Source organism: Rissa tridactyla, chromosome 9 (genome assembly GCF_028500815.1).
Source record: "Rissa tridactyla isolate bRisTri1 chromosome 9, bRisTri1.patW.cur.20221130, whole genome shotgun sequence".
Classification (NCBI taxonomy): Eukaryota; Metazoa; Chordata; class Aves; order Charadriiformes; family Laridae; genus Rissa; species Rissa tridactyla.
Genome location: NC_071474.1, coordinates 25,943,393 through 26,155,989, shown reverse-complemented (window position 1 = coordinate 26,155,989; position 212,597 = coordinate 25,943,393). Strand labels below are relative to the sequence as shown.

Here is a 212,597-nt window from a genome sequence, read left to right as displayed (position 1 = left end):
GTCAAAACAAGCTGAGAAAAGACACACACACAACCCCCTCGGCTGAAATGCGAGGGGTGCCCCAAACTGGAGCCCAGACACAAAACAGCCTGGAGCGGGGGAAAACAGCCTGCGGAAGGTGAAACTGTACTTTATCAACCAACTTATTTCCAGAAATCTCATCTCATTTGTGAACAAACTTTTAACAAACTTTCTGAAGCCTTTTAACTTCTCTTTGCAGGACAGAGGTATTTTTCCCCCTTGCAGGTTTCGTTCGCTGAAGTCTTATTTCCACTGCTCCTCTGGATCGACTCTGACCGCTTTTATAGGCGACATAACATTAAGCGCTAAAATGTGGAGGCAAGAGGAACAGAAAAATCAGACTTGGGCTTTATCCACTCAGGATCAGGGGTTGAGGATTTAGTATTAAGCCATGTCCTAAAGCAGATCCTTCCTCGCTCCGTCAGGCCTGCTGCCAGCTCGCACGATTTTACTGAAAGTTCTGTGATGTTTAACGGTGCAGTTAAACCCCTGGTTCCTGAAGGCAGGTGAGGAGGTGAAAATCTTGGCTTGCCTGTATTAAAAAGTCAATTTTCGATGCTGCGGCTGTGCGGGGAAGACCATGACCCAAGAGTAACTTAAAAGCTTGGGCATCAGATGCCAAAACAGCAAGAAACCTCTTAATTATTTTTTTGTAATGTCACGTGTTACTAAGTCAACCTCGTGATGTTTGGAGCTTGACTCATGACTCTGAAATGCTCAGATTGCACTGCTGGGCCAGAATTAATCCACAGCCGCATCTTGTTGTGAACGGGAATCTCTGTGCCACCACCAGCGCCCAGAGCCCCCGCCACGGCCACGTTCTGCTGCACGGCGGGAACAGCCCCGGCTGCTGGCAGAAGTGCAAGTGCCCAGGAAAGGTGAGACCTGCTCTTTCCAAGACTGGAGAAGAGGATGTTCATCTCTAAATCACACCAGGCTGCGGCTATTAACCCTGCCCTTGCCTGGCTGCAGGAGGAAGGTGGTGGGGCGCAGGCTCCCCACCCTCTGCCCTCAGACAGGCAATGGCTCCGTCGCTCTCCGGCCACCGTCCCTGGAGGCTGAGGATGTCCCTGGCTGTGCTGTGGAGTGAGGACGTGTGCCGTGGGGTGAAGATGGAGTGGGATGACTGGCAGGACCCCCAGGGGAACCCAGGCTGGTGTGGGAAGTGAAGCCAAGCGCCGAGGAGGGAGGGAGGGTGGCTGCTTTATGTTGTCTGGGAGTTTATTTTTTCTTTGCAGCCGGTAATGTCTCCCCCAGCTGCTCTGGGCACGGAGCTTTTTGTCATACTTGCCGGGAGCGTTCCTAAATGTCGCGGAGCCCACTGTGTTACTGGCAATGCCAGGAACAGGTGACGCTCTGCACGTATTTTGTCCTCCCAGTGACTGTTACTGGAGAAATGAGGGGCTGCAGTCCGGGGTTCGGCGGCCCACAGGCACCCGCGGGACCTAGGGTAGGCGGGCTCTCCCTCCGCTGCTGCGGGGGCAGCCAGCTCCCCCTGCTTGGAAGACCCTTCCTAGCTGCAGTTTTCCAGCCTAAAAGTGTGACCATCTCTGCCTCCTCTGGAGTCAGCCTTATCCCCTGCCGCCGTGACTGTCCCCTCCCCGCCGCCCCGTGTCCCTCCCGCAGCGTGTCCAGGCACAAGTCCCTTCCCGGCCTGTGCTTTGCTGAGCGCTTGCAGTTGCCTCTTTCAGCTTCTCCCAGCCCTTCTCGAAGCCCACAGATGTAAAATTCCCCGTCCTGACATCCCGCTCTCGAATGCGCTGTAGCTGAATAAGTTGTCTTACCTGTGAAATTTGAGGAAAGCTACTGCTGGAGATGGACAGCCTTTCAAGCTTGGAATTTTTCCTAGCTTCATGCAAAATCCCGCCCCGTGGCTGCTCTGGCAGAGCACTGAGAGCATCTCTCACTGAACGCTGCTCCCGCCGCCACGGGGGACCTCACACAGCTTGTGTGTCACACCACAGAGCGCAGCCCTGCTGGGGACCACAGCCACGCAACGCTGCCAGTGCAGACGGCAAGGTTTAACACCAGCCCCTTTTGCACCACACCGAGCTGGCCTTGCCAAGGGCGCATCTGCAGGAGCCCCCAGGTTTCGCACCTCCTCTGGGCCTGCGGAGAGCACACCTCCGGAATTCAGATTTTTCCCCTGCCCTAAACCCAGCACAGTGATTCATCTGTGCATTCGCTTCAAGGATCTCGCTGTCGACCGATCCAAGGTTTCTTTGTTGACCGCAGTTGATGTTGGTATGCAGAAAATTGCATGGGTAAAGACAGGAATCCAGCAGCATTTTCAGTGTCTGCGAGCTGCCTGCTGTATATTAACAACAGACTAAACAGCTCTCACCGGTTGAGTCCCGGTTTCCATCACCACGGTTCTGTAGTTATAACACTTCTGCGATGTGGAAAATGACTTGCGAAAAACCTCACCTGAGGAAGGGCTGAGCTGAGACATCCTTGGAGGTCTGGGTCTTCTTGAATAACTATGGGAATGCAGGAGCCTGTGGCTTTCTCAGCCCACACGGGAGGAAAACATGGTCCGACACGCAACAAGCCCGGGCTGTTGGATACGTGTAGGAAAGACCGAGGTCAAATATCTTTATTTGTGTATTAGTGGTGATGGAAGTTGCTTGTGTGCAATAAAAAGGGAACACAGGCCACACAGCCAGGGACTAGAACAAGACTGATTTACTTTTGTTTTCCATAAGCCTATACGTTGTCCGTAACTTGCTCCTTTTCCTAAGAAACTGCTATCATCTGCAAAAAATTTGACTAATTCCACCTCAACCCAAGAATGATGCTGGGGAGGCAGATCCCTCAGGGATCTCGGTTCCTGGAGAAAAAAACCCCAGCCTTTCAAGAGTCCAACAGCTCTACGTGAGGGGAGAAAGCAGATGTTTCTTCCTGGTGCTGATAGTGGTGAGAAGGGAAAAGACCATCAGGAAAGTGCCTTGCTTGGAACTCAGCATCAAAGAGCTGAGCAGGGCTAGGGAGGATGGAGCGGCTGCAACCCCTGGCACAGGGCGTCCCCAGCGCTGCCCGGGCGTCCGGGGGACCAGCGCCCTGCTTGCCGCGGCTCCTGGCTGCAATCCCTGCGAAGCAACCCCCGTGGGGAAAAAAAAAGGAGCATTTGGGGTTGTTCTGCTTCTACAGCAATCCAGAAACACCCCAACAGCCCCAGGCATGGCTACACCCGTTCCGATCCTGGAGTTGCCCTGGTTTTGCCGACGGGCACGTGGAGCCTCTTCGGGTGCAACGGGTCTAACATTGCGTTCAGAAGCACTTTGGTTCAGGCTGTTAAATGTGCCTGGTCACGAATCTATGATGCAAATGAACACCGCGGCACTTCTGGAAGGAAAAGGAACTGTTGTGTACTGCATACAAGATGTTCTGGTGATGTATTTATATCAGCTCCAGCAGCATTCATTAAAATAGACAGTAATTGCAGCACTTTTAAAGCAGGGCGATAACAGCACGTAGCCACAAACTGAATGTGAAAATGTAGCAATTTCCACCCAGGGCCTACCTTTAATGCAAGGTTTTATCTTCTAATTTGAGCCCCCAACCACATCTTTGTGTGTGGTTGGCTTTGCTTGAAAATAGGCTAGGTGGTACGGATCATATGTATTTAGAGAAGTGCATTTTTATATCCGTTTCAAATTACAAGCTCGTTCTGTGTTGAGATGGTCTCTGGCTAGGGCCAGCCAGGAAAAAAAGTACTCCAGATGTCATGAATTGAGGGCTAACTGTCAGCCTGGGGGGTAGGCAGGGTTTCTCCAGAGCCCGGGCAGAGCTTTCCCTCTCTCTGAGCCAGCCGGTCACAGCCTGGGACGCGCACCCAGACCATACTCCAGCTCCCCACCTCTTCCTTTGCTTTTCGCCCAGCGCCACGTGCGCGGTGGGGACCCTGACCTCTTCAGCTGCTCTGCAGCAGCTCCTCGGCTGCGGGCAGGACACGGTCCCTGCTCCGGCACGGCGTTGCCAGCGTCCTGGCAAAGGCGGAATCAAGCTCACAGCGTAACAGCACCCGTGGCTGCTGCCCATGGGACTTGTCAGGACCGCACTCCACCAGCCCATCCGCTGCCATGGAGGGTTTTACTGTGCTGGAGCCGTCAGAGCCCAACTCCATCCTGCATCCATGTGCAGAAAACCCTCGCAGAAGTCCCCAGTCCAGCGCCTGCTCCATCTAACCAGAAACCTTTGGTGTATTTGCTGGTTGCTGATTTATATCTGGGTAATTTCCTGCTCATCTGGGCTGCTGAGGACTTTGGTTACCTCGGGACCAGGGGCAGATCCTCTGTTATCTCAGCTGCTGGTGTCCTGCTCCGCTCGGCCACCTCAATGACTTCCAACCACCACAGAAAGCTCCCCGCGGTCATTCATGATTCCCAAAGATGGTTCCATCAGAGGCTGCTGGCTGGGGGATGGAAGGGCTGTGGGAGGTTGTTGCATCCCAGACCTATGTCGCTTGATAACTTGTGATGAACTGCCAACAAAACAGTGTTTTCTCCTTGAATGCCCTCACGGGGTCTCTAGGAGCAGCTAGAAAGCAGCCATCATCTACCTATAAAAGCCTTACAGATGACAGTTCAAACCAGGAAAGGGAATTCTGGATTTCGTTCAGATATTAACACTGATCATTTGGGTGGCAAAAACGGACAAATGACATTTTCAGCTGTTCAGGTGAACCTTCCCCCTAGCTCTCGAGGAGAACCAGAACTGTTCTCATGAAAATGTTATGTATCCATCAAGAAGCTCTCACTGCTGGGAATAAAGGAAGCAAACATTTTTATGGGGGTTATTTATTACCTACCAGTGTCCTGACAAGATAGGGGATATTCAGTCTTTTTTTCAGGTTCTTTTGTATACATTAAATCAAGTCCCAGGCCCATTCAACAATTTATGGGCTCCTTTCCACATCCTATCGGCCTCTGCAGGTGTTGTTATAACAGGTCTCCCTTCCAACGGCTGCTATTGTTGGCGCCCGCCTGTCCTCTCCTTCCCGACAGCCACTGGGAACCATAAGCTGTAACTCTGGACGCAGTGAAGGAAAAGCTTTGAAAAGGTTTTCAAAGAATATGCAGCAAATTATAGGAGTTGATGTGACTTGTATGTCAGGGACAGATGGGCTGAGAGGGGCCCTGCTGGGAGGTGCTGCATCATTTTGCAGCGGTGATGAATTTCCCCCTGCCGAAACTCGGATGAAGAATCTTGGGAAGCACAAAAATGACCAGTGATGCTGCCCACAGCTGCGTGCGCCTCGGGTGTTCTGCAGTTCGGACCCGAACACGTGCTGCTGAGCACTGGCCGGCCCTTTGGCCAGGCTCTGCCCTGCCACGCTGCAGCGAGGGGCTCCCCCGGAGCAGGGGCAGGACGGGGGCCACCGCCCAGGGGGGACTGTGGGGACAAGGGATGTAGCTCATCTGCCATCCCCCACTGCTGCCGATCTGGGTGACGCATCGCATTTACAGCACCGCAGCCACCTGGTCCTGTGCCTGCTGCTCCTCAGGGTGGCTTGGTATCTTACAATGGACTATCTTGTGCTGATGGAGCGCAAGCTCCTGCACGTGGGTCGGGGCACTCCCAAACACAAATCCAGGCTGGGCGGAGAATGGCTTGAGAGCAGCCCTAAGGAGAAGGACCTGGGCGTGTTGGTGGATGAGAAGCTCAACACGAGTTGGCAATGTGCATTCACAGCCCAGAAACGCCCCCGCAGCCTGGGCTGCATCCCCAGCAGCGTGGGCAGCAGGGCGAGGGGGGAGATTCTGCCCCTCTGCTCCTCTCTGGGGAGATCCCACCTGGAGTACTACATCCAGCTCTCGGGCACCAACAGCAGAAGGACACGGAGCCATTGGAGCGGGGCCAGAGGAGGCCCCGGAGATGCTGGGAGGGCTGGAGCCCCTCTGCTGTGAGGACGGGCTGAGAGAGCTGGGGGGGTTCAGCCTGGAGAAGAGAAGGCTCCAGGGAGACCTTCCAGCCCCTTCCAGTCCCTGAAGGGGGCCTACAGGAAAGCTGGGGAGGGACTCTGGATCAGGGAGGGGAGCCATGGGACGAGGGGGAATGGTTTTACACTGGAAGAGGGGAGATTTAGATGAGATCTGAGGAAGAAATTCTTTGCTGTGAGGGTGGTGAGCCCCTGGCCCAGGTTGCCCAGAGAAGCTGTGGCTGCCCCATCCCTGGAGGGGTTCAAGGCCAGGTTGTACGGGACTTGGAGCAACGTGGTCTGGTGGGAGGTGTCCCTGCCCAGGGCAGGGGGTGGAACTGGGTGGGCTTTAAGGTCCATTCCAGCCCAAACCACTCCGTGATTCTATGAGCGGCACATTCAACTCCTTTGTCTAACAGCAGGTGAGGAGGGACCCGAGGGGAGTCCCATCCTTCCCCCTGCTAGTGGTGGATCTGTGAAGGACTATGCAACTATGCAGAGGAGCAGGTAAGAGAGGATGTGAAGAACATATTTTGGGCCAGGCACTTTAATTTTAAACTGGTTTTTGCTCTACATTCCTTTACGCCCTGCAAAAGCCCCGATGACTCTTTGCTTTTCTACTAGCACTTGTATTTTTCAAAGACATTAAAATAGATCTGACCGTAAGCCCCAATGCACAGACAGTAAGAACTTTGCACGTGTCAGGGTTTCAGGACTAGATCCATTTTTTTGTGGCATTTTAAGGCATATTTAAACAAAAAAGTTTCTGAATATCAACTGGTCAATGAATTCCCTTTGGTTTGCTCTAGCTGAGTCGGATTAATCATGTTTACTAAGCTATGGAAATGCTTGATAAGTTTTTTCTCCCCCCTCCTCCCCAACCTTTTTTTTTTTTTAAACTCAGCTTTCCCAGAAACCTCTGGTCGTTTTTTAAAACTACTGACAAAGTAAAACTCACACAATGCAAGAGAGCTAAAAGACAGTTCCACGTGTTATTTTGCTCAATTTGCTAAATTGTGTTAGCACTGTCAGTAAATTTCTACTCCCTACCCTAAAAAGTTACAACATCTCAGGCCTTTGTGTTGTTCTCTTGCGTTCTTTGTAAGAGGGAGACCACCTAGAAACAGACCGTGCTCAATGCTACCCTTTGCTGGACTTTACGCCGCCTTTGCACGGAATGGTTTAGCAAGTGTGTGCTAAATGTTATCATAAGAGCTGGATTGTAAAGTGGTGAAATCATCTGAAAGCGCAACCGGCCTAAGAGGCACAGCACGGTTCATGTCCATTAGAGCAAGCTCAGTCACAAATATTCCCTTGATATTTGCCAAGAAAATCTGTTATTTTCCAGCAAACACAGAGGCAGAAAGCTGAAAGCAAAGGGAATTTTTCATCATTAGCTCCTGTCCCTTTTGTTGCACGTTCTCTGTCCCACTCCAGCGATACAGATCCCAAACTCTACCTAAGAATTAAAGCAAATGGTTTTCAGGCTTTTAAAAAATAAACGCCCATTAAGGCCAAAGCTGCCCCCCACCGTCTCTTGCAGAGCCCTGGGGGCCGTGGGGACAGCCGGAGGGTGGCGGGGTGAGCTGCCTCTCCCCAGCTCCCCCCGCCGCAGCCAGCTGCGCTGCTGTGCTGCGTCGCACGCTGAAGCGCAACGTGCTGCGCAGGACGGGCGAGCACCGTCCCGGCGTGTGCAGCCAGATTGTTCGTCATCTCTTTTCGCGTCATTTTCTGTCTTCTGCTGCCACTGTGCGTTGCGCTGGCAAGCGCAGTGCGTTCGCTCACGTTATCCCAATAAACATGTCAGCAGATCAGAGAAAGCGAATCTGTTTCCGCTCTGCCAAAGCCAACCGATGCACGCCTGTGTTTTCCTTTCAACACAGAAGTGTGGTTTACTGGGATTTACCAACAGTTACTGAGCAGGATTTCGGTCCCCATTCAGATTCTGTCTATTTTTGGATCTGGAATGCGATGGTAACATTCGGTTGGCTTTGAATGTCTGGCTGATTTTAGCTAAGAAATTTCTTACGTTATCTATTAGAAGCAAACCGTTTATTTCTCATGAGCAGCCCCCAAGCCAACGTGTAAGTTTTTTGCGGCACTTATATCATGAAATTTACTGTGTATCACAGTCTTTAAGATCTACAGGGTGTGTCTACACAAAACTACCTTTATATTTATCTGTTACCTCTTACAGCTCCTCCGGGATACGAACTGCAGCTCTCTGCGTCGCACGGCTCACAGAGGGCCCTTCTCCTGCCCTCGCCTGAGCCATCGTCCCTGCGGAGAGAGCAAGAGGTGATCTCTCCCCAGACACGTCCTGGAAACCATCCCGAACAGCCCTTCTCCTGCCTTGCACCAGCCCAAACCCCATCAGAGCCGCACGCTCCCCGTATAATACCCAGACACAGACATCTTCTGCTTTGTTCTGTAATAAGATGTACCCAAGGGACTAATTAGGTATGGCTTGGACACTAATTGCTTGGCAGCCCTGTTTGCCTTCGGATACCTTGTTACAGCAGTTGCAGGAGCGTATTTGTTTCATCTAATCACTGGGAGGAAGCTGGGCAGCAGCCAGCTCTGCCGGGAGCGGTGTCAGTCCCTGCAGTGCCCGGGGCACAGATGATGCCCAGCCGCAGGGATTCGCGTTGCCGGGGCTCGGATGCCAAGCACCTCTCCGGGCTTGCAAATCTGGGATGCACAGAGCTACGGCCCACGGCGTGGGACCCGCCGGGCAGAGCTCGGTCCTTTGCCACGAGGAGGATGACGCGGAATCAGTCGGGTGGTGCTCAGCCACCCTCAGAGCCCCGCAGCATGCAGGTACCTGGAGAGCCAGGCTGGAAAGCAGGCAATGAACAACAAGGAAACTCTGCACGAGCGGGGATGCACGGTATTAAATGCACCAGCAGCGTGGAAGCTTTGTTTAAAGCCAGTAAGTCTTCCCCTAAACAGAAAGGCTGGAAAGGTTGAAATGTCAAATTCCTGTGGGAGGGAAACTCTAACTTTGCTAGCTCTGCCCGTTATCCCTGTGCAAACCGCGGCGCGGTCCCTCACCGCCCCGCAGAGCTCAGCTTTCCCAGCACACGCCGGTCGGTCATCGTGTTTGGGGTTTGAGGAGGCAGAGCCCTTGGGGCTCGCTGCGCTGCGTCCTGCTCAACACCGAGCGAAGCGGGCTCAGCGCGCTTCTCCAGGCCACACGTTCTTTCTGAAGTCCGTGTCCTCAACACGCTTGTTAAGGACAGCTTCACATCAAAGCCAGGCAACTCGTCGCTTGGGATCAGACAGCATGCTCCCTTCCCCCACTCGCTTGTGGGCAAGCCCAAATAAATACCATTGCTTTGATTCCAGACCAGCAGCTCCTCCAGGGAGGCAGCTCCATCTATGCATAGACTCTTGAAGATCTGGCCACACCACGTGCATCTCTATTAGATGTATGGTTTTAGATGCTGTATTAACTACACTCATCATTTTTCTGCTGCTGCAAACTGCAGAATAATTTTTAGCAGTTGTATTCCACAGAATCTGAGTAGGAAAGGGTCAATCTCCTGTGGCAAATACTCCTAAACAGAGAATTATGCCAACATCCTCGTGAATTCTCTGACATAATAGTTTGAGGAACTTTAGTGACCAGAACTGCGCGGCTCAGAATATTTTCCTCAGAGGAAATCGGTGTGTCCCACAGCAACGCCTTCCACCACCTATGTCCCAAGCTCACCGACCTCCTGCTGCCCCGTGACCTGCCCCGCCACCCAGCAGCGCTCAGCGCCCCGTGGGGAACGGCACGACGGGGCAGCAAAGAGCTGGAACCAAATGGGCTTAAGGAATACAGGAGAATACACGAAAAAGCCCAGGGGCTAAGTGTTAAGCTGAATTGGGGCCAGTTGAAGTTGATTTATAGCAACCACTGCTGATTTCCAAATAAATAATAATTCTTAGTGCGCTTGTCCCATTTCTTGGCTAAACAGTGAATAATTGGATCTAGTCCAAATATTGATCCAGAAAATGGCTTGCTTCTATTGAGTAAGCACAAACCTGTTTTGCTAGGAGGCCGTGACTGAATTGCCCTGTTCCTTTTCTTACAAAACCCTTTTCCCCAGTCTTGGCTGGCATTTGCTCTCAAAAAGGAAGCTCAAGTAATTATTCCAAACAATAGACTTGCTAAACATCATCTTAGCGCAGGAGTTTGAGATTCAAATTTTGTTGCTGAACTTTCTTGCCAAGCCAGGCTTATGGGCCTTGGACCACACTGCCACTTCCAGGTTTTGGTTTTGCCTTTTTTCCACTGGTGGATATGAACTCCTGCCATTTATCCGCACAGGAAAATACAAACTTCTCCTTAGTTGGTAAAAATCTCTTTTCCGTGGGTAACGGTAATTTTTAATTCTGCCGCCAGGAAAGCTCGTCACCGTCAGTGAAGCACCGCCCAAGCTCAGCGGTGGCTGAGGAGGGGCCGGGAGGTGGGACGCGATGCCCTGCCGTGAGCTGTGCCACCCAGAGCCAGACCCACCGCCTCCCACCCGCCTTCTGCAGCCACCCCCACCCTGCGGCTGCAGCTGCAAAGGAGTCACCAGCCACCCACTGGACCCTGCTGTCCGGGATCACGCCCCAACTCGTCGCTGTAAGCCCACGTCATCCCACCAAATACACCAACCGGGCTTCCCTTGGGGATTCAAGCCCGGCCGGCCCTGGGAGAAGCCAAACTGAGGAGCGCACAAGGCCAGCTCCTCCCGCGGGTGGGAAGGTGGGGGCAGGTGGACCCCGTCGCACAGGCAGGAGTGGGGTAAGGGCAGAGCTGGGCTCTCAGACCAGTATAACCAGTTAGGATTATACAAACACAGCTTTGCTCTGGAATTAGTTTGAGCTGTTTCAAAGGCCAAGCCAGGTCTCCAGCAGGTATTCCTCGTGTTTTCTTTGGTTTTATACATATGAGATTTCTTAGGGAACAGAACAGTCTCATGAAAGAGTTGTTAATGAAACCTTTCAGCCATAACATCCCAAAACTGCAGGAAACACTGGAATGGCAAATAATAAATATTTTCCTAAAAGCAGGCTATATGTTGTGCTTTCCCTCTGTCGTTGTCTGCAGCTGGCAGACCTCATCTACAAGGTCTCTGAAGTTGTATGCTTCTGTGATACTTTGCTGTTTGGCAAGTACAGCCAGAGATCTGTGAACGGCGATAAAAGCCCGAGAGTATGTGCCCAGGCTATCACAGCCCCGGCAGCACGTCCTCAGGGGACTGGGTGCCTGTGATTGCTGGGGGGACACCAGTCTCTGCAGGAGCACGGCAGATGATAACATCAAAGGTGTCAATAACACGACAACAGAGCTATCCACGGAAACTGGAAACACCCACTTCTTTTTCCTGGGATGACCAGACAACGTAGAGCTGTTCTAGAGTACTTTTCCTAGTGCTTTTCAACAAGTTGGGATTTTTTAGCCCAGTTTTTTGACACTGGCCCAGGTTGCCCAGAGAGGTGGTGGAGGCCCCATCCCTGGAGACATTCAAGGCCAGGCTGGATGAGGCTCTGAGCAACCCGATCTAGTTGAAGATGTCCCTGCTGACTGCAGGGGGGTTGGACTAGATGGCCTTTAGAGGTCCTTTCCAGCCCAACACGTTCTGTGATTCCATGATTCAGAATGGATCACAAGCCACATCTATGCACGTGACTCTTTCCCTGCTGCGGAGACAGAGAACTGCAGCTCGGCTCCACGGCACGCTGCTGCTCTGCCCCAGGAGCGTGACACAAGTGCACCTACAGCCACCCCACAAGCCTACAGCCACCCCATACGCCTACAGCCACCCCATACGCCTACAGCCACCCCACGCGCCCGAGGAGAAGCAGAGAACTGGGGGAGGAACTACCAAAGGAGAGCAACTGGGAGCCTGTTCTGCCTTATAACGAGGTGCCGGGGAATGCAAACAAGGAGCAGGTTTTATAAACCGAGAGCCACAAGTGCTGTGTTAGGAACGACCAGGTCTTTGTAGCTACTCCTGCTTTGTGCTACAGCTGCCTGCGAGAAGGAGCCGAGTGGGAAGCTTAGCTATTTGATAAGCTCTGGAATTTTCTTCCTGTCTGGTCCCAGCTGGGGGAGGCTGAGGGACTGCTGATGGAAGGACTGTCCTGTGGTGAGCGCGGTGGGTAGGTCAGAAATGCTCCTGCAGGTCTCTCTGTTGTCTTGGCTCTGATGCAAAGCACCTCTTCCGGCTTGCAAATGGCATCTGGGAGAGGCTCAGCTCTATATAGGAGATAAAAGAGCCGCTTTCAAAGAGGGAATGCGCAAATTAAAGCTGTAACTGGATTAGGCTAGGAGTAGAACTTGCCTTTACCTTATTTATGTCCCGTGTGCTTAGTCTTGATCATACTCATTACAGCAAGTACAGCCCAGGAGTGTTTAAACTGGGAGCCAGGGCTGCTGAACAGCAGCCTCTGGGCAGCGGTGACTAGTGGCCACTGTGAGCAGGGTGGCAGGAGGTGTCGGGGGGTGACTGTGGCTTTGGGCTTGCTTCTGAATCATGCACGCTATTTCGGGATGATGACAGGGCAACAGAAACGCACAAAGAAGTCATGCTTCTGCTTTTGTATTGTTTTGGTTATTTTTACTGCATCCTTGCCTGGTGTGATGCCCTGCCTCTTGATGTCTCTTGCCTTCTTGTAAATGGAAGATCCCCAGGGACCCTCTGAGCCCTGCTGATTCTGCCTAACACTGTCACCCGGAAAACAGACGGGCCAACGCTCTGCTTGGCAGGTGCAGAGGGTGCCCGGCCCTGTCGTAGGGCAGGTACCTGCCCCCTCCTCGTCCAGAGCAGCTGCTGGCTGCCCCCATGGGCATCTCTGCAGACAAGGACCATGGAGAAGCAGCTGGGCTGGGCTGGAGCCTGTCCTTAGGGCCGCTCGAAGCGACAGCGGGAAGATAACTGCTGCATTTGACCCAGCCTGGGTAAGGTGGAGTCCCACCTGGGGAGCTGTAAGCATTGGTGGGCACGTGTCCTTTAGTCATCTCTTGCAAACTTGAATACTTGGACACATCTTGTGGCTTCTCAAGGTGCGGCAGCTCTCCTGAGTTACAGCAAGTAACTGTGTGTGCTCTTGGCCCCCGGCAAACCCAAATCAAAGCTCATTAAGGTGCTCTGCCTGGCTGCTGATCCTGGAACGTACCCAGCTTGCTACTGACCCACACTGTGGCTGCAGAGCCGCGGCCCGCGCTGCAGTCTCCGTTTGTTCGGGAGCTGTTGGGGGTCAGGGAGCGCCGCGGTGTCCTCGCCACCCCCCAAGGTAAACTCCTTACCCACCGCTTTAAATAAAGTGACATCTGGATTGAGATACTCGTTTCTTTTTGTGGGGAAGCAGTTTGCACAGTAAACAAAGGGGAGAGAGAATAGATTCAGACTTCATTTATGTGAAGACATGGAAACTATAGATTACTGTTCTGCTGTCTCACTGCTTGAAATGACAGACTTCGAGGGTTTTTGACATAACGGATTCAAACATTGGCTCCCGAGTCCGTGTTTAGACACTTGCTCAAGTTCTAAAAGTCCCAAATACCCAGAACCTCCCACTGAGGTCAGACAGGATGTTTCTGGGCTGAGGAGAGGACCCACATGCTCCGTCATTTTTTTTTTTATAAACAGCCTAACTATAGAAGAGGATTCTAACTTTTGGCTTGTTAATTTTTGTAGCTATAGTCTGGAAGCAGCTTCCTTTTCCGAGTTGACCTTGGCAAATGTGTTAGGAGTATTTTCTGCTTTCCATATCAGGAAATGTTATTTGCATCTTGGACTCCTACTTCCTTTTTAAAAAGAACCAAACCACATAGCAACAAACTGCAAGCTAAGAACTTCATTCAGTATTTTAAACACAAAATATAAGGGTTTGTATCTGAACCTTCTTTTTCACAGTGGAGGCACTTTAGTCCAGTGTCCAGCCAATTCTGCATTTCACTGTTATAAGTTGGTTGGTATAAGTTTGCGCAGAGCATAACAGTAACACTGTCTCTGCAATTGCACATGCAAAGACTCTAAGTGTCAAAACACTCCTGTGTTTTTACAGGAATAGTGTCCCGGTGCTCGGGGAAGGTGCCTCAGGGATCAGTCCCAGCAGTGGCACGAAGCTGGCTCGCAGACCGGCCAGCGCTGAGCCTGGATCGCCACATCAGCATCACTGGCGGTGGCAAGTCGTGGAGAAAAAGCCGATGCTGTGGAGGAGAAGTGGTGGCAGGAGGGTCCTGCTGAGCCGGAGACTCAGGGCGATGGGTCTCAGGGGTGCCCGTGGCTGTGAGACACCACTGAGTGTTCCCTGAGCCACATTAAGGCTGGTGAGATGAGCCACCTTCAGGTAGAGGAGCAGACGGGATGATGGCTGCTGCTGCCTGGCACTGCCCCACGGCTCTGCTTGTGGATAGGCCCAGGTGGAGAGGAGGGATCACAGAATGGTTCGGGTTGGAAGGGACCTTAAAGATCATCCAGTGCCATCCCCTGCCCTGGGCAGGGACACCTCCCACCAGACCAGGTTGCTCCAAGCCCCATCCAGCCTGGCCTTGAACCCCTCCAGGGATGGGGCATCAACAACTCCCCTGGGCAACCTGTTGCAGTGCCTCACCACCCTCACAGTGAAGAATATCTTCCTGATATCCAATCTAAATCTACCCTCTTTCAGTTTGAAGCCGTTACCCTGTGTCCTATCATTACACTCCCTGATCCAGAGTCCCTCCCAATCCTTCCTGTAGGCCCCCTTCAGGGACTGGAAGGGGCTCTAAGGTCTCCCCGGAGCCTTCTCTTCTCCAGGCTGAACCTGGAGATAACCCCAAAGCTTTTGGGATTTCCTCCCAATAGCTTTTGGAATAACCCCCCAAAAACTCCCCGTGCCATATCCCAGCCCAGCTGCTCCACGGGTCCTGTGCCCTTCTGTGGCTGCCAGGCTACCGTGGGACTGTGCACCCTGGCCACCTCCTCCTGGTCCCACGAATGCCACGGCGTGGCCTGAGCCGGCTCCAAGACCAGCCAGATGGCGGATCCCTGTCTTGTTTTCTCTGTAGCACCATCACCCCACTTGCTTCTTCAGAAGGTCTCGTAGCTATGGCATGAAGTCGATGTAAAACTCTGTTTTTAAAGAACTGCGTTCAATAAAGTAGCATCGTACTAGCAAGATATAAGAATCAGCCACGAAGTGTTCATCTCAGCCAATTAATTCCTGGCCTGTGCTGTGTCTTTGTCAAGACAGAGCAAATCCAGCAAGGCGTGTCGCCACAAACTGGTATGTTTTAGCAGAGAGACTTTCCAGAGAATGTGGGTTGGAAAAGCAGCTCAGAGCTGTACAGTGAAAAGCACAGTTCAACGTGACCAGAGATGCCACATCATTTTGCAATGGGACGTATAGCACTTACATCGTTTCATCACAGAATTGCTGTGTCACTGTCATGCGGTTTTTGGGCTCCAGGTCCCAGGAACTGTGAATCTGAAGAAAAATTCAACTGGCACTACCATCTCGGAAAGGTTGCTGGAATAAAACCAGTCTCTAGCCTCGTACGGCTTGCTCCAACCCCAAACGGGGTCCGGAGTCACTCCAAAAGTTCTGGGATGTTCTGATGAGCGCAGTGAATTGTTCCTACTCTCAGACTTGGCACATTTTACCCAGGCATAGTTACTACCTGCACAGGCTGGCACTGTCAGCCTGCCTGTGACAGCCTGGATCCTGAGAAGTTCTGGCTCACGGTATTCAGAGAAAACTCTGTCATCGGTGCTGCAGAAGCCAGATCAGGCCAGGAGTTCTCCCTTGCTCTTTGAGGCAGGTGAAGAAAAAGTCTCATTAATGTTAATAATAATAAATTATGCATGCCTTATTGCTGTTAAAAGGAGGATGCTGAATGGATGAGAATTCCCTGAGCCAAATAGATAGCATTGCTCACACCTGGGAATGCTACACAGGGATATATCCCAAGCGAAAGGAAAGGATACCGGGTGACATCCCTCGGAAGACACTAATGTGAGCTCTACGTCCTCACCGAGCAGCTCCTGCATCTGGCCTGCCGGTTGTGCTGCAGAGTATTTTGTAAAAGGCCAATAGCCACTCTTTCTGTTGCTATTAAATCGACAGAAAAATTTACATTCTTTCTGAATTGCCTTAATGGTTGCCTAACTCGGTTTCTAGCTATTTGCATCTTAATGTTTCAATTTTCCCATTTTAGGTCACTTTTAAAAGTGCTTGTTCTTGAAATTGCCTCCTCATGTACATGGACCGTGAGCAAGTCAGTCTCCTTTCCTCTCCTGGATAAACAGGCTGCTCGGCTCCATGCTCTCATGCTGAAGGTATGTTTCTAGGCTGCAAGTGATTTTTGTGGCTCTCCCTTGATCCCTCTCTCCTCTTCCAAGCATTGAGCATCCCGGAATGTACTGACATCAGAATGGGAGGTGCTGGGTTTTGGTTGACGGTTTCTCCCCCTTCCACTCCCTCAGCGTTGTAGAGCAAACTTCTGCTTCATACGCACACGGGGATCCTGCCTGGATCTCCAGTTCAAGTTACCATGGGTTAACGTGCGTGAGAAAAGCTGTCTGAGCACGACCTGAAGCACACGTATGCCCAGCGGGGAGCCATTTAGGTTTTGAAGGAGTTTCCGCTGAAAAAGGGGAAAAGCGTTTTAAAGCAGGACCTGAAGCTGACGATGAGGTTTCCGACCGTGCCAGCACACGGCCTGGGTTTGCAGAAGTCTAGACAGTGGCCGCCACATCATGCGAGGGTGGCTGGGAAGCACCGTGCCCTCAAACCAGAGCAAGCCACCAGCAGTCAACAATTTGCCTTTTTTTTTTTTTTTTTTTTTTTTTGTAGCATAACCCAAGGAAATATTTCAGAACCATGACATTTACCCAGGGCTAACCAATCACCTGCCTTGAGCGCCATTTGTCAGCTCCTTCGTTATTTGCCCACTTCACTAATCACCCGTTCTCGATTACGTGATGGGGCCGATGGGGTGGGTGCGTGGATGGGGCAAGCTCAGCTGCTCCGGCTGTAGCCCACCGGCTCTGCTGGCCGTGGGCAGCAGTGACTGCCCCAGGGCGGATGGGGACGATGTCTCCATGTCCCCTGTTCCGTCATTCCCAGATTTCAGGAATCGGAAATGCTGATTGAGTACTTCGTTAGTCTCCCCGTATTGCTGTTTCACATTGCTGCCTGGTACCGGCAGGTGGAGAGGGCAAACTGGAGAGCCGGCAGTTCTGGTCACTTCCAACAGTCTCTTCTTGCGAGAAAGTGAAACTAGGCAAGAGGTTGATAAGTTTTCAGGAAAAAGGTTCTACTGAGACGAAAAAAAAGTCTTAGCTATTTGACAGCATATTTCAAAGCTTTTCAGTTCATTAGTGAGAAGATGATGATGCTGGCTTCTGCAGGATTAGTTAATACTGATCTTCCCTCACTTTTAAATCTCATTTCATCTTACTTTTTAGCAAAAATCCATAGAAATTACTTGCAGTGGTAGTATGGTACCTTCCCTATAGTTTTTCTGCAGTAATTCTCTATTTTTGAGGATACTTCAGCTTGCTTTTAAGATAAATTCCAGTATAGAGTCATAGAATCACAGAATGTGTTGGGTTGGAAGGGACCTCTAAAGGCCATCTAGTCCAACCCCCTGCAGTGAGCAGGGACATCTTCAACTAGATCAGGTTGCTCAGAGCCTCATCCAGCCTGGCCTTGAATGTCTCCAGGGATGGGGCCTCCACCACCTCTCTGGGCAACCTGGGCCAGTGTCTCACCACCCTCACTGTAAAGAACTTCTTCCTATGTATGATAACATTTCTTTCTTTGTACGTACGATAACATTTGTATAACATAATGTATGATAATATTTCTTTCTTTGCACTCCAGAGATGGACCTTCAGGCATTCAGCAGCCCAGTTTCAACCCTCGTCAGGCTTGTTCGGGGAGTAAATGAGGAGATTTCTCTTCAGACGACGCCTGTGTGGAGGCAGGGAAGTGGGAGCGTGCACCCATGGGCAGAGATGGGAGGGACTGTAAAGTCAAAGCTCGCATTTATCTTGCTGCAGAGCACAGTTGCACAGCAATGATTCCTTCCCCGCTTGTGGATGTCGAGATGAGATATGCCCATGGAAGCTTAACGCTCGAGCCTGACCCTGAATTCGTGAACAAAACATAATGTCCAGCAGGATTTACAGCAGCGTGGCAGTGTTAGGAAAGCAGCGAGCCTGGCCGCAGGGCAACGGTGAGCAGTCCCTCGTCTCTCCTCCTCTCTCTCTGCCCTAAACTGGCTCTCTTTGGAAGGAGGAAAGCGTGCAAAGATATTCAAGTCATTCTTCAGGGTAACAGTGTGGTTACAAAAATGCGGTAAGAAGAGGAAAAACCTGCAACACTTTCACTACATTAAGCTAGACCAAGACCGAAAGTTTGGATGGCAAAGAGCGCTTCTCATAACGCATCTTTTTTTTTCCCAACAGCGTAACACAGTTTGTTCCCAGACTATCAGTCCCAGAAGCATCCTTGCTGGTTCCCAGTTGTTTCCAGTGGTACAGGTGGATCCAGCAGCCACCGCAGGCTGTGTTGTCTTTATCTCCTTGGGCACGGCATCCCCCTTGGGGAGGAGTGTGCCTCATGGCACACTCTATTCCAGCAACTAAGACTTATGACATCTCTACAAAAGAAATAGCTGGATGATGTTGTGGTATATACTGGAAATTTTTCCCTGGTGTAAACTGGTGCTGCTTCATTGCCTCAAGCAAAGTTTCTCTCTTTTACAGCAGATGAATACTTGTACTTTTGTACTACAAAGAGCCTCCAGACCCTATGACAAGGTTAAGTTTTGCACAACCCGCACTGAATCTCATCTTAAAAATAAAAAATGTCATAGTAGATGGGTGAGGTGCTAGAAAAATGTGACACTTGGAGAAAATCCGGTTGATGCGGTAACAGATTAAGACCATCTAAGCGTGTGGTAGGTCTTGGTTCTGGCTACACAGAACTACCGTGAATATTGCACAACAAGTCTAGGACGTTTGGGGGTTTCATTCGACTCAGATCTCTCCTACAGCACGAATTGATGTTGTATGAGCAATTGGCCTGACCCAGTGCTGCAAAACGCTCACTGGAGATGATATGTCCAACTGAGTGCGTCACCTTGTCTCGTCCCATTTGTGTGCACATTTGCGCGCGCGGGGCTTTGCTGGCCTTAATGCTCCTGGTGGCTGCTGCGCCGACAAATCAGGGCGCTCCTGAGACAGAAGGGATGATGGTTATCAGATGTCTTCCAGTATAAATGGGGTCAGACTCCTCTATGCCTGGCTGCTCCCTTCTCTTCTCTCCGGGAAAGCTCATGCCCAGAGACAGGTCTGTCCAAGCAAACAGCAGCTCACAAACAACTCGGCGTCTCAAGTATGTACTGGCTTTTTACTGAACGGTTACGGACAACAAATACCTCAATAAAAAAGTACACGCTCATTTGTGGATAACTCACAGGCAGAGAAAACCTGGCCTGATGTGGCCTGGTAAATTGTTTGCAATGAATTATTCAACCAGTCAAAGTGCATTTGCTAATAAAAGAGAACGGGAAAGGAGATGTGCTAGCGGCAGCAATGTGTTGTCAAGCCAAGATGAAAATGAAAGCAAGAAGTAGGGCACTTTGCTGCCTTCCCTCTCTCCCCTGCATTAATACCCGAGAAAGTTGAGACCCTTTGAAAGCCTGAGAGCTTTGCACTCCGGCAGGAAACTCCAGAAATAAAAGAGAGGGCACCGTGTCGCACCACTCCTTCCTTGGCATTCTGGAGCCTGCGCAAACACACTGTTACTGCTCCTTTCCACTGAGATGGTGCCCAGAGACTCTGGTGGGGCTAAGCAGCATCTCCCCCGATGGCGCTGGGGTGGCGGGTGACCAGGACAGCTGTGTCACCAGCAACTGGTGAGACCTGCCCTCTCCACAGCTGTCAAGTGTCAGCCCAGCAGCCGGATTATGCAAACGCTCACTGGTTTCAAATGTGCTCCAGAGAAATTTTGGAGCAGCTGGTGATTAAGAGGATGGAATTATCACAACAGGTTTCTGACTGCCTGGCGTGACGCTGTCAGTGGGGCGCAGCATGCTGCCCACCAGCTGAACCGGCCAAGGCCGTGGTTGGCATCGGGGATGCCGCGTGCCTTCCCCCCAGCGCTGGTCAAGGGGTTGCCTCCACTTGAAACGAATGTTAGCAAAACTGGGTGGGCATCTGCAGGACAGCACGCCTGGCCTGCCAAGAGAGCGGTGTGGGAAATAACAGTTTTGCCCAAAAAGATTCCAGGCTTTTCCCTCTTTTCAGCTTTCATTTGAGCGGTAATATTTAGGATAATGAGATAATTCAGGGGACATTTCGGACAGGTCAGAAGGGACATTTCTCTGTGTGTGTGTGTTACATCTCAGTCTCAAAAGATGCAAAGACTAACCTTTGTGTATTCAGCATGCTGTGCTATCACCTTCCTTGTGACAACACGCTTCTGCTGTTGTGGCTCACGGTGCTGAGGGCGGTGGCAACCGGGCTGCGGGGAGTACCGGAGCTGGGAAACTGAGGCATGCTGCTGTTTTCATCACACTTTGGACCATATGCGTTGAGAAGGAGGATTTTGCTACACACACCTCTGAAATGGGGACCGTGATACGGGACAGACCTTGGAGTGGGACGGGAGCTCGGGCAGAGCTCTCCCCGTCTCTGATGGTAGGGGTTTTTTTTCCCTGGCTGAACCTCACTCTTCTTATCTGTGCTTTGGGCACGAGGGGTACTAACCTCACTCGTAAAGTGTTTGAGATCCACTGGGGAAATCCCCTTGTTAAGACGAGAGGTTGTTATTCAAACATTTTAAATGCCTACATGATCATTTTCAAACCCTGCTTTGCCACATAGTGGAAAAAATGTTTATTAATGCCTTGGTCTTCTCTTGGCCGCGCTGCCACAGCTTGGGTGCTTGCTTTAGTACCGTCCCCTCGTGCCCCAGTCTCCTTCAGCAACCCACGACTGCAGTTTGCTGTTCCCTGTATGCTCCATGGGCCGCCTAAACGTATGGATGCCTTCAGTTTTCCCAGATGATCGATCCTTGCTTCAGGGGCCACTAGAACGAAATGTCATCTGGGAATAGGCTTCTCCTCCAGTTCTCATCCTGATACCTGGCAATGGCTGGAGCAATCCTGTTTGCCTTCCCCGGGGCAGAAACTCCTTTGCTGTGTCTCTTGCTGCCCCGTTCCCGAATCCTGCGGCCCCTCTCGCAGCTGATGGGGTGTTTCGGCAGATGCGATCTCAGCTGGGTGGTAATAGCGACTGCTGACTGTTTTGGGCAGAGGATGCATATACGTCTGTCCAATGAGTAATGCACTGTGTGCACCGCAGGGTGCGTTAATTCTTTATTTTATGAGGGCTGGCAGTGTTTGCTGACTTCCTCTCCTGCGGAGATGAGAGTGGAAGCACCGTGCCTGCTCACCAGAGCCGGCCTCCGACCATCGCTGCTGTTTGTTATTCACACACCAGAGACCAAGACTGACAGTGGTTATTATGTTATTCAAGGGAAGGAGACAGAAATTGCATTAAACAGAATGCGGGGAAACAGTTCAACCAGGGGCAGCTTTCCTCAAATGCATCTTAAGCCTCTTAGTGCACTGCCGGGATGCCTAAAATGCTTCTGAATTTGCCGTATGTATTTCTTTTCTTACAGGAGCCAGTCTTTTTCCTTGCAGGGCACAGGGATTGAAAGCACTTAAGGGCAACAAAAGGAGGCCAGTTCATTTGGTGGCCAGGTTGCTGTTGTAAGAGCCAGAAATAACAAACCACTGTTGAAACAGAATCGCAGTCAGGGGCAAGGAAAGGGACGTCAGCCTTGCGTGCCACATGAGGCTGTCAATTCAGCTGCCTCCGGGAGCCGGGCAGCAGACCCCAGCTGACGCCTCGCGAGGGTCAGTGTCCCACCAGCCACCCCTGGGGCCATCCCTGGGTACCATACCTTTGTGTATTCAGCGTGCTGTGCTGTCACCTTCCTCGTGACAACACGCTTCTGCTGTTGTGGCTCACGGTGCTGAGGGCGGTGGCAACCAGGCTGCGGGGAGTACCGGAGCTGGGAAACTGAGGAATGCTGCTGTTTTCATCACACTTTGGACCATATGCGTTGAGAAGGGTACCCAGCACGGAGGACTGGGCTGCTCGGCTCCCTCCACCCGTGGCATCCCATTTCCCAGCTGCCTTTCCGCACTGCTGGGGCTCCGTGCAGACAGGTTGGGGGGAGGGGGGGGGGCGTCAAGGTGATCTCCTGCAGTACGATTTCAAACCTTGTCATGGTGCCCTTGCCCTCAGTCGGAATTTATGTACCTGGCGTGCTTGTTGCTTGGCCTCTGCTTCCTCTGTCACCGTTAAAATTGAGAGACCTGTGAGTGTGCCTGCAAAGAGAGCATTCAGCATCCATTATACTGGCTAAGGAAGAAAGCTGTGGCAGGACAGCATATTCCCTGCAGGCCTGCAAAATGCCGTGTCCCTGTTTGCCTTTGAGGCAGCCCGGTGAAGCAGACTCTTCCCACAGCATCAAAACTTACTGCCCCAAACTCACAGCTCAGGAGAAGCTGCCGGCCTCAGCCACTTGCCCGACCTAAGCCTGAGGGCAAGGCGGCTGCAAAGAGGTTGATTGGCACCGGGAACCGGCAGGGACAGCGCAGCTCCCCGACAAACACCCAGCCCCCCAACACCCGGCGCATCCCCCAGCTGCTGTCAGCGTGGGGAGCAGCACCCGCTGCGGTGGCGTGGGCTGCTGAGGTGACACCCCACGGGCAAGCCAGTCACAGCCCTGTGCCAGGACAGCCTGCAGGACAAGTACACGGTGTCCCCCTGCTCCCGACACCACCTCTGCTCTGCTATTTCCTTCAATTAACCCCACGGCAATTTCCCAGCTGGCAGCAGCTCCCCCACACCCAGCCCGGCCACCGCTCAGCACCGTGTTCAGGACCGCTGGCACCTAATGCTGTCCATGATTTCTCCTTGGAAATTTCCCAGCTTTGTGGCCAATGAAATATGAAAAAATTTTGCAGAGATGCTGTCCTTCTCGCTGGCCCCATCCCTGCAGCCCCGAGCCGCCCCGAGAGGCAGAGCAGAGCCTGCCAGAGCTGCAGGCCACTTGAGTGCTCACCAGCCGGGTGGAAAAAATGTGGAGCTGTGGGATGCACTGATCTTTCAATAAACCACTGAAAAGTGTATAGTCAGACATTTAAGAGCAGCCCTGGCAGAAAAACAAAGAGAAACTCTGGGTGAACTGATCCAAAAACAACACAAGAAGTTTTCCTTTGCCCCTCCTGGGTTAGAGCACTGCCTTTCCATAACATCAGCCTGTCTCGCTGTCTCTTCCTCACACGCATCCCAGCTACTCCTGCCCAAAAAGTGTTGAGAAAGGAAAACAGCTCTGCTGGGGGACCATTAATTTGCACATTTTTCTGTGCTGCAATGCAAGAGGAGAAGGAAGGGGGTGGGGGGGGAAAGCCATGAGACGCCACCCAGTGCGGGGTAGGTCAGCCTGCGAAGGCAGCTGGGGAGCAGCAGAAGCAGCTGCGCGCTGCCTGCACTCCCTGCCCTGCCTGCACTCCCTGCCCTGCCTGCACTGCCTGCAGGCAGCTCTCGTGGCAGCAGAGCTGCCCTGAAGGGAAGGGGAGAGCAGCAGCGCCGCCTGCGCAGAGATCCGCAGCGGGACCGGGACAGGGGTGGTCTGTTCTTGCTCACCCCGAACGCCTCTGTGCTGCTGGGGCGGGGGGTAGATCGGCGGCGGGAAGGGGAAATGGCTGTTCAGGGAATGAGGGAAGGAACAGCATGTGGGGAACCGTTACTCAGTGGAGCTTAGTTTAGTAACTCGTAATCATAACGTGTCACAAATGACACAGGGCATGCCTTCATGGACAGCTTGGCTCGCGCTCCCACCCCAGGCTGGATGGGGTTTGGCCTCCTCAGTTTAGAGTTGGCAAGGAAGGAGAGCTCACCTCCTGCTGTCCTTTCAGAGAGGCACAAAAATGAGGATCCTCTCTGCTTTTAGGGTTCCAAAGGTGTTTCAAAGCGAGTCCCAGGAGGGCTGTGCTGACTCCGTCCCCAAGCCTGGCTCCACACCTGGGCCCTGAGCCCACATCCTTGGGCCGGGGGCTGTCACCACGTGGTCCCCATCGCACCCAGCGGGCATTTCCAGGCAAACTCTGGCCCGCTTGGAAAGTTCCTGCCTGCCTGGAGGTTATTACTTGCAACAGCTCTGGCTGCTGCCGAGCACTGGATGTGAAAGGCAATGCCTCCGGGGAGCATCTTTCCTCCAGTCCGGAGAGCTGCTCTCTGCGCCGGGCTGCACCCAGGCGCTGCCACGTCTCCCGCACACCGAGGGAGCATCCTCGGGGTCCGCCTGGCCATACCTGCATGGAAATGCCCCGGTCCTCCTCCGTTTAGGTGTTGCCTCATATAGCAGCAGCATTTGTGGGGCAGGTCTGATGCCCTCACGCATTTACCTGCATCCCTCTGCTCCCACTTTAGTGGGTCATCCGTGCTTGGCAGGATGCCGGGGCATGGCAAGCCTCTCAGCTTATCCCTCGCTGGCCCAACAAAGAGCAAGAAAAAATTATTATTTGCTGTTTAAACAGGCAAAATTCACTATATTTGCAGGATTAGGGAAATTCTGGATTTTTATCAAAGTCTTTTGACATCTGGCCAAATGAACATAGTCACGTTGGAGCAAATCTGAAGATTTAGAGAAAACAGAGAGATGTTTTTAGCATCCTTTGCAATTATGTTTCTGTTTTTTGAAAAACGCTGACCACTTTAATCAATTTCTTTGATTTTATGTATGAATTACGTATATAATTATGTATGAAAAAATAAGTTTCCTGGAATCTTTTTAATCACTCTGGAAGTTTCTAGTTTTAAGAGCTTTGGAAGAGACAAATTCCTTTCCTCCCCATGGCAGCTCATGGCCGGGGGGCTGCGGCCGGAGCAGGGTTTGTACCTTGCGGCAGCAGGCGGAGCGCCGCAGCCCAGGCTGCATGGACCTGCACACCTCAACAGCAGATCCACCACCAACTGATAATTATTTCTGCATTAGCCTAGCATGGCTATTGTAATATTTTCGTTATGCATTTCTGCCCTTTTTCAGGCAGCAAAGCCAACATGGTATAAACGAGAAGGAGGTACGCTTATAAATACTGAAAGGGTGGGTGTCAGGAGGATGGGGCCAGGCTCTTTTCAGTGGTGCCCAGCAACAGGACAAGAGGTAATGGGCACAAACTTGACCATGGGAAGTTCCACCTCAACATGAGGAGGAACTTCTTTCCTGTGAGGGTGGCAGAGCCCTGGCACAGGCTGCCCAGAGAGGTGGTGGAGTCTCCGTCTCTGGAGACATTCCAAACCCGCCTGGAGGCGTTCCTGTGCCACCTGCTGTGGGTGACCCTGCTCTGGCAGGGAGTTGGACTGGATCATCTCCAGAGGTCACTTCCAACCCCTGCCAGTCTGTCACTCTGTGATTCTGCAAGGCAGAGAGCAGGGAATAGCGTGTTTCCATGCGGACTTCTCTTTGGTTAGAGAAGGGATGGCGTTGGCCAGTGTCTCTGCGTGCTTATCTGCTCCGGTCCCTTCCCCAGCTTCTCTCGTGGTCGTTATTTCTGCGTTATCTCTGTGTTCCATGTGTCAGCAGGGAAGGAGGCCGGGCTTCCCCACCGGCCGGGACCAGGCGTCCCCTGTGCTCCCCGAACCCCTTCCCGCGGGCATCAGCGGCTCATGGCAGTGCTGGGACACCTCTCTCCTGAAAGAGGCCACAAATAGTCAGCACGCAGCTCAAATACCACACTGCTCTCCCTGCAGAAGTACGCAAGACCTGGCTTGGTTTGGGAGGAGAAGATCCTCCTGTGAAGCATCTCCCTTCCCAAAAACTGCTCCTTTGAATGACTTCCCGAAATATCCACGCAGCTCCAGGAAAAGCTCCAGAAATCCGAATTAGAGAGGTTTTGCTCCGCAGTCAGGACTTCAAACGTTGCCATTTCGTAGCCTTCTGAAATACAGTATTTCAGTGTCTCTTTGCACAATAGCACTAATAGGAAGAAACCTCGCAAGCACAGCTGGTCTAAATAACTATGTGTATGAAATATAAACAGACTTCTTGGGCCTGGTACTTACATCCTGCTGCTCGGGATGATTTCTAAACACAGAACGCAGTGAGCATCAATTGACAACTCATAAACTATTGAAAAAGGATGCTGGGCTATTTCTGAATCCTGAAAGCGTGCACTGCCTGGAGAAAATGGCAAGGAATAGTTGTAGTTTTAAGCTTAGCGTTAGTGAGTGACAGGATGTAGACAGCTAAGTACATTTAAAAATACCTTGGCCTGTAGTTTCTTTTCTTTTCCTGGAATACCTAGTAAATAGCAACTTAACCGTGTGCTAATGCAAACATACAAACGGCCTGAGCCCAGAAATGCTCAGCGAATTCTTTCTGAAGAGGGAGAAAAAGCAGACAATCTGTAGCTCCGAGGCTGGGAGAGCGATATCTCTCTGCTGGTTTTTCACCCCCATGGACCCGCGTCCCCGGGCGATGGCTGCGGGCTGCCGCAGAGCTGGCGTGGCCAGGGCACCTCAGGCTGTGCCTGCTCCCGGATCGGACTCCTGCGTGACCCATATGCGCCACCCAAAAAAATGCGCCTCCGCTTCCGCCAGGAGCTGATGTATGGCACGAGCTCTGCTGAGGAACGGGGGATAACAGGCTCATTTGTCAGCCTGTCCAAAGCAGTTGTCTCCTGGATATATTTTGGCATCTCAAGTATCCTGCAAGCTGCTGTCTCGCGCAACTGTACTAAGTTTTTGCAGGCAGCAGCGTGGTGGCTCCTCTCGGGGTGAAGAGGCCACCTGGTGTGACTGTCACACTGCCAGCCTGGCGCTGCTGCACAGGCTGAGACCCCAGGGAGGAACTCTGCTCCTTCTCTTGGTGACGCTGTTGACACCAAAGCCAAAAACTGTTTGTGGCCCGTTATAGAGATGGGCAAAGTGGAGGGTTTCGTTCCTTTCTTTCTTTCCTGGAACAGAGAAGGAAATATATATATTATAACCACATGTATTAGTGAACATTCTTTGTGATTTCCTTCTCTCTCCTCCAAAAATGGGTCTTTGCCAGGTGAGATGATCATTATTTGATTCTTAAAAACATAATGGCAGGCAGTGGCATGTTCACTACACACAAAAATAATAATTTTGATTTATATAATAGGCACAAAAATTCTAAGGATTTTGTCCACATAAGTTAAAGTCATGCTAGATATCCACTGATCTACTGAAATCACAGATCTACATACATTGGGCACTATAGTTGGGAAATTAACCATCTTTTTTAGGAACATAGAATCTACCAAGAAATAAAAGAGGCTTCGGAAGTCTCTGGTAAGGGAGAAATCCTTGTTACAGCGTTGAAGTCCTGGGAACAACATCATTTGCTTCCAGACACCAGGATCAGCAAAACCGGGGAGAATATTGGGACAGCATTTAGTGATACTTTTCTATGTCAGGATTCAAAAAAGACAGCACAGTGGAAAAATATGCATTTCCTTGAGCCATGCCAAAAGAGCACTGACACCATTCCCGGTGTGAGGGTGCACGCTCCCAGCACCCGGGGACAGTACCTGCCGCCGGCGCTGGGGTCGCAGGGTGCAAACCAGGGTGTCTTCGGTCATCGCGGGGTCAGGGGGAGACATCTCCGTTCAAAGTGAGAGTTCAGTGGCTTTTTTTTGCAGCTTTTTGCCTCTCACCAGAGTGTTGCTGCCAGCAAAGTTGTTTATTTGGATATTTGTGGAAGGTGAATCATAACAAAGGAATCACAGACGCAGCTGAAACGGGCTGACGCCCGGTCCTCATTCTGGCAGCTCATTTTAGGAAAAGGCCACTAATTTACTGCCATTGACATCCAAAATCCTCCGGAGCAATCAGGCCTTCACTTCTCAGACGCACGTGTCAGGAGTTTTCTGGCTATGCTGGGTAACAGGGGGGTTGTTCTTGAAGTGGAACCAGTACGTACAGTGTAAACAAAAGCAAGAAAGAGGGAGAGAGCATCATGACTGCTGTGATACCGTCAGCCTCAGCAGCCTGAAAGTCGAGCAGCCTTTCTGCAGAACAGCAGGCCAAGCAGTGCTGCTGGCCGCCAGCTTTCCCTGCGGGAGACCCGTGCCGGGTTAGAGAGGAGAAGGCAGCGCTCACGGCTCTCCTCCCTCAGCCCAGGCTGGCCCCTGCTCTGCGGCAGGGATGATGCTGGCTGCTGGCAATTCTCCATGGAGGGACTGAGCAGGTTCTTGCTGCTGTGGCCCGTGTCCAAACAACATCCCAGCACCGGCCCACAAACCCCATGAAGGCGACGTCTGGCAGCAGCAGGAGCGTAGCACGGCAAAGACTGCAAGGGGCTTTGGTGCTGGGCGCTGGGCTGGGCACTGTCCACCTGTATTTCTGGCCCAAAAAGCCAGCCTCCAACGTCGGGAAGACGCACCTTAAACAGCACAGGGTGCATCCTTGTGTAGCCGATGCGTGCATGCCGTGTTAGGGATCAGACGCCGCGTTTAGAACAGGAGACGCGCTCATCGCATGGAGGAGACACGGCAGGAGAAGTTCCTCCGACTGCTCAGGGGGACGCCAAGTGGCATGCCCCTGGCCGTGTCCCAGGTCTGTGTGCGTCAGGGGGCTGGGGGGCTGGTTCTCCAGCAGGACGGGGAGCGAGGGAGCTCCCCACAGTGCGGCAGCAACCCGGGGCTGTGCCCCCACCCTCCGCTGCTCAGACCGGGGAAAAGCAGGCGCTGCGGCCCTCGTTTCTCCTCTCGGTCCACTGTGGTTTCGCCACCTCGGTCCCACGGGCAGGAGTTTGTCCTCCTGCTCAATGGTGTTGTTGAAGCTGAAAGGTAATGTTTCAAAGAACTTCTGGCATTTAGCATGCAATAACTTAAAATCTTATCAGCATCGAAACACCTCTGATATACAAAGTCATTACAAAGGGGTTTTTTAAGGGCTTGACTTCCTTTGCTTGTGCAGTGCATACAGTCCAAGGTAAAGTCCGACCTGAGACCGTCACACCACCTGAGGGACATTCTTTTCACTAATGCTGACACCTCTTTTCTGATGCATCTGAAGCTTTGCTGTGGGGGTAGCTGCTAACCCCGAAAAACGAGCCACTGTCACTCCTGCTGTCGCTGGGTGGGATGGGATCTTCCCTGAGTGCTCCCCACGGGCACCAGGTCCTGGGGCTGCACGGCTGGAGGGGGGTGCCCCTGGGAAGGGGAACAGAAAAAGCATGTTGTGGCAGGGTCTGCCATGCGCCCAGCAGAGCCCCTCTGCGCAGCCATGCTTCCTCTTCTCATCTGTACTCTGGGTAATCAACTTGGGAATCAAAAAAGCTGCTCTGCAAAACTCTTCATAACCAAAGACGCCCCTTAAGTCAGTGGTTTGCTTCACGCTTTCGCTGTTGGAAAAGTTATATCCTGTTTCAGCACAGGGGGCAAAGTACCGTACACTGAGGTCTGAATGACCCCGTACGGGGAACATGCGAAATACTGCTCCAAAGTCCGCGGGCTGGGAGGTTCCTGGCAGGGGGCGGGAAGGGAAGGTGCCGAACATCACACCCTTCCCCCGTTCGGTGCACGGTTGCCCCCGAGCTGAGCCGCTCATGCCTTTGCCAGTGCTAAGGGACAAGCCCCACCTCAACACTCGGAAGGAGATTTGGCCCCAAAAAGTGTGTCTGGCACCTTCCTGCCCCAAAAACCACAGAAGCCAAACCCCCCCGGCCCCCCTGCTTGGCAGCAGCCTCGGTTCCCCCGGCACCAACAGCCTCTGAGCTGTGGAGCCTGTCTTGCCCCATGGCAAGGAGGCTGCGTTTTCTCATCTCCACCCCCCAAACGCTAAGGCAGAGGGGGTTTACTGGGCACAAGCCAGACGCCAGGCTCAAGGGGTGATGAACTATGGCACCCGCTGCTCTCTGCAGCCGAGTGATTATATGTTCATACCAAACATGCAGTCGGTTCAGCGCAGTCAGGAACCTGTTTCATCACGCGCGCACCAGGGCACAGGTACAGGCTTGACCTGCCTCCCTCCCCTTAAACTCTTTAACGATTTTCTCTTCTGCTGGATAACCCCTGAGCTGCTGCCCGTGAGTAGGCCACACTTCTCCCCTTCACAATATGAATGCATTTGGGGAGAACTGAAATGACTCGTGATTTCGACAACGGACACAGCTGAAACGCACATTTGTTTCAACATCTTCTATTTTCCCCTTTGTTTCACCTTAGGGCCTCTGTAACTATTTGGATCTCCAATGGAAGTTTTTAAAATGCATTTTTTCCATTACAAGTGACCTTAAGTATAAGGGGAGTTAAATATAGGGTTAGGAAACACAGCAATGTTCAGGCTGAACTAAGGGCTGTTGATTGCTCAAGATTAAATATTTTTCTCCTCCCTGTCTTGCTAACCCAGACCCGTTCTGGTTTTGGTTTGTTTTCACCCCTGAGCTGACAAACGCTCCTGTGCCTGCTTGAGGGCAGCTCTAACACCGGGGCAGTAGGTACACCTCCTAGTTTCGTGTTTCTCCCCCTCCGGCATTCTCATTTGCCTTGGGCTCTTCGAATTGGAAGCCTTCATCTCTGCTTCCCAGCACATTTTCTTCTCTGCCAGCTGAGAAAAGGCATGTTCCATGCTGTGACGGGGAGGCAGCCACGTGGAGCCCCGCGGGCGAGGGCTGCGACAGGGCAGGCTCACGGGCTGCAGAAACCTGCTGTGCCCCTGGGGGCCGGCAACAAGGTTTCTCTTTTGAGAAAGGAAGGATGCTTACACTTTCCCTTGGTTAATTTTTTTTTATTTGTGAAAGAGCTAACCTGACCTCAACAGGTCTTCTTGCACATCTCGCCTTGGGCAGAGCCAAGACCACGGACCTGCATGACCCTTCATACCTTTCTTGGGAGTACTCCAGTGGCAGACTGGGACACAGCCCTCTTTCATTGCCAGTTTTATATTGTCTATTCATCCGCTCTGTCAGAGCAATCTCCACTCTCAACCTGACTGGATGGGCAGCAGAGGAAGCATCTGCATCCCCATCTGCATTGCAATCCCCATCCCCACCTGCATCCCCACCTGCATCCCCATCCGCATCCCCATCCCCACCTGCATCCCCATCTGCATCCCCATCTGCATCCCCATCCCCACCCGCATCCCCATCCACATCCCCATCCCCATCCCCACCCACATCGCTATCTGTGTCCCCACCCGCATCCCCATCCCCATCCTCCCACATGGCGGGGGGCAGCACAGGAGCAGCTCCTGCTGTCACCCCCAGCCGAGCGGGTGGCCGCCTTGTCACACCGACACTGCACGGGTGGCCGTCCCTTGCCATGTTGCAGGTCAGCTGTCACTGCTGAAAGCATCCTCATTTTGTGAGACATGAGGACTCACCTCTAGTGGGAGGTGTCCCTGCCCAGGGCAGGGGGTTGGAACTAGATGATCTTTAAGGTCCCTTCCAACCCAAACCATTCTATGATTCTATGATTCAAAGGATTTGGGGCTTGGCAAAGCATTTCGGAGATTCATCACGGCACAATAAGATTCCTTGGTTTGTGGTTCCTTCACTTTCTGCACTGCGTTTCACACGGGTTCCCAACACTTCTCACTTTAGGATGGGTATTTATCACACGCTTAAAGCCTGTCTCCAACTCATCAGGGACAGCCACTTATCCAGACCAGCGGTTTGACGTGTGGAAGTTTCAACGTCTGCATGAGTGGCTTGTCTAATTCTCCTTCACGATCCCCTAGCATGGAATATTGCCATCCCTGATCCTCCTGCCAACGCCTGCTTAGGGTATGGAAATGTCAGGGGAGAGAGTTCTCATCGGCAAAACCATAAACGTGAGGAGCTTTACAGGAAAGCTGGCACGTTATACGTGCTGCAGATAACTGCGCTGCTAGGGCAGAGATAGCACAGGCAATAAAATTCACCCAGCGAGTGTTTGCCCAGCACGTTGTGAACTCGCAGCAGGCTGCGGAGGGAGCAGGGAGCAGCCGGTACCACCCACCTCCCGGTCAAGGCCAGAGAAGCAGGAAGGGAGAACCCCGGGGACAATTTGGTGGCAGCTGGGAGACCCCGTGGGGAGATCGGCCTTTGTGGTCCCTTAGAGACAACTGCAGCCCTCTGGTCCCAGCTGTCCTGCTAAAACAGGCCGTGGGCCGACCGGGAGTGACTGCCCCTCTGCCGGTTTTCTTCCATGCTGGGCATTTTACCAGGAAAAGGGAAGAGAAAGCGGAGGCAGGGCAAGCAGGAGTGTAGCCCGTCCCCAGCCGAACCACACTCTTCATACAGCAAGTGAGGAAATACTACGCTCTTGCATGCGTGCCACTGGATAAATTATGCTTTTAACAATAGCAATGAGGCTAAAAATCAGTTTTGCACACACGTGGGTGTGCAAGAGAGCCGGCAGGAGCTGCCACCCTGCAACAGCTGATGCCATAGGCCACCCTGCCTGCCCCCACGGCAGGCAGCTGCCCGCGCCGGCGCTGGACACGCAGGCTCTGGCTGTGGTCATCGTGTGCTCCTAATCCCCGATGTGTTCGTGCCCCAATGGCTTGCCCAGTGCTATCGGCGAGGCTGCGGCTCTGCTGGGCAGGAGCAGCTGGGAGCAGAGGAAGGGTGGCCTCCAAGAAGTCTTTATTTTCGTGCTGATAAGGATCAAAGTTTTGCTCTCGGCTTCAAAGCAGTTGAGGAGGGCTTGCTCGGGAGCCGAGCCATCTGCCCTGGGGGAAAGGCATCGCCCCACTCAGATAAGGACAAGGCAGGGCTGCAGGTGACGCCCAGGGCAATTCACAAAGGGCAGTTTGGGACAGAGGGACTGCCATCCCCCCAGCGAATCTGCATCCAGAAGGTGAAGCCCTCATCAAAGATCATTCCGATCACAGCATATGTGTCACCCAAGGGCTCGTCTGTAGAAAGCGTAGGTTTGCATTGCCCTGGCCTGTCCCAGCCCGTCAGCCTCCTGCTCCCCTTGGTGAGATCACTGCCGCCTCCATAATCACGGCTCCGAGGAATCCCATGGGTGGGCCAGCACCCTGCGCCGCACATGGGCGCTGGACATGGTCGTCTTTATCCCAAAGCATCTAAATACTCCGAATGAAGAGTGAAAGGCGGCAGATAGACACACAGAGGGGTGTATTCAAGGAGGCGGCACTGTGGAGGAGGGCTGGGAATTTTAAAAACTGTGCAAAATATTGCAAGCCTTCACAGAAAAAGTTGGCCTGTGCCAAGGGGAATATCCCACTCACGGGCCTGAAGGTGAGCAGCTGGGTGTCATCAGCTAGAGTGGGGGGACTTGATAGGGGAAGCTTTAAGAATCCTGTTTTGCGCACTTGGGGATTATTACCATGATGAGAAGAAGACGCCAGGGTCTCAAGTTGAGATTTAAACCTGAGGAGCTGTGCATGCACCAGACAGATGGATGTACATGGAAAAACCTTCCTTCCAGCTGGGGATGTAAAACCATTACAGGTGTATTTGCATTGCAGGGCAAAGGGTTTATTTGGTGTGCGCTACACACAGCACATCTTCCAGCCCCCGGCCCTGTGAGGCTGGTCCCCAGTGGGGAAGTTAGATGCGTTCTCCCAGTTATAGGGTGGGAAAATAAGGGTTTGGAGGGGCGAAACAGAACAGCAAAAGGATCGGTTATAGCTGGAGTGAAAATAAACGCTTCCTTCTGCGTTGACTCGAACACTTCCAACACTTGCAGCCTCCTTTAGATATTTAACCTTGCCTTCAGAATGAAGTGTCAAGTGACGTTGCTTTAAAATGTCACACTTGGATCTGTTGTTAGAATTTGTGTTCCCTGGGGTTTGGAGGTGATTTGCTGAGTTTGACCTGACTCCACACACTTTCTGACCTTTTGGGGGAAGTTTACTATCCACCGCACAGCTTACACCCAGCTTTTACGAGAAGGGCTGCTCTGATGGTGTCTGTGGGTGAGTACGAGCCCAGAGGCAATCGTCGGGCAGCACAGAAGGCTCAACCAGGACCCATGGGGCTGTGAAGCAGAACCACAGCTCCACACCTGTATTGGGTTTGCATGGCAAGGTTTTGGTAGTGGGGAGGTAGTGAGGTGGCTTCTGTGAGAAGCTGCTCTAAGTTTCCTCCATGTCTGATAGAGCCAATGCCAGCCAGGTCCAAGACCTGCTGCTGGCCAAGGCCAAGCCCATCAGCGGCGGTGGTAGCGCCTCTGGGGTAACATAGTTAAGAAGGGGAAAAACCTGCTGTGGAACAATAGCAGCAGAGAGGGAGGAGTGAGGATATGTGAGAGAAACAGCTCTGGAGACACCAAGGTCAGTGAAGGAGGGGTAGGAGGTGCTCCAGGGGCCAGAGCAGAGAGTCCCCTGCAGCCCTTGGTGAAGACCGTAGTGGGGCACATTGTCCCCCTGCAGCCCGTGGAGGTCCACAGTGGAGCAGATATCCACCTGCAGCCCGTGGAGGACGCCACACAGGAGCAGGTGGATGCCTGAAGGAGGCTGTGACCCCATGGAGAGCCCACATTGGAGCAGGCTCCTGGCAGGACCTGTGGACCCACGGAGAGAGGAACCCATGCTGGAGCAGGTTTACTGGTGGGACTTGTGACCCCATGGGGGACCCACGCTGAGGCAGTCTGTTCCTGAGGGACTGCACCCCATGGAAGGGACCCACACTGGAGCAGTTTGTGAAGGACTGCAACCCATGGAAGGACTCACATTGGAGAAGTTCCGGGAGGACTGTCTCCCGTGGGAGGAACCCTATGCTGGAGCAGGGGCAGAGTGTGAGGAGTCCTCCCCTGAGGAGGAAGGAGCAGCAGAGACAACGTGTGATGAACTGACCACAACCCTCATTCCCCGTCCCCCTGCACCGCTCGGGGGGAGGAGGTAGAGAATTCAGGAGTGAAGTTGAGCCTGGGAAGAAGGAAGGGCTTGGGGGAAGGTGTTTTAAGATTTAGTTTTTATTTCCCACTACCCTACTCTGATTCGATTGGTAATAAATTAAACTAATTTCCCCAAGTCAAGCCTGTTCTGCCCGTGATGGTAATTGCTGAGTGATCTCCTTGTCCTTATCTTGACCCATGAGTCTTTGGTTATAATTTCTCTCCCCTGTCCAGCTGAGGAGGGGATTGATGGAGCGGCTTCGGTGGGCACCGGGCGCCCAGCCGGGGTCAACCCACCACAAGACCTCAGCTCAGAGGATCCAGCATCCCTTCTCGCTGCAAGTCAGTGAGCAGGACCTCTGGGCTCACAGCAGCTGCCCTCGGCGTGGGGCCTCGGTGGTGAAAAAAGAACCCATGAAGGTGCAGCCGTGAGCCCAGGGGAGGAGAGCAGGAGCATATCTGCCAGCGTTGGGCACCACGTCCCCGTTGGCAGAGCGTGTCGGGATCTGCGGGGTGGTGGGAGCCGGCCTCGCCAGGGAGCTCATCAGGACCTTTCACGCTGCACCTTTTCCAGCTCTTTGTGAAACAGCTCTTTTAATATTATCTTTAAATAATTGCGTTAATAAAGAAATGAAACCCGCAGTGAACACAGGCCTTTAAAATAATCTGTAAGCAAGGCCAGATTTTCCAAGCTGCCCTCACGGCTAGCTGGCCTGACAAATCCATCAGGCAATATTGTAGTCATCACCACTGCAGAAAGTGTGTTTCAAAAGATAAAGTGAGTATTAGCTACTTAACAGCTACGTGACAGAGAAAGCTATCTCAGATTTTCTTCCAGTACCAATTTGATGGACCATAAGCATATAATGATTGGAAAAGCCTCTTTTTGCGGATCAGGAGGGGATATTTAGTGGCTGAAAAACAGTTTTATGTGTTAATGCCTTTGGCAACACTTCATTCTCAAATTTCTTACGAGATACATGTGTGAACACGAAACTAAGTCAATTGTAAAAATATTTGGGGCAAAATCAAACCTAAGGCCAAATGTTGCTCACCCTGCTTCTAGAAAGAGTGCCTTTTATTCACGGCGCTCACACCAGTTGAAGTCGGTCTGCATAGGAACACGAAAAATATGGAAAATGAGGATAGATAATGCTAAAACAGCAACAAAAAGTGTAGGAAGAGATCAAAACTCTTCACGCTGCTGAGTTTAAACATGAGATGAGATCTCTGGGGGCGAGATATGTGTTGCTCTGTCCATCAGAGGAGCTTCTTACTCCACCTGGGGCATTTGGTGCTGGTGACTCTTCACGCTGTGTTTTGTCTCCATCTGGAGCACAGGAGACGCTGGAGCCAGGAGAGCTGTAACCGCAGACACCCCCGGCCGAGCCAGCTCCGGTGCCCCGAGGCAGCTGGGCTGCCCGCTGCTGAGCACATGGCCACCTCTCCTGCAAGCGTGGCCTTGGAGATGCCTCGCTCCATCCACCCCTCAGCAAAAAAGCTGGATCTCCAAAGAAATTCAGCGTCGGGCTCTTCCATTGGAGCGGCTGCGGGGGCAGGGACACAAAAGAGATGCAGGGTAAACCCTTCAACCTTAAAACTCCCTTAAAGCTTGGAGTGATGCAGCGCCTGGGGCAGATGCTTTGGGAGATGTCCTTGGCTTGGCGAGGCTGGAAGCAGGGGCCCACAGCGCCCTTCTGAGAACCCCTTTGCCCTTCTGTATAGATGGATATGGCCAGGGCCTGGTTATCTCAGGCATCCTCCACACGCGGGAGCTGAGGACCTCTCGCTGGCACGGTCTGCCATCCTTGAAAGACCTTCAGTGCCTGCTGCAGAAGCAGGAGGACGTGGAGTGTCCTTGCTTGAGGACAACACAGCCCGTTTTCTAATTCTGCCTGTGCCCAGCCCACTAGAGAACCTTTTTTTTTTTTTCCCCCGCAAGAAAATTATTTTCTTCTGTTTTTAAGCCACGTTGCAGCTATGAATACCCTTCTGTCCCACATGTCCCTATCAGCTCTAACAAAGAGTGAGATGGGCTTCTGGGAGGAATTCCTTTCTGGATCTGATGCTGAGAAACACATTTTATGAGCTGTTTACTGTCCTTTTCCAGTAAATGACTATTTTTTTATAGAGTATGTTGGTCAAAACCTGCAGACTTTTGTCAGGCTGGAATGTGAAATGCCAGGACAGCGTCCAGTTAAAATCTGCTGTGGTGGAAGCTACGGGAGTGCAGACGATGAGGTTTCTGCTCACCCATCTTAATTAGCACAAATGCTCTTCAAAAAGCCAACGCCCATGCAAAACACTTTTTGTTATGAATTCATAAAGAATTGCCTGGCCAAATGAATTTTTAACTTTATGCAGCTTGTTCATTGCTGAGTGCTCTGCCCTCCACCAGGACAAGGTACAATCCTGCTCTGGCCGCGGAGTTTTTTTCTGGGACACAGGCACTTTCCGTGAACTCCTGGCACAGGCTGTCGCGGCGCTGCATGCTCCTCGGAGGTGCGGTTGGAGCACTGGCTGCAGGACTGGGCTCGCTCCCAGACCTGGCCGCTGCTTTGAGAGAAAGGTTTTACGTTTTCTAAGGTGATTGTCATCACAGCAGAGCCGTTGCTTTGTCCTCATCTCCTCCTGCCTAGGGAACATTAAACATCAGCTACAGACTACTGGCTGAAGAGGACGCATATGGAAAAGACTTTCTGCACTACTGGAAATAAGTGTGGTAATGATTCCAGAATGCAGACCGGAGGGGAAATGAGCTGGGCTCTTGCCACGCGACGGCCAATCATTTTACAACACGGAAATGCAGTTTTTTTGTTCTTTTGGAAGAAACTATTCCTTGTTTTTAAAACCAAGCTTGCAGGAGTTTTGACGCTGATCAGTCATCATTCCAAACGGAGTCTTTAGTGGGTTACCAACCTGCAGCCCAATGCAAATTATTTCAGCAGCCGACAGTTGCATACTGCAACGACCCAGCTCCCTAGTAAACTTCCCTAGAGTCAGGCACCAAGAGAAAAATTAATTTTAACACGTCTAGATCAGCAAAAACTAGAGCAGCAAGAGCTAAGCACAGGGAGTACAGTGGTGGGGTCAGGAAGGAGAAAGCATTGCTGCCAGCTGGATCCAGCGCTCCGCTGCTGCCCTGGGGACCGACCCCCGCTCCCATGCCAGGCCAGGTGGAGTCGAGCAGCACTCGTGGGGTGGGGGATGAGGCTGGCCCCACTGCACCCCCACCTGCCGCTGCCCCACGTGCTGCAGCTGTACCCTGCGTGCTGCCTGGGGTCCCGCACAGGTGGGAAAGCAGAGAAATCCTGGGGCGACTGGCACTAGGAGGTGCTTTTCTGCAACAAAGAGGAACTGCAATGGCAGGACATAAGGCTGGAAGGGCCTTGGAGAGGGCAACTGGTCTGTCCCACGCCCCACAGCAGGATGACCAGAACCTGAACCACACTCATTTTTATTTGCCCTGTCTCTGCAGTTTCTCATACAAGCACAGAATGGTTTGGGTGGGAAGGGATCTTAAAGCCCACCCAGTGCCACCCCCTGCCCTGGGCAGGGACACCTCCCACCAGACCAGGTTGCTCCAAGCCCCGTCCAGCCTGACCTTGAACCCCTCCAGGGATGGGGCAGCCACAGCTTCTCTGGGCAACCTGGGCCAGGGGCTCATCGCCCTCACAGCAAAGAATTTCTTCCTCAGATCTCATCTGAATCTCTCCTCTTTCAGTTGGAAGCCGTTCCCCCTTGTCCTGCCACCACATGCCCTTGTAAAAAGTCTCTCTCCAGCTTTCCTGTAGGCCCCCTTCACACAGTGAAAGGCTGCAGCGAGGTCTCCGTGGAGCCCTCTCTTCCCCAGGCTGAACAATCCCCTGTTCTTCTCAGCCATCACAAGCAGTTCCTCTGCTCTCTGCCCCATCCCGCACATCAATTACCACAAAAGTCACATTATTTTCAGCCAGTTCTCTCTTTCCTGCTGTGACAGTAGCAATAAAGCTTAGGGAATGCAAAGCACTGATATGTAAATGTTGGCTGATGGGGCAGCAGCAGTCCATGCATCCCACCTGCGCTGGGGATGCTGCCCCGACTGGAGCAGGGTCAGCTCCATCAGCACCCAGCTACCTGGAGATGCAATTCTGCCCCGGAGCGTGAAGCAGCTTCCCGGGATCTGCAGCTCTGCCTTGCTGCCATGCAAGCGATGCAACGTGTCTGGCCTGATCTCCGCTCCACAGGACACGGGAGGCAGCAATAAAGCCGTGCCCTTACAAGACCTGTAAGAGAAACTGCTCCGCTCAGTTTGTCCTGGCCACTGCATTGGATTTTGGGCATGCTGGCAGGGGATCTGGGCAGGTGTGTTCCAGCCTGGGCTCCGAGCTGGGGACGGTCCCGGGCTCCGAGCTGGGGACAGTCCCCAGCTCCTGCAGCGGGCAGGGCACACAGGGGCCGGGCGGGTTTCACAGATACCTTCAACACACCATCCTGCTGCCTTTGATACCCGGCGTAGCGCCTGCGCAAACATGCGCATGGCTGGACAGAGAGATAGGCATTTAAGGATAACCTACTTTTTCCCCTTGGTAAATATCCTTATCCAAAATCAGCTTATTGGAATTCTGTGAGTCTTATCTTGTTCTGCAATTTTCCTGCTTTGCACGGTCACTAATAGTTCCCTATTTATTAGCACTGGCGCATGTCCACGCCATCTCCCAAGCCCTGGGCTTGCAGGAATGTAGACAGCCCTGCTCCGCTTCCGCTCACCCTGGGCTGTGGAGGCTGTGGGATGGCTGAGTTCTGCAGGAGCTGGGGGACTCCGTGCCAGCGTGAGTAAAACGGAGGAGGAGATTAAAGGTAGAGGGGCAAAAAAAATAAAAAAAGCAAGAAGAAAGTTCAGGGAAAATGAGAACAAAATTCTCCCCCTCTACTCTGCTCTGGTGAGACCCCACCTGGAGTACTGCATCCAGCTCTGGAGCCCTCAGCACAGGAGAGATATGGAGCGGTTGGAGCGGGGCCAGAGGAGGCCACAAAGATGATCCGAGGGCTGGAGCCCCTCTGCTGTGAGGACAGGCTGAGAGAGTTGTGGGGGTTCAGCCTGGAGAAGAGAAGGCTCCGGGGAGACCTTCCAGCCCCTTCCAGTCCCTAAAGGAGCTCCAGGAGACATGGGCAGGGACTCTGGATCAGGGAGGGGAGCCATAGGATGAGGGGGAATGGTTTTAAGCTGAAAGAGGGAAGATTTAGATTAGATATCAGGGAGAAATTCTTTGCTGTGAGGGTGTTGAGCCCCTGGCCCAGGTTGCTCAGAGAAGCTGTGGCTGCCCCATCCCTGGAGGGGTTCAAGGCCAGGCTGGACAGGGCTTGGAGCAACCTGGTCTGGTGGGAGGTGTCCCTGCCCAGGGCAGGGGGTGGCACTGCGTGGGCTTTAAGGTCCCTTCCAACCTGAACCATTCTGTGATTCTGTGATTCTATGAAAATATTAAAAAATGTATTATGGACTAGAAAGACAAAAGAAGTCCAAATTAGTTACTAGCAAATGGGGAAATATTAGGGACACTAGAAATGGTGTCCTTGAGCAGCAAGTTTATCATCAGTTATCGTGTGTAGCCTCTCGCTCTCATCCTGTACCAGACGAATATTATTCATTAGCTGCCATACAGTCTCTGTGCACCTCATTTGAACTCCAGCTGAGCCAAAGGAAGGCAGAGTGAAGAGAAAGAGGAAAGCAAGGCCACCGCTTGCAAACCAGACCAGCATGATGGCCAGTGCTGTGTGGAGGAAAGTCCTCCTTGGTGGCCCTGTTCACTTCCAGCTCATCCCACCCCAAGCTCTCTAGACCCTACAGAATCACCCGCGCCAGCAGATTTTTTTGTTTTCTGCCTCCAGTCTTGTCCCAGTGCAGAACCAACTTCATGAAATACCGACCTGATCCTCGCTTGACAAACCACCGGGCTTTTCCCCCTTCAAACCCTTCCCCACGACTCATCCCAGGGTGACGTTGTCCAGCTCTGAGTGGGTTGCCAGGGTTTAGCAATGAGAAGCTGCGTGCAGAACTTCAAGCTGCAGTAATAACCAGGTTACTGCACACCAAACTGTCAACCTAGATAAATGACCAGAACGACCGACTGTCAGCTGCATGGGTGGTGACTGTATTTTCCACAGTTTGCAGCTAATTCTTCTTGGTTCTCCTGCCCCAAACTACCTATATTTGACCTTCTGCATCTCGTGCTCTCTGGAAACATGATTTTCTTTGGACGCAGTTGTTTGTACCTTAGCCAGGAGAAGGGGAGTGTGGATTCAGTAGCTTTCGAGAGTCTGGTCTTAGTGGGTTGATAAATCAAGTAAAAGGAAGAGACAAAAACACCTTCTCATTGCCATGCTGCTTTTATTTCTTTAGTCCATGACGATGAAGGAGGGAAGTTCACCCTGTTGATATGAACTGCAAATAAAGTCTCAAGTCACCCACTCTCCTGAATGCTTCAAAGGTCAATGAGTCCTCTGGAAGCTCGTCCCATAAAAAGCCTGTAGTTAAGGGTTGTCCAAAAACACACACGGTGAAGAATTCTGCCTTGCCGCTGCTGGAGGTGCAGGGCTCTCCTTACGCTGCGCTGGCAGTCGCTGAAAAACGCCCCTCGGCAGGGAAGAGCACAATTTCAAACAAATCAAGCCTAGAGTGAGAACAGAGGCAGCACGAAACCCCAAGCAGCCCCTTCGCCCAAGCGCGAGCTGCTTCCAGCAGAATAAACAAGAGGCACCGGTGGCTTCTCAACAGAGTCCAGAGTCCCCAGAGTGACGGGTTCTCTGGCAGGCAGGGCAGCGGGAGCAGGGGCGGCCTGGTGGCTGTGATGGGTCATCGATGTCCACGTGAGGAGTCCCGCAGGCTTCTGTAGTCTTGGAATACGGATTCCTTGTGCAGGCCAACCTCACTGTATAAACTCACTGATGTTTATTTCCCGAAAGTTGTTTTTAAGTAAAGGAGTGCCCAGGATTATTTGACTAAATGTTTCTAGCAGGAGGTAAATTCAATTTGCTGGGTTCAAAATATTGTGCAGATTTCCATCTGCTTTCTTGCAATGGAAAAAAAAAATGGTTCCAGCTTATTAATCTATTCATAGCACCACTCAGTTGTTCTCCTTTATTGATGACAAGTGTTTTTGACGTTAATATCCTGGTTCTTAGATTCTGTTAATGTTGTGGGCAAGTATTTGCAGAAAACAAAACAAAAGTCTAGTTGAGAACAGATGCCCTAATTCTAATGGAAGAACTTCACACCAAGTCCTTTAAAGCCCGTTTCTTTAAAGGCCGCCCCTGAACCCGTATGCTTACCACTGCCCCAGTATGTTTTGCAGTTTCTCTGTCTCTTTGGCATACTCTGCATCCGAGACACGAGTTTTTAATTATCCCTTCAGGCTTCCTCTCCTTCTTCCTGATTGTCACCGCCCCTCACTTATGGTCTGTGATGATCTTGATCCTAAAGCAGCCAGCTGAGCCACGGGGTGTCAGGCACACCTTGCAAAGGTGCGTGCCATACGGTGTCTCACAGCAGCTCTTAGGACCACCTGGTTTCTTGCGTACCCTTTCCAAAAGGCACTGCCTCCTCTTTAACAGGCTTTTTTGCTTGTGAGTGACGTTGGCGGGAGCAGTCACTCAGAAAAGAGTTAGCCACTGAGAAGACAAGCATCATTTATCCTCCGAGTCCCTCTCTAACTTTATTGCATCTGAGCATTGCCTCAGTGAGACACTCTCACAGGTGAGTGAGCATAGTTAAATGCTAAAAACCCATATTCTTCAATAACCCAGCCAAGAGCGAAGGCGTAACTTTTTTACACCGGCGAAGCAGTACGGGACATGTATCCCTAAGCTGCCAGATAAGAAGCTCACATTTAAACAGACATAATTCATTCTCCTTCTGTAGGCACGGAGTCACGCTGACACTGATCTAGCAGCGGCAAAGCCAGTCAGGGGCCGGTCCAGCTTCTGCTGGAGTCAGTGGCAAAGTCGGACTGGGGGCAGGGTCAGCCCTTCGTCTCTCCGGTGACGATTATTACCATAAACTGCATTTATGGAAATTCGCATCCAGTTAAAAATGTTCAACACAAAAATCCAGCAGGCAGTCCTTCCATTGCGGCTCTAGAGCCAGGGCATTTTCTGATCCCTGTTAAATTCACCATACTCTGCTGAAGAAGAGAATTAATGAAGCGCTGCTTAAACTCATCTTCCAAAAATACGGCCTATTTCCTTCCTCCTCAGTCTCTATATGCTAGCAGTTTGTGAAGTCAGCATCTTATAAGTGCGTGTTTTCTAAAAAAAATATTTCATTGCAACTTTATTTAAAAGTCCTATTAAACAAAGCTGCCCAGGGCATAAATCAGGTTGCAAATACCTGTTGCCTGCCCGGTCCCAACCTCTCGCTTCGTGCGTGCCATTATGCGGAAAGTCCCGCTGCGTGAACAGAGCTCTTTTTGTCATTTTCTGAATAGCAATCTTTCTGAAAGGACTTTAGAAACGTCCCAAACATTGTTTCAAACACTGGCCAACACTGGGATTCCAGATCCACCCTGTGCTTCAGCCTCTGTTTAAAATCTCCATGGGGCTTTTCAACAGGGCACTGGTTTTCCCCGGCGACCTTTGCCAAAACCTCCCCTTTCCTCCCCCAGCTCCATCACCTGTGGACGCGGTGAAACAACAATTCAGCTGCCTGCTGGCAGGTGCTCTTCAAAAAGTTTGTTCGCTGTTTCACAAAGCAGTTAATGTTGAGCGTTGTCTGTATTTTTCGCGAGAAAGGGAAGCTACCATCTGCATTAAGGAGTATCTTTAACCCATAAATAATCCCCTCAGAATGTGCAGTTGTGTGTTTTTGCAAAGAAGGCGTTTGCCAGTTGTATGTGGATGAATCTCCGCGTTTTGACGTCTCACTCAGAACACAGTAATTACGCCGAGTACGCAACAAAAATCTTAAACCGAGCTTGACGACTAGGTCAGGATACTGAGCCCGGTTGTAGCTAAACGAATGGATTTGTCTACTACGGCTTAACTTTCTTTGTGCATGAAGGCACGGGGAAATCCTAATAGAGAGGCAACTGGTAAATGTTCAATATGTTTAATACTTTGCTCCCTCATTTGGAGAACAAAGAGTTGCCTGTTTCATACTCCTGGTTTGGACAAAAGCAGGGCAGGGAAACGTGTAATCTGCATTTGCTGAATAGTCAAGATCTACAAAGATGATTTCACGTCTCTAGCTCTTTTGTGTTGGCATGCTAGCAAAATCTGACAAAAAATAATCCAAAAAGTATATTTTATTTTGCTAAAAGTTGCGATGAGAACCAGAAAGATTCGCAGCGCTGCTGTGTTTGTAATGCAGTGCGCAGCTCCGGCCTAATCTGAACACAGGACTAACCACCACCGAGCGTAAAATTGAACTAATCCTTTAAATCAGTATAAAATTACTACTCCCATCTCCTGAGAGCTAGTCTAATAAACTGATGAATATGTAAGAGTTTCTGACATCCAATGAGAAATCCAACTGTATAAAAAGAATCAAAGGACGAAGGGAAGAGAGTCTGATTCTTCTCAGGAAGCTGCTCCTGCTGATGGGATGCGGAAACTCCCGCTGTGAACCGTGTCACTTCCATCATGTGGGACCATGCCGGGAGACTTGTCATTCTGGGGCTTTGGAAAATTAACTGCCAGGTGATTTTTCCCGACGGTTTTGACAAGGAAACGTGTTTTAGTTTATTCTGTAATGATCGGACTGACAGTCTTTCTGTAAATAATTCATACGAAGACTCAGAAGGTGTGACTGTGCAATTCAGATCCAGAAATGTGCACCTGTAACACTGGCGACATAGAGGAATAAATACTCATTACAGTGGATTTTACTGGGCGGTTCCAGTCAAAGATGCCCTACATTTATTTAATTTTTAAAGAGAAGAGAGAGAATGATCTAATGGTGGTGTGCACCTTCTCTATTAATAGTTTATTAGGTAACTGTTGCCTTTCTGCAAGTTTATTTCTTCTCACAGTGGTGGAAAATAGTTAAACACCAAAAAAAAATGGGACATGGGCTATTACTTTATACAAGAGCTAGCACCTCACATTAATGTTCCTGTTTTATGTCTGAATTTATTACTTTGTGCTGTTCTCACCTCCAGGCGTGGGAATGGCTCATCTCTCTGACCTGAAAAGGGTCTTGTGTGCCTGAAAATACGTCTGCTTTGCTCCCAAACCCAGAGGAAGGTGTCAATACCTGAGCCCGTGTTTTCCTGGGCCCAGCGGGGATGGAGGTGTCGGGGGGTGGGCAGTGCGAAGTCCCTCTTTTGGGGACACAGTTTCCCCCTTTTCTGGCCGGGTCCTTCTCGCCGTTCACTCCCGTCTTCCCAGAGCAGGTTTTGGCTTTTTCTTCCTCTGCTCAAGGTCTCTTTTGAATTAACTCCCGCTCTCCACCACTTCCACACAGAAGCGTCCCTAAGGCTGGTGGTTTCCTGAGCCCTTCCAATAATTTTTGACGTGAACGTCTGTGTAGCAAATGCAGAAATTGGGACAGTTCTGAGGCCAGCGATTCCAAATTGGAGACGGAGGAGGGTGGGGAAGTGCTGTGGCAGGGCTCCCTGCGCAGGAGCAGGGTACAGGCTGCAAAGGCCGGGCACCTGCACCGCACACACTCCCCGTGGGAGCCTCCAGCCCCTCTGTGGGGAGCCCCTTGCCCAGCGTGCCCACCAGCACCATTCCCCTGGGCATCCTGGCATGGTTTGGGCTGGGCTGGCCACTGAACGAACGGCAGATGCTCTCTTTTAATCTCTCACCCTTCCCAGAATAGAAGGGAGGGAGAATAAAGGAGAGAGACTTATGGGTTGAAAAGAAACGAAAACTACTTTAACGAGATCTTAGCAATAAAAACATCCTTGGCACCAGGCAGAGGGTTGCTCCCCGGGGGGACAAGGGGAGATCACAGAGCTCCTCTGTGTGCGGGGCAGGGCTGAGGGGGCTGCGCGGAGGAGGGATGCGAGCACGGGAGGAGGCAGGGATGCTTGCGGGGAAGATGGGATGCCCTGCTTTGAGGAGAGCGGCACACGGCGGGAGAGTGAGGGATGCTTGCGGGACAGGAGGAATGCATGCACGGGAGGGGGCATGCAGGCAGGGCAGGAGGGATGCGGGGAGGGATGCGGGGAGGGATGCCGGCGGGGCGGGCAGAGGGGAGGCAGGCGAGGGTAGGGGAGGCAGAGGCCGGGGGAGGCAGGACGGAGCCGGGGCCGGGGCCGGGGGCGCGCCCTGGCGGTGCCCGCGGCTCCTCCCCGCCCCGAGTGACTCCGCGGCGGCCCAATGGTCGCGCCGGGACGCCGTGATGGGCGGGCGGGCGGCCCAATGGGGCGGGGGCGGCGGGGCCGGGGCGAGCCGAGCGCGGGCAGCGGGGCTGGGTCCTCGGCGCGGCGGGACGGCGCGGCTCGGAGCGGCGGGCGGTGAGAGGTGAGCGCTCCCGGCAGCTCTTCCAGCGCCCATCCAACTCGGGGAAAGTTGCCGGCGCTCGCCCACGGCCTGCGGCGGCCCCGGCGGAGCATCCCGGCAGTGGTGGGGCGGGAGGCGCCGAGCGGCCCCAGCGGCTCCGCGGGGCCCGGCCCGGGCCGCCGCCTGGCTCCGCTGCCGGCCAGGCGCGTCCCCGGGGAGGGGAGGGGGGGGTCCCGGGCAATGAGGCGGCGGGACGGGCGCGGAGCCCTGCGCGGAGCCGGGACGGGCGCGGAGCCCTGCGCGGAGCCAGCGGTGCCCGCCGGGACGTGGGGTCCGTGTGCCCCGGGCGCGCTCCGGCCACCCCCTCCAGCCTCCCCCGCGGCGAGGAAAAGGCGCTTGTCTGATTCATTGCCCTGGAAGCCTCCCCCCGCCGCCCGGGGCCATGCGCTGGCCCCGCCGCCCGTGCGGAGGGGGAGCCCCGGCTGCGCGGAACGCGGGGTCCGTGCGAGCCCCCGGCGGCAGCGAGGGGAGGCACCGGCGAGGGGGGTCGGCGTTTAACTTCCAGCTTCTGTACGGGATGTTGTTCCCGAAAAGCAGAAAAAGTGCGGAAATAGGAGCCGGCTTCTCGTCTAAATGGAGCGGGGTGAAGTGAAGTGAAGTTAGCGGGACAGCTGCGGGGGGTTATTTTTATACGTCTCTAATTCGGACTGGGAGAGGAAGCGTCACCCCGCGCCCCCGAACAATGGCTTCTTGTTGGGAGCCTGCGAAGGGAAGGGGAAGAGCAGGGAACGAAGAAGGAGGTGAAGTGTTAGACTTGCCTTTGCATAGGAAAGGCTGGGGCGCCCTGGCACGGGCTGTAAGTATTCCGATGGGTGGCATCAAGCCCCGATGCTTGCAGAGGTAACAAACTCCGCAGACGTGACTTTGCTCCAGTTGTAAGGTTTTATCGAAGTGGAAACAGCAGCGAGACGTGGATGGGAATCTAACCCCAAGTTAATGCTGCCTTGGGACAGGCTGCATGTGTCTGCCCTGCGACAGCATCCATTCCTTCAAGTGGGGCATCACTTGAACTCCTTTCTTTCTTTTCAGGAGAGCTGTTGGTATGGCTCTGAGCAAATGCCGTTGAATCAGCCTCCGAGGTTGTTATTGCTGTTACACAATCCCAGTGGAATGCGTGTGCACACGAGAGCTGGGCTTCCTGTTTTTGGTCAGTCTGTAGAAGAGACTATAAAAGATAATAGATCTCTCAGATAAATGGCTTTTGCATGAGAACTTGGAGCCATTGTTCAACCAGTAACACTTGTGACTTCTCCAGTAAGCCTGGTAACCTGAGAAGAAAAACCCCTTAATGCTGGGAGACTTGCTCAGGGTAACTTTAAAGACAACAGCTGGAACCTGGATATAAAGAGGGAATAGTTACAGAGATCAACATATGTTAGTGCTGTGCATAATGATGTACAGAAATTCAATCTGTTTTGAAAAGAAATCTTGTGTAAAGAGGAGCCGCTGGTAGTTTGTCAGCAGAGAGCAGCGTTTCGGGGGTTTAGTGGACACAAGGCGAGTCCCCTGGGTGCAATATTCTGCAGCCGATTTCTGCCCCAGGGCTGTTTGATGGCCTCCTGTGGGGTGTGTGCACAGAGAGCTTAAATTCCGTATCTACTGGTTTGCGTGTGAATAACTCTTTTAAAAAAAAAAAAAAAAAAGGTAGGTTTTAAAATAATTTGCTAAGAGAAATCTTTTCGAAACACTGCTGTTATCACAGCCCCTTCATCTTGCCAAAAGTTTAACAATTTGAGGATGTTGCTTGGTTGTAACCAGGCTCCTTTGAAGGAATTCTCTGCTTGTGAAAGATGAATTACTCATTCTTTGTCTGGGTTAAGAGATCATAATGTGATTATTAAACTTGGTGCTAGATATAAAGAATTATGCTTAACCAGGGTCTTTGTTCTCTTATCAAAGCTAATCTGACCAAGTTTCCCCTCCTATAAAGTAGGCAAACATCTCCCCAGATTAAAGAATGCCCCAAACTCCAGAAACCTATTTACTAGTTTTGGCTAGATTAGCTTCGCAGTGGGGAGGGCTCTGGGGACTGAGGACTTCATTAGGTATTCGGCTGATGGATGCTCGGATTTGGGATAAATGCAGAGGAACTCCTTCCCCCGGGGCTCCCTCACTGGCTTCTCTGCTCGGGGGTCCCGATTGTTGTGAGATTAAGATGGTGAGTGAAGGAATCGCAGCCTCGTTAAATGGGTTTGCTGATGAATCCACTCATGCGGGATCTTCTAGTAACTCTTTCCTGTGTTTACCCGGCTCGCCAGTGCAGCAACTGAACTGCCTTTGGAGAAGAGGGACACGGCAGTTGTGGCCTGGCGGAAGCAGAGGAGAGTGCTCCTGCGTGATTGATGGGAAAGGATGGGGGGGGGGGACGGGAATGCAGTAATTTTGCTTAAGCAGCTGCCAGTGATCAAAGTGATCCAAGTGCCCTTGTGAGTAGCTTTATAGGAAACCTTCATGTCGGACGTTCTGTCTGTCTTTTGTGTAGTAAAACTGCAAGCGCTCCGCTTCTTGGCGCAGCAGTGCAGGAGTTGTGGTTTTGCTAATGTGTGCAGTGTAATGCATCGGGAGGAGAGAGATGCCTTTCGATTTGCACGATTGGCAGAGAGTTTGGGGAGGGTGTGCCCACCACCTTTCTATTTGGGGATTTTAATCCACTTCCTTGTCAAAGTAGGTGGTAGGGATCAGTAGGAAGTACACGCGGTCACTTACGAGAGCTTCGTTTAGCACTTGAGGTTGTCCTGGTGCTGATATTTCAGGTGGTAATAGTTTATTTGGTGATGTTTCCCAGGTACGGCCTATCTCTGTCCTTGGTAACCTGTTTTACATAGCAATAGCGATAGGTGGCGGGACACAAAGGGGCTGTGTTTTCAGCGAAACCAAAGGCTGTATGAGTTCTGCGTTATAGCAAATTTTAACAGGGTTATCCCTGCGCAGAGCCATGGGGATGCTGCTTCTGGTCAAGAAGAGGGTTGGGAAGGGAAGGTGGAGAAGGAAGGACAGAGCTGTCGGCGGCTACAGCGTTGCTTTGCAGCTTGGCCAGAGTTGGGCCGGGGGTGGGGGGGAAATTTATGTGGCTACAACTTGTTTTTTTATCGGTGTGCCACAGAGTAGCAATAAACAGAAGAGAAAGGTGGTTTGAGCGAGTGTTTTGTTCAGGCTTTGAATGTGAGCTTTGCCTCCGTGTGGGTTAGAGCAGTAATTCAGCACAGAAAAGCAGATTCTCCCAGCGCCAGCTGTTTAAACATGTGACTGACAAGCTATCAGCCTCCATGGTGCAATAACAGATATTAATTTTTAACTTATTAGTTGCTACTGAGAAGTTCCTTGACATATTGGGAATAGCCACAATATGATGTGTTAATATTTATTAACTAATTAGTGACCTTTGCATACTCAGCGCTTCTTGAACTAAGTTCTATTGTGTATTAAGTATTCCGTGTATCTTCTTTGGACATTGAGCTCATGGAGTAATTAAAGTTGCTAATTATTTCAAAAAAGCCAAACATGAATCCAGAAATTTATACCAGCAGATCTGTGCGAAAGGTAGAGTTAAATACTGATTTTTAAAGAGTTTACCAAAGAACCTTAATGCATATTAGCAAGAAGTTCTTTCCAATGAGGGTGGTGAGACACTGGCCCAGGAGACGTTCAAGGCCAGGCTGGATGAGGCTCTGAGCAACCTGATCTAGTTGAAGACGTCCCTGCTCCCTGCAGGGGGGTTGGACTAGGTGGCCTTTAGAGGTCCCTTCCAACCCAACACGTTCTGTGATTCTATGATATGCAGAGCAAAACATTCCTGAATATCTTTTCATTTCAAGTACATTGCAAAACTCAGACCAACTCTTCTGATGAGGGTGATGCAAGGTGGTATTAAATCAGTATTTGTTGGGTTACTCTAATGAATGTCACAATATCACCTTGCTCTTTCCTGTCCTGGCTCACCAAACCCTTCGATAGGCATCTCTTAGCATCTCTGCACCCACGTTCCTGTTGGCATTTGGGGACTGGGCGCTTCCACAAGCGGCTGTGGCGGTGGTGAGGAGGTCCTGGCTGAGCTCCGCCTGCGGTGCTGCCTTGAGGGGGGGGATGGAAGGACCGTTTCCCCTCTGACCACCCCAGAGTGTCGCTCAGGCTCTAACACACAACCCGCTTTCCCTGGTGAAAGCCCTTTCCCAGGATGCCTGGAGGTACCTGCTGCTGGTAGATGAGTAGGTGGGAAGGGCGAGAGGTGCGATCTCGTGACTGAAGGGTGATGGCCTGATGTCTGGGCGCTGCCTGGGAGAAACGGTGTGGACTGTCCCTCCTGGCGGCCCTCTGAGCAGCGGTGGCTCAGCTGACAGTGACTGGGCTGCTGTAATCGCTTTCGGCCGTGTGACCGCTGCCCATGAATGCGCTACTGTTGTGTTCCCTGCTCCACATGCTTTGGGTGTCCATTATGGGTGTACCGTCCCTCTTGGGTTTATTGGATGGCAGGGAACTAAGAGTAGGTATCCCCGGCACGGTCTGTGCCAGGAGCGGGTGTGGGGCGGGTGGTGCTCAGGCACAGCAGCATTTAGCACAGCGTCAGTCTTAGCAGCTGCCTGCTTCGTGCTCTTCAGCGCTGATGCTGTAGTTGACGGGTCAGGCTTGTCCTGCCCATCCTCACCAGTGTTCCTGCTCTGGATGTGCTTCCTGCCTCTAGGCGAGGTTTTTCTGAAGCGGAGACTATGATAATGCCTCTCCATCACGTTCTGTGCTGTGAGATTCGCTTGGAGAGCTGCAGCGGGGCCTGTGAAGTCTCCTGGCTTGTGCAGGTCCCTTTCCCGAGGGAAGGGCTAGGTTAGGTGGAGGTTTCCTCTGCTTTACCAGCAACCAGCATGAGCCTGGTTGGGTGGCATCACCACACTATGCCATCAGGCTGGGGACGGGGCATCCCAGCTTTCAGAAGTCCTCCTGCCCTGTCTGTGCTGCAGCCCCCCAGCCCAGCCAGTCTCCCGTGGCACGCCTCCCGGACTGGGGGTGCTGCCTATGGACTGTGATGGGTGTCCACCCTTCCAGTTGAGGATCGAAGAGGTGATTTGATTACAGCCAAAAGATGGGACTTGTGAGTGTTTGTGGCTGCGGAGCCCAACCCTGAGGTTTCAGGTATTTGGTGTGACGCTGTGTGATAAGGTGTCGGTGCACCCGCTGTGATCTGCCAGCCGTGTACAGAGCAACCCGTCTTCTCGCACTGGCTGAGTGAGAAAGCATGATGAATCGGTGGAGCTGGAAGGCAGAAGTGTGCACTTAAAAGGGCTGGGGAGGAGGTGGGAGAAGAGGACGTGCCCATCCACCCTCTGCTGATACCGCGCTGTTTGATCTGGAGGTGGTGGCGTTGGAGGTGACGGAGCTCTTCCCCGCGGTGGGCACGTCTGACGTCCATCCTGCTGGTGGCAGCTGCCCTGACAGCAGGGCTGTCTGATCCACCTCTCCCGGCAGCTCTGTTCCCATCAGAGGGGTCTGGACCTCCCTGGACGGGGTGCTGAGCTGCGGTGGCCGGTGCTGTGCATGGCCAGTGCGCTCAGTCGCTGTGGCATCCGCCGGTCTCCTGGGAATCTGTAATAATCTGTTGGCTTTTTTGGTAATAGATTAGAAATGCCAAGAATGACAAGCAAGTCCTGTCTGGCCCGCTTGGAAGAATTCTATCGTGTGTGCTCCTCTAACAGCTAGTGTTTCACGTCTGGGCTTTGCGGGGTAACGCTTGGGCTGCTCAGAGCTGGTTTTGTCACTGGGTTTGCGAGTGGTGTGACGATGAAGAGGTGAGGCAGCCTCCGTGTCCCCAGCAGAGTTGCTATCAGCAGAGATGGAGCCGTCGAGATTCTTTCCCTTTTGCTTGTTTTGCTGATTGATTCCTGTTAGTTTATCTCCACCTTTCAGGGCGAGGTGGTCTGCTTGCCTGATGTCCCCTTCCTTGTGTCCTTCTGCGCTGGCTGGCCCGTGCTCTCCAGTGCCTGGAGCTGCGGGGCGACGTGCACGTTCCTGGGGGAGAACCGGCTCCTCCTGCAACATCCAGACTGTCTCTGCAGGGCGCAGCGGCCTGTGCACTGCTGACATTTGGGATTCAGTACGGAAGAAATAAAATAATTATTGGTTTGACATGCATCTGAGGATGTGGGGAGCAGGACAACTGTCGGAATGGGAAGCTCTGGTTAGGACTGCTGCTGATTGCTCATGTCAATCCATATGGGCCATGTGCTTCTAACCAGTCTCCTTGTCTCATTTCCTTCTCTGAAATGCTTACAGCTGTTTCTCCTGCCTCTTCAGTAGGTTTTTTGTTCCTGTAAAAGGAGTGACAGCTCACAGATGCTGCTGCGAATCCCCACTGTATAGCTGGGAAGAGAGTCTGTTACTGTGATCTTCAAGAGAAGATAAGGTGTAGTGTCTCTGCAGGAGGCCTAATTTCTGATATTTTGAAGTAAGCTTTTTTATTTTTCTTTTTAAAGCTGAAAACAGAGTTTGCTGTCTCATTCGCTGTTTCCCCATCACATACTGCCCGTAGTGGTGGAAGTGAACGAGCAGGTAGTTGGTGCTGTTGCTTACTGGTGGAATAAGGAAGGAAGAAGTGATGTTGGCCATGAACTTATTATCTAGCGTTAGGCATTCAGCATCCAGTCTTGCTGCTGTGCTTATAAAATCTGGATTGAATTTCACAGTGTTGCTTAGGTCCTGGCTTTTTTCCTAAGAAGTCCATGGCTGAAAGAAATGACAGCAGTGCTTGAGGGTGATCGTTGCTGGTCCTCCACTTAGCCCAGTGTACCGTCTCTTCTCTTCTGCCCTTTCTGCGTTCTGCCAAGAGAAGTAGTTGCAGATTTCTCTAGTGGGGTTAATAATCCAGCGCTGGTCAGGTGGAGAAGGTGCTCTGGAGATGCTGATGCCTTTGTGTGTGTTTCACAGTTTATGGATGGATGGATGGATGTTAAAGGGGCATCTGAAGACAGTGAGAGAAGCTACATGTACCCTCTTTGCCCAATGACCTGTGTGCTGCAAGGAAGGTGGGGTTAATACAATGAAGTAAATGGCTATGTAGAGTTGGCTTGAATGTCAAGTTGAGACAGTCTCTGTAACAAATAAAACCTAGTTGTATATTTATGTAGGAAGTCTGTGTGATCTTGGGCTTAGTTAGGTGCTGAGAGCATACGAAACCTCTCTGCTCTTAGTGGGTTAGTTGCCTGTGAGCTATAAACCCTAAATAAGCAAAACTTCTCTTATTTTTACAATCCTCAGGTGAGTTTGGTGGCTCTGCTTTGCCTTCTTTGCACTCCCAACGTCACAAAAGAACAAGATGTCCCAACAGCTGTTGCGTTGGTGTCTGAGATGGGAAACCTTCTCATATAGGATCCCGGTGGTGCGTTCGTGGCTGGTGACCGTTTTCCTGCCTCGTCCTCTCAAGGGTCTCACTGCTGTGCAGGGAGCCAGAGGTTGGCTTTTCCTCATGTACAAAATACACTGGGGCTTTACTCTTCTCAGCCCAAGTTATACTTTATAAACTGCCGTAGGAAATGGAAAATAAAGTAATTCTGATTTGTGTTGTTTCAGAGCCCTGTGCTTTAGACCAAAATACACAGGATAAGTCTGGCCCTTCCCTCTATTCACTTTTCATAGTCGCCTTTGTTTTTAATTTATATATCTTTTTATTCTAAATTCCTCCCATCCCCAAAATAGAACAGACATCAGCCTGCAAGCGAAGGTTGCCAGACGTTGGTCTTGTGGATTATAGTGGCTTTTTGGCCTGGTTGGAAACTGAGCCCCACCCTACGTAGGCTTGGATTAAAAATAGCCTTTCTTTTCAGCAGGCTGAAAACTCTACACAACACATTTACATCTTGGTTTCTGGGGCACTGGCAGCCATGGGAGGCCCTTCAGCTGTAAAATACCTCAGAAAATCTGTTTGCTGCTAATTAATCCAAAAGCACTAAGGTGACCGGTGTCAGGGAGGTGTACGGCCAACTGTCTGACTGCCAGCCATGGAGCCTTCATAGATACTGAGTAAAGGTTTAGCCATGCTTCTTGCCGAACCTGAAAGAGTTGAAAGCTGTAGACCACAGGCTCTGTAGTCCAGCAGCCTGGAAAGAGCCCATGGTCACACATGGTCCATCCTTGTTAGTGGAGAGAGTTGGCTGGGTGGGATGAGGAGAGGAATGGATACTGTGTCACTGAGCCTCAGGGGCAGGAAGGAGTCAAGGCCTTTTTTGAGTCCTTAAATGTCTATCTTGGCTTAGGCAGCTGTTAGGAAAATACTGTCAGAAGGTCTTATGCTTCATTAGCCGTGATGGTGACATCTTAGAGCGATAGCAAGGTGTCTCATGGGTGGCAGGAGGACCCCAAGGTTCTGCTCTCTGGAGGGGAGTGTTGGGGATGGAAGGGGTTCCTGGATGGGACGGTGTTTTCACGGAGGAAGGTCCAGCAGGCTTGCAGGTCACTAGCTCTAGGATGGAAGGGCAGAGGAAGGGAAGTGCTTCCTACAACTGCCCTGCTAGCTGGTTGTATGAGCTTGGCAGGGAGCTGGGTGAGAAAGGGCACGTGTGCTGCTCCGATGGCTGGAGGCCATGCATTCAAGGGGAGATAGCAATCCTGGCCTAAAAACACAGCCTTTTCTCTTCTTGCCTTCATGTTGACCGGTGTTTTGATGCCCAGCAAAAAGAACAGCAACGTTCTGGGGCTGCAGTAGGCATGAGGCTGCCGGCTTGAGTATGCCCCAGCTCCTCAAGTGCTGCAGGGAGAAGTACAAAGGCCAGGAGACAGCTCAGCCCTGTCCGTCCAGACCTGAGCTCCACACTCCTCCCTCTTCTTACAAAACAGAAAAAAAAACTTTAAAGGCAAGAGGTTGACCGGTATCTGGTGTGGTGATCTCATTCCCCCCACTGCCTATTGCAAAAGCCCAGCCTCAAAGCCAAGCCTTCTCGGGCAAGTCTTAGTGGTTGGCCAGGGGATAGCAGAAGGGAAGAGTCAAGTGTCTCTTTGCTCTATGCATCTGTTCTCTGCCTCCTGAACCTCAACTGTTGACTCCTTGTATTGTTGTAATTTGTTTTCCGCTGTCCGTGGCCATGCTTGTGTGAGGCAGCGAGTTGTTTTACAGGCTGGTAGCCACCGGCAGCCTCCCCCGGGATGGGAGGAGGGCAGGGGGCTTCTGCCGCTGCCTCTTACACGACTGTGGATGACCAGCGTGCTCTATGTGCCTGGAACGGTTTACATGACCTTGTTGATCAAATGTCTCTCCAAAATGCCTTTTTCTCTCCAATTCTTGCAGACTCTGCCTTGGCTTGTTCTGTTTCTGGTTCTTCTGTGCTAGACTAGACTGTAAAAAAAAAAAAAAAAAAAAAAAAAAAAAAGGCGAAATATTGTCTGTCTTATAAAACCTTTGTAAACAGTCATGAAACTGGCTGTAGGAGGACAGTAAAAGGATTTTGTTTCTCCCAAACCCTAGGGACAGAGCCTTCAGCCTTTGTCTAACTCGGCTGCATGTTTTCACTTCAGCTGCGAGTCAAGGGGCTATTTGTTCATATCTCAAATTCTTAAAGTGAAAAAACCTGACTCCTGCAGTTATATCTTTACTACAGACATCTTTTTTTGCTAGAGGAAACTGAATTTTTCTTGAAAAAATGTTAGCTAGGCTGCTTTTTAAAATTGCATAAATACAGGAACTGTATAAAAACAAGGCAGTGTGAACTATAGCCCGTGGCAGGGCCAGGTCAAGACAAGGAAAAACCTGCAAGACACTGATTTGGGGAAAAAGCATGAAGAAGAAAATCTGATACTCTGGGAGATGAGACAGGCTGAATATCCTCAGAAGAAACCCTTGTCAGTGGTTCCAATATCGGCTGCTGAAGGAGGCGATGCCGTGTTTTGCCGGAGGTGTCGGCGACTGCCGGGGCGGTGGCGGAGAGGGCAGTCGGTAATCCTGCCCCTGCCCTGCATCCCGTCACTGCAGCTCCTGCCAGAGGTCTGTTTGCTAGAACTGCTTCTGTTGTCTTGGTTCCAGATGATGGGGAGACTGTTTTGCTAGGGGGAAAAAAAAAAAAAGAATTAATTGCAGAGCTCTAGGGACGTCCTCTTAGATTCCTACTGAAATTGTTGCGTCTCATTGAGGTGGTGGGAAAGAAAGCTTAAGAAAAATCCCCTTTGTTCTCCCTCGCTTTTTTTTCCCCTGAAGATCAACATATGAAAAGTATTTTGTTACTAGAAGGAAAATAGGAAGGCATGCGATTCTGCACTCAATTTATATATATGGGACTGATTCTTTGACAATATGTTGGGGATTAAATTAGGGCTCTCCAGACCTGAATGCACAGGATGTTTAAAATGCAGGTTGAAGACCTTGGATAACAGAAGCTTGTACCTGCTCTGGGTTAGATGGAAGGTGATGGAGGGGTTACTGTCCTTGCTGCCTTTGACTCTGCCCTGCTGGGAAGGACGGGGATGGTGGATGAGGTTTTCCGTGCGTCCCCGTTTTTCTGGGAGAGCTCAGCCCAGCCCCTCCCGGCAGGCGAAACTGCTGGGCCAGCACCAAAGTTCTCAGTGTATCCAGAACAGCACTAACCAAGTGGAAACTTGAATTCGAGCTACCCATCCCTGTAATTGGCATTCATAGTTTGTGAAGCAGTGCTTCAGCTGGGTCGCTTGCTCAACAGTGTCTGAGAGATCATAAATCCCGGGTCCTTGTTTACGCTGCCATCGCAATCTTGTGTTCCTTCCTGCTAATCAGCCGGGAAGGGTCTGTGGAGCGTTGTTTGGGTTTGGAGCAGGGCTGTGATTTTGAGATTCCAGGATGCTGAGTCTGGTCCCGGGGACAGGCTTGGATGCTCTCCTGCCTCGGAGCCCCTGCAGCAGGACGCTCGTGAGCAGGCTGATGCTCCAGCCCGGCGCTGTTTTCCTTGGGTTAAAACAGTGTTTGCCTCCACTGGAACTGCCGAGCAGCTGCAGTGCTATATACGTATCTATATTCTGCTATAAATCCTGAAGTTAAACATTTCCTTGACCCAGCAGAGAACAAGGTGCTTGTCTCCATCTGGTCACAGAAATAAAGGAAGTGAGTTCCAAAGCAATATCGCAATTAAGCTTTTTCTTCCTGAATTCTGCACAAAACGTTTTTGTCTCCAAGAATGGATTGCGAGGACTTTTATCTTGGGGAATACACAGGGTGTTTGTAGGTGTATGTAAAGTTATCTTATTCTGATTGGTATTGCGGAGACAACCAGGGAGAAGGCTGGCCCCTGCTTTTAGGAGCTTTCTGAGATGGCAGCACTTTGAAGGAGGTGAACAGAGAACAAATGGAAATACGTTTACAAACACGTTCATGTTTCTCAGTGGTCCTGGAAGTAATAAGCAAGTTTCTGAATCCTCACTGAGGTAGAATTCACCTTTCCATAAGTATAGAGACATTAAGGCCACTTATTCAAAATATTTTCATTAATGTCTGACCTAAACTTTAGCCTGTTCCTTTCTGCGCTGTTTGGCAGAGGTCGGGACTGAGTTTTCCTTGGGGACACGGATGGGAGGTTCCAGCGCAATCCTGCCCTTCTGCTGCCCACCCCTTTGTAACGTTCTTGTTGATCTCATTTCCAGCTGGGCTCTTGCCACCGTTTTATATAAACCAAATGCTAAGCAAAGGCAGCGTAGTCAGACTTCTTGTTCAAAACTTGAAAAACTTACATTGCTTCTGCCCAGCTAAGAAGCTCCTGGAAGTTACTGTAGCCATCCAGGGGCCGGCTGGGTATAGCAGCACCCAACCTGCTTTAGTTAGATCGACCGCTAATGGCAAGACCTCTTATACCTCCCTCCCCGTCTCCCCCTTCTCTAGGGGGTATATACCATTTTTCTGGGTTATATGGTGGTGTTCTAGTTGGTCCCTTCGCTCCCTGTCTTCTGAAGGTCTTGGAAAGCCATGAAATGGAGTAAGATTTTTGCCCTGTACTGGTGCCCTTGGAACCCCCTGTTAGGCAAGAGCCTTGACAACCAGGATTGGTCAATAATTCACTTCAGCAATTAAGGCTTGTGCATTGCGTTGATAGCAACTTGGCACATGGCAAGGTATTGCACTTTCACGTGTAACACTCGTAGCTAACAGCTAATATTCTTGATCAGCATGTGGACCTCTGGTGTAATTCGTGTTGTAGCTTGTGGTATTGCTCCCAGCTATAGATCTCCCCCTCCTACCTGCAAATGTGCTTTGTGGCTTCTATCGAATGGCGTGCCTTGCTTAATCTTGGCTTTACGTAGAATCTGTAGATGAATTTTTTTTATTTTTTATTTGGAAGGATGAGGGTTTCTTAAAACTAATTCATAAAGCATTAAACTCATCAGCGGCAACAGATTGAGAGTGTAAGAAATCTGCAGTCAGAGCAAAGACTGGCTTCACAGCATAGAGATCAGTCTGCTACTAGTAGTTGGTTTTTATGGGCTGGAAAATGTGAGACAGGTTACTCATTAACAGTGTAATGAGCTGTATGGTGAAGATTGCACTCTAGGGACCTGAAGGCCATGGGTGACAATTTGCAGTGTATGCGTGAGCGGTAATCCAGCTCTACCTCACCTTCCTACACACCTGAAGAGAGTGCCGTGGTGGTGGGAGCCCCTGACGTTAGCCTCTCCAGAAGGTCCATTCCACAGAAGATTTTCTGTTGGGGTCTGAGACAAAAGAAGGAGTTAGGGGGGAAGCTTGCAAAAGCAGGCATGAGCTAAATACCAGGAAAAGCTTCATAGAATCACAGAATGTGTTGGGTTGGAAGGGACCTCTAAAGGCCACCTAGTCCAACCCCCCTGCAGGGAGCAGGGACATCTTCAACTAGATCAGGTTGCTCAGAGCCTCATCCAGCCTGGCCTTGGATGTCTCCAGGGATGGGGCCTCCACCACCTCTCTGGGCAACCTGGGCCAGTGTCTCGCCACCCTCAGTGGAAAGAACTTCTTCCTAATGTCTCATCTAAACCCACCCTGCTCTAGTTTAAAACCACTGCCCCTTGTCCTATCGCTACATGCCCTTGCCAACAGCCCCTCCCCATCCTTCCTGTAGGCCCCCTTCAGGGACTGGAAGGGGCTTGAAGGTCTCCCCGGAGCCTTCTCTTCTCCAGGCTGAACCCCCCCCAACTCTCTCAGCCTGATCTCACAGCAGAGGGGCTCCAGCCCTCAGATCATCTTCGTGGCCTCCTCTGGCCCCGCTCCAACAGCTCCATGTCCTTCTTGTGCTGAGGGTCCAGAGCTGGACACAGTAAGGTCAAGGTCCCTTGAGAGGAGACTCCGGACTAGTTCAACCCCACTAAATTCATAGGCCTACTTGCATAACATGATGAGCTGTGTGCCAAAATCTTCTACCTCCAGCCCCTGGCAGACTCTCCAGATGAGATACCAGTGACTCCTTAAAAACCTTCTTGGGCTGGGCGCGTGGGCTGCTGCCCAGCTCGGGCTGTGACTGTACCAGATTTGCCTTGTCTCCCCAACACCGAAACCCTTCTGATAGCGGGGAGGTGACCTGCAGGTGAGTCGTGTGGGACTGAAGAGCCACCCAGTGGCAGTCTCCCACAGCCTCCCCACTAGCCCGGCAGCGGACTTGTCTGGACAGTGGTCAACAGTTGGCTAAATCTGCTGGTTGGGGCAGGTTGTGACTGTGGTGGTATAACCTCTTCTTGCACAGGTGGAAGATATTAAGCAGTCCCTGACCTCTGTATCTGCATAATTGCCAGTCTTGCTACAGTCCATGCATTTATTTTTCCAGCCACATCCTTTTTGCTGTTGTAATCTTATTTTGAAGATTACGCCAGTTTTATTAGTAATCTAATAGGCTGCTTCTGTACACAAGTCACTGGTGGTGCTTGGCATTGGAGATAGCTCTTGTTTGCTGTTGACTTCTTAAACCAAAGTGAGATACAGTGCTTGGCTTTGGTAACGGTATTTATGTTTTAGTATTTGGAAAGTGAGTCTTCTCAGGGGAAAAGTCTGGCTCAAGTAGCTGAAAACTTTGCAGAGCTGTTGCTGCTGCTCAGGCTGCAGAGTATTTATCGTTGACAGAAAGTGGAAAGGCTGATGATGGACTTGTATGAAAATACGTGAATAAATCTGTACTCCTGTCACTTACGTTGCGGTACAATCTGCGGTTCAGATTGTTTTTTGGTGTCTCTTAAAACTTTCCATTTTGTGCATGTGAAGAGACCATAGTACAAAGAACTACATTCCTATGAATTGCAGCTTTTGCAAATTATTCTGAAGCTTATTCCGTGAGGATGCAGTCCACGTGAATGCTTTGTATTTCTCAGTTGTAAATGTGTCTAAACTGGCCGTTGCCAGAAAATGGATCAGAACAGCTTCCCCATTCAGAAGTCTTGGTCAGACAGTCACTTGTGTTCCGCAGTAGCGTAATTCTGGTGTAAAGCACTATGAAGTCACTGAGTAGTGACTTATGGTGGGTAATTGCGTGGAGCATCTTCTCCAGGTGAGCAGAGGATTGCCTAAGCCATGTCAAGGACTAGCCTGGGTGATGGACAAACAGGGCAGGTGAGGTCCAAGATGGAAAGGTACGTTTGTACCTGCAAGACCCTCCTACCAGATCTAGTGCCACCCTTTCTCCAGCGGCCTGGTCTGTGGTGTGGCTGAGCTGGTCTAACTGGGGTGCCGCGCAAGGGTGGTCCCTCCTTCCCTATGCTGATGCCCCGTTGGCCCCACAGCAAGCTGGGATGGGGGGACCAAAACACTGAGGGGGAGAAGGACAGGGACGGGGTGGCCTTTGGATGGCAGCCTGCAGTGAAGTCTGCCCTACTTGGATGCGGTTTACTATGTGTCCAGGTCAACGTGCTTCTGTCTTCATCAGCTTTCACCTCACGCCATTGTCATCACCCGAAGAAAAGTGGTTTTTTTGGGGTGTGATAGGTGCAAGGTGCACCCTTGGTGGGTCAGGTGGCCTCTGTTTTGGCTCAAAGGTGACGTAGCAGAAAGGCTGTGGAAGCGCCTTGGAACTGGTGGTGCCCTGCTCGGCCTGAGACCTGCCCGCGGCACCGACCCCAGCAAACCATGACGGTACCGCAAACCCCGGCAGCGCTTTTGGCGCTGGCTTCTACCGTGGGGAGCGCAGCGGATCCGGCAACTGCTTTTTCAAGTGAAAGTGCAGAAGGGGTTCCCAGGTCATCTTTAGTTTCTCCCTTTACGAAAAAACCCCACCCAACCTTAGACTCCCCATTGCCCGTGATCTCAAGGGAATAACTTGTTCATTTTTTTTTTCCCCACGTATTCCCTCTCTGCACCCACCTTTTGTGCCTTTTGAATTTAATAAAGTGGGTGACTCAGTACTAAATATAAAGCCTGCTTCCCGCATCATCTGCTGGTGGCTCATTTCCTGGAGCTGACATCAGTGGAGCCTCCGATGTCCTTATGAAATAGCGAGACGCGAGAGATCCTTTCCCGGGTGTTCTGGGCATACTTGCTGGCTCCTTTGGTGCCTGCAAGGCTCCCTGCTCCAAGCTGTGAATAACGAGTCAGTTAATTACTAAGCTGAGCCCTGTTGGAGCACAGGGTAAATCAGGCGTGTCCTCAGATCTGTTTTGCACTGCAAAATCGTACTCTAGTTTGCGAGCATTTTTTAAATAAAGACTAACTTTCAGTCTTGACTGCATATGTAAGCTTTTTATTAAATAAATATGAGCTTGACTAATGTCTTGCTTTCTTCCTGATGACAGGCTCGCTGAAAGAGCAGCTCAGGAAGCTTCAAGGGGGGAAACCTAGCAAAGGCGGATCTCTTTTTCTTTAAAAAGACTGATAAATTGAGGAGTGAAGGTGAAATGCCTGATCCTCAGTTGACAAATCCTGCCATAGCTGTTTACGTTGATGGAATGCATTCTGCAGTTGGTCAGAACTGAAGGTGAAGGCAAGAGGCACATAAAACCTCAGTTTGTATTAAAAAGCACAGAGGAGAGTGCTTCTATCCATCTGTGCATAATCTCATTAAAATCCTTATCTTTAAAAGCCAACGTGGACAGAATGGGAGGAAGGGAGCATCTTGCACATGGTAAATGGTCACTGATCCCACTCCGAAATGGGATGGTGACTGGACACTCAGCTTTGCTCTCTAAAGCCCTGGCTCATAGAGTGTGGTGTTTCTTTCTGATGGAGTAGACTATTGAGGTCACCTGGTTTCTCTTCCACCTAGGTACTTTTTTTGTTTGTTTGTTTTTAAAGGAGAGGAGATGCTCCTGAAAATGCTTGCTATGCAGCACCAGAGCAGGCAGGGCCAGGTGGAGGCAGGAGGTTGAGCCACCTTTGCCCCTCCTGGATCTCCTGAGGCTGGTGTGGCCCGGCCCTCTGGCCAGGGGGGTTTCTCTAGCATGGGTATGCTGGAGGGGGCCAGCATGTCCTACACTCCTTTGGCTGGATGGCAGTGGAACTGGCTGTATCCCAGTAAACAGCTTTTTTAGGCAGGAGCTAGAGGTGCCTGCAGGCAAAACCATTCACAGAAATCACTAGGGCTGGTGTAGCATGCCCAGGGACTTGTGCATTGCCGTGGGTTTCATTAGTTGTCTTGTACTGCTTCCAGTATTCATAGACTCATAGAATGGTTCGGGTTGGAAGGGACCTTAAAGCCTGGGCAGGGACACCTCCCACCAGACCAGGTTGCTCCAAGCCCCGTCCAGCCTGGCCTTGAACCCCTCCAGGGATGGGGCAGCCACAGCTTCTCTGGGCAACCTGGGCCAGGGGCTCACCACCCTCACAGCAAAGAATGTCTTCCTCACATCTCATCTCAATCTCCCCTCTTCCAGTTTAGAACCATTACCCCTCATCCTATCACCACAATATCAGCGTGGCGTCTCTTGGCATTGCTAACTAGGGGTGGAAAAGACCACTTCTGGAGTGGGCAGGAAATCCTGGTGTCCAGGAGCAGGTGGTTGTCCTCTCCTGGGTGGTGGGACTTACTGGGAAGCCCACTGTAGCCGAAGCTGGATGAAGCCAAGGACTGGATGTGCTCCCATCCTCCCTCAGAGCTTTGCCAGAGGGTCTGTTCTTGAGGGCTAGTAGAGAGAGGAGAGGGACAAGGTGACTCCTGGGTTTACCCTCTCTGCTCCCCCATCACCTGGGAGGCAGCAGCTGCCGCTCCCACAGCCCTCGTTGAGTAACCTCTGGAGGGCAAATACGCATTAGTGGCCTCCCAGCGAAACTTGGCAGCTGGAGCTGGGGAGGAGATGTGTCCTTGCGCAACGGTATGCTGGAGGGATCCTGTCAGTGCTGCAAGTCCTCCTTGTGCGTAAACCTTGGTCCTGATGCTCTGTGCAGGAGAGGGACGTGTCACCTGAGCCGAGTTAACTTCTGAGCACCTCGGGCATCTTGTGCTTCCCTAAAAGGCTTTTTTAAAGAGGGAGGAAGGGGAAAATGCACTGGTACACTGGTTTGACCATAAAACTTCCTATTTTGGAAGAGCGTGGGGAGCGGCGTGTGATGGGCCGTGCTGGAGGAAGTGGGCTGGGAGTGCCCGGGGAGCTGCGCGTCCGCTGCCTGCCATCGCCACACCCCGGTGCAGCCGGTCTCGGGGCATGACGTGGGGATGAGTGGTGCTGGCACTGCCGCAGAGCTATTTTAGGTTCGAGTGTAATTGCAGGTTGGACTGACAGGACTGGATTTGGAGTATTTGGGGAGCAGAGTGTTCTGAAAGCGGTGGAAAAACTGGCTATCGCTGATCTTTTGCAAATGAGGAAGACGGGTATTTCACATGCCCTGTGCGTGTATCGGTTAAACTTCTCACTGTGCTGACCGAGGACAGCGGGTAGCAATGCGCTTTCCCTTCCCGGCAGAGGGAACGGCAATAGCATTTAGCTATTAGGGTGCATTACACTTACCTGGAAGAAGTGATTAAGTGGAGGTGTGAAGAGCTGGTGGCTTTTGAAGGCTGGTGGCTTTTAGGTGTCTGCCTCTGCAGTGTGAATCTGCCACCTGCACACCTGCAGGTCCTGCTTTTCTGTCCCAGTGACGTGGAGAGGAGGTTTTTCTTTTCCCTCCCAAAAGCAGACATTGCTCCCGCAGCGGCTCTGTTGTTGACAGAAGTCACAACCTATTTCAGGAGTTGGGCACACTCTCCCCTGGACCCGCCAAGCCCCAAAGCCTCAGCCCTTCCTAAACCTTCCAGGATGAATTTATACTGTGCAATGTGCTCAGTCATACAGCGAAAAAGTGAAGGGGCTAAACTTCCTGAAAATTTTTCTTCGGTTTTGTTGCATGTTTGCCCGGAGCCCGGGTGGGCTGGAGGCAGTCGCTGGTTTGGGCCGGAGCAGCGGAGTCAGAGTCGCTCTCCCCTCCGTCCCCTCCGATGTGCAGGCAGCCTGGCCTCCGTGGGCTGCAAAGGTGTTTTTCAAGCCAACTTCTTTCCTTTTAAGTTACAGCTGCAATTCTGGGCGTAAAACCCTCTACTTCGGTTTTCATTATATTTACCATCCTGAGTAGGTTGTGGCTTTGGGGTTGGGTTGTTTTGGTTTCTTTTTTTTTTTATACCTCTCTCGAAAGTTTACAGCTGGAAGCTAAATTTTCAGGTGATACTCAAGAAATGGGACCAAGCGATGACTCGCTTCCCTGGCTGACGTCATTTTTGAAAAGAAACAAAAAAACCCAATGACCGTATTGGTCAAGTATTTTTAATTTTTAGAACGGTCACGGGTTCTTCAAATTCCTCACTAATTCCAGTATTGTGTTTATTAGTAAGTGACATTCTTTCCTTTTAGCTACAGGAGGGCTCAAACGTTATGGACTTAGAGGAATAGAAATTTCTGAAAGATGTGATTAGGTTTTGGAAATCCCACTTAACCTTTTTGGTGATTGATTCTGCTCCTGTGCATTGCATCAGCAGCAACATAGGACATGATGTTTCTGTGGTTTGTGCTTTCCCGGTTGGTAGCAGATGTCTGTCCGTGTTTCCTCTTGAGCAGACAGGGATTAATTGTCGAGGTAACGCGATATATTACAATACGGACCAGCTCTGAGCTCTGTATTTACCACCCATTCAGACCACTTCTCTTTTTTTTTTTTTTTTTTTTTTTTTTTTTTTTTTTTTTTTTTAGTGGAGGGACTGTGGGATGAAATAGCCCGCAGCGTCTTCCTTCAGCACAGATTAAGGCTGAACAGATCTGGATCCTCATTGCTCTGTTCGTGAGCTTCTGGTGGTTTTTAAGACATCCATAAAACAAATACAAGCTCCGTGTCGCCGTTTGGCTGGACCAGCCGAGAGCTAGCAATGCAAAATGCATTTAATTTAAAACATTAAAGGTAAAAGTTGTTTGGGTGGTTTGGTTTTGGGTTTGTTTTTTTTTTTTTTTTAAATAATAATAATAATAAAAAAAGTTTGCTTGCCTAAAAGCTTTATATCTCACTGGTTCCTGTTCCTAAGTGCCAAGCAATAAAAGAACAAAAGCTAGTTGTTGGGGGGGATGCCCCATCCCTGTTCCGTGTGAGTGAGTGTCCCTGTCCCTTAGCCTTTCCAACGCATCCTCTGGCGACGCGGCCGCATCCCGGGAAGCGACCTCCCCTCGCGGGGCGGGGCGGGGGCACCGGGGCTCGGCCGGCGCGGAGCGGAGCGGCTCCAGCGCCCCGGGAGAGGAGGAGGAGGAGGAGAGGTAAGGGAGGAGAGGAGGAGGAGGGGGGAGGAAGGAGAGGTAAGGGAGAGGAGGAGGGAGAAGTAAAGGAGAAGGGAGAGGTAGAGGAGGAAGAGGAGGGGGGAGAGGAGAAGAAGGGAGAGGTCAAGGAGGAGAGGAGGAGGAGGGAGAGGTAAAGGAGGAGGAGGAGGAGGGAGAGGTAAAGGAGGAGGAGGAGGAGGGAGAAGTAAAGGAGGAGGGAGAGGTAAAGGAGGAGGAGGAGGAGGAGGGAGAAGTAAAGGAGGAGGGAGAGGTAAAGGAGGAGGGGGAGGGAGAGGTAGAGGAGGAGGAGGAGGGAGAGGTGGAGGAGGGGGGAGAGGAGAAGGGAGAGGTCAAGGAGGAGAGGAGGAGAAAGAGGGAGAGGAGAAGAAGGGAGAGGTAAGGGAGGAGAGAAGAGGAGGAGGAGGAGAGGTAAGGGTGTCTCCTGCCGCTTGCTCTGCTGGCTGCCACTTGGGTTCTGGGTGTGAGCGCGTGCCAGGGATTGCCCTGCAATGACTTGTTGTGCTTTTATTTTCTCTGCAAAATGTCTAGGGTTTCCTAACGCTGTAGTAGATAAAGGAAAACAGCTCTAGGTGGAACGAAAAAGATTAATCTCAGGTTTTAATGCGTCTTAAATTTGGAATTTATCTGTGCACCTGACTGAGCAGCGCATGCAAACGGAGCTGCAGCAAGTGCTGTGACGGGCTTTGCATCACCCGGCGTTTAATTTTCGGAGTGAGGGCTGAGGGTGTGCCTCCCCGAAGTCGCGGTCTGGGGCACGTCTTTCCCCATCTCTGTCTGCAGCAGGCTTTTAAAAAGCAGAACTGCTTAAACTTGCATGTTAGAAGTGTTAAATATGTAAACATTTGCCTTGCAGAAAGCGTGAGGAGCTCTCAGTACTTCTGGGAAGTGGCAGTAGGCTGGTGGCTGTGGTGGCTACCTATCTTTTGGGGTCTTTTGCCTGGAGAGGCTGGGCTCCGCGCGCTGCTTTGCTGTTCCAGTGGGAATGTGGCATCACAGCCTGGCAGGAGTTTGTTTCCAAACTGAGGAGTTTATCTTGTGTGCTGTGTTTTCTGGGGAAGGCTGGCTGTGCTTGATGCTGGAAGCCAGCATGGAAGACACTCTCCAAATGCTTTAGCAGCGCTACTGGCTAAAACGCGTGTGTACCAAATACTTTTGGTATTGGACTGAAATGCTGAATTTTTTTGTGCTGAAAAAGTTAGGCTTAACATATCTGAAAAGCCGTGAAACGCATCTACTGTAGCTTCTTGCTGTCCTGATTTTGTTTATACCGAATGTGTCGCTCTGAGGTTTTGCTTAAGTTATACTTTACTCTTACCCTGCTTTTATTCTGCAAAACATCTGGTTGTAAAGAGTGATTTCCACAGCCGGAGGACTCTCACACCCTCCTGACGTTGGGAGTGGGGATGAGGTTGCCTGCTATTCGCAGTGCACGCATCTCTCTAACCATGACATCCGTCCTAGCGGTCTCGGGCACTGACTGAGCTGCCAAACCCAGGGAGGAGGAGGAGGCAAAGCAGCTTGAAGGGACCCAAGGAGATGTTAGTGTTTGGCTCCGGGACTGCTGAATGCGTCTTGGAGATCCTGCCTGGCCTGGAAACCTGCTAGTTAGGGTGCACTTTGCAGAGATTATGAATGCTTGTCTGAAATCCCAGAGTCATGGAGTAGAGCCTGCTTGATCCTGGACTGGCGACCGCTACCTCTTGCTCCCGCTCGCTCCTCCCTGGAGTAAGTTAAATTATAGAGAAGCGTGGGGAAGACCCTGCTGTCACAGTGAACGTGATTTCACTCTCGTGGCAGGCTCCTGGGAGGCAAAACCAACAGCTTCCTGCTCTTCTAGCCGTTTCGCATTAAGCTTGAGATTAATGTTCCTGCTTTTGTTAAGGGTAGATAGGATCTGTACCATCTTCTCTAGAGAAAGTAACTGTGGAATTTACAGGGGGGTTTTCTGCTTCCAAAAGCCACTAGGACAGCTATGCAGCGACACTGATTTATTACAGTCTAGTGTTGCATTCTTGCTCTAAATCAAATTATTTTGACTTATTTCCCTTTTTCCCAAGTGCTTTCTAAACAAGATTACAGGCAGCAGGGGAAGGATGGAAAAAGGTTTTTCTTTTATCAGTAGCTCTTTCTAGTAAGAGATCAGTTACTGAAATTCTTGGTTTTTAAGAGACTTTTGAAACATAATTCCAATGCCTAAAGTATGGCTTGTAGTTTCTAGTGCTTTGTTTCTCATTTAAGAAGACATTCACTGACACGGTTCTCTGGATGTTTATTGCCAGCAGTCACTGGGCTGCCGGGATTTCAGCCCTGGCCATGCCATTTCGGGACAGCTCTGTTTATCTTCAAACCGATAAAACAGTCTGCGAAATCACTGTACTCCAGCTGTACCTCTTCTAAAAGGTTGCACGAAACCCACCCTCCCAAAATTAATGGCAGAAACTCCCAATTGTCCAGCTCTCCCAGGATTGGCACCATCACGCTGGGTGTTTGGCTTGCAGGAGCTTGTTTGCTGGCATTGAATAAGGAGTGACTGTGATGTGATTTAATTTTAGGGATCGGGCTGATTCCGCCGCCCGGGCAGGAAGGAAGTTTAACAGACTGAGTAATGCTTCATGCTTTATCACGGCACATTGAATATCGGCGGCTTTGCCCCGGCTTCTGAGAGCGGCGGCTGGAGGTTGTTGGGGTTGAGATGGGTCTGGGCTGTGGGGCCTCGGCTTCCGTCAGCCTTTCAAGGGCTTTATCCAGCTGCTGGGGCCAGGGCACAGGGGCAGCTCTGTGGCTCACCCCTGTGCGGAACCGGGCTCCTTTTGGGCTGAATATTGGGAAATGGAGAGACACATGCTTAAAGCATGTTGAGGGTAACCTGCAGGTCTCAGCAAGCAGGTCCTGGTCGCTTCTGGGGAAGGAAATTAGCACTGATTCAGCCTTGTGGTCCTCATCCCTCCTCACTTATGCAGGCGGGGAGCCCGACGGCTTTCCCACCATCGCTCTCAGGGTCCCGTCATAAAACAAGTGATGTGATGGGCAATAAGAGGTGGGTCCTTTCTTGAAGTCTAAAGTCTCTGAATTCTCTGAAGTCTCTGCTATAAATTTATGGTTAAGATACAGAATAAGCAGAAGGAAGTGTTTAATGCTGCTCTTTATTTGGGGGACTACACAAGAATTACTGTCAGTATAAGAATTTTCTGAAAGGCTAGCATGATTTTTCTGTGCCTGAGCCAGGAATTTAAATTAAGCCTTCTGAGTCTCAGTCCATTAGCTAACATCTGACCCCCACCTCTTCTCTCTTTTACCTTCGTGCACTTAGGTTTAAATTATCTCTGAATCTTACTTGCTTTTGCAAGTTCCAGGCAGGATGAGTGTTCGGCTTTTCCTTTCCGAGAGGGCTTGAAAGGATCACCTGTTTCATGTTGTACTAATTGTTCGTGGGGAATATTGCCATTTTCTTTCCACTGATGTGAACAAACTATTGAAATTCAAAAGTGAGTTAAACCAATCTAGCGGATTATGATCTTAAATGTGCTCTAATCCTGGAGTAGTTGCTCTGCTAAAAGCAGAGGTGTGCCAAAATGCAACGTTTAGGAGAAGTATTTGGCAAAGAGGCTTTTAAGGACTGATTCATCGGTGCCTCGAGCAGTCTTTTATCTGGTTTCTACTGTGCCCTGCAGATGATAAGTAGTCTGTAGATGCATGTAGTAGAGTTGGAGCAGCGAGGTCAGGACGCTGATGGGTGTGGGGGAGTGAGTGCAGCCGCAAGGTCCGGCGGGCAGCTGCCCTCCTCCTTCAGAGCCAGCACTGCCCCTGCTTTCACCATCCATCCAAGCCATTTGGCCCTGGTGTTCCACGTCAGGAGCCTTCAGAGAAGAGTGCAGGTCTGCAGAAAGCTTTCTGTGCATCTCCCTTCCATTTGAGTCCCAAGCCAGTTTTATGTTTCTGTCGGTTCAGCCTCCTCACAGTAAAGGCTGGGCCGTGAGAGTGAGCAAGCGTCCATCGACTGTACTCCGGGAGTGCGCGTCACCCCTCACCGTGCATCAGAGGCGGCTCGGGCTCATAGTCCTTCAGGGCTGGACGGGGATGTGTTGGGGGGACTGCACTGAGGACTGGGGAAGCTTCCCCCCCCCCCCCGCCATGTGCAGCTGGAGTGGAGCATGTGTGTCACGCTGACTTCTGGTCCCCTCTGGCCTTTGGGCGATTTGGTATCACATGGCTGAGCATCCTCAGCTGCTCACTATCTTTCTGTTTTCTGTATCTGCGAGACAGAGGGAGTTGTGTACTCAAATCCCTACAAATTTCTGTGTGACATCCACAGCTTTCAGTATTCTGGATGCTGCCCTGAAGGGCATGCCTTTCCTGGGCTTGTAGCAATGGGCTGATTCCTGTTTGATGTCGTGAGGAGGTTTGACGCTGATTTGGGGTTTTCTGTGGATACTGGCTACAGCTCGTTTCTGGGTTGGGTGCTGAACGTGCTGACCGTTACCCAGGCCTCGCTGCACCCCAAAAAGCCTCCTTGGCTGTGCAGGGGAGTCACAGGCATGTGAATTGGCTGATGGGTCAGCACTTGTTTTAATAAGGATTTAAGATGATCTAAGCTAGTGAATCTGGTTCTGTCTCGAAGGGAGAGAAAACACTTTGACCAGCACCCAAAAAGTGAAGGATCAGGTCGTCTAGGCCATCCATGGGTACTGGGGCAGCAAATAAAGTCTAAGCAAAAGGCATAGGAAACAGGTTTGCTGTTGTTCCCATACCGTTGGAGTGACCCTGCCTCTGTGCAGCCCAGATTCCTGCTGGGCATCTACCCAAACGCTGCTCGGAAAAATCTCTGGCATCATTCTACACAGCTTTAGCTAGGAGAAATTGGGTTTTTAACCTGGACCTGCTGGAGAAAAGTGCGTGGATATCCCAGAGACGTGCCTCCAAATCCGGAGAGAGCCACTGGCATGCTGAGCGCAGTGACTAACTCCAGCCTAAGTCTCTGCTCCTGATGGATTTGACAGATTTTTCCCCCGCAGCAGCGGTGAGTTGTGTAACAACAGGAGCAAAGTCTCGCAGTCTGGGAGCCTGTCTCTCCCAGCATGGCAGTTTTAGGGTTTTGAAAGAATATAAAGCAAATCCCGCTAATGGGACTTTTGCTGATTTAGAGGTGCTTCAAAACCAGCAGCTGGGGGTAATCTCTGTATGGGATTGGGAAGAAGTGAGCCGTACGGTGCCTGTGCAGTGGGAATCGCTATCTGCGGTCCTGCGTCCTCTCCCTGCGATGCAGCAAGAGGCTGGTGGGCTACGCAGCCAGCGCGGGGGAGTCAGTGTGTGGGTGTACTGGGGGGTAAAGGCAGTAGCTTGAGGAAGCTGGAGAATTGGGAGGTGGGAGGCAGTCAATTCAAACAGCAAGCCCAGCTTAAAGAAATTCAGCATTAAAATTGAATTTGTGGGCCCTTGGCCCGTTGAGGTGAGCTGTTTGGTGCTGTGCATGGCTGAGGAAAGCTGGATGAATGATGAGATAAAGCCGGGTTTGGGCGATTGCTTTGCAGGTGTTACTGCCCAGTGCTGCTCTATAGTTAGAGCATTGCAGAGCTTGAGAGCAGAGCTGTAGCTTCATCCGGGTTGAGCCCGTTGTGCGTGGGGCTGGGAAAGCTTGGTTGAAGGGAGGAGCCACAGATGGGAGATGCAGCTACTCGGCCAAGCCTGGCACTGCAAAGAAATAACGTGCCCCTTTCCTTCTGAGGCAGGGGAAATGGCTGAGTTGATAGGAATACCTCTGTCGTCTGCGTGCATGAGTACCGCCTTCATGCAAAGAGCACAGCAAAGTCATTTCTGGTGGACTGTGGTTTGTAGCAGCGTCATGCTGTGGGGAAGGTGTTAAGAGACCTCAGTCCCTGAGGATGGGGCAGCATCTCCTAATTGCAGCTCTCATCAGGATGACGCCTATCACCATGGTGGAAAGACGAAAGCGTGGCCAAGGTCCGGTTTCAGCCTGTGCCTCTGACCAGTGACTGTCTGGAAGGTAATTGCCAAATAAAAGTTTATGTGCTTCCAGCAGCCTGGTGTTTGCTAGTAACCACACCGTAGCAAGTGGGTGCTGTCTTGGAGGAATTTGATGAAACACACAAACTGATTATGAGCAGGAGAGGATGGAGTGCATGATAAGTCTTCATTTACAGGCCATAAATCCCTAAGCTTCCCTGCCTCCCCCCAAAGCAGCAGTAAGTATTTATCTTGGAGGACTCATCAGACTGCAAGCTGTCACTTCCTCCTGTTGCTGTCAAGTTTGAAGATGTTGTCTGTAAAACCCTGAAGGCTTTGCTTGGACTGTACCAGAAAAAAAGAGCCAGCAGAGGTGCTGGGTGCGTCTGACGATGGGTTGGGGGGTGTGCGTGCCCTCTCCCACCTGCAAGCCTTCCCAAACACAGGAGAGCCTGGGGCTGGCCGTGGAGGAGGGCTCCTGCGGCATCAGGAGAGACCCTGCAGCATCCTCTGCGGCATCCCGGTCACCTGGGAAGGGATGCGAAGATAACTTAGACTGTCAGCCCTCACCTGTGACTTGCTTCGCTCCCTGCTGTGCCCCGAGCAGCGTGGCTGTCCTGGGCTGGCCCAGCAGCTCCACATGGCTGTGCAGGGTGGGCACCATGCTGCCGGCCCCATCGAGGGGGTCTGTGTGGTGGTGGGGGACAGGCCTTTGCAGCAGAGGGCTGGAGAGAACTTTGTGCTGACCAAGGTTCACACATCTTGCAAAAGGAGCCGGGGGGGCAGAATGGGGTGAGGGAATCAGTGGGTGCGGATGGCCACCCTGATTGCTGGTGTGGCTCGTGGCAGGGCCCAGCCCCGCCTGCAAAACAGGGAGGAAGAGGAGGATGGGGTGAGCCACAGGAAGCATGGGGCTGGATCCTGCCTCAGCTGAGTCACCAGGATTCCCTCCAAATGAGCCCGTCGGCTGCGTCACTGGTCCCTGCCCTGTGCTGCGAGCCCCGGGGCTCTGGCACTTGCCCTGGGCTGCGTGGCATCGAGAGCCCGGTTGTCCGGCTCCTTATTCCTAAAGCAAGACTGATACGTGCTGGGTTAGTGGTCGGAGACACACAGGTTGTGAGGTGGTTTTAATTAGCTAATGGTGACTGACTTGCCTTCTCATGTCTGGAGCCTCTGTCATGAAAAAGCAGCAAAACCACAGGTTCCTTGGAAAGGGGGAATCCGCACGGGGTGAGTCACTGCTCCAGACGAGGCCTAGCCTGCATTATTTTTTTATTTTTTTTTTTTAAATTGTATGGAAAAAGGACATATTAATACCTTTTTGTTGACACTTTAATGTGTCTCTGTGTTTGCCCGTTTGAGTAAACAAGCGGGTGCTGTTAATCAGTCGGTTGTAGAGATATTAAAGCAGGGCGGGTCGGGGAGGGACGGCGCGGCTCAGCGCTCAAACGAGCATGGAGCTGCCATTTGGATCTGCAGCAAATTCCAGCTCTGTTTCTGTTGGAAGTGTTCAAGTGGCTGTCAGGAAATATTTGGTTGCCATGCGCTTTGAAAATCAAATTAATCCTCCAGCTTTCAAGGAGATGTGCAAAGGCCTGGATGCTCCTTTCCTCTCTCCCCCGGCCATTTCCCACCGACCCTCTGTGCAGGGCGCAGCTCCCAGGGCGGCCCCTCTTGGGGAAGTGTCTTGAGGACTTTTTCTCTGGGCTTGAGTGTTTTTAAGTCGCTATCTGAGCAGTTAATCCACCCAAATGTCCTGGTTAGGTTCTGGCACTTGTGCTGGAAGTGCTGAGGGTGGTGGCATCCCTCTGGTAATGGTCCCTGCTGCAGCGGCCTGTCCCCAGGTGACTCGCAGCTGTTAAAACGTGGGCTGGGGCAGCTCTGTTTGACCTGCCCGTATTGCAGCTCTCTCTGGAGAGCAAATAACTAACCCCTGTTCAGTGACTGCAGCGTGTTTAGAAGCTATAAAACCTGTTTGCACAGAAACTTTGTACAGCCCCTCTCCAGGAAAGGGAGTCGATAGTGGAAGACCCGGGATGCGCTCGTAGCAGCTCTGATGGGTGGCACAAAGCCACGTCTTCCAAGGACAGAGACGGGCCGCACCTCTGCCGTTGAGCTGCTCTGGGGCTCCGTGATTCGAAAGGTCCCTTCCAAATCTAGACAATTCTGTCATTCTCCCAGAGTAACTGAAAATTATTCAGGTCTACTGAGTGTAACTGCTGGTAGCTTCTACTTCATGTAATTGAGTTCTCTACACTCAATTTGTTCGCCCATGTTTCAGGCTTTGAAAAAAAATAGCCCTTAACCTTTTATTGTTTATTCAGACTTATTTAGAGAAAACAAAAATCTCTGTGGCTGGCTGTTATCAACTACGCACATTTTTGCTGAGCTGTGGAATGAGGTGAGTGTCAACAAAAAGCAGCTCAAAACCTCTTTCTTCCCGGGGTTCTTACTGACAGTGTAGACAGTCTTGAATCATGTTGGACGTCCTGGATTATGTCGGCATGTGGAATGGATACAGCTCCGTTCCCCACATAGGGCTCAGTGCATGTTTGTGTCAGGCAAACATGCCTTGTGGGGCAGGTGCTTGCAATTACTGTGTCGTCTGTGTTTTGAGATTTCACCTGAAACAGGTATTTAAAAGCCGGGCAGACGTGATGCTGAGGGACACGGTTTAGTGATGGTTTTGTCAGCGTTAGGTTGATGGTTGGGCTCGATGATCTTAAAGGTCCCTTCCAACCTAGATGATGCTATGATTCTTGTGCATCCGTGTGTTATGGAGCTGCCTTTGCTTTTCTTCTCCAGGCTGAGGGATGAAGGCAGGAGCGAAAGGGATCTGGAGCAGGAACCACTTCCTTATACACTGTTTATGTGTGCAGTGAGCAACGTGCCATCTGCCGCCAGGGTGTAAAATGCATGTGGGATTGCTACCTCACTTCTGTCTCCTCTTTTCCCCTCGTTCTCTCTCCCTCCCTCTAAAATGGGTCTGTACATGCGAGTTCGTCTCCGGCTGTCACTGCGTGCCCTGGCAGTGGCTCCGCTGTGTGGGAGCGGTGTGTGGTGGCAAGGCGTGAGCAGCGTGGGGCTGCGGCCCACGGCCGGCCAGTGAGCCAGCTGACGGGCCAGCCCCATGCCAGCGCCCTAAAAGGGCTTTTTATGTCCCTGAAGACAAAGCCTCTCATTTCAAAATGCAACTGAATGAAAAACACGATTCTTAATGCCCTAGACTCAGCTATTACAAGCAAACAAACAAAAAACCCACGCACACCAAAAAAATGAAAGGCTCCCTGGCCCAGCGTGCCAGTGTTGGTGTAATACCTCTCCACTGCAAAAAAAACCCAATTCTGTAAAGTTGCTTTGGGAGCTTAGCAGTCCCTGTCAACTTGTAACTTGGTGGCCCACTAACCTTTTCCTATACTGTGTTGTTATATCATAACATCCTTTCCCCTTCCCAGACAGCTATAACAAGGTCAAGCATCTGCTTTTTCTCTGTTGGTTCAAATTCTCCCTCTCTCCCCTCAAGCAGAGAAATGGAGAAGGAGGAACCGATATGACAGCTGAGAAGTAAACCTGTTTTGTAGACTTACTGATGGAGGTGAACCGCCTAAGGCCTGGACGGGAAATTTTTTTTTTAGGTGAAGACCCACGCAAACAACTGCAGGGCATATCCAGAGCATGATATTTCCCCGATAAAGGCAAACAGAGCAGCTTTCTTACAAACTCTTGGCTTATGGTGGCGTTTTCTGCTTGTTCTGGTGTTAAAGATGTTAGAGATAGTCAGCAGCAAATTAAATTCCAATGAAGTGGTAATGATGCTTTTGGAAATCCCTTTATAAGGGAAATCCTTATGGTTTGAAAATGAATTGATGTGAATGAGGATTAGGAAGAGGGCAGAACTTGTGAAGGAGGGTTGGCTGAACTGTCAGTCTCATAACTCGTCCTCTTGTGCCGCCCGCCCGCCTGCGTAGCCAAAACTGGCTCTGGTCCCGATCGCGTTCCCCAGGTGCTTCTGCCAATTGGGAAATCCACTTTCTGTTGCGTGCACCAAGCCTGCTCAGAGCTGACTTTCTGGCTGAGCCGCTCCTTTATCCCCTGGAAGCAGCAGCAGGGTTTTGGTGGCACCGGGGTGCCCGTGGGAGTGCTGCCGGGAAGGGGCAGTCCCGGACTGGGCATCCCACGAGACAGGCAGGACGCAGCGCTCCTCAATCTTCCAAGGACCTGCATGGTAGCGTTTCCTTGGTCAACTACCCTCACTTGTAAGTTTTTTTTATACTGTTTCACAGATTACTGTGGTGCTTTTTATTTTTCTTTCCCCTCTGTCAGTCTGATGCATCTTTGCTGCAGTTCCTCCCCCTGCCCCATTCTTGCTGTACGAGCCCGGTGATGAAGTTGGCTGTCTTGCTGGTGGTGGCTTTTACTGACTGTTAAACATCTCGTCGTGTCCACTGGCAGCTCTGCAGATGCTGGGAGGTGGGGTCTGATGTGCTTTCCTTCATGTCTCTGCGGTGATGCAACTTCTGGTTGAGTTTCTGTGCTGCTGGCACCTGCCTGAGCTGCTTTCCCAGGCTGCCACACCTCCCCATCGCTCCCGTCTCCAACCACTTCGCTCTTTCCAGACTGAGTGAAGTGTTACAGAAAATGAATATTTACAGCTACAGGCAAACTTGTGTTCTGAAGCTAACAAGTGCCTGTGAAGGCAGCTGGAAGCCTCAGACAAAAGGGGCTTGCTAATCAGAGCACAGGCATTTGTGAACTGAGCTTCTTGTCGCTTGAGCAGCGAGCCAGCCCGGTCAGGATCCTGCTGGTAAGCCTGGATTCTCCCTCATCCCTCTGCTTACAGAGGAGGCGTCAGCTGTGTCTCTTCCCACAGGCAGAGGAGGAACCTTTTATTTCTCAACTTACAGCGACTGTAGCTAACAAAGCGGGAGCTGGAAAATCTTGGGATGCAAATCTCATTTAAAGTTGCACTGAGCCTACCCGAGTCCCCGCTGTTAAAGACCCTGAGCTAGAGCCAGCGTGTGTGCGAGAATGTGCTTATCGGCACCTGCCTTTTTGTTGGGATTGCCCTGTTCGCATTGTTCCATCAATCCCTGATATCTCTCGGTAGTATTGGCCAAAGTGCCAATGGGGTGTCTGATGCTGCTGTCGTGACTGTCGCGGGAAGGGGATGTGGGCAGGTCACTGGCCTTTTCCCATCCTTAAGGTGACACCTCCTGTCCAGGCACCTCATCAGTGCTTGGAAAGGAGGATTATAGCAGATGGGTGTAGGAACTGCATGCTTCATCCTCTCTGTTTCTTAAACACGAAGCAGATCTGATCCAAGCGGAGTGTCTGCGTGCTCGGGGTTGAGCGTGGCAGATGCCTGCTGTTCCGTACTGGCTTTGTGGTGTTCCTGCCGTGCTGTGCTCGGCAGGGTGGAGGAGGCAGTGGCTGTGCCAACAGCCTCTAGCTTCCATGGTTTATTGAGAGGCTGACTCCAGGGAAATAGGCAGGTGTTTATTCAAACAGTTTTCTTGTAGAAAAGCAGGCTGTTTCCTTTTTGCAAACAATATCAAGTACACTACTTTGTGCAGAAAGACCCTTTTCGGGTACTGTGCAGAATCTGTATTATTTGGGTGTGGTAGCTGTGTGCTCTCGGGGGACAGACAAGCAGGCAGAGAGCGTTCAGTATCTCTTGCATTAATATTTTAACTCTGGATTCTGATTTTGTTCAAAGTTGTGGAAAATCCCTGGAGATGTGAGCTTTTCTGACCTACAGAACACGCTGGTAGCAGGTACCTTAATGTGTGTAGAACAGCATAGCCCAGAAAATAAATACACAGAGCTAAATATTAACAAGGCTAATGGGATTTTTGACTTGTTAAGGAGTGCATTTCCCACCTTCTGAGTTTCACACATCTGTTTTCTTAGTGGAAAGGTAAATGTGGCTTCAAGAACTGTAGTGACCTTGGTACTGATTGTTGCTATACTGCTGTTCAAAACTGCAGGCATTTGAATGCAGCCTGGTTTCACACAGTGTGCTTTTTCTCCCTTTAGGTACTCCCTAAATTCATGAGATGGCCAACACCATGCAAATCTCCAAAGATGAGCTGGAGGAACTCAAGGAGGCCTTTGCCAAAGTTGGTAAGTCACAGTGAGGAGGGCACCTTGCTCCTGTCTGCTGTGCGTTTGAAATGGATTTATCCCACCCCTGTGATCAGTGGTGCCAGCAGGATGTGGGCAGCCTGCTGCTCTCGTGGTGATCTCTGTGCCAAGGAGTCTCTTGGCAGCCTTGTTGCTTCTGGCTTGTCACTTCTAGCCAAGGAGCCCAAAGGAAGGGATATGGGCAGTCCGGCTGTTGGTGAGCATAGCATCGTTTTGATTGGAAGAGACGTTTAAGATCATCAGGTCCAACCATTAACCCAGCACTGCCAAGTTACCCATGTCCCTCAGCACCACATCTATACGTCTTTTAAATACCTCCAGGGATGGTGATTCTACCACTTCCCTGGGCAGCCTCTTCCAATGCTTGACAACCCGTTCCTATCGCCTGTTCCTTGGGAGAAGAGCCTGACCCCCTGCCTCGTTACACCTTCCTTTCAGGGAGGGTGTTGTAGAGAGCGAGAAGGTCTCCCCCCAGGCCGAACACCCCCAGCTCCCTCAGCCGCTCCTCGCAGGACTTGTGCTCCAGACGCCTCTAGCAGTGGCAGACAGCCTTAGTGGGCTGTGTGGTTCCTGATGGCAGAAGTATCCATATGGGTCTTGCATTACTTTGGCCCAGGCAGCACTTCAGGGCTTGCACAATTCTGGGTTCTGATGATGTTGGGTTTGGCAAATTGGCTGAGCTGTGTGCGTAGGTGCTACGTTTCTGGTTTGTGCGGGTGCATTTCAGGCACCGCTTCGGTGTGCTTGGAGGCAAAACCTAATTAGTGTCTGTTTACCTGACCATTATGGAGCAACTTGTGGTGCTAAAAGAATGCTTTGCGGCTGCCGTGCATGTGCATTGCCCTCTGGTGGCTCTGTTTCTTCTCTGGTCCTCACCTCCCTACCAGCCTCTGATGCTGAAGGGGTTGCACAGCCCAAGCCACTCTGCCTGCCTTCCAGCTTTCCCTTGCGCTGGCATTGCAGAAGCCTCTGGCAGGCTGCTTCGGGAAGCTGAAATGGGCAGAAAATTGACATCATGGAGAAAAATTGTTTTCTGCTGGTTTAGTTTCCTGAAACAGCTTACTGGGGGATGAGAGAATGGCCAGGGAGGATTGGGCTGGGAGCTGGACCGCAGCCGTGCGGGCAGGGCGGTGTGCGCAGCTGGGAGCCACAGCCGGGACTGGCACCGGCAGGGAATGAGTTGCACAAGTGACCAAAGCCGGTACTTTGGTTTCCTAACTGGACATCGTCGTCGCTTGAGCACTGGCTATAAATGCAAATTGGTAGTTGCCTCGCATCTGTGTTGGGTAAGCTGCCCTCTAGAGCAGGGTGGCTCTTAAAGCTCTCGCTTGCTCTAAATTTGGAACTGGCAGAGAGAAATATGGATTTCAAAGACAACTGATTGTCACGGAGCAGTATTCCCTATCGGCACTTGAAGCAACTTGCATTTTAGGCAGTTCCGTCTCCTGTCTCGCTCTTCCCGAGATGTTTCCAGCAGGTGGAAGCGAGCTGCCGCAGAGGGAGACGAGTGACCATCGTGCTTCTCACTGCCTGACGTGCCTCGGGGTGCAAACCTTAATGAGGCTGGGATGCAGGCAGCCCGTCCTGTCCTTGGATAAACTTCAAATGATTAACCTGGCTGGCATGTGGTGGCTTTTTGTCATTGGCGTGTGGGGAAGTTATCGAGATTAGGATGGATGGCTGCCTTTGCACTGGAAACACAGAGAAACCCACGTCAAATCCTGGTTTGTTTCAGGAAACCAGCTCACCCTGCTCAGGAGGTGCAAACCTGTTTGGTTTTAAATGATAAAAGCAGTGTCAAAACTTATGTATTATTGAGAAATGTGATAATTAGCTTGTACGTACCCACAAGTGAGATGGGATCTGCTAGTCCTTTTCAGCTGCCTTTTGTTTTGTGTGCTTTAGGCATGGTACAGCCCGCAAGCTTTGCTGTGGAACAAGCCTGTCAGGAGCGTCTTTAATGCTCTCATCCCTTTTATTCTTGCCTAAAGGAGCCATATTTGCCCTGGGTTATAGGACTGGTCACTACTTGGGTGACTGACTTTCACTGGGAACTTCTAATGCTATCTCTACTGGATGTGAAGAAAAGTTGGACCAAGGCCTGCTTATTTAAATGAAGCCTTTATTTCGTCTCCCATCTACCTGGAAGACTTAGAACACAGCTGAGAAGCGTGGTTGTAGCAAAGCTCTGCTGGCTGGCTTCTAGGTTGTCATAAAGCAGATGTGGGGAGGAGGAGGCGTCCCACGGGGTGGTTTCTGCTCACCAAGACATGCCCCACTCCAGTGTGCACCTGCATGGGCTTCCTGGAGACCTGTTCTAACTTTAGCATGGGGCAGGGTGCTCTTCTGGATGTGCAGGTTGAGGGCACTTTAAAAGTTTTTGTTTGACCAGCTTTTCTGTATGCGGCTGGACCGGATTGAGACATCTGGTGATGCTGGAAGGCAATGAGGTGCGTTACCTTGTACTCTGTCACCTCTTGCCTTCCATGCCGCTTGAAGGTATCCCGTCTCTCCTGCGCAGCTAGTGTGCAGGTCTCTGACAGCCGGCAAGAGGCCCCAGACAACCTGCAGTCCCCGGGGAGAAACCAGGGTTTGAGGTTAGCACTACAGTCAGCTACAGCTCAGACAGGTGGCTCCCAGCATCCTACAACCAGGTATTTGTACGGGAAGTGATCCAAGTGGTCAACAGCAGTGGGGGGGAAAAGGCATTTTAACATCTGACAAAAGTAATTAAGTGGGGCGTAAGAACTGTCTAGGCTTTGACTGACCTGCAGGTTAGTCGGAGAAGAGCAGGTTGCTCCAAATCTCAGCTGATCACTGACTTTGTGCTGTGGGACAGGTAGGTATGTACTTGGCCAAACAGTGGCATTTCATAGGGGAGGCACGGCGGAACAAAATCTGCAAACTCGCTCTGTTTATTTGTCTTCCTTCTCCTTGCTTCTGATAGCAAAGATAAGCATCTTTTCTGGAAACACAGAGTACTGAAAAATTGTAACCCAGCTGAACACTTTGTTCGCTGCTGCAAGGTGGTAGAACAATGCTCTGAAATGTGAGCTTAAGGCAAACAGGGATCTGTGATCCTGCTAGAGTGTGTCCTGCTGAGCATATATCCTTAAAAGGAAACGTGTGGGTTACTTTCCCCTCTTGCATCCTGTTATTTAAGCTATTTTAAGTACTTGTCTGGAGGAAGCTGAGCCAGAGCTTGAAGCAGCTTTTGGGTTTTGTTTATTGCGGCTTTGCTGTGCCACCTGCACATGGGCAGGAGATGGTGCCGCACATCTCTGTGGTGACCTTTCCCGGGTCTGGTGTGCTGGCGCGCATGCATCTTTCAGTAGAAATAGGAAACTTCAGACGTGCTGTAGTTTCCTTTCCGTCGGGCAGATTATAATGAATCCGGGCTGCAGCTTGTCTGTTAAAACAATTTTGCTTTCTTCCATTAGTAATTCCGGGCCGTACGCCGAAGGATTTCATTTGGGATAGCTTCTATTTTGACAGCCTCTTCAGCTGCTGAATACCATTTCAGATTTTGTTAGAGAGGGACTTCAGACCACCTTCCGTCTGAAGTCTGGCCCTGTTGCAGGACATCCAGCGAGGCACCATATGGCGGGCCTGCAGTAATGCTGGAAGTAATTACGCTGGTGCTGCAAAGGTGGCTGCTTTTTATTTTCTAATGCTGCTGCTTTGTACATTTGACTGTGATGCCAGAGGGGAACAGAGACAATGGGAAGGGAAGCAGCTGCCCTGTGGGATGGGGTCTCAGGCCTGTTTGCCATGTTTACAGGGTAAAGGCTTTTGGACACGTTAAGAGAAGAATGAGTCCATATTCCATCACGTAGTCAATCTCTACTTAAGGTTACTCGACTCTGCTACCAAGCCAAAACTGCGGGCTAGCACATCCACCAGGCTTTGGCACTTAAATCTGCCCTTCTTGTGGCCAAGAAGATAAAACTTGAAATGAGAGCATCTTTACTGCAAAACCAGTAAGTTGGTGTGGGGTCTTGCAGTTGAACCAACAGAGCGGTCTTGCTCATAAATCACGCTCCCAAAGTGTCAGGGACATAGATGCCCTTTTAATCTATGAAGTAAATCAGTGATTAATTTTTTTTCCCAGGATACTATGGAAGAGTAACTCTTCCAGGTGGATATTTGGGACGTTGTTAAGAGTTGGAAGAACTTAGGTCCTGAGAGGCAGGGGTTTTGAGTGAGTTAAGGGGCATTAACTGCGCAGCGGGTGTCCTTCACGCTTGATGCTGTGCTGTCCCTCAGCCCAGCGCGGGTGCTGAGAGCCACTGGTGTGCAGCCCCTCCACATGGGCAGTATCTTTCCCAGTGTCATGCTCCTGAGCCACATGCACTCACGGTCAGTGTGTTTCAGATGGCTCCTCGTGCTGCAGAGCTGCTAATTTTGGGTGGTTTGTTTTTGTTTTTGTTTTTTCGGTGAGCAGAGGCAAATCTTCTTTGAACTAGGCACGCTTGGAGGACTGGGAAGATGCTGCTTTTCAGGGGCGAACAAAACCCTCCAAATGGGCATGTGTTGACCCAGACAGCGGTAAATTCCTGATACCTGCCCTGCAGCCAGGTTTGATGCTTTCAGGTCGAGATTGACGTCTGCTGAGCAAGTGGGGATGGACCGGCCAATGGCCTGGGCTAACTCCTCTCTTGCATTTCAGTCAGTGTTTTTAAGTTATGGCTTTTTGTTCTGCAAGCAAACCAGTATAAAAGGAAGGTGAGGGATTAATCCCTTGAACTAGGTTGTACCCTTAAAAGACGTGCAGGGCTTCATATGTAGAACTGAGCTCTAAACAGGTTTAAGCATCCTTTTACCCGTGCATCTCTTCAGTGTGTTAGAGATAGGGACTTCGGAGCTGGGTTCCCTGCTGTCCCACCCAACAGGCTTCTGCCTTGTGAAATACCATATATCATGTTTTTCCCTTTCACTTCTGAATAGGCTCAGACATGGCACATGCAAGCCTGGTTCAGAAACAGTTCTGAATACATAAGCTAGACACGTCAAGAAGAAAACCTTTACCAAATCCAAATCAAAATCACACCCATGGTAATATCAAGGATACTATATTTATTTTGAAGTCTTACTGTTCTCTGTCCTTTGCCTACTAACATTCAGGTAGATGTAAAACTTAGGTTTTTTTGGGTGGGAAGAAGTGATGAACGGGTATCTCTGGATTTACCTGCTTAATTTGGCAGCGTGGCAAAGGGTTGTGGTTGGTTCAGTCAGGCACAGGCTGAAGCGATGGATGTTGGCTGTTGGCATGCTGAGGCTGAAAGCAGAGTTTTGTTTCGGATCCATAGGCCCCGGAGACTACCAAGTCCCTTATTGCCTGATTTTCTTCACTGGCTGTGAGGCAGGGAAAAGATGCATATTGTGGAGTTAGACGTAGTAATAAGAAAGCTGTAACAGAATAAGCTGGGATTTATCTAGAGGGGAAATAGTTTGCTGATGACATCTCAGGCTGGACTGTTTAATAAAGCTTGCCTTTGTAAGCTTATATTTTTTTTGAATAAAATTGTAAAATTGAAGGCCAGACAGCAGCCTGTTGCTATCAGTAGCCCAAACCCCTTTATTTCATCAGCATTATTGTAAAAACTGACTTTTCATAAAATAGTTTATTGTATTTATTAATCCACTGGAACTGATGCTCTTTAGTTTGAGACCTAGGGCCTGGGGTGTAGGCTGGATGTTTGCCACTAAACATTTGAATTTCACTTTCTTGCTAACTTATAAAAAGAATTTTAAAATCCCATACGGATCTGGAAAATGAGGAAGGTCGGAGTGGTGGTGAGGACGTGCTGCTTGCTGGAGCATTGCTGTGAAATATAACGTAAAAGTCACCACTGACACCTCATTAAAAGTAAATTGCCTTTCAAAATCTGCTAGAAAAAAAAGAGACTTTACAGCTTTCCTGATTGTCTTCTTTTATTCTTGAAAGCATCTCCCTTTAAGCATAAATACTGACCCCGGTGGCTGTGGTGTGGGATTCCCTCGTGAACAAGAGCAAGTACAGCTCTCCGGTCGCGCAGCCTGGGGAGCCGGCAGCAGCCTGCGGGCTGCCAGGCTGTCCGGGCAGCAGAAACTGTTGCTGGAGTGGAATTTAACTCGGCTGCCTTATGAAGAGCAGCAGAATCCTCCAGTGGGGGATATGGGCGGACCAGTGGCTGGGGGAAGCCGAGCGGGGCCGGATGCCTTGCAGCACGGGTGCGTGTTTGGCAGCGGTGCGGTGGCACTCAGCAGCGCACCGTCACAGCGCCAGGAGCTCTGGAGGTGAGGGAGAAGGTAAGGCAGCTGCTTAAATGCCAAGACTGCTCTTGTTTAGCCTTAAAGAGCTCGGCTGATGTCTTCAGTACAGGCACTGTGTTGCCTTTGCGGAGCCTGTGGTTGAATGGCGGTGGTAGGAGACCACCAAATCTCCACCTCCTCAGCCCATCCAGGTGTCCCCCACCAGCAGCAGTAATGCAGGGTTGGTACCTCCCCATGGCCCCAGCTCTGGGGAGGAGATGGCAGCTTAGACACTGAATTAACTTCCCTGGGCAATTTGCCTGCAGCAAAGGGATTTTAACATCGCTACTGAGCTGGTGACAGCACAACATGCCTTGAATCCCTGTCTCCAAACGTGCTTGGAGGGTCATGCTTAGTTTTGGGATGTGAATCTGGGATGTTTGACAGCTTCAGACACTTCGGCTGCTCGTGGACTCGACTCTGCCGAAGCCTGGGTACCAGCCGCGCGGTGAACCATGCTGTCTGCTCGCCCCTGGTTAGCCAGAGGAAGGAGGCACCCAGCCTCTGCCTGTGCAGGCAGCACAACCTCGCTCGCCTGAAGAAGGACTAGGGCTGCTGGATTTGCCCTGTGCACTCAATAAATGTGGTGACGTCCCCAAAGGGGTTAGGATGTGTTGACATGAAAAGCTCCGGATTCTCACTAGATTCTTGTTTTCTTTCTTCCTGAATCTAGTAGGCGATAACATCTCGCTAAGCAGGCAGTGCTGCTGTGGCTTGGTGGTTGACTGTCAAAGCACATGTCCTTGCAGAGCATTCTTGGGCAGCATTAAAATCAGGCTGCAATTTTCTGTCAGCGATAAATGGATAACATCATTATCAACATGATAAAAAAAGTGTAAATGCAGAGCTGACTTAATGTTTTCAGTTCAGAAAGTAAGAAGTGCTGGGTTTCATTACCGTCTATTTTTAACATGCAAAGCCAGTTGCAGTTAGAGGTAAAAAAAAAAAAAAACCAAAAAACAAACAAACAACACCCACCACCCCCCCCCCCCCCCCCCCCAAAAAAAAACCCCAAAACCACTCTGGAGATCATTGATGAAAATGCAGATGCTCTGTTGTGAAACTTTTACATCAGTCACATGGGTCAGAGCCGTCCTGGTCAGCTCTGCTTTGAAGCTGCCGTTGTCCAAAGCCAGAGAGATCTCATGGCTTGCACTGGGACTCTCTGAGGATGTGACATCTGTATTTACTGCATGCCTTTGATTCCTGCTGTATTCTTGGTGGTGTCTGTTGAATAGCGTACTACTTGGGCTTGGTATTTTTGGTGTGGATATCCTGCTGTGTGTCCGGGTCCCACACGGATCTTGCTTTCAGCAAAGACGAATGCTCTGTGCGATGTGGCCCCAAAACAGGTATGCTGTGTCGGGCCATGCTAGGAGATTCCTCCTTACCTCCATGTCTTGTAGACATCCCCAGTGTGCAGGCTGCTCTCCGTAAAGCGCTTTTGAGCATGGGGGCTGTGTTTCTGCCCCACTGTCTGGGGCTGGTCCTGTCGGAGTACTGGCACATTTCTTAAACCTCCTCCTGTCCCTTCTCTTCTTCAGACCTCAACAGCAACGGGTTCATCTGCGACTATGAGTTGCACGAGCTCTTCAAGGAAGCCAACCTGCCTCTCCCCGGGTACAAAGTGAGAGAGATCATCCAGAAGCTCATGATCGACGGCGACAAGAATAAAGATGGGAAGATTAGTTTTGAAGAGTTTGTCTATGTAAGTTGTATTTCTGAATTTCCAGCAGCCTGGGAGACCCCTTTTAGACACAGCTAATGAAGAGAGGGCAAAGAGGTTGAACCTGGCTTCTCAGCCACTTTTATCCTAGTTTTCTTTCTACAAAGTGATGACTCTTCAGGACTTGCCGTGTAGAAATCAGTTTCTTTGTACAGATCTCTGCATATGACTGTGTTTTGTGCTGTCACTGCCAGCCTTTACATTTGGACAGAGGGGAAATATGTTGGGTTTTAAACAGAAAACCAGAAAGAATCCACATGCTTTTCCTATATGAAAACTTTGTTGGAGGCAGAAAGACCATTTCCACATGAGGTGACAACTGGAAAAAAGACTTCCAGTTCTCCAAGCTTACAGTATTGACTGGAAGCTACTCAGTTTTTCCAGGCACATAGATGAATGCTTTTCCCAATGAAGCAGTATCATTTCCGTTCTCAATTTAATGGGACTACAAGTATTTGCTAAAGATTTGAGAGAGCAGTTCAAGACGCACTTTCAGATTAGTTCTAGATGCTGATCTAGGGAAACTCAGATCAGTTTGTTGCCTTAAAAGGGAGGAAGGGGAGTAAGGAGATAGGAGAAGCTGGAGGATGGGTGTAACCTTCAGCCTTTTTCTGTAGAAATAGGTCAGAATTTTTTATTTTTACACAGCTCAACACTGAGATACTGGTTCAATATCCATCCCTTCAGCCTTTTCATAGTCTGATGACTGAATGCTGAAAGAGTAGTAACAGTATGTGCACTACATTGAGGGAGCTGTTTTCATGTCAGCTATTTTTCTTCATATTTCTTAATTTATCTTGACCTTCTGTTCCTTAATTGTTTTCAGACCCTCTGAACTATTGAGTTCGGAGTCAACTAGTAAGTTGGAGCTTGTCTGCAGTTTGTGAACACTTGCATGCTGGGTGCATGTTTCAACTGGTGGTTTGAGCTGGGCCATAACTCTAACTTTGCACTAGGGAGGAAGGAGTAGATCTTTTCTGTCACACTTGAGTGGTGCCAATGATCGAGTAAACACGAAACATCTTATGGACCACTAAGCTATACAGTAGAAGCAATGGTTAGTTGTAGGATTTTTTTCAAATGGAACTGTTGCTGTTTTCTGGCTGTGAGCAATTTTGCTGGAGTTTACGGTACAAAGGACGACATGAACTGACTTGAGGCTGGGGCCAAGTGACTTAGTGGTACCTCAGCATTAAAACACGTATTTTCAAAGATTCCAAATTACACAATACCAGTAACTAGTCCAGCAAACTTTAAAATAAATAAATTGGTATCAAAATCCCTATGTTTAAAACCAACCAACCAGAAAATCCCGAACTTTTGGGCTCTTGAGTCGTCACTCAGCTCTACCTGATCACTGGGGTGAGTAAAGCCTCTGTGTGCCATCAGGAGATGGTCTAACTGTGCTGTGTCATCATCGTGACTTGCCACCTCCCCTGTGGTCAAGGGATGGGGAAGGTAAGGCCAGCAGGCTGGCCCTGCAGTGACACCTCTGCATTTGGGTAGCATTTAGAGAACCTTCATACATCTCATTTGTTTTCAGTGGGGCTGAAACTGATTTGGTTAAGTTTTGAGGGAGCTACAGTAGGCTTTCAAGCCATCGGATGTATTTTTTTCTGAGAATCGCTCAGTTCTGTGGGACCTCAGGGCCACTAATAGGAGCATATGACCTGCGCAAATGGCACGTGCAGTCTTTCTGCGCTAAAGCATCTCTTCTGCCCTCAAACATGAGGGTGTTTTGTCAGTTAGCCCAAGCCTGCTGTTGAGGGAGGGGGAATCCCTACCTGGAGTGCTCGCTGTTACGCGTTATTGCAGATTGGAGTGTTACACACTTAAAGAGAATGGTTTCTTGGGTTGCGGACAAAGTCTTTTGTGTGAACTAAAGTCACGGCCACACGAGCATCTGGCTTACACAGACAGGTTAAAATCGCACAACAGCTTTCTCAACTTTGGTCCTGCGGAAACTGCTGCATGTGTACCTGCTCTCGGACTGACTGCAAAGGTTTCACGTTTTTTTTGTCATCGTCTCTTGAAATCTACTGGAAAAGGTAAATGTATGTGAGATACTTCATGCCTAGTGCTTCTGTTTCGGTAGACACTTGCAATATGTGTGAGAGAGCGGGACAACTCTCTGCCCACTACCCATGTTAAATTTAATACCACTACACCCTTGCTGGGCCCTTCATGTTTGCTGATCTTACTACAAAGTTTGCTTTAAAGCCGAGAGGAAATAGCTTCTTCTGTGGCCCTTTCATTTTATGAAGACAAGAGTTTTTCTCATCTAACAGAGCACTTTAAATTGTAGATTTTCCAAGAGGTGAAAAGCAGCGATATCGCTAAAACGTTCAGAAAAGCAATTAACAGGAAGGAAGGAATCTGTGCGATCGGGGGGACCTCGGAGCTCTCCAGCGAGGGGACGCAGCACTCCTACTCAGGTACCGCGCTGCCTTTCAGCCCGCGGGGAGGCCGTATCCCCAAAATAGCGGATTTCTACTGCCCTGCCATGCGCTCTGCTTTGGTTCTCCCGTAGCTGAATGATCTCGGGTCAAGGGGAGAGCAGGACAGAATTAGAGGGTGATGCCAGATTAGCAGTGTGTAAATTAAATGTGTGCTTCTTTGTTTTCTTAACTGGGCTTGCTGATGAAGGCCCTGTGTCACACTTGAATATAATAAAGTTGTTGAGTAACAAGTAATATTCTAGTAATTGGAAGTGAAAGTTGTATTTCTTTAAACTTTGTGTGACTAATAAAATAGCGTGGTAATGACAGCGGGGCTTTTATTTCCCTGGGCTATTGTACACTGATTCTTTTGGGAAAATCTTTGCTATGTTATGAAAAAGTCTGTATTAAATTTACAATTGTTTATCTTAGAGGAAGAAAAATATGCCTTTGTAAATTGGATAAACAAAGCCCTGGAAAACGATCCTGACTGTAGGCACGTTATTCCAATGAACCCAAATACAGATGACCTGTTCAAAGCTGTGGGAGATGGGATTGTGCTATGGTAAGTCATGAGGGCTCCTGAATTTAAAAAAAAAAAAAAAAAAAAAATTACCAAAATAACTTCCCCAAACTGTAGTTAGGGGAATTTTCATCCTATTTGAGGCTGGTTTTGCGACTAGTGTGAGTGCATAATGTTTTGCATGTATAAAAAAGGGCTCAGTCACCCAGGCTTTCGTTGTCATTGCGTGACGCTTCGGCTTTGCTGCCAACTTCATAAACTGGTATTTTTGTCTAGTGTTTTTGTCTCGGCTTGAGACCGAGTTTGCTGAGGGGGAGAAGGTGCCTTGTGGGAGCGGGAGTTGTCCTGATGCAAACTCAGACTGACGCTAGGTACCTTGGGGAGGGCAGATATGTTAAATAGCCCTTTTTTGTCTGGGATGTTAAGACAGAGGGCAGCCTCTATGGGAATGTTAGTGACCTTATGAATTAAGCCAAAAATTGATTTTCTGGGAATCCTCTTGTTGCTTTTGATACTAGCTGCACTAGGTTAGTAAAGTAACTTATTTTGCTGCGTGCTGAAAACGGACGGCATCCTGGGCTGCTAAACGCCAGCTGCCTTCTATGTACGGGGTTTCTTTTGGTTTTGTGGGTTTGGTTTGTTTTTTAAATGTAAACGAATTAATACAACAGAGAACTGGATCAGCCTGGAATTTCAGTAACTCTCTATCAACACGCAGAAGATGTTTAGTGGGCTGCCTATTGCCTTTCATTTCTTCTTTTTTGTTTTGTTTTGTTTAGCTTGTGATTTCTCTTTTTATTTCACCGGTTTCACATAATTCAGGTCTTCGGGCGAAGACTGAACTGAGTAGGATGCAGTTTATAACATAAAGTAAAAACTTGCCATGTTTTCTGTTGACTACAAAGTCATTGCGCTCACATGCTCCCACTGAGCTCTCAAAGTGCCTGTGCTTTTTTGGGGGCAGTTTCTTCTTGCCAGCAGCAGTGCACCTTTACAGTGGGAGGGAGCGCATTGTCTTACTGGAACCTGCAGTGGACGTCAATAGAGCGGCGAGTCTTCGCTAGTCCAGGGGCTGCGCTGTGAATAATTCATGTGCTCCTTTTGCTCCAGCGGCTGAGATCAGCAGTGGCCAGTGGCATGTTTAAGGTTTCAGGCTTAGCTATTGGTTACAAATACATTCTTGATAATGTAAATATTAACTTCTGATGTACACAACCTTGATTTTAAAAAAAAAAAAATAAATATACAAAATCAAACAGGCAAAAGGAAATCTACTGTGGTGAGTATTGTAACAGTGCATTGAGTATTGTTGAGATTAAATACTAAATGTTGTTGAAATATTATTGTTTTTCTTCCTACCAGCAAAATGATCAATCTTTCTGTTCCGGACACGATTGATGAAAGAGCAATTAACAAGAAGAAACTCACGCCGTTCATAATTCAGGTATAACACATTTCTGTATTTTTGCCGAAATTCATATTCGGGTAGAATTAATGAAGACAGCGTGGTGACTCGAGGCATTATTTGTGGAACTCTGGAAAGGAGTGAGTCTTATAACTCACGTTTAATTATTAAAGACAGTTTTGTACTGTGATAATTGACAGTGCTTGTGGGTACAGTTCAAAAGACAAAAAAGCTGAGTTAATGACAAAATAAGAAAAACAGCCGAAATGCCGTGCGCACCTGATACTGCTGCCGTTGTTAGAAACAGCGCTGTCTTTTAAAACAACGTGATTATTGGCGCTGGCTGTCCGTGAATCATTTCATAGTACAACGGGGGTTTTTTGCAAGGATGCCTGTGTGTGTGCGTCCGTATAACTTAACACTTCTCCAGCCTTATTCTTGTTGACACCACTAGATGCGGCTACCTCAAAAGGCTGAAATTAAATACCAGAGGCTGAAATTAAACCCTGGTGCCTAGTTCAGTCCTTATTGATTCAGCCTGCTGCCACCACCGCTCCATTAAAACTTCAGTGGCCAGGAGCGTTTCCTCCGAGGTGCTGCCGTTGGAGCGAGGACGAGGGGGGGATCTCCGCTCTGCTGGCGCTGGATGAAAGGCAAAGCAGCATCTCCCCCGGCTGTCTCTCACTCGGCTGTGCTGTTTGCAGGAGAACCTGAACCTGGCGCTGAATTCTGCATCCGCCATCGGGTGTCATGTTGTCAATATTGGCGCAGAGGACTTGAGGGAAGGGAAACCCCACCTCGTCCTTGGGCTTCTCTGGCAGATCATTAAGATCGGCTTGTTTGCTGACATCGAGCTCAGCAGAAATGAAGGTAAATGAAACTATGAGTGATTACTGTAAAGCGTGAACACCGCATTGCTTGTGCTGTCACCTCCATCCCCGTCGCTGCCTCTTCCCTCCCCTCCTCTCCGCTGAAAGCGAGGGACTCCCCTTCAGGCTCCTCAGGGCACGTGCCAAGCCAAGAGCTCTCCAGCCTCTTTGGAGCCGTGCAGCGGGTTCAGTGGGGTTGTGCCACCCTGGTAACATGTGTCATCTTGACTGACGTCAAGATGTGTCTTGCAGTGCCAATGCGTTGCTTTGTGATGCCTGGGGCTGGGCAGGCTCTCACGGTGTGCTTCAGCAACGGTGTTGGGAGCTGGCACAAGCTGCTTGCGTCCCCTTGGGATTGTAGACAACTGCACATCTTCCTCAAAAAAAAATAAAAAAAAAAAAGAACTAAAGAGGAGGGCTTCAGCTTTTTGGGAGTGTGTTCGCAATGACTTGGCTCTCTTAAAATCCTCCGTGCTGCTGCCAGCGGTGCAGCTGAGCTCTGGCTTCGTTCTCGGCGGTGGGAGAACAGGGCTGCAGCTCTCCCCACTGTGCTCGCTTGGCCTTGCATGACAGCCTCCAAAATTTAGACTTTTCAGATCATTCCGAGAGCTCTGTTATTCTGCATGGGCTATCAGAGCACCCAGATGGATGGAGGGACCTCAGCGTCTTTTATTTAAACTTCCCAATCGTGAAGTGGTAACGTTGTTTGGCTTAGATTGAAAATTGCAAGGGAAGCACAGACCAGCTGAAAGGATGCTTATCTTGGCTTCTCTGGCTTTTTTTAACAGTGCACATGAAACTGCTTGGAAGCACTTTTTCATTGAGATAGAAGTACATTTACATTTAGCTTACTGTCATCAGCTTAAAAGGCTGCACTTAAAATCTAGAGAATTTTATTATGCAAGAAAATGGAAAATATTTTTCACACAGAGTTTTCTAGATCATTCACACTCCTCTGTGTAACAACCAACTCAGGAAAACTCCACTAATACCCAGATTATTTTGATTTAATCAGTAGTTGGTATTGTCCCCCCCTTCTCCCCCTGAAACGTTGCTGCAGCTCTAATTCTGACATGTAGGTTTGCCTCTTGAAAACTCCTTCTTTCCCCTCACGAGCATTTTTCTTCTAGCACTGGCTGCCTTACTTCGTGATGGCGAAAATCTGGAGGACCTTATGAAACTATCCCCAGAAGAGCTGCTCCTAAGATGGGCCAACTACCACTTGGAAAACGCAGGCTGGCACAAAATCAATAACTTCAGCTCGGATATCAAGGTACCGAGGGCTCTCCTGGGTTGCACGTGCCTGGGAAAAGGCTGGGAGCCAGCCAGGGCCGTTTCTGGGTGTGTAAATGATGCCCTTCCTCTGCAGACAGGACCTTTCTTAATACACTGAGTGGGATTAACGAGGGTTTTATTGATGTTAAATATTTAAGGTACTGCAGTGCTGCTCTGTCTTGCCATAAGGTTGAGCCCAGTGTTGAACTGTCTGAGTGTTCCCTCCAGTGCTAGTGGGATCCTGCTACAAAGCTGTTGCATGTTTTAATAGAGCAGGAAACTAGTATTACTCATGTGTTTACAAACATTCTAAATACATCTCTTTTGATGGAAATAATTTTTCAAGGGCATGCAGCTCGCTCAAGACAGGGTGAAATCCTTAACCGCATCCCTGGAGAGTATGACTTCCATGTGCTCTCGGCTGGTGATGGCATTTCATCCAAAATGCCATGGGCTGGAGAGAGGATGGGAAACAAGACCTCTTATTCTCTACACTGGGCTGAGTAGGAATGGGAGCGGGGAATCTTACAGCTATTTTTCAGATGTGAGGGGGTGGCTCTTTTCTCTCAGCACTAGTGAGAAATGGAGGGTGGTGACTCCTGATCAGCGTGGGGGTTTTTGGACCCTGGTCTCAGCAGATTTCTGGAGCTTATTCACATGGCCAGCAGTTTCAAGGAGGAGAAAGAGGACTGCAGCGGATTGCAGGGTAAAGCACTGTTGAGGTGGAAACAAGAATTGATAGCTGAGGTGCATGGGGAGCCCAGACCTCCCCTCTGTGTGCGCATGCGTGCGCACGCACATGGTCACCCTTATTTCCAAAATCAAAATTGCTTACAGCTTTGCACCAGACAAGCCAGCAAGCTGCTGGCTTGTCTGGTGCAACCCATCGGCTGCCAGGATATTCTGAGGTCCTTCTTAGTGCTGAGGACTAAAGGGACTTGTAGTTGATAAATAATTACTGCAGCTATTTCCTTCTCCTAGTTTGTGACCATCCCTGGCCTCTCTCCTTTAAGCTGTTCTAGCTAATGGGCAGGCACAGGAGGAGACATTCAGAGTTCTTATAATCAGCTTTTTGTCTTCGCTGAGCCATTTTCATCCTTGCTGTAGCAGTACGAATTGGCCGCCTTGGGGCATCTGGCTGTGGGGACCGTGAGAGCAGCATGGGGTCACTGTGAGGGGGCTGTGACTCCAGAGCTTGCAGCAAAGGCAGCTTTCAAACAGTTAAACCTCATAGTTTTCATCTTAAATATTTCTAACCTTTTCCCTTTCTGTTTCCTTTTCTGCTGCCTGGATTTCTGCCATCATGCTCTTTTAAGCTTACAGATTTTGGTAATTCAGTAAAGGTACATAAGCAAATTATGTGCAGCATTTTGGATGAGCCTGAAATGAATTGTTATGGTGTATTCACTGCTGTGCAGGAGACGTGAATTTTCTTTTTCATCCATTTCAGGATTCCAGAGCTTATTTCCACCTCCTCAATCAAATTGCACCTAAAGGGCAGAAAGAAGGAGAACCTCAGATCGATATTAACATGTCGGGTTTCAATGTAGGTATTCAGGCTGTCGTGTCCTCGTGCTGTACAATCGCGAACTACCTGTGCCCTGTAATTGCCCCATGACATCTAGGTAACCTGGTATCTTAATTTCTAGAGCGTGTAAGGTGTCAGTGGGCGTGTGTGCACCTCGGGTATGTGCTGAATGAGTGAATGTTGCAGGCCTGGTCACTACCTGCCAATTAACGTATGTGATTGAGAAACCATTTTGTGGTTTTGCTCCATTCGGGGGCATGCTGCCTTCTGCTTTTGAACCACCAAGTTCAAAAAGCATAAAAGTTGGAAAGCACATAAACTTGGAAAGCACCATGCTGGGAAAAATACCAAGGCAAACCAGGACATTTACATCCACGGCACTGGGGATTACCATGCATTCATCCCTTTGATTAGCAACTGACGCCTAAGGGAGCAGTCAGGAGCTTCCCATCTGCTTTGTAGCCCAGTCTCTTCCATGACAGCTCTTGTCCATTGCATCCCTGGCAGGAAAGGGACGACTTGCGGAGAGCAGAGTACATGCTTCAGCAGGCAGATCGGCTTGGCTGCCGGCAGTTCGTCACACCGGCTGATGTGGTCAGTGGCAATCCCAAACTGAACCTGGCCTTCGTTGCCAACCTGTTCAACAAGTACCCAGCACTTACCAAGCCTGAAAACCAGGACATCGACTGGACCCTACTGGAAGGTGATGGCCCTATCAGTCACAAGATTAGCAGGAGGGAAATATCTGAAGTAAACACTTGCGTCGCAAGCGGCTGTGCCTGTGGTGGTATCTCCATTGAGGTAACACCTATCATTTGAGGCTTCAGTGCTGCACCAGACCAGGTTGCTCCAAGCCCCGTCCAGCCTAGCCTTGAACTCCTTCAGGGATGGGGCAGCTACAGCTTCTCTGGGCAACCTGGGCCAGGGGCTCACCGCCCTCACAGCAAAGAATTTCTTCCTCTGATCTCATCTAAATCTCCCCTCTTTCAGTTTAAAACCATTCCCCCTCATCCCATGGCTCCCGTCCCTGATCCAGAGTCCCTCCCCAGCTTTCTTGGAGCCTCTTTAGGGACTGGAAGGGGCTGGGAGGTCTCCCCGGAGCCTTCTTTTCTCCAGGCTGATCTCCCCCCAGCTCTCTCAGCCTGCCCTCACAGCAGAGGGGCTCCAGCCCTCCCAGCATCTCTGTGGCCTCCTCTGAACTCGCCCCAGCAGTCCCCATGCCAGGCCTGGGAAGTTGATGTTGCCATTCCCTGGGATGAGCAGGAGAACCTCAGTAATGCAGCGAGATGTTTGTGGGAGCACTAATTGACAGCAGAACTGGGATTAGGGCTTTGGCTGCCTGGCTCCCAGGCACCAGTTAGCTATAGCTGTGTGAAAGACCTTCCTGCTACTTTTTCTTGCAGAAACTGCAAAAGGCACGCTCTTCTGAGGCCTGGAGAAATCACACTGATATCAAAATTAGATATCATGGCAACCATCTTCCTTTGAAAAAATTATAATAGAAAAAAATACCTTTTTTCTGCTTGAAAACCTAATCGATGAGCTGTGCTGCTCAAAGGTCCCTGCCTTGCCCTTCCCCTGTGCAGCTCTGAGTTTGCAGAAGTTGCATGAACCTGTTTTCTCTTATCTAGGAGAGACACGTGAGGAACGGACCTTCCGCAATTGGATGAACTCCCTTGGTGTGAACCCCCATGTGAATCACCTCTATGGGTAAGCGTCAGGCTCTTGGGGAGACCCAGCTAGATCAGACTGGAGGTGTGCCCCCACCGGTGTCCTGTTGCCCACAATGCCGAGCAAAGAGCTCGAGAAGGGGTGGTGGCAGGGAGCGGGAGATGCTCACTGCAGCTTCTCTGCAGTCCGTCGTGCAGGGATTTCTGAGCCAGCACTTAGCACACCAGCAACTGGCTTTAAGGGCTGAAGACTGTTTGTTTATTTTCCCCTATCTTGTGTAAATTGATGCTCTGAAACCCCAACACATTTAGATCTGCTTGAGCAACTGAAAATAAATTCTGTATCCCCTAATTTTTGGGCTTAACCAAGACATTGTAGTTAGGAGGCAAGGTACTCTGGGTCCCTGTAGTCAGTGGAGAGAGGTGGCTGCTTTTGGATTTTATATAGCAGAATTCTTTGGATCTGTTGCTTCTTACCATGCAAAAACTTGCTTTAGCTCAGTAGCCAGCTGATGTTAAGCATGGAGCATTTCTCCTGCCCTGAAAACGACAAAATGTTTTGAATTTTTGTTTCTTTTCAGGGTTGTTGAAATTGCAACAACCTGTAAAGAGTAGTAATTACTCATGATGTGACAAACTTGGAGTGCATTTAAGTCTTGAGACATTAGGCTTAATCAATGTTTTCCACTTCAGCGATCTCCAAGATGCACTGGTAATACTACAGTTATATGAAAAGATCAAAGTTCCCGTTGACTGGAATAAGGTTAACAAGCCTCCATACCCTAAGCTTGGAGCAAATATGAAGAAGGTAAGCATTTCAAAAGACTTTAAAAGAAGCTATGGACACTAAAAATTCCTATTTGAGGCTCCCAGTCAAGTGAGTATATTTGTGAGTGATTTTTCTGTTTAATCTCTTTCCCTGTGTAGCTAGAAAACTGTAACTACGCTGTAGACTTGGGAAAGCATCCAGCTAAGTTCTCCCTGGTTGGCATCGGAGGACAGGATCTGAATGACGGAAACCCAACGCTGACACTAGCCTTAGTCTGGCAGTTGATGAGAAGGTAGGACCTGGCTCAAACATGTAAAATTTGTGAATGGGGTACAGAGTTTGGGAAGTTTTTTGCCACGAGCGCACTGCAGCACTGGAACAGGTCATCCAGAAAGATGGTAAAACCTCCATCCTTGGGGGGTTTCTGAGAAACAGCTGGACAAAACTGCGGCAGAGCCAATCCTGCTGCAGATGAGAGGCTGGAGCAGAGACCTCCAGAGATCCCGCTGGAGGATCTCTGGACATCCTGATGACCAGGATCACCTCTCTTTCACCTGCTCAAGTCTGGTCCACACACAGAAACCCTAAGCAGGAACATGTACACAACTTTTATGTTCTAATTTTTAACTGGAAATTGAGAGGGAAACAGTCCAGGGCTGCTTTGTAACCCCCTTCTGCATTGGAATGAGGGGAGGGGGAAGCTTTATCATGGATAAAGTTCATCATCCTTTTTCTTATCTGTTTCTGAAGAATTCTAAGATGATGCAAATACATAATATTTATCTGGGTAATAGCTGCATGGTAGCTCCTTATTTGGCATTGAGAGGTCAGAATGCTAACTCGTGAGTTGATCCACACCTTTTAGGTGATGTGTGAACCCCACGGTCAATGGTGAAACAGTTTAACGAAAGTCCCAAGCCCAGGCAGTTTTGTGATGTTGTATTAAAGGATTTGAAAGGCTAGAAAGACTAAATGCTTTAACAGCAATCACACTTCAGATAAGGTAGATGGTTCTTCCTTTTTGCTAAAGGAGTCTTAAAAAAAAAATAAAAGCAGATGTGAGACTATGTGAAGACTTTTCAAGCTGCCATGGGCCCACGTTGCATCCTGGCTGCGTGCTCACCCGGGCTTTGCCCAGGCTCTGTGCCTAATCTTGTTCTCTCTGCTGGTTTGCAGGTACACGCTGAATGTCCTCGAGGACCTGGGTGACGGTCAGAAAGCTAACGATGACATTATAGTCAGCTGGGTAAACCAGACCCTGAAAGAAGCTGGCAAGTCCACCTCCATTCAGAACTTCAAGGTGCAGGTTCCCCTCTTGCATCCAAAAGGAGAAGGGTGCCCAAAATGTATTTCCTTGGCTGGAGAAAGAGCAGGGGCATCTTAGAAAGGGGTTTAAACAGGACAGGATTCACTCTCTGCTGGGAACAAAGGGGCTTCAAGCTACCAGAGAGGAGACTTTTTAGGACTGCCCACGGTGGGGAATGGCAGTGGGGCGAGAGAGCTGACGGGGTGGCAGAGGAGGGGAGGGTGGTTGGGCTGTGCGGCAGAGGTGGGTCTGAGCTGCTGGTAGCACAGGGGCCAGAGGCGGCGAGCAGTTGTAGGTGAGCGTTGTCCCTTGGGGACTGGTCAGCAAGGCAGATCTGCTGCCTGCGCATCCATTACTGCTCTGTATTTTCAGAGCACTTGCAGTAAATTGGAGTAATGATCATGTACCTATTACCAAAGGAGAAGTAGCAGTTTGGTTTTCCCTGTGGTCCAGCTGGGAATAATCACTATCGCTGCTGCTTTGATGGCTTATTTAAAGCTTGTTTTGTTGCACGTTGCAGAGCAGCTGAATTGAGGTGAGCAGTCTGCTTTACGGATTAGACATTTGTCTTTACTTGTCTGTCCCTGTGTCTCTAGGACAAGACTATCAGCACAAGCTTGGCGGTTGTGGATTTAATTGATGCTATACAGCCCGGGTGTATCAACTATGACCTTGTAAAGACTGGTCACTTATCGGAAGATGACAAACAAAATAATGCTAAGTAAGTTTGCTGTCTCAAAAGCTTTTCCCCATTGAAAGAGTGCGCCTTCTAGGTGTCAGCCTTCAGCTGCAAGTGTTTTTACCACAGTTTATTACTGTGGTTTTTCATCTCTTTTAACAGCGTACCTTTTAGACAGGCAGCACTTCCTGAAATCTAATTGCTGTCCTTGCCCGCAACGCTGGAGGGAGCAGTTGGCTGGACTCTTGCTGGTCTAGAGAAATGCAGAACAGCCCAAGCAGCTCTTAGCGATGATATTCTGTTTCTCACCTGTTTGTTCAGGCATAGGAAGTGCTCAGGAATTTGAAACTGAACCCTTGTATGTCTCATGTCTCGCTGAATCATCGTAGGCTGTCAAGTTTAAAGTATGCCTATTACAACATGCCTTTGAAATGTGTGTTCTGCGACTGTTCTGCGGTGGCAGAATGACAGCAAAGTTTCTTGCAGATAATAGTCTCGCTTGATTATTCCTGAAGAGCAAACAGAAGGAGAAATTTAAATGTTAGCTGATTAATCCTTGGTTATACATCCTATCTATTAGCCCTAGCAAATATTAATTACATTTTTTTTAACTATTAATAAAGGGAACTTGACATTCAAAGGTCAATTTGCACATTAAAGACACCCTTCTCCACTGTGGAAAAGTAATACAGCAAAAGATCAAAAAAAACACTTATAAAATGAACAGATGTGGTGTGATTGGACTGTTGCACATAACGAATCTTAATAAAGAGGATAATAGGTGAAATTGTGTTGGACAGGGCAGGAGCTGACTTGTCATTTATTGGTAGCAGTCTCGGTGCTGACCCCCTCCTCTTCCCGTGGCGAATAGGTATGCTGTGTCCATGGCAAGAAGAATCGGTGCCAGAGTTTATGCTCTTCCAGAAGATCTTGTGGAGGTGAAACCGAAGATGGTCATGACGGTGTTTGCCTGCTTGATGGGCAGAGGGATGAAGCGAGTATAAAAGGGTTGATCCATGTAAAGGAAAAAAACCAACAAAAAGCAACAAAACCCAACCTGCCACCCAGGGTGCATGAGTAGCAGATCAGCTGAGACCACGTTGAAATGCTGTTGGCCTAGGAACTGTTGAAGTTCAAAGGACTTTGTTTTGCTTTGCAAGACAAACTCTTATCAAAATTCTCAGGGAGAGGAGTTTTAACCAACAGACGTGCTCTTTTCCCAAAGGAAAGTTTAACTTATCAAGAGCTCACAGAAATGCATTCATAACAGACCTGCATCTTGCAATACTGCTCTGGAGCTGTTTTCACCCCATTATTTCTAGATTCTTGGTGCGTGGGTTTTTTTTTTACCCCTGAGGGTTATAAGGTGGTTGGTATGAGTTGTAATGGAAACAAATCTAACTTCTATCTGCAATCCAGATTAATTTCTGTCCTACGGTCCAAGCATATTCTAGGTTTGACCACTTCCTTAACTCTGCAAATAAAGCTACAGTACAAGTTGGGACCTGCAGGCCAGCTCGCAATGCTAAATAAGAAATGTGTAATTAGGAAGATGGATCTTCCTCTGGTATTCTCTGTACATGGTGCTTTTTTATACATCTAACTATTTTGATTACTTTACAAATAAAGCATGGCAGTTTTTTTCTCTTGCTGCTTATGAAAAGGGTTTTTTTGGTTTTTTTTTTTTTTTTTAAAGTTATACTATATATGACAATACCACCATCCTTGGACCTCTCGCAGTAACATATGATACTGTGTTGCTGATGGCATGGTTACACCTGAGAGTGGAAGTGAATGCATTTTTGTATGCATCTTGGTTCAGTTCTGTGCACCTAGAAAATAATTTTTACGAAAATCTGCATGAAGACTATAACTTTTTTATTTAAAATGCTGTTGGATATAAAACCATACTACATTGTGGGGAGGTTTTGTGCAGGGAAGAGGCAAATGTTCTAAACAGCAGGGCTCAATAAACCGAACAGCAAATGTTCTGGAACATAAAACTATTTTTACAGATAAAAGGAAGCGTTGTCGCCAAAGAAGGAAGATGCTGTATCCATAGGATTTAATATTATCTTGCTTTGGCAAGCTGTTTGCTATATTTTGAGATCATATTGCTATTCCAAGCTATTCAAAGTGATGTAATATGGTGGCAAAGTATTAGTTGAAATAAAAACATTTAAATACACACTTCTCTCCTTATTTACACTGACCCAGCATGGCAGCCTGTCCTCAGTTGTTTTCAGCTTTTGCTTTGTTTGATCTTTTTGTTTTGTGCCAGGTCCATTGGTGTATATGATACTCCTGAATCGAGATGTGCTTGAGGAGCTCTTAGTTTCTAAAAGGGGCACAGGCAGTGTGGTCGTTCTCGACCTGTGTTTCAGCGAGGCTTTGCCTTTGTGGTAACTTCTGTAAAACCTTGCTCCTGGGGTCTTGCTGTATGCCCAAAGACGATGTCTGCAGGTGTAGGGGAAGAGCCCTGTTAGGGCAAAAGCCAGGGGGAAGGACAGAATTTGTTCCCTGCGTCAGGAATGTGCTGGCCGGGCTCGTTTCCAGAAACCACAGGTCTGATGGCGTGGGGGCACCTGACGTGAGTCTGGCGTGATTTGGGTCTCGGGGTGCCTGGTGTGAGAGGGGGTGCCCAGCAGCCACCGGCTGTTGGGGGGGACTTGCCTGCTCGCTGTGTCCAGCAAGGCTGGAACAGGGCGGTGGGAGCTGGAGGGAGGCGGTGATCCCAATGCACCAATTCCTGCACTCGTGCAACCCGTGGGTGAGGGCCTGGGTGTCCGCTGGGCTTTGCCAAAGCAGTGGCCTGACAGCGCAGGAGTCCCCGGAACCACCAGTGGCTTTGATGAAAACAAAGAACAATTTGTGTGAAACTGGTGTCATATAAATGAACTCCTGTGACCTTCACTGCATCATCTGGGTTGTCGCCCTCCTGAATGATTATTTTTTTCCCAGTGGTGAACACAGGTAGGTGTGTTTTCTGCAGGAGGCGTGTGGCAGTTTGTCTGCTTGATGGAATGGGGATGAGTTTGTGGATTAACCCAGGTTACAGGCCGGTGCCCGGCCTTCTCTTTGGACATCACCTTGGGCAAATAAGGTGGCACAAGCTGTGGCCTTAAGCCACTTCAAAACTCCCACTGACCAAATGCTCAGAGGAGCGTGGGGACCCCGCCACCAGAGATGTCATTCTCCATCCCGTGCTCCGAACCGCCGTACGGTGTGAAGGTGCTGGTGCGAAGCAGCTCTGTTCCGATGCTGTGCTGTCAGTGCTCCTGAACCACCAACACACTTGTGTCCTCACTTTTCTTTTTAAAGCAAGGAGGAAAAAAAACCTCCCCAAAAAACCCAAGCCCTTCTTACGGTGACTTTGACAGACTGCTGCAGAGGCAGATCCTGCTGGAAGTGGTTTCTGTTGAAGCGGGCGTTACGGAGATCAGCTGGAGCCCACGGTAAGACTCGCACGGAACCCTTTGTTCCCCTCCCGGGTTTTGCAGGTAATTAAGTGTAGTCGTGTTGGCCAGAGCGCCGGGCCCCGCGCGGCTGGGCCTTGGCGGGGCGGCGGCGACAGGGGACGGGCCGACACACGGTCGGGCACCAGAAGCCCCCACCCCATCACAGAGCGGCTTTTCCGCCGCCAGATGCGAGGACTGCGGCGGCGCCTCTACGGGTGGAGCCACGGGGCGAAGCCGGGGCTGGGCTGCCATCCAGGGGCCGGCCCTCGGAACTACAGCCGCTCCCGGGTCGGCGGCGGGGCGAGCGCTGGGGGCCGGGGGGAAGGGCGCGCAGCGCGGAGGGCGGGGAACCGCTGACGGCTGGGAACGTGGAGGGCCCTCGGGCTTTGGGAAGGGCGAGTTTGGGACGGGAGAGCATGGAGCTGCAGCTTCTTGGGGAAACTTCTGTTTTCAGCGCCTGGAAGATTCTGTGTGGGGAACTGTGGCCAGCAGGGCTGGGGCGGTGACCGTCCCCCTGTGCTGGGCACTGGTGAGGCCCCACCTCGAGTGCTGTGTCCAGTTTTGGGCCCCTCACCACAAGAGAGACACTGAGGGGCTGGAGCGTGTCCAGAGAAGGGCAACGGAGCTGGTGAGGGGTCTGGAGCACAAGCCTTGTGAGGAGCGGCTGAGGGAGCTGGGGGTGTTCAGCCTGGAGAAAAGGGGGCTGAGGGGAGACCTTCTCGCTCTCTGCAACTCCCTGAAAGGAGGGGGTAGCCAGGGGGGGTCGGTCTCTTCTCCCAAGGAACAGGCGATAGGACAAGAGGAAGTGGCCTGAAGTTGTGCCAGGGGAGGTTTAGAATGGATATTTGGAAAAATTTCTTCACCAAAAGGGTTATCAAACATTGGAGCAGGCTGCCCAGGGAAGTGGTGGAATCGCTGTTCCTGGAGGTATTCAAAAGCTGGGCAGACGCGGTGCCGAGGGACATGGGTTAGTGGTGGCTTTGGCAGTGTGAGGCTGATGGTTGGACTCAATGATCTGAAAGGTCCCTTCCAACCTAGACAATGCTATGGTTCTGTTATCTATTTATGTGTTTTCTTTGCTTGGTTTGAAAAGGGCGGTCGGAGTGAGATGCCACCTCCTTCTCAGCCCCTCCTCTGCTCAGAAACCTCCCTGCGCCCTTCCTGCGGTGGCGCTTCTGGGCTGCGGTGCCACGTGCCACCTTTCCTCATCTTTAGTGGCCAAATCTGCTAATGAGGTGCTGGTCCTTCAAAGCGCGGTGAGAGGCTGATGCTGCTGGGAGCACGGCAGGGAACGTGCCATCCAAAGCAAAGGAGGAACACGTTAATTTGAAGCAGCAGCTGCTTCTGTACCGTTACGCCTCATGTGGGCTTCAGAGATGAAAGTTTATATTGCTCTCTACAGCTCCCTGAGAGGAGGGTGTAGCCGGGGGGGGGATCGGTCTCTTATCTCACGTAACAAGCGATGGGACAAGAGGAAGCGGCCCCTGAGCACTCACCGCTCGGAGAGCGCCGGGGGGGCAGCAAACCCGCCCCCTCAGGGTTTTGCTGCACGAAGCCTCACGTACAGCCAGCTGGGAACTTTCCACTGGTACAAGTTTTTCATAAGAAAATATGTAAACAAAGCTTCCCACAGGAAATTGCATATGTTTTCACTGAAGATGGAGCGATATACCGTAAGAAGAGGCACATCCATCCCACTGAACCAGTGATCCAGTGGTTTATAGACCTGGCTCGAGGTATGGTACCATCGAGGTCAAAATTCTTAGACTTTGGACGCGACCACACGTGTCTGTCCTTTCTTACCTCTTTTGCCTTTTGCTACCAGGTTAAAAGGGGAAGAATGGATACTCTGACAATTCCTGAATAGGAAGGCATCTCCTTCTTGTGCTGGATGCATTTAAGAAATGGGCTAATTAAGAAATGGGCTGACTCAAAGGAAAGTTTGGGCAAAGCAAAGCAGAGATCTCAGCGTGAAGGTCGAGCTTGGGGCAGGCAGGATAAACCCCCGTGCTTTCTCACAAGAAAGCCCCTGGCAAGCAAGCTTTCAAAAGAGTTTCTGTTCTGTCAAACACCCCTAAAAGTTTCCGACAGGAGGCAGAGATGTAAGCTTTAGCACATCTCTCTGTTCCTGCAAGTCTTTTTGCTCTTTCATATTCAGTTATTTGGTTTTATCTATTCAATCACTTGGGTTTGTTTATTCAATCGCATACTTTTGTTTCCAAGGCTTTTTAGCAGTGTCAGCTTTGTGCATGCTGAATTATTATTTTTTTTTAAACAGTCGAGCTTGCTGCTGCTGCAGTGAGTCCATGTTGGCCATAATCTCCAGGATTGCCTTCAAATGTTTTTCCAAGGCCAGGCTGCATCCTCAGGGCCTGTGTTTTTTGATGGAAGTTTTTCTTGTATTCCTTGCAAGTTTCATTTTTTTGTGGATAAAAATGTAGCCATGCGTTGTCCGCGAGCACACTGTGTCCAACTTGTTCAGTATTTCTATGGCTGCTTCATCATAGCACAGAAGCAGCAGTTCAGTTGCGCTCCAGCTCCGTGTTTAACGAGGTGGTGGTGTAAAGATGGAAGGAATGTTTTCTGCAAGCATCCGGAGGAGTCAAGGCTCTCCTTCATGTAAACTTTTCACCAATTTATATTTTTTTCAATGCAAAAATTTAATTTTATAGGGACTTAAAGAAACTGCTCAGGTGGATTTTGCGTGCTTGTTTTTTTACTCCTGCCTTTTTCTGTTCCAGATCGCTAGCAGAGAGGAACACGAAAGCAAGAAACAAGCTGGAGGTGTTTTCCCACTACCTCCCAAAGCATGTGAAGCTGAAGGAAGTGAGGACGGTGCTGAATGTACAACCAGAATGGTGAAACAGCATGACCAAAATGTAAGCAAAAATGTATTGGCCGTTGAATGCTTTGCGATGGAGGCACCATGGTGGCCCATCAGTGTCTCCAGCAGCTGGAGGGAGGCGGCTCAGGGGTGTGGCATCACTGTGATGCCGTGCCAAAGCTCATCGACAAAATTCAGGGAGACACAACTCGTACAGACCGTCCCTGAGACAAATGAGCTGCTGCCTTAGCTGAGGCTCGATACGGCAAGGAGCACCTGAGTGATGAAACGTTTTACTCGGTGACATTTTCGCCCACTGCTCCAACACTGTCTTACATTCTGGCAGCAGAGCACCTCGTGTGCCGGCGGTGGGAAGCTGCCGCACATTCACAGAGACGCTGATGGACGGAGCCTTTTCTGGGGACTTCGTATGTGCGGGAACACAACATGAGAAGGAACTTCTTTACCCTGAGGGCAGCAGAGCCCTGGCACAGGCTGCCCAGAGAGGTGGTGGAGTCTCTGTCTCTGGAGACATTCCAAACCCACCTGGAGGCGTTCCTGTGCCACCTGCTGTGGGTGACCCTGCTCTGGCAGGGGGTTGGACTGGATGGTCTCCAGAGGTCCCTGCCAACCCCTATCATTGTGTGGTTCTGTGTAACACGTGCAATTTATTCATACTTTAGCAGCACTCACAGCATCCCGGGAGGGGGCCGAGGGCAGGACGGCAGCCCTTCCCCGAGGGGTCATACGTGGCTGGGGCTGGCTGGGAAGCGGGAGGACAGAGGCTGCGGTGGGACCATGCTTCCCAGCCCAGCATCACCCGGCACAAGCCCCAGCCCTGAGCATGCCGATGTGAGCTTCTCTGCACCTGAACATTTACACTGAATTTTGGTATCAGCATTTCAGATTTGAGCATTGACCGCGGATGAAAGCATTTATTTCTACATAACAAAATCCCTCTATTTCCATAAAAACCCCACCTATAAAGAAAACCATTGCCCACAAAGAAATAGCGAGGAAATAAATAAGTGGCCTCCACTTGATAATTTAAACACTGTCAAAATGTGGCTGTGGAGGTGTCCCATCCCCTCGCAAAATACCATGCATGGCAGACCAGCGCCAGCAGGATGACCTTGCTGGGGAGAGCGGGGGGCCCAGGAGCCGTGCTGATACCGGCCAACCTGCACTTGTCTTCGCTTGCCAGCTGGGGTGGCACCGTGCAGTCCGCCGGGTCCCCGAGGCGGGGGGTGCTGAGCGCCGTGGCGTTGTGAGCACCCAGGAAGGCGCAGTGCAGCCCTTCGATGGCGCCCCGGCGTGTGGCGCTCCACCGCCAGAACCAAAGCATCTTGCAGTCGCATTTCCAGGGGTTGTGGGACAAAAACACGTACTTCAGTTTCGGCAGTTCAGCGAACAAGCGGATGGGGAGGGAGCTGAGGTTGTTCTTGCTCAGGTGAAGGAAGTGCAGCTTGTTTAAGTAGGCAAAAGCAGAGTCCGAGATTGCAGAGATCTGGTTGTTGTTGAGGTACAAGTTTCTCAAGTTCAGCAGATCTCTGAAGGTGCAGTCGACAGCAGTGATTCTGTTGGCTTCGAGGTGCATAGTCTTGAGCTGGATCAACCCGTCGAAAAGCTGATTAGGCAAATCAGCGATGAAGTTGTGTCCTAAATTTAACATGCCCAATCTGAGAAGCTTTGTAAAAGCGCCATTTTGAATGATCCATATCCGATTCTTCCTGAGGTTCAGATCATACAGGGTTTCCAGGTCCTTCAGGGAATCTCTGCCGATGGCTTCTATGTGGTTGCCCTCCAGGGACAGCCTGGTGAGGCTGGAAAGGTTCCTAAAGGCTTGCGGAACGTACCGCATGTTATTGGAACCTAAATCGAGCCTTTCTAAAGAAGGCAGGTGTGAAAATAGAAGTGGGTGGACTTCAAAGATGTTGCAGTGGGACAAATCCAGGCTGATGAGGTTTAACAGTCCTCTGAAAGTGTTTGCGTGCAGGTAGGTGAGGCGTGAGTTCCTGCTGAGGTGCAGCTCTCGCAGCTTGCTGAGAGCGTGGAAGGTCCCCGGGGACAGGAAAGTCAGATTATTTCCATCTAGCCAGAGGCTGTGGAGGAAAGTCAGGTTTCTGAAGGTGTTGGTGGTGAGAATCCGCAAATAATTATTGGAGAGGTTTAGAGAGACGGTGGAAGCAGCTATTTCTCCAGGGAGGGCTCTCAGTCCGGCTCTGTTACAGTGGATAATCTCTTCAGGTGCACACTTGCACATGCTTGGGCATGAATCAGAGATATTCAGACTCAGTCCAGCCTTTGCTGCACAAGTAAATATAAATATAACAAGAAAGAACATGACCAGCCACAAGTCAGCCACTGCATCTAATACCCGATGGACAGTAGAGAAGGAGGCAAGAAAAAGAGCGTGTACCTTTCGGGTAGGTGAACCACGAGCATTGCAGGGTCGGTTGGGCTGTGCTTTTAGTGCACGGTGAAAATAAAGTAGCTGGTTCTTCCCACTGCAGACCAATGGGGATCGAGTCTTCAGGCAGATAAAAGCCGATTAGGTGCCGCCCTGTCGTAAAGAGCATTACTGAGAGGCGGGGAGATTTCCCAGCCGAGCATCATGCTCTGACAGTGGTTTTTCCCACCTCCTGCCCTCTGCAAACAGCAGCAGGTGACACACTTCCCTTGGGATCTGCCCTGGAGAGGCTCCTGCTCCGGGGTTGATCACCATTCTCAGGATCTGCTTGGCAGTTTCATATAACCATAGAATGGTTTGGGTTAGAAGGGATCTTAAAGATGCCACCCCCCTGCCCTGGGCAGGGACACCCCCCACCAGCCCAGGTTGCTCCAAGCCCCGTCCAGCCTGGCCTTGAACCCCTCCAGGGATGGGGCAGCCACAGCTTCTCTGGGCAACCTGGGCCAGGGGCTCACCACCCTCACAGCAAAGAATTTCTTCCTCAGATCTCATCTAAATCTTCCCTCTTCCAGCGTAAAACCGTTCCCCTCATCCTATCACTCCGCTCCCTGATAGAGTCCCTCCCAAAAGAGTGGGTTTTTTGCTCAGCTCCCCTCTGTTCTGGCAGGGTGTTTTTGTACTTTTTTGCAGTTACGGCGTCAGCAGAGGCAGCTGGGCAGCTGTGCTGCCTCCGTGTGGGAGGGGGCTCTCACCCTACTGTGCCTGCACACGCCAGCGGATGCCCTGGGCCTGGGCGGTGGTGCGGATGCTGGGGATGGTGGAGCTGAGCCCTGAGCACAGCCCTGCCCATGGCTGTGGCTCCTCTGCAGTAAAACAGGAACGTGCAGGGAGCGCGGTGTCCCGGTGGAACCTCTTCTCGGGATCAGCCCTGAGCCACCTCTGAGTGGGAAAAGCTGATCCCTGTGGGTGAAACGCAGAGCACCTCAAGGACACGCCGCCCTTTCAGGGCACCACCTGGCCCCAGCAGGTCTGAAGGTGTTACTGGGCAGCTGGAGCTGGGCTCAGGTCCCTAAAAGGTCCTTAGTCCTCTCCCTGGTTTTCATCCTAGATCCAGAGTGCGGTCAGGGGGCTGGTTGACGCCCCGGGCAGCCAGGGCTCAGCGATGTCCAGGCTGATTATTTTGCTTGCGATGCCAAGAGGACTCAAACCGGGCCTTGCAGCTAATGTGTCCAGGGCAGCCAGTGACACAGTTGCTGCTTTTGGTTTTTCTCATTCTTTTAATTTTTGTTTCCCCCCTCACTTCACTCTGCTGGAGTTCTCACGTTTTTGACATGTTTGAAGCACCTTCTCTCAGCCCCTCCCTTCAGGTGCATTCCCCTGCTCTTAATTTCTTGGTCTGTCTCAGCCTTTTTTCATGTTTTACGGATTTGGGTTTCCTTTCTCTCCCCTGCTCTGCCAGCTCTGTTCAGACAGTGGCTAAAGCCCCAAATATATGATTTGCGTAATGGTAAGTGTGAATTGGACAAATTTGCAGATCCATTGTATTCTCTGCAGAAGCAGATTGGGTTTCCTCTGCTGCTAAATCGCTGTGTTGGCTTCAGCTAGTTCTGTTTTCTTCTTAATTTTTTTTCAAGAAACAACCCCCCAACGAACAGCTTCTCGCTGGAAGCTTGGCTGGGGTGGCCACGTTGTGCAATGGAGACCATCTTCCAGCTGTAAACAACATCATTTATTTAGTTAGACAGGCTTTGCCGCAGTGTTACTAGGGGTCAAAAGCTGGTTGTCACCCTGAGAGCAGCGGTGGCAGCACCTTGTCCTGGGAGCCCCGGAGAAAGGGGAAACATGCCCTGCTCACCCCATCTGGCTGTTCACGTCTGGGGCCACGTCGAAGGTTTTGGTGGGTGAATCTTTGTTTTCTGTATTTCTGTCTCAACTGGGACTGCTCCTTTGAGGGTGTCCCGCTACTGGGATCTCCACGGCTCCTTTTACCTCCTACTGCAGCACAGCTATGAATATCCTTTGCTCCAGGGCTTTGCCTTCGCATCCCTGTGAAGGAGACGGGTTTCTGCTGGTCCCTGTGCAGGATGAGCGAGCTTCTCTGTGTCTGCTTGGAATGGTCTCGCCTCTAGCTGAAGTTTTGTAGCTCAGGCTTAAGAAGATGGATCGCTTGCACTGGTGTCCTTTTTATTCTACACAGGCTTTGTTTCTGGTTGTAATCCCAGCAGTGGTGCCATGTTCTAGCCCTTATTGAAGCCCAGTGCTCTCTCTAACTCTCCTTGATTTCATATTGCAAATTTTCAGAGACCAAAAGCACGCAGCTCTTAGAGCTCATCATTGCCAGAATATGCTTAACTGGACTAAAACATAATGGTGAAACAGGACCACACAGCTGCAGAGTGTAGGCCCAGGGCAGCCCAGAAGTATCAAAATGGCCAGTGTTTTTACACTTTGTCATGGGTTTGGCAGCTCCAGCTGCTCCCTGTAATGACTCCACGACGTGGCAGGGGTCGGCTGGTGGCTGTGGCTGCTGCCCGGGCCACGCTGGCTGGTGGCAGCTGCCCTTGGGGTGGGAGTGATGCAGCGGTGCCATCGCCCAACACCCCGGAGAGCTGAGCCTTCACGGGGGACTGAGGATTGATCCAAGACAGTGGTCGCAAGTGGTGTGTCCTGTGTGCGCTGCACTGCCCACTGCTCCTGCATTGCCTGCCTACCTTCGGCTGCCTGAGCACCATCACCATCAACACTGCCGCCAGCAGCAGCTGGCACCGCTACTGCATTGGGTGTGCAGAGAGAAGGTAAAGACATGGCGTCCCTGCCCAGGGCAGGGGGTTGGAACAAGGTGATCTTTAAGGTCCTTTCCAACCTGAACCATTCTATGATTCTGTGGTCCTTGAGAAGAACAACCACATGGTTTTTCCCTCTGGCTACTGTTTTTAACTAATACTTTCTCACTACGGTGCATTGAATTATAAGAATTCAGCTCTTGGGCTTCTTTTCCAGGCCCAGCCCTTTGTGCTCCACGTGCAGGGATTTTGGATGTCCCGCTCCATCTGCGAGGAGGGTTCTCTGGAGTGCATCGTGTGTTTTAGCTGAGGTGGCTCATCCTTCCGGCTTCAATGGAAAGGCTGAGCCATTGCAGGTCTTCCGTTGAAATGTATTCCACCCATGATCGTGTTTTGTCTTTTGCTCAGTCACTGATTTATCTGACATTTGGGATTTATAGCCCAGCACACCCACTTCAGAAATTGTTTGTAGCTGATGTCAGGAGCCTTGCCTAATACACTAGATTTTAAGGAGCTGTATTTTCTTTACAGGATCAAGGTCTGATACAAGCAGTCCAAACATCTACTTTGGCGTGGTCTTGCAGGTCTAATGAGTTAAAGGAGCAAGGTTTGCTTTCTTTAAACTTTCTGGTGGGCAAAGGTGGGGTGAGCAGAATCACTTAATAGCTTTGTTGGTTAAAAGGTGGATTAAATGAGTTGGAATACCCAAGTATCAGGAATAGTCTGACTTCCCCAAAGATTTTTCTAGCTGATGAGCTCTTCTGCATGGGTATCTCAGCATTTTTGGTACATAAGGGAAATTCCTGACAAAACCACGTAAAAAGTGGGAAATGATGCTTGCAGTGAGTATAGTTCAAAACAGCAAAGGAAGGAAGATTTTTATTTTTAAAGGATCTCTAGAAAGAGACCCCCTGGGTACTCTGTAGCTCTATAAAACTGGCCACGGAATCCTTGCTCTTCCTAAAAAAATCACTTTGAGACCCTAAAAAGAAATGTGAAGTATGTTCCCACATCCTTTAAAAGCTGGGTTATATACACATATATTCACACTAATAAAGCAGAAGTCAGACAGGAGGGAGCTCTCTTCCAGAAGGGAAGCTCTCTTCCATCAATGCCTTGACTTCAGCTGCTCATCGCAGCAACTGGGCTGGGAGCAGTGAGCAGGAGGAAATTACCTGTGATGGAAAATTGTTCTTCATGAAAGCTGAAGGTGGGTTCCCATTGCCATGTGGCTGAGATACTGAGATGCTGTGCTCCGGCCGTAGCAGCGGCAGTGGGGTTTAGGTTCTGTGCCCGCTGTGGGCAAGCCCCAGCGCCTGGTGGTTTCTCTGCACGTGGGGCCATGCCTGGAAGCTGTGGAGCACGGTAGAAGGGAGCTCCAGCCGAGCCCCACTGCCCTCGGCAGTGCCGTCCTCGGCTACATGTGCGGCATGTTTTCAAAATCACTAATGTGCTTGTTTTCTTTACTACTTTTAGTAACTTGTAAAGTGCTTAGAGCCAATTATTTGAACAAACAATGTCATGGAGGATAATCTCAGTCTTGGCACTGCAATCAGCTGGACACAAACATCTCATAAAGGAAATGCTTTGGAAAAGTTTTCTGCATGGTGGAGGTGGAAAGGGCGTCCCTCTTCCCTCCGACATGCTCCAGATGCTGAACTGCTTCAAAAACTGACTTCTTCCAGCGGATGAAGTGTCTGGAAGTGTTCATCCCTGGAGGTGTTCAAGGCCAGGCTGGACGGGGCTTGGAGCAACCTGGTCTAGCGGGAGTTGTCCCTTCCCAGGGCAGGGGGTGGCACTGGGTGGGCTTTAAGGTCCTTTACAACCCAAACCATTCTCTGATTCTATGAATGGGACCAGAGCTCTCTGATGCCATATTCCGGCAGGTCCCGGCTGGGTGGCCCTGGTGTCCGCCGCTGTGCTGCAGCTGAGCGGAAAAGCAGGGCTTCCCCCAGGCCTGCTCAGTGCTTCCAGATGAGATCGCGGCTCCAGGAGGGAAAGGGAAACACCGACAATTCCCTTTAAAAATGCTAGCAGTTCTCCCTCCTGGCCCAAACCCCGGGTTTGCAGACACCCGCTCTCAGCACTGGTTATGCCTGAGGGGTACACAAGAGCCCGCAGGAGCCAGCGGGACTTGCTGCCTCGGCCACCAATGGTCACAACTGCTCCCTTCCCTGCAGACCCACATGGCTGTGAGAGCGCAGCATTCTCTGCAAGAGTGCTCAGGGGCTGGGGAAGGACGATGTAGATACTCCAATCTCTCTTGCAAGACCGAGTAATTAATCCCTAAGGAACCCCTTAGACAAACAAATGTGGGAAGGAGGAATGCATATAAAAGCTTACGGAGTGCTGGGTGAGCCCGGCTGCAGGCGGGATGGTGTCGGGGAGCGGGTGCAGAGGGCTGTTGTTCATCCAGCCCGATGGGAATCTTGGCTCCCCAGTACCCGGCTCTTGCCGCCAGCCTGGCAGCAGGGACTTGGGGCATCCCGCTGTGAACCAGCACCCAGGCATCAGAGCCGCACCGTTGGGGTATGCAGCCTGGGGAGCACTTCTGCGAGAGATTTCCCCTCCCCCCTCCTTGCTTTCTCCAAAAGAAACAAACCAAGCCCATAAATACAGTCTGTGTCTGGATCCCACATTGCTCTGAGGATTTGGCAGGCTGGCGAGGTTTAACCTCAAGAGCTGGCTCTGACAAGTCTGCTGGCGCGGTCGGATATGCTGCCTGTTTGGAATATTCCATCCCTGACAGCAGCGCTTCCCTGCAAAAAGCAAGACCTAGGACTTGGAGTGCATGAATCCTTTTTTTTTTTTTTTTTCTTTATTTGCACAATTGATCAGAAGTTGCTACTTGAATTGTGTGGTTTTGTGTGGGTGGTATTTTTGGGTTTGGTTTGGTTTTGTTTTTTAAACACTTCCAGTGACCTCTTTAGGTGCCTGGGCTTGAGGGCGGAAAGGTAAGCCTGAGGGTTGCGTGTGAACACGCAGCAAAATGTCTTGCTTCTCTTGAATTGTGATTTTTTATTTTTTTCTTGGTAAAAAAGACATGCATAAAATCCTTCCCCCATTCCTCGCCCCAGGAAGCACGAACTCCTCGCCATTTAACATCAACCAGGTCTTCTGGTGGTGAAAACTCCCAGCTTTTGTAACTTTGCAGCCAGGTGAACAGCAAAAAGCCTGAAGACTGTGCCCCTGCGCTGAGCTGTGTGCCGGACCCCAACCCAGCACATCCAGGTGCTGGATTTACCAGTGGGGCTGTGGACCTGGACAAACATGTCCTGCGAGCTCAGCGGACATTAGCTACGTGGCACGAGGTTGGCTCCTGCGGGGACAGCTTGGGCATCCGTGTTGGCTGTACCTTCTGTTTCCCAGCCATTGGTGTGGCGGCAACACGCAGAGAGAGCGGGAGGAAGAACGAAATAGCGGGGGAAATAGAAGGGGGGAAGGGTTTTGCACATCGACTAAATTGAGCTTTGGGGGGAGAACCTGGGATGAGGTAAGGGATCTGATGCATTGAGCGCTGGCAGGGGGAAGAACGGGAGCAGGAACTTGGCAAAGGGCAGCCCGAGGTGTGACCCCACCGCACCCAGCCTGTTGCTTGTCTGCGGAGAGGGATGAACCCAGCACAAAGTTTCGAACCGAACAGAACAGACACAGTCAGTCTCTGTGAGGGTCAGAAGAGCATCTGGGAAGGAAAAACTTGTATTTAAATCTAAACAGATCGTGTTTGTTATCTTTGCAAATTAAACATTCTCATGCGTTTGACTTTTTCCCCTGCTTACAAGGCACGCTGGATATCTGATGAAGGATGGGGCAAGATCTTTCACCGGTCACTTGTGTGCAAAGGAACTAGCAGCGAGAATTCCTGGCCAAGGGTGTCCTGTCACATACTGTTAGTAAAAAATTGAGTGATTATGGGTCAGAGGGAGTGCTGACACCTCAGGTCACTCACCTGACTCTGCCAGACCCGAGGCAGGGCACGTACGGGAGGGGGTTGGTGGCAAAAGGGGCATTTCTTCTCCTTTGCAGTAGGACGCGTGTCCTCTGCCCTTACACGTCCTCCCGTGTGCTCCTACTGCTTGGTAGGTGTTGGGTTTGAGGAAGGGACAGTTCTTGCAGCATCTCTCTAGAAGGTGCATCCTCTGTTTAAGGCCTCTTGAACAAAACAACAGCTCTCCTGGTAGCGACTGTGTGCGGGAACTGAGTGCAAATCTTCATCTTAAAGCTTTTGGGTTAAGTCTTGACTTCTTCTGCCCCTGATCTATGATGGATGTCACTGTTCCCTTTACAAATTTCCTTTATTTTTTGTTAAGTAATGCAAATTTCAGTGGTTCCAGGCCGTCTCCCCTCCTTCTCTGCCTTTTCCGTGACAACCTCAAATCAGGGTGGGGAGGAATAAGTGGGAAAAGGAAGAGTTGCCCTAAAATCCAACGAAACATGTATGGAACTGTCTGAGTGGGGGCATTAGGGAGGTTCATATATATCTCAAGGTAACGAGGATGTTCTGACACGTGTGTTGTGTCACCTTGGCTGTGGGACAAGATGGGGTGTCCCATCCTGTGCGGTGATGTGGTATTACCCTCCCTCAAGACACCTGTGATGTTTGGGTCTGTTCTGTGTTGCCTGTTCTCAGCGTGTCACTTGGTTGAGCTATTTAAGATTTCTTTCCCTTCCAGTGTTTGCCCCAGGCACTGTGCGTGCTCGCAGCCTGACAGCGCTGACCCCTGACTGCTTTGTCGTCATGAAGCAGTAAATCAGCTCCAGTGTGTGATAAATAAAAATGCTGTGTGGCATTTCCCTTCTTTAAATAACCCGCTCTCCTTTTGCACAGAAAATACCAGGAGCTGGACTGTAATTATGAGGCAGATAAAGCCAAAAGCTGGCGAGGACTCCTCTCCCTGCCTCGACAAGCAGTGCTCTCCTCCAGGGGATGTACATGAGTTTGCTGATGAGCTTTTCCAGTGCTCTCTGCAGCTCTTTCTGGGCCCAAGACAGGTGAGTTTGCTCTCCACAGCCTGCTCAGCCCTTGGTTCCTCTGAAGGTGCTGGTAAAAGGCTGTTTTCCCCGTTTCATCTCGCTTCTGGGTCACCTTGCTGTAGGCAGAGCTGTTTTTAGAGCCTGTGCTGCCGTTGCCTGTGGTGTGCTGTGCAGTCCCCGAGCAAGGGCAGGCACCGGGGATCTCCCAAGCTGGCACAGCTGGGTCCCAGTGCTGCAAGGCTGCGCTGGTGTCCAAAGAATGGGACGAGCTTTGGTCCAGCCCCGGCTGGTGGTGGACAGCCAGCCAGCAGCACCTGGCTGGGGCAAAGGGACATGTCCCTAGTGGGGACTGCTGTGGTGGCTCTCCATCTGTCACCGTGCAGCCGTGCCTGGGGAGCACCACCTGCGTGTCCCCAGTAGATGGGCTGCTGCTGCAGAGGAGATCACACTCAGGGCAAAGTGGGGGGCTGGCGGATGCTTACTTTCCCCCAGTGCTTATCCTCCAGCAGCCCTCTTGCAGGTCCTTCCAGGGCGAGGAGGCTGGGACCAGGCGGAACGTGTGGCGCGAGGAAGCGGCAGATGTAAAAACCCCGTTTTGTCTCAACGCAGCTGTGCCCGTCCACTCTGCGCTACCCCAGCAGCCCCGGAACCAAGCCTGCCCTCTGCCACAGGGATTTGTCCTGCTGCCCTCCGTTCCAGCCTGGGCAGTGGCTTTCCCGTCCTGCTCTCTGGGAGACAGAACCACCCCCCCTGCCACGGGCAGTGCCCGGTGTGAATGCTGTGATGTTCCTCCGCCTTCTATCCCTGCGTGTTCATGCAGCGGCCGGCTCTGCCAGGACTGACAGCCTGTTCCGTTCCCAAATGGGTCAGCGAGTGCTGGGACTCCACAGAGCCCGTGGAAACCCTCTGCCTTTGGAGGGCCTGAATCTGTGCTCGCACGCGTTGGGAGGCGAAGGGGGGTTGTGTGTGTGTATATCCTCCTGGGCCAAGAGCTACAGTAGAAATCAGCAGAGATGTTTGTGTGAGTAATTTCCTCTTTCTCTGTTTCTCTCTTTCTTTCTTTTTCTTTCTCTTTCTTTCTTTCTTTCTTTCTTTCTTTCTTTCTTTCTTTCTTTCTTTCTTTCTTTCTTTCTTTCTTTCCTTTTTTTTTTTCTTTCCTTTTTTTTTTTCTTTCCTTTTTTTTTTTCTTTCCTTTTTTTTTTTCTTTCCTTTTTTTTTTTTTCGTTGTCTTGCTCCTCTCTCCTGATTTACTGCATGTGCTCACGTGGCCTTGGAAAGGGGGGGGGTCTCAAACTGCTCTGCTTCCAGGAGGAAAAGAAGCTGGCAGGCGTTCGTATTTCAGTTCTCGAGTTATGTAGCTTAAAGTCTCCCAGCGGGAAAACGGAAGATATGAGAGAGCAGATTGCTGGTGGTCACACTCGCTAGAAGGAAAGCAGAAAAAAGGAGCACATAATTCTAGAGCTACATCCAGACGAATGTGAGGTTCGAGAGGTATGTTTTCTATCTGCTGTTAGAACTTAAATTCCATTGATTAGATTCGGTTTGTGATAAAATGCCTCGTTGTGTCCTAAGTAATAGTAGGAATGACTAGTTCAGAAGCGGATCCTAATCCACCAGATGTTCGTGTGCAGAAAGGGGAGCGTGTTTGTCAATGAAACCTTGTTTTCAGTGATGTAGCTAAAATTAATTACGGTATGATCTCTCTATTAGCAGTAAGTCAAATCTAAAATGACTAGTTCTGAGATTTCAGTTCCGGTAGGTTAAAGCGAGGGGCTCAGGACAGAAGAGTTAAGGGTGAAATGGGGCTGCAGACCCTCTCCTGAATCTCCTGACTTTAAATACTGGCACTCTGCAAAAATGTGCGTTAATATTCTCCTATTGAATTTTCATTGATGAGGCAATCAAATTAAAATTAAATTTCTGTCTCTATATTTAAAGTAGCATATTGCATATTTTGCATTGAGCAAATGATAAGCTTTGGTACACTAAACTGTTAATATAGAAAAATACATTCGAAATGATCAGTTGTCTTCTGTTAAATGAGAGATCATTACCCAGCTCTGTTGTCTTGTCTTGATGAAAATTTCTGGTGTTTTTCAGGGCCCTTGAGAATTCTTAAATGCCTGACTGGTCGTATAAGGACTTAATTAAAAAGGAGTTATCTTCCTAGTATGTAAAATAAAATATTTGGGTACGATATCTATCTTCTCCGTTGACTACAGAGCCGTGCAGTTTGAAAAATGCCCTGCTTAGAGTGCAGCCACGAGCTGTTGAACTGGAACAAAGACGGTCAATTAACTCTGCCGTTTCAGCTGTTCTGTAGCTATGTTTTCCCCTACTGAAGCCCAGTCCTGATCTTTCTAACGGAACGGCAAACGCTGCCGTCAAACCCAGCGCCTGCGAGGACTGAGTGCTTGGCTGTCTATTGCTTGTATCTGCGGTGAGAATGTTTCATTTCTGATTAAAAGCCGTCATGAGGGCAGGAGGTGCAGATTTGCTTTGAGAAGGACTCTGACAGTAAATGACATTTTGCAAAGACCCTTCAGTGTCTTTGTATCCGGCCCTGTGAATTAGAAAAAGCTTGCTTTCCTCTTAGCCTTGTGAAAAAGCTGCTTTCATGCCTGTGAAGTCCCAGGAGACCCTCAGGCGTGAAGTACCTGATCCCCGCTGGCGAGTGCTACCTCTCTGCATTATTTTAACGGCACAGAGTGATGGAAATAGTATTAGAAAGCCGAGAAAAGGATCACGAGGAGCTTCGGTGCTGCCTTTGGTCACAAAAGTTGCCAAAGTACCTCCAGCTCCTGAGTCAATAATCTTTCTGCTCTGCTGGCCACAGAAAATATCATCTGTAATCACAGATAAAACCCAGCTGCTTGCTTCCCTGCCAGGCTAATTAAGAAGTGCTGTGACCTCCCTAGAGCTAATTGTGTCCTGTGAGTGGGACGGAGGAAGGGAGTCCAGCAGGGTTGCCTGGTATTTCAGCACTTAGCGTACAGACATAATTTTAAATGGGTTTTATTTTATTGTGACTCTGTGATTCCAGACGGCCGCAGAGCATGTCTAACACGCAGTTTCTGATCGACAGGTGAGCGACGTGATAGAAAAGTGCTGCTAGCACATGAATTTCCTGCAGAACCTCCCTTTCCACCAGCACCAACATGCAGAGCAACTGCTCCCTGGTCATCACCACCAGAGAAACTCTCCAAGTCCTCTTTACAGCAGAAACAAACTCATCGGCTGCGTTGCGCTCGCCCCCTCCCTGCCCGCTTTCCTCTTCAGATTATCAGTTTTCTCTAATTCCAGCACTCTTCTCCGTGGTTTTTGTTCTGGGGTTGGTTGGCAACAGCGTGGTGGTTGTGGTGCTTTGTCGGTACAGTGGCCCCAAAACAGTGGCTAATATCTACATTTTCAACCTGGCCATGGCGGATTTGCTGTGCCTCGCCACCCTTCCCTTCTGGGCTACCTACTACGCGCAGGGGTACAACTGGCTCTTTGGGTCTCTCATGTGCAAGATCTCCAGTTCTGTCCTGTGCCTGAACATGTTCGCAAGCATATTTTTCATTACATGCATGGGCATGGACCGGTACCACGCTGTTGTCCATCCTATTCGCTCTCAAAGAAGAACTCCACGACAAGCTTATTTTATCGCATTGGTTGTGTGGGGCCTTGCCTGTTTGTCCTCCCTCCCAACCTTTTATTTCCGTGACACTCACTACATTGAAAGCTTGGGGGTCAATGCTTGCATTATGGCCTTTCCTCATGAGAATTACGCAAAATGGTCCGTGGCAACAGCCTTCCTGAAAAATGCACTTGGCTTCTTCATCCCCTTGACGGTGATCACCACGTGCTACATCTGGATCAGGAGGCACCTGCTCAAAGCACAGGAGTTTGGGAAAAACAAGCAGAAGAGGGACAAAGTCCTAAAGCTGGTGGCTGCTGTTGTTGTGGCCTTCTTTATTTCCTGGCTCCCATTCCACATTTTAACGTTTTTGGATGCCTTGGCTCACATGAACATCATTAACAACTGTGACGTGACGGGGATCATCGACACGGCGCTGCCGTTTGCCATCTGCATGGCATTTGCCAACAGCTGCACCAACCCGTTGCTGTACTGCTTTATTGGCAACCAGTTCCAGGAGAAGCTCCATCGCCTGTTTAAGCGACGGGTTTACCAGTTCAACAGCCATCGAGAGAGCTCTTCTTTGAGGAAAGGGAGCTGCTTCAGAGATGCTGAGACCCCCGCGGGCAGGGAAGAGCGGCCTGAGTCCTTGCTGTAGGCACTCGGGCATGATGCGGGGGGACATCAGGGCAGCTGGCTGTCCCTGCAGCGGTGGCACTTCTCTCTTCTGTTGCCTTTGGGTTTTGCCCATTCACTCAGCAGCTGTTTGAAGGAGAACCTGTTTTTCTCATACATGGGGTTTTATTCTTCCTCCTTTTCCACAATAAGCGTTCAAGTTTTACACGGCGGGAACATTCTGACAAATAAATATATTGATGGCATTTTAAATACTGGCCTGTGCATGGCTGGGATGAGGCGAATGTTTAGTGTAACACAAAAAGACAAAATATACCAAAGGAGCATTGCCTGACAGCTATAATTGTGTAGGTGCTGAGTATTATACCCTCAGCTGGTTTTCTGAAAGGGATTCTCACTAGAGAATGTGTAGATAAAGCAGTGCAGATAATTCTGTACCCATCTGTAAGAAAATATTTTGACCTTTATTTTATATATATATTATTTTTTAAAAAATATATGGCTGGAGGTGTTGTGTGTAAAGTGCATCAAATACACCTGCTTGCTTAGGCAGGGATCCTGAGAAGAGGCGGAGACAACGGTTCTGCAAACTGCGGGAGACAGGAGAGGATTCTTGGGGGGAAGTACAACCACACGCACGTTTTTGCACCTTTCTCGTAGCAGGTAACGGGGTCGCAGGCCAGATGGGGCCTTTGCTTTGATTCAGCATGGTCACTTTTGGCAGTAGTGGCCCAGGAACTGAACATGCTGCGTCCCACTGCTACGTGGGCATGCCGAGTCCCTCGCGCTCTCCAGCAACCTTCGGGGAAAGGACTTGCTGGTCCTCTGGACTTTTTGCATTTTAAATGTCAATTACTGCTGTAGCTTTGGGGTACTGTGTACAGAAAGCCTAAGTGACTCTGTCTTGACACCCAGAAGGAAAACCATGGTGTGACTCCTAAGGCTTAGCCACATCTCAGTGTGGGCATTTACTCATTTGTTAATAAAAGAAAGGGGGGAGGGGGAAAAGTATTTGGCAAATACCAATTCTATTTTGAGGTCGCTTTTGATGATTATTTGAAATTTTCTTTTGCTGGAGAGATACTGGTCCTTCTGGGCCCTTCAGAAAGGATCATGTTTGACAGGCTCAGTCTAAAAGGGGGATGTGTTGGCACCTTGTTCAAGGGCCAGCAGGTCGTCCTCAGGCTGGGTGACCCGGGGTGGCCGAAAGATCGTTACCTTCAGGGAATTCTCTCTGACAAGTTACTCTTAAGGCTCGCATTAGCAGTTTTGGGTCCGTGGGTCAGAAATTACAGCTGCCTGTTGGGAAGCCAGGAGGCTGGGCTCCCTCGGGTCCCAGCACTGGCTGGTGCCTGGAGGCCGTAGGGACCTGGCCGAGGAGCTGTCCTTCGCTGTTTGGGTCAGGGTAAGGTTCTTCGCTGGTGTCTGTGAAAATGGGATTATGTGCCAGTCTCAGAATGATGCGAGATGAAACGTTTGTGCAGAACTTGGCAAAACGGGGGCTTGGCCACAAATAACCCCTTCTCCCTGCCCCTGGTCTGGCGTTCTGTGACGAGGTGCGTAGCTGGAGAGGTGCTTGCCCCAGAAAGTGGAAGAGCCGCTAACGCGTCTCCCCTGGAATGTTTTTGTTGAAAATGTTCCAAGGAGCTAATAGTATCTGGGGCGTCCGATATTTTTGGAAGGACAAACTGTTAATTGCTTAGCAATGAGCACAACAGCGCAGTCATGCTCCAGCAAAACAAAGCATCGTACAAAGAAAATTACCAGGTGTTCAAAGTCGCGGGCTCAGAGGAGTAATAAGAGGTTGTGGAGCCTTTTTACTTTTGCTGCAATACAGGTCAGCAATAAACACAGCCCGGCCATTAATTGGCATCTTATTAGTCTCAAACCAGAAGCTAAACTACACCGTCTGACCCCAGCAGTGCCCGTGCCTCAGCTCTTCCCATCCGGAGTGTGCCCACAGGCTGCACGGTTTCTACGTGTCGGTTTGGACCTGCTCAAAAAGAACGGTTTTTAACAAGTGTCATGCCTGGTGTGCAGAGCTGGGCAGAGAGGGAAATACTACAGGAATCTGAAATCCAGCGCCGGTTGCCTTTACACCTGCGAGGGGCTAGAGACAGTTGAGGACAAAGCTTTCCCCAGGAGAGCAGTGATGCAGCGTCTCCCACTGCGGGGAGGGCGGGCATCCATGCCCACTCCCGGGGCTGAGACACCGCACTCGGTGAAACGCTCCTAGAAACAGGGAAACAGAAAAATAGAGTAATAGGGGAGGCAAAGCTGAGGGGGGAGGAAAATTCCTTCTCTTGTAACATAGTTTGCAAAGAGGTCTACCGGGAAGGTCGTATTCTGCAAGAGTGACAAACCAAGTGACCCCGTGTGCTCAGCAGAGTGACGTTTCTATGTGCCAGATCTGCCGTGTACCTCTAATAGGCCACGAATGTGAGCAGCGTGGTTAAAGAAACAGCCAAAAAACGCTGTCTGGAGAGGAACCTGAGATGGGAGTGGGGGAGGTGCTGTATCAAGGGGTTTGCTTTATTTTTAGAGCAAATTGAATAATGTTGAGCTCTATGAGTTTCTTCCATCATGCTCGAGTTTCTCATGGGATTTTTCAGGGATCTTTTTAATGGAAATGTGGGTTTTTTCACAGCTTGGGTGGGTTGTCTTTATTCTTTTTTCAGGATTTTCCGCAGAAGAACGCGGACAAAATTTAAGTAGGGTTTGTTTTTTTTTCCCTTGCAAATGTAGAAGTTATTTTTTTTTCCTTTCAAGAGAATATTTTGCCAAAGCTTGCAAACGATTGTGCAGTGCTACAGCCTCTCTCTGTCAGATCCCAGTCTGGTCCCCAGACTCCCACCCTGGTCCTTCGCAAGCCCTGTGTTCCCTTAGGCTCACCTGGAACATACCCGGGGCAGGTGCCCGCAGCCCTTTGCCGGCTGCCCGGGGCCGGGGCCCGGCTCAGGCCCTGGGGTTGTGCCCGGCAGCGATTCACCCCATCTCAGCAGGGCCAGCGGGAGCCTGCGGGGCTGCTCGGTGTCTTGCCCACTCTGCAAGCTCGGACGGATGGGTTCAGGAGCAGCCGTTGGATGGTTGGCTGGGTCTGCACCCTCCCGGCCACGGTGCAGTCGGCATCGGTGGAGGGGAAAGCCCGCTGTCAGTGGGTCTTTCCCCAGAGAGGGATGGAAGGGATGCTTTCCTACAAGGGTCTATCAGTCTCTGCCACGTTTGCACAGCAAATCCTGTTTGTGTCTTCCTGTTCTCACTGCAGTTGATTACTCTCTGCTTAAATGAATTGCAGAAAGGGTCTCAGTCCGAAGTGAGCATCCTGTGTGTGTCCCTGAGCTGACTTGAATACACAACTTCAACATATGAAGCAGAGAAAGTCACTGGCATTTATTAGCATGAGGTAGTGCTGGGTGGTGAGCTAAATGCTTTGTTTATGTAAGATATACAATAAGAAATGTTTGGTACAGCATGTTCTCCCTGAGGAATCAACACAGCCTCAGCCTCTGCTGACACCCACTCAGCACACTTGTCCCATTCCTCAGGCTGGATTTTGGGCAGGAAAATCATCTTGCCACCCTAAGCCAACTGCCACAACTTGGCTGCCCTTCACAACACATCCCCGTGTCCTGGCTGAAGGGTGAGGAGGTGCCATGGAGCCAGTGAACTGCTCAGGTTTCCCCATGAAAATGAGGACTTCTGGATGCTTTATTTGAGGGGCCCTGGGGGGAACACGGGAAACCTGAAGCGTGGGTCTGGAGGTGGTCTGGCAGCCTTTCCTCCACGCTGGCAGACGTGCGGCTCGCGTCTCCAACCTCCTTCCCTGGGAGGAAAATGACTGCTGTTGTTGGGAAGGGCTGTTCCCTTCTGCAAGGTCATGGGATGTGCGTTCCTCACGTCTGCCTGCTGCGGGATCCAGCGGGTGCAACAGAGAGGGGCTTGTTCCTCTGGCCCGTGGGCTCTGCCGGGAAGGGTTGGTGAGTCTCCTATGGCTTTGTCTTACCAGATACCTGCCTACAGAAGGAGCCCAGGGGCTGCTCTTCTCAACATGGCGTATTCTGTGGTCTGGATACAGTGGTGAGCTGCTTGCCTTGCTGGCGGAGCATCCAGTGAGGTACGTGGCTGAGAGCCGACGCTCCCCCCTGTTTGCTAGGTTTCGTTAGAATCAAAAGGAAAAAAAAAAAACCACCCTGGAGTAAAAATTGAGATTTGCTTATGGAAAACAGCAGGGGTGTGGGGGGGTGTGTGTGTGTTTAAAGGGAAGTAATGCCTAACTCTGTGGGATACCCAGCTGCCAGCAGCAAGCCTGTGTGCACTCACCTTGCCTAAGGAGGTGTTTGCAGACCTTCTCCCACACCCGCAGTTCCACATCAGTAATCACCACTTTGCAGTGTTGGGGTGCCCTCAGCTTTGCTGCCACTGGGAAGCAGGACTGAAGGGGGGGACGAGCCCTGGTTTCAATGGGGGCACATCCTCTGCCGGGGACAGTAAGGATGGGAACCAGGGGAGCTGATGTCTCTTCCATATGGGAAGTCCAGAGGCACCTCCCCACAGCACTCCTGTCCTTGATAACCCATAGGACAGCCACCCACCCATCCATCCACCCACCCATCCATCCATCCCTCCCTCCCTCCCTCCTTCTCAGTGCCCAAGCTGTAATCCTGCCTGCTTCAAATGTCAGCCCTTATGTCTGTCGAAGACCATAGATGGACCTCATTCAGCTTCCAAAACCAGCTTTTTTGGCTTTGCTGCCTGTCTGCCACTGGGAGTGTGTGGGGCAAGAAGCCAGCAGGCGATTGCACAGGCCTCGCTAAAACGTTTCTGGACCTTGGTCTTTGAGTGGAGAGCCCTGGGAGAGGGAGCAAGCCAGCCTCTCTCATCGCTTCTTTCAAATGTTTACTTTCCACTTCCTTTTCAGCTGAGACAGAATCTGAATTTGATTCTGTAGGGTCCAGATGGAATTCTGTTAATCCCCAAAACATTTCACAGGGACAAAGCAGAGTAATGCGGAAGTGGATGAGGGTCACAACATTAATTTCCCTGCTGTGAGATACATCTGAATTTACCCCCTCTCCCCCGCTGACAACCAGTAGCTCTTCAGATTAAGTTTGCAAAGCTCCACGCCATGCCTGTAAGACAAGCAGTTACGGGAAGCCAAGACCCAGTGTGAGTTTTGGCTTGAAGAATTGTAAATTTAAATATTTTATTGTTTTTACAGCAAATAAGAAAATCAACAATACCCAACCCAGTGAACTGCAACGGTGCAAATGTGACTTATCCAACACAGCCACCAGGTCAACATGACAGACAGCTAAAATGAAAGGGAGCACAAGGCTGTCTGTAGAAACTAGACTCACCTTGTGACAAATGTAAGAAGCCTTTCTAGCAGGATGGAAAATGGTATGATCATTAAACCTATTTAGACAGAGATTTATTTGGTATGTAAGACACAATTACTGTGCAGAGAATTAACACAATGAAATGGAAAGATCTCACATTCATATAATACATCCAGAAGGAAGTAGAAGCAGCACATTATTATTGCTGTTTAAGCTTTGGTTGAACAGCGTCTCCTGCATTCCCCAGGGATGCCTCCGCAGTTGTGCTCTGAAGCCATCTGCCCACACATAGAACTGTAACATTGTCTGGGTTGGAAGGGACCTTTCGCATCATTGAGTCCAACCATCAAGCTGACACTGCCACAAGCGCCACTAACCCATGTTCCTGGGCACCACGTCTGCCCGGCTTTTAAATACCTCCAGGGGTGGCGATTCCACCGCTTCCCTGGGCAGCCTGTTCCAATATTTGATAATCCCACAATGCAGTTCATTCATCGCGGAGAAAGTACATGCCTGTAACGGCATTTGCTGCGCTGGAAGCATGGGGCTGAACTCTGAAATAACTTGCCTATGCCCTAAACATGCCCCTTTGTGCTTTGCTGCAAGTTGGTACGTGGGCAGCTGGCACGTGAGCCTTGCGGGGCTGAGCTACAGCCACCCCAACGCACAGCCACCTTCAAAAACCAGCAAAACATCTGCATTGAGCATTAGGACAGCATCCAAACATGCGGCTCTTTCGCAACAACAGGAAAGTGAAAATCATGAATACAGCATGTGCTCAGCACGCAGCTGTGTCAGGGCAGAGTAGGAAAAGTGCAGCAACTACCACTGTCTCTGGAGGAAATGAAGCACTTCATCTCTGGTCTTAAAATCTGTTGCCTCCCAAAATCTTTGACGAGATGATGTTTATGTGGCGTGCAACTGTTCAGGGCCTTGCCTTGCAGGGGAACATGGTAGGTTTTCTTTGCGGATGCTGAGCAGCATTAATTACTCTGTAGTGTTTCACTCACTCTGGTAAGTGCTGTAAGGAGCTTTACACATAATGAAACGCATCTCATGAACCCTCCTGCTGCGAGCATCTTACCCTGCAAACACCTTCGCTGACCACGGAAGGCTTCTTCCAAAGTAAGGACAGGACAATTTGGCTCTTTATACTCATCCCTGCTGTTGTGAACTCCAGGGGTTTAGTGTGTCCTGAATTTTAATCATAAAGTGTTGAATATCCTTGTTTTACTGTATTAACTGTCTCCTTTTAGATGAGGATGGTGTGCAGATTTTGTTCGTCAAAGTGCTCCTGCTTCTTTGGAAGAGGATTCCTCCATGTGCAGTTCAGTACGCAGTAAGTATGTTTGACAAAGGTCTACTTAAGAATGTACTTTCAGACCCAGATGGACTCTGTAATGTAATCAACATGTTTAATAGTAAAAAGGTTTGTTTTTCTTTCAAATCTGTGGTAATAGACTGCTGCAGTTCGGAACATGTGGGCTTTTATTAGGGAAATGATACAACCCAAGGGAGTTGTTTTCAAGCACAAGTCTAGGAAAAAGTACTTTAGAGGATGATATTAAACATGCCATATTAACTGGGGAGAGCCCCGTGGACATCGCTGTCTCTCAGCCTGCAATCTGGCAGTCTCTCATCTGATTTTATTTTGATCTTCCTCTCCTGCAGGAGTGCAAAGAGATCTTTCTTTCATCCACTGGGACACCCAAAAAAGGAATTACCCAGGAGAGTCAGGAATGTTTATTCCTTCACCTCTGAGTCCAGCATGAATCTGAACTACAAGACAACTAGCTGCTTTTCTAGCTACCAGCTACTTTTCTGCTGATATTCGATACTTTGCAGGTAACTCTCTCTAGGAGGAACTGGGAACACAAACAGGTAGTGAAAACAGATGGGAAAGTTCTTAATGTTGGGCTACCCTGTAGCTAATGCAGCTGCAGAAGTACCCAGAGCAGACTTCATGCTGAAGGCACGAGCAGATTTTATCCGTACCCAGTCTGGGTGGAAAATCACGTTGCTGTTGATTGCTAGACAGCACTTGGGTTATGGGTTAAGCAAGACTCTTTTAAGGCATACCATCGGGGAAAAAAAAAATCTGCTGTTCGAAAAAAATGTCAGAGGTTCATGTGGAACAAACAGGGTGGATTCAGCACGAGGGTCTGTTGAAAGCCTCTGAATAATTACTGAGGAATGTTCTCAGGTTTTCCTTGGGTTGCAGAGCCGATGACAGCTCCGAGGACTTGTTCTGGTGCGTTGGGACAGGGAACCGAGCTAGATGCGGTTGGAGACACATGAAGAATTGAGAGGTTGTTTGTGGAGCTCCCTCCTACTGTGGATCCTGCCATAAATCTTTGCTGGGTTCGTGTAGCCACCTGTGCCTGTCCTATAATCTGTGTCATAACATTACTGCAGGTACGCACATTTGACCAGCTGAAAATATAACAGTAAATTCAGTAACATTTAACATCCTCCCCAAACAGCTCATAATAACGTAGCATAATGCTGGCAGTTAACATCTATTGCAGTCACGCAGGGCATTTCCTTTACCCTTGCTCCCTTTGTGTCTCCAAGCTCTTTATTTCATGAGAATACACAGAGAAAATCTGTCTTCAGCTTCATGGGGGTCTTAAACCCTCCCTGTCACTGGTTCAAGAAGAATCATAGAATCACCTAGGTTGGAAGGGACCTTTCAGATCGTCTAGTCAAACCATCGACTGAACTCTGACAAAACCCATCACTAAACCATATCTCCAAGCACTACATCTACCCATCTTTTAAATACCTCCAGGGATGGTGCCTCAACCACTTCCCTGGGCAGCCTGTTCCAATGCTTCATAACCCTTTCAGTGTAAAAATTTTTCCTAATGTCCATCCTAAACCTCCCCTGGTGCAACTTGAGGCCATTTCCTCTTGTCCTATCACCTGTTCCTTGGGAGAAGAGACTGACCCCCATCTCTCTAGACCCTCCTTTCAGGAGGGAGAAAAGTACTCCAAAGAAGCAGTGGAGCAAAGTCAGAGGTACAGCAGGGCGCAGGGAGAGCTATGTGTTCTTCATGCAGGGACCAAAAGAAGTCCCCAACCACCTTCCTCTTCGCGGGGGTCCGTGTGACTGCCCAGAGGTGCAGCCTGGTGTACATCACCTTGTGCTGGCTCTTCATTTAGTGGCTCTGCAGGCTCCAGTCTTCGTTCCCTGCCTGGCACTCTGTAAACAAATTCATCCCTTTTCTACTGATGGAGGAAATCGCTGTTCAGCCACACCATGGCAAAACACGCTTTATTTCCTCATATGATTTCATATAACAGCACATACTGCTCTAAAGGCTGAACGTGCTCGCAGGCATTTGTTTAGCACAAAGCTTATCCTGCAAAAGCACAGTGATTTTGCAATGAAGTGATTGTGCTTTCTGCGGTTGGGAAATACCGAAAGGCAAAATAAGAACCCCTGTCCTGGAGCAACTTTGCCAGAGTGCTCTCTTGCTGTAGGCAAAGCCTCGTTTCCTCATTAGCCTCTTTGAGAAAGCCAAATGCTCCAATTAAACTATTATGTGCTGGACTCTATGTTAGATTTTTTAACATCCATAAAAGTCTCTTAAATGCTCCATGATTCATCACGGTTTTCTGCTTTTGCAGCCCACTTGGCAGCAAGGGGACACAGGAATGCAGGAGCTTTCATCCAAGGGGGAGGTGAGGCGCTGATTGCTTTTTTTGAATCTCACCTGGGAAAACCTAAACAGAGTAGAGAAAAGTGACCATCCTATCTTCACATCCTCTTCCCTTCCGTACACTTGGGCATCTATAAGTTGGACAAAGGGACATTGTTGTGTCTTGGGTTTTTTCTTCCAGGTATAAAATACTACGCGTACCTCCTTGGAGACTGCTGTGCGGATAAAACATTGTTGGAGGCTCAGGCTGCGAGCCAAGTTACAGATACTCAGTTCTGTATTCTGAGTTACAGTGAATGCATTCCAGTTAGGAAACAACAAGCTGGTTTGCCATATTAATCTGAAATCCCTACTAAACAAAGTTCTGTAGATTTGCGAAACGATGTCTTTCACTTTTGGTTAAGTCCTTAGGTGATATAATGCTATATCAGACCTTCTCTGAAAGAAGAAAGAGGCCACCTAGTGCCGGCGTGTAGGCTGCTGCAGAAAACTGTCTGCTTGGATGGTATGAAACCATAACTTCAGAGTAATAATAATAATACTATTTGTGGGTTGGTTTTGTTTTGTTTTTTTTTTTTTTTTTTAAAAGAGAGAGAGTTAGGTATTGAAAATCAAATTTAAAAAGTTCAGCATGTCTATTTTACGGGAGGATCTACTGCTTGTCATAAAAAAGAGTGAGATTTGTCAGTCTTTAAGTTGCTGAAAGTCCAGCGTTGCACTCAGAAGACGACCAGTTCCATTCTGGAACTGGTAACTACGGTAGCTTTGGTATCGATGCTGACACGCTTGTGAAGAGCCCCCAGAACACTGTCAAAGCTGCGTGAGAGGTGGATGGTGCTTGAGCAAATGTTCCCGAAAGGTAACGTGTGGCGCCAGGTCAGCTGCTAGGGCAGTACAGCAAATCCCTGGGGGCTGCCGGACCTCTGCCTTCCTTTATATTCGGGGGGAGAAAAGGTGCTCCAGAGCTTGTTTCATGTCTTGTAAGTCTGAAATGCCTGCTAGCATCACTTCTCTTTCTGCCTTGACTTTTAAGGGAGTTTAAAGCTACTGGTGTGATTGGAGGAGGGTCTAAAATTATGGGGTTTTGACCTAACGTCCCTTTGTCGTCCTCTGGAGATACTTTGCTTTTCAGGCATTGTCTGCACAAGGAAACTGGGCTCCTAGCTGGCTGTGCTTAATCGCACTTGGATGACTAATGCAGGTGACGCGAATAGCTCCCCAAGGCATGTATCAAGCATCTCTGTTAAATATTGGTCTTGCATGCTTTAGGTGTTCAGCCAGGCTTCCAGCGACACCCTTGCTTTCAAAGGGAGTCTACTGTATGGAGAGTTCAGGGTAATCTGGATACACGCAGCCATTCTAGGGAAATGGCCGTATCCATCTGGAATCAGTCTGTCTATATAGCATGCAACAATTCCCCTGAGAGAAGAAAAAAACACCTTTCCATGTCCCTTTCTGAGCCATGGTGTTGTCCAAAAAGATAGCTGAAACAATTAGAGCTCTTAAATTTTAGATTTGTCATATTTTGGTGCTTAGTTTCTCTTGTTAGTCACTGGCAGCTGGAACCTTCTCAGAGTTTAATACTTTCCAAATTAGACCTTAACGTATATTCTCTGAAGCTCCCAGAAATGGAGGTGCCTAAAAGCAATGTCCCTGTGCACTTGTGCCCATCTTATTGTATTCAAGCAGTGTCATGAAAATGCTTCCTCCTTGTGAATGTTCGGTGTGCACATCGGGACGTTATTTTAGCAGTGCCTGCAAGCACAGGGAATGCTACTGTGGGATTTCACCAGTCACTGTATGCTGCCCATATTATGGTCCCTGGTGGCAAGGAGTTCCAGTAAGGTCAGTTTTATTTTTTACATAGCTATAATTAGAGTACAGTTCTGGTGTACAGGAGGTCTCAAAAAAATTCTACATAGAAGTAAAGGGTAAAACAGAAGACAAGGTAAGATTCCATCGAAGATTACACACTGATGAAATCAGCTTTGTTCTGTGTTTGAGGCATTTTGCTGCAGGCATAAATTGTTGTTTTCTAGATTAGACGGGAATAGCAAAAAAAAAAGTTTTTAAACATTGCACAACTTTGGAGGAAAAAAAATTTAAGAGGACTCAATGTGACAAACTCCACAGATACGAAAATTACTTTATACCTAAATGAAATATTTGATACGTTTGGAAAATGCTTGTGGCAGTTCCACCTTTTTACATATTTCAGTGGAAGCTCTAACTCAGGCTGGCACCTAAGTGGGCACTAAATTAACTTCAGAGCAAAGCAGTTTGTTTTCTATTTGCTGGAATCTAAATTAGTCACAGCTTCCTAGGAACAGAAGTCCTCAGTGCCTGGCTTTGATGCCTCCCAGTTGTTTGGCTCGTATCAGGTCTGTCCCAGGTGTGCTGTTAGATGTGGCCTCTGTTCGTAACTGGGACAGTTCACAGGCTGGTGTGAGCTTAGGTTTTTCTCTACACCTGTCTAATACCTGAAATGCCAAGATTTTAAGACAGGAGGGATGTTTATTATTGTCTACTCTTATCTCCTGCACAGGAGCCCAGTGAATTAAATCTTGCTTCAGCCAGGGCTTGTGGTGGAATTTAATCAGTGGTTTTCTAGCTCTTTCAATATATGAATCCTAAAAAAATAGTCCTATGAAAGTGCAAGCCCAGGAGAGTACTAGCAGGCTGTTGTTTTATAATTGTTCTTTGTAGGCCCTCATAAGCAGGCCACTGGTCTGCAGGGATGGTGGACAAGAGGCTGCAAACCACGGAGCTGTGTTTTCCAACAGATTGGAAAACCATGACGCATGTGATTGATTGGATATGATGTTAACGTGCTGAAAACAAGTGTGCATGTGCCAAGGTGTACGCAGGCAAACTCACATGCTCTTAAGTCAAAAAGCTATCATAGGCACTAATGTTGATCCTCTTACGTCTATAGAGTAGTGCCTCCACCCATGAGCCATTGATACCAGTGTTATTTGCAAACCAGTTAGATTGATCATGCAGAAGGAAAACACTCAATGCATGGAGGTCATCAAAAGCTCGCAGAAAATATTTCAGGTGAATACAGCATTCCTTGCTGGTGGTGATCTACCCGGTAGGAAATTTTGGTGGCGGTTCATTAACTTTGTTTGAAGGCAGCAGCAGACTGTACCTCCACGTCCCCTTCCAAAGCACAGTCCAGGAATAGTGCATTAGTGCAATTAGTGTCTGCAAATGGTGTGTTTGATGGTGTGCTCGTTGCAACGAGCAATCCCTCCTCTGGGGAACTTCTGGGCTGCAACTAAATAGTGGAGCCTTCTTTTCAGTACATGCAGTCAAAAGCAGCAAATTTCTGTTGAAAGGTACACCTTTCTGTTGTACCTTTCACAAAACCTGTTCCTTCTTCTGTTTGAAGCAAAATGATTGCTTGAGTAGATAGATACCACCTGGTAGATGTATCAGCAGCTCTGCTTCCTTCCAGGCTGATAACTTCTGCCTGCAGAGTCCTCCTGTGTTTTCTGTCTTGTGCAATTGAGGAAATGTTCATAAACCCTTAAGATAGAAGAACTGAAGGAATGCTCCAGAGCTTTTCTGCTAAGCTTCAAAATTCCCTGGTAGTACTAATGTCTTAACTTTCCAAACCTGAAGAAATAATACAGATAAAAATTGCCCACAGACTGAACACACACCAACAAAAATGTCATGTTTCAGCCAAGAGGGAACATTCTTCTGTAAGCTTCTTTTTAACAAGATACTACCAGATTTTTTGCCATTTCCAACAAAAAACTCAAGCTAATATTGAGAAATCTGATGCTGCCCATTAGTCTTGTTCACTGTAATAACTCCTGATGAAAGAGAGAAGAACCTAAAGCTTCCCTTTGCTTTCCCTTTTCCCTCTGCATCTGTGCAAGCCTACCGAAGCCAGCTTTCCAAAGCTGTCAGGTCAACGTTTCAGAGCAGAACAGTCCTTGCCCTGAGTAAGGCTGGAATTAGTCATCCTTCTTAGTAATGATCTCGTAAATTCTGCTTTTCTTTTTTTAAGCTTACCTTTTCTATTTTGCAAATCTCTGGCCATCTCTACCCATGCATCTTCCTACCGCGCTCACAGCTCTTACAGAGCTTTAGCACTGCATTCCTCAGAGCTGAAGTTAGACTTTGAGTCTGATTTTACTTGTCTTTTGTCTCCTGTGCCATGGTTACTTTCTTTCTCCTGACCTTCCTTGGTTTCACTAGAACAAGTTAAGCTTTATTTTGGGTTTTTTTGTTTGTTTGTTTGTTTGTTTGTTTTTAGTCTGATAGAAAACATGTTTTGCTGCATGATTTTATTTTTTAACACAGTGAGCTGCATGTGGTCAGACCCAAGAGTCGGTTGTTTACATTAAGTTTCTTCCAAATTTGTTAATGTTGTCCTCTTCCTTCCCTCAAACCCCATTACACAAACGACCAGAGTAGCACTGAGATGCTCCTGACATAAGTAGCTGTTACAGAACTTAAGACAAGGAGTCCGGCCTCGTACTCCGTTAGATAAACAAGCACATCACCTCCTTTGGCTGTCGGAGATTGCTGCTTCATTTACAAGGTGGGAAGCTATGGCTTCTTTCTTTCCTTCAGCTGCTTTCTTCATTTCAGCTTCAGAAACTGAAGCTTCTTGCTGTTGGGAATGCTTCGTAATGCCAGTAAAGCCAGTAAGTCACCTTTTAGAAGAAAGTGTACGGGTGGGCTGTCAAGGCACCTTCAACCTCCAGCATCAAAGCCACTTTCTCCCTCTTCCAACATGTACAAAAAGGGCTTCCTCAGGGAGAGGATCCACTCCAAAAGACTTGCAATGGGAATTTTCTTATTTTTTAGCAAATACCTTTCTTTAAACTACCGCACTGAGATAAATCCAAGAAAAACCCCAAATCAATCATCCAGTAATTACGCCTGCATCTACATTTCTCCCAGGCTCTGTATTGGAGAAGATCCCAGAGGATCTTGCTTTAGTTCTGCCTCATTGTCTTTCTGTGTTATTTTTTTTATCACTGCCTCATGTAGGAACTCTAGTGGTGTTTGTCCAAGATTTTTGATCTAACAGCTTTCTAAGGGTCAGCTCTTTTGTGTTTTGTTTTGTGTTTTTTTTCATTCTATACTTCTTGTGTTAGTCATAAAAAGCAATTATTTCTGTAGGTGTAACTCCGTGAATGTTCCTCTGGGTCCCTGCACAGACTGCACAGAAAAACTACCCCCAAAATTATGCCATGAAAAACCGGTGGTGTACTTCCTGCAGAACTAGTCAAGTATTGCTTCAGTGTAATCCTCTAAACTTTTCTGCTGCAGGCCTTAATCCTCTAAGCAGGTATTTCTCTAATTCTCAGTGATGTGCTTTGGGACACCATCCAACACAGGCAGTGACAGTGCTTCCTTTTCGTTCTCCCACCAGGCGGCAGATCAGAGGTTCTGCTCTCACTTGTGTTTTTGATGGGAGGGAAACCCTTGCTGGCAGCACCTGGGGGAAAAGAAAAAAAAAAAAAAAAAAGGTTGCTGTTTTATTTACCTTTGGATGGGGGGAGGGAGAGGGACTGGTCAGTGTTTGTTTTTGATCTGGCAGCCAATGGGTTCCTGGTTTTGTTCCAATTTCTTGGAAGCTTTGTCTCATACAATCACAAAACTCTCCCTATTGAGCAACAGTTTTGTTCCACCTCCGGAGCACAACTACCTGGGGAAGGTCCAGCTGGAGCACAGAGCAACCACAGGGCAAGAGACCGCAAATCTGACATCTGCCTGGGGCTGCTGGGCGGTGAGGTCTGTTGGGGGCCGTTTGGAGGGCTGGCGCCTTGCGGTCCCTGCCTGGCCGCCGCGCCATGCTCAGCTGGGAGATCTCCAACGCCAGTTAAGCAGAGCTGTGCTCGCCAGCCCCGGTGCTGGGAAAGCGGAGCCCGTTCTGATCAGGGTGGGGGTGAGGCCTACACCAGCCCCAGATGAGTGGAAACTTCTTCCCAACTATGGCTATGTGCGAGTCGAAGGGCCCCGTGCGTCTGAGGGGAGAAACCTTTAAGGGAAGGACTTTGCTGCGTGGGAGGAAAGTTGTCTGGGTTCTTCTCACCGCTGCGTGGCAGTGGGGAGGTCGCTGTGCCGTGGCACTCTCGGTGCACACCCCAAAATATACCACAGGCACAAGACCCAACCCCAGACGCAGCCCGTGTGGGTGGGCTCCAGCCTGGTGGAGGCCGGCTGTGGGGTCTGAACTCTCCCGAAGAGCAGGGGCAGAGGGGGGTCCTGAGAGGGGGTGAATATGGTGGGGTAGTGGCCTGGGAAGGAGGAGGAAGTCTCCGTCTCACCTTTACTTTCTGCTTCAGAAGAAACACCTTTATCTTGAGGGGAAGTCCTCCTCCCCTTCCTCCACCCTTTCAGTGAGGTCACTGTAGATGAGGAATGTGTACATGAGTTTTGGGAGAGAGAAAAACACCCCTCTCCCACACCCAAATATAGCCCTCAGAGCCTCCACTGTCCCAAGACTTAATAGCATGTCACCTGCTGGCATCATGATAATTTAATGAAAGATTAAACAGTATCTTCTGTTGCTAGTACTCCTCCCCAGTCTAGTCTGGGTCTGCTGTCAGCTTCTGAGAGGCTGCCAGAAGTTCAGCTTTGTCGTCTTGAAGGGCTGCAGAGTCCATGGACTTGATATTTTTACTGGCAGTGCGATCCTGGAGCAGGGCATCAGGGAGGAATCTGGCAGCTGGTCACGCTTTGCTTTCAGATGGTGTTCTGCAAACCTGTGCCAGCATCCCGCAGCTGATCGGGGGTCTGCCCCCAGACTGGGCCTGAAATCACAAATTCCAGGTCAGGTTGGCTGGTGGGTGAGGGCAGGAGGGAGGTGAAGGAGATGTAGCTTTCGGTGGTACGATGCCTTGGTCCTCACTGCAGGCAGGTTCTGGAAGGGACACAGCAAGGGCTCTGGGCTCTGCCGATGTTGAGGCACCTCAGCTATCAGGACTGCATTTCACAACTATACATACAGCTTTTTGGAACAACCACACATAATCTTTAATACTGCACTAGTCCTACCAATAAATCAAACCGCTGCAAGGTCTCAAGTTGTGCTCCGCACTACAAAATGCTACGCAAGGATAATCTGAGGTTAGATACGTAGCTTAGTAGTTATCCCAGTTTTATAAAGGAGGAAACAGAAAGTTGAAATTGCCCTCCCGAGCCGTGGGTCTGCATTCCAGGCATAGCCCAGCCTCCCACAGCCTCCCTGACAGCTGCGGCTGAGAAAAGAGATGGAAACTGGTCAGCAGGATGGACACTCGTAGTTTCGAGTTCCCTGTCCTGTCTGGCAATCCATGTGGCCTCTGCTTTAAAATTTGTAAGAATGCACTATAAACCATAAGAAAGTGAAACGATGCCAGTAATTCCATTTATCTATCTCACCTGCTTTTACAATGCAACAAAAAAAGGAAAATTTGTTTGTCTAGAAATTCTGAGAATTCTTTGGGATCATTATGAAAAGCTTGAACTTTTTTAGTTTCCTAAAATACAACTTTTCTGATAGGTTTTACTTCTGAAAGATCAAAACAACCTGATTAACTTTTGGAGAATTGTTCCGCCGTGGGTAAATTTCCAGCCAGTTCTACCAGCAATTGCTAGAATGAGACTGGTGGGCTTTTTCCATCATTCGCAAGACTCTGAGGCAAATAATCTTAACAGGAATGCAGAATTAGGGGCACCTTTTAATGGCAAGTGCCACAGCTTTCCATAGCAATGCAGTAGATTCAAACATAAAATTATGAAGGAAGTAGAATATCTAGTTTGGAGGATTTAGTTTGGCAACAGCCAGTTATTTTTAGAGCAGTTTCTGAATTCACCCTTGAAACTACCATGGGCATGGCATTACTGAGAGCCGTCCGTGCCCCTTACGGGGAGGGCAGTGGTTGGTTTCTCTGCAGCACTTGTCCTCTGGGAGTGCCCTGGACCCAGTCGCACACCTGCAGGGTCTGGTACTCGCCGTGGGAAGGCTCAGACTGTCTTTTCCTGGAGGTGATGAAATCCCGATCTCGCAGTGCCAGTTCTGTTTGCAGTCTTATGGTGTGTGCTTTTGTTTGCCCTTCCCCAGCCTTTAAGTCATTTCCATTAAATCAGGTTGGGTTATTACTACAATGGGGCTTTCCAGTTCTCAAGAGAATGAACGCTTCTGACCTGACAGTTATTTCTAATCTTTTCCCCATTTCTTTCCTGGAAAACTTCACCTTGCTCTCTCCCCGACTTTGGCATTCATTCAGTGACCTTTTAAGTATTTCCTTGCCAAAAGCTGAACCAAATTCTCCTTGCCGGGTCAGTAACAATTTCTTCGGTCAATGCAGTGCTTTGAACAGTCAGTAGTGATTCTCCATTTGATTTTAAGCTGCTTTCTGCCCACGACGGTGTACATGCCTTCATACAATGTTCTTGATCAAATATGATTCCCTACCAGATTTCTAGTCTAATCAACATATTCTACAGAAGGATGCGGTATTTTACCTAAGACAGACTGAATCTCAGCCCCGTGCTCTGGGCTGCAGCTCAGAGCTCTGGTTCTGAATTTGTCCAGTGCCTCCGCTTCTGAACTTGACCTCGGTCCCTAGTTGTTGTTCAGGTAAACTGGCCTTCCTGTAGCGTTTCAGCCCTTCAGAGAATGAGGGAGCTTATAGTCTTTCCTCTGTGTGCAGTCCCAAGAACATCTTTTGAATCCAAAACTTAACTTTCTTCATAGTCCTGACAGCCATCCTAATGAATCTGGACTTTTATTGGAGTGCTTTCAAAATGAAAAGGGAGAATTGTCCATAAGTGATCATAAATTCTGTACTCAGTAAACTTTGGAACACTGATAGATTTTTATTTTTTTTTTAACGCGTTATTTAACTGAGAAAACTACACAGATAGATAGCCTTTCAGAAGTTGTTCAAAGTACGGAAATGCTGCTGTATTAATAATGAGTACAAAACGTCTTCACGGCGTACTCACAAATCATCATGCCCTCTTCAGATAAAGAGCAAGTACTCAGTGGCAAAGTACGCCCCGCTCTGAGAGCTGAAGTACGGGCAGATGTCGCTGTAATCAGCAACCACAAGTTCTATTTGCATGTAAGACCTAGACAGAAGCATGGACATTGCATCACAGAAAAGAAGGGTGTTTTATTAGTGTTTTGCACAATATATGAGAGTTTTCACAGGTTGTAAATCATTGTTTGAACAAATTGTTCATTGTGTAACGTGAATGCCCAGTCCCATTTCCTACTTTAGCTCCCTGGACCTTCAGCAAAAGTGAAATATGATTTTAAAGTTTTACTAAATCTTAAGAATTTTCATCTGTCTTACAAATAATATGACTTGCAAATAGTACAAAGTAGTACCTTTGCGTTAGAACAAGATATTAAAATTGAAGGTACTATGAGCAGTTGGAGCCTTTGCCCATTAAGTTGATGGTGCTGATGGATTCCGGGTCCAGAGTGAGTTGGACCTGGCTAATGGAGCTGACCTCCGTGTACCTCATGATGTGGTCAGGGTCTTCTACCTCAGAGGTTCCTTTCTGGTGGCATTGCTATCAGAGAGCCCGTACCTTGAGAATCCTATGGAATAAAACTTGGGAGGGTTATAATTAACAATGAACTTAATGACTAACTAAGCTTGACGACAACGAAAGCTTCCTGGTTAAGAACGCTGTAGCCGCTTATCCAAGACATTTCTTTTTGTTTATACATTCTGCTTTCAACAGTGTTTGTGTGGCTGTAATCTCATATGGTTTTTATGGTACTTCAAACAAACTATTTTTGATTGTATTGCATTGATATCACCGTTTAAGTTCATGTAATGCTTTCCCTCCTCTATGTACATACAGTACGAACAAAAATCAATGTCAGAAGCAGAAATGGAACTAAAAGAGCAAACAATTAAACTCCCATAACTGATGTTGCTACATTTAGTAAGACGGGATCGAGACGCGTACCTACCTTGACCTGAATGCCACAGTGGTGGTGATGAAAGACAGGACGAGACTGGGTGCCGCTCCCACACGAGCTGACGCGGAACGCTGCCAGATGGTCCTACAGCCTCTGTGTTTCTGCGGTGAATCTGCTCCCGCTGTCCATATTCCCTTAGCAGCACAAACACAAAGGTATTTTTCTTCCTTACGAGATTGCCCTTTGTTTCTGCAGCCGCAGTGTCACTGCAGAGGTGTCACAGAATGCAGGAATCGGTGTGCATTCTATATGCATCAGCGTTTTCTGAAAAATAGGCAATAAGCAGCCCCAAACATTTATGTGCTTTCAAAGTCCTTATAGCCTTAGATGATAATTGGGCTGCAGTTCTTGTGAGGGCAAGCTTTCTTCTGAGAAGTTCAGGATAACTTTTTTTTTTTTTGAGCGAAAAGTATCTCTTATTGGCTAGTTTAAGAACCCAGCAGGAGCTGGGAGTAAGGCATTCAGCAGTTGTACAATACCTTCTGTTTTTAAAGTGCTTTACAGCACTAAGTAGCTCCTTCCCCCGGATTTTATGCCCCTCTCCCAATTGAACCACCACTCTGACTGAATGTCTGCTCTGTCTCAGATCAGTTTTCCTATGTGAGTCTGTTTCTCAGCATCTGTGTGCCTTTAATCAGCATGCCCAGCAAGTTCCTGGGCACCTGGACCATCCCTCGGTACAGCTGGCACATGGGCTGAGTCTCTTTGACCACCATTGTCGCACCATTCAAATAGCAATCGAGTGAAATGGTGAAGTCCTACCCATAGTTCTTTATAGCTGGAGGTCCCTAAATATTAGCCTTCTTAATAACCTGTGTGAATTGGTGGCAAATACACGGGCAGGGAACAGCATATGTGAAGACCAGGACGGGGAGGCTTTCTGAGGGAGGGATGTCACAGGGAGGGAGCTAGTGCAGGAGAAGGTCCTGCGTGTGCTTCTCCCCAGGTATTGCACGTTTGCTGCATTTGAAAGCGTTGTAAATGAGCCTTGTGTTGCCCCAGCAAGGGAAGCGTGGCTTGGATCTCTTGTCTCAGTGTGTGTATCTGGTACCTGACATTGTTCTGATTTGGATACTTTAGAAGATGATCATTCATACTTCAGAGGTTCTTGATCCTCAGTTAGTCATGACCTCGCGGTCCCTTTTCCTTCCAGTGACCCTCGCCGCAGCCGTGTGCTCTGTCTGATGTGAACGGCATTTCGCCATGTGCTCACACACTCTGCTTGTCACCATGATATGGTTGGGTTTTTTAGGTCAGTGTTGCAGTCTCCTGGTTTCAGCTGGGACAGAGTGAATTTTCTTCCTAGTGGTTGTTTTGTTCCAGATGTGGTATGAAATGAATGTCAATAGTACATATTGTGTTAGCTTTTGCCAGGCAATGTTTATAGTTTTCAAGGACTTTTTTTTGAGCTTCCCATAGAAGCTGAGAAGAAGCCTAGACAAAACGATGGAAGGGCCAGTGGAATATTCCATACCATAGACCTCATGGTCAGTATAGAAATGGGGGTAGCTGGGGGGTGGTTACTCGCAATCACTGCTTGGGACGGTGCCAATTCACTGGCTGGTGAGAGTGACCTGTGTCTTTATTATTGTTTTTGTTATTTTTCTTTTCTGATATTGTTCTATTAAACTGTCTTTACCTCAACCCATGAGGTTTTTCTCCCTACCCTTCTTGGGGGAGAGGAGGGTGAGCATAGTCCTTGCTGCCGGCTGGGGTTAAACCACAACATGTAGGCACTGCAGAAACACATGCATGGGAAGTTTTTATCTATGCAAATAAGGGGATCTGGAGGGAAAGGGATGACTGCTTCGTGGCCAAGATAACAGAGCGTTTTGTGCCAGATATTAAATTTCCTCTACCAGGTGCCAACTTCTCAGCAGGCTTGGGCAAAGCTGCTGTCAGAGGCCAGCCCCTGGGCACCCACTGCCCAGGTGTCCGAGTCCAGGTGGACTGTAGATGAGAAACGGTAGCTTCAGTGGTGTCTGTATTCCGAAGTGTGTGATTCCTGGAGGCACTGCTGAGGCAGAAGAATAACGAAGAGGTGATTGGGTACAATCAGCACAGTTTTACCAAGGGCAAATCGTGCCTGACAAACCTGGTGGCCTTCTGTGAGAAGGTCACAATGTCAATAGACAAGAGGAGAGCAACTGACGTCATTTACCTGGACCTGAGCAAAGCCTTTGACACTGTCCCTCACGACATCCTGGTCTCCAATCTGATAAAACATGGGTTTGATGGACTGACAATTTGGTGGATAAAGAACTGTCTTGATGGCCACACTCAAAGAGCGGCTGTCAATGGGTCCATGTCCAAGTGTAGGCCAGTGACAAGTGGAGTCCCTCAAGGATCAGTACTGGGACTGGTCTTGTTTAACATCTTCGTCAGCGACATGGACAGTGGCATAGAGTGCACCCTCAGCAAGTTTGCTGACGACACCAAGCTGCGTGGGGCAGCTGACAGGCTGGAGGGAAGAGATGCCATCCAGAGGGACCATGACAGGCTTGAGAGGTGGGCCCATGCAAACCTCGTGAAGTTCAACAAGACCAAATGCAAGGTCCTCCATCTGGGTCAGGGCAATCCCAAGCACCAATATAGGCTGGGCAGCGACTGGCTTGAGAGCAGCCCTGAAGAAAAGCAGTTGGGGGTGCTGGTGGATGAGAGGCTCAACATGAGCCCTGATAGTGTGCACTAGCAGCCCAGAAAGCCAATCGTATCCTGGTCTGCACCAGGAGAAGCGTGGCCAGCAGGTTGAGGGAGGTGATTCTCCCCCTCCACTCTCGTGAGACCCAACCTGGAATCCTGTGTCCAATTCTGGAGCCCCTACTACAAGAAAGATATGGACATGCTGGAACGTGTCCAGAGAAGGGCCACAAGGATGATCAGAGGGCTGGAGCACCTCTCCTATGAGGACAGACTGAGAGAGTTGGGGTTGTTCAGTCTGGAGAAAAGGCGGCTCCGAGGAGACCTTAGAGTGGCCTACCAGTATCTTAAGGGGGCCTACAAGAAAGCTGGGGAGGGACTTTTTAGGATGTCGGGCAATGGTAGGACTAGAGGGAATGGATTAAAACTAGAGATGGGACGATTCAGACTGGACATTAGGAAGAAGTTCTTCACCATGAGGCTGCTGAGACACTGGCCCAGGTTGCCCAGAGAGGTGGTGGAAGCCCCATCCTTGGAAGTTTTTAAGGCCAGGCTGGACGGGGCTCTGAGCAACCTGATCTAGTGGGAGGTGTCCCTGCCCATGGCAGGGGCGTTGGAACTAGATGATCTTTAAGGTCCCTTCCAACCCTAAAAACTCTATGATTCTATGATTCTACGATTCCAAGATCTTTCGTGTTCAGTATGATTTCAGTATTTTTCAGTACACAGCCTTTCTCTAGCAGCAGTAGTTCCTAATCATGGAATCATAGAATTGCCCAGGTTGGAAGGGACCTTTCAGATCATCCCGTCCAACCATCAACGTAACACTGATGAAAACCATCACTAAACCATATCTCTAAGCACTATGTCTACCCATCTTTTAAATACCTCCAGGGATGGTGACTCAACCACTTCCCTGGGCAGCCTGTTCAGCTAATATTGTAGGCCAGTTACTTACAAAAAAACCAGATTTCAATTGTGGTAAATCTTAGGGCCAGATCAGGCCATAGCAAGGGCAGTAAGAGAAGGAGAGACCAAAACGAAAGCGAAAAATGGTTGAACCCTGCTGCTGGCCCTTAGGGAAGAACATTGCAGGTCTCTGAGCCAATGCTGGGTGGGAAGAGGAGGCTGCTGGAGGCAGCACAAGGAGAAATTTCTTTGCAGCTGTAGGACAAAATTCTTTGTGTTAATCAATACAGGAGCTTCTTCTTATCTGAAGAGAAGGAAGTTGCAAGAAAGACAGACCCGAGCAGTAGGTGAAGTCCCACCTTACTTAAGTCCACTGAATATCCTGCTCTCTGGGCGTGTGGTTCCAATAAACACACATGATTTTCTAGGCTGGTGGAAAGTTAGTGAGTTTGAGACTTCTATATCTTGAATCTTCATAAAATACCAGTCAGATCCTGTTTGAAAAAAAAGAAAATGCTGTTTCTCACAGATCTTTCAGCATGTTCTTGTTGACTCTGGAGGCATTTTACTTTAGGCAGTTGAGAGTTATTAAAATAATATATTGGAGTTTGGAAGAAAGAGCTGTAGAAAGATAACCAAGCTGTTAAAGATGCTCATAATGTTGTTAAAATTCTATTTATAGTGTGGGATTGTCTGCTTAGATTCTCCTGAGCAGAATCCAGACTGAAAAATGACTGATTTTGAGTCTTGCTTTCAGACTTGGAGTGCTGGTGTGAGCTTCCAGTTACACAAACAAAGTTGAATCTAATTCTCAGCATTGTAATCTCCATTTGGCCCAAATTGAGGCATGATCATTTTGCCCATTTTTGAAGAAAAATGCGGCAAACAGTGAGTCCTCTAGAGAGGACTAGAAGCAAGTTTGTACTGAAGTGCTAAATACACACAGAATGAGCTGTGAGAGACGTATGCGCTTTCACCTCGGTACTACAACTACAGCCTGGCCCTGGCGAGGTTATGCCTCTGAGTGGGATGAAATAATGGCCTTCTGCAGTAATTGCGGTTGTTGTGACACTGTTCTTCACCTGCAGAGTGCCTTCGTTGCAGAAAGATGTCCCATTAAAAACAGGAGAGTGCCTTTGAACAAAGGGCTGTAATGATTTTATGATTTGGAAAGTGGCGTTAATAAAAAATAACTGAAACTGAGCACCAAAAAGATCTGTTGGACATTAAAACATACGATTATATGGAAAGCCAGCCAAAAAAAAAAAAAAGTCAGATCAAGCAAGACACAGACTAACTACACTAGCTCAATACTTTTGGAGTGGTAGAAGTATTAATGAATATGACAGATGAAGCTATAACTTAAGACATGCTACAAATTAGAAGCGGGTGCTCATACCAGCTTGCCACAGGATATTACCAGACAAAAACAGAGTTCAAGTCTCATAAAGGCAAGCTTGGTGTTGTAGATTTTTTAACTCCTTCATCATCAGAAGAAACCATGAAATTATTTAACATCGGAAGCGACCAATAAACAAGAATAGTTAATATGGGCTTTCTCAGAGAGCATCCAAGATAGCCAAGGACGCTTTCTGGTGGGAAACATCACCTCAAAATTCAGTGGAGAATTTCTCTGTTTTTCACACAGGAGACCAGAAAACTGTTTTCACCGCCAGTTGAACTAGCACTGACATTGCTTTTGATTTCTTTTGTCTGTTGGCTTGAATGAGGATTTTCAGCTTTTTTTTTTTTCTGTGAATTTTAATTCAAAGCTAAAGTTTTTCAGTGGTTTTTTTTTTTTGGTTGGTTGGTTTGTTTTTTTTGTTTGGGTTTTTTTGTTTGTTTGTTTTTTTTTAAACAAATATCCAATATTTTTGCCTTAGGAAAAGAGACTTGGCAATTCTTCACCTGTGAAAGATCACCAACAGCACAAAGTGGTACAACCCGGTAGAGTACAGCCCTCCTCGGAGCCTCTGTCACCCAGAGCTTCAGCAGGGGCTTAAACTGAGTGACACCAGGGGGTGGGGGGGGGCACGAGCTGCCCCTTGTGCCAAGGGTGAGGACAGAGCCAACCCTCCCGCATCCCACTTGTGCTTTTACTGGAAGGGAGATGTGTGATAGAAACATGCGGTTAGCCATACAGCGCGTTCCTCCTGGCTGAGCTTGAGCCTTTCCTCTGGCTGCGGTGTCAGACTCGGTCTTGTTTTCGGCTTTTTGTTTGGAAGGCTGGGCCAGCGCAGCCCCGTGCCTGTGTTTGACCAGGCTCTGCTGGCCGGACCACCAGGCCTTTGCCGTATGGGGATGTTACCTACTTTCTTGAACTTTTCACTGGTTGGCCTTTACTCTGTGACTGCTGCAGGTGGAACTAGGCACTAATCCATTTATGCCGCCTTCCTGCTTGCAAATCTATGGGAGGAGAGGGTTTGATAAGGGCTTTTGAGTAAATTCCGTTTGGGTAAAACAGAGAAGGGGAGGTTATCGTGGGTTATCTTTGTGTCTAAACTCCAGACACTGCTATGTAAATAAATTACCTTCCTCTCAATGCCAGGCCAAGTAACTTTAAGGAAAGTTTAAAAAATAAACCTCACACCTTTGAAACAAATTGTCCAGAAAACAAAACCAGAGTCAAACAATTGATAGTATCTGGGAGGTGCCTCTTTACACAGCTCCATGACAGGTACTAAAGCCTCCTACATTTCCCCCTGCCATGGCTTCGCAGCATGATAGGTGGTTCTGGGAGTCTGTGAGCAGGGAAAAGCGGAGTGGGGACACAGCAGAAGGTGTGCTGCCTGCATTTAACGCCTTCCTATGGGGGAGGTCTGTCCTCTTACACGGGTTGGTGAGCACGAACAAATAGAGACTGTGGCACAACAAAACTGGTATTTCTAAGTAGGCATCCCCGGTCCTCAGTCCCTTCATTTTCTGAGTGTTTTAACTGTTGAGAACTGCAGTGTGTGCGGAGGCGACAGCCATAGTGGAAGGCAGGAGGCTGTACCGCGTTTCAGAGGAGAGGCATGGCCGAGCGAGGACAGGGAGTGCATTTGGGATGCTGGATGCCACCATTCTCCTGCTGTCTCCTCCCGCCTGACAGCTGGGAGCTGTGTTAAGGCCTGATGTGCACAAGTCGAACGACAGCTTTGGAGGATCACAATCATTGATACTGTCTCCTCAAAACAGGACAACTGTCCAGCACACCACTAGACAAGTCCATCGTGCCTTGGATGAGCAATTGGCTGACGGGTCTGGCTCAAAGGGTTATAGTAAATGGGGTGACATCAGGCTGGTGGCAAGTCGCCAGTGGGCTTCCCCAGGGCTCAATTTTAGGGCCAGTGCTCTTTAATGTTTTTATAAATGATCTGAACGCAGGAAGCAAATGTACATTAAGCTTGCTGACGATACTAAACTAGGAGGAACCGTGGACTCCTTCAAGGGTAGAGAGGCCTCACAGAGATATCTGGATAGACTACAGAGCTGGGCAGTTACCAACCACGTGAAATGTAACAAGAGCAGAAGCCAGATTCTCCACCTGGGACATTATACATAAAAATTGGGGGATGAGAGGCTGGAGAGCAGCCCCTCAGAAAGAGATCTGGATTTTGGGTTGATGGCAAGTTGGGCTGGAGTCAACGGTGTGCCCTGGCAGCCAAAGGGGCCAGCCTTGTCCTGGGGTGCATCTAGCACAGCATCGCTAGCTGGTTGAGGGGGTGATTGTCCAACTCTGCACTGGTGCGGCCCCACCTCGAGCACTGCGTGCAGGTTTGGGTGCATCACTATAAGAAGGACATCAAACTATTGGAGCGTGTCCAGAGGAAGGTGACCAAGATGGTGAAAGGCCTCGAGGGCAAGACTTACAATGAGCAGCTGAGGTCACTTGGTTTGTTCAGCCTGGGGAAGAGAAGGCTGAGGGGTGCCCTCATGGCAGCCTGCACCTTCCTGGAGGCAGGCAGCGGAGGGGAGGTGCTGTCTCTGGTGACCAGTGACAGGACACGAGGGAATGGAATGTTCACAGAGAGGGTGGTTGGTCCCTGGACCAGTCTCCCCAGGGAAGTGGTCACAGCACCAAGCGTGACAGAGTTCGAAGCGTGTTCTGGACGATGCTCTAGTCATAGGGCTTAGTGTTGAGTAGTCCTGTGAGGAGGAGGGAGTTTGACTTGATGGTCCTTATGTGTCCCTTCCAACTTGAGATATTCCATGATTCTATGATTGATTTAGCTCAGCATGAACTTGCAGGTGAGGAGGCTTTTAAGTTTTCCTGTCTTCAGGGCTTGCAGAACAATCATTTGGAAAAACAAGGAAAAGATCTTAGCCTTCCAGTTTGCAACCTAAAAGATTTGGGTTAGCTTGGCAGGAGGTTACGGCAATCTTTAAAGCAATTAAAAAAGCTTCATAGGGTCCATTCAGTAGGTTCTGTGAAAATATATATAATGGAATGTAACCTAAACTAGGCTCTGGCAGCTTCCATGGGGACCTACTGTGTCCCATTTGGGAAACAAAATGAATTTTATGTAGCCTTTTGGAATCCAGTTCTCCACCTTGCCTACTGCAGTCTTTGCTCATACAGAAATCTTTCGATCTGAACGTAGCGGCAAATAAAAAAGAGAGTGTTAAATCTGTCAGGCGTCGCACCTGATGCCTGACATGGTGCCTGATGCCTGAGATGATGGTGTAGTTTAACAAAGAATTAGAACAAGTCTGATATTTCCGTCCTTGTCTACATAGTCTAATCCACAGAAAGCATACTAGGCACAGAAATGTTAAATTATTGGAGGTTTTTTAAAACAGAAACTGAGGAGTAGGATTTAATAGGAGAAAAAAAATAGTAAGAGAAGGAAATTGATGATATTTTCTCTTTTCAAACAAATACAAGAACTAAATCATCACATTCTCTTACAAAAGCTTTATACAGCTTTTTTTTTTTTGACTACTAGCTTAGGGCAACTATCAGTCCATCGCTATCCAACTTCTATATTTCCTCTAGAGAGAGGAAAAATTTTATTTAAAAAAAAGGATTTTTTATGGAGTGAGACTCTACCTCTGATTCTATCCAAGTGTTTTATCATAAAAGAGCTGAGGGGGACAGGAAGAATAAAATATGAAGGATTGCACCACGTGATTTTTAGGCTGCACTGGCATTTTATACAGATGTTGACTTTAGTTAACGGACACAGCCAAACTGTGTACGTGCGGCTTTGTTCCACTACTGGAATGTCGCTATTGAACAAACAGCCTTATTCTCAACTACCTCTGAAGAAGGCCCTCGCTACAGCAAAGAGCCGTTGTTCCCAACACCAAAGGGCTGCTCGTGTGCAGGTGCCTCCTTGGCAGAGGGCACACTTAGCACACTCCCTCGCAAGGTGTTTAAGTCAGATGCCCAAGAAAGAAGGTCCCAGATCATTGCTGAGGTTTGAAAACTTGGCCAAGGAGGAGAAGGACTGGTCCTGACATCAGGAAAACCAGCCCGATGGGTTTCAGTACTGTTAGCACAGCTTGGTTTCTTCAGCAACTGTAAACACGAGTAATCCTTCAATAGAAAACAGTTGTCATGGGGCTTCTGGAAGAGGAAGAAGTAGGTATTTATAGAAATGGCTTGAGGTCATCTGAGTGTCTTTGACCACTGTGACTGACACAGGCTTCAAGGCTCATGCATGTACACAAGCTAAGCTTGGCATCTCATTAGAGGGGTGGGGAATGGAGATAGTGTTAGTCAAACAAACAAGTTACGCTTGTTATCCTTCTTCCACAGCTAAGCTTGAACTTTGTCTCCCTCTCTCACCATCCTGCTGTGAAATTGGAATTTCTGTTGTGATTGCATGAGGCTTAGGTTTTGTGTATGTTGGTTAAATGGTGTCTGGGTTACGTATCAGTCGGTCCAAACTGGAAGAAACAGGAGCGGATGCACAAGGAATTGGTTGAAGGAAATAGCCAACACACACACAAACACACCTTGTCTACTGCATCTGCAAATTCTTCTTCATTCATGACACAAAGTCAGTGTGTCATGAAAAAACCTTAGAGGTTGTCAGATTTCAACAAAGGTGAGAAATTAGATACTGCAATCTCACAAAAGAGCTTTTGAAATGTATTTAGGTCCAATGAGGATAGATACAGGAGATGATTGACTCATAGAGAGAGAGTTGCAGAAGACAGGGTTTGGATGACATCACAGAGCTTTATTCATTATTGTAAGGTTTCATAGTGTCAGCACAACATTTGTGTATGCGATGGATTCACCATAATGTCTAGGCATGGGATAGACAGCAGTGACTCTGGAGCTAACAGTTGCTGTGATTTCTTGTTTTAATGGCTCCTGTCAAGGCTTCAGTTTCCCATGTCATCTCAAATGCCATCTCAGCAGAAGAATTGAGGGGGGGAAATGCTGGGTTCTTTATCGGATTGCTTTTTTCTCAGAAGAAAAGTATCTTCTATTTTCCTGGCACTAGTCTGGCTAGAATTTGTGTTTTTCATGCCCAAGGAGATGGCCTGTGTAGCGCTTTCTGCCTGCTGACCCTGCGAAGTGCCATACGATATCCAAACTTCATCTCCAGGCATCAGAAACATTAGTATTTTTTACCTGCCTTTTCCTGTTTAATTGCTTCTCTATGGATGTCAAAGCCTTGTTTGAATTTTTTTCCATAAATTTAAATGACTTTAGGGTGTTAGAGGCTTTTAGTTGTCCTAGTTCACTATTATTTCTTTCTCTCATCTCCAGTAGGCTTTTGCTTTGGTGTTGATTTTTAAGCACTGAAAATTTTTCTTAATTTCCTTTTTTCAGGAATCTCACTTGTAATACTACTGGTGTTCATTAAAGTGGATCTTGGGACTTTCAGCAGAAACGTTTCTTGTAACAATATTAAAACAGGCCACCTTGGCTGCCTCGGTTCAGTCTGAGAGGAGGATAAGCTATCTCTCTTGGCTAGTTTTAAATGAAAAAAACGGTTTCAGCAGAAGGGACAGGTAAAGCAAGACCTGAGTCCTTGCTTCAGCCTCGATCTTGATCTTCTTCAGTGGCATAACAGTGTTCCAACTGCAGAGGTTTGCTTCATTTCATATGAAAAAAGCAAAAAGCACGTTCATCTCACAGGCAGGAGGCTGGGCGGGAGGGACCTTCCAGCTCGAGTTGTTCTAAATAGTTTATTTCTCAGTTCTGTGGCAGAATTGATAGAAATGCTCAGGTTAAGTTGAAAGAAAGAAAAAAAAAAGAGGCGATTACCACAAAATTTGAAAATGTTTTGAAAAAAAAATATGAAAGATTATGTTATAACACTTCCCCTTTTTTAAAAAAAAAAAAGCTCAAGCTTTTTGCTGAATTTGAGACCATTTAGTCCTTGAAAAATCAGTTCTAACGAATTTGCTATTTAACAAAGATATGGGTCCCATCTCCAGTGACTTCCTCCCAGACACTTTTCTGATTATAAAACAGACTAATATGATCTAATCATCTGCAAATGTAGTTTAGCTTGTTTTGTCTCCAGTGGGAAACTACCTTCAGACATTAACCAAAGGAAAAACTTAATAAATAAGTGTATTAAAGTGATAAAAACTTTAGACTTACTGGTTCTGCTTTATCACCCTGCTAGGATCAACAGCTTTTCAACTGGCTGGAGAATTTGCCTCTTCTGTTTGGGCTCTCATGTAAACACGACGCGTAGATTGTCTTCAAAGGTTGCATCCTTGTCCTCCCCGCTCTTTGTCCCTGCCTGTGGTGACCCGTGTTCAAAGAAGCTTAATCCAGACTGGAAGAGGTGCAGAGGAGGGATGTCAGAATGACCAGAGGAACCGAGATGTGACTAGAGGAATTTGGTTTATTTACCTCAGAAATACCAAAGACTGAGAGGAGATATGATAGGTCTCAATGGACAAGGGCAAAAGGAAGGATGGAAAGAAAGCAGGGGAAGGGGGGGATAGCAGCAAAGGAGGAAAAGAAAACTAATTAAGCACAAGCATAGCTGTTTAAAAAAGTACGTTTGATCTTCAGAGGTGTCAGACTGTGGAACAATGCTCTATCTGGAGTAGCAGGGGGAAAACCTTCACTGGTTAAATTGAGGTTTGATCATTTTGAGAGGGGAATGGTTTGACACTACTGTCCATAGCAGATTGGATTGCATGACCTAGATCTGCCCTTTCCAAAATGCCTGCTTTGTGTCTTCTGACACCACAGTGACTTCTTCCTACTAAAGAAGCTGACTAGAATAAACCCTGCCAGATCTGACAAATCTTTATAGAAATGTTTACTTTTTTTTTTTTTTTTCTGACCCTGTAATAATAACGCTTGGTACCTTCTTTTGGTAAAGAAGATCCAAGTGCTGAGTTGGTAAATATCCATACTATTTTGGGGCAAAGCCAGGAAGTTAGCCATTTGCAGTCTGTTTTATCGTTTGTGATCTTAGTGTGCTGTGAAACCCCTGACCTTGTTCAGAGTGCCACGTTGTGATTGTATTCTTCTGTTTGCAGTCTTTATCTTTCTAAGTGAAAGGCCTAAAACAGGTGTCCATGTCACTAAATGTTGTGCTTGAAATAGTCAAACTAGTGGGGATGTTATCTGGCCTTGATTTAGGCAGATAAGGAAGGACCAGACCTCGATCTGTATATAAACAGCCAGCAGCACAGCAGCATAGCAGCAAATCTGGATGCCAGTGTGGCAGATTGAACTCTTCTCTAGGGTTCAGTTTCCTCTCTGCAATCCACACCCACTTTATCGGCCAATGCATGCTCACGGAGAAAGCATATCCATTGTCAAGTGAGGCAGTGAACGCTGAAAAGCCTTAGGAAGTGATCAAGATGTACCAGAGTGCACCAGAATTTCTGACTGGATTTGTATCACCCATAGTCTTTTAGTCTTTGATGGGAAAATGTTCCTTTCACTGCACCATCAATCTCCTTGTAATCTTGTTGAGGTTGACAAATCAGAACATCTGTTCAGTGTCTCCACCGTTACCTCACACACACCCAGAATAAGCCCCAAGTGCACGTCATTTGAATACAAATGAAAAAACATGATTGTCTTCTCATCAGTTAAGCAGGTGGGTAAATGCAGCCCTCTTTGTTTGCCTTTACTTCCTACCATGATGTTTCCTCCCTCTCCTTCAACATTCGCTTAGCTAGGAAGGATGCTAGTTAAAGAATTTTGGGCACAAATCTGTGTAATTTAGCCTGTAAAGCAATGCTATATATGGACTAAAGCCAAGAAATGGGAAGGACCAAAACATCTGAAAGAGGAAGCCAGCTGCCATTAACCCCTTGTTGGAAGGACTGACGACCATGTGTTGCCCCTTCTACTACCAGTGCTTACTTCAGTATCAGTGTCATCTTCATGCTCCACACATACCTGGAGCCCTTCCTCAGTGTCCCAGTGAAGAAGGCAGCCATGACTTACACCCTAGAAAGATTCAGGTAATGTCTTGTTCTGTTTCCATGCACGCGTATCAGAATAGAGGTGACCAAGTTAAATGCTGAACAATTCCTTCTTTCTGGAACTACATTCCAACATCAAAGCTCATTTTCTAGGGAACAAATGGAAAAATAACCACAGCAAAAAAAAACCCTCACTGCAAAGCAGAAAGCAAATTTTCATGTAACTAACAAAACCGTGCCTTACAGGAGAGTCTTCTACCCACACAACCTTTTTTATGCAAGACTGGTGCGTCTTCCCAAACCTGGATGTTTGCTGGCACCATAATGAACACTGCTGGAACCAGTGCTTGTGAGGTTACCATTTGGTTGGTATCTACCACTAGAATGGCCTAAATGAAACGCTACTTTGAAACATCGGTAGAGCAAAACGACGTGGGATTAGTTAATGAAATTCCGCAAAGTGATGATCAATAAACGTAGAATCTTACAGTTTGGACATGGATCATTAATTCTTAAAGGAAGGTTAGCACTCAAAAATTATTGTTTCAAATGAATCTAATTTCTCCATATAGCAACAGCTCTGGAGTGTTTGTACTAAGTCTTGGAGTATCAGCTCGAGTGTGCTTGGAATCGGATGGAATAATGGAAGGAAATTCCCCAGGACGTCTCCCAGGCCTCCTGACACTGCACTGTGCAATTGGGAAAATGATCATGGTATGTGATTGTCAGTAGGACAGGACCTGCTTTGATTAAAGCATCTGATCACGTTACTTTAATTAAAGATTCTTTAATCAAGGCAGGGCCTCTCCATTCAATAACCTGAAAACATAATGTGTTTTTACTGCCTACCTCAGGCTGCTCTAATAGGCAAATATGCCTGCTGCTGGCGTGGGAGGTATGGCTGCAAAGCATGTATCTGAATAAGCAAACAAATACACTCGCCGTGCCTATTTCTTGGGTTTGAAGTAGCCGTTCTGTAAACTCTGGGCTTGTTACTATTTTTAACTTCTTACTAGCTACCAGGACTCAGCAATAAATCTGTACAGCCTCTTTACGTGGTCCTAAAAGCAGTTTCAGTTTCCTAAAAGCTCAGCACTGCATGGAACAGTCCTGAAGACTTTCCCATCACAGACAGAAAATCTGGTTCCCTCCTTCAGCTTTCACAACTGTTTGTAAAAAAAAAAAACCAAAACACACCACAACTCAGAGAGAGGATGAGCCTTTGGTGGTAAGAAACTGAACATCGTACAGCCATCAAAACTCTAAACCGGAGCATTTCTCACAGCTAGTCTCCTATGGATCGGTGTTTGCCATCCATCACAGATGATGCGTTAACTTTCCAGGGGCTGCTCAATCCCCTTTTTTGCAGTGGTGGCTGCTGCTGTGACATGTCCTGGTGTTCCCTGCCAGGTGCATCAGCGCAGGTTCATCGTCTCTTGCTTCATCGCACGGAGAGGATGTCAGCGCAGTGCCTTACTTCGCATTCCCGCACTCCTGTGCAAACATTGCTCCCTTGCTTGCCAGTCAAGGAGAGGTTCGCCAGGAGGAGCGCGGGAGATTACAGGATTGCCAGACCAAGATTATGCAAAGAAACTCATGACTGAAGAGCCGTTTGCAAAGCTTCACAATCCATAAGTGCCTGGATGAATGCTATCAGAGGTTGGTGATTGCCCCAGCCTGAAGGGGAAAAGTGCCTTCGTAATACTTACTTGAACATTAAAACCAGCTGCAGCAAATGCAGGGCCTTTGAGAACGAAAAAGTAACAGTGTAAAATCCAACACGTTATGAAGAAAATTAAACCTCTTCAGGTCTGAGGAAAGTGGAGGGTATTATTTTTATCCTCTGGAGTAAAACATTTGTAGAAGCGGGTATTCTTTACACTGCAGAGCAGCTACAACCTGGGGGAAGCAGGTTGTTAACATTGGGTATACTAATACTTTTAGTGATTCAGCAGAGCAGAAAGTGAGGGAATTCTTGTAAACTCTCCCAAAATTTAGGAATGGTAGAGTACTTTTTTTTTCCTGCTAATTTTAGCGGATCTGTATCTTTCATTCTCTTTCCATATCTGAAGTAAAAAAGACAAGAAAGCTTTCTCTGTCTGTTGTGCAGTGATGCTTGCTATGGAGGGAGAAAAGATAAAACTCGGTTTGTTCCACCTGGAGCCCTGATCCCACATAAATCATGAACACTAAAATGCTGAAATGAGATGTGAATGAGTTGAGCTGCCAAGAAAGATGAATTTTTACTCTGCGTAACTAATAGCAAAGTGTCTTCTGAGGAATTCCTTTCAGATGCGCATCTGCTCTGAGACTTCGCATCAGGACCCTACTCGGTCCCTTACCTTTCAGCAGAGACTCCTTGAAGTAAGATAGAGACTTTCGCCCTTCCCCAAAATAACTTACTAGCCCAGAGCGTCAACGAGGTGGAACTGTAATCCTAGAAGCCTCATGCTGGGATGCTGCCTGACCCTAATGTCTTTAAACCCTGCAGGCCCTGAGTTTAGGCGTGGGAAGCCAGGCAGACTGGAAGACCCTGAGGTTCCTCAGAGGTTTTGTTCTAGATCACCTGCAGCACCAAGGGGCTTGATTCAAATCAGCATTTCATAAGAAAATGGCACCCCTTCGGCCATTGGGGCAGGTGCTCTGGGAGCGTGCCGAGAGGATGCACCTCCAAGCAGGTGTTGCCACTGCCACCTTGATAATCGCATGGCCATGTGAAGGCAGAGGACCGTCATGCCCCTTTCACCCAGCCAAGGCTCTGGCCCTTTCACTGGGCTTTTGGGGCCAGATATGGCTGTTCCTGGTCTGCCAGACAAGAGGAGGTGCTGCATGGGAGGATGGGCTGCTCAGAAGAGCCTGAACCTGAGCCAGAGGGAGAGAGCCTCGGGGCCTGGAAAGGAAAGCCGGGGGAGTGGCCAGGTTTGTGGCAACCAGGGTGTGCGTTGTGGGTTTTAAAATAACTTACGGTGTTTCTCGTTAAAGCTTTTTCCAATCAGTTATGGATTATCTGGGGGGTGGACAGCTTTCTCTGCTGCTTGAGGGAAACAGAAATGGCTCCCTGGCTTTAGAGGGGAGGAGGTCCCACCGTGAGGATAAGGGAAATGATGGGTTCTGGGATTCACGGGTCCAGTCCTTGTGTCCACTGCAGTTCACGTGTTTCCCGCTGAACAGGTGCTGCATAAAATATTTGAGCAACCCCACCTCTGCTCTCCTCTTTGTGAAAAAAGTGTGAAAAGACCAGTTTCTGTCATAAAGGATTTCTAAGTCTAGTGATAGAGTTGTAGAAGAGATAGATAGCAGTAGGAATAATACATCTATTGTTCATATTCTTTTGACTGCCTTTTCTTTTATTTTTTTTTTTTTTCCCAAATTCTGAAGGTGTTCAGCCAAGTAACTGTTCTGGTGTCTCTGTAACATTGTCTGCTTGGGGGCACGGAGAAGCACAAGATTGCAAGTGATATTAATGTATGAATCCTGCTTTTTCCTTTTAGACTTGGAATTGTGTTATTGTAGCAGGTGATTTTATGGTGTTATTACTTGATATGGGGTTACTTTTGCTTATGTGAGAAGTCCCACTGACTTGTATGAGCTATTTCCGAGAGTAATAAGTGATAGCAAGGTCTTGCAGCCTGTCTCAGCGATGGTGGGGGATAGTGAATTGTGTGGCAGCATAGACACAAGGAGTAGTGATAATTTGGTAACTACAGTAGTGTCCGAGAATGATCAGGTGCAAATTAGGGCCTGTCCCCCCAAGAAAGTGGTAGGACAATTAACCCAACTGAAGTGCATCTACACTAATGCACGCAGCATGGGGAATAAGCAGGACGAGCTGGAGGCGATCGTGCAGCAGGGAAACTATGATGTGGTTGCCATCACGGAAACGTGGTGGGAAGACACACACAAGTGGAGTGCTGTAATTGATGGCTACCAGCTTTTCAGAAGGGATAGGCAAGGGAAGAGAGGTGGTGGGGTGGCCCTCTATGTTAGGGGCGGTTTTGAATGTCTGGAACTCAACACTGTGAATGACAGTGTTGAGTGTGTATGGATAAAAATCAAGGGGAAGGCCAACAAGGCAGATATCGTGATGGGAGTTTGTTATAGACCCCCTAATCAGGATGTAGAAACTGATGAAGTATTCTATAAGCGGCTGGCAGAGGTCTCGCGATCATCTGCCCTTGTTCTTGTGGGGGATTTCAACTTCCCGGATGTCCGCTGGGAATACTACACAGCAGAGAGGGAACAGTCCCGGAGGTTCCTGGAGTGTGTGGAAGACAACTTCCTAACACAGCTGGTGAAGGAACCTACTAGGGGAAGTGCCCTACTGGACCTACTGTTTGTTAACAGAGAAGGTCTTGTGGGGGATGTAAAGGTTGGAGATCATCTTGGGCAGAGTGACCATGAAATGATAGAGTTTTCAATTCTTGGTGAAGGGAGGCGGGGAGCCAGCAGAACTGCCACCTTGGATTTCCGAAGGGCAGACTTTAGCCTGTTTAGGAGCACGGTTGAGAGTGTCCCTTGGGAGGCAGTTTTGAAGAGCAAAGGTGCCCAGGAAAGCTGGTCATACTTCAAGCAGGTGCTCTTAGAAGCACAGGTGAAGGCCATCCCCATGTCCCGAAAGACAAGCCGACGGGGAAGAAGGCCAGCCTGGCTAAATAGAGAGCTTTGGCTGGACCTCAGGAAAAAAAGGAAGGCTTACATTCTCTGGAAAAGGGGCTTAGCAACTTATGAGGATTATCAAGATATAACAAAGCTATGCAGGGGGAAGATTAGAAGGGCCAAAGCTCAATCAGAACTCAGCTTGGCCACTGCAGTTAAAGATAACAAGAAGAGATTTTTCCAGTATATCAACAGAAAAAGGAAAACTAGGGAAAATATAGGTCCACTGATGAATGAGACGGGTGCCCTAGTGGTGGAAGACACAGAGAAGGCAGAGTTACTGAATGCCTTCTTTTCTTCGGTCTTCACTGATAAAGCCGTCCCTCACACATCCCATACCCTGGAGGCAAGGGGGAAGGTCTGGAGAGAGGAAGATTTTCCCTTAGTTGAGGAGGACCGGGTCAGAGACCACTTGGCCAAGCTGGACATTCATAAATCCATGGGCCCTGACGGGATGCACCCACGAGTGCTGAGAGAGCTGGCAGATGTTATCGCTAGACCACTCTCCATCGTCTTTGAAAAGTCATGGGGAACAGGAGAGGTGCCTGAGGACTGGAGGAAGGCTAACGTCACTCCAATCTTCAAAAAAGGCAAGAAGGAGGACCCAGGGAACTACAGGCCGGTTAGTCTCACCTCTGTCCCTGGGAAGGTAATGGAGCGACTCATTCTGGATGTCGTTTCCAAACACATAGAGGAACAGGAAGTTATTGGAAGTGGTCAGCATGGATTTACCAAGGGCAAATTATGCCTGACCAATCTGATAGCTTTCTATGATGTTATAACGGGTTGGCTGGATGAGGGGAGAGCCGTAGATGTCATCTACCTTGACCTTAGCAAGGCTTTTGACACTGTCTCCCATAACATCCTCATTAGGAAGCTGAGGAAGTATGGGCTAGACGAGGTGACAGTGAGGTGGATCGAGAGCTGGCTGAGTGACAGAACCCAGAGGGTTGTGATCAGCGGCACAGAGTCCAGTTGGAGGCCTGTAATGAGTGGTGTCCCTCAGGGGTCAATACTTGGACCAATTTTGTTCAATATATTCATTAATGACCTAGATGAGGGGACAGAGTGTATCCTCGGCAAGTTTGCTGATGATACCAAGCTGGGAGGGGTGGCCGACACTCCAGAGGGCCGTGCTGCCATCCAGCGTGACCTGGACAGGCTGGAGAGCTGGGCAGAGAAGAACCTAATGAGGTTCAACAAAAGCAAGTGTAGGGTCCTGCACCTGGGAAAGAAGAATGCCAAACACCAGTATATGTTAGGGGCGGACATGCTGGGAAGCAGCTCTGAGGAGAAGGACCTGGGGGTCCTGGTAGACAGCAAATTATCCATGAGCCAGCAGTGTGCCCTTGTCGCCAAGAAGGCCAATGGCATCCTGGGCTGCATAGGGAAGACTGTGGCCAGTAGGTCGAGGCAGGTCATTCTTCCCCTCTACTCTGCACTGGTGAGGCCACAACTGGAGTACTGTGTCCAGTTCTGGGCTCCCCAGTTCAAGAGGGACAGGGAACTACTGGAGCGAGTCCAGCGAAGGGCAACCAAGATGATTGTGGGACTGGAGCACCTCCCTTATGAGGAAAGGCTGAAAGAGCTGGGACTCTTTAGCCTGGAGAAGAGAAGGTTGAGGGGGGACCTGATTAATGTTTACAAGTACCTAAAGGGTGGGTTTAAGGAGGACGGAGCCAGGCTCTTTTCAATGGTTCCCAGCGACAGGACAAGGGGCAATGGGCACAAGCTAGAACATAGGAAGTTCCGTTCAAATACACGGAAAAACTTCTTTACAGTGAGGGTGACAGAGCACTGGAACAGGCTGCCCAGGGAGGTTGTGGAGTCCCTTCTCTGGAGATTTTCAAGACCCGCCTGGATGCAGCCCTGAGGGATGTGCTTTAGGCAACCCTGCTCTAGCAGGGGAGTTGGACTAGATGATCTCTAGAGGTCCCTTCCAACTCTGAAGATTCCGTGATTCCGTGATTCCGTAATTGCTAACCTGCAGGAACAGATATCACACAACAAAAGAAAGTGTTGACGGAGGTATTTCCTTTCCTAAGATGTGGGGCACAGCCTGGCTTTTATCCTGTTGTGAAGGAGGACAATCACGAGGATAATTCTCTTGGAAATCACATAGCAGGACTGTATGTTAATACGTAAAACTACCTCAAGGGAAGGTGGACTGAGCTGAAAGGTCGTCTTTTTGCTGTGTGGTAGTCAATGCCTGTGTTTCAAAGCCTTACTGTTAGTCAGAAGCTTCTCAAGAATATGCGTTTGTGTTACCTTCTGTGAAAAGCTGCTTGTGCGTAACTAGTAAGAAGGTATAGAACTGAAAAAAAACACCCCAAAAACAGCTTAGAGCATCTCCTGGCTTTGCTGAACTTGATAATGGGGAAGAATTTGAAACTGAAACTGTTAATGAGATAGACGAACTCAGTTCAGCATATTTGAAAATTAGTATTGTATTCATTCCTAGGCTTTATTTTACTTAATTAAAAATGACTCCTTAGTTTCTACTGGCCGCGCCCCTGAAATATTTCCCAATAGGCAAGTCATTATACTCCGACACCTATGTGCTCGCCGATCCTTAAGTTTTGATAATCGCACGCTCCCAGGTTTTCGTTCTCCCGTACTTTATCTCTTCCCTTTGATTAGTTGTGTCTGTTGTTACGTCTTCCATGATGGCCGAGGTTTTGCATTTACACAGCGTTTCAGTCACTCAAAGACAAGTTGAACATGTCTGGAGTGGCCTCTGGGAGGGGGCAGGTGGGGTGAGACCTGCCTGATGCATCTCAGGCAGGCTTGGATGTTTGTCTGCCACCAGGCTGCTTTGCCCCAGGAAAGCTGAGATGCTCTGGACCACGTGCGGAAGCAGGACTGGAGGAATTAGGAGCCCTGGGCCGCAAACGCAGTTGTTCACTGTGCTTTGGTAACTCTCACGCAAGTCATTATTTCAGCAGAGATTTTCAGAGGTTTTTGCAGCTGATATAAACACCTACCCTCTGTTTAATCCTACTTTGAACACCTTAGTGCTTTTTTCATTGCTTTCCTCCTTGTTCTAGATGGAGCTCTGTGTTGAGAAGTATCATTTATTCCCCTATGGCAACTGTAGTAATATCTGACAAATCGACAAGTTCTCAGGGACTGAGGACAGCCAGCGCTACGAGGAAGGCCGTGTTCTCCTGAAAAGAGCTTTGGTCCAAGAGAGCGCAGGGTTTGAGGAGCACGTTCTGTGCGACAGTTCCTGAAGAGACTTGAGTCTCTTCTCAGGTTCTCTTCAATTAAAACCCCCAAACGATAAAATCAACTAATGTGGAGAACAGCGTACCATAGATACAAAACTGACTGACGGTCTTGCAAATAGTCTAGAAAGCACCTGGATTACTTTAGTGGATGGACACTTGTGGTTCCCTTTTGGGCAGTAAAATCTTCTTCCAGACTCGGTGTAGTAGAAGAGCCGTACTGTAGAGCCTTTCAGTTTTATTGGTATATTTGAGCGAGTTTATTTCCGCCTAATCATTTTTTTTTCCCACATGAATATGTAAAACTTCCCCATCCTTAGCTTGATTAATGTGTATTATGTTAATGTCAGGTTGCAGCCTGCTACAAAATGCCCGAAGGCAAATTTCTTTTCCATATAGTTTCAAGTCTCCGCCCTCAAATATATAAAAGGGGTTTTCCTGGGAGTGGGACTCGGGAGGCTTACGCATTTCGCATTAACAGCACTTTTGCAACTGTTCTGTTGTGAGGAGCTAAATGAGCGAGCAAGCTTTCAGCTGCCCAAGTCGGGCTGGGATAGCAGACTGTCCGCGGAGGCAAGTAGCTCAGCCAGAGTGACCTTGCTGTACTTCTCATCTCTGAGATGGCCACATAGATGAATCCAAAAGTACTAAGTTGGTGCTTGATCAGATTTTTCCCCAGTCATTGAGATTAGGCCACTACAGAGGTCTTTAATATGACAACATCACGTGTACTAGAGCGTAAGTACCTTTACAAATATTGTGGGGGTTTCCCTTCAGACAGTGCGACTCCCGCAAAATAAAAATATTTGTTGGGAATCTGTCGATTTTGGTGAAACCCTTGGTGGAAAATGTTCAGTACTACATTAGTGAACCAAACTCTTCAGGCACTGCTGAAAACGTTCGATGCCCCCTTTCTAAGTTTCTCAATCAAAATTTCTTAGAATTTCCATTCCATTAAACCTTTAATGTGAATGAACTCGTGGCTTGAGGTCTAAGTGGAGTAGGTGTGTGCTTCCCGGTGGCCTGTTGAACGGCAGCAAGGAACATCCCAGCTGTGCAGAAAAGGCACAAAACGGATAAAGAGGGAAAATGGATCCAGAAGAAGGATTTATAAAAGATCATCTCCTTTTCCCGTTAGCAAAATCTCTCCCTTCACTCTGAAGGGATCAGCAGGGTTGGAAGCAGAATGCGCTTCCTATATCCGTGGTCTGCGGCACACAAACTGTGGGATGGGGGCCATTAGAACTAGGCAAGCCAGCATTGGCACGGGGCCTCTTAAGTAACCATTTTCCACTCTTCGTGTTTTGCTATAACCCGTGACAGTCTGCTCCCATAAGTACCTCTCTGAAGCCAAAGACGGCTACTTCAGAAACAATTGCCTTTGTCTCTGCAATTTACATTTCCCTTGCCAGTGCCACCACCGCCCCTCTTCTGAGCAGGAGGGACGCTTCTTGCTATACCTTCCTTCGAGGTACACTTCCACCTTGCTTACGGCTGGCACACGGTCAAATGATTTCTCACCAGATGGAGAATGCTGCTATGCTATCACGGGCTGCTTGACCAGTGGTTTTGTTTTGTTTTATGTTAAGTTAGTGGTAAAGTTTTATTCTAGATTACCTGCAGTTCAGTTCACCACCAGGGAAACTGGCTCACTTGTTATCGCTTGGTCTTTAAATCAAGGCTGATGCTTTCTTAATCAGAAAGTATCAATTTAAATGTGAACTGTAGGGTTTGGTTCTGTTCACCTGTAGAGAAGATAATTCCTGCTGCTGCAGGAGCCAACAGCCGAAATTTTCTGCCTTGCTTCCTCTGTCAGTCTGTAGCAATCCCATCTGGCTTTCCGATCCTCTCTTCTAAAGAAGCAATGTGGCTGTGGAGTTCTGTAATTACGTGTTCTTGAGGGATGGTTAGACGGTTTATGTCATCTTCCTCCGATCCTGAAGGCCAACATGGTGTGGAGGTTTTGTTTGGTTTGGGTTTTTTTGTTTGGGTTGGTTTGGTTCTTTTGTTTTGGTTTTTTTTTTCCCTTGTTGCATGTGTTACTGCCATTTGGTTACCTGATGGTTGTCTGTAGCTGTAGGGAAGCTGCTGGAATAAAATGCGAGGCGGCTGTTTCTGTCAGCTAGCAAATACGGCTGTGTTGTCCCTCACTGCCATCTTTGGCTTTGTGGGAAGGTACCAGTGTCCTTGTCGTGGCCATCTAATACACACTGGCACAGGCCTTGTCCCTCTGAGGTGCGGAGCCCGTTCATAACACCCCACTGGGTACCATGGGCACGTGTCGCGTAGCTGCGCTCGCAGGCACACCAGAATGGCGGCTGTGTGTAGTTTGATTCCTGTGACAAGGATCTCCACAGATAAAAGGTCTTGGTCTGTGGGCAGGTGGGCCCAGCCCCATCAGCTTTCCATGTAGCATCCTTGTGTGCTGCTGGTGGGTTTGACTGTTAGCTTTGCAGAACACCAAGAATTATTCCTGCAGTTGAGCTCTTGCTTATTTTGGGCTCTCAGCTAGGGGAGACGGTGTTTTGAACTACGCCATTCACATCTGGTAGGTGGACACTTCCACATGCAGCTGCTGGTGCTGCTTGCTCTTCTCTGGATGGGAGAAAACATCATTTTTTTTTGAGATTGATGACAGTTTTTCCAGGACTCATGCATATTAGAGGTGGAAGGCTGCAGGCATCTCTTGCATTCCTCTCGTTCCTCTCCTGGCTCGCTTTATCCTATTCTGCTATTGCAGAAGATATAGATTAAGAAACAGAATTTACCCATCGTATTCCTAAATAAGCACACCAAATACGTCTGCTTCATTGCCATAGCTGTGTTTGTATTAGCCAAGGGCAATACCCAACATCTGATAGTAGCACTGGTGCGACCAAGCGGAAAACACGGGTATCTTGCTGCTCCTAGGAAATGTCCAAATTGTTTGCTGTGTTGTCAGCATGTTCAGTTTATCATTAATGGTATTTTTTTTGCTCCTTTTCTTTTTTACCCCCGATTGGATTAACAGAGCGTTCACTAAGTGGAGTCCACAGTAATCCAGGGGTGCTTTCCAAAGAAAAAAGATATCTCGGTTACACTGCTGGTCAGGAGATGGGGTATCTCATCTACGGCAGAGCCAGGCTGGCTTTGGTTTGCTGGCTGTTATCTCTATTTCCAGCTGGGACATTCCGGCGGTAACGGGCTGGCGGGGTGCTAGCCCCATGGCTGGCTGTGCCGTGAGGAACCAGCCTTCGGGGCCCAAGCCCATGGGCTCCACCTCTGGTGAACGCAAATCTAGCTGCTTGCTCTTCGGCTGCAGAGCTGACCCAGAGGCAAAACAGAGCCCTGCCTCAGGCGCAGCTCTCCCTTTAACGACACTCATCTCCCCCCTGCTTGCCCCTGGAATTTTGAATGTGCTGTGGCTTTTATGTTCCTTCTTCGAATACAGAAAATGCGTTAGAAACGAAAATTTCACTTGGTCAGAAACCAAACGCATCCCAGGAGCGGTACCTCCAGTATAGTTTTACTTTTAGTCATCTTGAGTTACACAGAGAGAATGCCACAGCCAGTGACTCCGCAACATTTCAACACACACTTAATCCTAATAAGGAGGGAGAGGCTGCGGCTAACAGGTTGTTTTTAATCTCATTTCATTTCTAAACAAGTTGATAGCCAGTTCTGAATCATGAGCTTGGAAGAGAACTCGGTGCTTTTGTCAGGTCCAGCATTGTTTACAGGAACATTTTTGTTCTCCCTTGGGAAAACTGTGACCCACAGAAGCTGAAGGTACCCAGAATCCAAACCAAACCCGTGCTGCCTCATTTTATTTCAAATTTGTAACTCGGATCAGGATTGTCAAAAAGGTCCACTTAGTTTATGTACAGTTGAGATCGGCTTTGGAAAAATATTGACTGATTTCTTAGGGTGTCCTTCGTTTGGGTGGGTTTTGTCTTGTTTCATACAGAACTAGCCTGAAGGTTTGCGTTGGGCGCTGTGGCTTGGCCACTTGAATCCAGAATTCGCAGGCAGCCTGCGAAGGAGTGTTTTCTCAACTTTCTAAAATAGATGTCTCCTGCAGAACCGGGTGCATGGAGTGATAAAATGCCATCTGATTTGTACCTTCCTACCTTTCAGACGCTGTCCCCCCACACTGCTCTCTCCCGCTATGCCTCTCAGTCGTGGCTAGACCGAGCCATGCTGGCTAGCACTTCACTCAACAAAAAGTCCCACTAATTGAGGACAGAAAGTGTGTTCGTCACGGTGTGGATCTGGAAGAGCCTTGGAAAAGAGCAGTTAGGAACGGAGGAGAGCAATTAAGCAGCCAGTCAACCAGTGTCCCCTTGTGCCTGTACGTGGGAGAGTGCTTTGGCCAGCGTCCCCCTGTGCGTCCTCGGGGGATGCCTGGGGAAGGCCGCTTTGGTGGGCGCAGCAGGGGAGCGCTTCAGAAAAGCTCTTTAAGTCCTTACTCATTAAATTCCTCCTCTGGCGATGGCTTTGCTTTTATGACCTGCCCTTTCTGTGCCTGTCCTGCATACGTGGAAGGTGTGTTTGGAAGCTGGCATTTCCATACCGTTTAACCCCTTGTGCCCTTTGCTTTGGTGCATCTACTGAGCCCGGACTCCAGCAGGGAGCCGGTTCGGAAGGAGAGACGGGCAGATAGGGGTGGAGAGGGAGCCGAGAGCGAGGTGAGGGAGAGAGGCGAGGGGTGCTCGGGGGAGGGTCGGGGTGTGCTGAGGGGGCGGCAGCCCCCTGGGATGCGGTAGGGACTGTCAGGGGGCAGAAGGGCGAGGAGCGAGGGGGGGGCATGTTCGGAGGGGCGTCGGGCCGGGCTGCGGGAGGGAGCCGGGCGGGGGAAGTGGTCCGGGCGGGGTGTTCGGAGGGGAAGTGGGCAGGAGGCCGGGCGGGCCGTGGCGGGAGGGTGTTCCCGAGGATGTGGGCGCGGGCGGGGGGTGCCCCGGGGGCGGGAGGTGCCGCGGGGCAGCCCAGGGGCCGCGGTTCCCGGCAGCGCGGCGGGGGGCGGGCGGGAGGCGGCTCCATAAAGGGCCGGGAGCCGGCCGGCGCGGGCAGAGCGGAGCGGCGCCGGGGCGGCCATGGGGATGCTCAGCCTGCCGGGCTTCCTCTCCTGCGGCAAGAAGAAGGTGAGGTGGCCGGGGGTGGCCGGACGGGGACGGGAACACCTGGGCAGGTGGGCTACTGGGGATAGCTGGGCAGGTACGGGGGCCACCCGGGCAGGTGGGGTATGGGGGCACCTGGGCAGGTGGGATAGTGGGGGTACGTGTGCACCTGGGCAGGTATGGGGGCACCTGGGCAGGTATGAAAGCAGCTGGGCAGGTGGGACAGCGGGGGTACATGTGCACATGGGCAGGTATGGGGGTACAGGGGCACCTGGGCAGGTGGGGTATAGGGACACTGGGCAGGTATGAAAGCACCTGGGCAGGTGGGATAATGGGGATCTTGTGCACCTGGGCAGGTATGGGGGCAGGTGGGCTGTTAGGGACACCTGGGGACATAACGGGGGCCACCTGGGCAGGTGGGATATGGGGCACCTGGGCAGGTATGGGGGCACCTGGGCAGGTGGGACAGTGGGGATACTTGTGCATCTGGGCAGGTATGGGGGCAGGTACGGGGGCACCCGGGCAGGTGGGGTATAGGGACACTGGGCAGGTATGAAAGCACCTGGGCAGGTGGGATAGTGGGGATACTTGTGCACCTGGGCAGGTGTGGGGACGCCTGGGCAGGTGGGCTGCTGGGGACACCTGGGCAGGTATGAAAGGACCAGGGCAGGTGGGATATTGGGGTTACTTGCACACCTGGGCAAGTAAGGGGACACCCAGACAGGTGTAGGAGGACACAGGCAGGTCTGGGTGCATCTGAGCAGGTAGGGTACTTAGGTACCCAGGTAGGCAGAGGGACACTCACGTAAGTAGGGTGCAGGTACCCAGGCAGCTGTGGGAGCACTGGGCAGGTGAGGTATGGTGTACCTGGGCAGGTATGACATTATCTGGGTAGGTGAGATCCACACAGGGATGGGAATATGGGGGCACTGGGGCAGGTAAAGAGGGATGAGCACCTGGGCAGTTTTGGAAGGCACCTGGGCAGGTGTTTTTGAAAGTGAGCATACAGGTATGTGCTGGTGTGAACATCTGAACAGGCGTGGGGGCATCCAGGCACGTGCAGGGGCAGAGTAGGGGAGTCCCCTGGAGGTGCTGCCCCCCGGAGCTGGCAGCACCAGGGACTAAGGTAGGAGCAGGGCAAAACTGGCCATGAACATTGCTTGGGCTGTCTGGTGGGAGCCTCTTTCACGGGTCTCTGCTGTCCTGCCAGGGACCAGCTGGACTGGCAGTCCACCTGGCTCTGCCTCGCTGCCCTGCCCCACGATGCCCAGGAGAAATGACGATATGACTGTCCTGCTTGCCTATGGGGCAGTCCTGAGCCTTCCCTCTTCTTCTTTTCTAAGGACTTCAATTTGTCAAATGAAAAGGATGCCCAAGCCAGTGGCAGCGATGAGAACTTGGAGCGTGGCAACTGGTCAAACAAAGCCGACTACCTGCTCTCCATGGTGGGCTACGCTGTGGGCCTGGGCAACGTCTGGCGGTTCCCCTACCTCACCTACCAGAATGGCGGAGGTACCTGTATTGCGTGGCAGCGTCGGGCAGCACACCTTGCTATCCCCGGGACGGGGGGGCGGGGGGGACAGCCCTGAGGTTGGGCACGTTTTGTCAAAGCTGGATGTGAGCATCACCTTGGGAAGTGGGAGAACGCATGCTGAGGGGAATGGGAAGAGGAGTAGGAAGCATCTCTGTGCTTTTTGGGTACCAGCTGAGGAGGGAAATAGTATTTAGTTTTAATTGCAAACTTCCACCTGAGAATTCCAGAACTGTTTTGATTTACTCATGACCACCATTGCATCTCTTTGTCCATGTGCCAATATCCTCTACTTACCCAAATAGCTGTTCTCCCTCCCCGGTGCTTACCTCCCTGATATGTTTATAGAGAGCAATTGAACCCCCTCTGCACCTTTGTTTTGCCAGGCAAACAAGCTAAGCTGGAATAATTATCCAAGCTCAATAATTATCCCCATCAGATACTTGGGGAGCGCGAGGCAGAGAGAGCCTCTACCTGCTTGCACAATGGACTAGTGGCAAAGCCAAGCGGAGGCAGTGGCTTCCCCGGCTGCTATTCCAGAGCTTTGTCTATTTGCCAGGCAACCAGTGGTAATTAAAGAGAGCGTGGACGCCAAGTAACTGCAGAGGACTGACTTGTATGTACTCATTTGCTCTGCCTGACAGTCCTTGGGAGTCAAATTCTGGACTGTAAAAGCAGCACAGCCCTTACAGCTGCGCGTGGAACACAAGGTGGCATTCTCGGTACAGATGACTTTTGAAGTGAGCTTGGCAGGGCCATGTTACTTACAATTTTCTTCAACAAAACTGAAAACAAAATAAGTTGGGACATCAGTCCTTCTACTAGGTGTTTTTTTTTTTTTCTTATCTGCTGCAGCAGAAAGCATATTTGTGCTGCTGCGTCTACCCTGCTCTGTGCTCCTTGCTCACGATAGATGAAGGCAACTGTTACATCCGTGTTTTGAAACACAGGCGTAATCTAGTTAATTCTGTGGGACTCTTTACTTCCTTAAATTACAGCAGGTATTTGCAGTTCCTTATAGAACTGGGTCCTCGATTGTGTTAAGTTCACTGTGAGTGAAGAGGACAGATTTCTGCGGGGATGTCAGGTCATGTTTAGAAAACCTGTGCTCTCACTTGCCCTGTCTTCTGCGCACACGCAAAGAAGTGCCAGTCCCTTCCCCAGAACAGGACTGTCATTGATATCAGGTTAATGTGCACTTTAAAACGGCCCTGAACAAGAGCCAGGCTGAGATGCTGTTGGGCACAGGAGTCAGCCAGCCATAGACAATAATTGTCACGCTTTGATGACCGGTAGCTACTTGAACAGGGCAGTCACAAATCACAGCTAAGTGATGTGAAGGAATGGTTGTGTTCCTTTCTAAGTTAAAAGCTGGAAGATAAACTAGAAAGCAGACAAAAGCCAATGGTGTCAACGGCTGAGCAGCGTTCCTGCTTGTATGAGAGCAGTTTGATAGTTTTTGTAAAATCCCTTTAATTTGTTAAGAGAAGCCACCTCATGTAAATCACCGGTTCTCCTGGTAACCAGTGTCCCTTCGTTGGAGGTGCTCTTTAGTCTTACAGAAAACAGGATTTAGAAACAAATCTCTACATTCTGCAAAAAGCAAAAAAACCCCACAGTGGGATATTTCAGGCAGGGGAAAAAGGGGGAAGTATAAAATGTGATAGAACTGTGGCGAACACTGAAAGATTCATTGTTTTCTCTGTGTGTGTTTGTGTTGGCTTTTTTTCCCCCTCTCTCCTCTCAGGTGCTTTTCTAATCCCGTACACCCTGATGTTGGCCTTAGCTGGCTTGCCCTTATTTTTCATGGAATGTTCCCTTGGGCAGTTTGCCAGTCTCGGGCCAGTTTCCGTCTGGAGAATATTACCATTGTTTCAAGGTTAGTATCGTTAAGTTTCCTTAGATCTTTTTTTATTATTATTATTCTAGTAATAAAAAGATGTGAATTAATGATTTCTTCACGAAGTTTCTAATTCTGAGAAGCCGCTTTCCGTTTAGAGAATATTCCCAAGGTTACAAGGTCAGGATTATGTTCCCCGGTAGCTCTTCCTTATTATTCAATTATTAAACAGATGCGTGTTGGAGATTCCCCCTAAAAGGCTGGCGATTAGGAGGCTTTATTGGTGATCCTCCTGGTGTTCCGCAGCACGCCACCAAACCGCAGGTGTCCAGGCAGAAGGAAATCACCTCCCTCAGTTAAATGCCTGGCACTGTCTGCAAGAGATCAAAAATCATTTAGAGAAGTGAACTTTATTGCTGTTTCTTTACACTTTACATCCTGGGCAGTTTGCAAGGCAGTTCCATGTTGGAGGGGCTAATTCTGTATTAGCCCACAGGCGCGTGGGTCTAATGGCCGTGTGCCACGCTGTGCGCGCACCCGTCCAACTCGCTGCCGGGGGAGTCATCGGCTGGGGTGATAAAACAGGCTGGACTCCGGCTGCGTAAGGTGAGGCGCCCCTTGTGAAAAGAGAGATAGTTGCGCTCTGTAGCCGTAGTTTACCTGTCCCTGGGAGGGTTTGAATTTCATAGGGAGATTTACGTGCTTGGAAACCACTAAGCATGTGCTCTGCTCGCTCTCCCATCCATCCAGGCCCTGTACCCCTGGCTGTAAAGGACTATGCAATTGGTCTTGTTTGTCCTCTTTACCTATCGGAGGAATTAATGTAGGAACAACAAAGTTTTTCTGATGCAATAAGAATATCACTTGCCACCTTCTACAGAAACAAAAGGGATTACAGTCTGGCTGGTTGCCTGAGCTTTTTTTGCCAGACTCCGTACTGCAGCACAAGCAACCTTTCACGGGAGCAGTGCATTTAAGTTTAAAGCAAAAGTCTATAGACGCAGCAAATCTTTTATGTGTCCGTGAAGATATAAACTTAAATATAGTCTCTAAGATGATTGGGACTGTTTGGCAGACTTTCCCAAACTCACAGCACAAAGTTCGTTTTAACAAAGGAGAACAGTATTATCGGCACAGATTTACTGTTCTGTGTTGCTTCTCATTTTTTGCAAAACCATTCGTTACAGTGGGATCTTCAAAATGGCTTGGTCAGTCCTAGTATAGTTTCTTTTATTTTACTAAGCAATCAAAGCTTCCCACTGGACTGGGAGAGAAAAGAAATATTGAATTTCTCCTTTAGACTTAGACTTAGTGACTACTCCATTTTTCTGTGGGCCTGGTTCACGTTCCGTGTCCAAGCCACATTTGAGGTGGTCAGTTTGGATCACAACCCTCATTTCTTGGCTTAATCCTTTCCCTGTTTGATTGTCATTAAAAATTATTTTAAAAACAAACAAAGAAAAAAAAAAACCCCGCAACTGCTTCCCAAGTAGCCCTTTTAAAAGTTAACTTTTAAAGTTTTTGATAGGCCATTAATTTTTTTTTTTTTTCAGCCCAAGTCTGGGGTTGTTAAGACATTGTGTCTTTCTCTTTCCTAGGAGTGGGCATCACGATGGTCATCATCTCAACATTTGTGACGATCTACTACAACGTGATCATTGCTTACGCGCTCTATTACTTATTTGCCTCGTTTCAAAAAGTGCTGCCGTGGTCAGACTGCTTTTCCTGGGCAGACGAGTTCTGCAGCAAAACACGATTAGGTACCGTACTTAACAGACAGGCCTTAGTATTACTGGTTGGGATACCTGTACTCTTTACTGTTTTCTGGGAGAAATGAGAGGAGTGAGACAGCTACCCGTGGCTTGAAGAGCCCTTCCTGGGGTTTTGTCTCTGAACACTGGGGAGTGATGGTTGTCTGCTTCCCTGCCACCAGTTCTGGGTGCTTGGGGAAATCTAGAGGTAGCTGGGCCGAAACCTCCTTGTTGGAATCCTTTTCATTCTCCTTTAAAATATAAGGTTTCTCTTTCATTCTCCTTTAAAATATATGGTTTCTCCTGGTACGTACAGTTCCTGGAAATGCTGTATTCCCATTTCATCAGGCTTCATGGCAAAACACGTTCTCACCTGAAGCAAGAGTATTGCTGTAGCTTTTCTGGGGGTTCTCCCATTGCTCCTTGCCTCCCCTGCGGGTATGGTAATCCTGAGCACAGCACCGGTGTCGCACTTCATTAACTCTTCAGAACATATCTCCACGCTATTGTTCTTGATGTTTGGCAGCACATGTACCGCCAAACACTTGTTATCTCAGCAGTTTCCATATCAGACCAGTTTAAGGCAAAGGTGAAGTTGGTGAGATAATTAGAAGTTAGTAGCTGGAAATGTGTTGCCGTGTAACCTCTGAGAGTATTAAAATAACAGGGACCAGGACCACGATGGGTTACATTACTTCAAGTGGTAATGTAATTGTAACTCTTTTAACCATATATCTGAAAATCTCTTCTAAGGTTCATAGGTTTCATAAAATGAAGTTGAGATGCTTTATTTAACAAAAAGTTGATGCCTGCTTGTGGACTAAAAAATATTTTAGCTCAAAGTTTCAAAGTGCTGAGGAATACAAAACTGGGCTGAAGAAGCTGTCCCAAAATGGGCTTCGACAAGACTTTTCCAGTATATAGTGTTCATTACTGTATTTTCTGGCAAAAAAATAAAATCCCACCCCACCCCCCAAAAAAAAAACCCAAAACAAACAGCACCTCCCCTTCCCTAAGGAAAATGTTTAAAGGGCTCTAGTAAGCCCTCTGCCACGGTGAGATGAAGCTGCCAGAGGATGTGTGTGACCTTGGCTGGGACAAAGGTTTTCGTAGAGTAACCAAGGCTGCAGCCTGCACTACCCTCAGTGCTGGATTTTGCAAGTGTTCGTGACAGCAAACGAACAGTGGAGCTGAGCACACCGGATTCTTGGTGTTTTGCTTTGCAGTCAAAGTAACAAAGTCACAGATGCAAGTGATAGTTCAGGTTTGTTTCCAAACGCTGTTAGTAGGCAAGCTGATGCTGTAACTGTTTAGAAAACATTTCCTGCAATAGTCATCACCGTGTTAACAATGCCTTTTTTCTTGCTTTTAGTAAGCGACTGCAACGCAACCTTAGATGGAGAAATCATTCACGCAAACTACTCGTTCATCACAAACAACAACCTCACGTGTATGAACGGCACCATAAACTACAAGCCAGTGCAGTTTCCCAGTGAGCAGTACTGGAAGTAAGCAAAAAATTTTAAAGGAATTGCGAAAATTGCATTTATTATGCATTGTTGTTTTGAATGTGCCTTCTCTTTTTGTCTTGCTGCCCAGAAACAACCTAGCAAGGGGGGTGGGCATCCAAATCTGTGCAGAGAGGACTTAAAATTTTATTGATGAGTCTGGGCCCTTTCAAAGAAATAATAGAGAAGTAAAGGAGTCAACCTGTAGCATACTGAAAAATAATCCATCTTAAATAAGTCCTCTTCTCTGGAGTCCTGGTAGGGACTACTTAGCTTCATGTAAAGCATATAGGTTTTTTTCAGGAGTTACTGTGCAAAATATATTCACCTTATTCTGAATCTGGGCCTGTTGCGGAATTGCTATTTCTTTAGCCACACGGTTTCAATTTGCTTTGTGTTCTTTGGGTTCCTGGGAACTGGTTCATCTTCTAGGCTCTTCTCTTGCCATCAGAATTTCATGGTTAACACAGAGGAGCTGAGGTAGGCCTGATGGGAGATGTATGGAGGGAGAGCTGAGGGCTGGTAGACCTTTAAAATGCAGTTACGTATTCAGATTTTCAATGCCAGTCGCGCCGTTCTCACTGCGCACTTGTGGAAATGGCTGCAGGGTCTTGTCGTACCTACAGAAACCAGCTCCCTTTCCTTCAAGCAGTGGCGGAGAGGAGTGTGTGCTGCTGCTGCCCTCTTCTCATCGCAGCATTTTGTGCTTTCAGTAAAGTGACTCTCCAGCGCTCCAGTGGGTTGGACGAGACCGGGAACATTGTGTGGTACCTGGCGCTCTGCCTCCTTCTTTCCTGGATGATAGTTGGAGCTGCCTTGTTTAAAGGAATAAAATCTTCTGGAAAGGTAAGTTAAGAAGAGCAAGTAGCAGACTTTTGGTCTGATCCTGCCCTTCCAACGCCAAGGTTAGCACAAGGCAGGATGCAGTCCCAGCCCACCACCCTCTGCTGGACGTGGCGTTAGGCTTTCTTTCTGCTCCTTGGATTCATAACTGTTATATAAAATAGGAGTAAAGTGCTGATTACACAGCAATTACTTAACACGTGGGTCTCAGCGCAACCAGGGCTGCCAAGTATTTGGGGATCTTGCCGTCACACAGGTGATCACAGCTGAGTTTTGGGAGTCACCCGGCCTGTTACGATGGCCATGTGCCTGTGACCGCACACGCACACCCTGGGAACACCCGGTAATTATTCGTACCTCCAGATGAGCTGAGATGTTTGGACAATACAGGTCAAGTCCTGCAAACAGATGTGTGTGTGCGGGTTCCGGCCAGATTATGAAACGTTGTTTTTACCCAAGGCTTCATGCTGCTTTTAGGGACCAGGTCCATAAGTGCTTGTTTTCAGACTCTGTCTCTGCTGAGCTCCCATTTCCACATGCTGGAGCACGGCTGCCTGGAGTTTTCCTTGAGCTAGGCCGGCTCCTCTCCAGACTTCAGGCAGGCTGAATTTCGTTCTCTCCTGCCTTAAGGCCTTTTCCTGGTTTAGTTCCTTCCTCTCCGTACTCCTTTCTTGCCACCATGTTGTAGCTCTGTCACTTACTTCTTCAGTCTCTGTTGCCTTCATTCTTTCTCTCACCCTTTCTGCGCCGATTTTTTTTCTCTTTTTTTTTTTTCCCCTTTCGATTCCTTCTGTCATGGTGCCTTTCCATGGTTCCTGGCGGCCTGTCTTCATCTCCTCAGTCTGATGTCTCCTCCTATTCTGCTTTCTAATTTGGAGCTTTTGGCCCTCCATCTCAGCACTTCAGGGTGCAGTATCTCCGCTTTCCCAGCCATGGTTGTTCTGCCGCGTGGCTCCTCTTAAACTTGCATTCTTTGGGTTCCTGGCAATTGGCTCCTCCTGTTGTCACTTCTCTTCTGGCACAAAGGTAAGCCTCTCTGGGGTGTAAGGTAAGGCTCAGAAGGATCTAGCGGGGCAGGAACAAAGCAAAGATGAAGAGCGGAGAGAATTGACTGTTCTGGGCAAATATGAGGGAAGTCTTCAGAAATGTCAGGCTCACTGTATGATGGCGCAATGCTATGGCTTGGTGTAACCAGCAGTACCAGGTCAATTATTTGTCTGCGTAACACTGAAACTAAGACTCAAGAAACAAGAGTATTGTTGAACGTAGCCTGCATGATAACAGCACTCCTTAGCCCTGCTTCTGGCCTGGATCCCATCGCGCTAGAAATTGTGTAGGCAAACAACAAAAAAGATCTGTGTCTGACAGAACCTAAAAGTCCTTGTTCCCAGTAAATCAAGCTTTCAGCATGGCTTTTTTTTCTTTTTTAGTTTTTTTTTCTTCCCAGTCTCATCAGGAGATAATTCCATCCTAGTCACCTAATTTTGACTGGCTTTCAGTTCGCGTTTGCTAGAAGCATTGCCTAGCAAGAGATCTGTGGGTTGGTTGAGTCCAACCTTGCTACAGCAGTAAATCATGTCAGAAAACACATTTCTGAAACTGGTCAAGTGCTATCTGAAAAGTGGATATGTGGCTTGGGCCTTCTGCTTCTGCTGGAATGCAGCTCCAGAACCGGCTAAGCCAGATGGTTTACTGCTTGGTGTGCGTTCACTTCACTGGTCTCCTGTTTTTCGTTTTGTAGCAGCAGACCTTGGCCTAAAACCTGGCCATTCCTCCTGCACGGGGGTCTGTGGGTCCCCTCGCTTCTGATGTGTGTCCCTGCCCTTCTTGCTGCAGGTCGTCTACTTTACCGCACTATTCCCATACGTCATCCTGCTCATCTTGCTGGTGCGAGGTGCCACCCTGGAAGGTGCTCGGGATGGCATCGAATACTACATCGGGACACAGTCCAACATCACCAAGCTGATGGAGGCAGAGGTGAGAGGCATTGTCAGCCCTGGAATCATGACACACTTCCATGATTCGATGGGCTTGTCACTTACAGAGCAACTCCTTCTTTTTTTCTTTTTTCTTTTTTTTTTTTTTTTTCTCTCCAGTCAGGTGGTGCTTCATGTCCTGCCCTGTTTCTTGTCTCTGCAGCTGGGTTCTGTCTTTTTCAGCACCCCCCAGCTCTATCAGAAATCCAAGCCCCTATTCTAGCTGCTCTCAATCTGAAAAATAGCCACCCTCTGCCCCCTCCCTGCCACACCAGGCAGTGGTGACAACCATGGCACTGCTGCTCAGCAGCACTCGGGGACCATGCTGGAGTTTCATCCCAGCAAGGCTTACTGAGAAAGTTCTTGCTGTGGGATCAAGCGTTGCTCTCAGACGTGTCCCACTTGCTTTGGCTGCTTTCAAGGGACTTTATCAGAAGGTTGAAGGGATGCCTGAGTTTGAAATTCAGGCTGTGCCTTGCCCAGAAATTAGCTTAGGAAACTAGGTGGACCAGGAAGGGCACTTTGTGCAAAGGCAGCTTGTATTTTTTTTGTTCTGGCTTATGCTAACATTAGTTCAGTTTTACCAAAAGCAAACATCAAGCACGATGTTTATTTGTGGTATTTTATGTGAGCACTTGGTGCTAACTGGGCCTGCAGCCAGAGGCAGAAGTGGTTTGTCTGGGTCATGGTGTGAGGAGCACAAGTGGGAGAGCACATGTAAGTTCTCACTCCTGCAACCCTGTCCTGGTTTTCCTTATTCATTGGCACTGTGACAAGATTCGTATCTTGATAACCCACATAAGTGAATGAGCTGAATCTTTTCTTCAGGGTTAACCCAATAAGATTAAGTATTTGGCAACGTACTCAGGATGTGACCTTTGGAAATCACAAGATATTGTTTATGCTTGCAGCCACAAGGCCACCAGCATGCTTATATCCCACCTACTCTAAAATTCGTATGAAATAGCATTAGATATTCAGGCTAAATGTAGAAAAGTCCTTGGAGCTTCCACAGGGGGCAGACTTAAATGTTTATGATACATACTGCGAGCGATACAGTAATTCCATGTTCTTATTTCTGGTAGGTTTGGAAAGATGCAGCCACCCAGATATTCTACTCCCTGTCTGTGGCATGGGGCGGGCTCGTTGCTTTATCTTCGTACAATAAGTTCCACAACAACTGCTACTCAGATGCTATTATGGTTTGTGTAACTAACTGCCTCACCAGCATATTTGCTGGGTTTGCAATATTCTCCATCTTGGGACACATGGCATTCGTGTCCAAGAGACCCGTCTCGGAGGTGGTGGACTCAGGTAGGCCGCCTGTCGCGCTGTCGGTGCTGGGACTTGCCTTGACCAAGGCGTGACAATAACCTCCTTCCTTCCACTCTCTTCCAGGATTTGATCTGGCATTTGTAGCCTACCCAGAGGCTCTCTCCAAGTTACCAGTTTCTCCTCTGTGGTCCTTCTTGTTTTTCTTCATGCTCGTGCTCTTGGGCCTTGACTCTCAGTTTGCCTCCATAGGTGAGTGCGGTTTTACGTAACCCGTGGCTTTGCAAATGACCATTACCTTTCTTAATTGCACTACCTCTGCTCAAACCCCGCTCTTCTTCCTTTGCAGAAACACTTACAACCACCATACATGATATATACCCCGAAGCGATGAAAAAGTTAAGAGTCCCTATAACCCTGGGGGTGTGCATATTGCTCTTCTTTCTCGGTCTTATCTGTGTTACTCAGGTAAGACATTAAATTCTTCTTTGGCTGAGGGTTTAGCGATGCTGCAAGTGATGAACTCAAGTCAAAATACCCTTTCCAACTGTTCCTGTTTGCATGGATCGATCCGAGAGAGTCAGATTCTGTCAGTGTGTAATGCAATGGAGCATGGCGCAATTTGCTGCATGCAAATAAGAAATTCCCAGAGGCAAGCTTTGAGGAACCTGAGGTTTTCTGTGATTATTGAACTGAGATGTGCTTTTAAATAGAAGGCCCGCATAAAGCCAGTGAACTGTCAGCCTGATTTATTGCTCCTCAGTTCAGGACGTTACTTGTGTAATCTCAGGCACAGGCACACAGTGTGTGTGCAGCACTGAGCGTACCACTAATAGATGCCGATGGGATCTTTTTGTTCAGAACCAACTACCAAACAGGTCAGGGTCTGAGAAATGGCCCATTCGAGTCATAAAAACCTCACGAGCATCTGTAGATTGTGTGGTTACTTCTCCTGCATGTGTATGGATAGACAGATAGACAGATAGACAGATAGATAGATAGATAGGGGTGAATGTGTGTGTGTGTATAAATATATATGCATACGTATACATACATAAAAGGAACTTTAAGTATACTGTGTAAAATTTCTTGAGGCAATTGCTTTTAAGGATATAAAGGTTCATTGCAATGACTCCATCTAGAAATGCAGATTTATATATGCAATTAGACTGATAATGTGAATAAGATAATTGTGGTGAACACGGTTGTATAGTCAAGCAAAGCCGGTAAGTTATGAAACAGGGACGGCAGGGAAGCTTGCAAAGGACTTCATACGCAAGAGCGTGAAGTGGCTTAAAGCTTGTTTCCTGCTCTCTGATCCCGCTATTGCACGCTGGTGTTTAAAGCTGTGTTTAACCCACGTGGAAAACTTGTGCGTGTAGGAGCACCCGAGCCTACACAACAGATAACTGGTATAGCTGTTGCTGTAGCTCAGCATTAAAGCTTCAGCACCGGCTTTAATACAGTAAGTTCCAAACTTACATTTTGCTCTCAGCTGTCTATATTTGCTTAGCATATACGTATCTCTTGTTATTAATCTACAGTATTTTATCAGATTCTACAGTATTTTGTCAACCTGACGTAGAGCTATTTACACAAAATACTCTTCACAAATGCGTATTTAGCCTAGAGAAATGGAAATTTCAAAAAACTCAGAGTGGTGATTAGTTAAACTGGCTTGAACAATGCAACTTATTTTATTTGCATAAAGAGGTTACTGGGGCTGGGTACATTTTTACCTCTTTATTGTTTGTTCTACAGGCAGGAATTTACTGGGTTAACCTAATAGACCACTTTTGTGCTGGATGGGGAATCCTTATTGCAGCTGTCCTGGAGATAATAGGCATTGTCTACATTTACGGTAAATTGCTTGCATTGAAAAAATCTATGAATTGACTGTGCAATCTGAGGCACAGTGTATATTAAAAATTAATTACTGCAATAAAGCATTTATAACTTAACTGGCTGAAAAGCTTTAATGGTTACCCCAAAAGTGGAGAAACTGACCTTGACCATTGCCTTTCTTCTATCCCTTTTGGATAACCCCACCGTCAAGGGAGGCACCTGCTTTACAGTGCACCCTATGATTGTCTTTCAACAGGAGGAAACAGGTTCATTGAAGACATCGAAATGATGATTGGAAAGAAGAGCCGTTTGTTCTGGCTGTGGTGGAGAGCGTGCTGGTTTTTCATTACTCCTGTGCTGTTAATGGTGAGTGTAGATGATTGAATTGTGTTAGTGGGACAGAACTTAGCAACTGGATATTGAAGAAGTTTCCACGTGAACATTCGGTGCTGAATGTCCAGGCCCTATGTGTAAAGACAGGGTATGGCTCTGCCAGTGACGCAAACTCTGTGCTTTCGGATACATACTGCTCCTCCTTGAGTCCTCTCCAGGAGAGGCTGGACCATCACATCAGTTGCTGGTGAGTTGGGTCTACACTCTTAGGAGTAACACAGAGCAACCAGATTGTCCATCTTTTAGCAGCTGGATTATTTTCATTTCAGACTTTAGAAAATGTTTTGAAAACCTAGATTTTTCCCCTTTGAGTGAAATCTCATTTTGGGATGGATCCCTGCCTTGTGTTTGCTCTTTGGATGTCCAGCTGTTCCCTTGTCTGAGATTTTTTTTTTTTTATGTCTTGCTATGTGTGTCTCAGTTTTTCATTACTGATGTACTTCTACTTGTGAGAGTAGATGGACAGATTATGTTTCTATGAGAGCATTCATTAAGATCCCAAATCCAGGAACAGTGGCAAGTCACTCTGGTACAGCACAGTACCTTTAATCTGACTGGACTACAGATTAGAAAATGCTGCTCCTAAAATATCTCATGTCTGCGGCAATATTTCCCATCAGTTAATCTTAAATTCTTTCCCATATTCCTGTAAATAACAGAACGTGGGAACATATAAAACATAAAGAGAAAGGTACTGGGCTCATCTAGCGACATATATATTCTCCAACATAAGATTTCAACAGAACCAAGAGTCACAGAATCACAGAATGGTAGAGGTTGGCAGGGACCTCTGGAGACCATCCGGTCCAACCCCCTGCCAGAGCAGGGTCACCCACAGCAGGTGGCACAGGAACGCCTCCAGGCGGGTTTGGAATGTCTCCAGAGACGGAGACTCCACCACCTCTCTGGGCAGCCTGTTGCCAGGGCTCTGCCACCCTCACAGGAAAGAAGTTCCTCCTCATGTTGAGGTGGAACTTCCCATGCTCAAGTTTGCGCCCGTTACCCCTTGTCCTGTCACTGGGCACCACTGAAAAGAGCCTGGCCCCATCCCCCTGACACCCACCCTTTCAGAAGAGATCAAGGTCTGTTGGAACATAGATGTACTTAAGGTGTTAGGGTACATAACAGTGTCATCTTTCGGTCTTTCTGCGTGGCCATGACTGAACACCAAATCCTGCACAACCGTTCTCACACTCAAAAAGCAAGAGGAAACCGCAGAATTTGTAGATAGCCTTTTTTTTTTTTTTTTTTTTTTTCAAACCAACCTAGAAACATGGCGCAAGTTCAAGTTAGCTGGAAATCTGTTTTCTCTCTTATTTTTTTTTTTTTTGCCATTTTTTATAGGCAATTTTGGTCTGGTCTTTGGTCACGTTTTCAACTCCTACTTATGGCTCAGTGTTATATCCAACCTGGGGAACCGTTGTTGGCTGGTGCATGATTATCTTCTGTGTCATCTGGATCCCTGTCATCGCTATTGTAAAAATAGCTAAAGCTGAAGGAAACCTTTGTCAGGTAAGGGCACAAAAAGGCTGTTAGAGCCTCAGATCTCACTTTCTTTGGCATTACCAGGAATGCCTGTGCTTTCTTCTCCAATACGTGCTCAGTATTTTGAGGTGTGTGTTAATTGGATTTTTAGACCAAAACCACACCTGTGGTAGTTGCATCAGAGGCAAATTTACCCTACTGTGTTCTGATAAGGAGATAAAGTCTGATTCTCTGGAAGTGCACCCACACATTCAACAGTGATTTGCATGGCTTCTGTTGTTATTCCAGCTGCTTTAAATTCTCTGAAGAATTTCTATCACTTTCTATCCCCGTATCATTTTCTGGAGTCTTGCCTCCCATTCCTCACAGGAACAAGCAAGTGCGAGATCTGAGGTATGGACTTCTTGCCAGGCTTTGCCAGAGTCCTGTTGGTCAGAGCTTTGTCTGCTTGTTTGACTTCAGTGTCCAGAATCCACTGAACCCAAAGACGTTTGGAGTGATTTTTTTTTTTTTTTTTAAAAAAAAACTTTGGTGCTTTGTTTGCCATTTGTGGAGTTGTGGGGCATATCTAGAGTTATAGCTTTACTGACCTTTAAAAACAGCCCAGACTAAGGTAAAACATCACATGCCTCTTGTTTTTTTGCTTTCCAGCGCATTGTAAGCTGCTGCAGGCCGGCTGCAAACTGGGGTCCCTACCTGGAATGTCACCGAGGAGAAAGATACAGCCATGTTGTAGATCCCAAAAAGGAAAAGGAACATGAGATTCCTACTGTGTCCGGCTTCGTCTACACTCAACAATGAGCTGGCTGTTTGGATGACAAATTTTTAACGTGTGGGGTGTTTTTTTTTTTTTTTCTTTAACTATTAGAAAGTGACAATGCAAAAGAACAAGAAAAAGCAAATCAATCCTCTGCCCTTCAAAATCCAGCCCCCAAATGAAAGTGAGCCCTGTTTTTTTTCTTTTTAGTGCTGTATGTTTGGGGAGGAGCGGGTGAATTAGACACTGAGATCTCCCCGGAGACTTAGGTTGAGAGGGCAGGAAAATGCATTGCAGCTCCCCAGCCTGAGGGACGGGGCGTGCTGGAGATACCTCATCCAACCCCTGTCCAGCTGGACTGCAGGTACAGGCGTGGAAGAGAATAAAGACACGTTCTGGTGCTCCCCACCTGCAGGGAATTTGAGGCCAAGGTGCTGTGCTGGCGTGCCCCGGTGCTGCCCACGGAGATGAGCGGGTGGGCGCTGTAGCTCAGGGAACAGGAATCATTTTGCTCTGTCTAAGCCTCGCTCAGCGCTGTGAGGCTGCTCAGGAGTTGATGTTGACTACAGTGTGTGTGTGTGTGTGTGTGTTGTCTGTGCATCTAAATATTGAGTGGCAAAAAATTGCCATCGCAGGAAATAAGGCCTTAACATGGTGAAAAGCAGGCTGCTTTCTATTTCTCATTATTCCCCTTGGGATCCCCAAAGAGCCATCTTTTGTGTCGTGCCCCATGCTCAGCATTCATCTGCTATAGCTCCAAAAATCCCCTGTTTCCATATTCTGCCACTGTAGAATGAAAGAGCAACCATTGATTTCTGGTGCATCTGCTCTCCTGCTCTCACCAAGGCTTCACCTGTCTGTTTGTTCTCTGCATCTTTCACTCAGCCTTGGGTCTTCCCTTCCCAAGGAGACCCCGAGCGCTTTTTAAAGATACAAACAGTGTTATCGGTGTTGCGGCAGAGACAAAAGAAGCAGACCTTTACCCCAAGTGAAGGTTACAACTGCCTTGTAATGCTGTTACCCCAAAATTTGCTGAAATCATGAGATTATTGAAAAGTTAGGAAGTTTGTAATGCATTCGGGAACACAGACTGCTGCTTCTGCCTTATGTGCTGGAGGGGCTTAGGTTAAGAGAACCTGACTTCACTTGTAGCGTAAGTGAATTCCTGATCAAGGAAAAAAGACCTATGGATTGAATGAATGCATTTTGTGTGCTGAGGAATGTCTCTCTTACTGTGATTATGGTTCCTTGGGAACAATGCAGCAGGGTTTCGGGTTGTCACTTCCTCTCAGGGCTTTGTCACTGTTTCTGGACATGAAGGAGTGTGGATAGTGGCTTGTTGCCCAAGCTGCATGCCTTGGTGTATGTTTTATACTGGCGTTTTTGTGACAAATGAAGACTTTATGGCAAATAAAACATGATTTTCTGTTTTTAATAATTTCTAAGCTGCAAAATGAGATTTGAGCCTTTTCTGTGGAGTTGGGGGGAGGCAGCTGGTGGGAAGTACCACCCACTCTTCTACGACCCTAAGCCTTTGGGAGATTGAACTGGAAAGATTCAACCTGCAGGCAGCCTTTTCTTATAGAAGTTAGGACCTGGTTTTGGAGTAGGCTCAGAAAATACAGAAAGTAACTGAGTGGTAATTTATAAAAAGGACTGTGGGATTAGACCCTGTAACAGAAGCTGGTGAAGAGGACCCTTTCCAGCTGCTTGAGGGTCATGGTCTAGCCAAGAACCAGCAGAAAACAGTGCTGTCGCTGGCCCTGAAGTGCGGACAGGCTGGGAGAGGGAGAGAGGCTGAGCTGTAAAGCTGTGGTGGTCATCCCCCAGCGCACCACCCGTTGGAGATGCCAGTGGGCAGCGGTTCATACCTGGGCAGGGACAGGCTCTGGGAAGCAGAGAGAAGTAACGAGTGGGAGCACCCCGAGAGGTGGTGGGGAAGCAGGCTGGCCAAACCGGCTCCAGAAAGAATCCAGGAAAGTTTTTGTCAAAACATGCTGAAGCTAATACCGGCTGCCCATCCACTGCCCTGTGGGAAGCCCCTGCTGCTGCACACAGGGCTCCTTTGAGGGTTCTTGGTGGAAGCCCCATCCCTGGAAGTTTTTAAGGCCAGGCTGGATGGGGCTCTGAGCAACCTGATCTAGTGGGAGGTGTCCCTGCCCATGGCAGGGGGGCTGGAACTAGATGATCTTTAAGGTCCCTTCCAACTCTGACAATTCTATGATTCTTCTGCTCTGGACCTATCGTAGGGGCTTCCAGGAGGTGTTTTCATGATGTTGCACTATCAAAGTCTCCCTGAAGGGTGACAGAAGACAATTTATAAAGGGCTGGGGATCCAGTTTTGGTGCTTTCTCCTTTCTCCAAGATAAGAAAAGCCCTGAGTTCTGAAGGCAAGGTTTGCCCTTGTGGCCCCTGGCAGAGCTGGGACCCCTCTGTGTGTGCATGTCTGACATCTTCCCGGTACATCCCATCTCTGTTGCTCTCTTTGGATGAGCTGATTTACTCCTTATGTTGCTGACTGCTGGCTTCTGATGAGTCCTAAAGAGTATTTAGGAGTTGGCATTCATGTTCCTCACCCGCCACAGCTCTGGCCCAGCAGCTCAGGTTGTTCAACAGCCCCTGAGGGTTACATGAAGAAGTGGTGTCCCTCAGTGCAGCTCTGGAGGCAGGCTGGACCCAGCAGACCTGGGCGCATTCCTCACCCACGCGGGCTGGTGCCCACCATCCTGGTGTGTGTTGGGCTGGACGATCAGCAGTGCCAACCAGTGCAGCGTTCCTGGCAAGGGAGGATGCTCTGTGCTGAGCAGGTGGTTGAAATGCCTGGGGTTTGGGTTTTTTACACTGAGGAAAAAAAAGAAAATGGTTCTGCTTTGGATCAAGCTAAACAGGAGCAAAAAGAAAACTCTTGGAAAGAGAAGAGGAGAGCTGGAAAAGGAGTACATTCACTTCGGATTGGCTCAAGACTCAAGTATGATTTCAGTCAGGAAAGGGAACACAGCTGTGTGTGGTTCCAAAAGGCCACATCTATAACATGGAAATATTTAAAAAGGGGCATGTCAACTGGCCTTTGTGTATGCATGTAAAGCAATTAGTTAGGGGCCAAGCTTATGAAAGCAATTTTAAACCCCTGAAGTTATTTCTATTGCAGAGACTGTTCATAAGCATGAAGTCAAATTTAAAAGGGGGGGAAAAAAAAGTATTTAATTTCGTTTCTACCCCATCACCTAAGGGTTTTCCAGCTGGGCTGCACGGCGGTGCGTAACTGGCAGAGAGCAGCGTGTGCTCGTGTCTGCTGCCCCACTCCCGGTGCCGGGGAGCAGGGGGGGCTGCGAGGGGCTGGTGTGACCCTCACCTAGCCCAGGATGCCCATCCCTGCCTCTGGAGACTCAGCCAGAAAGCTGGGTCAGTTGGCACTCGGTCCTGCCTGGCTGGCAGCTGTTGAACAGCATCTGAGCATTCAATCGGACCGGCTGTACCCAAAGGTGTTTGTTTTATCCAGTTCCAGACGTGTGAAAAAGATATGTGGTGCTCCCATTGATGTCCTGCGTGTTGTCCAGCCAAGCGTTACGGTACCAGTACAGCTGCCCTGTTAACACCACTCCGGCCTCTGCAGACACGGGTTATCTCGGCAGACTGGCTGTCCCACTGAGTGGACCCTTCCAATCGCAATATTGTGGCACTTTGTGCCCGCTCCACTTCATGTCCCCAGAGTTCAGCTAGGCCTCAACCTGTTCTCGTTCTCCATGCCCGTGGATCACAGAATGGTTTGGGCTGGAAGGGACCTTTTAAAGGACATCTAATCCAACCCTCCTGCAGAGAGCAGAGACATCTTCCACCTGATCAGGTTGCTCAGGGCCCCGTCCAACCTGGCCTGGAATGTTTCTAGGGATGGGTCATCCACCACCTCTCTGGGCAACCTCTCTGTGGATAAGGTGGCCTTACTGAGATGTTCCCTTTCTGGCCTTTTTTTTTTTTTAATTTTTTTTTATAAGAAGCATCAGCATAGACCCAGAAGCAACATGCATGGTTTCAAATGAAGGCTTTATTTTCTTCTTTCAGCTTTAAATCTAATTTTTGAATTTTTCTGTGGGTCTATAGCGGGGCTTTTTGTTGTTGTTTGGCTTCAGATCCATGGCCGTGGCTGTGTTTGATGTCGGCAACGTGGCACCGACGTCAGGCTCCGAGGGATGGGCGCAGTTGTGCCATGCAGTTGTAGCACAGCTGTTTGGAGAGGGATGACTGAGAAGGGAGAGGCATCCATGTGTGAGCAGAGCTGGCGTGCCGGGGAGCTGCACAGGAGTGGGGAGGTGACTGCACAGCCCATCTGTTGAGGACAAAATTGTGTATTTCCCATGAGTCACCTCTTGAACGGGTTGGGAATACTCCACAAAGTCTGATCCATTAGAAAAATCCCCAAATGTTCAAATTGAAATTGGTTGTGAAACAAATTAATGTCTGCTGGCCCCAAAGAAATTACCGGGGCAAAAGATTTCACATTGTTGGAAGAATCTGGTTTCCGTGATTTTGATGACATTTGCTTTTTAGTCCAAATGGTGTTTGTTTTGGAAGCTTAGTAAATACAAAGTACCAAAGAAGGAAAATACTGAAGTCTGAGCAAATAATTTTTTAAATTTCAAGAGGTATTTTTTAATCTTATCTCCTTTGGAAGGGAGGTGAGGACAAAGTTGACATTTTGACTTCTTGATTTGGAATGAGGAAGTTGTTGTTACAACTGTCTGAATGATGAGAAAAATCTTTTCCAGTTTAGCTCTGTAATGCAAATAGGGCAAATGCTGACAGAACCCTTCAAAGAGAAAAGACTTTTTTTTTTGAAAGTTAATGTTTGGCCATCCCTTAAGGGGATTCTGGGAGTCAATATCTAATCTCAGGTTCCTGTGAATCCCAGGGAAGCTCCAGATCCTTTGTGTAGATTAGCCTTCTGCGTAGGCAATATAGGGGAGGGGGGAAAAACGAACTGAAATCTATGGGCTGTAGGTAAATAGCACTTGATGAAGGGAATGAGGAATGAAGAGGATATACAGAACTGATTGTTCCCATGTAAGTATTTTTCATTGTTTTTTTTGTAGACTATTTGTCTAAAAATATGGCGTAACTGGGTATATGAGCACGTAGAGGGCAGAAGGCCAGCTCCTGGCTCTAGCTGTCCTTGCCCTCTCACTTGCCCCAGTGGGGGGTTCTTTCACCCTACTTGGTGACGCAGAGGGAAATGAAATATGCTCGATCTGAACTGCACGTGGGGAGAGACTTTCCTCTGCTGTGAGCTGGACCTGGTTCATCAGCTCATGCTGATTGCAGCTGCGGTTTTGTGTTAAGTCTTTTGGCCAGATCCACTTTGAGGTCCGTGTTCTCACACACTCCCCCTGGCTCTGGTCCTGGTGCCTGGTTAGCAAAACTGTTGAGCTTATGGCTATGCAAGAAGTAATGACCTCAGTCTAAACTAGTTTGGTGTAACAATTTGTTTAAAATACAAACCAAAAAACAACTAGTGCTGGTATTTTTTTGTCACGGGATCATTTAGTATATCCCCTGAAGTCTAGAAATGGGATGACTCAGAGACAGCAACCTTTGACCAAGCAGGGGAGGAGGTGACGTGGAACTGAGCAGCTATGGTGAAAGGAAAGATGGAGCAGCAGGTTAAACTGGATCTTCTGCTCAAGGAAATGCAGTGGGAAATGGCAGCCTTACCTGGGCTGACTCTGCTCGATCAAAGTCAGGCTGACTGATAGCACCATCGCAGCTACTAAAAGGAGGTTTTCTTCCTCAATAAAACCATCTCAAGAAGGCTTGAGATAACTTTCTTGAACTGACTTATCAGTGCGTGATAACTCAGGCTATTGTGAAAGAGTAGAACTGCACCTCGCTGAAGCACAGGGGCAGTGGAGCTGAAGTTTATGTGTGCATCTTGAATGAGATGTGCAGCTCCCCCAGCCCAAAGGGCAGAGCAGAATTGAAAGGGTACAGAGAACGGGCCAAAAGACAGCCCGAGTGCTGGAATAGGCTCTGCTCAGCAAGCAAGCGAAAGGAACAAGGATTTTGCTTTGCAAAAGATCAGGGCTGGAGAGCAGAGCCAACAGCCACCAATGGAAACTGTGAGAGGAGTGATGAAGGGGACTAAGGAATGGCTATTCGCTATTTCTAATAATTTTAGAACCAGAGAAAAGGCTGGAACTTACCAGGTGGCAGCTTTAAAGTGAGAGGAGGAATGTTTTGTCCAGTGCTCAGTCCAGCTGTGGAGCTCCTTGCCAAAAGGTGTTGGTACTAAATGGCTGTGTGCCTTCAACATCAGTCAGAAAAACTAATGGAAAAAAGAAAACAAACGCACAAAAACCCCTCAATGAGATAGTACTGCTGGTTCAGAAATTTTTGAGAATACTAGGAAAGCAGGTCTGTAATGCTTCTACTGCTCTTATGCTCTTCCCTGGCTGCCTGTGCCAGGCTGGTGTCCGAGACAAGATGCTGGCCTGGACCAGACTTTTGCTTTGATCTCATACAGAGAAAGTAAATCTTGAACTATGTGATTCACATTTGCAAACTTTAACTCATTTACAAGAAAGTGCAGCTTGTTGTCAGGAGAAACCTATTGACTCTTCTCTCTCATGCGTGCTCTGCCCGACGCAAACAGATTCACGTTCAACAGAGCCTGAACACAGTTTGGTCTGGACGTCTCCCTGTCGAGCACAGTCTCCTGAGTTCCAGACTTCCATTATTTCTCTTCAAGCAATCAGGAAAGCAGAACTTCTTCTGGTGCAGACTTTCTTACCATAACCCAAAGGCAGGGAAAGGGTAACGAGCTTTGCCGTGGGCAGCCTGAGCTCCACAGCGCGAAACAAGCAGCAAGTACTAATGACACCAGCTTCCCTCCCCGGTGGTGGATGACTGCTGTCCACCAGTGTTCATAGAAATGAGGTAAAGTAAGTTAAATAACTGTAAAAGATGAAGCACGGACGTTGCAAGAAAGCAGACAGTTAATGTTCACCACCACCGCCACAGCGATTGGATGCAGAGAAGAAAAAAAAAAAAGGGAAAAAGACCACAAACAAAAGACACCCCCCCCCCCCAAACCAAAACCCCACAAGCATGCAAGGCTCTAACCTTCCTGCCTCTGGCTGTCCAGCGTGGAGCGCACTCAGTCGCTGAGCCAAGCCTTGGCCAAGACCCACTGCCACCAGGGCCGTCAGGCATGGGAGGCTCTCCAGCAAGGGACAGGACATGTACGCAATCCCATTTGTGTAACTCCCTGACATGCTGTGACCTCCCACGCTGTTATTCCATCCTCTGAGAACTCCCACAGCCGCGAGACGCTGTTTCACGGGGGGTGAGAAATGCAGTGATCCCCTCTGAAAATGAGGGGTTGGCCCAAGGGAGGCTCTGGCCCTGCCGGGAGAATCCCGCTAGTGGGGACGGTCACTGGGCGGTGGTGAGCATTCCTGCTGCGGCACTGCTGGAGCACTGCAGTTACGGCAGGAGCTGGGGGCAATTGCGCTGACGGTGCACAGTACAGCACATCTACTCGCTTCAGTGCTCAGAGAAAGCAGATCTCTTGCAGCCACAAAAAGAAAGCCCACAAGACAGCTTGTAGCCAAACGTATACATTAATAAAATACTACCAGCATGAAGACAGAAGTATACGTTAATAAAATACTACCAGCATGAAGACAGGTAGAATTTCCCCAGGTGTTACATGACTAGGATGATTAAACTCAAGAGAATGACCACCAGGAATTTTAGGCCTTAGTTTTACTTTGCTGAAAAAGATCAAACACTGGTCAAATGTGTGGGACAGATTGGGAACGCAAACAGCAGTATGGGAAGGAGTAATATAGTGGTGTATTTGATGCAGCCATTGATCAGAGAAAGGAGAACACTTAAGAGGAAAATCTGGAAATATGTAGAATCCTGCGAATTAATATTGGTTGGTTGATAAAGACTAAAACAATGAGAGGGATCTGCCATATTCCACCTGTTCAGGTAGAGGTACTGGGCTGTGAAATGACAGATCAAATTGAGGTGCCAGGCAGACAGGCTGTAATGAGAGACTTTGAGTGCTGAGGCATTGGCCAGGCTCTGGAGTTGGTGACCCGGGAGCAGCCAGCAGGAGGGAGAGTTGCTGGAGGGATCCTGGGTCCAGCTGGAGGGTGTGAGGCTGGGCAGTCCCGAGCGCGCTGCTTCCTCTGGGATCTCAGAAACGATCATTTGGGCTTGGCGTTTCCATGAAAATCAGTTTGGGAGTGTTGTTTTGAAGTTTTTCATCCAGGAAACTAGATAGCAATTAGATATAGAATTAATTTGAGTTTTTTTCAACATAACCATTAAAAAACATTCCAGTGAGCATTTCTGCATAGATCAAAGCGTTTCTGGCAAGCTTTGTCCAGCCTGCTCCCCTTGGGGCCACAAGAGCCTGGATGTTACGGAGTGGAGCCCATGGGGCAGGCAGCATCCAGCCTTGTTCCCGTCACCCGGCTGCCAGGCTGGACAAAGCCTGGGGCTGCACGGTGCCCGTGGCCGGCTCCAGGCTTTGGCTTGGTGAGAGCTGACCATGCTGCTGCGGGACACCTGGAATCACGCAGCTGAAATCCAAACCCTGGGGCTGATCGTAAACCCCTGCTGTGAGTCTCCAGGGAGTCAGTTTGGTGCCATCAAACAAGACCTGTCTGCTTGTGCTGGGATGATGCTCCAGGCGTTAAGACGCCAGACAACTGTACATTCGATTTTGGAAATGCAGACTTTGATTAAATCCAAGATTTCCAAAATAAAATCAAAAGGAATGGGAGTCTAGGGGGAAAGATGCAAGCAAGGAGAAACATCAGTAAACTGTGAATCAGCGGAATCAGACTTTCCAGCTCCTCTCTTGGAGTTTCAGCAGGTCTAACTTCATTAAAAGAACTAAAAGACACAGGCCTTGATAGAGAAGCATCTCCGTCTGCTCTGAGAGACGTGGTCGTCTGGAGCTCTGCAAACGCTAATGGGTACGTACTGTGAGCTGCACTTTCATCAGCCAGAGCTTGGCTGGCTACTGGCATTGTCTCACAGAGGTTTAGTAGATGTTCCTTCTGCACCCCAACCCCATACAGAACAGGCTAGTGCTATATTTCATCTATTGGATGTACTTTTCCAACTTCAAAGCTTATACTTTTATGAAATATGAACGCAAGTTCAATTTCTCCTTCGTTTCACCTTCCTTAGGGCCACCGATGGGGCTTGAAATGTGCCTCCGCGCTGTGTGTATGTGTGCGTGCGCTGGATTTTTACCAATGCAGATGAAAAAGGCAAACCAGCCTTGTTCTGTGGTGTTCTGTAGCAGGCTGGGCTGCAGGCATCCGGGTGGCTGCCCCGTGATCTGCTGTGGAAAGCGCTGCAGGAGCGGGTGTTGCTCTGCTCTTGCTGAACCCCAGTGCTGCCTCCCAGCGCTCCTGCTCTCCTGGCAGTGGGGATTATTTTTTCCTTTGGTCGGTTTCAGTTTTATAAAGAATGTATAAGCTATTTTCTTCTTGTGGGCCAAGACGCTCTCTTCAATACAGAGAGTCAAGTTATTTCTACATTTAAACTCCATGGCAGCACGTGGCCATATTGACTCCTGTTACCAACGACAGCATCGCTTAATGGCTCCAGTGCCAATAGAGGTCCAGGCACAGACTTTGGAGTTGGTTGCAACAATAGAGTCACCTTTTCGTTGTGGAAGTGATGAATGGTTTAGGCATGGCAGGCAGGAAAATAAAACCTGTCACCGGGAGACAGATGGGGGCAGCATTTCCCTGTAATGTGCGTTCCTCTCTGAATAGGTTTTCATCTTATGTTGGCTGTTAGTGTCCAGACTCCTTCGAGAGGAGCCTTGCCAAATGTTCTGCTTCCTCATATGACATTTGAGGGCCACGTTGGTTGTGAGGTATGCAGAAAATACAGGAAAAAAACAGAGGTAGGCTTTGTAACTCTGAGAGCTCGTTTATGTTAAAGAGGGTTTTTTTTTTCTCCTTTTCTAACGACTTCTTTAGCACTGCTTGTTTTGTTTTGTTTTGTTTTAATAATTGTGCACAGTGAATGGTGTATTTGCTGTTTCCCTATTTTTTAAAGGGAGGAATGGCCACAGTACCCAATGAGCAACTGTGTTGGTGAAACGAAAGTACCACAGATGTGAGTAATGGTCCTGCTACTGTGTTTTTCTGTGCTGATGCTGTTGCCTCTTTCTCTGTTCTTGTCTTCCTTGTGGCACGACTGGGCCCAGGATGACATTTAACTGTCAGGACAGTGTGGGAAGCCTCCAGCTGATATTGTTGGTCCTGGAAGGCTTTCCCCAGAGCCATCTCTGCCCCCACACCCATCACCAGTGTACACAGGCCACGTGGCGGATCCCCTGTTTTTCTTGGGATGTTTAGAGTTCGGTTCACTCCGATAGGAGCCATGGCGTTCCCACAGCCAGGGTTACCCTGTAAGACCAAGCCAGCAGTGAGTAAAACCCCTCTCCCATCTCCCCGCAGTGCTGCCATGGATGAGTTTGTGTTTTGCCTTTTGGACTTTTAACTGAAAGTTGTGTTCTCTGGTCCTGCTTAGCACGCGGCAGCACCGAGCCGGCACTCCTCCCGCTCGTCCGGAGAGCTAAAAGATTCATTAGCCTGTGTGTATCAGCTCTTGCCAGGGAAACGGTGAATAATGAGGCCTGGTTCGGGTAATGAAATGATCTCCCTCTCACATCTGATTATACTGCTGCTTATTATTTCCTCGGTGTGTAACTTTGCTTCCCTGGAAATTTGTTTTGTAAACACTAATGACTGTGCAGTTATGGCCCGAAGTTAGAGCAGCCCAGCGGCGCTGCAGGAGCCTGGCGAGCCCTGTGGCCCGGCTCTCTGTGTGGCCACGTGTGCTTCGTTAGCGAACGTGAGGATGGAGGGTGCCAGGAAAGGCGCAGCCCTTGGCATCCATCATGAGCAGCTCACACCCTTGGTTCAGGTATCAGTGCTGTGACGCAGCCTACCTGACTGCCCTTCTTCTCTGGCTTTGAGTTTCTCAGAGAGATAGCTACCATGATCCCTCTCCATCTGTAATTTGTTAGCCAAGAAAAAGACACTTTCTTCTCATTTCTTCCTTTATTCCTTTTCTTCTTGAGTAACTTTCTTGAGTAACTTTCTTGAGTGACCAGAGCAGTGCAGGTTATCCCAGACATCTCATATAAGAATACTAAAACTGTTTTCTCTCTACTGGAATGACTTTGCTTGTATGTCTTAGAATTTAATCTGCTTTTTTTCCATGGCAGCATCTGCTTGGCAGCCTGGGGTCACAGTAAGTTAAACAAACACAGCCAGAAATCCTCATCTTTAGCCCCAGAGGGATGACCTTGCACTGTTTGCTCTTTGTCCCATTTCTACAACACAAGCCCTCGAGGTCATCAGTTTTCCTAGATGATCTTCTCACCAACCTCTGTGAGAACCTGATGACACCATCCCCACTTTAGCCATTTACTTCTCCAACTTATCATTATTTTTTTTTTAAGAATCTCCAGTTTGTACCTGTGAGAGATGTTTTGCTGAAGTCTAAGCAAAGGAGAGGTGTCCACCTGATGTGGGCAGCACACTGGAAACATGTAATATGTTTCTGTGGAACAGCAGAGCTCAGTGCACAGGGGTTTCTCCTGAGGTTAAGGACATGCCATGGCAGTGGAGAGACGTGCCAGGAGATGGCAGCTCTCGCAGGAGATGCTGATGAGGCTTGGGCATTGCCAGAGCAACAATGACCACCCTCGGCCTATAAAAAGCAGCCCAGGGAGCAGAAGCATGGTGAACGGGATGGGCAAACAGGGCACGGCATGTCAGCCAGGGTGAGGGGCAGCAGTTTGCCTGAGAAGGGCACCTCTTTGAAGGAGGAGCATCCAACCAATTGACCACCGGGCACCGTTCTGTGACCATGTGCATGGGTCAAGGGCCCTCATCCTACCTCATTGACCCTCAAGGCAGATTGGTGGGCACTCATCAGAGAACAAAGGCCACAGCTCGGGCTGGGGGGTTTGCACCATCCACCCCAGCGCTAGCTGATGCCTCCACCCAGGCGGAGCTGCTGGAGGCAGAGGCTGCGGTGCAGATCTCAGACTGCAGGAGGTGCCTGGACCTTTCTCCTGGTTCAGCTCCAGCTCCAGGCTCAGAGCTGCTGCCAAAGGTGTGCCCAGGTGGAGGACCTCCTGCTGCAGGTGGCTGAGCTGCAGGAGGCGGTGGGGAGGCTGTGCAGCATCAGGGGGCTGAGGAGGAGATAGACAGCCGGTTACCACCGCAGGCTGCAGTTGACCCACAGCCAAACAGCCAAGAACTCCCACACCGGCACAGACAGAAGGAAGGGAGGCCAGTAACACAGAACAGAAGCTTGTCACTGCAAGGGCCATCAGGAGGAAGAGACTTCCCCCAAAAACTGAGGTGCCCTTGCACCACTCTGCAGTGAGGAGGGAAGACTCACTGCATTGGGAGAGACACTGGAGGTCAACCGGAACTCCTCCACGTATAACAACAAGAGCAACTAAGAAAAGACGACGCATGATGGTTGTAGGCCACTCTCTTCTGAGAGGTACAGGGGCACCCATTTTTTAAACCGTCACTCATTTTTTAAACTGTCACTCATTTTTTAAAGAGAGGCACACACAGTTTTAAACTGAAAGTGGGTAGATTTAGATATTAGGAAGAAATTCTTGGCTGTGAGGGTGGTGAGCCCCTGGCCCAGGTTGCACAGAGAAGCTGTGGCTGCCCCATCCCTGGAGGTGTTCAAGGCCAGGTTGGACGGGGCTTGGAGCAGTCTGGGCTGGTGGGAGGTGTCTCTGCCTAGGACAGGGCGTGGCACGGGGTGGTCCTTACGGTCCCCTCCAACCCAAACCATTCACTGATGATTGTCGTGCTGCTGGCAGTGCTCCTACAGGTTCAGGCTCCACAGGAGGGTCAGAGCAGCTGAAGAGGCTGTCAAGTCCTCCCTTCTGCAAGGCACTGTACAAACAAGGAGCAGAGGAGTCACCAGCCATGTCCAAGCCCTTTAGCCACATGCATGAGCCAGTCCCTGAGAGCACAGGAGATGTAGCCAGTGGTTTGAACGGGGCACCAACACAACACTGTGTCACTGAAGCCCCTGGACCACTATGCAAAGCCCTGTGTGACAGGACATTTTTTCACTCACCTGCCCTCTCCATGCTGCACTCGAGGGACTCTGTGCATCCTTTAGGAGATGCATTTCCCTGATGGTCCTTTTGGTCACATAAAAGCTGCTGGGAGTCAATCTTATCCTACGGGTAGGCTGTGTCTCACCCAGGAGTGTTTGGAAGAGTTTTATGGACTCTTTAGAGGGATTATCAAGACACAGTTCATAAATTAGAGGCGGCACCTGGCCCTGTTATGGACTACTGTGGTGTGCATTGCTGGGACAAACTGTTCCCAGGGTAGTGCCTCCCCCTGTGTTACCCAGGATTTCCTCCTGGATGGATTACGTACATATTCAGCCAGTCACTGAAAGGGAAAATTTGACCCCACAGTGCAGGGGCGCGTAATGATCTCAGCACGTTTATTGGCCCGATCGATGGTATGTGACTTCTCTGCAGGAGCTGAAAAAAAATATAAGTCATTCTTGTATTAAAACAAGTGTGGGGAAAAGACATTTCCACAAAGAATTGTTCAATCTTTTTAAATTAGGTTTCTTTTTTCCCTAAACTATTGACTAATGGACTGAAAAATTTCTAAATGCCTCTGTTTTTGAAGACAATGTCATTTTTCTCAGGAAAGAAAATCATTAAGTGACAAGTGAACAACGAGTCTGTCCTTGTCAGTGTGTTTCTCAGTCTCAGCTGGGGAAACAGGTGTGGAAAAGGTTTAGATTAAATAGTTCTCCAAACTCTGAGTCAAAATGTAAATTGTTAGGATTCTGACGGCTTTATTTTCCTTTCAGGGTTTTGCACGTTTTTGCTCTATGGTCCAATTCTGTGTTATTCCAGAAACCAGAGGCCTGGTGCAAAGCTCATTGAGGCATTCATTTCCTTGGTAGTAAGAGCTGCGATTTCATCACAACACCCTGAACACCTCGGAGGACTTCCCCTGGGTCCTGGGGTCTCGCATCTGGCTGCTCCCCTGTGGCGAAGCTAGACTTCGGCAGCCACCCCGCGTTTCTGCCCATGGGTAGGCGGCTGCTGCGTGTGCCAGGCCCCCCCGTGCTGGAGGTGACACACCACTTCATTGCCTCCGTGTGATCATCCCAGACCCCGGGAAACGTCACAATGGGGCTTTGCCGGAGCAATGACTAACTTTTGTTTTGCTGCCATGAGCTTTGTCCTTCTGACACCGGCTGTTATAAACTCTGCACTTTGTACCCAGGGCACGTCAGACCCTTCCCAAGTCCCTTTTCAGTATTTGCTTGCAGAAGTTAGTGCTTCTAGGTCAATTCATAATTACATTCCTGCGTCCAACAAATATTCTGTTGCATCTTAGCTAAAAACCTGGAGCCGATGGAAGGGAAGGAAGCAAGTGTGGCTTGTGGGTCCTGTTGGATACAGCAGTGTCCCTCGTTTAGGCATTTCCATTGCCATCAGGAGAGGTAGGACTGGGTTCTTGCGCTGTTCCAGAGGTGAACACACCTGAAGCAGCAAAACATCCAAGCTGTTAATTAGGGTTTAACTCACTTAGGAATAAATGTGCTTAATGGCAGAGAAGACAAATCTTCCTAGATAAGGATCGTTTGGAGATCCTTATCTTTGCAACGTTGGGCACTTCAGCTCAGACACACTTAGGGCCAAATGCTGCCCATTCTTGTGTTAGTGGCAGACACAGAGAACAACTCAGATCTTTTTCACCCAGGGGAAATGACTGCTCCTGCTGTAGAAAATAGCCAGTGCGTGTGACATCGACTACCTTTCCCTCTTAAGATACTGATGCCAAAAGACTTACTTATAGGGTATAAATTAGGCAAGATTTACCAGAGTCAGCGGAGTCTGTGGTTTGGTTTGTGGGTTGGTCTTTTTTTCTGGGTTTGTTGGGTTTTGGTTTGGTTTTTTGTTGGTTTTTTTTTTTTTTTTTTTTTTATCAGTGTGGATTAGTGTCTTCTTTGTGGTTGCTAGGCAAGATTTTTCAAATGGTAGCGATACTATCAAATTTGGAGGAACAGGGACAACATTGGCAGAAAGTGCAGGATGTCTCAGTAACTGGATAGAGGAATCATGATTTCATTCTTTTAAAAGCAAAGAGGGGAGGGACTCATTCATTGTCATTGCTCTCTTTTAGCAGATGTCGTGTTTTATTGGTAACACTCAAGATTATCAAAAACCGAATCCAAATATCCTGAAGTGATTAAAGTCTCATGCCGGTGCTTGTTTTCAGAGCTCTTTACAAACCCTCCGAGTCTAGTTGTGCTGTAAGGTGCTGTGACTGTTCTCTTGATTTGACTTGTCCATGGTAAGAAATCGTTAAGAAGCTTTTCGTTTCTTGGGATTTGCAGTTGGGTCTCCTTAGGGCAGATGATTTTGTGATATGGGGAGGATGTGACCTACCTCCTGGAGACAACTGAAGCCCCCCCCCAGGTGCTGCTGCTCCCTGGGGACCCTGGGGAGGAGGGATGGCTCTTGGGCTGGGAGTCTGCAGGTAGGTGAGACATTTCAAAGCAATTCATTGCTCTTGCTGTGTTAAATTGCGCTGCTGGAGAATGCACAGTTTCGTGGAGGAATATTTCCTGACTCACTTAGAATTTCATGAGCCATGAGTCCATCCAGGACTGCTTGTTTATCTCGTCTAGGAACCAAGACTGAGCTCTGCTGCATATTTAATTAGATGGGGGGAAGGCAAAGAATTTTAAGATAAGATTATCTCCTGCTCTTCATCAGAACCCTCATGTAAAAAGTTTGCATGGCATGCAAAATAGAGCCTGGTGGTAAGCCATGTGGTTTTGAGGACACTGCACATGAAAAAAGCTTTACAGAGTAATACTTTTTCAGTTGAGTACTGTTATGCATTCTTTTGTGTATATGACTAAAAACAGTTGTTGTGCAATCTTATGAAAATTAACCAGGAGATGTAAAGAGACATACGGGAACCTGGGGCTGCCGGAGGAATAAATTCCTTCATTCCTGTGGCTGTTGAAAGCAGCAGCAGCAGAACAGGTGAAGAGGACCCGAGTCCAAGTTTCTCATTGCTGTAATAGGCTGACAATAATCAGAATTAAGGTACTGGGAATGACAGTGTAAAGCCAGTGAGAAATCAAAGAGCAATGGATTTTTACAAAGAACAATGTATTTTATACTGTGGCCTTTCAGTTCCAGTTCTGCAAAGGCTTTTGTGTACATTTAAGGAGGGGGAGGACAACTGGCTGTTGGTCCTCGCAGTGAAGTCGGGGTCCGAGGTGGCAAGAGAGTTGTGAAGATGTTGCAGAACTGGGATGGAGCCCTGGGAGCTTTTGTGTTTATTTTTCCATCTTTGGTGCTGGCACCGGCGTGCAGCAAGTGTTGCAACTACCCATCGCTCTCGCGCAGAAAACGGGGATGTCGAGAGCCTGCACCGCCACCCCAGCTGCGAACCGTCCTCTGCTCTCTCTGAGCCAGCCTGCTCCTTTGTAGCTCAAAAACCTTCGGGTCTGTGCTCTGCCCGTGCAGCGAGGGTCAGAGGAAGCTGGGGGACGTCTGTACAGCCACTCGGCGTGTGAGCTGTTATCCGCACTGCCCAGGCCCTGCTGAGGAGCCGGGGTCCTGCTCTCCTCCTGGCAGGAGGATGTGGGAGGAGGAGGAGATGGTGCTTTAAGCCTAGTCTTGCTGTTTCTGCATCCCTGAACAAGTTGTTACTGCTGTACAACAGACTCCCCGTCTGTGAGCTTAATGGTCACGAAATAATGGTTGCACTCCGCTAATGAGTCACTGATGGGTATCAAGCGGTGGCCTGGCGAGGGGAGTGAATGGATGAGCCTCATGGGGACCTTCTGTAACCTGGGCGGGGGGATGTGCGTGTACCGGGCTGGGCACAAGACGCCTCTAAGGAGGACTAAGGCCACCATGCTCCACACAAGGCTACCGCGGTCCCAGAGCATCCTGCATCTCTCTGCCTCCCAGGAGGGGATTCAAGATGCTCTGGGCCAGAGAGAGATCCACAGTGCACGAGGGAAAGCTTGATTCCCTAACGCAGTGCCGTGTACAGCTTTTTATTAGCTTTCATGCACTGCAGTAAAACCCACCCCGGCGTTAAGCATTCACGGCGCCAGAGAAACGAGTAAAATTCAGGAAAAAGTAACTGCCTTTGTGGTTTCATGAAGACCTCTGTGTCTTTGCGCTTCTAAATGCTGGCATAATAAATCCTGAAGTTCTTTTTTTGCTCACAGCAGACGAGATTAATACAGCTGTTAGCTGCTGTGTCTTCTAGGGGAAATAGCTGGCAACCCCTAGGTGGATAAGCACTGGAGGCCTGAAACCCCCACGATTTTCTCCACATTTGAGAAACTAAGAGATAAAATAAAAATGTTCTTTTTTTTTTTTTCCCTCTTCAAGTCCATAATCAGGCAGGACATAAAGACAGTCGATTTTGCAATAAGCCTTTGGGAGAATGCCTGTTAAAGTGAAAATGCTCTGCACGGCCAGAGCCCCTGTGGGGCTGGGCGGCTCCAAGGGCGATGTGAGCGTGGCGGCAGCACGTCCCATGGGTGTCCCGGTGTACAGAGCTGGTTTTCCACTCAGCAGCCTTTCTGCAAGGCGAGAAAGGGCCCTGCGGGATGCTCTGGGGTGCCAAGCGCTTTAAACTTCATGCTATAAATGCCCCTTTCCCCTTCCTCATGCCCATCTTCCCCCAGGGGAACCCTGAGCAGGACACAAATATCCTCAGTGACTTTACCAGGTTTCCCTTCTGCTTCTTCCAGCATAATCACATCCCCTGATTTCTGCTTGTTTGCAGCTGGAAGCTCAAACCACCATTTTATTTATTTATTTATTTTTCTGTATGCGTTCCTAGTCTGGAAATGGATCTAATTTGCTTTACCAAATTATAAGCAAATTAAGCTAAACGCATTGTGGTATGTCCGGATGCGTTGTGAAGCTTTCATGAAAGAGCAAAAATCACATTTGTCATTGCTGCGAGTTTCTTCTTTCCTCAGTATCAATAACTTTGTCTTCTCAAAAAACATAAAACATCTCTATAAATGGGAGAGTTTTTCCTCGGGGCCAGGAGGCGGGTGGCTGGAGCTGCATCTGTCTCACGTCTTTTGTCCTCTCAGCCCTTAAAGAATATTCTTGCCAACATCCCGAGCTCTATTTATTCCCTTGCAGTTCCTCCCCTTGCTGTTAGACACACTTTGATTATCTGCAATGTTGCATTTGATAGTATTACTAAATGGTTCTGAAAATTTTCCTTTCGGCAACAGCTTCTTCCCTTTCAAATGGAGTTTCCCCCCCCCCGCCCAGTTGTAAATCAGCTTTAGAGCCTTGTATGTCTAAGGAGAGTAAATACCCCACTGCTCCAAAGGAGACAAGTCGTTTGCATTTCCATTTCCTGGCCCATCAGGGAGAATTTTGTGCAAAACGGCAGGAGAAATGTCAAAGTGATAAAATAGCATTGGTTTTGGTTCATGCTCTGGTTAGAACAGCTGATGTTATGGAAAACATCCAGCACTGTCCAGACTTCGTGGAGACTGAATTCAAAGACGACAAATACTTTATAGGTACTGCTACATTTCAGTGACAATTTTACTGACTGACAAATGCTACAACGCCTAAGGTTTTTGATATTATTTCTTAGTTTACTGATTATAACCCAAAATACATTTCTTTGCCAGGGAAGTTTGCAGCCTGGATGTGAGAACAATTTCCCATCTGCATTTATAGCCACAAACATCGGCTTCAGTTTCCTTCTGCCAAACCACATCTATGCTGAGATAGGGCAAATGTGGCTCCTCTTCAAAAAGTCTGTCTAACACAACTGATTCGCCAGATTATTTTTTAGCTGGGAACAATTTAGAAGTCTAACAGCTCAACTGGCTGTGATAATTAGCAGTCACTAAGCCTGTCTTTGGGGAAATACAGCGTGCTGTCCTATTTCAGCCCCACCATAGCAAGGACTGGGAAAACACCGTCAGTCCAGTTCCCGTTGCCCTCCTGCGTGGCGCCGTGGGGTGGGTGGGAAGCAGGACAGGGTCCACGGGGGACGGGTGGAGCTGCCGGGGAGTGATCTCTGCCCGCCGCGCTCGCAAGGTGTGTCCTTTTGGCAAACACGGCCAATAAACTTAACTAGTCATCGTGACGCAAGCAAAATCTGCTGGCAGCCAGGGTGGAAATGCAGGAAGGGGTAGTTTTATGTTCATAACGCCCAGACGCGGCGGGTGCCCGGCGTGGTGCGGGCAGGATGCTGGGGATGCTGCTGGGGCGCAGCCCTGGGCTGTGGCGGCGGGGGGCTCGGATGGTCCTGCACCCCGCCAGAGCCGTCGGCGACAGAGCCAAGGGTGCTCAGGAGGCGGCTTTGCAGACAGCTAATCCAGGTGGGTAGAGAGGCTTTGGTCGCTGTTTTGCGCTGCAGCACAGAGGGAAAGGGTATTTGCAGGAAAGGACAAGAAAATGACCCCGTTCTCCTCTGTGGTTGTGTTACCGCAGCGCCGCATCTCCTGGGGTCACAAACGCTCCCGAGACACGGGGCAAAGTAAGAGCCCCGACCAGCGCAGTGCACAGGGATGAAGTTGTTTGGTTTTTCTTGCTAAATAATCCTCCTACAGCAGCAAATACAAACTGACATCTTCATGTCAGGGAACCAGTTAATTAGAAAGAAATAAATAAATGTTCCTCCTTCCCCCCAGCTGCCAGGTTTCGGGAGGAGGACCGGTGCACGTCCCCACAGGTGCCTGGCTGGTGCAAGTTCTGCCCCCGTGCCCCCCGCCGGCTGACATCCACCTCTGCGCGGGGGCGGGACAGGCCACGGGCCCGGGCTGCTCCCGCGTGGGCAACCTCCCTGGCGTGGAGGTAGTTTCTCTTTTTAATCTGCAGCACCCCCTCCTTGGCCGTGCCTTCGCACGCCCCTCGCCCCAGCGAGGCTGGGCTGCCCACGCTCCCTGGGAGGGCTGCGGGAATCCAGCATCGTCTTCCCTGGGATGGAGACTGTCCTTTTAGCGATCCATCCTGCTGCTTGCTGCACATCTGATGCAGACACTTGCTGGTATTTCAGATGTAGCTCTCCCGGTCTCACTGTCACTCTGCAAGAGAAACAGGAGAAGCAAGAGATTACATTTTCCCAGGCGGGGGTCTGGGTGCCAAGCATCACAGCTGGGATTTTTCAGCCAGTCACAAGTCCTGGCATGCACGAGCTGGGCTGGAGCCCAGGCACTGACTGTGATTTCACGGTCTCAACCCGGAAGAGATGCTCCCTGTGCCCTGCTCGGTAGTGGCAGTGATCTCCTTGCAGCCAAGCACCAGCGATCCAGCAGCAGCCAGGGAGTGCGGGACACTGAGGCTGGGGGCATCTTCATCTCCATCCCTTCCTGCACGCCCTGGTCACCCACAGGGCATTTCTAAACACCAGCCCCACATCTGCAAGCCCAGGGCACTGCAACCTGGCATCTTGGGTGCACCTACCAGGGTGTGCGAGCAGTCCCAGCCACCTGGCGATGACCACCGGTGTGGCAGTGCCAAAGCCAGGATTAGAGCTAGCCATTGCTTACCCTATTTTTGCAGGGTCTCCCTGCTGCTGCCCTCGCCGTGGCCTGTTGTTGGGCTTGTTTCCATCAAGAGGAGGCAGAGTCCCTCTTGGGTGGTGCTCAGGGTGACAGCATGCTAATGGCATCACCGCGGTAGTCTGCCGGGGTGTAATGTATCATCATTAGAGTATGGTGACATGGTACCCAGCTTGCATGAGAATGACTGCCAGCCTCCCACCGTCTGTATTTTAACGGGCCTCGTCTCTCCATGAGCGCTTGCAGAAGGAGATGCTGTCGAGGAGTTATTAGTGCTGCCAGGCTGCTGGCAGTTTGCTTAACTTGCTCGTTGGGCTCTTCAAAAGCAAGGTGCCTGCAGGCTGAGAGCATGCTGCGGGCTTGGGCAACTAGCTCCACATCCTTTACCCCCTTAATCACGAAGGATAAAAGAGATTTTTAGTTTAAAACCCACCTAAACTAAAGGGAAAAAAAAAAAAATTGGGCAGAATGAAATAAGCTGCAAGGGTAACAAAGCATCTCACACCAGTTGTTGAGTCCTTTTGACACTAGAAAGCGCATTTAGCTCTCAGAATAGAAAAGTGCCATTCTGAACTCTCAGTCCTTTTCCCCCTGTAACGACAGCTTTTTTCCTCTTCCCCTTTAAGCCTAGCTCTTTGTTTTCTTTTATAAAATCTCTTACAGGTTACAAAGCGTTCAAAAATGACAGAAGGCCTACAAATTTTGATAAAAAGGTGTTAGTATGGGCAGGACGCTTTAAAAAGGAGGAGGACATTCCCAAGCACATATCGTAAGTAGATCTGTTTTCTTCTGACATGAAATTCCTTTGCCTGAGTGATGCTCTTGGATGTAAACATACAGACTAAGACCACAGTTTACATCGTTCAGAAGCGTGCTCACATGGTGAGGATTAGTGTTCCTCCTTGCTGACGAGGCCTGCTGCTCCTGGTGTCCAAAAATAATCAGAATTTTTGGGAGCATGAACTTTTTGTTGTGCCCTGTGAAGTTGACTGGACTCACTTGTTTTTGATATCGTAAGTTTCAGACTAAGCTGAAGAGTCTTTTGCAGGACAAGTGGCTTTGTAACTTGGAAGGCATCACGGTAAAATATCATCCGCTTTGGGTTTTTGCAATCTTTGCTAGGTTTTATTGATTAGCAATTAATAATGCTACATTTTAAAAGGAAGCTGGGGATATACGCAGCTTTGGTGGTAGACATCTCACACAAGTTCCTCAGGTCTGGGCTACGGTTTCACCCCTTTGTCGAGGCATTTTGTTAAAAGGTTGTCACTTAGTGTTGGGGACCTAATGCTGCCTGACTTGTGACACCCCGGGGGCTCCTCCAGCTGGCCTTCCCCTTGGAGGTGTAAGCAAATCCATGGCTGGACAGGATTTCACAGATGACTCGTTGCCACGCTGCATTCTCTTGCAAGCGTGAATTGTGGGATAAATGCCGTGAGTCACCCATGGAAGGTGGTGGAGATTTCCTGGCCAGGGCTGTGGCGTTTCAGCTGCTTGGGAAGAAACTCCGCGTGGACGGTGTGACCGTCCATGCCAGCGCAGCCCAGCCTCCCGCCGTGGGCAGGGGCTGCTAGGGCTGGTGCCCGGCAGAGGGTACGGTGCGGTGGGACGGGGCTGCAAGGCACCGCCTGCAGCTGGGGTGAGATGTGGCCACAGACCTGTCACCCCTCGCTGTGCTTCTTCGCTCTGTGAAAACTCTCTGTTGCTCTTAGCCAAAATGTCGCGTGCGTGATTTTATTCCGCCGAGGGAGGCATTGCCTGGCCCCGGTGGCATGGCCCCAGCATCTCCTGGTGCTGTGCAACACCCCGCACCCTACCCTGCAGCACCCAAAGCGGGGGCCCTCATAACTCCATTATCACGGTGGTAAGACTTTCCTGTCCTTGTCGTTTTTCAGGTGTTCACTCCCATGTGCAATAAAAGAAGGTGGGAGAAGAGGATTTGTTATTCCTGTTGTAACTGACAACTGCTGGGAGTAGCAATACCCCACCTGTGTGGGAGCGGGGCTAAATCTTTCCCCCGTAGGCTAACTTTTCGAGTCCTCCTCCAGGCACTTGCAGAAAGAGAAGGCTGAAGTGCGCTTACATTAATGGGCGGTTTCTGCAAGAATTCAGGATGCATTACGCAGCTCCCCGTGATCTCATTTCACCGGCAGGAGGGAAACTCTGCTCTGTCCTCTACAGGTCTGAGGTCCTCGATGCAGCAAGGAACAGCGTCAGGATAAAGGTTTGCTACATCATGATTGCACTGACCTTGCTGGGCTGTTTGGCCATGGTAATCACAGGCAAAGAGGTGAGTGTTATTTCTGGGTGAAGTGAACCGAGTCACTTAACATATGGGCTGTGCATGCTCTCTTTGTAAATAAGTGCCTGGGTGACAGGTATGTTTGAGAATAAGTCCATACGAGCAATATTTGCACAGGATCTGTGCCACCCCGTTCTCCAGAGAGGAGATTGGCATGGGGAAGCACAGCTTGCTGGTTGATGCGTTCCTTCTGACCCACTTTGCCATAAACCCGTGCAGTACAGCCCTCTGTATCATGGTATCTCGGCAAAGAGGCCAGTCCAAAGGTTGTGGAGGAGCTCAGACAGTGTCAACGGTGCCCGGTCCTGCCCTGCATCCATGGGCCATGAAGTTCCTGCCACCCTGCCTGCCCGGCCTGCGTGCCACCATGGCCACCAAGAGCTGTGACACTCGCTTCTTCCCATCCCGCTGGTGGGGAAGGAGGGTCTCCAGCCTGACCTGCGTGTCCCAGCGCACCTCTAAACAATTTACACTGCTAATCAGAGCTGCAAATGCTGAACGCTTGGTAAAACAAGGAAACTCATTAACTTCTGTCGCTGCAAAATATCAAAAAGGACAGTGGGATGTCAAAGCAAGGGGTGCAAATGTGGGGAAATTCAGTGGTGGGAAATGTGTGCATGCAATGATTTTCACCATTTCTTTTCAAGGCTGCTAAAAGGGATCGCACGCTGCTGACGATGAACATAGAAAAGAGGGCCAAATGGAAGGCTGAGGTGGAGAAAGATGAGGAGACAGCTGCTGGGAAGCCACAATGATTGGGAACAGATTTCTTTTAACTGCAGGAGATAAGTGATTTGCACACACGGCATATGTACCTGTCTTCATTTAACTCTTTGGAGCTTTTTAACTGAAACTCTCAGGGCAAAGATTTCACTGCTTAAAAAGTGCTCCATACAAACTGTGAAACTCTTACGGAAACTCCAAGAGCTGCTTTCTGTGGCCTCTGGTCTTTGACGCTGGGTTCTGCTGAAATACAGAAGTTTCTTCTAAACAGGAAAGTGTGGGAAGGACGCATGCAGGACTCCTCAGCTCAGGATTGGCTTTTTGTGGCGCTGCTGATGCTCAGTGTGGCCGTGTCTCCTCACAGCCAGGAAGGATGCGGCCCTGCATCAGAGATCATCCCGTTCTGTGCAATGCCTCCAGGGCAAACAGCCTTGGCCAAAGGGGCCTAGGGCAAATATGTTTTGCAAGAACCAAGAGGCCAATTATCTCTACCTCTGAGCCTGCTGCCATCACTGTCCCCTCTCCCTCCCCTCGCGGGGTCCCGTGGCCAGGGGAGAGCGGGGACACGAGCATGAGGAGGGGCTGGGAAGAAGGAGGGGAGTGAGCAGACCCTGATGACTGATGTGGGCCAAAAGGGGCTTTGGGACAGATGGCAGTGACGTGGAGTGGTAGCGTGGGCACCTGGAGTGGTTCGGTTGCTGTGGGGCAGCCCCGGGAACCCCTGCCCAGCTCAGGGAGCTTGCCCTGGAGGCGCCTCTTGTCCTGTCGCACCTCCCTGGTTTCTCGTCTTCTGCTTCCAGTCACCACCACGGAAGTTCTCTAGCACTTGGTTGTGATTTTAGTCAGGAGTAATCATTAATACATGGTTTGCTAAAACTGGATTCTTTTTAATCATCATAGTTCATTAATTCATAATAAAACAGCTGTCCAATTATATCTAAAACAAACGCATCTCTTCACAGCTTCATTTAAAGGGTCACCCAACTCTCTGGGACGATGTTGAACAGATGGGAGACATCCTAATGAAGGACTGAAAGTTTCGTTTTCAGGAATTGATTAAACTTCAGCTCATGCTTGTGGGCGCTGATGGTCTGAGCCCCCGTGCGTCATTCGTAACCCCTCGAGACCCGTAAGAGAGGCTGGTGGAGCTGGGTGTGCTGCGTGGGGTGCCAAGGGACACGGAATGACAAACCCAGCCACCTTACCCTGGCTGCCGTAGGAGGTTGCAGATGCTGTAACCATGCTCAGCCTTTGTGCAGTGTCCTGAGCATCGCACCAAGGCTTGGCCTTTGCAAGGTTTGTTACTTGGAGCGGTTGCACTCGTGCTCCGGGGAAGGTCTGGAAAGCTCCTGCTCAGGTTTCTGAGGTTTATTGTGTCAAAAATGACATCCGCTCATCGCTGGTGTGCCACTACACGAACAAGCTGCTGGCAAGGACGGGCTGGGGCATCGGCAGGCAGTCGGCAGTTGTCGGGCTCTGGGACTCCATCTCTCTGATGCTTCTTAGGAGCACTTTTCTCCACGTTCCACAGCCGTTGAGGGTGAGGAGCGAGTGTGAGGGGGCTGTGACATCTGTCACAGCTCGGTGTTTGCAGTCCTTGTTTCTGACTCACAGCCCCGTGCAGTAGAGTTTACCGAAAGTGATGTCTGCTCCCTGTGGTATTCCTCAGGAAGCACATCTCGGGGAAGTGAGAATAATGGTCTAGGACAAGCACAGAGCAAACAAGTCTCGGCTGAGAAGGCATTTTTGCCTGCACAGGTAATATGGGCTCTTTCATTTTATGTGACTTGGTTTTCTTGGTGAGCGCAATAAACCTCAAGAATTACCTCAAAGTTGGTGTTCATTTGGGGATAAACTAAACCAGCTCTGGTCAGTCTTTTAGATTTTTCTTTTTTTTTTTTTAATTCCTAAATGGCTTTCATGTGCCCCTTTTTAAGAAGGGACACATAACACTTAAAGAAACCCATTTTGAATCTTGTAAACAAATCCACATCCCCGTTCTGAGCTTCTCTGACTTACAAAGGAAAGGAGATGACCATAACCGTATATAAAGAACAAGTAAATTAATTGTGACTTGTTCAGCTCACTTCCCTCTGCCTTGGAAAAAAAAGGCTGCTTCAGGTGTGAGCTATTATCAAATACTCTTAAACAGCCCCAGTCTCTGTTGACTAGTGCATAAAGCTGCTGCATTACACATCATCATTAAGAAAAAGGGAAAAAATCAATTCCTCCCCCCTGAGCCACTGATGACGGGCCACTTCTGAGCCACCAGATGACCCAGGTGCTCCTGGGCTCTCACAAAGAGCTATGACTATTATGTAGGGAATGATCTTTTACCAGCCCCAGCTACGCGATTATTCACTTTAATATCATAACATTCCCTCAAAAATCAGTTGGGCTAATCACCGGCGTGCTCTCGGTGGGTGGCGGGTGGCTGCTGGTGTAGCGCAGCCCCGGCTGGAGCCGTCCCCTGTAAGTAGTTGGGGATGCCAGCAGAGGACATCGCACCGCCCATGCCTCTCCAACTCTGGGACTTATCACTGCTTGTTAAAACCGGCTTCCATCTGTGTTTGCAAAGTCCTTTGACTCTTCTCTTGAAAAGCTTCTAATTAACACAGCTTCCTGGATGTATAATTGGCTAATCCTCACCACCTTAGGGTTGTGGTGGGATTTTTTACTTCTCCTCTCATCTCTATTAGTTCAGAGTCACACCTGATCCCCAGTCGTTTAAAAAAAGGGATGGGAGTCGTTACTAGGTAGGAGCTTTTCATCCCTTTTTCAATAAAGTAACCTGTCTTTCCCTAGCCGGGCCTGAGGACAAGGTGAGGGGCTGGCTCCCCTCTGAGGATAGAGCTGGGAGCGTGCTGGGCTGCCACAATGCTCGGGGAGACCAAGGGTGAGTCCTTTCAATCCTCACCTCCTCGTTTACTGCTCTGTACCAGCAGGAAAGTAATGCTTCCTCCCCTTGCAGGGTTTTTGCCGTTTTAATGAACTCCTCTCTGGGAACGGTTAACAACGTGCTGGTGGCTGGTGCCGCAGAGCTTTGCATTATGATAACAGTTACTTGGGGAAGATTTTCCCTAGTAGCTGGAGTTGATCTGATTCTGCTTCCATTAACATCAGTGCGGCAGTTGCTCCCGGCTGTGGATTAAGCCCTTTTTTTTTTTTTTTTTTTGAAGTTTCAGTGATTTCCAGAGACTTGGCTTCCCCAGGGAACCGGGCTGCTGCGGGGCAGAGCTGGGCGCACCTCTGACAATGCGGTGAGATCCAGCTCACACGGGAGGCTCTGCATCGCGAGCCTCCTGTGCCTCAGAGAGAAAGTGTGAGAAGGGAAGCCTGAGCTCAGGAGATCTCGGTCCCTTCCTTACTCATTTTACCTCTATTTGACCTGCTCAAGGGGTCTGTAGTGGCACTTGATTTCTTTTCATCCATCTGCTGTGTGCTGCTCTTCCCCTGGGATGCAGCAAGTCTGACGTGATCCTATACGTGCAAAGGGCTCTTTCCCTGGGTGCAGATGAAATCTTGCCATTCTGAAGGGTCTCATTTTAAAGACTTCCCTGTTCTTTCAGCATTTAGTGTCCCAACAGGCTGGGAAACTGCCGCTTGTTTTAAGGCTGAATGCACCCGCATTCAACTTCCAAGCATTGGACATTATGTGCCATACGGCATGTGAAACACCCCGGCTCAGCTCTTCCCTGAGCGTAACTAGTCACCCCTCAGCTATTGTTTGCAGTTGGATTCCTGCGATGTTCAAAATGCCTGTAGTTTCTGACCACTGCTTGGTGAGTATCGCTGGCTTACTGGCCATTTCAGTGGTTGACACTATAGCGAATTTATTCCTGTGTCATGCAATTTACTACATCAGTAGCCTCTTCATAAGCAATCCAAATAGATTTTTTTTTTTGTTTGTTTGTTTTAACATAGAATCAATAATATAGTACTTCTGCACAAAGAGAGGATGTAAAAGCTTTCCAGACTCTGCTGACTTCCCTGGAAAACTAAAAAGCACAGTGGTTATGTATCAGAAAACTGTTCCATCTGTCTGTGCCCAAGGCACCAGCACCTACGGGAGCAGCGTGGCCAGCCAGTGGCTGCAAACCTGCTTTTGTTCCTGGCACTGCCAAGGGTCAGTCCAAAGGAGCTTCAAGGGTGAACGTTTCCTCTGGGTGAGATGCAATGATGGTTTGGACCTCTAAAAGGGACCTGCTCCCTCTTACTGCGAAGATCTTTCCAGCTTGGAGCAGCCTCGTGCTTTCTCCTTTGCTCAGCATCCCTGCGGCAAATATGCGCTGGCTGCTGCTGGCCCACAGGTCCATGAGGATTTCAGTGATGGCCTGTTTGGATTTGGCACAAAGTCACTCCAGCCTAGCAGGAAAGCAAGGTCAACATTCAATAATTGGAATTAATTAATGGATCATTCATTAATGCATTGAGGTAGCATTAGAGCAATTTCCCATGGTTAGGTAGTTTGACAATCAATAGTGCTGTGTGATTTATCGCAAAACCTCTGTGACAGTGTTATGAGGAGTAGGTAGCTCCTGAAGGGCTCTGAAAGGACCTGACCATTTCATTCCTTCACTCTGTGAAGGATGCGGACACAAACCTCAACGCTACATCGGTCTCGTTGGCTCCACACCTCCTCTGTGTGTGAGACAGCTTTCTGCCTGGAAATCTAAAGCTGAGGTCTGGCTCTTCCTCTGCAGCACCGTGTTCCTCGGTGACCCGAGGAGGGTCCGAGGCGACCCGGCGACCCAAACCTTGAGCTGTTTGGGCAGGGACTGCTGTTTGCTGGGCGTGAGAGGGCTTGCCCTAAGGAGGAGGTCAGTCTGGAAGAGGATTTCATAGGAAAGAGTTGGGCTTATTCATGGCTGATGTGCGCTCTGCAGCCTGAGCAGAGTTACCAGAAACCGCCGGTGAGACTCCACCAGGAAACGGAGGGATTTGCATGCTGGTCTGTAATACGCTTCTCCCGGATGACGTAGAGTCCTGAGACTTTTTCCTAAATGAAATGGAAACCAAAATAGCCCAGTGAGTTAGTCATATGCTAATTACAATCATTCCTAATGGTTCATGCTTCTGTTTCCCCAGAAGGTACGAATGGCAAACCCAGCTCACGTGGGGCACTGTGAATTGCACCACCTTACACCCAGCTCCTGGCTCCACGGTGTCTGTTTTGTCATTGTCTAAGCATGGTCCTGCAACAAATTTCTATTTACCAAGGACATCCATTAGGGCTGTAAAGACGTCATTAAAGCAATGCTGCTCCAGGGGGGATGGAACACTCTCCAGAATGGTTTCAGACTGTACTAAGGGGCTGCAGTAAACCTTGAAAAGCAGGCAGTTAAATATCCCAGCATTTCAGTGCTCTAAGCCCCACGAGAGGACAATTTTACTTGACAAACAAACCTTAATGCCAAGCAAAAATACAGCTATTGCATGTTGTTCTCTCCCACTCCTTTCCTTTTCTCTTCCCCTAAGAGCCGCCGCGCAGGTGGTGCAGGGGATGCTGTGAGCTGGGGACCGCGGGGCGCCCGCTACTGTGGTGTGAGCCCATGCGCGGGCCCGGGGACGGCTTGTGGGGGGGGCTGCCAAGCATGAAACTCTGCAGCAATGGGCAGGGGCTGCCTGTGCAGCTGCGGTGTCTAATGTGCCAGTGCCCACAGCCTCCCTGTAGCTCTTAATGTTTAGTGTTTGAGGACTCTTTTAATCTACTTGCCTCTTTGTTGCCTTTGCTGAATGTACCAGGGAGGGGTTTTGAGCTTGTTTCAGGTGAAGTACAGGTGTCTGTGGACCTCCATGGGTGACAGCTGGATGCGCGAATGTCTCCTGCGGCTGGGGGGACACAGGTGTCCTGCCAAGAGGGGTTCTGGAAGCCATGGAGGAAACCGCACAGGGTGAGGAGAGGAGCTGCTCAGATGGCACTTTGCATAGAGCTCCCCAAAGGCGGCTGATTCCCTCCCGCTGTCCTTTGCTCCGGGCCAAACTCTGTCCCGGCACCTGGGTGCTCTGCAGCAGATGGTGCCGTCCTCCCCGCACCAGGCCGTGAGAGCCTAGCTGTGCTGGGGTCCGGGGCAACCTCAGGGCTGGGGGGAGTGGCGCCGTGCATCCTTCCTCCTGCTGTCGCGTCCTTCCTCTGCCCAACCCATCAGCGCAGGCTGTGGTCCATCGTGGTTCTCAGTGGTCCGTCACCCTCCGGACTTCCCACGCCACAGATGAACCCTGCCATGTTCATCAGGTGGGACACAGGCTTTCTTTTTAAGAAGTTCTTAATGTACAGTGACTACCTCAGGGCTCGTCTTCTTCGGGAAGAACTAGGACAGAGCGTTCAGCAGAGCAGCTTGAGCCTGAATATTTTATTTTGATTCAATTTGCCAGAGAAAAATAATAATAATGATTAAAAAAAAAAAAAAATCCTGGCAAAAGTGTGCCTGCGCATGAGCCCGAGTCACCTGTCTCCAGATTCACTTTCTGTGCAAAAAGTTATGTACCAGCCTGGAAAATGATTTGCAATATCCGTCAGGTTTTTTCCTTCACGCATATATTTACATAAAGGAAAGCAAAATCTCTGCAGCCTACCTTTATCTCAAAAGTAGGTTTCCCTTGAGACAGAGTGAAAGAGTGCAGCTGTCTCCTCTGAAGGAGGAATGATGAGAGTTTTGCTTTCAGCTCCATGGAAGGAAGCTGAAAGTTTTGCACGGGCAAGAGGTGGCCAAGACTCCTCTTCCCTGCTGGTACTGGGGGGTCTGACCCCCACCTTCCTCCGCGGCTTCCCAGCACGCCACAAAGGCAGGCAGGGCCATGCCAGCCCTTTTGGAGGTGGGGAAATGGCAGCCCTGGGAGAGGGCAAGCGCCAGTGCTTGTTTTGCTTTTAGAGCTGAGGACTTAGGATGAGGGAGGTTTAAAGGGCTGGGGTTTGGGGTTCTGGGAAGGGGTCCCCCATCACCCGGGGGCCTGGAGATGCCGCTGAGCTCTACGTGAGACCCCGCTGCTTGTGGTCAGTCCCTGTGGGGGTCTCCGGGGGGTGTACCAGAAAGGGTATCACTAATGACTGCTGATATTTAATATAGAGAGTGCAGAAATAGTCACAAAGCTGGAAGGGAGATGTGTGACACAAGAGAAAGAAGGGTTTTGCCTCCTTCTTCCTCTGACTCCCTCCTCCCTGTTAACAATGTCTTTGTCAACAAGGAAAAGTGATTTGAGTTGTTTTTACACATCAGCCAGGGATCATGACCTGGAAATTAAGGCAGCTCCCCCCGTGCATTTATCAGCCCCCTCGCAGAGGCTCGGCCAGGGTCTGGATGCTCTCGGGCAGCAAGCTCAGTGCTTCCCAGCTAACGTGCTCCCTCGCTGCTCGGTATGCAGGCATACTTCTATAAACAGTAATAAAACCATGTACTTAACAAAAACAAAAGGCACAGGAGCTCTGACATCCAGGCATCGTCAGTGCTGAGATAACGGCTCTCTTGGAAACTAACCCTCTGCACAGGCTGAACTGTTACGGTTTCTAACTGTACAGTTATTATCCTCCATTATCCCACCCGCCGTCTCGCTGCCCTTGCCAGAGCGTGGCTGTGTCACACGCCAGTTTTCGGCCCACAGTTAATGTCCCCAAGTCCCCAGCACTGCTCCTGTTGGATGCGGTGTGGCTGGGGCCCCTGGGGTGCTCCCTGGTGTGCAGAGTCTGGCCAGGCATCACAGAATCATAGAATCGCCTGGGTTGGAAGGGACCTTTCAGATCATCGAGTCCAACCATCAGCCCAACACTTCCAAGCCCACCACTAACCCATGTCCCTCAGCACCACATCTGCCCAGCTTTTAAATCCCTCCAGGGATGGTGACTCCACCACTTCCCTGGGCAGCCTGCTCTAATGTTTGACAACCCTTTCGGTGAAGAAATTTTTCCTAATATCCATCCTAAACCTCCCCTGGCACAACTTTAGGCTGTTTCCTCTTGTCCCATCGCCTGTTCCTTGGGAGAAGAGACCGACCCCCCCCGGGCTACCCCGTCCTTTCAGGGAGTTGCAGAGAGCGAGAAGGTCTCCCCTCAGCCCCCTTTTCTCCAGGCTGAACACCCCTAGCCCCCAGCGTCGCTGATGTCTGCGCGGGTTTTGCTGAGCATGGGACGAGCCGTGTTCCCAGCCTGGCAAACCCAGTTCCTGCAGGGAAGGGCTTGCCCCTGTGTGCGCTGCTCATCGCGCACGTCCCACATCCTGGCTAACAAAATACTTACGCATTTTACCAACCGACTCAACGTGCCGGCTGATAAGCGTGCAGCTGAAGGGCGAACCTGCCCGCCTGCTGTAAAATGGAGCGTTTAAATCAACTGCGTGCTGTTTATCACAAACCTGGGAGCAGTTTTATAGCACCAATCTTCCGGAAATGCAGACTTTGCCCTGAAAAGGTGGAGAGGCAGGTAACGGCTCAAGGTCTGAGATGAGGGAGTCAGAAACACAAGTTCAGGTAAACTGCCTGCGAGAAGTGCAAACTTCTGTGGGTTTGAACCTTGAGCTGTCTGATGGTTCGTGTTGGAAGTGTGGCCTTACAAAAAGGAGGAATGTGTGATGCCCATGTTGGTGTCGCAGAGGGGTTTTGTAACAGAGCGAAGCAGTAGGGGACGGCCAGGCTGGGGCAGCTGGGTGCCGCGGTGGAGATCTCGGTGCCCGTGGGTCTGCTGGGCGCCTCAGGGCAGGACACGACCGAGCTCCCAGCTACTGCCCTGCCACCAAGCCAGGAATTGTGTCCCAGGGCTGTGCCTGATCCGTCGCTCTGCACCACTGAAGGCCCTGCTCTCAGACGGGTGGCCCATGCCGACCGCCAGCCCTTGGTCTGGGGTGGGATTTTCTGTCGGACCCTGGTGGTGTGGCTGCGGTGGCCGGCTCGGAGGTAGCCCACTCCTTCGGTGCACCTGCACCGACCTCCTCCCAGTGTCCCCCCATCTCTCCCGAGAGAGGGATGGGACTTCTGGCTACATTTCAAAATGCGAAACCACAGCCTGACATCTATGGTGTCAGCTTGGTGCAAGAACCACTTTAGAGACTCCGATTTTAATTAACTGGAGAATAGCTTTTAACCCAGGTTGAAACTAGAGGCAGATTTGCATAACAATTGATCTAAAAGCTCCGCTACCTCCCACAGCCGGAACAAGGAAACCTGTTTCTGCTCGGTTTTATGTTTTAAGTGCTTCTAACAATGGGGCAATTCAGTGTTTAAGTACAATTTGCAGTACAATAGCCTGCTGCAGAGAAAACCCCCTCCTGGCATTTCCTCATTTCTCAAGTTCTGCTCAGGGGCCCGAGTGCGTTTTAGTAAAAACTTTCTCCTCCCTTTGGCTTACCATTCATTCAGTTACTTGTTTAAGAGTTAAGTAGTTCCAGAAAACACTTTTAATTTTTTTTTTTTCTTCTTGTGGCAGAAAAAGCCGTTAAACCCAGATTCAACTTCATGCACAGGAGAAAAATAGCTTTTATTAATGCCTTTAGCTGCAATGAGTGAAAACTCCAAGCTGTCAGCTCGAACTGCAGAAGGAGTCACGATGCTGTGCTCAGGTTTTATATTAAAAAAGGATGAGAAACCGCACGTCAACATGCCAGTGAAAAGCCCGTGAAAGTGAGAACACACAGTACATTGTTTATTAATGTTATGGTTCAGTCAAAATGTGAAAGTTGTCAAGTGGGGAGGAGAAAGTGG

At 49.2% G+C, this 212,597-nt stretch overlaps 5 protein-coding genes across 10 annotated transcripts; 4 read left to right on the top strand and 1 right to left on the bottom strand.

The window, feature by feature from the left end:
• Positions 1 to 46,175: 46,175 nt before the first annotated feature.
• On the top strand, positions 46,176 to 100,693 carry PLS3 (plastin 3). 2 transcript variants are annotated; one of them, XM_054213850.1, is made up of 16 exons: positions 46,176 to 46,265; positions 77,907 to 77,993; positions 85,853 to 86,016; positions 88,340 to 88,469; positions 88,905 to 89,037; positions 90,358 to 90,439; positions 91,105 to 91,270; positions 92,400 to 92,542; positions 93,995 to 94,090; positions 94,580 to 94,775; positions 95,704 to 95,782; positions 96,436 to 96,550; positions 96,670 to 96,803; positions 97,688 to 97,811; positions 98,414 to 98,538; positions 99,368 to 100,693. In XM_054213850.1, exons 2-16 carry the CDS (start codon positions 77,927 to 77,929, stop codon positions 99,498 to 99,500), a joined length of 1,887 nt encoding a protein of 628 aa, XP_054069825.1. In that variant the 5' UTR covers positions 46,176 to 46,265; positions 77,907 to 77,926; the 3' UTR covers positions 99,501 to 100,693. The 2 variants fall into 2 exon arrangements, with proteins under 2 accessions (XP_054069825.1, XP_054069826.1); XM_054213851.1 differs by lacking the exon at positions 46,176 to 46,265 and adding an exon at positions 52,571 to 52,734.
• A 5,142-nt stretch (positions 100,694 to 105,835) lies between these two features.
• LOC128914619 (nyctalopin-like) lies at positions 105,836 to 107,122 on the bottom strand. Its single transcript, XM_054213859.1, has one exon. It carries the CDS (start codon positions 107,120 to 107,122, stop codon positions 105,836 to 105,838), a length of 1,287 nt encoding a protein of 428 aa, XP_054069834.1.
• Positions 107,123 to 114,893: 7,771 nt separating this feature from the next.
• On the top strand, positions 114,894 to 119,227 carry AGTR2 (angiotensin II receptor type 2). Its single transcript, XM_054213860.1, has 4 exons — positions 114,894 to 114,963; positions 115,466 to 115,966; positions 116,254 to 116,436; positions 118,031 to 119,227. The coding sequence occupies exon 4, from the start codon at positions 118,104 to 118,106 to the stop codon at positions 119,220 to 119,222; it is 1,119 nt and encodes a 372-aa protein (XP_054069835.1). The 5' UTR covers positions 114,894 to 114,963; positions 115,466 to 115,966; positions 116,254 to 116,436; positions 118,031 to 118,103; the 3' UTR covers positions 119,223 to 119,227.
• A 511-nt stretch (positions 119,228 to 119,738) lies between these two features.
• SLC6A14 (solute carrier family 6 member 14) lies at positions 119,739 to 180,642 on the top strand. 5 transcript variants are annotated; one of them, XM_054213854.1, is made up of 18 exons: positions 119,739 to 119,863; positions 123,207 to 123,314; positions 124,419 to 124,569; positions 125,796 to 125,878; positions 126,211 to 126,384; positions 165,382 to 165,550; positions 167,317 to 167,448; positions 169,008 to 169,169; positions 170,533 to 170,668; positions 171,382 to 171,514; positions 173,348 to 173,488; positions 174,573 to 174,801; positions 174,886 to 175,011; positions 175,109 to 175,227; positions 176,521 to 176,620; positions 176,861 to 176,970; positions 178,342 to 178,509; positions 179,134 to 180,642. In XM_054213854.1, exons 6-18 carry the CDS (start codon positions 165,481 to 165,483, stop codon positions 179,281 to 179,283), a joined length of 1,776 nt encoding a protein of 591 aa, XP_054069829.1. In that variant the 5' UTR covers positions 119,739 to 119,863; positions 123,207 to 123,314; positions 124,419 to 124,569; positions 125,796 to 125,878; positions 126,211 to 126,384; positions 165,382 to 165,480; the 3' UTR covers positions 179,284 to 180,642. The 5 variants fall into 5 exon arrangements, with proteins under 5 accessions (XP_054069829.1, XP_054069830.1, XP_054069832.1 ...); XM_054213855.1 differs by lacking the exons at positions 119,739 to 119,863; positions 123,207 to 123,314 and having other exon boundaries at positions 124,361 to 124,569; XM_054213857.1 differs by lacking the exons at positions 119,739 to 119,863; positions 123,207 to 123,314; positions 124,419 to 124,569 and adding an exon at positions 124,606 to 125,664.
• Positions 180,643 to 198,490: 17,848 nt separating this feature from the next.
• LOC128914621 (protein FAM162B-like) lies at positions 198,491 to 203,857 on the top strand. Its single transcript, XM_054213861.1, has 4 exons — positions 198,491 to 198,703; positions 200,549 to 200,654; positions 202,067 to 202,175; positions 202,835 to 203,857. The coding sequence occupies exons 1-4, from the start codon at positions 198,571 to 198,573 to the stop codon at positions 202,940 to 202,942; spliced, it is 456 nt and encodes a 151-aa protein (XP_054069836.1). The 5' UTR covers positions 198,491 to 198,570; the 3' UTR covers positions 202,943 to 203,857.
• Positions 203,858 to 212,597: the final 8,740 nt, after the last annotated feature.

Bases quoted from the DNA above. Each gene is read 5' to 3' on its own strand.
- SLC6A14 (XM_054213854.1), top strand. From the start codon at position 165,481: ATGGTGGGCTACGCTGTGGGCCTGGGCAACGTCTGGCGGTTCCCCTAC. The intron at 176,621-176,860 runs GTAAATTGCTTG...GTCTTTCAACAG, and splicing joins AGGCATTGTCTACATTTACG to GAGGAAACAGGTTCATTGAA. The intron at 178,510-179,133 runs GTAAGGGCACAA...TTTGCTTTCCAG, and splicing joins CTGAAGGAAACCTTTGTCAG to CGCATTGTAAGCTGCTGCAG.
- LOC128914619 (XM_054213859.1), bottom strand. From the start codon at position 107,122: ATGTTCTTTCTTGTTATATTTATATTTACTTGTGCAGCAAAGGCTGGA.
- PLS3 (XM_054213850.1), top strand. From the start codon at position 77,927: ATGGCCAACACCATGCAAATCTCCAAAGATGAGCTGGAGGAACTCAAG. The intron at 86,017-88,339 runs GTAAGTTGTATT...TTTAAATTGTAG, and splicing joins GTTTTGAAGAGTTTGTCTAT to ATTTTCCAAGAGGTGAAAAG. The intron at 95,783-96,435 runs GTAAGCGTCAGG...TTTCCACTTCAG, and splicing joins CATGTGAATCACCTCTATGG to CGATCTCCAAGATGCACTGG.
- LOC128914621 (XM_054213861.1), top strand. From the start codon at position 198,571: ATGCTGGGGATGCTGCTGGGGCGCAGCCCTGGGCTGTGGCGGCGGGGG. The intron at 198,704-200,548 runs GTGGGTAGAGAG...AATCTCTTACAG, and splicing joins TTTGCAGACAGCTAATCCAG to GTTACAAAGCGTTCAAAAAT. The intron at 202,176-202,834 runs GTGAGTGTTATT...TTTCTTTTCAAG, and splicing joins TGGTAATCACAGGCAAAGAG to GCTGCTAAAAGGGATCGCAC.
- AGTR2 (XM_054213860.1), top strand. From the start codon at position 118,104: ATGCAGAGCAACTGCTCCCTGGTCATCACCACCAGAGAAACTCTCCAA.